We start from the raw sequence: 242,788 nt of genomic DNA, 5'->3' as shown, positions 1-242,788 counted from the left end.
GTGTCTTTCGAAATACTTTCAGAACAAAAATATATGTGTGCCTACCGAACGGGAGCGAGCAGAAGAGCGTTTGTCTCCTGCAACCGAAACACTGAGCAGACGATCAGGAACACGGCATGACTTGTGATTGCTTAGACGGCGTTATTGATATATCCAAACACTTTGTATTATTTCCTTTTTCAAATTATAATAATTTCAATTGTGTTTTGAGAGCGTTTTAGTTAAAGCAGAAATTTTTGCAATATATATTTAATTTTCACAAGCTAGGCACACCGGTCGATCGCAGCGCCTTCCTGGTGGCGTCATCGCTGAAGCGACCACGGTTTTCCCATTGTTTTGCTGTACGGACGACGCGCTGCCCCATTCTAGTACAACACATCAAATACGGTAGCGAATGCATAGAGTTCCGTGCATGAAACTAACAGTGAATGTATAGGCTATTTTCTTTTGCACTGACGAGAACAGCGTAAAACCGTGGAAGTTTTAAAAATACATTTTATACCTCCCTGCACGAACGTCCCTGTTCGGGCATCTACTGTGCAAATTTCGTTGCACTTACTGCACCCTACTGGCCAAAAACCTGCAGTATACCTGCTCGTGCCATATATTATGTCTACAGATCCACCTTTACGTTACCGAAGAAAGACAGTTTCACTGGAAAAGGAGGTTTCACATATGTTCGGCACAGGCAACCTTTTAGAGATGTGGGATATATATAGTGCAAGAGTTTCCGTGGACTGCGCGGGTCAGCGGGCTGCAAAAGGAAACGGGGTGGTTGAAGAGGAACACGCTGAGACACGTTAATATCTGAGTACTACGATCACAATATGTTTATTTCCTCAGCTGTGCGACACAGTGTTACAAACATTTCAAACCTCTTAGGTCCAGTAAGTTTGATAGGGTGAAGCAGCGTAGATTTCCCTAGATGTGCCACAGGCCGCACGAGGATCTCTGAGGTCGCACCCAGACCACGAGACTCCGGTTTCAGGCTCCTTTCCAAAACTGCTTTGAAGGCTGGAACAAGTCACGTTTTCCGCAATTGCGGTGTTCCAGATTGCGTCCACATTCCCTTTTTTTTTTTCAGACCACAGTGCCTCGGAGAGAGAGAGAGAGAGAATTTATTATGATAGAAACGCTGAGTGGTTCGCCTAAATCGAAGTTCTCACCTGCTACTCAGCATTTCGGAAGGAAATTGGTAGTGAAAAAGAGATGGAAAAGCGTTGATGAGTCTTAAATCTACACAACTGTCTTGCGAGATGAAAGCATTTAGGATATCACGCCGACGACAGGGTCCCGGCCAAGGTCCCACTCTTCAATGGAACTGTTTCGTACAAAGAAAGGTTAATGGATGAACTTGAACAAACAATCCGCCAGTTTATCGTCTTTCTACATCATATCGCGGGCAGAGGCACAAGACGTGTTCTGCAGTTTCGGTTACCTCGCACACCTCGCAGTCCGGACTGTCTGCAAGGTCGGCAAGATGTCGGTAGAGCCAAGTGAACGCCACACAAAGTGGTAACCTGTGCAGCGAACTTGCGTTACTTCTTTCGCACGGTGGGCGGTATCTACAGTTGTACACCTCGAGCTGAGTCCGTTAAGACGGCAATGACTGGGACCTGGCAGCGTCCGGTACGTTCCAGGGTCTTCGCGCAATAATGTATGCACCAGAGCGTTAGTGTCCGATCGAGAAAAAAACTGGACGCACAGTCGCAGGGCGCTGTTCTGGGCCATCCTCGCCTACTCGTCGGCGAGGTCACTTTCGTATAAGCCGCAGCGTGCCTGAATTCAATTGAAACGTTACACGATGGACAGTTCTCGGTGTGCAATCATGTGGCTGTACCACATCTTAAGCGAGTAATAATTTTTACCACAGCCGGGGTTCTTTCGCGCGCACCCAGGATGCAGTGCGCTAGCGCTTCTTCGTTCCACTTCCATCGGAATTCGGTCGGTAAGCGAACCCGCAACCTCGTGCTGGGCAACGCAACGCCGTGACCATTCAGCCACCCCGACGAGTGTGAAGACGAATAAGCCTCCACAATTACAAAAAGAAAAGCAGTTTTATTTGCTTCGTTTATCGTACTATTCTTATTGCAGTGCTGAAAAATATCATACGCACTGTTCAATCGGCCCGCGATGTCACGCTTTAATTGGACAACTCCCATCGACCGCAAAGTAAAACATGTTGCCCGAATGTACGTCCAAACCTGTGCTCGCAAGTGTTGTTCTCTACTGTTCTAAGACGTTTAGAGTCTACATAGCAATACTCTCACAAGTACATCTTTGAGGACTAGTTGTTCACTTCTCTATGCGAGTCAAGCACAGCCGGTGGTGTGTGCGCTCGTCCAATCCACGTTTTCTGATAATGGAAAAACACGTCGAGTAGAATCAAAGCGAGACACAACTCGACAAGGGAGAGGAAAGGATTCACTGTTAGTCTTCGTGCAATATATATCTTGAGCTGGGTTCGACTGGCAAACGCCACAACACAAGCAAGGCACAGCAGCAGGCCGGTTAGTTTTTTTTTAACAAATAAAACGTTTATTGTAGCGACAACTCGTAGAGACGGATGTCACGCGATTACGCCACGTCCCCCTGCGTACACACGTTCGCATACGAACATCGTGCGACCTCCTCAAAAAAAAAAAAAAAAAACGAAAGAAAAAAAAGGATTCTACAGTGATGAACTCAGTTATGACCAGCACGTTTCTTCGAAAGAACATTCTCCTGAATGTATTTTTCTTTTATGTACAAAAAAACGCCAGACATCGGCGCTGAATACTGGGCAGGAGTAGCTATGATGCCACTCCAGTTTATAAACCTTAACTAAGCCCGCCCGAGGTTTCCACGTCCTGGGCTCGGAATCACAGTAATAAATACACATCTGCGACGCAACGGCAGGTGGAAAGGCGGAGGAAGAAAAAATGGTGTGATGCACTGATCACACTTAAGTGAGAACAACGACGCGATAACTAAACCAAAACATCTACCAGGCGCTCTTAGACAAGGCATATAAAAAAACAAAAGATCGCGCGACCACAGTTATGCCATCTAGAACCATCGGAATGAATGCATCATGGCTACGACTCACGCAAAACAATAATTCCAAGCGCAATCTGCAGGACTCTTACGTCACAAATGAGTGTTAGTCTTTGTACAATGTGACAAAAAAACACCATTCGCAACTTGCACCATAAACGGGACGTAGTCTGTACAGCTGACGAAAAAAAAAATACTTGACAAACAAGACTGACAGTACTAGCAACAAAAGATTCAACAAGTTTCTCAAGTGTTCACCAGGCTCAACCAAAAACGTATACGCTTCCTTTCAACGCGCGACAACATCAGTCGTTATACTTTTACCACGCGCGCGGCAGACCAGGAACGCTATGGCACATGAAAAAAAAATGAGCACGTCGATAAAGGTGCTAATACACTCCAGATAAGGCGGGCACGACATAAAGCACACGGCGTCCAGGCAGGTTTCCCCGCACAACAGTACGATTCGCAATTACTAGAGGCAGTCGGTGAGAAGCGACGTGCGTACTCCCCCTTAAGAGCCCAGGGTTACCTTTCGCAGTCTGTAACCACGCACTAAGCGAAGGGCACGACCCGCACGTTATAGGCACTAAACCAGAGGCGCTCGAGCTGACATCACGCGTACAAACACAGAGAATCACTAGACGCTACGACACAGCGCGACCGATGTCCTTAAGTGCCCTCGGCGCACACGCACAGACATACGCACTTGTAGGCCGCATGGAAAATCACATCACACACGCACACCGCAGGCACACGAACGACTGGCAGGGACTCCCTGTGCAAGCAACACCACACGCTCGATCACAAGACGCTGCGTGGATTACACTGCCGAGTCCCGACTTGTTGCGACGCCGCTTTCCAGCAGTAAGTCGAAGCCGGAAAGTATGCGCTCGAATCACCGCATGTTCAGACGTGGTCCTGGCACGTTGTATCATTTGTGTTCTTGCGTAATGTTAAAATTTGATCACTAGATGCTATGAGAAAAAGCCTAGGTCTTTAAGCGCCTTGGTGGCCCTCTGTATGAGCTCGTCCTTGTACCTCCATATCGTGGTGTCCTTGACGGTGTAGACCTTGAAGTCGCTGTTGCAGCTCTTCTTCAGGGGCCCCACGCAGTCCTTGCGGTAGTGCTGCAGCTGCGCGTACGGCGTGTCGATGCTGTACGTGGTGCACGTCCCGAAGCAGTTGAGCGGGAAGTGGTTGTGCACGGAGACGATGCGCTCCACGTTGTGGAAGCACTTGACGTACGAGCCGGGCTTGGTGAAGTTCTTGGCGCGGTAGACGTGCTGAAGCATGTGCATGTAGCCCGGGATGCCCACCTCGTGCACGGTGTGCTTGGCATCGTCGTTCATCATGTCGTCGAGGAAGTAGACGTTGCGCACGTTGTAGCTGGCCCTCGTGTAGTTCTTCTGCTGCAGGGCCATCGGCACGACGTCGGTCATCAGCTCCTTCCAGGTGCGGTGCTGCACGGGCATCACGACCTCGTCGATGTCCAGCAGGACGATGTACTCGTACGAGTAGAGGTTCCGGTAGAGGCAGTCGTTGTACGGGATCAGCTCGTTCTGGCGCTTGTGCGTGAGCTTCATGCTGAGGAAGTTGTGCCGCAGGCCGGGCAGGTTGGGCTGGCCCCCGGGCAGCGTGATCGGCGTGAGCTCGACCAGTCCCTTCTGCTGGTAGTACTGCAGCGTCTTGGATATGTTGGGGTGGATCTCGAGCTCGTACAGGAAAATCTTCTTGGCCCCCAGGATGTTGAGCAGCTCGATCCACTCGATGAGGCGCACGCTCAGGTCGTCCTTGAGGAAGTCCAGTCCTTTGACGCACACGGCGAAGTCCTGCTTGACGGCCGGCCGGTTGTTCACGACGCGCACGTTGTTGGTGGGCTTGTCGCACTGCTTCTCCACCAAGGAGACGGACATTGGCGCTTCGCGCTTTGGGTTCAGGTAGGGCGCCTTGCAGGTCACGATGAACGGCTGCAGGATGCCGTCCTGGTAGTTGCCCCACTTGGAGTACCAGGCGTAGGTGTACTTGGTGGTCGAGATGGTGGGATAGGCGCCATTGTTGTACCACAACTGGCACAACGTCGGCGGCGGCTTTATCCTGTCGGCCATGACCAGGATGCGCACCAGGGGAACGTTGCCAACCCGCACCCGGTTGTCAAAGTACGCGCCGTAGATGTAGAAGGTGCCGTTCCGGGTGGACAGCTTCTGCCAGTACAGGTTGTTGAAGGACAGGTCGTACAGTTCGGGATACTTGACGCAACTCTTGGAGCTGATGGGAGGCTTGCGACCGTTCTCCCAGTAGGCCCTGGGTATGTTCGACATGTTCGAGAGCTTCGACAGGAACTCCTTCATGGAGACGGAAGGAGATATGTCGACGTGCGGACGCAGGTTTAGGAGTGCTTTGCTGTCGGGCGTCGTGTCGCGTTGCGAAGCCGTGGAGGACTCGGGTTTCGAGGTGGGCACGGATTTGACCGGTTCCACGGGTACATGGTGTTCAGGAGGCGCTGCTGTTTGTAGCAAGGATCGCTGAAAGGGCCCAATGAGGAACGAGTTGCCGGCTCCGTGAGTGAAGTGGAACACGGCATAGCAGACGCCCATCCAGACGCAGACCAGTAGAAGGACCCTCCGTAGGGCCTTCCAGGCTACCAGGAGTTGCTTGCGGGCCATGGTCACTGGCTTGGGTCAGGTTTTCAACGGCCTTTCCTGCGAACAACAGAGAAGCGAAGAAATAAGCTCACTGCAACTGCGAAGTGAGACGTTGATATAGAGAACGTCGAAATTCGTTATCGCATAAGCTTCCTCACACGGCGGGCTTAGCGCCTCTAAAATAACAGGCGGAGCCAAACGACCAGTGCGCTGAGGCCAAATGATCTACCATTACACAACGCATGCTCGGAGGCCTGGCGACGAAAAGAAATATAATCGTGCACTGTTCATACATCTATTCGTCTATTCGACTTGACTGATCGTGACAAACTACGCCCCAACTAGAAAATCGTCCTCAGTTGAAATTCCTACAGTACCTGCATCCTACGAATGAGTCGAAAGATCCCAGGTTTCATGGAGAAAGCGCTTTGGAATGTCCACCTAATTTGGACAAGACCAAGTCTGAACACAGAGCTCGAAGAGGTGCCCTGGCTTTCGCGCATCGTCGACGCAATGCTCGCGCATGCGCGCACTACAAGTCAACGTTCTGCGGGCTTTCCACCAGTAGCCGCTCGCTAAGAAAATCGTCAGGCTGCACAACTTACAAAGGCCGAAGACAGATCGGTAACCTCGCACAGCTACGCCAGTAGCCTCGCAAACTTCGCCGGTCTTCGCGTTACTCCAAAGGGCGGCAATCCGCACGCTCACGCCGAAGGGAACTTGTAAGACCGCACTCGAATCTTTCCACGCACGCACTCGTGGATCCCGACAACATTCGGAAGAAATGTTCATCACTCTACCGCGTCAACCACAGCGGCAAAGCGCGAAGGACACCACACACAAGGCAAACGCAGCGCTTCCTTTCGAAGCTGCTGCAGTCCCCCGACTTCTTTCTCTTCTTTCCTCGCTTTCTCTTCTTTCCTCGAAGCGTTGTGTCAAATCATTAGCCTCACAAAGCGCAACTCGGCCACTCAGGTGCGCCCCCTTGCGGCAGCTAATAGCAACAAGGCCCAAGAGCTACAGCGACGCAGGGACAGTCAACGCGTACGACACGCACCGTCGAAACAGTTAAAAGTCTCCTCGCGCGTACACAACAGCAGTCTCAGCGACCGAGTCGAATGCCAGAGAGCGGCGTAAATAAAACGCTAACGGCTTCTTTTCTCTGAGGGGCCCCCCTTTGCATGTCAGGCTGTATACGCGCCGAGAGTCGTATCGGTGCTCGCTTTAAAGAAGGATGTCGCCTTCGTGCCGTGGCAGCTCGCGCTCTCTGCGTGGGTCGTAATTACTTCTTGATGTCAACTGCCGCCCACCTGCGCACGCGCGACGATACCTCGGGCCTCCCTTTTCGTCGTCGATGCCGTGGCTTCGTCGCGAATAAATTTCCGCGTAGCGCGGTAAGTGCGCAGTGGTGTATATATACACCCATGACAAGAAGAAGCGGGTAACTGCCGCTCGTTTATGGCAAGAAAGTGCAGCGTTAAGGAAAGCGGAGGCAAAGTGTGCCGTTAATGGCGCTCGAGTCTTGCGATTAACGAGCCTGTTAGTCGTGGGCCCCGTGTAGCCACCGAAGAGTGAGGGTTTTCGCAGCACCGGTCTTCCTAGAAATCCTAGGTGAGCAGAAAAAAAAAAAAAAAAGAAAGCAGCGAGAATATCAATGCTTTAGCTTCGCAAACAAGGTGTAAGGGCGAGATACCGCGGGCTGTAACTGGCGCGCACAGGTTTAAATAATCGCACACGAACAATCTGGTAAAAGAAAAGATACGGCGATTTCGTATCAATAGGCACTCGGCCGCCGCAGCTGCGTCGCGGCGCTTTAGTTGTGGCGAGGTTCGGCTACACAGAGGGCGATAACACGTACGCGTTCTCGCATTTCCGGTGAAGGGCAACATACGGGTTTATCGATTAGAATGATGACCGGGCGTTTTTAGTTGTGCCGGTTTGGTGGCGGTCACGGCGTTCAGGCCAAGCTGAGAGAGTTTTAGCGCGTCCGGTATCCCGGCAAACGCAAGCGGACTGGGCGTTTTACCGGATGAGTGGAGGCGCGAACGTGAACTGCCAGCATGCTGAGGACACCTGTCGACGCAGAGCTCAACCAAACAAAGACAGCCGATATTACGGCAACCAGCTGTAGTTTACTTTGCTGCGGGGGCAAGTTTTAGGGATCGACATGTGTAATCGGGTTGCTGCCGAATATTTACAGCACCAGCAAGGTATGATACGCTTGGTTACCGCAACATTAGCTGTGTTTCCCTAGTTGAGCTATGTGCCACTAGGTGTCCTCAGCGTGCAGGCAGTTCACGTTAACGTCTCTGCTCATCCGGTAAAACGCCCAGATCGCTTGCGTTTGCCGGAGTACTATCTAATGGCGCAAACAGCTCCTTACGAAAGGGCCATGCACAACGGTATTCCTGTAGCGGTCAGGCATCTTGATTATAACTGTCGCGCCGGGCGTTACTTGTAAGCCAGATTTCTACAATCTATTGCTAGTAAAGCCGCAGGCTTATCGCCCACGAAGCTATATACAGCCGAGACGTGCTAAAGCTTCACTAGCAAGTTGCATATATGTACTAATCAAGGCGTGAGCTGAACGGGCTGTATATGTGGATATCGTGCATCTAATGAACAGTTTCTTTCTTCTAATTTAGGCACGTTAGCAGCCACGACAGTGTTCCGGTCGCGTTCAGGAATACGATACTGACGACTTATGCTCAGGAGCTCACCTACATGCGCATTTCACTCTCAACGAAGAGTCACACACGAGCTGTCGACAGTCAAGAACCTTATTCAGGGCGGCAGGCTTGCTACGTCTGCAGTACGGAGGTCGCGCTTAGAAAATGCACCATCGATGGCTGGTGTAAAGAGGCCACACGCAGGCTATCGCCTACAACATGGCTTTTCAGGTGTGTAGTATTAGCTGTCGCGGAACAATATTGGTTCTTTATTGCAGTCACGATCTCCTTTGCCTTTTTCGCTTAAATTTCTTTACAGTACTAGTAACATTTTTTTTTTCAGTCAGCGCTTGTCTGCAATAGAGTCCCCCGAGCACGCTACATCTGCACTTTCTTGTCGACCCCCCGGGGAATACCAAAATAAATCAGACATATACGCTTTTCACGGCACAGGAATGACAGATCCATTATACATGCTACCGCCTATAATGATCACGTTCTTTCACAGTATATAGGATCGACAGGCGAGTGAGTTGGTACAGGTTCGAACGCTCGAAAAAGGAAAGCGCGACACGGCTCCTTTCCGGCTGCGACACAGCGTGTCAGTTGCCTCGGCAACAATCAGGCACCGCTCGAGAAGGGCCATTCAAGGTTGTAGATGAAAGATTGCACGCAGGCCCGTAAAACCTTCGAGCATGACAAGGACAGGAGAAAGGAGTCGCAATAACTATATCACATGCGTGCAAGACGAGCGCGCGCAGCGTGCCCGTAACGTAAACGAAGCCTATACGTTATGAAGATTACGAAAACGAAGCTTACGTTAATGAAGCGAAACGCTGCGCTAAATGATCGAAGCTGTTGCATGGCATGTGATCGGGCATGAATGACGTCACGGATTCTTCACTAATGAAATCCGGCAGACGCATCTCGATGATAGACACACGTACTCTATGGGAAGCAAACAAGGCGAAAAGGTTTCCTTGCGATTCAGTTTCTTTCTCCATTTTTTTTTTTCCGTTCTCAGAAATCAATCACTGCAAATCGCGATAAACGAGTGTCACTATGAAATAAGCATGCGAGAAGAAATAATGCAAAGTTAGACGAACGCCTAGACAACATTGGGGGGCGGGGGGGGGGAGGGGCGCATGGGCATACGTACATATGCCTTCGGACGGAGATGCGTGATACAAGATGCGATATACAAGATGCGCGGAACTTTCCAAACCGAGCGTAGCGCGTATAGCGAGAACGAACGGAATGACACCTGCCGATGACTGAATCACTGACTGTCCAAACGTCAGTAAACTCCCAGCGGTTTCAAACGAACAGTTGCGCAAGGTAACCTACATACATATGCGCTGAAAGGGAATACGTCCCACACAGAACTACCGATCGAATGAGAGCCCATTCGTATGAACCAAAGGGTCGGAGTACATTCGGGGTCAATTAGAGTGCGCGAAGAGTGATGCACGACAAGCGACAAATAAATAGGGTGCGCGTTAGCGACGCACAAAACGACGACGTCTACCGGTGCAGATGAATACAATAAGCAGGTCGCATAGTCGCATCTCCTCGGGAGATTGCATGGAACGGCTCCCTCACATACAGCAGACAGTAAAGCAGCAGACGCAATCAACAAGTATCAGCCTGAGAAGGGATCGCACGCACCCAATATACGGTCGGGCCACGCCGGCGCTATAAGGTCACAGTGATGAAACGACACAGTACACCGCAGGGCCTCAGGGAAAAACATTGTAGCTTCGCGGAGCTTCGGCTTTGGCTTACGCTAACAAACAGACCGAGTATAGTAGCATCTGCTAAGATTGCCGACGGATACGTATGGTTCTGTAAGGCCGGTGGGGAGCAGTTTGGCACGACAATAACACGCGAACGAGACGCGTAAACGACCGAAGCAGGCGGTGGTATTCTGTGGACGGTGCAGCAATGTGTCGAAATAAAAAAGAAAAGGGGGTGGTGGATTTAACGCCTACAAATTGCAAAGCGGTTTAATATGAGGGACACTGTTGGTGGGGGGTGAGGCTGCACTTTCATTTTGAACACGTCCGGCTCTCTACCGTGCACACAAACTACTGTAAAACGAGCTTTTTTTTTTTGCATATTGACAGCCACCGGAATGCGGTCGCTGCCGCCGTGTTTGCCCAAACCCGTCCTTCTGCCCAAACCCGTCGTTTTGCCCAAACCCGTCCTTTTGCCCAAACCCGTCCTTTTGCCCAAACCCGTCCTTTTGCCCAAACCCGTCCTTTTGCCCAAACCCGTCCTTTTGCCCAAACCCGTCCTTTTGCCCAAACCCGTCCTTTTGCCCAAACCCGTCCTTTTGCCCAAACCCGTCCTTTTGCCCAAACCCGTCCTTTTGCCCAAACCCGTCCTTTTGCCCAAACCCGTCCTTGTGCCCAAACCCGTCCTTGTGCCCAAACCCGTCCTTTTGCCCAAACCCGTCCTTTTGCCCAAACCCGTCCTTTTGCCCAAACCCGTCCTTTTGCCCAAACCCGTCCTTTTGCTCAAACCCGTCCTTTTGCTCAAACCCGTCCTCATGCGGACAGCGAGGACAGCTACTGTAAATCGCAGTACAGCGATCCAAACCGAACTAAGCGAGACGCTGAATCCGCTACAGCGGGAGTCACGCTTGTCTACAGTGGCCAAGAGGTCGTTATCTTTCGTGAAAGAAAGTACAGGCTCACGCATGACCATGCAGCTAGCTCGGCCCATGTGCCGCAGTAGAACAAACAGGTACAAACAGACCTGTAAACCAGCAACTACGTCGCTGTGTAGCCACTGAAGGCACTATAGCACAGTCCTCCTGAGTTCCGGCTATGGGGCATTTGTCCAATATATTGGACATCAAATACACCGCCACTGCCCAGGCCGCCGCATGTTTTAGCCCGTAAAACCGAATTCTCCAATATTTCAGACACCTACTAGCGCCACCTATGAAGTTCTGTTGAAAATGCATTAGTAGTTCGGCCACCAAGGGTGTTTGCAATGGCGACATTCAGCAGCACGGCTTTCTACGGCGACCGCCGAAAGTTAAGTCCTATTTCTCATACTTTATCGCTCGTTCTTTTTCTGTGATGAAATTTTGATTAATAAACAGATTTTGTACTTTTGAAGCCATTTATATTATTAAATTTGCCCTTTGCTACTGCATACCCACTACCCTAAAATGACCGGGTAGAGTTTCAGTGTCCAATATATTGGACATCATGCTGTGCTAAAACAACGGATAATTGTGAAATACTGAAATTCACTTTTCGTCTCTGTAACGTAAACATCAACTTCTGAAAATGTCACAAAGATCTGTGAACTTTAATACACCTTGGAACTCGGGAGGATATAAAGCCGTATACACTCCACCACTCTAGGCAAGTGCGATTCACAATGTGCGACGCACGCAAGCTCTGGCGAAAGCACACCTCAACACAATCGGAACGTGGAAGAACACAAGTCTATAGTGCATAAGATGTAAATGCCTAAGCATGCCAGCTCCTCTACGTTATCGCTGCGCCGGCCAACGTTGGTCTGCGGCGAGGCAGGGATTCGTTCTAACACGCTCACCACGAGGCACCGGATATATCACGGAAAGTTCTAGAAAACTTGAGGTTACCGCTCCAACCGTGAGCTAATGCGGTTCAAGCGGCCGAGACCGGTGGCCTTTAACACTTTTGCGGGAGACCGCATACAGTATAATGCTGATACTGGCTTGCACGTCTGCAACGCTTTCTCATCGGGCGACGCGGTACTGCAGAAGGCGATGAGGGTGCGGAAATTTACATAATACGTTAGCGTGTGTAACGCTTTCCGAGAGGCCGCGTCACAGGTCGGCGTCAACGAACAGCATTATTCAGCAAACTTGTCCCTCCTGCATGGGGGGCGCATAAAAAAAACAGGCTTACGGAAATCGCCCGAAGGATAACCAGCGCGACCGAAACTAGTTTCTCTGCCGAAAGGTTGGCGCCTCGCAAAAGTGGGGCTTCCAACCCGTTTACCGGAGTTCTCCTAGGATTGATTCGCTTACCAGGAATACAGTGTTGCTGCGTTAATTACCCTGCGGATGGCGGATAGTGCTAACGAAACCAACACAAAGCAAAAAAGAAAGTGACATGAATATTCGAAACACGACGAACCGGCTTTCTTTCCCCTCATCACTTCTGATGTGTCAAAGATGAACGACATCGCGAGAGAAAAAGACTGTCGAAGGCAAATGAGCAAATCGCACAAGCCCACATCTATCGCTGGGTGGTGCAATTAAGACACAACCGCCTGTCCTTCGAGTGTGTCTCCCGTGTTGCATTGCATCGCGCACTCCCGACTCGCCAATTCTGCGCAGTATACGACGTCAAGAGATTCGCGACAGCCACTCGGTAACAACAGCCGGCTGAGTGTGCCACAGGAGAAAAAAGAAAAGTCAAAGAAAGGAGTACTGCTCGCGCAGTGCGGCGCTACTATGCTCAGTTCATGGCGTCCGAGATTGCAGGCGCTGGCAGGTTTTGCAGCAAGCGCGGACAATCTCGGAGGCCATTGTCCCTCGCAGACTTGGCCAGCATAGCTGTAGAAGCTACAAAAGTAGTGCGGTTGTACAAGTGTCACTCCGCGCATTTCGCCCTGCAGTTGCGCTCGATTTGCGACGCTTTACATGGAATAAATTAATTATTCCAAATGTTATACGGGATAACTTCATGTGTTAGGAAGACGATTTGTGAAAATAAGGCTTCGTGAAATCGCGCCTCATTTGTACATATTTGTACTGCTCCCATGCGAAGAACTCTATTTTGTCGCGAGAGCAAGCGGTGTGCCGTGACCGCTGCTCGAAGAAACGTGTTACTCCGCTCGTGCGGTGTTAAATAGGTACCCATCTGCGAAGCCTTCAACGCATTAAATATTTCCTACTTTCGGACAAAGAGTGTGAGATTTAAACGTTTCATCGAACTACATGACGCATACCTATGCCTTCTCTTTCATACGTGCGCGCACTCTTTCTTTCGGTCGCGAATGCGAACAGTCAGGGAAGTCTCTCTAGCCTTCGCAGCGTTGCCTGCTATCTATGAAACGGAGTAAACGCGATCGTGAAGGTTCAATCGAATAGGCGTGGAGCGGAGGGCGATCAGAGTCTGACAATGAGCGAGTCCCTTTTCTGACTGGCTGACGCGACCCCAGTAGCTTTCGCTTCACTGCACAGAACTGGCGAGACGGAGTAGGGACGTAGCACGGGCCGCTAGCACTATCTATCTATCTATCTATCTATCTATCTATCTATCTATCTATCTATCTATCTATCTATCTATCTATCTATCTATCTATCTATCTATCTATCTATCTATCTAACACACACGCACACACACACACAAGTCAGGTGAGCCCACTAGGGAGCAGCTTTCTTTGCGACGGGGCTCCTTAGTGGAGCTGCGTGCATGCGTATATATACAGCGGCATTAAAAGCAAAGGAAACGCTGCCACTATACGCCTCGTTCGCGCAATTAGCGGCGCGCGGATCCAAAGGGTGTTGCGAGGTCGCGAGACGACGGCGCGTCCCCGCGAAGGAAAGCCGACGAGGTTTCGCCGCTCGGGCGAGGCTTCACGGGAAAAGCGGCAGCCTTTCTGGGGGCTAAGCTGACGGATAAAGACCAACGCCTCCTCGACGGCGCAAAGACGTCCGAGGCTACAACCATGACGTCACGCTAATTGGCTGTTTTGATAAAGGGTCACTTCGTCGACCCTCGAGACAAAAGGCGCCAAACTGAACGCTGCTCACTTGCTGCGGTTCGTTCGCCCCTTTGCGTGACGTCACGGCGGTGGTCCCAACCACGGTCCCAACTCACTCAAGTTCTATAGTTCAATTAAAATCAAGCAGGACATACGAACTATGGAACGTACCGGCAGGACAAACTTCACGGCAGGGGTCTGCACGTGCGTGACGTCACGCTTGTGGACCGTTAGCACATAGTTTTATCAAAACCCTCTACGTCGTGTAGGCAAGAGTAGATTAAGGACTTGGGCTACATACTTAAAGCGGCGGGAGGTGACAGACTGGTGTACGAGTTATTTGTTGAAAACGGTAGTGGTTGCTGTGGCGTGGAATGTTAACTACAACAATACCCGTTAACGAAAGCTTGAACGGCACCGCAGCTCCCGATCGTCAGCTATCCCGTTGCAGACGCCGACATCAAACCCAACTGGCAGAACTCGGCCATTCGTCGGGAGGACTCGCCGCTGTCTCGGAAGCGCTGCCACGACTCGCGCCATTCCTGACGAAAGCATGCGAACGGGGTTTGCCGTAACCCTGAAAGTAACCCTTAAAGGTGCGAACATATACATGCGGAGGACCGGTACAACTAACGGTTACTAAAGAAACTAAACTTGGAAGTCGGTAAATAAGAAAGCTAGAAGAGTGTCGAGCAACACGACTGACGCGCCACCAGTGAGCAACTAGATGAGAAATGTCCCCACCTTCTGCTGCAAAAAGAGACATGACTAACCTAACTGACCAAGCCAGAGGTGTCGATTGACTATACCGTTTGTCTGGCTTCGCTATACAGCGCGCGCATAGATTTCATTTCGTTGTGCTGAAAAAGTGGCGTTTTAGTTACTTTTGTTGTCTATAGGTGACGCGACCGCCTGCGAACTCCCCTTACCCCGCTCGCTGTTAGCCACGTTATAAAAACACGGTTTCACGAGAAGTTTCGAGACTAGATATGATTGAATCTCCGACTTAACAGCGTCGTCCGCACGTCATGTCTTTCTCTGACATTGAACGAAATGAAACGCGACTCCACAGCTGGGATTATTGAACCCCGGCTCCGGCCACCTTACCAAGCAGAGGCTGAAGATGTGAGGCCTCGAGACGGCGGGGCCGTTTGCAGGTAATCAATCGCGCACCAAATTCCGGGTCCTGTCACAACCTGCCGACGGATCGATCCCGAAATAATTAGACGGCGTGCAATGCGACTATAAGTTAAGGCGCTGAAGCGAGTAGACGAGTCTCTCTCTCTCCGGGCGTTAATTACAGCGGGTGCTCATTACAGCGTGAGACAAAATGTGTTCCGAGATAACTTAGACGGGGTACGCTGAGCGAAGAAAAAAATGTAGCGCAATCAACCAACTTCGATCGACTGACCGCAGTCATCGGGTAGATGTGCTTGACAGCGACGTTCCTGGAAGTTTTCAGAGCAAAGAACAAAATCGGGTGTAGTTCTCATTCTCGTAGTTTAGAAGAATTTCTCGCTGGGCTATAGTTGGTGCATTGCTTTGAAGAACCAAGTTGTGCATTCAAAAAAGACAACCACAGGAAAAGGCGACGGAGCCTTTTCTGTGGTTGTCTTTTTTGAATGCGCAACTTGGTTCTTCAAAGTTCTCATCACAGCGCTCAAGTTTCATCGATACAGCAAATGAGTGACAAGATGTTCGATCGTCAGTCGACCGAGCGGAAGTATTTCATTGGAACCAAGACGGAACGTTGGAACCTGCTCCATGGACAACCCAAGATGACATCAGCTAACGGATAAGCAATACGTCATCGAATCACTTTATTTTGTTCCATTAGGGGAACGAATTCTGAGATCTTGAACATAAATGGTTAAATGAGCTAACAGATCCCTTTTCTGAGTACAGCGCGCGGCGCAGATACGCGTTGTATTACGACTGTATTCATTAAACTAAGCTAGCTGCAGCCCAAATTGATCTCAAGTTATTAGGCATCATTCTTGGTTGATCCATGCTTGCGAAATGCATTGAATATTTGGAGAGTTTGTGCAGTGATACAAAAAACAAACGAATCTCCACGATTTTCTTGTTTCATGCACGTTGGCAACTGCAGGCTATCCCTGTTGACCGGGCAACGCGCACATTAGGAAGGCTACTGAATTGGCAAGCCAAATATCAAGGTACCGTGGGATGAGCTTTATTTCCCTATACAAGAACCTGCAACTGTGATCGCTTTAGACATGCGAGTTCGCTATAGATGGCGGCAACATCGCGGACTGAATACACCCGCAAACGATTGGCCATGCGCGAGCACCTCAATTCGTCAACACCGATTTGCAAAACATAAAACGAAACAAACGAAGTCGGGAAGAGAAGTGTGAAAGAAAAAAAGAACGTCACGCGGTTCAACGAACGTAAAACGCGGTAAGTGATCTGTCTCTTTGAAGCCCCGAAAAGAATACAACAGGATGAAAGTATTCAGCGCAGCCCCACGGTGGGTGGGGGGGGGGGGAGGGGAGTGCGACGGCAGACGAATCGAGAGGGGGAAATAAGGAAAGAGAAGGAGGGGAGGGGAGGAGAGACGCGAAAATGAGCAGGCATTCCTGAAACATCGCGTGAGCACGCACCCCTCCCTCCGCGCGCCGTCTCCGGTCGCGCCGCGCGTGCGTGTGTGTGTGAACGGCGTCGCTCCGCTTTGCGTTCGACGGCGATTCGCGCGTGTTTGGCCGCGAGCTGCGCGCAGCGACGATGCTGGAGCCGCAATTTTCGGCGCGCCGACCAAAGGAGCGGGCGAGCGAGCGAGCAAGCTAGCTAGCCAGCGAACTGGTTCGAGTTTGCTCTGTTCGGCGTGACGGCGCGTCGGAAGCGATTGCGGCGGGGTGTCTCCGCACGCGTCACGCAGGCAAACGCCGCGCAGAAGCGAAGGAACGCTCTTTTCTGACGCTGTCACTCGAACGTGGTTCCTGGCCAACGCTGCGCTGGCGCGGGGAATTCCTGAGCGGTTAAGTGTGAAGCGCGCCTATAGAAGGGTGAGGGTGCGAGGGCGAGGACGACGCAGTCGGGACAGGACGGGTGGTCTCGCGGGCTGCCCCCCCCCCCCCCCCCCCTAAACGGATGGCACCCCGCTGTGGTTTTGTTTGTGGTTCATATCGGGAGTGCTAGCCCCGAGCGGCAGGCGTCAGCGCCTTTGTGTGGGCACGCTTGGTGCGTGCTGTCACCCCTGCCTTACAAAACAACAGCTGTCAAAAAAGGAAAAGAAGGGCAAGGGGAGAGGCGGGATCATTGACCCGTCACTCATTAGGAAGCCGCAGCCAGCGTTTGCGTCAATCTTGAAATCAAAACAATGGAAACCTGACGCGGACAAAAGGGTGCGAGGGCGATCGAACCAAAACGTCACGGTGATACCGACTTCTGCACCCATGTCCAGGTCACCGCCACCATATATTTCTATAAATAACACGCAATTAACAGGCCTGCTAAACGCTCACACAAACAGCTAGATTAATATAGCAATGCTCAGCAGTGGGTCGGCAATATATGCTCACGCATGTAAAAGCAAGGATATGACCTATATATGCTCGCTTAATGAAAGCTGTCGTTGGGTAAGTCGTTCGAGCATTCGAGGCACGGGTACTAGGCAGAAAGACGCTCAATCAAAATCGTATGGTCATGTGCCAGTATGAAACAACCGGGTGATGCCGACGACAAAACGCTGTTGACCACACACACGTCACCACATTTTCCTTGAATGGGAATCAAACTAGAAGTGAAAGTTAACCATGTTCCCACTTTGATTAAGGGACGTAACATACACAAAATACGGTCTCTTCACAACGATCAATTCCGACATACTCACAGATGAAAAAACTATATTCCACCGTCGATTAGCTGCTGGGGTCACTATATATAGATGAGAGCTCGTAGTTTAGTCAAGGATTTCGAAACAAGCGACTACGCGTGTGAAACAACACGCGGCATTCCCGTGCTATACCGTCACCGACCTTTACGTGTAGGCTCGAGCAGTACAGAGTTCGTGAACGCGATGCTTCGCAACGGGAACGGCACTCACCTTGGCACGAGCTCAAGTGCGGAGCGGTTTCGCACCGTACCGGCTGTCTGAAATGCACCGTGTGTGGTGAGCCAAGGATGTTCGAACGGGTGGATGCAAGTGCAACGAAAGTGAATGGCCGGGGCAGGGGAGGGGGGGGGGGGGGGTCAGGAGGGCGCTGCGGTAGGCAGCTCCGCCAAGCGGATGACACCCCGTCGTGGTTTTGTGTTCGGCGACATCATGAGCAGCGTCCCAGCACATGGCAGGACGTTAGCACCGTTGCTACTGGTTTTTTTTTTTTTTTTTTTTATGACACGCCGGCGGTGTCACCGGCGCGACACAAAACGGTGCCAAGCGTGGGCGCGTCCGAAGCTGGCAGCTTTTAGCAACAATGGACAATTCGACAAAGCGGACAGGCGTGAAAACACCCAACGCGCGAACGACGCTGGCGACGTGTTTAGTGTTACTAAACGCAAGTCTAGCAGTAAGGTACAGTCGGCAATGAAATGGAAGTAATGTGAAACGAACTCGTATATGCCACTTTCATAAATATGAATCGCTTTTATGAATATGAATCTAGACACCGCCTAGGCTTACTTCAGGCTCCCTGAGGAAAGACTCGACACTGCACAAGCTATAGATACGAAGAATAAAATTCGCTTATCAGTCAATCATGGGTGACTCCTCAATCCGCTGCTTTCCAGAACATCCTCGCCTGTGCAGGTGAAAACGCTATACATTCTGAAGTTCCGTATATGGAGGAAGCTAGCTGCAGCGATCAGTTGCACTCAACGTTACCTGACTTGACTACTCAACGTAATCCAACCATGCCATCCGGGCTACAATTATTGCGAGAACTTCCAAGAAGCCCATACAGGGGCCAAAAACGATCGAGGCAGCCTCATGTGCGAGTTGATAGTGAAGTTCACATCAAAACAGCTGATGCGCGGCGTCGGGGGCCCCTTTTCCCGGTGTACCACCCGAAGTGAACCACAGAGGGCTGCGGATTTCATTATCTCCCTTATCAGACAAGTGCGGTGGTTGGGAACACGCAAACGTCGCGGCGCGATAACAACCCCAAACACCTGTCGATCGCCAGCAAGGGGGCAAAAGAAAAAAATATCCTAACCGCGTACCCGCGGTCGCAGCCAACATAGCCACATTCAAGATGGATGAAGCAAAGGCACGCGAAAGCCAGGACTCGGAAGAAGAGGAAGCCAAGTGACGCTAGCCCATTGGCGGTGACCATGACAGAAGCTCGCGCTTAACGCGTACTGCCGTGAGAAAAGAACACAAAGATCAAGGTCTTCGTGCAAGCACCTGTGGGGGGAGGGGGTATACACGTCTCCCCATTGTTCCGGCGCACGCTTTTTCGATTACGCGGCGACGTTAATGGAGGCCCGAAGTCGAGCTGGCCGCTGACAGTCCCATGACGTTTAAACGTGGTTTGCGGCCTAATGAAACTAAACGTGGCCGAACGAACGAGGCCGTCGGTGGGCTTGTAAACGGCGTGTGGCTGAGCGAGGAGATGTTGCAACATACGGACGCAGACGTGTACGGCGCAGTAGAAATACTACTCTTATGAAAATGAATTTCTAGAGTCGAAGTTGTCGACAGAAACACTCCGGCCACATGAACGAGACTCGACCGGAGCTCATTCTTTGCGACAGATCGAGGTGCTCCCGCTCCAAACGTGACATGGAGACGCACAGCGTCCGCTGTTCATAGTTGTGCGGACACGCGTTTGTCGGGGCCTTTTTCGACAGACTGAGTTCGTGGGATCGACGCGCCAAAACTACAGACAGTACGCAAACCCGAGAGAAAAATGTGCGAACCTCAAGCTCGTCGCAAAGGAATAAGAAAGAAATGACTTATTCATACTTGTAATTCAGACGCACAAACATATTGACGAATGCAATGGAAAGTTTGCAATGACTAGCTCTTACCGCAGTCGTCAATTTCAAATTACGCGCTCAGGCGGAGAGGAAAACTGGTTTGATCACGGAATCCCTGGTCCGCATATCTTTGAGCACGTATGTGGGACATCGCAAGAGAGTCCTCGGGAATAATTGCTACAGCACAGCACCCCAATGCACGTGTTTTTTTTTTTTCTACGCATTACTTGTCCAGTCATAACGCAGCCTCCATGCAGTCTTCCCCGTGACCGCGTCTTCAGCTCCGAAACGCCAGGCGCTTGGCAACAACGCTGGGTTTCTTTCGGGAGCCCGCAATGCGCTGCCTGCAATGCGCTACACACAAGATATATATAGACGCAGAACTAACTCACAAAGCCGTCGCTGGCCTCTTCAAGCCCGATCGAGACTCCGGGGATGAAACCACCGCCACCACGACCGTGAGCCAGCGCTCTTCGTGTTGTCTTCCGGCCCGGAGCCGGGCCGGGCCCGGCCCATTGTCTGGACTCGAGTGCGGCCCTCCGGAGGCGTCTGTCGTGGACGGCCGCAGATTCCGGCGTGCTCGCACGGCGGGAGGGACTCGGGGGGGCCGGAGCGGAGACGAGGCAGCGTCGGCAGCCGCCCTTGGTTCCGAAGCATTGTTCCGTGGCTGCCGATGGCCGCGTCTTTGTTTTCCTCTTCTTTCCTCTACGTAGCCGTGTGTTGCGCCGAGTAGATAACCGCGCGAAAGTTGTGTTTTGCTTCCCAGCCTGCTTTCGCCCTGCACACACCCGCACGCCCATTTCTGGACGGTTTCCCTTCCTTCCCGTCACATCTTCAGTTCTCGCAGAAAGTTTGCGCTGTTGTGGTTCGGATGGAAGTGTTGCAGTGCCCCTCGACAAAGGCCCAGCCGGCAGACCCGTCTGTCAGCACCCGTCCGGTGAGTGAACGGGATGCATTCATTCTTGCTTGGCGGAATAATAATAATAATAATAATAATAATAATAATAATAATAATAATAATAATAATAATAATAATAATAATAATAATAATAATCACAATGAAAAATAAAACAAAAAAAACGCACAACCTCAAACTTTGCTAAAAGTAAATTTCATTGATTGATTGAACTGAGTGATTGCTTGATTGGGTTTGACGACCTAAAGCAGCATAAAATTTATGAAATACAGCGTTATAAAGTACAATAGATTAGTTTTGACAACCTAAGGTTGCTTTACCGCACAGTCAAAGCAAGGCACAATCACTGTCGTATCTAACACACAAGCCTTAAGCGTCTTTCTTTCTTTCTTTCTTTCTTTCTTTCTTTCTTTCTTTCTTTCTTTCTTTCTTTATTTATTTTTCTTGCGCAATGTGTCGATTCTGAAATGGACACATTTCAGAATCGACAAACACCTCGCAGCAAGCAAGCACCTCACAGCAGGCGCTGTGAGGTGCTTGCTCCTCACAGCGCGCGTGTTTAAAGCTGATAAACGATAAATGAAGCTTTCATAATTCGGTTAGTGTGATGGCGGCTGGCTCTAAACGGGCGTTTTAAAATTACGCCGCTATTGGAATCGCTATAGGCAGTTCGCAGCAGAGGCTGCCTTCTGTATGCGAGAAAGCAGTAGCGATGGACCAGCATGAAGTCACCGCGGTATAGGTGATTAGGTATGAGAGGAAGTATACACGGTGGTGACAGAACCGTTCCTCGCTTAAGTTTCGCTAATTGTCGTTACCAACAAGAGACGCGACATGGGTTCGATCGCGAGCGACAATAGTTGGCCAAACAACAGCATATTCCCGTCGTTTGCTAGTGGGACCTGGAACGCACCCAGTATTGCTTACACAAAGTGGTCAGAAGATGGCGCCATATTTCTACACAGTATATTTAACATGTCGCGACAGGAGCACACTACAAGGCCTATCCAGAAAGTAAGTACCCTTACCGAATACTAATGCCTAGTCGCTGCGTTCGAAATTCCGGGAACGCGTTTGAGTTCATCTGAAAGTTAATCCGAGTTCAATTTGATGGCCAGAAGGCAAGAGAATGACAACTTGACTAATTATGACTTCACGCACGCGGTTCACAGAAGAGTCCAGTGATCAGCGATTCCTAAATTTGGAACCAAGTGAATTTAACCCACTGCAGCACTAAAAAAAAAAAAAATTGTGGTGACCAGCGTTTCCTGTAAGTTCACGACGTCACGAACACCTTCCCGAAGCTGTATTTACCATAAACGCAAAGGCAAGATCCCAATCGGAACTGTTCTACAACTTAACGATTTGTCTGCCGCAACTTTCGCCGTTATGTATGTAGCAGACGTGATTGCAGCGGACATGATGTAGCAGACGTGCCATGTTGACTTTATTATAACCACTCAAAGAGGCCACGAGCAGCCTTATGAGGTAGTCGGAACTGGGAAGGTGGCAAATTTGAGAGTATGGCGGAAGTTCACAGTGACTTGGAATACGAGGAGTTATCTCTAAGTGTTACGGAAGCTCAGCTTTCACGGTCGTCTAGTTTGTTGGCTCGCGTGTTTTATTTACATATTTGCTCGTCAGGTACGCAAAAGCTGCTTTAAAAGTAATCTGACTAACAATTAACGAAATTCGGTTAGGTTCACCACGGGCTTCAGCGACTGTTAACAAGGCTTCGGAGCCGGTGTCATCGAGGTCCTAGGCGAAATGTCACACTTTTACCCCGTACTCGCAGATTCAAAAGCACGTCATTTGCTTGACAGGGAGTCGCAGTATACCTAAGCATAAAAATCCTCCGCGCTGAAACAACAGGCGGGTGCGCAAATTTACCTACAAGCGGACGTTTATTCCACACCGGCGAAAAGCAACCTGCATAACTGAACGCAGCTGACAACATAACGCAGCCACTGGAGCACCCTTGCGAAACTTACGGCATCGCGTGTCTTTCGGTGAAGAAAAAAAAATAGAAAAAAAATCAAGATTACTACAGACTGCTGTTTCAACGACACATGACAGCAGGGAGAGCGGAAAAGCCGAACGACAAGCAAACATATCAGAACGAAAACATGTCTATAACGAAACAGGGGGGCTCACATTTACTCACAGGAGAATGCTGACGAACAGAGTGTATATAGTGTCGTTGAGCGGAATATGGCCGGGAAGAAACAATGCGGACAGGACGGACGCGCTTATTCTTCCCGCCCTTATTCCGCTCAACGGCAGATGCACAAACTGGCCCAACTGCAAACGCTTTTGAGCAGAGATTTGCATCCCACTGACTACATGACCCCTCGCCCCCTCTCTATTTGCAAAGCAACGTTCATATGCCCATGGACTGATATGAGGTCTACGCTTGTGTGCATCCATTTCCGCTCCGTCCATCCATTCATTCTTATCGTTAATAGAAATAAAATGAGGTTTTTACGTGCCTAGACCACGATCTCATTATGAGGCACGCCGTAGTGGGGGACTCCGGAAATTTGGACCACCTAGGTTTCTTTAACGTGCACCTAAATCTAAGTACAGGGGTGTATTCGTATTTCGCCCCCCATAGAAATGCGGCCGCAGTGGCCAGGATTCGATCCCGAGACCTCGTGCTTGTCATCGTTCTAGAAGGTTCAAAACACGCATCCCGTCATAACTTAACCCAGGCAGAGTTACTGCATATGCTACCAAAGGTAGCATATACAGTAACTGTAAACCCAGGGATATCTGGCCACACAATGAAGCCATGCACACCCGTTCGGTGTACAACGAAAGCACGTAGAACGGACGCGCATACGACGAACCCAACCCTTGAAACAAGCCTTCCTACCTGCTTTGCGGTTTCCATGACACAGAGCGACATCGCATGGCATTTACATTCGGCTGGAGCAGAGCGGATGCCGCATCGCAACGGATGACATTAGTCGCACCGTTGGCGAAATTGGAGCGTTTAGTGAACCAGACTGGCGAGACGCACGGATCGAATACCGGAAGAGACCCCCCACAAAGCGCAGCGCAGCTGTGGTTCTCACAAGCGTTGCTAAATAAACTGTTTCCTCGCAGACCTAGAGAGAGTGAGAGAGAGTGAGAGAGAGAAATTCGGCTAAGCGTATGCCGCTCTCAAGAGCGAGCTGTCGCATTTGATTGTTGAGATTCTTGCTTTCACCCTACTCTGGCGCTGGCGTGCACAATGAAAGAGCCGAAGAAAAATAAATAAAAGAGGGAGAAAAACACGGAGCAGTAAGAAATGTACAGTTCATCATAGTCTCACTGCCCTTATTTAAGTGCTACCTTTTATTATTATTATTGGCCTACATGTTAGTTGTGAAACTTTTTTTTTACATGCTATGAACGATTGACAGGTTCAAAGGGATAGGATTCTTGGGAAGGCACAAAGTATTAGATGGAACTACGTTCGTGAATGAGATGAAGAAAACAAAATTGCGTAGAATTACGACATTACGCAAAGAATAGGTGAAAGGCACAGATAGATTTTGGGTGCTGATGCGATATTAGAATCATAAGCAACAATCGCGACAGAGTAATCAAGTGTCTGCATTTATTGTCCGAGAAAAAGGGAAGAAAACAACGGTCAACGGAAGACCGGATTTTCTACCTCGATGAAAATGCGGCTGTCATGGATCTGAGATTGTATAGTGCAAAGGAAGCACGATCGTGGTACGATCAGCAATTCTTACGTAAAGCAAACTATCTGGGGCCAGGTAGATTTGTACCGCCGAGCTGACACGTTCTTTTTTTTTTTTTTTTTTTTTAAAGCGAAGTCCCCTCGTCACTCCTCTTCGTCACGATCCCAGAGACACAAATTTGAACTCCCACCACAACATGCGTCGATGCAATGCAATCGGCTCCTAAGGTCCCCAATCAGGTCCGGGACAGCAACGCCCTCTAGTCACCGTCGCAATTAGGCCCAATGTCGATAACATCAACGCGCATCGGTTCCCATGAGGACTCTAGCAGCTGCCCAAAACGCGAACCTGCGCGAAGCGCCAAATAGTGTAGAAGCATCTGCCGAGACTCGAACGATCGGGGACAAACGGACGAGGCAATCAGTCACTGCCATTCATCACTCCGCGCTTGGTGCAGAGCGAAAGGACGCGAAATGTGTGCACAGCTGCAAGGGCGAAGAGGCAGCGCGCTGACGGCACTAAGGAAAGACAAAAGAAGAGCAAACGAATAAGTAATAAGCCCGCTGTGCGCCCTGGGCTAATAACCGCGCTCCCCGGTTCTGGTATACATACATTGGCGGTGGTAGTTTTCCGAAGGACGAATCCTCCGCCCTCGCCTCGCGGCTTCGCGAAATGCGTGTCAAGCGCGCCTCGCCAAAATCGGTGTCAAGATCATTATGCGGTACACGCGAACGCGCACGCATGCACGGAAAGACGAGAGCACCAGAGGGAACAGCACTTCCCCCCAACCCCCCATCCTCCCTTTCGCTTTACCTACGTCGGCCTGCAGCGCGTGGCACTCGATATACATGATCCGTGCAGCGCAGACAAAATCTAGGTGCCTCATCAGCCAATCAGAGAAACGAGTTCGGTGCTACACGGTAACCTTGCGCGACGTGTTGACACGCGGCCGTGTCGTCCGTCTGCTAGTGATGGCAAAGCCAACGACGTACACACGTACGTCCGCTGGCAATAGTGTTTTGTATTTTTTTTCTGGCGGGGGAGGGGAGGGGAGGTATGAGCAGCACATTTTCAAATGTGTGTGAGCGCTAAGGTGCGCACTGTCTGTGACCGACGTAGAATGGCGGAACTACGTGTTCCTACGCACCTCCGTCTGGTGTTTGTTGGTGACAGCAGACGACGTAACACACGTATTTTCGAATTCGAAGTCCGCTGGGAACAGTGTAGCTTGCATGACAGCCAGGAACTAAGCCCTCGTGTTGCTTTTTTTTTTTTTAGAGAATACGTGGGCAGCACAATATCAAATGTCGATGAGCGCTATGCTCACTGTCTATAACGACACCGAACGACGGATCTACATGTTCTCGCGCACGTACACCTCCGTCTGTCACGGCACGCACCCAGCAGCTTGCACTCCACTGCACGGATTCGCCGAGACGGCAAGCACGCTTCACCCGAGAGCCGTGTCGGCACCCCCACGAATCTTCATGCATACGAAGGGCGTGCGTATGGTACATGCTTAGTCGTTAAGAGACGATACGATCGGCGGCTGGCTAGCTGCCTCGAAAAACAATAAGCCTCGACGTGCATGGTGCGGCGCGAAACGCGATAGCTCAATCGCTCGTTGGAGCGCCGCGAAGGATGATGATTTCTGACGAACATGGACGGGGTGGGGGGGGGGGGGGGGGGATACTCGATACACGTGTAATCACGGGGATCACGTGTTTACGTTAACGATCGCCGAGCGTGATCATTCTAAAGGGCATACCAAGTGTGCACGGGCGATCGCCTTCGCGTATACGTGAGACCTTCCCCTAAGACGCGGACATGGGGCGGGATCGTTTTCGAAAGCGTAAACATGCTGCGGCTTCAGACACACACTCGCCCTTGAAGAGGAGGCACCATCGATCTATCACATACAAGTTTGGGTCGCAGCGAAGATAATCGGCGACGCGGCTCTTGAGTGTTGTCGAGAGCAAGAAGGATGTGGATCTGTGTAGCACGCGAAAGCAGGGCAAACGTGCCCACAACGTGCAGAATCCCTCAAAAGTTTCTGGGCTACGTGAGTGGCAGAATCTGACTGGCACCTGGCGGGTAACGCGTCAGGCACTTCGATGCTCCAACAAGAAAGGAACTCTTCCCTTTCGACCCAAGGGGCTTAGCGGGTGGAGACAGCTTTACAGGGGACCTAGTAGGCGTGCTCATGACCGGTATCGGGATTCCGCGACTTCACAAAGCACAGCCGACAAAAAAAAAAAAAAAAAAAAAACGCGGCACAAGAATCCGTCAGGTTGGTTGCTATAGCTATCGCGTAGCTTTAACGAGGGAAATGGAATAAAGGATCACGGAGTGAAATTCAGAAGATGCGTAACTTTTGCGACAGATGCCCAAAAGAATACCAGTGAGTTCCAGGCGATCACGCACGCTTGTTTATGAGTGTTGAAGGCTGCAGAATTATAGCGACGATGTTTGCGCTAACGTCCACCAATGTTCTGATCAATTGCGTAGACCATCTTAGTTCCGCGCTAGCGTCCTTACGCTTGTTAAAATGATGCCTAGCGCCAGGCCATGATCTACATATTTTTTTACAGACAGGGCGAAAGAATAAGTCGAGTTGAAACAGTGGAGTCCGCGGGCAACATTTCGATTCAATGCTTCTCTTCTCTCTAAACCGGTCGTGTAGCAGAGGACGAAGGAAAAAAAAGTCATATAAAACACTTCTGCGGCACTAAAATAATAACAATGTCCACAAAAAACGCAGTTTAGCCTGCATTTCCTCTCTTAGTGATCGGTCCCTTACCGCGAAATTAACGAAAACGTAAGTTTTGCGAGAATAATTTGTCCACGTAAGGTGATCACGTGCTTGCCTGCAGGGACGCTCAAGGTTGCCAGGATAGGATGGCGACGAAGCGTTAGTGAGAGTACGGCACGCACGAGCAAACACATCTTCATACGATGCGGACAGTTGTCTTTGATCGCAACCACATACACAGCTCTTCGGCAAGCGAACACGCACACCTACACGCGCACGGCAATACGCTCGCGAGGAAGTGTCACAGCCGTCGATGGGCGGGCGTGTTTATAGCTGTAACGTGCAGCGTGCTGTCCTGGATGGCCAGGCAGCCGAAGAAGGGAGCTCAAGGATGGCGGACCTCCCGCTGTCGATGCGAGGACGTCTTCGCTGCTGTCGCGAGAGTTGTTAACAGCGGTGTCAAAGGGTGTACGTACACATGCACGCGTGCGGCGTGAGGCGGGTAGCGTAGGTGTGCATATCGATGCGAAGGCTGTTGTTGGCTGGTTGGGATAATAAAACGCGTTAACAGAGTCGTTAAAGGGACACAAAAGAGCGACCTTACAATACGTTTGGAGTGGCAGCGAAGTAGGTTTTTGGAACCCATTTCGGGAAGCGGTAAGTTATTAATGGAGAAAATGAAGGCCGTACTTCAATAGTTAGTTGAGCTGTAGTAGTAGTAGTAGTAGTAGTAGTAGTAGTAGTAGTAGTAGTAATAGTAGTAATGTGCAGATGCCTTTCTGGGGCCGAATTCACAAAGCTTTTATTTCGTAGATGATCTTTGCTACTGACCGACAGCTTTCGCTAATAATGTGTGCGGCGTCAAGATTGCCTGGAATTCGTTCTTAGGAACAATACTGGCCCTGATCTGCGGCTGTGCGCTAGGTGAAAACTCACGTTTGGCTCGACCTGCCTGGGTTTGCTTAGTGCTCCGTGGACTCAATCAATCACTTGACATTATCGTTACTATTATTGTTATTATTATTTACTTAGACACTCCGAAGGGGCATTACATAAGGAGCATTACTTTTGTTGTTGTTAATCCGGTACCCGAGCGCCAGTGAGTTAGTGTGACCACATGACGACACGGATATCAAGGTCTCAAGGTCACGAATACGAAGCGAGAGTTGCCGAAACTTGCGGGTGCCGGAAATAACACCCGAAATGCGTTCGACGCGGTTGCGACTGTGCGCGTTGTTACAAAATCCACGTTCGAAGAGGGGCGGGTCTCGCGTCGCAGATGTCTTCACAAATGCGGCACGCCGGAATATTGTTATTTTACAATTGACAATTACAAAGATTTATGTCAAAGATTTAGCATGTGTACATACAAAATATGTACGCACGTAAAGATTAAATTATGTAAAACATAGATGTACATATCAAACGCGATTCCTTACAGCCGATTCCAATTCTCATATGCAGCATATGCAGTAAGGGCTATAGAAATGTCCACCTTTGCGGCGGCCGCATTTCGACAGGGGCCAACTTCAAAAATGTCCGTGCACCGCACGTTGGGCGCACGTTAAAGAACCCCGGGTGGTAAAAATTTATGCGGCGTCCCCCAATAAGCGTGCCTCTTAATCATATCGTGGTTATGACACGCAGAACCCCAGAATTTATAAATGTCCGCCTTATACCATAAAGCCAGGGCTTGACATTCCATACAGTTGAAAAGCCTGAAGGGTGAGGGGGGGAGCACAATGAGTGAGGCAAAGACAAACGCACGACAGGCGATCTAGGCCGGTGTCATGTAATACTGACATAAAGGTATCTATAAATATCGTTCGTTAGAAAGAAAAAATAAAGAAGGCCGGGGTCTTCGAGGAGTCAAGGACAGAGGCAGGGCGATGCGTTCCTTTCAGAATCACTTGGTGCCAAAAGGTCCCAGTGCGGGACCACGACCTACTTTAATACGAAAAAGGAACGATCATCGACATGGTCTTTGCGTCTCTCAGCATAGTCAACCAAATCCTGACAGTTACACTGCAGCCACTTTCTCCTCTGGCACAGGCCTCAATGTCTAGCCGCCCATTCGTTACCGGCGAAACGGTCATAGTCTAAAAGTCACAGAACGGCTGACCGCCTGCAGGAGTCAAAACCCCTGGCTGGCTCATCTAAAGTGCACTCACAGTCTCGTGTACACAGTCTCATCGTCGCTTCTCTAAGCGCCAAGACATTTTCCATTTTCCCCGTAACGGTCCTTGCAACAACAGCTTTGCCGTTGGTGCATGCTTGCAGCGACCTTAATTGTGCTCGAACTGGGACTGAGCGCACTTCGCCAGCGAATACCAGAGGTGGTTTTATGCGCCTGGCCTCGACCACCACCTTTCGCCGAAAGGAAGGAATAATAATAACAAACAAAGAAAGAAAAGGGAGAGAGAGAAAGGTCACCGCATTTCGCACGTGTGTCGCCGATCTGGGCGTCTGGGTGTCCGGGTTCGCGAGTTCAAACGGTTTAGCGACGAACAGGCGAACGTTTCGGGAAGTGACGGTCAATGCCACGCACCACCTTTCTTAAGAGTGAGACACCGGTCCCAGTCTAAAGAAAGTGCGGGTTCAGGCGCAGAAGGGCTGAAGCTCAGAGCAGGAAAGTGCTTCGGGTTATAACGTTGGGAAGCGAAACAAAACGTCACGAGACCTAAAGTCCTCACGCACCTGCGTTCCAGGCAAGTCACGGAAGATGCTTGCCACCGAGCTGCATTTTTTTTTCTTTGCAGCGATAGCTTTTACGGTTCCTTCGGCTCTTCCGTCCGTAAATATATACGCCATCCGCAAATGCAAACGCGGTACGGAAAACGAAACAAGCAACAAAGCTCCCCGCACGTTTCATGTTAAAAAAAGATTAGGCGTATGTATGAGCTACGACTTAAGTTACCATAGCAACGAAGTAACGGCTGCCACAAGCCTCAGCTGCGAGACAATCGAGATGCAAATCTCGCCCGCACTGCACGTGCCACGAACACGTTCGACAGGAGGCATGCAAAGGCCAGTTTCAGGTCACACTATGGGGGCTTTCCTGCAAGCAGTCCTCTGCAGTTCTCGGTATGTTCTAGAAAGTCCGCACATATGCACGGGTGCGACGAGGCCAGCCCGGCAGAAGCAATGAAGGCAAGAAAAAGGAACGAAACACGTATTCCAAAATCGAAAGCTTACGGGCTATGTTCGCCGGGCCAAAGGAATGCCCGATCGAGCAAAACGCATGCGGGGACTCAAGCGCCACACACAGCAGCTCGTGCTGATGTGGGACCACACAGCCGTCGCAAGGGTCAGCAGTGGCGACGAAAAAAAAATCCGTAACGACGTCGCGATTCCGAAGGCGCCTCGCGGATTAGGCGGCACCGAAAATTCCGAGCCCAACCGCGCGGACCCACACACCAAGCGCGGGCACAGTGGCAAGCTCACTCCTAAATTCGATTTTCTTTTACCGTAAACGTCCGGCAAGGACTTCTTCTGAACAACAGTCTATAAGCTACAAAGTTTACGAACAAAAGCCATTATCTAAGAAGTCTAGGAGTCCCTTTCCTACTGTACGTGGCCCACAGACCGCGATTCACAATATCTTTAGACACAATCAGACAATCTACATAGAAGGAAGGTCCCAAAGCAGGCCAATGCACGGTGAACTGCTAAACAATTAAACGCATAGGAACGAATAAACTGCAACAACAGAACATACGCGAACAAAGTATACAAGTATCAGTCGACAAAAAGAAATGACACAAATGTACTAACTGCATTTTATCAATCTATACACAGTTCACAGAAAAGCGTTTAGAGAGTTTCTATTGGACTGAACAAGTTTCTTGCGACGTATAAAGCATCAGCAGTCATCCCGCTGCCGAATAACGGTACACGCGGTCAAAACCCCTAGGATAATTTTACACACAGGAACAATACACAGTGCCACAGCCCGCGAATTAGGCGATTCGCACGCATGGGGCTATACGGATATACGGTATACGCGCACCGATTGGAAAACGCCACAGACGCTCATTCCAATAAGTGCCATCACCTGAGACGCCCCGGGACGCTTACCGTATTGTGCAGGACGCAAGAAGTGGGCCGCAGCCACCAAACGGATGCAGGGTCATTACTGCTAAGCGCGTGACCGTGTTTCTTTTTGCGAACCCCCAACCTCTTTTTGGGGCTGCCGCAACGCGACACCCAAAGGGACATTATTGATTCGCGTCACCCCGGCGCCTGCGTAGCGTTGTGGGCACGGTGACGCGGAAATATATTAAGAACCGGCGCACGTCACCGCTTCGCGTACGCACTCCAACGGCGGCGAATCGACAAAGTGCGTCGGTCGGCACGTTGAAAAGGTTCCGGCAAAGGATCATTTCGTCGCCGGTCGCGCGTTGTAAGCAAATCGGCTTACCGGGCGAAAAAAATAAAGTGAGCAAAAAGAGAGACAAATAGTGAAAAAAATGATTAAGCGGCACGGGCGCGCTCTTCCGCGAACATTACTGCCACACATACACACACGCGCTGGAAAACGAAAAGAAAAAACAACCGAGAAGAAAAAAAAGAAAAGACACGTACCCAGCGACGCACACACAATCGTGCAAAAGGACGCAAGTGCGGCGACGTTTCGGCACCGCGCGGCAACGCCCTCGCCGCTGAACATACGACACCATAATGCATTCTAGCGCAATTAAGGACGACGCCATACGCGTACAACCCTATACACGGGGCGCGCAGTGTAGAAACGTCGCAACCGGGAAATGGGCGCCCGCGCGTTGGTCGCGCCTACACTCGAAGCGCGAGGATCAATCGCACGCAAACGTGCCGCAGCCACAGCGAAACGAGAATGGTAAAAGGAAGCGGCAATGGCCGGCCCCGGGTACATACAAGGCCGCACCGAGTTGCTCACAATACGGGTCTTTCTGCACAGCTCATATACGTACGGGTGCGCAGTGGAGGCACCGTTACGACCTCCCCAAACCTGCCTTATTTGTTTCTTTTTGCATATCTGTGGGTCATGAACACTAACAACCCGGTGGTAATCGGTGCATATGCAGCACTGCGAACTACGCTACCCCGCCGCTGAAGCGTCGCGTCGACAAGCGATAACGACATCGTCGATTGACTACCTATAAGGCGACACAGGCCCGGTTTCTCTGCCATGCACGCAGAAGCCTGCGGGTGCACATCGTTTCGCCACTACTCGCGCCGGTTATAGAAGTGCACACCCTTGTAAACGATCGAAGCAAATCCTCGTGCGATGGGCTGATTTGTGTCGCCGTAAGAGCAGTAAACATGGCGTCCGTTCGGCGTCGACAATATACACGGCTGACCGCACAACGGATGGAGTGCTAGTTATACTGCACGTGCCGTCGAAGAAGCCAACGCGACAAGAGAGTTACGCAAGAAAAGCGAGGTACAACCGCCACAGATATATAACCACTCATACCCCACTCTGGATGAAACGCTTGACGACTGCTGTCCAGAATATGCGAGACGGTGCTAATTGCACGTAAAAACATAAGAAAGAAAAATGAAGACAATACGAGGAGAGCGACAGGAACAGATATCGCGCACAGGACGCCCCCGCAAACGTATCGAAGCTCACGGCCACCGACGTCATATTGAAATCGTCGGTTCGGAAATAAGAAGCGGGGCTGAACACCAAGCAAGAAAACTTTGTTTGAAAGACGGCTTGGTGCGTCTCGACGGCGGCCTGCGACGAAAGCAACAGTATCAACTCACCCTACGGTGCTCCAGAGAGAAATTTCAGACGCTGGAGGAATCACGCGCCCGTCAAAGACGTACCTGAAGAACCACTGTCGAACGAAAACCGCCACTTCGCAGGGTACTCCAGGGCACATCACACACACACTAGACACAGCCGCGAAACTTGGCACAGCTGTCGGTTCCGTCTCGGGGCCGCAGAATAGCCGAGCGGCGACGTCGATCATCAACGAGAAAAAGGAGAGAGAGAGAGAGAGAGAGAGAGAGAGAGAGAGCGACCGCGCCACCAGCAATAGCAGACCGGCAACAACAGCAGCAGCAGGAGGAGACACTGAGTTTCAAAGGCGGGCCCAGCCCGAACACAGACGGCGGAGGCCGCGGCAGACGGAACGCGCGGTCCGAGTTGAGACGGCGAGGCTTTCTTTCTCAGACGGGACGCCGCGCGAGATGAGACCAGGAACGGGGGAATCCCATCGGTTTAAAGGAACAACGAACCGAGCGCCGCCGGGAGGTGCTGATGCATTACGAGACGAAGGGGGGGGGGGGGGGGGGGCTCGACCCCCCTCCCCACCCTACCCTCCCCCAACACACACTCTCTCTCTTAATACAGCGGGAATGGTCGGAAAGGGGAGGGGGTTAGAAGGGGGGGGGGAACGCCAGCATCTGACTGGGCGGGGACCGCGAGACACCGCGTGTGGCTGCTGTGCGTGCATGCTTGCGGGGCTTCTGCAAACAATCGAAATAGACGAGCACGAAAAGCAAAACAGCAAATGATATGAACGGCGTTTGACCGAAGCCAAACGCATTCAGACGATCCGCAAAGGGCAAAACAGAAGGGGGGGGGGAGCGAACGTTGAGTGAAAGGGAGAAAGCCGTAGATGTACGCACTAAGGGTCCCGAGTCGAAATAAAAGGGGTTTCGCCCGCAGAAACAAAACAAGGACCACGGCATGACCAAACCACCGCTCGCAGGTTTGGCGATTCCTACGCCTTCCCACAGGACGAGGAAGCGAGATCCACGGTCGCTTGCCGAGAGACACGGTAAATCAGTAAAGAGAAAAAGAAAAGGAAACGAAAAAGCAATCCAGAGGTTAACGGACGAGAAAGCTAGGCAGGAGAGCTATAGCCATCGATGGCCGGGTATTAGTGCGCTTTAATGACAGACGATGTTGGCGGCGCACGGGCTCACGTGACCGTCTGAGCAACGCTGCGGCCGCGTAGAAAAAAAAGAAAGAATGCTTTTCGGTTTTTCGGATGCTGCGAAGGTGTATCGGGGAAGAAACAGAAAGGGCGACAGATTTCTTGTGCGAGTGAAACAAGCCGATGCCGCGTCTACAGGTAAGGGGAGGAGTGGATGGGTCTCGCATGCTAAACAGCGAACACGAAATTTTTCTTCCCCCCCACTTCTCGGAAGGAATCTCCAGCGTGAAAACAAGGGGGGGGGGGGGGGGTCACAGCGAACGGATGGAAGAGACGCAAGGTTGCGCACCCCGGGTAATAGCAGCAGTACCGGGAACAAATCGCCGTGTCGGTCGGTGCTTTCGGAACGGCGGGAGGAGGGGGGCCGATCGCCTCGTTTCACCGGCGTCGGCGGCACGCCGGAGCGAAAGGCTTCGTGGAAGAGTACAAGCGCAGATCATCGCCGCTCGTTCGTCGGTCTTTGAGTACAGTTTTTTCAACCGAGCCCGCGCCTTCGTGGATGCCGCGTGCGTGGTGATGTGATTAGCGGGGCGATGTCAAACAAAGGGGTCAATGCGCGTGCGTTTACGAGTAAGGAGGTTCTCGGGGAAAATGGGAAGGGGGGGGGGGGGGTTATACCGAAAACATGTTAATCTCGTGATGGGCGGTCGCGTGCCCGAAATGAAAGAAAAAAGGGGAACAACGCATTGTTGAGTGATATACAGCGGAAGCGAGCTCCAGCAATGTCAGGGAAGCCCCGTAAGGTATGGCGTTACTTGCAGCCGAGTTTCGGCTCCGTGGCAGCGTTAGGGTTGAGGCAGGGAGTGTAGCTAGCGAGATTGGCGATCGTCGATCGACGCCCGGATTTAGTTAAATCGCGTGAAAAGCTGGTTCAGTCTGCACCGATGTTATCACAACAGAGCGTAAAACGAGGCACACGTGCGGATTAGCCGGCAGAAGTTGCATCGTACAGTCCGGTCTAAGCGCAAAATTGAAATCGTCTGCAATGGACACAAGAACTCAAGTCGTCGACTAGGACTACACACACACGAGAGCGAGAGGTGGGGAGGAGTGGGGGAGGCAAGTGAACTCATGATAAGACAACGCAGGGTGAATCTTGCCACAACTTTCCGAACTCAAATCAAACGCGCTGCGTTTCACGGCCAAGCTATGGCGACTGATCTAGAGTACTCACTTTTATATAGTCAAATCCAATCCATGGGCAGCAGGCAAGTCAAGCGTCCGCAGTAGCTGCCTCAGTCGCGAGCGCGAAATCACAGCCGCTGCATTAGCGCGCGACGCGTACTGCCAGGGAGCGCCTCGGACTCCTCGCGAGTCGGTGCCCGGCACCCAGCGAAGGCGCCGGAGAAACAACTCACACGCCCTCTCCGAGTGCGACGTCATCGCCTTTAAACGGAATAAGAAACGTCTTTCCACATATCCGACGCCGCCACCGGCGGCGGCGCGGGACATCCAAGACGAACGGATGACGGAAAAAAAGAGAATGTTTAAACGAAAAAAAAAAAAAGAAAGTGCGGTGAAGGGCGGCGTACGCTTTTCCGTCCTGGCCTAAGAATCTTCTAAGCGCGGCCGGCCAAGGAATCACCCAACGGAAAGTGCGAGCGCGCGCGAGCATAGCCAGCGGCCGGAGTGAGAGGCGCGAGACGACAGCGCACGCAACAAACGCCAGATCCGCCAGCGGGACGTCCCGTCTCGGAATCGACGCAGACGCCCGCGGCGCGGCTCGTTCCCCTTTCCCTCCTCTTCCCTACCCTCTCCCTCGTGCCTTCCCGTTACGGAGGGGAACGTGCGGGCGAAAAATAAAACGGTACGACGTTCGTCGCATTGTGTTCAGTTAGAGGGGTTCGTTACCTTCCACCTGCCCCCCTCTCATTTATTCTTCGGCCGACGCAGGCTGGCGCCCCCCCCTCCCCCGCTCGACAAGATGCTAGCAGTAGCAGCGGCAGCAGCAACGGCAGGCATTTCGCCAAATCCGCACCACGCCGTCTAGCCGCCGGTGACGGCGGAGAAGGAAGGGGAGGTGTTAAAGGCGGCGGGATGACGTCACGTACGAAGGACGCCCAGGGTCAACCACGCGCTGCGGCGGGGTGGGCACGTGAGCCGCCTGTCATCGAAGCGCGTCGCACGCCCAGTGAGCTATGCGCCTTCTCGAGGTGGCCGCTCTCTTGCTACGGGCCTGACTCACGCTACGGCGGGCCGCCGCCGTGGAGGAAAGAAACGCGCGTACAATGTGCTAACACCTATCCGTCGGCGTCCTGTTTCGAGGAAAAATATTTAAAAAAAAGAGGAGTACCGACCGGAATATCAACGAAAGTAAGGCGCTCTCTCTACCCTATACGCCACGCTAGACATCCTCGGTGGTTTCGCACGACACGCATCGAAACCTCACTCGTCGTCGTCGTCCCCTTCGTGGAAGCCAGGTGATGACTTGCTCGAAGTTTGCTCCGCGCAAAATGTGCGGTCCTCACGCTTCTGTGCGTATACATTGTATTTCAAGTGCACTACTTTGGAGACGGTTGCGAGGCCAGCTAGCAGGGTTGTTTCCGATTCACCCTACTACACAGTTCGCCACCAATTAAATTATTTATAGCCATGCTGCGAAGGATGCGACGACAACGCTCAGGTTTATCTGACGCACATATTTCAGCGATCCGTACGAGCTCGCTCATTAATTATCATCAAGGGCCATACTAAACGCCTCTAACCCACTTGCGCAATTCTTGATTCGAAACGAACCCCCGAATTCTGTCTCCGACATCATTACGATACGTTATAAGTTAGATACGCTACGTTACGATACGTCAGGTACGAATATGTGCGGTATTTACGCGCGCTGCGGAGATAAAAAGGACTGGCGCGAACAGTGACCTGCGCTAGCTAACTAATTTTCACGGACGAAAGTTGGCACCGCTCTGCGGCCCGATCTGACAAGTGAAGCCGTGTGAAAGGGAGTCGCCAAAAGCGGAAGCAAGAGGGTCGCCGCGTATACCGGAAAAAGCTCTTCGCGGAATTGCGCACTGCCGGCGTGGCATGGAGCAAGATCATTTCTTGGCCGCGCCCCAAGTCGCCGTTTGCATCGAGGAGCAACGACCACCGGGGCCTTGCGGTGATGGAAAACACCGCTTCGATTATGCGCACAAATGTGCGATTTTTTTCTACACACATATGGAGTTCTCTCGGAACTTTGGGCAGATAACGAATATTCCCGGCTTTGCCACGTCACCGCCCTCCTAAACGCAAATCCCACGGAGTTCGCGAAATTGTAGGCGAAAACAGACAGTTTTAGCTGAACAGCGCGGAATAACAGATACGTCTATACGGCTGCAACAGCGTCGGTAGCGTGACCTTAATTGTGACGCTTATACATAAAGCGCAACGCTCTAGAAACCTTTCTGTGTTGCGTCATTGATATCTTCGAATATGAGCAAAGAAGAGATCTAGTACACGGCCTAACACTTGTTTATGCCCCGACATTAGCACCAGCAGTTAATTCGAACATGGCCGCTGTAATTATTCGTCTGTGTGCTCTAGCGTGACGTCAGTGTCACAGGATGCGTACGTGTGTGTGACTAGTGCTTCAGTATTGCGTAAGCTGCGATGCGTTGTTTGTGCGGACGCTAATACACCCCGATATTTTTCGCTTGTACGTGTACGTCCTTTACGAAATGCCCCGCTAACCGAAACGCACACTGTAGTACACCAACGCTGGCAGCGACATCGTGTGACGATTTGTCCAACCAGAAGGCATTAGAAATGTTTGTGTTACACGGTTGTTCTCGATCAGGACAAAAAAAAGGGGGGGGGGAGAGGGGGGCAGCATGTTAACTACTATATCATTGCCGGCGCTTTACAGCAGCAGCTACGTATAATATGGTTGGTGACTGCGATAACCATACCCGCCGCGGTAGATGCGCATTATGGTAGGCGTGAAACGCGCGCATTTTAACGTGCATTCGGTGCACGTTAAGACACCGCAGACGGCCAAAGGTTTTCCGGAGTCCAAACCCAACTTCAGTACTTGGCTGCTAGAGGCTTCCAGTAGCATCACACTGGCTGTAACAGATTGCATTGTTGCCGCTATTGACTATGTGCACCATTGTGCGACGTATGCTACGTACGACTGGAATTCGAGACAAGAAAGTTGTTTACGGCGAACCACTTCGTACTTGTAAGCAAACAGACGCAATACACGAAGAAAAAGCCCAGCGTGGTTTGCCGAGGGCGAGAAGGTAAGCTCTTGCGAAGGATTGGAATTGATAGGAACTGAACCTCCACATACCTCGGCTTATGGATGCTTGCTTGATATCGGCTTTGTTCGTCGCGCGACGAGAGGGCGAGACCCGGGAACACGTTATCTGGTCGTGACAGTGCGATACACGACGCTGAAGAGGACGAGCTCCTAGAGAGGCCGCGGAAGAAATGGCCTCGCGCTTGCGTGCGCGCAACATCTGGTGTTTCTATAGCAGGAGCCCATCGTAGATCGCGAGGAAGCGTCACCTTGTTCATGCTATGCGACACGTGGCTTGTTGAACGAATGGTGACGCGCCTCGGCGGCAATGCAAGAGACTTGACGTTCGGGCGGAGAGCAATTTCGGGGCCAGATTGCCAGGACGAAACCAGCTTGCAGCTATACACGTATATGCCACCAGCAAGAGGAAGGTCTATTAATTCCGCAGCCACGTCGAGTCGACCAACAGTACTACACGACTTGCACTGAGCGAAGCGTTGATGAAACAACAGCGAAGGTTTTGTCGAAATTTTGCCTTCAGAAACGCGAAAAACGCGCCGCGGTGGCATAGCGCAGCTGTACACAAGGTCGCGGGTTCGGTTACCGGCCGTGTTACAAGGAGGTGGAATGCAAAAAAAAAAAAAAAAGAAAGAAAGGAAGAGAACCGCTCGCGTAAAGCATGCTTTGGGTGCGCATTAGAGATCCCTCAAGTGGTGCAAATTATTCCGGCCTCAAATACGGCGCCCCCTGTACACGATTCGCTGTACGGACTCATCACAATACGTCCTGTAATTTGACATTTAGAAACGTAGAACATTTCCGCCAGGGCGAAGGTAGCAGTAAATTGAACTATAGCACATGTTACGCAACGCGTACTTGATGCGAAGCGCATGAGATCAAAACAGACTCGTTATATATAGTTAGTTCCGCATACTTAAGAGGTATTATACTTAAAACCAAGCCTGCACAGAAGAGAGGGGCGAGGGGTGGAGGGAAAGGGTTCAGTGTGAAACGGAACACGCAGTTTGCATTCAAGCGCCGAAAATCCCTCCACAAATACGGTTAAGTTTGCAGATATACACCACCGCAACGCCGATTTCACGTCGGGAAATCCGTTTATCAGACCACGACAATAATGACTGCGATCACTCATTGCACAGTCGTGGGTTGAATATAATTACGATCCTCGCATGTTCTAAAACGACCAAACGGGGAAAAAAAAACAACAATGCGAACACTCGTGTTCCTCATTCTGCGTTTGCCCACGACTATATTTAAGCACGCACAATTACGACGTGGCTGAATTACTCCAAGTAACTCTCTTTTTTCGCTTGAACCGTTCCCTTAAAGAAGTTCTCGGGGTATTCACGGCGAATGTTTGTGTTCGTGCACCTCGCCATTCCTGTAAAGTTAACTGAATCAACGCGACCATGTCTGTCACTTCGGCACGCACGCGCACACCGATCGCAGATTCATTCGGGAATGGTAAATAAATGTCGGGGCGAGACGACGCTGAAGTGACGTCGACTAATTTGCAAGCGGCACGCGACAGGCGCTATAGATCTTTCGAGATTCGGGAGAGCGTTATTGATGATCTTCCTCGCGCGACAACGGGTCAGTCCACGCCAGAACTGGACTGGTTTCCCGACCGTTCAACGCCAGCGAAAGGTCGCGGATAAAACAGACCGACAGCGAGATCTCGGGGGCGTTTCGGGTCACCGGGCTCACGCCGTGCCAACGGCGACAGGAAGAAGAACACGTGAAGAAGAGAGGCATAACCCCGGCCACTACGAGGGTGCGCGGTCCGACCGGGTATCGTGAGACGGCGCGTGATGACGCCTGCAAGCACCGTTGCTAGTCTGACCCGGGGACACCCTCGACCCGACCCTGGGAAAAAAAAGAGAACCGCGAGAAACGCCCCCGCGTGGAACGCGCCTACATCTACCGGGGGAGGGAGGTAACACATCGTGGCTTCCGAGATTGTAGGCGCGGGTGTGCGCGGCCATCTCAGATTCCATTATCCAGATCGCGCCTCTATGCCCTGCAGTTTATATGGCATAGCATAGAGGCACGGTGAGCGCCCTGTTGCCTGTACTTCCCCTTCCTTCTTCCGCACTGGGCGGCATCTCTTAACTTCGTTGTGTGGGCGGTGTAGACAACTTTCGCACCTGCACTCGACCGCGAAAAGCACCGGGACGCCGTAGCCGCGCCATAAAAATATAAAGGAATTGAAAGCAATGTTGTGGAAACTCGAAATATTGACGACTGCCTGGCTTAATTGCAGAATCGCCTTTTCTGATTCTGGTTTGTTAGTTTGTGTTTTCATCCCTACGGTTCTGGAATGACGCTGTTGAAATGATTCATCGTGGCAGTGCTCGTATTATCTTATTTAGTTCGTTCACAGCGGCCAGTCTTGTTATGGACAGGTTGAATACTTAAGTGATTGATAGACAATACCTCGAAGATCCCTTGTTTGGGGACGTTACATGAGGTTACATATAGAAGTAATGGCAGGATTGAATGTGAAGTATGCGTGACTTCAAGCTTCCGCATCTTTAATACTTTTGAAGCGGGCGTTTTAACAGCGATGCTGTTTAAGATTTTAGTTCCGCCGTGGAGCGTTACCAGAAAACTCAGTCCAGCTAGCGTGTACTAGACTATGGCCCTTTCCTTTCCCTACCCGTCCCTTTTCCCCAGTGTAGAGTAGCAGGCCAGAGCAAATTATAGCTCAGGCCCATTTCTCTGCCTTTCTGTAAATAAATTTTTTTTCTCTCTCTCTCTCTCTCTCTCAGATTATGGCCCAGCTGTGCGCCGCCTCGCGTTGCCTAGCAACCGCCTGCGAGAGCACCGAACCACGTAACCTCCTCGCATCCCACGCGCGTAGGGCGGAGTGGTGACGTCACAGGCGAGTAAAAGCTCGGAACAGCCGGCGCGGAGACGCGCCTCTCGCCTCCTCTGCTCCGTGAGCACGTGCTGCTGCCGTGGGACGACCGAAGAAGCAGCTTACCAGGTAGAGCGCCGTACTGCCACACAAGAAGCGACGCCGGGAACGAGAAGAGGCGACGCCGAGTCGAAGATCCCGAGTTTCAGTCCAGGGAACGCGAGAGTCGGCGCCTGAGCGCCCGCTGTCGCCGAGAAAGCGATCCCGGCCTGCGACTGCTCGAAAACTGCCAGCGTCAAGCTTGCGGCGACAGCTGAGGAAAACCTAAGCATAACGTCGCATAGCCCACAAACAACTTGGCAAGCCACGCAAGAGGTGGGTGATAACAAGCTCCGCTGTTGACGGCTCCTTGCACCGCTAGTGCAACCTGCGCACGTCTTTTTCTCTTTCTTTTTTTTTTTTTGTGATAAGAGCGGTGTAGTTGAGAAGGTCATTCTGTACGGCAGCAGTGAATACAAGAAGCACCGCTGGAAGGATAAAGCGCGTTCGCGTGGCAGTACCACATTGTTTGGGCGAAATGCGAAACACGACGAACATACTTTGCAAAGACAGTCCAGAAATTCAATTCTAATGCTGGAGTGATTTACGTAGACAAAATAAATCTAGCGACGCGATTATGGATCGAGCCCAGCGTATTATTGTTTAGGTTATATCGGTAAAGTTCATTATTCGTTGTCCAGAAATAATCTTTCTGCACGGCCGGATAAAAAAAAAATGAACAGATGACTTTTTTTTACACACTTCGAGGTTTATTTATTTATTTATTTACATGTACCTTACAAGCCTTCGAGAAGGCATAGTGTAGGGGGGAAATACGGTAACATATTAGTATGGAGTCGGGAAAGAAATAAACATCAGCAACAGAACATGGAAAATTAATACGTTAGCAAATACAATATGTAGAGCAATAACAATAAATGGTAAACAATAACATAATAGCATAATAACATCGTAAACGTTTTTGCATGTTATACAGTAGTAAGTATTGTAAAAAAAAAATGGGAGCACTGAAATTCTTTAACATTGCAGAAAAAATGCAAGAAAATTACAAAAGACATGACGTGTTTAGACGTTTGAAACGGCATATTGATTGGTTAGTAGATTGCGAAATGCAGTGTGTTTAGTTTGGCATGCAATGGTATCTGGCAGTGCGTTCCATAAGCGGACCGCACGGGGCAAAGCTGAAAAATTAAAAGCGTGCGTGTTGCCATAAATTCGGGTGTAGCTGAACTGATTATTCAGTCGTTGTGACGTCGAGGATGCTTTCTTCAGGTTTGATAATGTTAGGCCAACTGTGTGAACAAATCTATGAAATAATAATAGAAGGGAAATATCACGGCGAGTAGTTAGTGGTTGCAACGAAAGATCGATTTTTATTTGGGTTACACTTGACTGGTTACTATAATTTTTGGAAATGAAACGGCTCGCTCTATTCTGGATGCTCTCCAGGAGTTCGATGAGGTAATTTTGATGAGGAGACCATATACAAGAGGCGTACTCAATTTGTGGCCGTACAATAGTTACGTAAGCTAGTTTTCGTAGCGGTGAAGGCGCACTTCTTAAGTTGCGGCGCAGATATCCCAATGATCTGGAGGCGTTAGCTGAAATGGAGGTGATGTGTTTAGTCCATGAAAGATTGTGTGTAAGGAGCACTCCTAAGTACTTATATTCTGTGGTGTGGTCAACTATGTTAGAATCCAGATGATAAGAAAAGTGAGAGTTAACAGTTTTTCGAGAAAAGGAAACTACTTTGCACTTCGACACGTTTAGGGACATGAGCCACGTAGCACACCAATCACTGATATGTGCAAGATCATCTTGGAGTGCCGCGTGGTCAGAGGGACAGTTAATCGAACGGTATACAATGCAGTCGTCAGCAAATAATCGTACAGAACATGATATATTGTTAGGTAAGTCGTTAATGTAAATTAAAAAGAGAAGAGGACCAAGTACACTGCCTTGAGGTACACCAGAGGTGACGTCAGAGAGCCCAGAGGAAAAGTTAGCAACAACAGTGAACTGTTCGCGATTAGTAAGAAAGTTACGAATCCATGATAGGGTTAGTGAGTAGAGTTTAATTGCTGAGAGCTTTGATATCAGGCGACTATCGGCTACGCGATCGAATGCTTTCGAGAAATCTAAAAAGATGCAGTCAATTTGTTGACTGCATCTTTTTACACAATTGAACACAATATTCAATGCGGGTTGTCGGAAACGCAGGCATAGTTTGCATATTTGATTGTCAATGTTAAATTTTTAATGCAGCGACAAAAGCTCGTCTCGCGGTGCCCCCTGTGCTCCACTTAATTTCAGGCGAGTAATAAAGCGGAGCAATGCCATTTACTACCTAGCAGCACTCGGTAATTACCACTTTCCCTTGACTGTTCCCAAGTCATAGTTATACGTAGTTAAAACCTGCAGCACTTCCTTTCTTTTCATGCATATTTTTTTATGTCCCAGTTCGAGCACGTTTCCCATACGCAGTCGGATGCGGCCTGCCGTTCCCGATCGGCCCTAATTAACACCGATGCATGTTTGAGTAAAAAAATTACCGACGATTACGTTACTTCCTAATGCGAAATTTGAGCGCAGCAAATAAGCTGTTTCACCGTTTGCGAGCCTTTGTTTGCGTTTGGCCTCGGCCTCGGCCGCGCGAACGGTAGAGTCTTCTCTGCGACGGCGATGAGCTTCTGCTTCAGCCTCGCTTACTGCTGGTTGCTCTCGACGGCGGCGATGAGCCTCCGCTTCGGCGGTGCGAACGGCAGGGTCTTCTCGGCGGCGGCGATGAGCTTCTGCTTCAGCCTCGCTTACTGCTGGTTGCTCTCGACGGCGGCGATGAGCCTCCGCTTCGGCGGCGCGAACTGCAGGGTCTTCTCGGCGGCGGCGATGAGCTTCTGCTTCAGCCTCGCTTACTGCTGGTTGCTCTCGACGGCGGCGATGAGCCTCCGCTTCGGCGGCGCGAACGGCAGGGTCTTCTCGGCGGCGGCGCTTAGCCTCTGCTTCGGCGACGCGTACTCCTGGATCATCTCGACGGCGGCGACGATAAGCTTCTGCTTCGGCGGCACGCACCTCTGGATTCTGACGGCGATGGCGCTGGGCCTCTGCTCTGGCAGCTCGTTTAGCAGCAGCAGCAGCAGACGGAGGACTTCCATCGGTCGTCTTGCTCATGGCTCAGAAAGAACTGGCAGATAATTTCGCAGTGGCGAACGGCAGCGGCAATTTCGGCTCGGGCGGTGCACATATACAGATCCGCCGCCACCGATCTGGCTCTCTGATTGCCACCGCACAGGGCGAACGGCAGCGGCAATTTCGGCTCGGGCGGTGCACATATACAGATCCGCCGCCACCGATCTGGCTCTCTGATTGCCACCGCACAGGGGTTGCATTGGAGGAGGAGCGAAGAAAGGAATTAAGTTCGAGCCGGCGCTTTGACAACCGGAGACTCGCAGGAAGAGGGGGGAGGGGGGCGGCGTGTACACCCAGCGGCAAACGATGGGGGCAGAAGCGCGCGCAGCAAGCGGACAACACGATAAAGGGAGGAGGGAAGAGATAGCAGCGACTGACTGATGCCGCTGACGCCGATAGTGAGTCAACCCCAGCTGCGGAGTTGGTTTCAGGGACAACGCCGCCGATGCCGACACAAGCAATATGATACCCTCGCTTCCGCAGCGCTAAGAACCAGGTCTAGCCGTGGGAAGGTGGTCACGTATTCGTCGACGTGCCGGGGCCTACGTGAAATAACCGGCGCGTCGGCAACTGAAGAGCACCCTATCCGCCACACAAGAACAGGGGGGGGGACCCTTTCCTCCTCTTTCTGCATGGCGGCGACGGTGTTCTATGCAGTCACGTTATCTTGACTCTCTAGCGGCGTCAGCGGCATCCAGCGGTATCAGTCGGTCGCTGCTAGCGCTGGGGGGATGAAAGGGGGGCGGAGCTGGTTACGAGGCCGACGACAACGCCGACGACGACGCGAAACCCAGGAACGGACGCCAAAGAGCTGCGCTCTAAAACGGGCCGAAATATATATAGTATACCGCTAAAACCAGCGGCTGCATACTACAGTGCGGTTGGAAATATGGCAAAAAATGCCCATAGGAAACAAGCTTCGGAGGGAGGGGGGGGGGGGGGGGCTACTGTCTTCGAGTGGAAGATAAGATGGGTTCCAAGGTGACCTGATATAGTATCTGCATGGGCAAACGAAAAAAACGCGCAGTCACAAGCGATCACGAAAGAAGGACAGAGGAAACATTGGTAGTCACCAGAAAAAGAAGTAAACAACGATTCCTCCCAATTCCTGCTTGAGTACATATAACTGGCGTGAAATAACCCGATTCTGATTACTTGCAGCGAAGTTTTAACGCGAATTTCAAGGAGACGGCGGCGTTATTTCGGGACTTTTCTAGGTAATTTCGAGGGTGCGAAGTTCTTTAGTCGAACTGCCAAACGAGCGAAGACTCAAATGTGCGTCTGCGGTGTCATCAGCTGCGTCAAGTGTAATGCTTCACGGGAAGTAAGTAGAAGAACGAACCATGAAACCATTACGGAAAAATCGAATATGTCGCGCACGAACTTACTGGAAGAAGCTTACTAATTTTAGACTACTGTGCGGTGTTTCAAATCGATATCTATAGATAACCGCGTCTTGTTGTGCCGGTCTTCCGTAGTCCTGTCCTTGCCTGTCGCCAATTACCTTCGCGTGAGTGAGTTTTTTTGACAAAGCACGCCGATGAGCTCGCGATTTTATTTATTTCACGCATCTGATGCATGGGCAGTTCCTACAGCGTGTTAGATGTCCGGATAGCCCTCGAGTTTATTGCACGAGGGTAGCCTTCGATTCGCCATGTATGCTAGACTGTGTCAAGCATATTCTTAATACATATTCTTACTGCGTATCGACAATGGCACAGCGTCTGTCGCCCGTCAACCACACGGAACCTATTCTAGACGTCCTTCTAAGCGCAGGGCGGGCCAAATCCAGTTGAATCTGCTCGGTTCCTATTACAAGCCGGCTTCCGGGCTGAATTGCATGCCACGTCGGTGAAACGAAAGCATATATACTGCCACTGATATACCGCGTCATCACGTAGCTCCCTTATTGACACACTACGACATCAAATTTTGCTCGGTTCCATGACGTCACGATAACGCGGATGACGCCGCGGGCACGGCCTTTCACGGGCAGCACCAAATTAAAATATATTTACAAGTGTTTCCCGACCTCAATACTTGCCGAGTGCTATCCTCTTGCGCGGGAATAAGAGTGTGGCGGAGTTTGTACACAATTACCAAAGCACGCGTCAGTACCCCTACAACAAATTTAACAACCCAAGCAGTCACATACAACAAGCAGAGCGGAACGGATTATCCGCGTCGTACTCACATCTAATCCAGCTTCTCCGTGCGTCGTACGCGTTCCGGTCCGCTCAACAACTCTGGCACAGTTTGCGAGCCGCAGATCTCTACAGAGCCGCACTGCCCCGGAACGAGAGGCAGTGCATAAGTCACACGGCCCGCAGCGCCAAGTTCGAGCCACTCCCGGGGGTTGCACCAACACTTGATACGGCACGCGTACGTGCGACTCCGCTTGCTGTCGACAGCCGTGCAGGAGGAACGCTCCTCGAACAGCCACACGCACGCGGGCCGTCCCGCGTTCTCTGCGGGCGCATTATTTTGACGCTCGGACCGTTTCCCTGACGACTGAACGTGTGTGCGTGTATGTGTGTGTATGCGCGCGCCATTTCGCATTCTCTGTGTATACCACCGCATTGGCCGAGCGAGGCCGGCAAATCGAAGCTTTTTGTTGCAAAGCGTTCAAGCAACGGTTGTGGGGTTGGGGTCGGTGTACATGTGGAGAGGAAAACGCGGGGTGAAGAGGGAGTGGCGGAGGGAAGGGAGGAGAGGCGCGTTTCGGGTGTCGCGCTGCAACTTATAGGTTTCTCTCGTCGCGCACGGGACCAAATGAACGCCAGTAACAGCCCGTCACCGAAACGTAACTCAGACGCGCGAAGAGATGGCACGCGAAGCGCGCGCTTCGTTGTTTACCTGTCGTTAGAGAGTTTTAGTTTAGCGTGTTTAGCGTAAAAGCGGGCTTAGCGGAATGGTGCTTCGAACTGTATGCGGCCGTTGTTCTGCTAAAATCCACTTCGTTCCCAACACATGGCTGTATAAACGGGCTTCGCTTAATCTGCAGGCCGCTTCGTCAACACAGTATTGCGGATAAACCCGAAGAGTTTTCAAGATCGCTTTTCGTTTCGAACGCGTCCAAGCCTAGTGAAGAAACCTCCGAGATGCCACCGCCGCCAATCAGTGAAGTCGGGAGATAGGCGCGCCGACCTCCTAGGACCTTTGAGATAGGAAGATTTCGGAAGCTATGGTAGAAAGCTTGTACTCTTTGTACTATTTCGCCGCAGATCGGCGGACATGGGGAGTACAAATACAACGCGCTCCTGGGTATACCGTTGCGCTGCCTCTCGCACGTTCCTGGCGCACACAGAGATATAATCAAGTAGGCGCGCTATGTACGCGAAATTCAGAGCGTAATTCAATAGAGTTGAGGCCCCGAGCGCTAGAGGTCCCCAATGCTTGCGTCCCCCTAATCTAAAACTCTCCACTGACTATTGGCATGCACAACCGTCGTAAATAGCGAAGATACCAATAGCACTGCGCGCGTCGTGTATAGTGGATACATGACCGGACTGACTCTTCAGCCTAGAGTACACATACTATACTACACTGTAGATGACTGATGGGAAGATTAATTACATGGAGCAACGCGCGAGCAATGAGAGACCGCGCGCGGTGAAGGGCTCTGGAATAACTGAGCACCTGGAGTTATTTACCGGCCGCCCAAAGCGTGCTTCACGAGCGGTTGTGCATTTGGCCTCCATCGTAGTAAGAGCCGTTGCGGCAAACAAATCGAACGCGCGACCTTGAGATCGGAGGCATAACGCTAACCACGGAGAGACCTCGGCAGATAACACCATCCGTCTATTTATGTCCAATGCGGAACAAGGGCATCCCAATGCTCCCCAATAACCATCGTCTTGCGTCAGCTTACTCAACCTATATGCTTGCGAATATCAAACTCAACGAACATCCAGCCCATGTATTTGCCATCCTTTGGCATTTGCTGTGTTACTCCGATGGATCGTCGCTCATCTGCCCTGTCCAATTACACCTTGTCCTACCTGCACAACTGCATTTGTCGCACTTCTAGGTCAACTAGAAAATGAGCTACGCTTGTTTGTTCAATAATGAATGCCACTACCTTCCTGGTTCGTAACGTTTACGCCTACCAGTTTTCGTTCCATAACTCGTTATACGCGGGTCCTACGCGTACATCAGTGTAACAACAAAATCGACTAACAGCGCTACTCACCGTGCACGCGAAATCGGTCTGCGGGTCAGTGCACCCGAACCTCAAGGACAAGCCCGAAAGTGCAATACAGCCCTCGCTGTGCCTGGACACGTAGATCTCTCGGAAAAAACTTGCCCGGAATGTTGTACAAGTACCAAAGCATGAGCCGTGGAGAAGGGACAACTATAGGACGCACACTTCATGAGGGGCCGCCAGATGAGATAACCCGAGCCCACGCAAGTATGTGCTCGGCCAAGCTGTCGCACAACTCAACGACAGCACGAAACCGTTATCTCCGTACTAAAGGAAGGCATCATTCATCGCCGCGGTATCAGCAAAAACGCAAACATACTCTACCTGTTACCTAGATGGCTGGAACAATGCCGGATATCTGGGTCTGATAAGAGAGTTGCATAGCTTAACAGTAACGCTACTTAAGGGATGCGTCAACAAACTAGTGGATCAAGAAGGGAGGGAAAGGAGGGCGGAGTGAGGGAGGGGGCGCGGCGTAGCCATCGTTCCTTACTGGGTTCGAATCACCGATTTTTTTATGACACTCGTTATTTCGAACGAAGAGGGTGACACTATAAAGCAGAGAGCCTGGTCGAGTTCTCAGCAGGGAAGAAGTTTGGGCGTATTGGTGGGATACGTACAAACTGGGTTACGTAGCGCAAGAAAGACACAGGGACAAGCAGGCCCCGTGTTCGTCCGTGTTCCTGCTTGTCCCTGTGTCTTTCTTGCGCTATGTATCCCAGTTTGTACGAGTTCTGAGGCCCGGCAATCTACAAGTAATACAGCACACTGCCCATACGTATCACACAAAGTCTAACAGCATGTGCAACGACGTCCAACATCTTTTACATTCAAGAAGCATCGGAATCACATGCTGAATTTCAACAGCAGCACGTGTACAACTTCGACGCGGACCGTATAGCATTCTGCGCACGGAGTAGGTGAGACGAGAGCGTATAGGAGCGAGAGAAAGCCGCTCCGGAGCAATTTGGAGAGGAACCCCGGACCCCGCGATCAGAGGTCGCCGGGCAGCGATAGATAATCCGCCGCTTACCCCTTTAATATCGATGACCGCTGTGGGGGGTCCTGGGAACAAAGCGAAGGACGGCCTGCTTGAAATGCGCGGGCAGGCTCGCCTATAGCGGCAAGAAAGGGAAGTGGAAGCAACTTCCGGATTGAAAGTTGATTCTGCGCTTGTACGCTGTCTTGTACGCTTGTATTCTTGTACGCTTTCTTTTTAGTCCTCAAACATATAACAGCGTTTAATTATAAGCAAGAAAGCAAGAATAAGCAAGAAAGAAAAGGAAACGTAATTAGCCGATATCACTTGCGCTCGACAACTGGAGCTCTGTTTACGTTCTTGAGCGAAAAGTGATTAGATGGTATCTTTGCGCCCGAATCACGAATTTCGACATACGAGCAATCGTAACTCGGGGCTCCGCATTCTCGTCAAGAACAGAGGTCATTAGCACTCAATCTGGATTGCCAGCTTAAAAGAACGCTAAATAGTAAAACAATTTTGAGTGATGAAGTAACCTTTCGGAACTCTGTTCTTGGGTAATTTTGCGGTAAGAGGTTGGTTGTTAGAAGAGAAAATGCAGGCCGAATTTCCACGCGACGTATTCCTCGATCTTGATTTTGTTACAATCTGTGATGTAACCGTGTATAATTGTGCTTCCTTGAAATAAAAGTGAACTGCAAGTGACCAATTTACAATCTTAATTTACGTTACTTGATGAGCGAAAATCGGTGTGCTGTGCATGGCGTACAATGTGCTAATTTGAAGTTAATGTGAACTATGCATTAATACGCGCGTTTCTACCTTTATTTCCATTTCATTTTAATGTTCTATCTCGCTCGTTTCTTTGTTCGAGCCGGCCTATATTTGATATCTACTGTTTGTCTTGTCTGCTTGAGCCGGACTGTCTTCTTTGCATTGTACTCTATCCAAGCGAGAAGGAGCAGCGGTCGTCACCCATGATACCGACGTCTCCTATACACACACATAATAATAAAAAAAATGGTCAAAGTTTTTCTTTCATTTTTCTTTCTTTTTTTTTTATTTCGTGTCGGAAGCTCAGCGCCGGTGCTTGCGCTAGTGCTTTCACAACTTTCGAATTATTTTCTTGCACTTCGCCAGTTGTGGCACAAGGAATGTTTTCAAAACTCAAGTTCCGCACTAATACATCTCGTTATGATTCTTTTTTTGAAATTGAAGGAACACCAAACAGCGTCCACGCTATCCTCGTGATTGGGGCGCTCGTCTAATTTGCTCGACGACGCTTTCCCCAGGGCCAAGTAAAATCATAAGGAGTTCCGCTTTTAGCGCAACGTCTATTCTATCTTAGTCTCTAACATTCCCATAGAGCATGCGCGCCCAGCGGCCCCGGAGAGCGCCGCATTAACATACACCTCAGCCATATATGCACAATTATGCACGTGTTCGTTAAGCCGACGCCAGTAATCTAGGACCGCTCTTCACTTCCTCGACGTTCAGAGAAGGGCATATCGCAATTAATTGTCATAACTATGCCTGTGCGCTTCGGGGGCACCATATGCATCCTGACTGTGACAAGGCTCTGGGAAGGAATAAGAGAATACTTTTTGATGCCCGAATGCACAACATTTTCTTTCTTTCGTTTTCTTCCTTCTGTTCCTTAGGGCTGCTCGCAAAAACGGAATGGTTTCTTAATGCGACACCTCGTTACGAGAATCTCGAGAACTTCTCAAACGCAGATATATATATATATATATATGTACACACGCACACACCACCGCGTTTTTACTTGTTATTCCAGTTCGGAGAAAGGCATTCTCGTTTTTTTTTTGTTTTTTTTTACATTCCTTTGTGTTCGCGCCCATGCATGTGTGTGTCGTTAGGGAACTCTACTACTTCGCTGTGCCGCCTTCCGCATGGCTTCCCTCGAGCAAACATCAAGGGCGAGGCAAATTCGCGTGGGAGTGAAGCTTTTTCTTTTTGCTGCGAACCGATTCAGAACAGGCCTAACTTAAACACGCGTTCTTTAGACACGAAACGGGAAAAGTAAGCCGGGTACGGGAGCAGCTTACGGGTAATTAAAGCTAATCGTTCGCAAAGCAGTAGCCAAGACGGCGCCGTACCGGCACACAAACTTCCTCACCCGATTCCCAGAATCGTAATAGTACCTGAGAAATAGAAGTGCGTTACGAGCAGTTAATGCGATCGCCCAAAATAGAGAGTTTTAGCGCGCCCCTACTACTACTACTCTGTACCATCACTGCAACCGTGTCCTGGAGATGCGGAGTCTTGTGCGGGGCACCTGAGGTGCATGGGCAGAGCAGCTTCGCTAGAACGCCTAAAGCTGGCCGAGCGATCGGGGCAGTAGCCGTAACGGATGGCAGGTAACGGTGTGCTAAAACTCTCTAAAACCTCCTTCCTACGCGACCACACAGGTTAGCGATCACACTTTGTAACATCAGCCAGATGCAAATGCAGACTAAAAAGATCAGAGGTTCCAACCCAGGCAGCGACGTCCCTGAAAGCGACGAATGCCTGTTGCTACCATGTAAGAACGGGCGCGAATGATCTTCACGAACCGCATAAATTATACCGAGAAATGCGAAGCAGCGCCAGACTGCGAAGCTTTCGGGAGCCGACTGGAGCAGCTCAAATCACGTTTCGAGCTTGGAGCAAACAGAGGGCACTATAGGACTGCCCAAGAGACGCAAAAGTACGCAATCCTATGTACGGCGCAGGCGTTGGCTGTAAAAACGCGATACAAAAGACAACAACAACGACGACTACAACAACAAAAAGATACTACGAGGTCAGGAGTGGTATGCACCTTCAGGGGGCAGTAGACCAAGTTCGAACTAAAGCCTCGCCGCAGGCGTACGCAATCCGTGTATACTATACACGTTCTAACGTATCCATACGGCAGGGGTGATTCAGCCTTCACGGCCGAGTCGTTCGCCTCGCGGCGTCGAAGTGTGCACGCACTGTCGACCAAGTGAGTCGGTCGCGCCGTCTCGGAGGCAAGAAGACCCGAAGGCCGATTGAATAGAGTCAGCAGGGGGGGTGACTGCCTCAAATGCACCACGCCGTTTGTGGTGCTTAAAGAAATGAGGAACGAAAACAAGAAGGAAGTTAAATGCGCCAGTCGGGGCGTTTAGGACGCGACGGTTTAGGACGCGTCGCCGGATGCGTCCGACCCCGCGAATTCCTGCCTTAAAATTGCTTTTGTTTAAGCGGCGCGTTCATTCAGATACAGAACCTGTCGACCACCGCCATCATCATCATTCAGCCTATTTTTGTTTCCACTGCAGGACGAAGGTCTCTCGCCGCGATCTCCAACTGCCCCTTTCTTGCGCCAGCTGAGCCTATCTTATAGTAAGCCTGCAAATTTCCTAACCGAATCACATCACGCAATTCTCTGCCGTGCCCGACTGTGCTTCCTTTCCCTCCTAACTTGTTTTCCCCGTCGCTATACCCCATTTATATACTTCCATGCGAGTCGCATGGGCTCCTCAAACTTACTTTAACAAGGAATGCGGCGTAAGTTTTTTATGCGGGTTTGCTAAACGACGCATCAATCAGCGTGTAAGATGCGAAGTAGAGCGTATAATGCGAAGTACAAGTAACATCTCGGTTCGACCGGTGACTGGACTTCCAATGTGGCTACGGCACCCCATTTCATTTTCTTACCCACTTTCTTGATATTTTGTTTTCTGCAACATAGACGTTACAGGAGCTTAATTCTTTTCGCATATTATACATTTCCTGTTAAACGTTCGTTCATTTCAAGAAATGTCGCACACGCTGCAAGAGCTAGCGAGGTTGCAAGTTTTTCATCGTAAACTCTTATTGTATGCACACTCAATAACACTCACCTTTAACATCCATAAAATGTGTTGCTAACGAAGGGTAACACGTACGGATAAATCTGTGGAATCAAAAGGAAGAAAGGCGAAGCGGTCATACAGGCAACTATACCATGTGACATTTCAGCTTATAATAATATGTCCAGTGACCTACATTTGCAGCAAACATTGATTGAAAGTTGACGTAAGAACCCACAAAGCAACGAAAACAACAATGTAAAAGAAATCCACACTGTGACGTGAATTGGCGCAAGGCAGAACAACTCCATTCGGAGCAGCCCTTCATATCGTCCACTGAACAAAAACCAGGTTACCCGGGCCTTGTTTCTATTCGCCCGTCAGGAACCGGGTTCCTTCCTACCGGTGCCTCTGCACGTGGCCTCCAGTTCGCCGCCGCTCTCACCTCTGCTTCTTACTTTTTAATGGCTGTATAACTACCGGCACGCGATTGATGGACGCATTTCCGACAAACACGGTGACAGGCGGCAATTTACTGCTCGCGACTCCAGAGCCTGCCTGCCTATGTGCACTGTGCTCGTTTGGCGGAGGAGAAATCGCGCGGGAAAAACAAACATACAACCACAGAGGAATCCGCACGGAACGCGCAAACTTAAACACACAGACGCTTAAACACAGTGAGAGAAGTCAGACTGGCTGACAGACGCACAAAAAGCACGAAAGGATACACGCGTCGACGCAAAAGACAGGCACAGACAGAAACGCACACGTGCGCCGAACTCCTGAAATTGTGGGCTTCTTTAACGTCTCGCAACTCCACAGTAGGTCACGACGAACGTCGTAGTGGACGACTCCGAAAACAAATTTCGACCACCTGGGCTTCCTTAACGTGCACCTATAAACCCAAGCAGAAGCAACCGTTTGAGCGTTTCGCGCCCATCGAAATGCAGCAGCCGTGGCCGGGCATCGAACCCGCTACCTCGCGCTCAACAACAAAGTGACCGTCTTAAGAGAACCACCGCGGCGGGTGTACATACGAGCGTACACTTCGCTTGCACAAAACTTTCAACGCACTCACCAACAGAACCAAAGCGAACGGCAGAGAAGGACATTCGGAAGTGGAGCAGCGGGACATCGCGCTCACGGCGCAGGCTTCGTCGCACGCACGCACTAAAAGAAAACACCGTTCGCGAAAAAAAGAACAGCGACAACTCACAGGTCGCGACGAAGGGCGAATGCTTCTTCTCTCTTCCCTCCACAGCCTCCAGGTGTAATTTCTTCTCGTCGCTTCTTCTGCGCTCGAACGAGACGTCTCCCGGCCTCCTCGTCAACACCGAGCAACCGCGTAACGAGAGTGATATAATAATAATAAGAGCGGCCGCCAGGGGGCGAAGATGACGACTCACACGCTCGGCCGCGAGATTCTTCCAGTTCCGGGATCACGTTTTCACCCGACGCAGAGGCGGCGGCGGTCAACGAGGACCTTCTCGAGCTTGCGCTCGTTCATCTATCCGACCCCCCATGTCCGGCCGAGGCAGCAACACGCAGCGGGGGCCGAGAGTTGTAAAAGAACCGACTGTACGAAATGTGGGCACGCGTCACGCGTTGCCAGACAGAACGGCTGCGGCCATAAAGATTACGGTCCGCTCGGCACGTTACACTCGCGCTCCCCTCTTGTATTTTTATTTATTTCCTCCGCTAGCGTCGCTGTTACTGCTAACCTTGTCTGCGCCTTCCCTTCTTCCGATCGAGTATATAGGCTGGTTATTTCGTTTCTTCCGTTACAGAAGTTTATTTTATCAGTTCGTAGAAGCGGAACATATAGACGTTCGCCTATGAGGCATCGTATATCAGTGCTATCATGCGTAAGGCTTACACCCCGTACATGGTTTCTTGACGGTCTAAGGACAAGTAGTATTTCTGTCCTCTAACGTTTATTATTAGGCTGTTTGTCCGCAGATATGTATAGATTAAAGTATGCATGCACTCTTCCAACTAGCCATTTTATCCGAACAAGTTTACCAACCTGCGTAGTAGATTGCGATATACCCGTAAGGTTTTGCGTCGGGGCGCGAAGAAACGCGCTGAGTGGACAGTTCGCTCGGGCGGTAAGCAGACATATATGCTTGCGCCTTCCTAGTGCTCGCTCACGATAGCAGAGTGAGCATTCTCGTGCAGAGCTGGTACTCTGGACGGAAAAGTAAAAGCCTTTGTCGATTCTACGTATAACAGGTAAATTCTCCCTTAGAACTCAAGTTTTAGACAACTCCCTCACGCGAGTACAAAGGTTGGGCAAGGACGGCCGCCTTTATATACCCCAGTCACACGGGACACTATAACTGTCTTTTTTGATTGCGATAGAGAACGATCTGAATCGAATCGGGCGGTCGCGATTGGCTCACGCAGTTCTGCAGCTCGCGGAAAAGAGCGAATAGAAGTGGAGAAATTCAATTCCGATCCGGCTCGATCGCGATTGAAAGTGCCCCGTTAGACATCAAAATTCTAGAGGTTTTTTTTTTACACGCCACAAAACCGATATGATCACGAGGTGCGCCGTAGTGGGGCAATTCGTATTAATTTTGACCAGCCGGTGTCCTTTAACACGCACTTGAAATCTAAGTACACGAACGTCTTAGCTTTTCGCCCCCGTTTAAATGCGGCCACCGCAGCAGGTAATCGCACCAGCGACCTCGAGCTTAGCATCGCAGCGCCATATAGCCGCTAAGCCAGCGCGGCAGATGAAGGTGCCCCGTGTGACTGGGGCGTTATGACGTCAGCCTTCTCGATCAGAGCTGTCAGCTAGAGCCAACACGTATACGAGTGCTCAGGCTGACCTGGTTCCCTACACGTACCGGTGCGCGCCGAGACGCATCCAAGCATTGTCGCGCGGCCTCGATTCATCTTCGTTGCGGACGAAGAAAATCGGAAACTTTGCGACTACACGCTTTCGCCGGCTTCTTCACAATGATAAGCTGCTCAATTATCGAGCAAGGTCGACATGACGAACTCTCACTTTCCAGACCACGTGTGGCAGTATAGTTAAATGGGGTCCATCTCAGTATAGATCCAAGTCATGAGCACGCCCGTACACAGGCAGCAGCGCGCGTCGTATAGCGAGTTAATTATGAATAATTTGCCACGTATAGTGGTACAGAAGTTACATAAACAGGGGTAGAGCGCCTCGGAAAAGCTGGCCCTACGTTCTGATAGGTGGACCTATATGTCAGTCAAAGGCTTTGACGAAGGTAGGTCCACTTACCAGAACGTAGGCCGGCCTTTGTGGTTCTATCACTGTTCATGTAACTTCAACACCACAGTGCGCTACTCCATCTGTCGGCAACGTTATTGATTTTGGATGGCGACCTATCGATCTTTTCGCGACACGCTGTCATCGTCGACAGAAAACTGCGAAACCGAACGCTACGCAACTAGCTATGACAAAGAAAATGATTGGCGCAATTAACGCTTAACAGACAGGAAGACGACCGCGCACTTCAGAAAGCAAACACACATGGATACATAACGCAACGTTTGACACGAAGAATAGAAGCTGGAACAAGTCACGCGTTGCGTACGTAGACCACATGGGCGCGGGATATTATAGAGTAAGGGAATGAGTACGTGGAAGGGGGAGGAACTCGGTCTATAGGAATGGCACATAATTACATGGACTGACAGAATGTCGACTTCTGAGAGCGTCAGCTTCGTTCGGCTGACGGGGAACAGAGGTGTAGCGAAATCTCTGGCGGCAGTGGACGTAAGGACCATTCGGTGATAGCGCTACCGGGCAAGGACACCGGCGGCATCATTAAGCAGCCTCCAATGCGTGCAAACGGCGCAACGGAAGAGGAAAAACGCGGCGGGGCGAATTGTGAAACACATATACGACAACGCCAGAGCACACAGGCTGCTCGGTTGTGTGCACATATTACTCCCTTAAGTATACATTATTATTGTAATCAGCAGCGGCCGACCGCGTTACTGAGGCGCAAGAAAACGTCACAGTGGAACGATCATCACGGCATTCAGTGCGAAGGTGCACATTCTCATATCTAAGAGTGACGCTAAGAGCTGGTACAAAAACTTGCTGACATGTCGTAACAAGACGCCTAGCACTCTTGTAATACTGTTTAACAAAGGAACAAAGAAAAAGAAGTTGTATTGTGCTGCTCTGTCGTTGAGTCCGGATACAGTGTTCTACCTAAGCGCGTTTTCCTCACCAGTGAACTTAATTTTCAACCATGCACCCGTGTATGCTACTTAAAACGTTGGCGCCCTTTAGATTCAGCTGAAAACTCACACGCCCGCACATACGCACAACATACGCACAACACACACGCAGCACACAGAAGAAATGAAGACACCGAAGACAGCGCAACAACACAGTCCCAGCATGACCGTTATAGTTAAATCTAAGATTTTACGCCACTATAATGTTAACCATGATAAGTCCTACAGCCAATCCTCCAATAAATAGCCTTCGAGCACTTCCGCACCCGCCGCAACGGGTTATGTAAACGCCCGGGCACCCAGCACTGGACGAAGCTAACGTAACTCCAGGTGGCCCGAATTCGGAGTTCCCCACTACAGCGTGCCCCACAATCAGAAAGGGATTTTGGCGCGTAAAAGAAGAAAAAACCCCGGAAATTCGTACTTTTCGAGCACTTACACGTTCCGAAGCACATTCTGAAGCCCGCGCTGCCGCAGGGTAGTCTAGGAAGCACACGCGAGTCCAACGGCAAAGAAGTTCCAACGGCGGATGGCATCGCAGAAAGCGAAGACACGGACACTTTGTGAGCCACGGCGCTACACAAATCCATAGAATCGCGAAAAAAAAAAACGCAGGTGTCTCGCGGGCCCCCTGAATCGGCGAGCGAGCGACGCGCGAGCGCGCACGCGTTTGGGCCTCGCAAAGAGAAGTCTCCGGGTCCGAGCGCCGGCTCGCGCTCGCCCCTACACCCTCCTCTCCCCTCCCTCCCCCCTCTCTCTCAGTTGCCTTCGGGGGAGGCTGGGCGACGATAGCTCGAGCGCTGGCCTCGCTCCTTCGGAGCTCAGAGCAGGAAGCCCTCCACTTGGATGCGTAGTCAAGATGACCGCCCCCTTACTACCACCTCCCCCTCCTTCACACGCACACACACACTCAACACATCTCCCCCTCGCCCACCCCTTTCCTCCTCTCGCTGCCGCTTTCCATTTCGCAAAGTCCGTTCCCGGCGCCTCGCAAATAGCCGTCCGAGGAGAGCAGGTGTTTTCCCCGCGGGAAAGCGGAGAACCACGAGAAAGACAGAGAGAGAGAGCGCAATAAAGCCCGGGTTCCGCAGCCCAGAGCACGAAAAAGGAAAAGAAAGGAAAGAACACACACACACACACGAGAGAGAGAGAGAGAGAAAACGCGTGGAGGCCCGAACGAATGAATGCCCCGAGGAAATGGCAGCGCGGGGGGAAGGAGGGGGGAGGCAGAGCGCGACGCATTCAGTGAATAAAGCAAGCAAGCGAACGGGCAAGGACGATTTAAAGAGAACGAATGATCGCCATGAAGCCCGAGTGCGCCGGCTAAATTTGAAAACGAGATCGGCCCCTACAGTCGTCCGACCCTTCACGCAAACAGTCAAAATCAGTCAACACGCACACGCACCCAACCACACACTACAATAATATGAAGCCACCAGAGAACGAAACCAGGGAAAGCATAAGGTAGGTAACTTATCTTTATTTGAAGTGTCGAAACGACAATGTAAAGGGAAATGAAAGTGGATGAAAACACAACTGGCCGCAAGTGGAATTGGTGGAATTGTAACTAAAGAAATTCGGGCACGCCTGGTTCATCAACTAAAAGTTGTAATTAAAAGGGCGCTAGCTCATACAGGCACAACACCATGCATAAGGGCCCATATAGTCAAAACTTAACGATCATAAACGACGAAACTGGCGTCGAGGCGGCGGAGAAATTTTGGCTGCACCACTGCTTTTCCCACGAGCGCGTAGCTGGAGCGTTGCTCGCAAAGCGGCTATTTTAAGATGACTCGCCGCCGACGTCGGTCTGTACACACACTCGGCTAAGTCGAGAGCCGCTTACGCTTATCGCGTACGACACTATCGACGACTCCTTATAGAACCACGGCGCAAGTTAAGACTGCTGCGCAACCTTCGAAGCCAAGAGATAAGCGACTGGGGGACATTCGTCGATGATACGGAATGGGATACTTCCGAGTATGGCGACGCGGTGTGTAACGTTTACTGTGGCAAAAAAAAAACGAATTGCACATGAAATTTCTATTACATTACCACAAGCGACAATTCACGTGAAAGCTACTGCAGCGATGAAGTCCCCGTTTCTCGATCTTTGACGGCGACCTCTCGCGCAAGGCGATTCGCAACTCTCTTAATTCGGAAAGTTTTTAAGAGACCCGCGGCACTTCTTAGAGAAAAGTAATGAGGCGTAACTCATTGCGTAAATCAATCAAGTACACACACTTGGTTACGTTACTCGTTACAGCGCAAACATAATTCTCAGTCATAGAACTGTAGCCATCTCTGGCTTAAAGTTAATAGTAGGAGGTGACGCTGTCGGGCATGGTCGCCGGTTCGTTTCCCAACAACAGCGGCCGTACTGCTATGGCGGCAGAACTTAACTACGCCCATAGCATTGTCTGTAATTGGATATAGGAGCAGGTTAAAAAACCACAGAACAAAATTGGCCGATGAAATTTATGCGCCGCCTTCAATTCCGAAGTATTTGACACTAGTCCCCGAGTCGCCCTGGAACAATTGATCGGTAAAATCAATCAAGCAATCAATCAATCAATCAATCAATCAATCAATCAATCATGTACGAGGCAATGGAGGAAATGATTAACGCGCACGGATAATTTTAGCGACGCTTAGAAAAGGCCGGAATCATAAACTAATTAGGCGGCAAGTCATTGAATAAACTTATGAAACGCTCCCAGAAAACCCAGGAAATGTCAGCCCTCATTCTCGTGGCATGCACGACCGCGAGAATTTTTTGGCGATTCCGAACTCTCGCTAGACCGCGAGTCTCAATAATGAACTGAGAAAGGTATATAAAAACACTTTTCTTTCCGATCGTATTTTAAGTCACAAATTATTCTGCTTACAGCTGCAAACGGGTACAGAACGCGGCACCTGGAAAACGTTCCCTACCTTTCGGCAAGAACACCGCCGTTTTTAGAAGGAAGAAAAAGAAATGCTTTAAGGCTACTGAAACAGCCTGCTGGGTTATAAATAATAGAAAGTAAGTGCTAGGCGAACTCTATCGTTAGACTTTTCGCACTGACTTAGAGCGACGGATGTTGAGAAGGCTGTCAGGAACGCTCACAGCGGCGCTGCTGAAGCTGTTGACGGAAATACGAGATCTCGGAGAGCTAAACAGGCGTGCGAGAAATAGCTCCTCGGGCGAAAGTAATTAGCGATCACGGAACCACGTGCCAGCGCAACCTGAAGCTTTCTTTCTTTCTTTCTTTCTTTCCTTCTTTCTTTCTCTTTCTTTCTTTCATTACGTGAGCTGACGCGTGAAGCGCCGATCTTATTACTGCGTGGGGAACGCTTCCGAGAGTAGAAGGATAATAACGCGTCATCGAGTGTAGCCGTGCTTGAGTTCCGAACGCTTACGTTTTCCGCTTATACCGTCACCGCATCGAGCGTACTGCGAAACTTGTGCCGAAATATGCCGCGAAAGCCGCAACACTCTACCCTCGGCAAGTCCGACAGCCAGAGGCACAGCCGCAGCCAGAGCACGTGCAAGTCAGGGCGAGAGCAAGACTCGAATCCATATTGACAGGTACAGAGCCACGCCGATACCACCTCCAAAGCCGGACGCGCGAGTTCCCCAACCAGTGCTGCAGAGCAACAGCAAAGCACGGCACGTCGCATCTCCTCGCCGCTAGTCTGAAAACTTGCCCACAAATTGGGATCGGAGGAGCAGCGGAAGAATTCCGAGCAAATAATCCCCGGCGATCAACTTCGTGTCTCTAGTTATGAAAAGGCAATTGATCACAAATTATGAGCCGCGTTTCAGAGACCATATACGTTGGCACGAAGAAATGCACGGAACTCTATCGGCGCCCTGTCGTCGGTGAGTCCCGGCGTCATCGCCGTCTGCAGGTATTTAGCCCTGTGCGGTGTAAGGTCACGCTGGTATCGAAGACAGGAACACGTATACCGCAGCTAACCGCAAGGCACAGTCGCAGCCAAAGCGCATGCAAGTCAGGGTGAGATCAAGACCCAATTCCATAGTCACAGCTAAAGAGCCACGCCACTACCACCTCCAAAGACGGACGCCCGTCGGTCACCTTCCTGTCCTCAGACTCTAAGTCCTATCTAAAAGCGGGCCATGGTTCTTGCAGACAAGACAGCTTACGATACGACACACCAGTTGATGCGCTCTTCTTTATTTCTTTTTCTTTTACTTAATTGGTTTTCCCTATAGCCGCCGCAGGCTCCCTTGAAAGCATCGCTTTCGCTGGAAAGCCAAGGCTCGCGCTCTTTGAGGTAAATATATGGATGGGCGGAAGGTCAACGCATCTGCAAAGCGAAAAAAAAAAAGAAAAAAAATATGTATTATGAAAGCAGACGCGGATATCGCACGGTCAAAATAGAGAGAGACAGGGAAAGTCCTCGCCACAAAGTCAAGATACCCCTGACTGCAAAACAGGAAGCAGTAAACAACAACTGCGACGATAACAAAGATAGCAACAGCAACTACCACAACAACAAAGACCAGGACGACGCAAGGAACCCAAACAGGCCTTATAGGCCTTATCCACCCGATTCTTGGCCAAACCCCCAGAAAAGGTATGAGCCATATCGTCTGACGACAACGGCTACAACCGCCACAGGAGAAAGCGGCAACGAGGATGCCCGACAGACGTGGACGCCACGCAGCGCTCACCCCAATCCCGCACACCCGAGCCGTTCCCGTCATGAACTCCAAGCGCGGAGGCGTACAAACGGTGTCGGGAAAAAAATTTGGTTTGCAAACGGGCCCCGCACGCGCATCCGGCACCGGACGCCTCGCCGTCCGAAGGCGTTAACGAATGCGTTGCATACGCGTATACGAACGCGAAACGCAGTAATCCCGCCGATCACCCAGACGGCGCTGTCATACGCACGTGGCCATGACTGGCCTTTCGCGGGTACCGCACGCGGCCCATTCACCGACGGCATACCGCTTGGCGAAGAGAAAGTACAGCGCGCGCATATTTACCTCATTACAGCTAGCTGACACGCGAAGCCCTTTGCGGGTCGTTTTTTTTTTTTTTTTTTTTCGAAGCTCCGTGCCGCGTTCGAACGAACGAACCGCAGAGCTGCCATTAGACGTGGGTCGCAAATCCTTCAACAACGAGTCTCACGGCGCCTCTCTGTCCTGCGTGGCGGCAGTGGTTCGAGCGACGTGAACGTGTAGAAGTGGAAGAAGAAGAATGAACTGCACGAGAGAGCCAAAAGAAGGGAGCGAGGCATTCCATTCGCGAACACGATCGCGGGCACGGGCTCCCAGTTGCCGAGGTCCCGTTCGGTGTGTCGCGCGTGACAGGAACAGTAATGCGGTGACTGGCCTCGGACAGCGAGCTTGCTTGTATGCGCGGCGAGCCGCGGTCAGTGTCGCTTTTGGGTTAGTTATGTCGCGGGGTGTTTCTTGGCGCGTACTGCGTGACCGAGGGCAGAGGTGTCGGTATACCCGGATCGCGGCTCGTGTAGAGTTTTTGTGCGGGTTACCTTTAACCTAAGAGAGCCTATACAGTACAATTCTAGTGCCTCGCGCCATCTGGTTCCATCTCGTCGTTGTGTCGAAGAACTCGGCCTTCCTTCTTTCGCGCTGTTTACCTGCGACACGTCTTCAGGGTTTTGTAGCCTGCGAACCAGAAATTACGCGAGCCAAATCGGTCGGAGTAACCTTTAGAGTGATCAAGCATATATAGAAGCCATCGAGGATGTTGCGTTTCAGCTTCTACTTAGGGTTCAAGGCGCAAGAATCTGAATTTCCGCATGGGGAGTTCTTCCCATAGCGTTGCCCTCGAACTTGGCAGTTTTGCTGCGATGACGTAGTAGTATACGGGGGTTTATTAAGGCCAGCTGCCGGTTCCCAAGCTCCCGTACCACGTGGCACAACTTGGGTCGCGAGGAACGCTGGCTAGCGCTCCCAGGGCCAATCACCTATACTATACATAAATGGCCAAGAAAGTGGCCGGAGGCACGGCCCCCACCAGCGTCAATTTGCTTTTTACTACACATCATTTTTTTTTTACATTTCAATTAAGCAAAAAACTTCGTCTATGCTTTCTCTAGCATCATCGTCTGTCGCATCGTATGACTGATAAACAAAAAAAAAAAAAAAAAAAAAACGATCAAAGCCGCGCGGTCCTCCTGATAAGTTTCTCACTCAAGATGCACAAAAGCTTTGCAATTTCACAGCACTCTCGTCATTCCACAAGAAAGGTTCGGAGCATATACCTACTCGTAACATTAACGCATCAACATATCGCTCACCAAAATTCCATATACCATGCGGCGATGTGAAATTATGGGGCTTTACGTGCCAAAACCCCAGTCTGCCCCAGTCTGCTGACACCTGAGCAACATATTTACATGCGGCGTTGTAGCGAGGCCATTCTTGTTTCTGAATTTCACCTAACAGTGTTGGTGTGCCGGAGCCGGGTGAAAACTCTGCCGCGGAGGAAGTTGCTTCACAAGCAAAGTTTCCAGTTGCTGTGTTGTAAATATGTTGCTCAGGTGTCAGCAGACTGGGCTAGACATTTGCGGCAGTCACTAGTAATTGCCTTCCTTTACTTTATTCATTTACCTATCTATTTATACAGATAACCAACCAGTGACACTACTGCTACGAAAACTTTTACGTCCTCCTCTCCTCTTTCCACAGCGCAGGGTAGCAAACCGGATCTTCCCCTCTGGTTAACCTCCCTGCCTTTCCCCTTTCCTCCGTCTCTATCTCTCTCTCTGCGTTCGCCCGTACACTTCTAAATGGTTACAGTGATCAAGCTTTACGTAAAAAAAGAGCAGTACGTGTATATAAGAGTTGGGTCACCGACGTCACGTCATGCAGACGCGGGAGCTTTGCGTCAGACATTCGGGCCGGGTTGAGTGTTTACCGCCCACGCTAGTTTTGTAGCACACAGCTCGTTCGATAGCCCGTGGGGCAACGGCGCGCACTGCGCATATATCGTATATACGTCGAGAAGGGGGGCTGACCGCGCACACATCCACGCAAAAACACGCGTACAGTGTGCAGCCTAGAACACGCAGACCACACACACGCACACAACACAACGACCGCAAACACCGCGAGTCAACGAGAAAACGGGTGGAGGCGTGTATACGACCGTCGTGCGTATATATAATGCGCGGGCAGAATGGAGTGTGGAGGCAGGATGCATGCACTCCCGTGTCCCGAGAAACGGCAAGTCGGCACGCAGACACCCGGCGGCCCTCGGGTCACCACTTGCAGTTAACCCTGAAAAAGCTGGTCACGTCGCGGTTAACCGCGGGTGGGTTACGAAACGCATTACCGGCGTTAGAGAACCGGGCGAAGCACGCGTCACGAGGGGTCGAGGGACGGCGATTGGTGGCTCTGCTGCGAGTTTCTCTGCGTGACAGCATTGCGACCAAAGGCGTGTCGGTGGACCTTGCGCAAGCGCGACCTTTGTGCTGAACTTTTGAGCGATGCATAAACGACATATACATAGATAAGCACTATTTGACGTTTGTATACAAAGCAGCGACTGCGATGCATACAGGAAAAACTGTGAAGGCTCTGCAGACTTTCTCTCTGCAAGGATGACGTTCAACACGCGAGACAGAGGTTGAGTGAGAGAGAGAGAGAGATCGGTGGAAGTTGGAGAGAGAGAGACAGCAAGGACAGGAAAGGCGGGGAAGTCAACCAGAAGAGCACCCATTTTGCTAACCTACACTGGGTGTGAGGGGAAACGGGAATAGAAAGAGGAAAAAAGGGAGGTTGCAACCACAGAGTGCGTGTGGGAGGGACACCATACACAGGGACACTATAAACGGTCTCTTAAGCCGGTGCACTTCAAGTATCGCACTAGTGCACGAATCGCTTTTCGCGCCAGTGACGGGTGCGGCCACGGTCCGAGTATCTTCGACTCGGTGAACGGTCTCGAGTACAGTCGGTGTGAAGTTGCCCGCAGAGAGAGGCGTTGTACATCGTAGCGAGCGCAGGTACACAATAGGTGCTCGATGGTTTCCTCCCACCCACAGGAGCCGCACATCGGGCTCTCGGCCATTCCCAAATGATAGGAGTATGCGTTCGTTAACGCCACTCCCAGCCACAAGCGGCACAGTGAGGTTGTTTCGCGGCGGGAAAGGGCAATAAATGAATGTGCGTACCTTCTGTGACGATGCATGACAACCCATCAAGACGATAAATGAGTTCGTACCTTTGTTCAAAATTACGTGTCACCTCCGTGTCGTGTGCTAAACAGCTTCGCTGGTCAACCACGCTCACAGAGTGGAATGGCTCATGATTTTTTTTTTTTTTTTTACAACTCGACTATCGTTGGGCGAATAAAAAAATGAGGGGGGAGGGCGGAATCCTCCCTGGCTTCGAATACTTTTCGCAAGGTAAGAGTGACCGTTTTGCGTTTGCAGAAGCGCAATTCACTAATAGACCGCGTTATATCAAACCCCTTCACAGGACAGGGGGGTGAGTGCGCGGCGTTCTGCGAGCTCATAAACGACACGCTTCTCTGTCTCGCTTGCCTATACAGAGGTGAAGCGAGTCCTCTTGTTATTTGTGGAGCACGTCGGTCGTCACGCTGTCAGCGGAGCTCCATTTTCTCTTTTGTCGAGCCTTGTCGTAAATCAACGACGCAATGAGCTTCGCTTCGAAAGCTCGCGCGCTGCAAGACCTAAGGCTTTGTTCATGGGCGCTGTACCCTGTCAGCGTAATTCATGAATGACAAGCGTTTGAAAGAGAGAAACCAGAATACTTCTGCGTACTTGCCGGTCGTGAAAGAGAAGAGGCCATTATGCGCTCGATATACGCACCCCCTTATTGCGCTTTAACTTCCATAAACGAGCACATTTCTTTACATTTACTGGAGAGAGTCATTACGCCACCCCGCGCTAGTTTTTGGTAGATTTGCCGGGCCTAAAGTTAGCCTAACTTCTGCGAGATCCGAATGTAAAGGGTCGATCTACAGCAAGCTGGTGGCGTCGGGCTTGATGACGTACATGGCGTTACAAATGACGCCAGATGGCGTGGTTTTGCATGCGTGTACTCCTGAAAGTTGTACTTCCGATGATGACGACGCAATGCGAAACCTGAACGTAAAGGAACCACGCGTAAGGTATACGAAGGAAGGAGCGTAAGAGCACAGTAGGCCATTAGGGCACACCTGAACGCATAACCGTGAAGTCGCACACTGCCCGGAGAAGCAAATGACTTCACGAATAAGTTTTCCCATTAAAGGAAGGAAAAGAAATATATGCGTACTGGAACTGTTCATCCTTATCGACGCGTCTGGCCAGCCTTGCCGACTGGGATCAACAGTGGCAGCTGTCTCCGACTATATTTCATATATTTCTATTTCATATATATTTTTATATATTTCTACGCCGAAAGACTCCGCCTCCTATGCTTGCAAACTTTCAATTTCAGCTCTCCGTCTAAGTTACATAGCCCCTAGTTCCAGTTTTCTAACAGACCGCCGGTTATCTGTTCCACGGATCAGATATCTGCCCAACTGCGCTTTTGTCTCTCAATGTAAGTTAATATCAACTACAATTTAAATTAACTGCGTTTGATCCTTAATCGGTACTGCTGTCTTACTACCTCTACACGACACGTCCCCATCCTGTTCGATCCTATGCACCGCTTTCGTTGTGCGGTCGTCAACTTTCTTTCCAGCCGAGAGTCACGAATACACAGAAGCGCACAGAGTGGAGCGCACGCAGAAGCAGGCCACCCGACGACAGCATCATCAACACCGAGAAGTCAAAACAACGGCTACGAAAAAGCTCGCTAGCGTGTCATCGCCGTCGTTTCCTGTTACGTCAGCCAACTCTCGCTTTCCCCTCCGCACACCTATGCAGACTCGCTGCGTATACGCGTTGAAAAAGGCGGGACGTACAAAGCCGGTCAAGCCCGGGAGGAGGGCCATGCCGCCGAAGATCCAATAAGTGTTGGAAGCGCATGACGGATCTGCTCGACCTGCAAACGGATCTACACGGCAGCGCGCGCGCGCTCCCTGTCAAGGGGCCATGCGGATCATACGCACGGGTGCCAGAAGGTTGCGAAGACTCCAAGATGGATCCTTTATTCTGTTCGGTGCTAACTCGTCTCTCGAGCGAGTTTCGAAATCATCGACAGCGCCACCTCTTGGGCGATTTACACATAGCGGAGATGACACGGACACAGTTCGCTTACGTAGCTTCGCGGTAGCTGTGTCTGTAGTCGTCTCCGATTTTTATATGGGGTGTGCGCATTTACTGAGCACTTCTTCCTCATCTGTATATTATCATCATCGTGTGCGTGCCCTTCATCGTGCGGGTAGTCGCATCACCATAGGGGAGATGTCGGAGCCGGCGAAGGAGGTATAACAAGAGTCATGACGTCTACAGAACACTATAAGCCACTTCCCGCGTGGGTACACGAGACTGCTTGGATTGCAAGAGGGTCGAGAGGTGTCATGCTTTCCAAAGTCAACGGGAACACTCTAATGTGCAGCTCTCCATTTGCTGCAGCGCTCTAGCAGCCTTTGCCGGCCGAAGCTATGACGATACACTGCAGAAGTACACACAGAAAGGTGTGAAAATGCCACCAACCACAGGTCATCGGCTGCAAATCCTGGTGGTGTTCGCCGGACGGAAAAAATTCGCACACGCAGAACACTCGCGTGTTCCCATTAACACTGTTCCTCACTGTACATCACAGTGGCTGCTGCGGGTACGAATGATACCCTCAGTAGAAGTTAGGGAGTTTTAGTGCACTAAACCATGTCGGCTTCGCTCGTGCTATCGCTAATCTGCTCCAGCGGCCTAGTCCGTGTAAAGGTTTCAACGGTAGCGGTAACGGTATAGAGTCGCCCGCAGTATGCTAAGACTACTGTCACGGTCACGGCGTACTCATACATCTAATGCGCCGCAGAAGAGGATACAACGCCGCTCGTCATTTACAGGTGGTCTCACTATCAACAAGAGTGCGAAATAAAACTGTAGTCGCTTTCCCCTTCCAGTCTCTCGGTACCTTGGCAAGTGACAATAGCAGCCTATCAGACATATAAGAAAATCCTTACGTAACGTGGGAAGTTGTGTGCAACCGCGATAGAGATACGGAGTGTGTTCCGGGAAAAACAAAGTAAAATAAAATAAAGGTAACTGCTGTTGTAGCTATGCATATATACGACATGAAATCGAACGCCACAAGCTTGAAATCACGAGAATGGCAACGCGCTCAAGTTGTGCTCTTTTCTTTTATTGCTCTACACTTAGGAGAGACATGGTGCGCCATAGTAAGCGCAGCGTTAATCGTGTTACTTGGTCGCGGCTTTCCAGTTATTTGACCATGCAAGCGCACTATGGTCACGATACTTTTAATTGGAACCAACCTAACCGACGTGAGCCTCCCCAGTCGACCAAAAAACGCTGACAAGCGCGTCTGGTGGTACGCAGTTTCGATCGTGTTTGCCTTTGGGCCAGCTGTGCAGACAGTGGAAGGAACAACATATCAGGAGGCTATACGCTATCACTTGCTGTGCAACTGTGCGAACGACGAGCTTATCCGACAGCATGAAAAATCGAACTTTGTCCAGCTGCCCGCCGGCTACGTTCGGCTGGCCTTGGCTGTACACGCTGTGGATCGACCACGTGCGTTGCGTCGACGTTTGTGTCACCTTTAAACAGAAAAGGTTCCAAAGCAGACGACAATAAAGCGTAACTCGGCACACGGTTGTGCTTTTACTTCGACGACGTGTTGACGTAATTGTCCTTTCGTTTTCCTTTGTGTTTCAGAGTTTCAGGCATTTATTATGCAATTCTTCATCGTCTGCACATGATTATCATCACATCGGGTTCTTCGTCTTCATCGCTTGTGGGGGCTCATCTTGAGATTGATCTGTGCCTGTAGTGTGAGCGGTCCGCCACGTCTTCAGGGCGTATTAAAAGTCGTGTTAACTGCTACGAGAATAACAAACATTTAATCAGGGCTCCAGGAGCCGTCTTTGCCAACGCGTGTTTAACCCGCCATTGAAACCGTTCACTCTACCAGATTCTCACTCGCTTTCCCTGAAACAGCGTGTCGAGATTGCCAATGTAAGCTGTTGACCTGGCAAGCTACTACAGGTACTGGGTGATAATTATGGTACGCACCTGCACACTAACAGTTGTCCCATTATTTACTATCCAGGTATAACTGCAGTTGTAGCGGTACTGTTAGCAACGTTGCAGACTGAACAAGGTAGTCCCCGTTACTAATGTTACGAAAGTTTATAAGCCTACAGCACATATATCGGACCAGCTCTGACACGTTCCAGAATGGGTCCAACTTAGTATATGCGTTTTTGCTAACTGCCTTTGGAATTGGTGGCCAGCATGAGACACCCATTAGTAACCGTGTCTACCTTGTTTAATGTAACGTTACTAACAATATCGTTACAAGCTGCTGTTATACTAAGGAACTAAATGGTGTGAAAACTGTAAGTGTACAAGGACCTTCTTTAATAAGAGTACTCTGCACTACACGCAGTGTGTCCTGAAACGAGCACAACGGCAAAAAAAAAAAAAAAAAAAAAAAGAACGGCGCCTAGCTTAGCTGCACTGCAGCGGCCGTCGCGTCGCATGGGCGCTCATCATCATCATCATCATCATCAGCCTGATTACGCCCACTGCAGGGCAAAGGCCTCTCCCATACTTCTCCAACTACCCCGGTCATGTACTAATTGTGGCCATGTTGACCCTCCAAACTTCCTAATCTCATCTGCCCACCTAACTTTCTGTCGCCCCCTGCTACGCCTCCCTTCCCTCGGAATCCAGTCCGTAACCCTTAATGACCATCGGTTATCTTCCCTCCTCATTACATGTCCTGCCCATGCCCATTTCTTTTTCTTGATTTCAACTAAGATGTCATTAACGCGCGTTTGTTCCCTCACCCAATCTGCTCTTTTCTTATCCCTTAACGTTACACCTATCATTCTTCTTTCCATAGCTCGTTGCGTCGTCTTCAATTTAAGTAGAACCCTTTTCGTAAGCCTCCAGGTTTCTGCCCCGTACGTGAGTACCGGTAAGACACAGCTGTTATACACTTTTCTCTTGAGGGATAATGGCAACCTGCTGTTCATGATCTGCGAATGCCTGCCAAACGCACCCCAGCCCATTCTTATTCTTCTGATTATTTCACTCTCATGATGTACGAAAAAAAAAAAAAAAAACAGATGCGAAGGCCTTTCATTCGTAAGGCACTCCCCCTTAGACATGGGACGTCCCGTCTAATGATGCCTCGCGCTCTAGGGCATTGCGTCAAGCCGCGTGGCCACCGACGTGCGCCGATGAATGATAAATACATAAGAATGGCTTCAGCACTGCTCGCGTGCGCGCTGCCCGACGTCGCTTTAGAGAGCAAGGCGATTTTAAGGGTCACTGCCTCCAGCAGCGTGGAGTAACGACAATGGGAAAAAGACACCCGAACTGTGGACGCTCACATTTGAATACTGGCTCACCACCGTCTGTTGTCAGCAGGCTTCTATATAAGGACTGCAGGGCACTGTCTGTTGAATAGCAGAAGCAGCGGCAAAAAATAGTTATAACCAGCCTGTAGCCTCGGTGGCATCGCCAGGCGTAATACAGTGTATTCGCTAGGACGCCGTCGTCGAGGAAATCATGGGAGCTGACCTCACGGAACTCTAGCGTACGATAACGAGTCCGTCTGGATGGGCAGCTGTCGACGAAAACTGCAAGGTTAATGCTGAATTTGCTACAGCCCCAATCAATCGATCAATCAATCGAGCAAAGCAATCAATCACAATACCCCCACATTTTAGCCTATCCATCCGTCAATAAGTACACATACAATAGAGTTGGGCCTGGTGGCACCGTGGGTATACGGCGTTGCGCCGCTGAGCGCGAGGTTGTGGGCTCGACTCCGCGACGCGGCGGCCGCATCCTGATGCAAGAGAGATACAAAAAACGCTCGGGTACCGTCTTCTGGCTCGAAGTTAAAGAATCCCAAGTGGTGAAAATTAATCCCCCCTCCCCACGCCCACGGCATGCCTCATAACCCCCTCTGCAGCTTCGAGACGTCAACACCGCACAATTTAGTCTTTACAGGTGGGCCTGGCGCGTGATGTAGAAAACACACTAACGCCTATATCAGTGAGCACGGTGAAAATACGTTTCCATGTGGTTGCCGCCTTGCGTCACATGCCGACGGCGCGAGACGCTCTGCAACAGTGCCTCGCTTTTGAAATCTTCGAGTACGTGCCCTGTTTTTTGTTTTTTTTCCTGTAGTCTCAGAATCGTAACATCAAGCGTCCTCGAGAGGCAAAAGGTCTTTATTGAAGGCCAGTACCGTAACATGCAAACACGCGCTATCCTTAATTGCTTACGCGAGTACACGTCATTGTTAAAAAGCAGCAGGCCGGCCCAATTATGTTTCGCAGGGCTGTCCCTAGTAATTAGATCGTCCGTTCGACAATGCCTGAGTACTTGGTTCCGATTACACCGACTATTTCTTGTGATTACACCAGCACCGGGAGAGATATTTCTTTGGTCATGTAGAGGTATGCCTGGCGGCATGCCTATAGCCTGCTACTCCAGATGGATAGCATAGAATCAGCGCACGGTCCCCTCGCGTTGCATTTCGTTCCACGTGTACAGGTTGTCCTCCTCCGCCTCTACGCGGGCGTCTACTGCGCATCGCGCCAGCGTGATGATCAGCGAGCGACACGGTGCTAAGGTCATCAAGGGCGATCGGAAACGCGACAAGGGAGACGGCGTGGCCTCCGCACGACTTCTGTTACGCAAGCGGCGTCGGGAAACTATACAAGAGACAGAAGCCGAGACCGCACGTCCTGCCTCGTATCTTTGTTCTACACCGATTTCAATGCCAGCAGGAACCGCCGCGCGCGTTTCCGACGGGGCCCACCGCGATGCTTATCTTTCTTCGCTCCGATACGCATGCGGTTATTCGGCGCGCACAAATGCGAAAGCATGCCGACGAACTTTAACGAACAGACGAATGCGCAAATTGCGCAGCGACTCGTGGAAGCGAAAACAGACGAACGACAACAGACGAGCAGACGGCAGATCGAAGCGAGAACAGACGAACAAGTACAAGCGTGCGGCAGAACGCGCGCGCATGCCACACACACACACACACACACACACACACGCACACGCACACGCACACACACACGCACACACACACACGACGACGGCAACGACGACTAGAAAGCGCGACGCCAGCGGCGCACGAGGTGCCGTTTCCTGCGCGCGCATCAAAGCGCCAAAAATCCACGAGCGTGCGGACGTCGCTGGGATTTCGAAGGGCGGCGGAAATGGAAAGTGAACGGCGGCGCACCTCTAGGCTATATTGGTATAGTGCTATTATCGGCGGGTGAATGCATTTCACGGGAAGTCGGCTGTAAGGCGACGTTGGGGGACAGGCTACACCCTGCGTAACCTTGCGCACCCGTAAGCGTTAACAAGAAAAGCCGCATATATACGCGCACGCTCGCTCACATCAAGCATATAGATGTGCTCGTCCTTCCAACTTTCGCGGGGCTGCGCGGATGATGCGAGAGATGCTGTGGCCTTGGCATTCGCACTTTCTACAATCAACGCATACGTACATACCCCTTCACTCACTCGCTCGCTCTTTCCTTTATTTCGCTGCTGCTTTCCGGAGTAAAAGAATCGACAAACTAATGAATGAAGGAGCCAAGGAAAGCGGCGAGGGGCTTCATATACGGCCTTGTTATAAACCTCGCGACGACGGGAGCTGCAGCGCGCTTCGCATTCGAACGCGCCGTTCTGAGGAAAATGACAGGCTTGCACGTCGGCGAAAAGACAGATTAGGTATAATTTCAGCCACCTGCCTTTGTTCCTCCGTGACTCGGGTGCTTTCGACCACCATGCACGGCCAAGCGACGCCGTTTCCTTGCCGCCGCAGGAAAAAAAAAAGAAAGAGAAAAAAGTTAACGCGCGCCAGAAGCTGCGCGATTAATTATAATTGCCGCGCGCCCGTACGCCTATCTTCGCATGAAACTTGGCACGAATTCGTTGTTTATCGAGTATTTATGATTCGGCGAGTGCCGTGATAAGAGTAGCTTAGTCGTAATTTTGATCCACCAACGGTTCTTTAAAAGGAAACGCATTTTTCACGGCACTCTCCCACCTGTGGCTCAGCTCTGATGGTGTGTCATTCTTGTGGTACTGAGGGAACTGTGCGAAAACTTTTTCTTTTGTCTGTTTAAACTGACTATCTGTGAAGTGTCTGTATACATTAGATGACGGGTTTCTGGTCCACACGTTAGACTAAGCGGAATGGCAAATATAACCTATTTACAATTTATTTGTTTATTTACTATGTTTTAATTGCAATTGACAGCCCCGCGTTTGGCTGCAGGGAACTGCTATATAGCTGCAAGTATTGCAATTCAGTTTACCAATCATCACCCTTCATTAATTTACCATTTCATAGTAGTGGGAAAGCCGGTAACACATTTTGCTTCTTGCATTCCTTTTCAATAAATAAATAAATAAATCAGGCCCGTCGTCCCAATTCCTTCCCCCACTAAGCTACGAGATATTTCTGCACGGCAGGTTTGAAATATTACCAGCGATAAAATCACGAAGCACAGCCAATTCGTACAACGAGAAAGCTCGGACGCCTCGCCCGCCTTCCAGGCAAGGGCGTGTGCAAGATACGGCTTCGATTCCTGACTATATCCAAATAAGGCGTCTAGGCGGCTTTGCACATCCAAGCGACAGTGATTACAAAGAAATGCTGACTTAAATTACTGCTGTATACATACGCTAGCACATCGTAGGGTCTCCGTCTGCTGACGGGCGGAAGATAAGGGTCGCAAATGTACGAATTACGAGAACACGCAGCGCCAATGCTGGCAGTCATACTTGCTTGCAGTGTCTTCTGGTATATATGAAAAAAGCAACAAGAGAAGAGACAAATACAAAAAAAATACGACAGTAATAGAGCTCTTTATTATGGAAAGTGCATCACCATACATGTAAGCATCGCCAATTAGACACTTGACAGTCAACCGAAAGCACTTTGACTAAAAGGGGTCCACTGATTAAATCAATTTCGTTTTTTTCTTTTGGCTTTTCCTTAGGAGCAAGCGTCTTATTTCAGGAACCCGACCTTTCATAATTACAAATAAGACGACAGCTCATTCGCTGACCAACAGCGCTGAGTGATCTTTGTACATGCTGCCAGTTCCGCACAACAACAACAACAATTAATGAAAAACTCGGTACACGATTTCACGCGAACTGCTTGAGGCATTTTACATTCATCGAATTGACTCTCGCAGCGTAACGGCGATACATCCGCTAACCAAAGCAAAAGTGAATATGCTTCTAAGCGAGCACTTGAAAGTCGCACTTCTTGTATCGGTCCTTTTCTTGTGCTCTTTTCTCCTATTCAAGAGACGCCGAGACGCGTTCCGTGTAGTTAGCCTGTTAGTACTACACATATATGCAACTCTTAGATGAGCGTATCTATGCAGGCACACGACGCAACAAAGCCAACTGACCAGGTCGGCTGCAACGCCGAACGCTGAAACGTGACGTCTCATTTGCGCGCCGAGAGGCGTCCCATGTGGTTAGCCTGTTAGTCCTACACACTACGCAACGCCTCGATGAGCGTACACATGCAGGCACACGACACAGAGGGCATATGTGCCGTACGAAAAGAAAGCCAGCCGATCAGGTCTGCTGCAGGCGCCGAACGCCGAAACGTGACGTTTCGTTCGCGCGCCGTGACGCGTCCCCATGTGGTTAGCCCCTTAGTTCTGTACACTAACGCAAGGCCTCCAGGAGGCTTGTAGGTCACACGTCTCGCGTGGCAGCAGCAGGGGGTGGGATCTACGGCCACGGCCACACACGGCCGCCGCATGGCTACGGGGGGGTGGCGGAGGCAAGAGGCTAGCGGGGAAGGTCGCCGCCAAGGCCGTGGTCCTCGACGCGAGACGGTCGGCGGTACGCGCGAGCGTCGATCGGCGGCGTGCGACGGATGTATGCGCATTTACGCCGGAAACACCGTATACCTAACATCGACGGCCCGCGCAGCAGGACGCTCTGCGATTCCTACGCTGTTTCTTTTGTTGTTGTCGTCGTTGTTGTTGCTGCTGCTGCTGCGTGTGGCGCTCTTTTCTCAGCGCGATCAGCAAGCGCCGCCTAAGCTGCGTATGCACACGAAACGCCGCGGCAGCGATGGCTCGCGCATCTGCTTAGCCGCGCGCCGCTTGCCGTCACGGTCACGCGATTTGCGCCAGAAGTGAGTCACGCACGCGCCTCCGGGGCCACATATAGGCGGTCAACGGTTCCCGCGTATTTACTATTAGCGCCGGTGAGGTATTTTTAACATAGCGGCGTGCTCTTGAATAAACAGCGGAGCTCTAGCCGAAGCCACAGCGTGCCCACGTACGAGGACGCTGTTTCTTGTGGCTTGGCACTGAGAAAGTAAAGAAACACAAGAGATACGTGACTTCGTAAGCTATATTATTTCGGGGCCGGTTACGTTAGTGACCCGGCGGCCCAGCTATTGGGGCTGGAAAATGTGCCGAGGAGCGTTGTTGGCATTTAGCACTCTTCGGGACTCCACAGACACAGGACTCCATTGGGTCTTTGTAGGACTATACGTAGCTATACAGAGCCCATCACTATATAGGTCATAGTATAGTGTATGTATGGTTACATGGAGCTTAAGATTTCCGCAAGTACTGATTCAGAACACCCCTACCAGAGGTCGCCGATGGCGTCCAGGCCCAGATCCGGATAGGACCGGATCTTCTTAGTCATTGCTAGCGGTACAAGGTAGATATTGAAGTAAAAAAAAATTAGGGAGATGCACACAAAAATACTAGATAAACAACAATGCATGCCATAACTGAATAAATGAAGCAGGCTAGGTGACTATTTGTCACCGCCTCGTTTCAAAGAGGATGCCATTAAATCATCATCATCATCATCACCCATCAGTAAACACGGCATTGCTACCTGCTCAATTTAAAAAAAATTAAGGAAGGGGGTTGTTGTCACGTGTTTAAAGGACGACAGCAGGGGGCGCTTACTCCATCACCTTTCTGCGTCTTACACATTGAAGGCCATACACATGACCAATAGATTCGTAAATAAATACAATTCAGGCAAATACCAAATACCACAGATGCCACGATGGAAGGGCCAAGCTACGCGATTTACGCGCAACATTTGCCTCCACATTGTACCCACCTTGCATCAGACGCACGGAACGAAAAAATTCAGCCGGCGAAAAAAAAAATTGTGAAGAAAGACGGAAGGAAGGAAGGAAGGAATGCAACGGGGAGGGCGCAGCAAAAGCAACGTCTCGAAGATTCTTCAAGGTCAGACCGGCGGCGAGAAATCCCCAGGAAAGAAAAAGCGATATCTTGCACACGCAAGCACGATCCACGAAGCGTACAACATTACGTCGGTTCATGCTGCCTGCGCACGCACGAAGCGGTTGGCGATCTGCCTCGACATGCGAAAAGCTAAGCATAATTTAGTTTTTTTTTTTTTCTTTACCTTCTCTTCTCTGCCTTCCTCTAGGGAGTCACCTTCATTTCGACACAAGCGCATCTAATAGGAAGCATCCATCCAACGCTTACTTTCTTTTTTTTTCTTTCCGCGCGACGGCGACAGCGGCAATCGACTCGGAGAAAGAGATGCGATCGCGCTTCGCGAGCGACGGTAGAGATAGAGACGGCGAGAGATTCGTTTCGAGAATTGCACGCGTTGCGCGTACGCAAATGCATGCGTAGGCACCGAGCGTGCGGCGCACTTTGAAATTCCGAGCAGAACGCTAGGTGTACCGTTACAAGAGCAGAGTTCAAGGCCGCAGAGTGCTTACGTCACTGCGAGATCAGACATTCAGTACAAGTGCCGCTCCCTGCGTTTTCGCTGGAAAGCTTGACGAAAGCGTGGGTATCAAAGTTTTCTTTTTCTTTTTTTTGCTCAGATTAACTATATCTGCGCGACCCATGACTACGCCCGATGGTGCTAATAAGTGCTGCTTATAATGCGTTGTATTACTGCGGGGTGGGAATTACGGCAATATTACACTCAGTAAAGAATGATGACGCGCTAGATGAACTTGTGATCAAAGCTGGTTAAACAAGGGATGTCGCTTGAGCAGAGAGAGAGAGAGAGAGAGAGAGAAAGAGAGAAGCAGCGAAAAGCAGCGACGTTCACCAGACGGACGTCCGATTTGCTACCCTGTCATGGGAAGAGAGGGATGAAAAGAGAATGGGAAAGAGAAAACAATAGTTGCGCATAAACTTGAAGGAGCAGTACAAGTCTACTGACGGTCGCAAAGACCTGTCGACTTCAAATGCTGTAACAGCAACACCTTCATCGCTTTCTGCACCAGTGATGTGCGCGGCCATGGTCCGTAGATGTCGGAGCCGACGTAAGGGGACTAGGAATCCTTGTTCCACCACTCTTGATCACTTCATGTCTCAACTTTCTGGTGAAACTCTGCATTGCCGCGCTAACCATCTCGCATACTTGAGGGTGGCAGCCTGTGAAAGGCACTGCAAACACGATGACAGGAATGTGCGCACATGAATGGATTCAGCCGCGTCAGTTTCCTGAAACATTCACGCCCGTATTGGAAGCATCATGCGCAGAGCGTTGTCTTCCGAGTCGCAGACGGCGACACACCGACATATCTTTTGACAAATGACAAAGCACGACGTCCAAATCGGGCGTCTTCCCGCTTAAGCGCGCTTACCGGATTTAGGAACTCAGATTCGCTATAGGTGGCTCGAAGTAGCGACATATAGCCGGAAGAGGCTGTAAGCGTTCCAAGTAGATCCTCCGATAGCCGCCAAGTATACGCGGCGCCGCAGGTAAGAGTTGGCACGCAGAATGCAATGCACGGACTGTGTACTTTCACTCCGCGGGAGGTTGGCCATTAGCCTACAAGCTTATGACCCTGTAAGTGACTTACGACAGCACACGCCGACTTTGTAAATTGCCTTTCGAAGACGCGGCTATAAGTTGGCGCTCTATCACGACAAAACAGCAAGTTACAAGCGTACATGCGTAAACGCCTGCCAGAGAGAGCGCGGGTGCGACACGTGTGAAAGCTCACGCAGCTCCCGCAACGCGTAATGTGCCGTTTTCGGCAGAGGTGTTATCTATTCCTCAAGGCCACGGACGACAGCGTCTTCATACGACCAGACACGAAAGAGGATGCAAAAGAATAACAGAAAAAAAAAGATGACACGGTAAAAAGGGGGCGCGCTCGCCTGCATCCCATTTGCGGGCCCGCGGGTGATGAGACGCCTCGTGGAACGCATGCAGTATATTGCACACATACCTAGACCTGCCACGGGGAACTCTTTTGCAGAAGATTTATCGCTCGCTGCTCTCTTACGTGCTCGTCGTATTCCCGTAATCTCTGGCTGTACGTCTCCCGAAAGCGTTGAGCAATTTGCCCACTCCGGGCGGAACGTGAAATACGGCAGGCATGCGTTACGACAGGGGAGGAGCAAGCACGAAGCGAGTGGTCGGGTTTAGGATCACGGGAGTGTTCATAGGCGCCCACACCCGTGGTGCAACAAAAAGGAAAAAGAAAAACAGCGACCTTCAGCGAATTCTCGGGATATACGAAGTCGGTTTATACTGCGACAGCCGCATGTTCTTTCACAGCGGACACAGCAATCTTTTCGGAAAGAACTTGGCGATGAGCAGGCCTCTCACTGTAAACACTATTTCCCGCTGTAGCCTGGGAAATACACGAACAGACTGTCACTTATCTCGGAGTCGGCGTGGCGCTACAAATCTCCGGTCAAGTTACCATAAGCGCGGATGTTGCGTGGCTAGTTCAGTGGTTACAGCTAGCGCGCCCGGCTCCTATAGCTGCAAATGGTGGCGCCATGGAGGACGAGTTCGAGTACCAGTAGCGACGATGGTACGCAAAGTTTCGTTTCTTTTCTTTGCCATACTGTGAGGGCGAAGTTGAGGATGAAGCGACGGTCCGACGACGTAGGCGGCATGACAACGACGGCGCAATGGAAAGCACTGACAAACACTGGCACCTTAAAGGGCGCCTCACCGGGCCCGTAGCAAAATTTGGTCATACACTGGAAGTTGTAGGGCACATATCGTCTAAAGGGCGAGTCTTACCGCGAGAATTTTTCGATTTTGTTCGTTGCTAAAGGAGACAGATGAAATTAAACAGACGCGTTGCCATGCTGCCAGGAGGCGAACTTCACTGCAAATGTAGACGCTTTTCCTCCGCTTTCACTCCGGCTATAGGGTCCGCAAGCGACATTCGTTTCCTTGCCTTCTTTCATATACCAGTGCCGGTCCCCCGCTGTCTGGTAAATTCTACCAGGGCTGCCATACCAGAATTGAAGTAGTACCTTAGCGCGATAAAAACCACAGAGACAAGAAAGGTGGACAAAGACAAGCGCTTGTACTTTTTTGTCCACCTTTCTCGTCTCTGTGCTTTCATCGCGCTAAGTTACTACTTCAATTATGGAAAACCACCTAGCCCAACAATCAACTCTTTTAGAATACCATACCATAACCCGAGGGACCGGCTCTGGTATGGGAAAACGAGAAAGCAGTATGTGTTCTCTCCGAACTCTTTCTCGAGTCTGCTGTAGCAACTTATGGGTAAACGCAAAGCAAAAAAAAAAAAGTTCGCGCTGAACGAACGAGGGGAAACCAAAAGACAGGCCGGACACCGTATACAAGCCAGCACGAAGGCGAGGCAACCGAAGCGAGTGCGTACAGATACGTAGATATGCATATACACGCCACAAGATGCACGTTCTATACGTTTGCACGAGCAGGCGTCGGAGGCGCCGGCGTGCCTGCAAACACAGCGGCCTCTCCGGGCACGACGGCCGGAAAAAGCAAGCAGCAAACGGCGGCGACGGCGGCGACGTGATCGCTGCGCGTGGTGGACCGCATAGGCGGCGTGCGCGCGGGGTCCACCGTAAATCAAGCTGAGGGTGGCACGACCTCGACGGCCACGTATAGGTAAGGCTTGGTAGCCTACCTATACGTATGGGTAGGCTTGGTTAGGAGAGAGCTTTTTAACGGGTAAACGAAAAAAGAAAACTCAACCGCGCCGAGAACCACAAGAGAAGCGCGCGCGTCTTCCTCTCGCGTTGACTTACAGGGTTGCGCGTATATTCGAAATTGCGAATACGAATCGAGTACTCATCTCAACCGCATTCTTTTCAGCCAGAATGCGCGGATAACGGCACTTATTAACAAGAGACACTAAAGAATAACACTAATGTGCGAACATTCCAAGTATAGAATACAAATCGGATGGTCAGTCCTTGATATTCAAATTAGCATTCAGCTCCAGAATAACTCTTTGAAGTTATTGGACATTCTTTGCTGTCAGGATCGAAAATTGCTTATTTGCGAATGTTCCAAATTTCGAATACGAATCGGGTGGTGGTAGCTATTTGATTGATGTTAGATTCGACAATTCACCATTCGAATTTTTCGATATTCGTTGCTATCAGCATGTAAGGGAATGATCACTTATTCATTCGGTTTTACGGCGCAAGGGCTACGAATGGGAAAGCGGGCTGGTTGAAGCGTTTGAATCACGATTCATATTACTAATGGCTGCAGAGATGTTGAGCAGAAATTTGTTATTGCTGTAAATGGCCAATGTAGGAGAAAAAAAAAAGAACAGTCTTATGACATTGCTTTCGGCATTACAGATGATCATGCAGCACTCAAGCGCATATATTATATATTGTGCTTTTCGGCACAATATACAGGAAGCCTGCAGGGATAAAAAACGATGCAAGTAGCGACTGTCAGGCATTAATTATGCTTTAGGGAAGCGGCGATTCCTGTGAAGACACCATGCAGTTCCTGAGCGCCCGCACAAAGTAGCTTAAATCGTGCGCAATAATTTTCTAATTCAGCGAGCGCGCCCTCAACTTTAGGCAGCCAATAAATTTGCTTTCCCAATCTAAACAAAAAAAAAAAATGCAACCTAATATGTCGACAAGCCACGTTCCACGTTCTACGTGACCACGTTCCATAACTGCCATTGTCATGGTGAGCAAGATGCAATCTCATAGCAGCATAATATACCTTTAAGAGCACCATCCGCTATACTATAGTACAGTGTACGTGGTTACTTTGTACTCGTCTCTCTTTATATCCCCTTTCCCCTGTGCAGTGTAGCCAACCGGAAGTACATGTGGTTAAACTCCTAGCCTTTATACGCGGCTTATCTCCATCTCTCTCCGCCAGCCTTTTCTCATTTAAAAGCTACTCAGTGACTGGCAGTCCAGTTGTTAATGTAAGCAAGCTGCCACCCCCTCCCCCCCCTTCTTTTTAAAGAGAGAATCTTTGTTATTCGACTCTATATGCAAAGGTCGTTTTCTTAGAATATCCGATTCGATTGAGAAATATAATAGCTCTTTCAAAAGACCCAGCTATATGTCGATTTATTTTTCTTTCTTTCCTTACCTTCAGTTATTTTCATCGTCTGACAGCGATTTCGAGCGGAATAGCGAAATTTCATGGAGTCGTCACAACCCCACGCCGAGAGTAAACGAATAAAAATGGGGAAGGAGGCGAGTACGGGGGGAGGGGGGCGTGAGGAAAAGGGGAGAGCGACTTCACTTCATGTGCTTCTTTAGTCGTTTACTTTTCTTCGATTTCTTTTCCAGTGGTTCGTTTGTTTTGGCTCGCAGCAGCTTCGAGCGAAATTTGCTGGAATCGTCACGGAAACCACGACGCCGCGGAGGCCGTATGCTTAGCCACTAAGAACAGTTTTCATTTTTCTTACCGTTCATTTCGACATAGGTGAAAGATTTACGTTTGCAGCTCTAAATTTTCCTTCTCCGTTCCGGTTCGGAATATACACACTCCTGCGGCGCACACCACAAACGCTCCTAAACGAACTTTACACTTCGTTAAAGCCGCGCGGCGCGTACAAAGGAATTGGCGACGCGCTTTACGAACTTTCGTAGTTGCGATCGAGTGCAGGTATCGCGGAAGTATAAAACCAGATCCCCGCTTGCAAAGGTTGGAAATAGATGTGCATATATAAATATCCCGCGCGTGAACACACACACACACACACACACACGCACACACACACGCACACGCACACACACACACACACACACACACACACACACACACACACACACACACACACACACGCGCGCGCGCGCACGTCCAAAAGCAGCGCGGTCGAACGTGATCAGCCATAGCTGCTGCGTCGCCGGCAGCGGCAGGGTTATGTATAGGTTCGTGCGCAAAAACACACACCGGTTGGTTTGCGTGGATCCACGATCGAGGAGTCGTGAAGTAAGGGTTACGGCGCTCTTCGGTCGGCCGTGGCGAACGCATGCGCGAGCGAGGCGGTCAGCTGTGGCGGGAAGTGGAAGACGAAACGATCCTTAAGAAAAAGAAGAAAAATGACCCAACGCTCACATACGGATCGGACACATCGAAACTCCGAACACACATATAAGAAGTCACGCTTTCCGCAGCATATGCGCGGCACTCGGGAGCGTCACGTTTTTTCCTCAAATGATAAGACCTTGAGAGAGAGAGAGAGACAGAGAGAGAGAGAGAGCTCTGCATTGAAAAGCAGAGTGATTAGCCAGCGTGTTTTTGCCTACACGCAGGGAATGGGAGGAATGATGTTAAAACCAGGAGGGCGCGGAAACTGAGTGTGTTGATACATTTTGAGACTTACTCGCAGGATCGCTAAACGACGGGACGAGGAAGAACAAGACAAGGGCGCAGCTTACATAATAAAGGTCCTAGAAGAAGGTGGACAGAAGAAACAAAGGAGAAAGAAGGAAAGTGAGGAGGCGGGAGTAGGGAGAGGAAAGCCGTTCACAGTAAATTAATTCAAGCAGCTGATCATACTTAAGGACTCACAGGTGGATCAAAAGAAGGTTACTACTTCAAAGGAATTCATTTTCGATATATTATTAACACGAACTATTCATCTAAAAGGCAGAGCATATACGCAGAGTGAAAGTTGCACAAAAAGCCGTCAGTGGCGATTTAGCCGCAAATGCGAGAGAAATGCTTTAGCATTACGTCGCAACCTCTTGGAGATTGCGACGTAAGGTCCCGGATCTGTACGATTTAAAACGTATTCACAATATTGCATAGTGCTTTGTCAGGAGTTCACTCGACACACGCCCTTCCTCATCAAGGAGAGAAGCTCAACTGACGGTTGTCCTGGGCAGACCGCCGTCAGTTGATTACATATATATAAATGGAGGACCGTTAACAAATTTTGACGACACGGAGTTGTTTCACTTGCGCCTAAAAACTATAGGTACCGGGGGCATTTTCCGCATCTTCGTGCGCACGAGGTACACGGCAGCGCAGCGGCTGGACGTCGAAGCCACGACTTCGCGTCGAGCGGCCATACAGCCGCAAAATAAACGCGCAATTTATAATTCGAGCCAAGTCCACTGTCCTGCGACCATTGCCAACGTAAACTCGACAAGACGAGGTCCGTTTCGCCTAGCGCCAGAGAGCACATCAATACCAACGATCTGATTTATATAAACGCGCGCACATAATCTGAACTCTAGCCTTGTCTCTCCTTCACTTCTATACGTATACCTAGGAGTGTAAGTATCAAACTGAACGAAGTCTCGTTACCCTCACTGATTTTTCTCCTCCTCCTGCACTGTCCTCCTCCTCCCGCTCTCTATCTCTGATAATCGCGCTCTATTGCTACGGCTGGTGACGCGCGCTCGTAGTTAACAATGGACACCGACGACTCTTGCGAACAACACGAGCTTGCACCGAACCTGCGCGAATCCCGCACCCCTCACACTGGGACTGGAGATGTCCGAAGCTCCAGGTCACCTCACATCTTCAGCGGTTACCGAGGCTACAAGAGAGAGAGAGAGAGAGAGAGAGAGAGAAAGCGCTATACAATACAAACTGGACCGCTCTCTCTCTCTCTCTCTACCCAACACTGCGTAGACTATAGGCTTATCAAGCGCACTTGCGGTGCTGACACATCGATAAGTACACCCTCGCAAGTCCTGTGTACTCACATTTCAACCGCGTCGCATCGATGTCGCGTCGCCGAAGCACCACCATTACTAAGCAACTTCCTTTCCCAATGAAAAAAAAAAGAATAAAACACCTCGCTTCCGCACACACGCACAAGCAAACTAGGAATAACGCTTTACCTGCGCTCCTTCCAACGCCGAGCTTATATCCACGCGCATGCGTCGTCTCGCCAGCCAGAAAAAAAAAAAAAAAAAAAAAAAAACGATTCCTCGTCGGCTGAAAGAGACGCGCCGTGGCGCGACGTTATTTATTTCTCCCCGTCGGCGCTCGAAAGAAAGCACGAGCCAAATGTTAATACAGCCGCGGAAGAGGGGAGAAAAAGAGCGGGCCCGTTCAAGTCGCTCGCCGTCCACTCGAAGAAGACGACGACAGGAAGCGGCCACGGCGAGAAGACTCGCCGCGCGAGCCCTTTGAACGGCGCCGCAGCCGCCATAGACGCGAGAATAACCGCACGAAAAGAAGCCCCCCGCGAGCGAGTGGACCTTCCTTCCAAAAGAGCCTTCACATCCCAAATAGGAGACGGATGAACGGCCAGAGGCTTCGAGAACGTGCCTTACTGCGTTCTTTATCTTGTATACGTATATATTTGCTCCTTCGCGTATTTCTCCGAGGAGCGCGTTAGCGCTTTCGCGTTGAAGGGGGACACCATAACGGAAAGCACTTATGCATCAAGCGTTTCGAGAAAACAAAATTAAATTAGAACTTGGGGGTTTTACGCACCATAACGCAGAACCGATTTACGAAGCACGCCGTATAGTGAGAATGGGAATTTTTTGACTACCCATGGGGATTACGTGCACTCCACTCGATGCACGGTTGGGGTTTACACGAGGGATTTCTTGCATTCCGCGCCCCCGTCGGAATACGGTCGCCACAGTCCAGATCGAACCCGCGACCTCGTGATCGGCACCACAGAGTCACAGCCGCTGCTTCGCTATAGGCGCGATGTTGAAACGGGTAGTCGGCGTGGGTGAAGTCGAGATGAAGTCGGGATGCAAAGTCGAGATGCAAAGTGAAGAGGCAGATTTGGGCAGGTCAGTGTAATGTGTGAGAGCGGATCACAGGTGGACGAGGGCGAAACGTAAGAATGCGATGCTTAGCAGAACATCTTGCGAGCCTTGTCGGTGCATTATTAAAGGCTGATACTATAACGACATACGGGAAAAAGACAACACAAAGAGAAGGAACAAATAGCAGAGCTTTCTTCGTGTTCTTCTCTTTGTTTTGTCTTATTTCCCGTCTCGCGCAATACCAATCAGTCCTTAACAGCGATGTTTAGCCTCTTACGCCAGCTTTTCTCGCTACGTTCATTCACGTATATAAGAAGCACGTAGCAAGTAATCAGCGCACCTTAGTAAGTGTAACAGCAACCCTTCTGCGAGAAACTGCTAAGCGCTCATTTGGCACAGCGTTCCGTTGTTTTCCATACAAGCTTGCACGGCAGAGGGCGCTAGTTTCACACTTATTCCTGTTCGTTGTGGCGCACTAGCGGAGAGGTACAAAGTGAGCGCGTAATGAAGTTTACGAAGCACTGAATTCCAGGCCGAAAATGTGTAATCTCGGTAAGTACGTGCGTGTATTGAATACTGATCACGGCAAGCTGGGAAGACTCGGGGAACCGCGGCGTGATAAGAGGCGCTAACAACCCGAAGAAGCAACAGCGAGTGAAGGAACCTTTCAAACCGCTTCCGCACGTTTCATAGATGGGACGAATCTGGCTTCTACGTTCTTCCCGCTCCACTGCACGCAACTTCCGGATAGCAATGGAAGGAAACTTGCCGTCCAGATGGACGCGTGGAAGTTTATTTGTTTGCGCAAGAGCTGAGAAAAAGAAAAAGAAAAGAAGAAAGATAGCTCAAAGCCTCACGCACTCGGCAAAAGCTAACGCAGTTCCGAAGAAGCCCTGTTTACCGCACGAGCGTTCGAGCCGGACACGACAGAGCCTTCTCACGCGGGCGGAGGGACGCGTTTTTTAACAGATTCTTGGAAACGCGAAAAGCCATTTGGTTTCCTAACTTCGGCAGGCGGGCGAAACCGGCCCACCGGACGTCGATGAGAGGAAGACCCAGTTTCTCGAGGAGCAAAAACATCCGTCCGGGGTCGTCTTCGGTAAACATAGCCGCAAGGCCAACGGTCAGCGAATCTGGGGCTTCCTTGCAGGCCGCGAATGCCTCAGGCGATGACTCATCAACTCGAAGTGGGTGCACTGCCCCGTCACGTGTGTGGCGCCTCGAACGCGCGCGGTTTTTGGCGGTGCCCGACTACACTCGCATGGGAGAGCCAGACGCCGGTAGTAACATTTGTTGAGCGGTTCGCGAAAGTAACATCGCCGTCACGACAGTTCAACCCTATAGTACCCAGCACTTGGCCCAAGACCCAAGTAAAGTTACGACGAGAGAGTGAATAACGTATCTATATGTCAGCCGCACGTTTATTTGTGGAAATGGGCAAAGGGATAAGGGAGCTAACGTATAACAACTTGTCGCTCGTCTATATATAGTTGGATCGTACTTACAATAGGACGGGAAGTAATATTAATTAAGAGCATGGAAGGAAAGAACGCCACTCGCAACTATAGAGAGAGATGGAGAGAGACAAAGAGGGAGGGAAAGAGACAAAGGTAAGGAAAGAGGAAGAGAGGGAGAGAGACGTTTTGTTATAAGTAATGCAGAGAGGTCGGCCTCAGGTACATTACTCCAGCCAGCTACTCTATGCTGGCGGAAGGGGGAGGGAATGAAAGCGATAAGAAAGAGGAGCAAAGAGGGAAGGTGTCAGGGTGCGAGTGATTCCAGCCATCAAGCAGCGAAAATTCATTCACACGCCACAATATACCGATTCCGACGTTTCTACATTTTCCAAGTATTCTGCGCGTGCGCGCAGAAGTACGATTTTATAATTTTTCAGTTTTCGCGCGCTGCTAAACGTGTCTATATACTTACGAGAAGCAATAAAAAAAAATGACGCACGTGATTTCACTCGAGCAAGACAGCAGCCGTCGAGGGCGGGCATTTTCCGAACCATACAGACGAATTTCAAGTTGATCATAAATTAGGAGGATCATAAATTACACCATATCTGCCAGGTGCGGCAAACTACTCCGCGTGTCGCAACTCTTTGGAGCCTTTTTTTTTTTTTCTTCTTTAGACTCCCTATTAATAAGAAGCTCTTTCCAGCAACAGCGAGAAATATTCTAGTAATCGACAATGACTGTTCAATTGCGATTTCTTCGACGAATGGTACAAGTGCTGAACCGCTGGTCCCAGCATACGTCACGGGGTCAAGCTGAACGCGTCAGGGCTCCGCCGTCTGCTCAGCCTAGAATACCACGTAATCCGCTTCTCGTATACAGCGTCTGCTTCAGCGCCAGATTGAAACACAGTGTCGAAACCACTCACGCGTGACGATTTGCTGGCCCGAAAGAACTCGGGAACGCCACCGAAATACCGAACATCACAAATATTACAACCATCAATGACGCAGGGCTAGAAAAAACTAGCCACGTTCAAAGTTACGTCGGCCTGATAGAACGAAAACGTGCGATTATTGCAGACGACTAGCCACGTCCAAAGTTACGTCGGCCTGATAGAACGAAAACGTGCCATGATTGCAGACGCTTCGCGGGCAAGTACATACACTGTACATGTCTTCACCGTCACCATGCCCCCCCCCCCCCCCCCCCCCCCCTTTTCACAGCTAGAACCTGGTCACGCCTCGACGCACTGTCCATTTCGTAGAAATCAACAATTCTTTTTTTCTTCAAAACTTTGTACTAAAAAAAAAAAAGACGCATCTCTGAAGCTGAAAGCCAACAGTTGCTGAATGTCGCGAACAGCCAGTGCATCGAGCGGAAGGGAGCCATACCACCATCTGCTAATCAACCGTCGCTTAGAAGTAGTCTAGAAATAATTGCAATATCGGGAAGGCGTATAAGCATAAGACGGCATCGCGGGAACGTCGGGAATCGTACACGGAGCATATGCGTTCGCAAGCACACAAACTCCACTTGAATGGCATCGCCCGTCTTTTTCCTCGAGAATATGAGAATATATACATCGCATTTCCCGGGAAAAAAGAAGGAGGCGCTGCGAACCGGAATCCCCCAGATGGCGCCGATGAAAAGCGCATTCAAGACTGCTATACCGTTCGCGCATCTTCCTATCCAGTCTGCATATAAATACATCTATATGTCCGTTTTACGACGCTCTCGAACGCAGGGAAAGACGCTTCTCCGTTGCGCTTTCCTATACGAGATGCGTATACTACGTGCAGAACAAAGCACGGTTCTCTATAGACAGGATCCCGCGCGCGGACTTCCAGGTAAATAAACTGAGCTGGTAGTGAAATCAAGTCCCGAAGAATGGAGGGGGAAAGCCAATACCCGCGCTTCGCAGACACTCCCGCTGGAAGGCGAACGTGCGCGTCCAAGACACGCTTCGAAAAAAACACCTGGCTTCACGCGCATGCAGCCTCTAGGGAGGGAGGGAGGGAGGGAAGGGGGAGCAGGAAAGGACCGAGAACTCCGACGGAACACGAACGAGTTTCTGGGCACGCAGACCAGGCAACGCTTTTAGTTAATAGAAGACAGGCACGGTTGTAAGACAGGTTATACGTTCGTCAATTAAAGGGACGCTACACAGCTCCAATATACGGATGGGGTTAGACTGACAACGCGTCTCTCTAAAACGCTATTTTTTACGCTTGTCGGGAAAAGGCTGATTTCCAGCGGAGAACATTCGCCAGAAATTGTACATGGGCCAGCTGTTTTTATTAAACTTCTTACAGTACAAATCTAAAGAGAAAGAAAGAAGGAGTACGACGAATTTCAAGCTGGCCAAGTTATCAGCGCCTCTTTCCGTAGCCTTATTGTTTTAAAGGAACCTATGGTGTGGGGCTCCCATCTAAATACACGGGAAAAGAAATCTCTCACCAACCACTGCACAGGGTTTGATGAGGTTTGTTGCATTTAAAATGATAAAAGTTAAATTTAGTGACTGTTGATTGCAAATTTTTGACTGAGGAAGCCAAAATTTTAATAAAGATTGGCAAAAATCGCAAATTTTCAGAAAGCGAAACTATGAAGTTTACAACTATAACTCAGCAATAAAGAAAAAGATGATATCGCACTTCTGTAAACTAAGCCTAATAGTACATCTAAAGCAGAAGAAATTGATATATTGTACATGGCTCGATCTCAAGTAAACTTCTGCAAAATCCTTGTAAACAATATAAGAAATTCACATAAAATATGAATTGAAAAATTTTGAATTATGGTGTTTTACGTGCCAAAAGCACTTTCTGATTATAAGGCACGCCGTAGTGGAAGACTACGGAAATTTTGACCACCTGGGGTTCTTCGACGTGCACCTAAATCTACATATGAATTGACATATCCAACTTGTCCGCTCTTGGATGCTCTCACAGACGCAGTTTACCGAACTGCGATATATTTTCTTGGTGCAGAGCTAAGAATTTCTAAACTGCGTGCTTCTATTTTCTTCAACCTTACCACTTTATGAAAATTACTTTTGAAAAATTCAGGCCCTAAATCAAAATTCCACTTCCAACAAAAATCACTAGAACTTAGTTTTCTCCCTCAAACGCAACAGGTTTCCTTAATATTGGTCCAGGGGTTATCTCGGAAAATCATTCCTGCAATTTACATGCATTTGAATAGGCGGCATCGGAGTTGGGCCCGCGCCAAAGCTTCCTCTTAATGAGCAAGACCACTTCTTTGCATTTGGCGTCGAAGTTGCTGCGCTAGCACGTCAAAATATCAAAGGATTGCAAATGCGCCCAGGTTACCCTGCAGGCCCCAAGGTCCCGTCAAGCTGTCTGCAACAGCTTTTTCGCCGGGGGATCCCCAACTTGTGTGTTGGTAAGAGTGGATTCTGTGTAAAATATGAAAAAATGAAATGAAGCGCTTTTTTGTAGTGGGGGAATTTCGGTGCAGCAGAAGGTCTCAGAGCTTGCCTTGTATATTAAGTATCTGGTAGTACGCGCCTTTACCGATAAAAAGGTTAACTAGACTAGAAGAAACGCAGTCAAAAATCCACGTCACCTTTAGCTTGTGCGAGAAGCTGAAGAGGGGGCGATATAGCAGGAGTAAACGTGTTAGAAATTAACGCTGCGCGGCTGTTTTTGGGGCTACACGGTGGTGTTCGAACCTGAAATCTGCAATGCGGACTATAGACTCCCGACTGGCCATGCACGAGCTCGGGTTTCAAAGTTCGCTGCACAGTACTGACACGGCCACGCGTGACAGACGGCCACGAAACGTACTGAAATAGATGCAGAGGAAAGCTTCGGCGAAGGTGTGCATACGACACCCGCACACACATACACCTGCAAGATATGCAGTGTCTACACGGGCCAATATACGACGTGGTCCGCAAGTAAAAAGGACAAGGTTAGAGAGAGAGAGACACTTCGCTTAGACGATTTGTTTCGACCGTGGCCTTGCGGGCTTGCGAGGAGAGATCATTAAAGGTGCAGCTGGAGGTGAAGGAGCTTGTATGCAGGGTGAAGGTGAAATGCGAGCGCCTTTCTGGGGCATACGCGATCCCTATGCGAAGGGGCTGAGGATGGACGGCGTCCTTACGTTTCGTAGACGCGCGAGAAAATAGCACCACCGAGAAGCGTGAGGTTGGATACGCGTAGTGGGAGGGGGGTTCGAGCACGCTATAAGAGAAGGCGGCGAATAGAAATGGCGTCGAAGGATCCGATGAAATAAACGGAAAAAAAAACCGCTAAACATGGCGAAACAACAACAAAAAAAAAAAGGAGACCGATTCTTTCGGCCTCGAGCTTATTTACTCCCACAGCAGCACGTGCCCACAGAGGAGAACCCCATCTTGTGTGCTCTCCTGCTTGTTGCTCAAAATAATTACGCTCACCCAACGCGTAATGAGAGAGACAGGGATACGAAGGCTACGGTTTTCCGTGCCGGCTGTGAGCGAAGACTGAAGTAGCAACCGGAGACCCTCATGAAATAAACTATGCAAAAGAGGGGGGGAGGGTGAAGCAACTCGAGGGCTTTTGAGATCTATAGCATACAGACATGGTGTGCGCAGCTGTCTTACAATGGGCGGCGTGACTCAGGCAAAGTGTCTGAAAAAGGCAAAAGGCGCAGACGTCGCACGGAGGGAGAACGCGCCGGACAGAAATATGAACGCAAAAGATTTAAAAAAAATGCAAAACAAGCTAACTACGCAAGTCCACTGAAAGATAACGGCCCTTTATTAACTAGAGCAGGAAACTAACGGCGTCTGCGTTGACTTCAAGCAACACCCGAACCCCCCTTTCCTCCAACACACGCACGCAGACAAACACACACACACGCACGCAGACACACACACACACACACACACACACACACACACACACACACACACACACACACGCAGACACACACACACACGCACGCACGCACGCAGACACACACACACGCACGCACACACACACACACACACACGCACACACACACACACACACGCACACACACACACACACACACGCACGCACACACACACACACACACGCAGACACACACACACGCAGACACACACACACGCACGCGCGCACAACAGGTTATGGTGAGTGATTCATTTATCGCAATCGCAAATACCAGAGGAAGGGCTGTCAGCCACTACAACGAGAAACGAACACGACTCGGTAAACGCGAACAGGAAACCGCTGGCGGTACGACAGAGCTTCTTCACACCTTGGTGACCCCGATGGAATCATTGATAGTCAAGTCAGGAGCCAACGAATGTACAGTGTAGATACACCAGCTAGAGCCCATGATATTCCAACCAGGATGCTTTCTCAAAACTATCCGAGAGGCGCTACTCGTGTGGCAGTCATCGTCTCGTACTCGTTTGTCAACGCATTTGCGTCTCGCGTGCTCAATGGTTTTCGATGAGGTGACGATTTTGAAAACTTTCGCACGTGGCAAGGACAAGGGTAATAAATCGTGCGAAACGTCGCCAGCTCTCCGTTTTCACGCGCCTTTTTCCTTGCTGTTCTAGCTCTCTCTTATTTTCTATTTTCTTATTTTTTTTTATTTCTTTGTCTGTGGTTTGTACGAAGAAGCAGCAGCAGCAGGTATTCCAAATATGCGACGACCGTTTTAAGCACGCGGCATTCGCCGAAGGAGTCACGCTCGCAGTAAATTCCGAAACGCTGCCAAACCTCTGTGGAGCGCACGCCGAAAGAGAACAGAAATGCTCTCCGAACATAGGGCTTGGCGGTTAAAAAAAATGTGGTAAGAAAAAAAAAAAACCTGGGAGATCGCACAAACAGCAAAATAAACCAGGCTTTCATTCTTCTTTTCTGTTCTTCTTGTTGCGATCACGAACGGAGGAAGAATAATAATAAAAAAAAATCAATAAACGTTCTCGCTAAATACACCTCACCAGTTGGTAAATTAGCACGACAGATTCCCGAGCACGACATAGAGCGACCGCACGGGAGTAAAGAAACGTAGTGGGAATGAAGAAGCATGACCCGCGCGAGTTGCCGCAGCTGCGAAAATTTTCCCCTAACGGCATTTATTCGGACTAGTCGCGATCTCGGATTGCGTTAGGCGCGCATTCGGTGATAATTACTTCTCAGAACCTTGGTAGCAGCTTCAAGCAGCAAGAAAACACATTCACGTGCTTACATGCACTCACATGCGTAAACACCTCAAGACCCCCCCCCCCCCTCCCTCCACCCTCTTTCCTCAAACGCTCACGTTTCGCTTTAGAAGCGTTGTTCACACTGGAACTAAAGAAGAAAAAAGGAACGCCTCGTAGGCGAACTTTCAATTTCCCTGCTTCCAGCCGAGGTCAGCTGCCTAAAGTTTCGATCTTGAACGGTGCGCTATAGGATATCACGCTGAAGTAGATGCTCTATCGAGCTTTCGCAGCGATGGTGTAATACGTGGGGACCAAAAATGGCTAATAAACAGTTCCGGGCTATTTTCCAGTGTTCTAACAGACCCGGCCGAGTCTAATGCGTAAATCTTCCCGCTAAATTTTTATTACCTTGACTACATAACAATCTCGTAATGATCTTATATTACTAGTGTGAAATTGTATTCGATCACTACAAATACAATTACAATTTCAATACAATACAATTTCACACATGTTCGGAATCCATTTTCATGTTTAAAGTGCTGTCAAATTGTTAACAACTTTAATAAGACATAGTGCACCCCCAAAAACGTTATAAAAAAACATACAGCCGACGTCCCCAGTTGTGTTGCGATGGCTATAACCGTGTTACCGGGGTGGCTATAAGCATGTTATTGCGGAAAACAACGTGGCTAGCTCCGGCGCATTCCGACATGTTAGCTAGATGACTAAGCTTGAAAGTAACGACGCGATCAATATGCGCTAGCGCGCATCAATCGTTGCGCAGGTACAAATTATCGCAATTAGTGCGCAATTACTGAAGACTCCCCTCATGCTAGATCGCGCGTACGCCGCTACCGAGTCGCGCCGCTGGCACTCCGCGCTGCACACCGGAAATTGGCAGCCGAGCTACCGACAGCGTTTTGATTTTACTCAGATTTTGCGGTCGCGTATATTCTTTATTATCCATCGCCGTGTAGGAAGCGCAGACTTACCGGCTTGTCACCACACCCACGCTACGTGTCCCTTTTAAAATTGCTCGTTCGAGACGGAACACCCGTATACGTTAGTGTGACCTCACAGATATGTGAAAGTTTTGGGTGATATTACGGCCACGTTCATTCGTAATAGACTTGGAAAAATTCACTCGGTCGGGTCACTGGTTCGCTCAGATTGGAATGCAATCCTTTAGCGTTAGCATTCCTGCATCACGTCCCACTGAACACACCGGAACGTGCGCGTAGCTGCGAAGTTGGAACTTCACCGCCGAAAGCTCGGGTAAGGAAAGGTATAAGCGAAATGACATGCGGACGTGGAAACGTAGGCTCACTTACGAAACTGCTCCGTCGGTGCTCGGACAACAACACTTGCGCACCCCCTCCGCGATTTAGCTGAAGGAGAAAAAAATAAGAAAAGAAAGGCTAACCGTTGACAGCGGCGAGACCAACGGTGAGCCACCGATATGTGACGAAGGTGGCGCGAAGGTGTATCGCAGCCGAGCGCGCGCCAGAGCGTTCGTTGAGGTTGTAGTACAAACCTGGGACTTCTGCCAACTGCGAACGAGTCCCCGAAGTTAGCAAACACGGGGTGTATACGCACGACTAGAGAGACTGCGCTCGGCCCCTCTCGGCAGCGAAGAAGGAAGGTGCTCTGAAAGAAAGGGCCGCGCGGCCACGCAGCTGAGATTCCCCGCTTTTGAGTCCGCGAGTTTCCTCTCGGGTTCATTTGGTGCGAGACGCCGGCAAGAGGGCGTACCGCGTTTTCGCGACTTTAACCCAGCCATCACCAAAGATAACCGCGAAGATGTGCTTCTCATCTTTCTAAATACGATTGGCGTATTGGCCATGACTGTAGTTGGACGGCGGCGACTCAGCGTTGGTGTAGGCAGAGAGAGCGGATGAGCACGTGAACAGTGCGCTTCACAGCTATCAGCCGCGTCCGAATGACATGCATCAGAAGAAAGCTTTTAAAACCTTGTCTTGAAGGAGTATACTATTGCCTCTCGAAAACGCTTACGCCGGTAGGGTTGGTCGGTGTTGCGTCCAAATGCGTCAGAGACCTTATAGAGCACGTTACGCTGCGAGGTCGTCATCGCTGTGATCGTCCTTATATAGTTTCGTTCTGAATGGAAGGGCGGAGAGCGCTGTCACGGTCTGCGCGCCTTCATTAGTATACTAGAAATGTAACTAAATCTATTCGTTATCATTTTACTTTTCCCTCCCCTCTTTCCCCTGCTTAGGGTAGCAAACCGGATCTTCCCCTCTGGTTAACCTCCCTGCCTTTCCCGTTTCCTCTGTCTCTCTCTCTCTCTAAATCTACTATATCACTCCGATGGAGTTGTTGTAAAGTGTGAAGTCTCCCAGATGCATGCGATCCGCGAAACTCAATCCTCTGCTGAAATCGGCTGCGATTTTCCAGAATGCAGGTTACACTTCGGTTACAACTTAATAATTTCGTTATGCGGCTGTTCGAAACTCTGAAGTAAATTCTGCAGGGCCGTTCTTGTTTCTTTTCAACAGTGCGGTCATACTCCCACAGTGTATGTTTTTATAGTGTCGCAGTTGTATGCTGTAGTGTTACTCTCGAATTACCTAATGTCTAAGACCTGCTGCATCCGGCCAAACGCCGCAAGACGTGGCAATAAGAAGGTTAACCTCCCCGTATTATACGCAGTGCAGTTTACGGAGTACTGGAACGTCGGAGACTTGGTACGGCAGTAAAAGCACTACCAACGGCAATCTCTTGGGTACGTGTCCCAACAGAAGGCGTCAGTAACCTTACTGCATCTTATGTTGCTCTTGTCGAAAGAAGCGAACTGAGCCACTATGCATAGATTGCGTCGCTGTCGACTCCTTTGTGCTAGCAGGTATGCCATACATATTAATAAATATTAGCATTACGCGCTTTTTGAACTCCATGCCACAAGGTGCCGCCACCAGCGCTGCCGTCAACGTCTGCGTTACCGGTGTTCCAAAAAAATATCAATATACTCCTTAAATATCTCTCGTATACGCATCCCATGGCGGCTGTTCGGGTGCTTGAACATGTCTTCTTATCCTGAAACCGACAACAGCGCCGCCCTACACACATGACGATGTCACGTTACGCGGCTTGTCTACACAGTCGACCAAGCAAAGCACCGATAAAAAAGAAAATATAGTACATGAAAGCAAGCACGACCGCTGTCAACCAAAGACCGCGGCGCGGCCTGCCCATCGTCAAGCACTTGCGCTGAAGACGCGACTGCGAAGAGTTGCCGAGTCGAGACGAGCCAAGTTCGGGTCAACATCTTTGCAATGTAAACAAATCGGGCACCACCCCTCATCAACCCCCCCCCCCCCCCCCCCCCCCCCCCCCCTTTGATCAGCGCTCGCGCGATAACCAACAAGGCGCGTTCAGTCGAGTAAATTCTGTAGGCGCCAGTTTGTTCTGACGGCACCCTCAGCAATCGGCCTATACGACGATAAGGCCGCGATAACTTATGTTCCAACAGAGTCTGCCAGCGACCAACTGCGCAGTAAGCAGGCGTTTGTGGACTCCCTGACCTCCGGTGGGCCCGCAATACAACTCCTAGCTCTTCGTCTCCGGGTAAGATTTCGCGGTTGTATGGACTAACCTTGATGATGAGGACCGCCCTCTCCGTCATCACGTCTCGTCTACCGGGTGGCGGTGAAGACGCTGGGATGACTCCATCGCGGATTCTGCAAGACACAATGAAAAAGAGAAAGCGTTCGTAGTTAGCATATATGCTCATTCAACTCACCAAGAAACAAGCGCGCACTATATACGGAAACGGAAATTAAATGAACGAATTCTTATAGCGGGCAGCCCTACTGTAAAATTTTGCCGCCGTACATATTGCGAATATGGCCAACGTTTATCTTGGAAATAGCTTCTCTTCTATTTTTCTCTTCTCCTCTATGAAAGTCGTGGCTGCCGTTGGTTCTTGAAAACAAGAGCTCTGTCGCGGAGAGGAAACTTCTGGTTACTTCAAGCATAATTTCACATTATTATTTGTAGTCAAATTAATTAATTAACCAACACGTGTTAGCACAGGTTTCCACAAGACTTTTCCGTCTCTTGACCAACCAAGAGCCTTGACCGACATTGAACGCTCTCCGCATAAGGTGCATTGAACACGACATAACGCAAGGAACAGCCTTTTACGGCCAAGCCTCATCAATCAAGGATCTAATTTATGTCAATGTTGTGCACTTGCTTTGCTTCCAAGATTGAACCATCTTCGTTCGGAACGAAAAAAAGATAGAAAGGAAAAGTTTTGTAAATATAGAGCTCACAAATTGCGTTTATGTGCCACTCGCCGATCGTGCGATGCGCGCAGTGATCGAGTGCCTACGCAACACATGACTCGCGCCATTGAAAAAGCAGTTTCTGAAAAGATCCTTTGTCCTCATCGCCATGTTTCACCTCTCGATGTATGCCTTGTCCCAATCGCATTTCTATAGATATTTGTTGTTGTTTTTAGTTATTTTAGTTCTTTATTTCCCCACGAGACCTTTCGAAAAAGGTCCAGGGACTTTAGTATTGGCGGAACTGAATTACTGAGAGCCTCTGTGCAAGCAAATAAATAAACGATGAATGAAACGAGCAGGTCAGCCACAGCAAACTGGCGGCACAAAGCACATTGTCATTGGTTACCGGTAGCCTTCAGGCACATTATTCAAGGTAAGATTTGCAGTAGGTTCTATATATGCCGATCGTCATATAAAAGTGCGAAGTCGTAAATCCATCATCGGTCTCGCAGAACACATGCTGGTCTGCCTTTCCGCGTAATACTTTCACTTGAAAGTATGATTTCGAATGAATCATACACTGCAGTCAGTCGTAACACATTTAAGTGAGTCACGCCACAATGAAGAGCTGGCTACAAAATGAATGAAAGATTGAGTTCTGAAATACATTTTTTAATGCAACGCCGCATAAATTTTATCCGGCAGGTTTTATGGCCAAGTTGTTACGTTCACCACAATTTTTTTTTCTTTGTCTATTTCTTCAGAGTAGTTCTTTCTCGTCTGTCTTAGCCCTGTTTTGCGAAGTAGAAACTTATCTACGATATTGGAGGGGGGGGGGGGGGAATTTGGGCTTGTTGGGTCACGATCATCAGTTTGCATAGCGCAGATGGAACGACCACAATAAAGAAGGACACTACGACACACAGAAAGCAAACTACGAACTGAGGTTTATCTTTACAGAACGATATCTTACACGCTCGCGCAAAGCCACCACGCATGCGCAAATGATGGTCTCCTACTCGACGCGGCGGCGATGCGTATTCGAAGGCTGCTCCAGTCGATATTTCTTCGTGGCGATCCAGGTAGCCAACAAACTCCTCAAAGTCGTCCATCGCCGCCATTTTGTTTGTATACAAGGGAGCGTTAAGGTAGGTCAGAGGCTACCTTAACCGAGCCTTACTTATCATGTGCACGACCATAAGTACGAGAAAAGTTCTGCGATAAGTACAAGGTTGGTTCTTGAAACGCGTTAAGGGCTGTTCACCGACTTAAGTCATAAGCATAAGTTTGGTTGGTGAATACGGCCGTTAGTCTCGCTCTGTAGCCTCCTTTAAATGAACAAGCCCGCAACGCCAATTCGTCGGGGCTCGAAGTGTGTGTGTGTGTGTGTACACACGAGTAGGAATGGCCGTCGGCGTGTATTTGCCCATTGGCTACACCGCTGTAAAGGGCTGCGCGCGTTCCACCTTCAATCCGAACCGCCCGCCGCCGCGTCAGGGGCGATCTCTCTCTCTCGAGAAACGCGCGCATCCAGATCGTTCGGAGCCGCTCGACCCGCCACGCCAAACGGGTCGTCGTGCCGGCGGGAGTTCGCGTGCTTGTCTCTGCCTTGTCGTTTACTCAAGAATGCTGCTCCCGCGGCGTCGACGTCGAAACACGCGCTTCGAGAGCGCCAGAGAAGAAGTCGAGTCGTCGCGGAGGTGGGACTGCATTCCAACAGTGCGCGCGTCCGCCGCTTGGCGTCGCGGCGGAGCTGCTGCTGCTGCTGCTGCTAGAGTTACTGTATATGCTAACAAAGGTATACCTGCGGTAGTGAATACAGTTTAATTTCGTTTAGTTTTATATCCATTGAAACGAAGCAACGAACGTAAACGTAGAAGCGCAACCTATATGACAGCAAGGTTTGACGGGGGGGCTTGGCGACTCCCCTAAAGCAAGCGTTTAAGCGTTAGCGCTGTGGTATATTTATCGGGACGCCGGACGCGCGCGTCATCATGATATGCGAGACGAAGATGACAGTTACGTATAGGAGGACATGACGCTTAATTCTGCAACCTTTGAGGGAGCACGGCGCAGCGTCGTCAAGGGACAGGGAGTGGGAAATGAAAGTGGATGGAGGAAGGAGAGTATGAGGGGCATTAGACTCCACCATGTTCAGAGACGGACAGGTGGCAGATCCACGAGTTGTTACGAAGGTGTTAAAAAGGCGGAAGAGATTGGCTCAAGTTTCTCTAGATGGCGTTGGTAGGCTGCAAGTGAATGGAAAAAAGAGAAAGAGAGAAACAAAGAAAAGGGGGAAGAAAGAGAGGGGGCAGCTAGTAAAAGAATAAACAACCTGGATTCCAGGTCACTGCCTTGCCTTGAGTGGAAGACACACTGACTGACTGAATAATGAGGAAATATGAAGGACACCTCGATGATGATGATGATGTGTTGTGTTTAGTGGCGCAAGGGCCAGGTTTGGCCAAAGAGCGCCATGACAAGTGTTAATGTTGATGTACTATGGAAGATGTGACTTGGCTGTAAAGTGGCCTAAAAATAGTCGCTTAAAAGTGCGTAAAATCTATGTGCTATAAAATTATGGCGATGATTATTGACGAGTACTATGAACCTTAAAATCCATCGTAGAAGGATGATGCAAATTATAAAATATATAAGATGGTAAAATTACTTGCAGCACTGCTGCCTCGCCAGAGCCCTTGAACCACAAGGGCCTAGAGGCATGTGCTATTCAAAATAATTATCATAGCGCCATCCTCTGAAGAGAGGAGACGCTACGAACATGTGGGGCTAAAAACATGAAACACAACATCTTTCAGATAACTTAGGACTGCGATGGTCTCAAATAGCGGTTCTGGGCCGAGTAACATTACTGGATGAAGGGGGATCTGCTGGCGGTATGCTAAGGGAAAATGTTTCTTTCTTTCATATTCGGCTTTCCGACACTCCAGAAGAACGTGGAGGACGGTCAGCCTCTCCCCGCATCTACCACAGGTTGGAGGCTCGTTTCCAGTGAGTAAAAAGTTATGTGTGCCAAATGTGTGTCCTATTCTTAGACGACAGAATAGGACATCTGTCTGGTGTGATTTTGTTACGGAAGGCCAGAATCCTAACTGTGGCTTTATCACGTGGAGCTTATTATTTGTTTCCGTGTCCCATAGGCGTTGCCACTGGTTCCGTAGTTTCCTCCGTAAGAAGGGCTTCAGGTCTGTGACAGGAACTGCAGCGGTGTGATTAGCAGAGTGTGATGCAACTGACGTGGCCATCTGGTCCGCCACAACGTTACCTTCGATGCCCCTATGACCTGGCACCCAGCATATGATGACATGCTGATTACCTATATAGGCTTTACACAGAGCAGAATAGAGTTCGTTAATTACCGGATTTTTGTGGTTAGAGAATGCCATCAAGGCCTTCACAACACTAAGGGAATCCGTATATATGACTGCTTTCTGGAGTTTTGTTTTTCTGATATGCATCACAGCCGACAATAGTGCGTAGGCCTCAGCCGTAAAGATACTAGTTTCCGCATGTAGTACATCGGTTTCCGAGAAGTATGGCCCGACGGCTGCGTAGGACACCCTGTCGTGTGACTTTGATGCATCCGTGTAGAACTCCGTGCAGGAGTGTTTGTGCTGGAGTTCCCGGAAATGATGATGATGATGTGTGGAGTTTTTTGGCGCAAGGGCCAGGTTTGGCCAAAGAGCGCCATGACAGGTGGTAGTGTTAACGATGTATTATGGAAGATGTGACTTGGCTGTAAAGTGGCCTAAAAATAGTCGCTGTAAAAGCGTAAAATCTATGTACTATAAAATTATGGCGATGACTAATGACGAATACCATGAACATTAAAATCCATCGTGAAAGAATGAAGCATTGTTTAAAATATGCGAGATGGTAAATTGCTTACAGCACTACTGCCTCGCCAGAGCCCTTGAACCACAAGGGCCTAGAGGCATGTGCTATTCAAAATAATTATCGCAGCGGCATCCTCTGGAGAGAGGAAGCGCTACGAAAGTGTGGGGCTAATAACATGCAACACAACATCTTTCAAAAAACCTAGGACGGCGTTGCTGTCAAAGAGTGGTTCTGGACCAAGTAACATAACAGGATGAAGGGGGATGCGGTGCTGGTATGCTACGAGAAAATGTTTTTTTCTTTCGGATTCGGCTTCCCGACACTCCAGTAGGACGTGGAGGACGGTCAGCCTCTCCCCGCATCTACCACAGGTTGGAGGCTCGTTTCCCGTGAGTAAAAAGTTATGTGTGCCAAAAGTGTGCCCTATTCTTAGACGGCAGAATAGGACATCTGTACGGCGGGATTTTGACACAGGAGGCCAAAAACCTAACTGTGGCTTTATTACATGCAGTTTATTATTTATTTCTTCATCCCACATGCGTTGCCAATGCTTTCGTAGTTTCCTTCTTAAGAAAGGCTTCAGGTCTGTGACAGGGACCGAAGCAATAGGATTAACTGCATGCAATGAGATTGATGTGGCCATCTGGTCGGCTAGAACGTTTCCCTCGATGCCCCTATGTCCAGGCACCCAGCATATGATCACATGTTGGTTAGATATATATGCTTTGCACAGTGCGGAGTAGAGCTCAATAAATACTGGATTTTTGTGATTACAGAAAGACATCAAGGCCTTCACAACACTGAGGGAGTCCGTATATATAATTGATTTCTGGAGTTGTGATTTATTTATATGCTTTACGGCCGACAGCAGTGCGTAGGCCTCAGCCGTAAAGATACTAGTTTCCAGGTGCAGTACGTCGGATTCCGTGAAGGATGGACCGACGGCTGCATAGGATACCCCGTCGTGTGACTTTGATGCGTCTGTGTAGAACTCCGTGCAGGAGTATTTGTGCTGGAGTTCCCGGAAATGCATCTTGATTTCAATCTCTGGGGCATGCTTTGTGACTTCCACGAACGATATATCACATTGTACGAGCTGCCACTCCCAAGGAGGTAGCAGCTTGGCTGGATGCATTAGGCGAAGCTCGAGGAGTGGAACGTGCATTTCCCCGCTAAGCTCCCTCACACGCAGCGAGAAAGGCTGTCTTACGGACGGACGATTGCGAAAGAGTGTAGCACATGTCATGTCATTAATGGTACTAAAACAGGGATGTTGGGGGTTTGAGTGGACTTTCAGAAAATATGTATGACTGATGTATGTTCTCTGCAGATGAAGTGACCACTCATTTGATTCTACATATAAACTTTGTATGGGACTCGTTCTGAAAGCGCCAGTGGCCAGTCGGATTCCTAGATGATGGACTGGGTCTAGCATTTTTAGCGCACTTGGGGCGGCAGAGTGGTAAATCACGGCGCCATAGTCTAGTCGTGATCGAATGAGGCTTTTATAGAGGTTCATTAAGCACTTCCTTTCACTACCCCACGTAGTCTGGGATAGAAGTTTGATTATGTTCATTGTTTTTAGACACTTTTCTTTGAGATGTTTAATGTGTGGGACGAAGGTGAGTCTGTAGTCAAGTATGACACCTAGGAATTTGTGCTCTTTGTTTACTGGTATCTGTTGTCCACACATTTGTAAGCAAGGATCCGGAACTAGGCCTCTCTTCCTTGTGAACAGCACACAAGAACTCTTTTGAGGATTGATTTTAAATCCGTTTTTCTCTGCCCACTGTGACACCTTGTTCAAACCATGCTGTACCTGTCTCTCGCAGACAGTGAGATTGCAGGATTTGAATCCTATCTGTATATCGTCTACGTAGACGGAGTAGAAAATAGCTGGTGGTAAAGATGCACGAAGCGTGTTCATTTTGACGACAAAGAGTGACATCTATGAGTGACAGTGACAAGAACTTTATTAGTGAATCTATACTTACCTGAAGCAGCCTCAAGTACCTGTGTATAAGGAGTGATCACATGGCACAATCTATTCAGAACCATTCATTTACTTAGTACTGGTTAGTTTTGACACGCTGCACGAGGTACCAGACACCAGCCATCTGCGGCATCTCTCTCGTTTTCTCTAACTATACACCAACCCGTGCGAGAAGCCACGGCGGCAACCGCAAGCAGGCCTTTCGAGCGAACGCCGCTCGATGCGAACACGAACGCGGACTGGGTCAGACGACGGGCTGCTCAACCGAACGAGACCTTATCGCGCGCGACAAGCGGTCGCCACACGCCGCGCGCCGGGTCCGCCTCATCGGAAATGCGAATTTCGCCGTGAGCGGGAAATCGACATCGGACGCGGGCCGGTCCGACCCGGCCGCCCCGGGCGTCGGAGGAAAAGCGATGGAAGGAACTTGAAAGGCAGGGATTACAGTGTCGGATCGTAATAAATAAAGACATGCATAGAGCGAGAAAGAACGAATGAGAAATGAATTATGGGGTTTCACTTGTCAAAACCACGATTTAATTTGTATAAGGCATGTCGTAGTGGGGGGGGGGATACTCCGGATTAAATTTTGACCACGGGGGCATCTTTAACGTGCCCCCAATACAATGCACGGGACAAGAGCGCCTGTGCGTTTTGCCCCCAGTGAAATGCGACCGGGAACCAAAGCTGCGACCTCGTGATCAGCATGCTGGACGCCATAACCACTGCCCCAGCACGGCGGGAGAATAAAATGGCGGCCATTCTTAGAGCCTACGCACGAACGCACTTCTCTCTATGGATAGCATGGCGGCATCCAGCTGTGCGGCGCGGGATGTACGGTAGGTGGCACTGGCTACCCATTGCAAGGAGGTTTATAGAAAAATGCTACATGTATCGAGCAGGCTAGGTGACTGTGTGTGACCGCCCCGTTTCATAGGAGATGCCATTAAATCATTATCATCATCGCCATACCAGGGCTCGTAGCGCCAAGGCGTTAAGAAAACACAGAGTAGCGTCCAAGCTAAATTTTATCTTGTGCGATTTTTGTGGGGACATCAATTCGCTCATGGGAAGTAAGCTTAGCCTAAGGAAAAGACAACCCTTGCTATGGTATCTAAAACGAAACAGGAAAGAAGACCACGGAGGTCACGACCACCGCCCCACGTCAACCATTTACGAAGTGGCTGCTTCTATAGCCTCTGTGCATCCGTCCGTCCTTTGCCGTCAAGAGTGCATCGACACCAGTTCCACCGGCCGCCCGCAGCAAGCGAAAAGGTATTCGAAGCACACGCCATGCGACTGTGCTTCGTTTAACACCGCAGACGGCCGGAGAAGCTCACGAACACGCAAAAACAAATGCACAAATGCAACGAGTAGCCGGCAGAACGAATAAACGCCGCAATCCGTTTCGCGCCGTTGCACGACATCTATATGCGAGACAGCGGGAGGCTCTCCGGCGCCGGCTCAGGCGGGCGCAGTTATCTCGTGTGCAAGAGGTGCAAATCATCCTGCGCACGCTAATGGGCCCGCGCAGAGGAGGAACACACAGCAGGTGTGTGTGTGTGTGTGTGTGTGTGTGTGTGTGTGTGTGTGTGTGTGTGTGTGTGCGTGTGTGCGTGTGCGTGTGTGTGCGTGTGTGTGAGAGAGAGAGAGAGAGAGGACCGCTGAAGGCTGAGAGCGAGCGTTTTTCGCTCCAGGAGGAACTGGGCTCAATCTTCGCGCAACGCGAAAGTCAAACGCGCCCGCACGCGCCTTATACAAGCGCGATTGCACTGCGCACCGCGCGCATTTTCGCCTCCAGACGCTGGCACTCCTCCTCCTCGGGCGATCTGACATCCTAATGACCGAGCAATCGCCCAGGACTAACACAGACTGCGCGCGCGCGGAAGACCGGGCGCTCGCTGCCGCTCGCCGGTCTTATCGTCCCGCGGTCTGCTTTGCTGTGCGTTTTTTTGTTGCATCTGCACCGCCGCGGCCGCTGTCGCGTCCCTAGAACCAAGACTAGTCGGCTCGCGCGAAAGCACCGTCCGTCCGTCCGTGCAGCGAAGTGGGCAATCAGTGACCCCGTTCGTTCCTCCCCATCTTCCGCACCTTCCCCCCCGCGACCCTTTCTCGAACGCACTGCCGTGCGCGACCACTCTGTATACCTCTCTCTCCAACCCCACCCCACCACCTTCGCCCAAACTTTCACCTCCTCCGCATTTCTCTTACGCACTGCGGCACGTTCGAGCGGCGTCATTTTTCATTCCGCGCATCCTGTGATTATCCAACATTTACGAGTGAGACGGAGGGGGGATTCCCGGTGCGGTACGTACGCACAAAGCATGCCGCGCGGTGCGCGCCGTCGTTCCGCATTCGAGCGCGGAGGAGTCTAGCTGTTCTGAGCATGCGCACAGGGCTCAGTACACATCATGGCGAGACACTGCACTCCGAGCCCCTTCATATGCAAAACGAGCAAAATGGGGTGAAATACCCTACTGCTGCTTCAAGCAAGCCTGCATAACAGTACTGGTGCAGGATTTCGCTTTCTTCGGACAGGCTAAGGGCTTCTCTGAGTACGCCACTATGGTACTCACCGTTTACTTTTATTATCTTTTTTTCCCCTCACGCAGCTGTTTCTTCGTGATGGATGTATAGCAGTGAAACGCGTATAGGACGACAAGAAGAACACGTCCTGGGTATTTCGTAACGGGTGCATTCGTCAGGCCGGACGTCAAGCAACTTGGTCGATCGTCAGTTCTGCTACGGAAGTTATTTCTCCTCGTACGGAGTACAACATACGGGTACCTGCTTTTTAAGCTATACCGAGAAGTTGCTCAGATGCGGCGAGTCTCTTAAGCACGCGACCGCGGCGTTCCAGGATCGCAGCTTCGCAAGGCGCAGTTACGGTATCCAGATAGAGCGTATAGATACATCACATCTCCATAGAGCGGGTGCAGGTCCGAAGCAGCGTTCATCGAACTTGACTTCGGGACGCCTTCAAGGACAGCGGACTCGCCGAGCTTTCGTGGGTGGGGCCCTACGTCACGCCTCCGCGTCACGTTTCTCCCTCGCCCACGACACCAGAGCCATCAAGATGCAGCGCTCAAGGTCTGCTACCGATATTTATAAAATGCTCCGCCGTACGGGGCGCAGGAACTGCACATTGCGAGACTACTACTACTACTACTAGTAGTACTATTAGAGAACTTGCGCCGGCACCCGCGGTAACGTCGTGCACCCTCCATCGCTGTTAACGTGCACGACTGCACAAAACGAGCTTCGGGGCCTCGTGCAGTTGGGGTAACAACAATGCTATAGTGTAGGAATCGCGCTTTATAGTCTCACTGGATGTCAATGCCCTCTATAGGAGAGTTTCACACGGCATTCACGCTAGCGAATCGCGCAGTGGCACGTTCGTATTTGGAATAACAAAACAACGCTATACCCCGTTTTATTCATGGTAGTGTACCTGCGTATGTAACGCCTTTCGGGCTTTTTGGGCACTTTAATTAATAAATAAATTGAACTGTTCGACAACATTCGCTCTCAAGTAAGTTGCGGTGCTACTGGAGTAATTTTGGCACTCGGAAGTTGTGGTTGGCGAGAAACAGTGTCCCGTACCCTCTTCACAAAATTCTTGGGGCTCTTATGATCCGATACATGACGCGCCACACGGGCACGAAGTCAACGTGCCCGCGCAAGCTGCGGCTTTTGATACTTCTGACCACCCCTGTATTTCCTTCAGTCTGTAGCTTCTCGCCATTGATGCTGCATAGCACTATTAATAGCGTGCCACGTAAGATTGCTGAGTGAGTGCAACATATTTGTAAGAAACGTTCCACTTAGTGGAACTCACGTGGAAGGGGATTAAGAATGTTGGAAGAACAATTTTGTCGCGCAGCGACGATCGTGAATGGTTCCTTTACCCGCTGATGGTCGAAAAGCGACTAATAGGGGTAAGTCGCTCGCTGGTCGATTTTTCGGTTCCAGCCCCAAAGGTACTGAACCAATGAGAGGCGCATGCAGCAGGACGTCTGTATACGTCAACGCTTATTTTACGGGGCGCTGACGGTCCGAGCAGGCGCGAACGGAGCCAATCGCGAGACGTTTCAGTAACGGGAAGGTAGCGCTTAAACGAACAGAGGGGGGGAAAAATGTCTGAGCTTTATTAGTGAACTACCCTACTGCAACACACATCCACAAAGAAAAAGTGAGAGTGAGAAAGAAAAGAAAAGGCAATGTTATCGTGATAAGAGGCTTTGCAAACAAGAAATGATCATAAACGGAAAACGGGTGACGACGTCATTCCTGAGTTTTCCGTACCATTATACGCCATGACATCACCGATTTCGACGCCACCTGCTCGAGCCCAGTTAATTTGTTATCGGGAAAGGTGAACTACATTGCACTCTAAAACAGCCAAATTCCTACAGCTCTTACGGAAGCCCAACTCCACCCCCCCCCCCCCCCCCCCAAAAAAAAAAAAGATAAGAAAGACAAAGAGAAAGGTACCCAAAAATTCGTGACGTTTCACTGACATGCCGGCGCTGTGGTTCTGCCGGGAAATTCAGAATACTAAACTTCAAACCATTTCTTCATTTAGTAATGTTATTACCACAGAAATAACGAAAATAGATTTTTTTTTTCAACCAACACGTTACCAGCATCAACTGATTTCGCCGGGAACGTCTGGTTGGCTACACTACGTTGGAGGACATGAAAAATGGGAATGCCAGAACGAATGAGAGAGAGAGAGAGAGAGATGGTGAATTCGAGCACATGTGCGCACAGCGCCACAAGGTCAAAGACGTTCATCACCAAGAAACACTAAAGTGCCTTCACTGAGAGAGAGAGAGAGAGAGAGAGGAAAGGGGAAAGGCAGGGAGGCTGACCAGAGGGGAGATCCCGTTTGCTACCCTACGCTGGGGAGAGAGGGGAGGGGGAGGTGCCTCCACTAAAGTGCTTCCACTATCTTATAGGCCGACGAGCGATGGGGATGGTGTTCGAGCAGCAGCTGCACGGACAGCGACCGATGGTGCGGCCGCCGCAATGCGTTGGAGAGTATCTTTTTGTGACTGAAATCGAGCACAGTGATACAATAAACGTTCGACGTTCTATTCGCTGGCGCAGATATCGCACGCAGCACTCTCGGCCATTCCAGGCAACACAGGCAACCACAGGCAACAGTTCGAAGAGTCTGGAAGCGAACAGGAAAATAGTATATAGTATGAACAGTGCTCCATTTCTGAGGCAAACGTTTTATTCTAGCGCCGTCCAGAAAGAAGACGACGATGTGCCTAATGGTCACGGTATTTATACAGATTAAGATGAGAACAGTAATGAATACATAGTAAGCAGTAAGAATTCAATTCCCATCACATATATGTAATTTGACAACAATTTAACGTCGTGGTGGTGCAGACGAGACACATTTGCTTCCAACATTTCTAATACCATAATAAACAAATCGGCGAATTGTGATATCAGGAAGCAGCGATGGTGAGTTAGGACTGCGCGCTAAAATTAAGTGCCGCTCGATCCTGCCCCCCCCCTCCCCCCCAAAAAAAATAAATGAGTCAGCCTGAGAAAGTTGAGCCTAAACACCATGACCGCCGTACCGCGCGCAACAGTGCACGTAGGCTACGTGTGGCAGGTCACGTGGCGGCGACCGGTTAAGATGGCGTTCCCGCGGCACTTAGCAGTTCGTCGGCGCCACGGCAGAGCGGCCACGTATATATATACATACGGCGGCGTATATCGAAGGGGAAGAGCCCGAAGGGAGGAGACGCGCAAATAAACGAACCGGCTGCGGACGACTGGCTGGCGCGAAGGCGAGGCCCCGTTTGAACTACCGAATGAAATATATGTATGCCCGCGCAGTCTCACGAAACCGGACAACTCCAGCATTCCCGTGGTTTGTTTAGCAAACCTGCTCCGTCCACTGTTATTTTTTTTTTGTGGTCATTACTTTGTACGAGTTACCGCACTGTCGCGCGGGGCGCTAAATCTTGTACTGCGCCGAATAAATCTAAAGTCTCGCTTCCATCCATTCACCTTGGCACGCCGAGCCACGCCCTCTCCCTTCCCCTTGCTTACTTGTAGGGTCGTAAACTGGACAAAGCCTGCTTAACCTCTCTGCCCTTCCTTATCCCTCTCTCCGTGAAAAGTCACAGCAGACGAAAACAAATCTTCGGCTGCAGTGCTTTTCCTCGTCGCGAAGTCTTCCTAAAGCTCCACCTCAACGCAGTTGAGAAAGAAAGAAGAAGAAAAAAACATATTGTCACCCGGCAATTTGCATTCCTGACGATCGCGAGAGGTCGCAGCGCTAATATCGCGAACACAAAGTGCCAGTATAGGGAAAGCGTCCCCAGTACGCAGAGGCATCAATTCAACGGCTTGGATCGTCATACCGCCAACGAAAGGCGTTACAGCAACCAACAAGCATCAATTGTTACGCAAGGAGTGCGTATACATGTGATCGCGGAAGACGTAGACGCTGATACATTCAACGCAAGCATCTGCGCGCACACCCACGCACACGTACATTTAAATAAGCGTGCGCGCGGGCTTGATAACTGTTAGGAAAAAACACGTAATTGGCACGTATGCATACTAATTACCGCCCTCTAATGTGGAAGAAGTGCCTGCGAATCGTTTGCGAATAGGTACTATGAACACTTCAAACGAAGAGTATGCATCCAATGAAGACCGATACGCGTCGCCCTAATATCAAATCCATGTTCGCTTACATTTCTAACAGAAAACGAGTGCAGAGCTATTCAACGGCATTCACACGTATATAGGTGGGTAAAAAAAAAAGAAAAACTGGGATTAGATTTTTTTTCCCTTTTTTTTCTGATCATGTTTCAATTTATGTTAGCGGTATACACGGGTGTTAGACGGCACGTCGCCCATTTCCTTCCCCAAAATACACTTGAGCAAGTGTTGACGTTATATCGGACCGAACACTAATTACGTGCTTCCTCATTGAGCCGGGGGGCGAGGGAAGGGGGAGGGGCGACCCTGCACGTACGACAATATATATTCAGGCACTGACGTGTATACATCCCGAAGCCCTTGACAGCGACGCTCTGTCAAGGGCACACGCCGTGCACTCCAGGCAAGTAAATATCGAGCGCGTCCCGAAACAGCGGGTCTCCTCAACGGGCACGTCAACGCGAAAGAGGCCGCTCGAGCTTGTTTACGAGGACAAAGCACTTCGGAATTATTGCCCGGGCGCCCGAACATCCCCCCCCCCCCCCGACCCCCGGCCCGCACAGCGCATCAGACGCCAGCGCATGCATGCCAAACATGTAAACACATCCACGAAGACGTACACAGCATACTATACGGCCCAGGATGTACGCGCGCAAACATGTCTTTTTTTTTTTTTTTGTTTACGCGCTGGACTATATAACTAACCTACGGGGAAAAATAAGCCTGCCCGGACCGTGTCGCAGGAGCACGCTTCATATCGTGCGTTGTCCTCCCGAAGTTGCTGTGGCGACAGACGTGCTTCACTCGAAGGGCTGCGTGCAATATATCTACGGGCGCGCCGAAGCTAAGTTTGGCAAGAAACGTTTACGAAAAACGCAAATACGGTCTCGTAACTATACACATACACACGCGATACGTATAAGAGTGCCCGCGTATACACAGCATTCTGCGCTTCCCCAGACGACCGTTAAACATAGTTGATTTGAGAACCAGCTCATACGAGAGAGAGAGAAGTTTAATGATACGAAATGCTGAGAGGTCGGCCTGAGGTATATTCCTCTAGCCAGCTACTCGGCATTGGGGGAAGGGGAAGAGGGAAAGAAAGAGGGAAGAGGTGCATGATGGGTGACGATGACGATAGAAGGAAGATGTAGAACATATCGCAATCAATTTGGCATGCTCAAAGTCTGCAATCCAAGCCCGTAGTTTTTAAATAGTTCAGTAATGCCTGAATGGCCTTGAACAGCTCATACGAGGCTTCACAGCAACGGCGGAGATAAAAACTTACGCGATGACTGCCGATATAGGTAATCCATTAACGAATTTTCGTTACTTTCTCTTTTTATATGTATATTATTTACAGACGGCGTGTTTGCATTCGAATACTACAGCAATTCGGCATAGAAAGGATGCAAGTGCCTCGCACTCCAGTTGCTGAAAGTTGCAACATTAGAAAAAGAACCACAAAAGAAAATCAACTCAGTAGCTTAGTGATTATTAACAATATCGCAATTCCGCAAACTGCGCTGATTAAGAGGTAAAGGGAAATTGACGTATTATACGCTGCCCTCTGATATTACTCCTATATAGCTTTTGAGCAGTGCCTCTTGCAAAGACAGAGGAAAGGGGAAAGGCAGGGAGGTTAACCAGAGGGGAAGATCTGGTTTGCTACCCTACGCTGGGGAGAGAGGGGAAGGGAGGTAAAGTGATAACAAAGCAAAACATTATAGTAAGCATTATGTAACATTTTCACGTATGTAGGCTTTAAGACTCGCGCATCACATTCGCCCGCTTCAGAGACTCCGACGGACGCACTTTAGAGAGCTGCGATATACTTGCCTGCGGCACATTGGCGGCGCATGGCAAAGCACCAGCTGCGCGATACGCGCCACGAATGCGCTGCTGACGTTCTCGCGGGCGACAAGCCGCAACGAAACTTCGTATATATCTATACAGAGTATGTGCGAGCTGGTATGTATGCTGGTAAGTGCTTATCACTGTATATCATGTCAGCGGTACAGCCAGGCTAACATTTCCAGCATATCATTAAAGCCGCTCTCTCTCTCTCTCTCTCTCTCTCTCTGTTTCTGGTGCGGAGTTACGAATTTCCCACAGTTCGCGCTTCAATTTACTTTACGTACCGATTTTCGGCAATTTTTGTAGTAAGTAGGCGGTCTACATCAAAATTCTGCTCACTACAGTTACTAGAACTTAATTTGCTCACAGGCGCAACGAATAGCGCGCTCAAATCGGTCCACCGGCTGAATCGTGAGACCGTTTCTGCGTTCAGCATGCAGCTCAATAAAGAAATTTGAGGTGGCACCGACCTAATATTTCTCTTAAAAGCAGTTAGAAACAAGTTAAGCACCGAACAAAGAGCGACGGAACGAAGAATGACAGGCGTAACGTTAAGAGACAGGAAGAGAGCGGTGTGGATCAGAGAGCAAATGGGGATAGCCGACATTCTAGTCGACATGAAGAGAAAGAAATGGAGCTGCGCAGGCCATGGAATGCGTAGGATAGATAACCGGTGGACCTTTAGAGTTACAGAATGAGCGCCAAGAGATGGGAAGCGCAGTCGAGGACGGCAGAAGACTAAGTGGGGCGATGAAATGAGGAAATTCGCGGGCGCTAGTTGGAATCGGTTGGCGCAGGACAGGGGTAATCGGAGATCGCAATGAGAGGCATTCGTCCTGCAGTGGACATAAAATGGTCTGATGATGATGATGATGATGATGATATATTGCGTTGTACTGTGTATTTTGTTCCACATGTCAAGCTACTTGGGTGTATTCTAGTCCAAAATAAACATTAAGTGTATTTTAGTGGAAAATAAAATTTGTTTTCATTTCATTGCAAAGCAAAAGGTTAGAAAATATGAGGAAAAAAAATACAGAAGCATGAAAAGAAAGGACGCAGCTGGTTTATTATTTTTTTATTAGCTATTCACCGACTTAGCTAACAAACTGCGCGGTAAGAAAACGAACTCGAGCCAGCAGCATGTGCGTTTCTCTCTCTCTCTCTCTCTCTCTCTTTTTCGCCCCCACTGGCCTCTTCGTGACGTCAAACTTTTCAGCTGCGCATACGCCGACTCTCCCAAGTTGGCGGACGCGACCTCCCTAATTCCACAACGCAGCATATAGCTTTCGCTTTTAGATGCAAATGTAGCGTGTTCCGGTCGATCGAAAGCTGCGTGCTAGGGGACATCAGAGAGCCGCCCATTGGGTCCTCGCTGCTCTCAATCCGTTCGCAAGCATGACCGGTCTTATTCGGTCGCGGAGATAATAGACGCAATGTTCCCTTCTGGCGTGGAAATGCACGATTAAGGGTTACGCACTGTTTGCACAATCTCGCCCCCCCCCCCCCCCCCCCCTCTTCCTTGAGTCTAAATAGCTTGAACGGACGATCAGCGATGTTGACGCCCCGGTTCCGCGCGAAAACGTCACGGCAGGAGGCGAAAACTGCGCCGAAAATAGAACGCCGTGGGCCAAAAGCGGCTTCCAGCGCGAAATGTGACGTCAGGAGGCATTGATGCTGCGCTAAGAAGCTGTACGTGCACAATGCGCGTGCCGCGAGCGATAGAACCGCGGCGAAAATTATTTACTACGAGACAGTGCGGACATATATCTCCGTGGAGGTGTAAGCAGAGAGGCCACAAAGGGCCGGACGCCAAAAATAAACACGAACGATTCAGGACAAAACAGAAACGTCACGGTTTCTACAAGTTAACAAGATCTAGGGACAAGCACAGTTTACATAACAAGGCCAGGAAGACATTTGTAACTATTACTGTAGCTTTCACATGCATCGGAAAAGAAAATACGGTTCACAAAATACCAGCTGAATTACCGCGATGGGGAAAACCGGGAAGGGTGCTTAGTGCGTGTTATAAGTTTTGACAAGTAGCAGTAGCTTGTGGCAAGTCACTGCACTCATTTATTTGCTTACAGAAAGCACTACATTAATTCGGACAAAGTGAGAGGTAAGATCCAATTTGGGGTCGATGGCAGGTTCCTTTTTGCTGGTGCCGGGGGTGAGCAAAATTGCAGATGAAAAACATAGTTTTGACTGGAGTAATGCCCGCAGAAAGGTTAGCCTGGATATTAACGTCTAAGCTTCATGCAGTGGCTGAATGAATCGGTATTGACGATTACCGCAGATGGTCCTACCGAGAATAGTACGCAAGAAAGTGTCGCTCATTCTTCTGTCTTTCGCAGATATCTGAGAAGAACTGATGGACACATGGTGACATACAGTCGGCGCGGGAAGAGACGCTCAGGCGTGGCATTTGGCGGACAGGTTTGCCAGGCCAACCCCACCGCTAGCAACATCACCACCACCAGCTAACGCAGATGGGGAAGTGCCTTCTATTATACTTGTCGCAAATGAACCGCAATAATAGGTCGCTTGCGCGAAGACATCAACACAGTAAAATCAAATTACTGGGATACGATCACAGTGCACCGTCCGGTGCCTATTATTTCGATCTACAGTCGGCCATGAAGGCTTACGGAATACAGAGTTCTGAAAGGGATTTTAAAAAAGAAAGAAAGAAAAATCCAAGTTCCTGCAACGCCTACGAGGACGCGTAACCTCGAATTAAAAATGCAGCATAGGTTTTCCAATATAACACAGTGATCCATTAAATCAGAAGCGACATTTCTTAAAAGTACAATGCTTGCATTCATGAAATGCTCTGACGCTAGAGTTGTTCGAAAAAGCGAATTCTAGCGAATAAAACAAACTATGAATTCAGCCCCAGACGTTTACATTCTACATTCGTCGTGCAACTCGTGCCCCGTCAACTTTTGCGGCAAACTGTACACCCGTTCGCTGTGTGAGAAAGGACAGCCGAATTGAGTTTCAAGCAAATAGTAATCTTTGTGTGTGAATGCCAACTGGACACTCAAATATGCGATTGATTGATTGATTGATTGATTGATTGATTGATTGATTGATTGATTGATTGATTGATTGATTGATTGTATTCAACGTCCTAAGACCACAGGGACTATGATACAAGCGGTGCCAGAGGGCTCCAAATCAACTTCGACGACCTGCATCAAGTACAAACATGCATCAAGCGCAACAATATTAGCTGAATCTTTCTACCTCAGGTAACATATTTTCATGTTCGACCGCTCGAATGCGTACTTGAATGTTCCCAGTCAAACTGACTTCGAGGTCATCGTCCGTTGTCGTCGTCCTCGTCGTGATCGTCCTCGTCGTGATCGTCATCGTCGTGATCGTCATCGTCGTGATCGTCATCGTCGTGATCGTCATCGTCAGCTATTTACGTCCACTGCACGACCGAAAGCCTTTCGCACCGTTTTTCACTCACCCCCGTCCTGCACCAGCTGACCCCAATCTGATCTCTACAAATTTGCTAATTTCATCACACCGCCTAGTTATATGCCACTCTCGACTGCACTTTCCTTCTCTTGGCATTCGTTCGCTAACAAACCTGCCACACGTACGGTATAATCTGTTCTGCACGTACGACGCACGATATGCTCTACAGTTAAAGGGAACGCCCAAATGTGCGACCCTCACTTTCCTGGCGCGCTGGCTGCAAAAGGCTGCGGAAGCAATCTCGGCGCACAGCACAGATGCGTCGAGAGAAGTCAGAGCTACCAACGCCAAATTATCTGCTGCAAGTCTTGGCGAGTGCACCCTTGCGAGAGAAGAAAAACGCGCTGGCACACGATTGGTTCCCCTTTAATAGTGGACCGCTCTGTAGGTCACCATGTCGGCGATTCCAGAACACTTGGCTTTTTCTGTATCTTATCATCCACTTCCCCTGATGCAGGGTAGCCAACCGGGTTCAGTCCTGGCTAACGTGAATGCTTTTAATTTATTAAAATCTTCTTCTCTCTCTCTCTCTCTCTCTCTCTCTCTCTCTCTCTCTCTCTCTCTCTCTCTCTCTCTCTCTCTCTTATTTTTCGGCACTGCGCACGCCGTAGACAAACGAAAGATGGGCAGTCCATTGGGCGCGCGCCGATTTCCGGTCCGCGACAACTCCGCCGCACCAAACAAAAAGCAGCTGGAAAAGGGCGCGTCGCGATTGGCCGCCGAACCTGTATCCATACGCGAGCATGTATATGACCAGAAAGCCCACTACGCTAACGAGATATCCCGCTTTCCTGATTACTGATCAGATACGGAGGAGAGAGAAGCCGGAAAGATGCACGGGGAAAGAGTTCGAGCGGAAGAAGGAACGCCGGCCGCAACGCCGGCCGGACACACTGGCCGCCGGTCACTCGTGCGTGCTGCACGTGCCCGACCACCGGTAGGCGCGCTGCAGCAGCGGTGGCCGGATTTTCAAAGCAAGCAGTGTGCGGCGGAGGTGCGCCAGACACGGGTCGCGCCAAACTTTGGCGCCGCATCTTTTTTTCCCTAGGCTTCTTTCTTTGCGAAGACGTCCATTAGCTTAACGATGTCGGTGGGCGCGCGCCACAGCCAACCCCACGACGACTACGACGACGCCAGTGCGGGCGACGCGACGAAGGGACAATTTCACCAAGCCACGCGGCGCCACAGAAAAAAAAAAAAAAAAAAAAGGATTCGGGCGGAAAAGTGGTGGGGAACAAAAAAAAGGAGATGCCTGCGGTTAGACGAGTCGGGCGAGTTTCACGCTAAACTTTCGTCGTTTGAAAACAAATAAGGAAGCAGCATCGAGAGAGAGAGAGAGAGAGAGAGCTTGTATGCGTGCGTGCGCGTCGGAGAAACAGCGGGGAAGTTGAGGAACGACTGGCGGGGGCCGGAGCGATGCGGCTTTCACCCGACGCGACCGCGGGTCCCTCGATTTAACTTTCTCGTTTCAAACGATCGCTTTGCGTTGGGTTGCCGCGACCTCCGCAGTGGCGTGCCCGGCTCGATCGCTTGTTTGTTTAGCTTATCGAAACAAACAAACAAACAAGAAAAGCTGTTAAAATTGGGAGCGTTTTGCGGCGGAGTAGCACGTGTGTCCGTGACAGTGAAGGACGTCCGAGGAGAGTTTCTGCGTTTACTTCCCGCACTGCGGCGCTGGCTTGCAGGTCGATATGTGGGGGAAATATAGATATACACGCGAAATTTTTTGTTCCCCCAGTTGTACGGGGAAATAAAAAGAAAACGTGTCTTCCACGGAGGTCTCGAACACATTCGATCTCCGGGTGGTGGGACAAGGATACACACACGCGAAACCGAAAGAACCCGAGCACGCATGACGAATGCGAACTAAAGGCGCCACCGTCGAGAACATGGCGTCCAATGCCAGTTGCATATATACCGTACCTTCCGCCTTCCTGTCACGTTTGTCTGTTTATATGCTCGGTGGGATAAACAATGTGAAGGGACCGCGTACGCGGCGGTGATATCGAGAGGCAGAAACTGTACGATGTACGAAACTGTACGATGCAGATACTTGACAGCAGCAAAAATTTTAAAAATAAGGAAGAAAGAAAAGAAAAGCTGCGGAAGTTATGGAAACAATAGACCAGGCCAGATTGAAAAAGGTCAGCTTCGAAACGTTACGTATGCAACGCGTGCAGAAAAGGAAAACGCAACGCGTTCGAATGTACGGCAATGTTTTAGATGCAAGGCGCTTATTCTTCTGTGCTCTTTCCGTTCTTGGATCGGGATCGGCGATGGATGAGAAGGTCTTTCTTTCCCGCACCTTGTGGATGCGCATTTCACGCAATGCACTACAGAATTCGGGGTGGATGAGAGCGGCCGCTCGCCTCGCCTACGTGCTCGATCACACGTTACATACAGTGGTGCGCCGAGTTATTAGGGGCTGTCGAACGAGCCACATGCCATGTAGAACATGTTTATGCGCGGCTTGGCGTCTGGGGTGCTTCTGCGCACGCGCGGACGTAAGCTCGCGTGCAGAGGAAACATACGCACGCTTTTTTTTTTAGAGGACTACACTTTAAAACGAAATTACACCCTTTGGGTTGTATCTTGCCACACAACGATAAACGTCATCTGTCTTTTCCGCATTTCCTTTCCTTAACGCTGCGAGCCCGGTACTTCCCAGTAACGAACGGCATGCGCGTTATCAGCATGAGATATCATTCCGTACAGCAAAGTAGCGGGAGCGGCGTTTTCAAGAAAGGAAACGCAAGCAAGGCAGAGGGTGATTATTGTTGCATGGCAGATATACACCCCAAAGGGTATACCTTTGTCTAAGAGGGTACTTGAGTCACATGGTGATCAAGTGGGCATACGTCACGTACGGGCTGTATCCCTCGTTTATAAGCGCGCGCGCGCGCGGACACACACACACACACACACACACACACACACACACACACACACACACTACCATATATATATATATATATATATATATATATATATATATATATATATATATATATATATATATATATATATATCCTGCGTTTAACTTTGGAGTGCGCACAGTGTTTCCAGCCCGTCTCAACCGGCGTCCGCAAACAGGTCCAGTTTAAGCGGGAGCCACCGGTTGAGTCACGCCAAGCCGCATGACGTACAACGATGGGACACTGGTGGGCGCAGTACGAATTACTGTCGAGGGTGTACGAAGGCGAGAGCTGATGAGAAGGGGAGGGTAGAGGGAGGAAGGCCTTGCCTCCTCGCCAATCGATTGGGCTTCCGCCTGCGCCGCGTGTGACACAGAGAAAGGGGGGATGACACCCGCCGAAGGGGGGGTTGTGCATGGGCGCGGTGGGGGATTCAATATACCGAGGAAGGGGAAGACACGTCGGTTGCCCTGCCAACGCCCGGTGGGGTCCGGACCGCGAGGGGTCAGAAGGCGGGACAACGCCCGGAAGCTAGGCTTCTCTGACTGCACGTCCTCCGCCTGGGAAATAGCGTGCAATGCGGTATAGAGCTTCCTGAATTGCTGACCGAGTCACCAGGGCCCAGCAGTGGGCTACGCCGTAGACAGGATACGATGTCCAGCCGGTTGCCTCCATTAGGGGACTTCTCTAATCAAAGAGAACGCGAACGAATACCCATTTATATGTAAGGTCTACAAGCTGTAGACCTTAAACCGACTAGACTCGAGACCGTTCTCCGAGTCAAAGATACCCGGACCATGGCCACACCCGTCACTGGAACAAAAAGCGATTCGTGCACTAGTACACTACTTCAAGTGAACCGGCTTAGGGGACCGCTTACAGTGTGCCGGTGCATCCTCCCACGTGCACACAGTGCTCCCTCTTTTCCTCTTTCTATTCCCCTTACCCCCCCCCCCCCCCCAGTGTAGGGTAACAAACCGGCCGCTCGTATGGTTGACCTCCCTGCATTGTCTCTCCTTGCTCTCTCTACCAGCTGTACATATACAGACGACTACATTCGATTGTCTATATGGCCCGTCTTATGCACGTCCAAGGACCGCTTATACGAGCTGCAATACGCCAGCTCGCCAATGTTTATGAATTACACAGCCACACAAAGTTTCAAGTTATTGGACTGTCGTCCTCCTAGGGCAGTGATGAAGAGTCAGTTACTCATGGAATTACTCTATTGGCAGTCTACATACAGTCTCTGGGCTTATCACTTCACGTGAACAAGACCACATGTAAGCCAACGAACTGTCTTAAGACAGAGATGAACTAGTGACTTTTACTTTGCTTAAGAAAATAATCACAGTGCTTATCGCCTTTATAGCAGTTTAACATTGTACGTCCCTGTAGCCAACTCATAGGATACATTCAGACTGCCTACTGAAACAGACCTGCTTTTACAGTGAATTAGGTTCTACAGAGCTTGCATTGCTTATCCTAAGAAAAGTAATCTATTAATGGGACACAATTAGGCAATATGTAAGGCACAACCTAGAGACAACCTTAACCTCATTTCGGGAGTCGTACACTGTACGGGCACCTGCCGATCAGAAACCATTGTTGGGCCTCAACATGTTCGTGGACTTGGCTTCCTGTTGGCTCACGTTGACCTAGCACGGCACAAACGATGGCACACCGTCTATGGCCATCTCTGGAGCACAGCCTATCATATCCTTGCACGGATGTTGCTATTAAAAAAAAAAAAAAAAAAAAAAAGAAAACTCCATACGGCTGCTGTTGGCGACGACGCGCCCGGCTTTGCGAGATGCAAATTGGATCGGCGGCAGCATGCTCCGCGCTTCCGGCGGCGGTCGAATGAGTCGCGTCGTTGTGGGTGGGGTAGTCATGGCTATATACCGTATTTTCGGGTGTATAAATCGCGCCCCTGTCTGTGGTCGCACCCTTCAAAAAGCACCTTTATTACCAAAAAAAGTTTACCATAAGAGGCACCTGTGTATACGGGGCGTCCCAGCTAACTTTAGCCAGCGTTTAAAAATATGCAAATGCCACGTAACTGGACAGAACCAGGGCAATGTTGCCTGCCGTCTTTGTAGACAACCAAATTGCCTTTTTCGTTCTGCCTAATTAGATAACTAGTCTTAATTAATTCCTCAAATATTAATTAGTTGAAAAATTGTCAATGCGAAAATTGTAGAGAGACTTGAAAAACACCTGCGCGCCAGTTTTGCTGGCATTTGCGGGCTTGTTTCACGCTCTGAAAAAGACATATAGCGCGTATTGAACAATAGAAAGCTGTATCGGGAGTTTTTCGTGTCGCTCCACAATTTTCTCATTTACACTTTTCAGCTAATTATATTATTTCAGAAGTTGATTAATTCATTACGACTAATTATCTAATTAGGCGGAATGAAAGAAAAGTAATTTGAGTACCTCCAAGCGACGGCAAACAGCATTACTTTGGTTCTGTCCAGCTACGTGGCATTCACATATTTTTTTTTTTTTAAAGCTCTGGCTAAAAAGTTAGCTAGGACACCCTGTACAAGACGTACGTCTTACACAAAGGTGCACACTTTCCAACGAGACGCCAACGATTTCACATGCCATACCTTCACCCACTTTCCAACGAGACACCAAAGGATTCACATGCCGTAATTATCCGATAATGACCCGCTCGACTTCTACGCACGGCTGATTAAGGTAGATTTAGGCACCCACTCCCCCCCCCCCCCCTCCAAAAAAATTATCTTACATCATTTTCCGCATACACAAAATGTTTCTTTTTTTTACGTCAAGAGAATGCTGTCTACGCGAAGGCATTAGTGCAGCCTCATACTTTCATTAGGGGAAATTGCATGTATAAGATGCACCGCCGAGATTTTTAGAAAGAAAAAAGGCGTCTTATACAACGAAAAAGTACGGCATTCGATGGCGGGCATAACGCATTGCGCCTGCAAATAAAAAGCATTAGCCTCGACGCCGCGCTTCGTAATGAATTATTGAGTGGCGCCGTGCAGCCCACGCGTGTACGGTAGAATGAAATAGACGAAAAAAGGAAAGAACCGCATTCACAGCAGTATGAGTGCACGCGAAGACAGAAATAATGCAGCACAAAAGTAGGCGAAAGGCTCCGGCGCCAGATTATCAAGACCTGGAGAGATTCCTGAACGCAGAACCGCTCCGCGTGCAGCTTTGTATTCAGGGACTGCACTACACGAATAGCATGACGAACGTAACCAAGTATGCTGTGCAGTCTGTCTATCTGTCTGCAGACACACAGACAATCAGACAGACAGATCCTCTTCAGGCCCTGTGTCCATCCCCGTGGACAACAGATTTCATCACTTCCCCAGGTAAATCAGGAATGATAAGCTAAAATATGGTGCGTCATAAAGCTAGATGCAGGTGACACATGCCAAGCGTATAATATAATTTTGTTGCCACTGGTTCTCGAAAAAATTCATACTTTGTGCAGGACGTATACTGCTGCTGTTACGATCGGCATGCAAGAGTACCGACCTGCAAAATTTTCCCGGCCCGCTGCTACGACTCGCTTTGTCAACACAACAATGCGCCTCCTCAACAGCCCAACGGCGCCGGCATGTCTAGCCACGTTCGGCGGACCGAGTATTGCTAGTTGATTCGCTGTCGCCTTCACGGTTTGCTTGGAGCAAGATAATTCCTGGAAAAGGATGTGTTGCGGTGTATTCTCACGGGTCCCACAAGCCGTCACAGTCAATCGACAGACGCGGCGGCTACTGACTGCAGGGTCAGCTCTGGGATCAAGGGGCGCCTGCTTAGGTCAAGACCCCTGTCTACGAGAACCGTCTCACCTCGCTGCGTTCAGTGAAACCAAAGTGTCGAAGTGAGCGTGTGAACCCTCCCCCTCAAAGGCTGGTCGACTGCGATGACTTTGGACGCTCCCATTGGCCGAAGGTTGAACGGCAGTTTTCCCTCACCTAGGGATCTAGGGAGGACAAAGTGTATTTAAGCAGCCGTTTACGGCTGCTTGGTGTGCTTTCTCTTTCAGTCATGATAGACTGATGAAGTGTAAAGTTCTCCACCCTTCATGTAGATTTGTAAATAAATCCCGTATTCCTCGTTCTCGGTGAGAACAAGTACCTCCCTTCAACAACGTCCTCAGCGTGGATTAGTCGGACGACGGCATGGGCCAGTTACCATTTATTGCATGCCCGATCCCAAATCTTGCACTGCGTCGTTAGCGATGGCAAAAAAAAAGAATAAAGAAAAGGAGAGTTTTATACATTTTAAATGCCACCAGATGAGGCGCGAAAATAAAGCATGAAAAATGGAGGTGAGCAAACCACCTTTGTGATGTTAAACGCGTATTTATGTGAATATAGGAAAGTACGTTTCTTGATCTGTATGTACCGGATAAATGGACTATTTATCGACATACCTATATGGAGGTGCTGATGCGAGCATATTTACGTGCAATATGATCAAGCAAGTATTTTGTCAGAATCGCAACAGACCAGTTGACAATAAGGACGGGCTAAGAGGTGTGACAAAGGAGGCTCATTCCTTTAAATAATAATAATAAAAACAGTTGTCTGTGGAGATAGTGAGACCCAAACTACAGCGACGACTCCACTCCGCACTAGGCAACAGTGATGTACTCGGGAACAGAGACCGGGATGTCGGCTACAATAACGCGACTGGGTGTCCTATAGTTGTACACGCTGCGCTAGCTCGGTAGCTACATCGTCGCACGGCTGAGCTCGAGGTCTCGGGTTCGGTCCCGGCCACGGGGTACGCATTCCGTTGGAGGGCGGAACGACAAATAAAAGAACTAAAAGTAAAGAAAACGCTAGCGCGCCGTACGAATTCTACGCACATTAAAGTAGCCCAAACATTAATCAGGTGTCCCCTACTAAAGCGTGCCTCATCACCATATCGTGGTTTTGGCACGTAATACCCACGCGATAAACCCTTCTGTTGGTTGTCAGCGAAACGTCCTATGTGTTCTTGTTCTGTATATCCCGTACTTAGCAGCGTTTGACGTTAAAAAGAAAAAAAAATTAAGTTACGCTGTAACCGCGTACGCATGTGCTCACGACCAGCATTATTGAATCCGCATTTACAGCGAGGACGATGGAGTGTTCAGACGTGTACAGTGGTATCGCACACGAGAATCAGCAAGAACCGCAGTCTCCCGCAAATGCGTACAAGACTTGGAAATCTCGCGCTACGGCAACATCCCACACACAGCTGGAGCTGTTTAAAAGGCAACACGTTCTTCGAAATACACGTGCAGCGCGGCAAATCGCGTTACATATCTGAGCGTGTTATTGGCTATTACGTGACTGCCGACTGCGGCGTTACGGGGGGTAGCAAAGGCCCCGCTAACAGACAATCAAGTTACGCTGTGCAAACAGAAGAGGCAGTAACAACAAGAGCGGCCCATTTGCATGCAGAAGTTGTTACATAAAGTCAACACAGAGACGCTGCTGTGCGCGTGCCCGCATTTGCAACCGAGAACGGGAAAAAAAAAGTGAAATTGAACAAAGAGGCAGACGTGCCCATTAACCAATCTATTTAACCTTTCTTTCCTTCTTCCTTCCTTTTAAACTTTCTTTTTTTTCTTTGGTTTTCCATATGCGCCGCCAGCGCAAATGAAAAGACAACGGAGCCGAGCGCCAGCGATGCGAATCGCGCCGGTCGGTTTCAAGCTGACGCCGCAAACGAGGGTAGCAACATACGGCGCCACATGGCGGACGCCAAACTCAACTCGAAGTCGGGTCAGGAAACGGCGCGCTACATACAACGTTGTTTCCGGCGCGCGCAATTTCACGCCTCATTTAGCGCCCGCGAGTACGCGGCCGCGCACGAAGCAACAGCACCGCCGCGCGGGTTGGAACGGAGACGGCGGAACGGAACGAAAAGAAATAAAATAAACGGCCCGTTGTCCTCGTAATACGGCGGTAAAACGACACATCACCCGAGAGAAACGAAAGAAGCAACACGGAGGCGAGACGGTTTTGTCGAAAGCGGTGTTCCACCATACGCAGTCATCCGAGCCCATAAGTGCCATGATTGACGTACGTCCTTTTGTAGCAGACTAGAGCACACTATCTCAGGTCGGCATCTCTCTCTTTCCTGTCAATAAATTATATATATATATATATATATATATATATATATATATATATATATATATATATATATATATATATATATATATATATATATATATATATATATATATATATATATATATAATCTCTACGTCCATGAACATCGCGTAAGATCTTTCGCTCGAATCAACGGTGCCTCGTTGCGCGTTGTACGAAAGCCTCGAAACCGGTGCTGCGCTTCTTGAGGTTCGCCAGTCGTATGAGCGCCTGTGACTGTCTCAACGATGAACGCTTGTGCTTGCGTGTGCGCGCATGCTGCGAAGTGCTTCTTTTCTGCTTCTCATATTTCACTCCATGCCCAGCAATTTCGGGCATTGCGCCTTCCGCTAGCTGTCGAACCTCCCCGCAACGCTCCGATGTAACTCCATGGGCTACAGTTAGCAATGCCTAGATGCGAATTAGGCCCTCCTAACAACATACATATTTACCGCAGTTAGTCGTAAGTTCACTAATCTGTCGTGGCAGGGTTTTAAACCTGACCTAAACACTGCTACAACGCAGCAGCTAAGTTCCCATTAAGTGCCGTAAATACGCGTGTTAGAACGGCGTACCCTCTCGACGTCGCCAACTGATAGTTCTTAAAATTCGGGCGGATTTTGTAGGGGGGGGGGACATAATGCTACTCACTGAGTTACTCTGGCACGTTACAGTGAAATACGACAGACAGCCGAAGAGGCATTGTGCGAAATTCCCAGGTATGCCCCTTCCCCAATGAAGGGTAGCCAACCGGACTCAGCCCGGCTAACCTAATTTCCCTTGTCACTCCTCTCTCTGCTCTTGACTAAGAGTTACGCTTTGAGGCGACAACAATGAGAGAAATGATGAGGGGGCTATTCTCCTGCGCATGGTTTTATGACACGCCTACCTTTTGTTTTCCATGTCACAAGGCAAGGCTCTTTATATTCCCCTTTCCCCCGCCCCCAGTGTAGGGTAGCAAACCGGATGCTGTCCTGGTTGACCTCCCTGCCTTTCCTACCCTTGTTTTCTCTCTCTCTCTCTCTCTCACAAGGCACGCAAGAAACCTAGCGTTACAGATGTGACAAGGCCAGGCCCGCTTATCGAAACGTAGGCCAGTCTTTCTGAGTCTTTCTGTAAAACAGTTTAGTACTCCAACAGTCTGCCCCCTTCTTGATTTTGAACCACGAAAAATGGTCCGTTCAGTATCAAAACGAGAACGACGCAAGTGCGAGAAGACATCACCGACAGGATGAGTCGTCGCGTTCCTCCTCTTTTCTTACGTGCGTATCCTCGCGCTCTTACTTCCAAGTACGTAGCCGCGCCGACTCGCCCAGTTGACAACGGTGTTACTGCGGCGCATTAACTCAGCAGCGTATGCAAGTGGCCAGCTCCTACCCTGTCCAGCTTAGAACAAGAAGAGCGAACAGAAAAGGGGGCACCACCATCGTGAAAAAAATGCTACAAATCAGGGGCGCGCGCAGGCAAAACAACGCCGGCCACGCAAAAGAGCCAAGGACGTGGAACAAAGCTACGTTGCTCCGCATCCCATTACTGCTGACCCGGGCGGCGGGAGGAAGCCAGACAGGGATAATAAAAAGAATACAGGATGTCCAGCAAAAAATAAGCGAAATAAAAAACAACCTAAATGAAAGAGAGAGGAGGTCGAACATGTAATCCGTGACAGTGGGAGTAGGAGGATACGCGACTATAGTGACGTAACATTGCCTCACGGTTAAAAGCGCATATATGTGCTTATTAAAGATGAAGAAAAAAAATGTAGTTTATCTTTTGAACATGCTTAACACAAAAGCGTCACTATGGTTGGCCAAACCACCACCAGATTTCGCTGCAAGCGCTTGTGCTCACGCTCACGGCTCCGCTCTTGCAGTACTCCGTAAACTGCAGGGTGTGGACGGTCAGTACGGGCAGACTAGGCCTCAAATACGTTTATGAGAAGAAAGCTACAGCTTGTCCGTAAATTTCGTTGCCGTTTACGGGTTGCCGGAGCCGTGGAACGGCACTAGGAAAGCTGGTAGCGACATCTCGTGACGCATTGTCCAACTACAATTCATTTCAAATATTTATGAATCGTAGAAAGACTACGTTGGTGATTACGTCGCTGCTGACTCTTTACGCTGGCAATTAAGTAGAATATGATAGGTGACTGTAGTATTGCGCTTAAACTCTGCGTTACCTGATGTCGCAAGCGGCGTTGTCACTGCCGCACCCCTCTCCGGCAAGCCGGTATAGTCCGCAAGCGCTAATACGTTTACGGACAAGCGATAACTCGCTGCTATCGCAGCATCCATCGTACGTACAGCGTCGACCTAAGCGCTGGACGGCTGCCACTATGAAGTGGCACCGCGGGTCAAGGGGTCAGGGATCCCATGAGCCGCCACCCCCACTGCCGGCGCCTTTATAAGTGTGGCCATACGCAGGGAGGCCCAGAGAGGGAAAAGGCCAGGCGTGATATCCGACCAGCCTCTCTCAATCTCCCTCCCTGCTTGCACGGGGCTTGCTCGCGCACTTGACCTCGTTGACGACGATGAGTTGGTTGGTGAGGAGAGAGAGAGAGAGAGAGAGAGAGAGGAGGGAGCTTAAGGCATCGAGTGCCACAGTCACCCTTCGGCAAGGACGGTGGATACTATGTTGCGAACGTGAAGGCGCGCCTTCCTCGAAGCGATTTTTTGGATTAACGGAAGGACACGGGGCGGCGCGGTACGAGGCATCGCATGCGCTATGCGGCAACAGAGTAGCTTCAACAAGACTACGTCAAGTCAGTGGAGGTTCATTATCCCAAAAAACGACGCTTCAGCTGTGCAGCTATGTTTAAAAAAAGCTACAAAAGTATACCTTCTTGACTTCCTTCTGCGGACTGACAATTTTATATGAAGGGAACAGCACACCATACAGCAGACAAGTGGTTACTTGAATATGGATGGATGGATGGATGCAAAACTTTAATAAAGGTCCTGAGGTACTTGAATATGGTTAATATTATTACCGCGTGCGCGTTTTGCTTACTGACAGCTGTACGTAGCACAAGCATGACTGACCACAAATGATGCCCCGCATTTGCTGCTTCAAAATTTTCTGGTCTACAATATTGATAGCACCTTGGCGATACTACAGTATCAGTAGTGAAATACGATAGCTAGATGGCAAGTGATAACATTTATTTTCCGTTATGGTTGTCCTGTACAGCGTGTATATGTCCCGTGGTGTGCAACCTATCACCTCGTCAGGTAGTCGTCAGGATTGGTACATGGCCTCTGCGAACACTCTGCAGCATTCCAGCGGCTGCGGAAGCGCTGGAATAATTAAAGACTAAGAAATTACAAACATACCATCCCCACAGTTGACGTCAGCTGCACGACTTGCAGCCAAACAAGCAAGCGGACAAAAAAACTAAGCAAAAACTTTCAGTGCATATGCAGACCACAACCCGAGTGTTTTCCACACCAGTTGCGCAAAGAAGTCAAAGCCCATCGACTACTAATTCAAGGCACTCATATTAAGATTGGTCGCTTCCTTCGAACAGCACAGCATGCTGTAGCCTCACCACTTTCCGTTTGATCAGCAGAACTGTTGCTTGCGCCTCCCAGAATGAAAAGATGCAACCCGGCCCGGTAATTGCGTTACTCCCGCTTCTTACAACAGGAAAGAAGCTAAGCAAGGCCATTGCAAAGTTTCTCGCTGATATCGCGCTACAATGCCACATCTGTGTGGCGCCGCAGGCGTCGAAATTGAGACCGATGATGAAAGAAGAAACTATAGTCCGGACTTCTTGGTGATCTGATACATGTGCAAAATCTGCGAACTCATATATAGCCTCTTTCTTTCGCTGTCACAGAGTCGTCGCCGGAGATCACCGGGTAATGCCAGGTGAGCGAGCAAGCGCCATTCATCGACCCACGCACAGGTATAGGTGTCACACATCACGACGCGTTTCGCGCGACGTATATTGTTCGCAATTGACGCCACGCGATTGTTTCCGCTGTCATGTGAACAAAAAAGCTTCCGCTGCCCCTTCGTGGGAGTACTACGGACGTTACTCTTTGCCTCAGCGTGACGGCAACTGATTAACGTGCTCCAGGTTACGTATAGCGTAGAGACAGCCGAAACAAAGATACGTTCATGGCGCGCGTCCGCTACGGACGCCTAGACCTTGTGTTGCGCTTTGATTCACGAACTCGCGTGATGCCCAAACGACTGCGATCCCACGGGTATTGTCACCGATTGCGCGTTTTCGTTGGCTGCCGGGGATAGTTTCCAGCACACACTAAATTCACACTAGCGAGATATCACCGGTGCACTCTGGCAGAATGTCTGCGGGGAACAACGGCGACCGAAGAACGCGCACAACGCGCCATCGGAGGCCATCAGGCTCATAAAACCGCCATTCATTCATAGACACACCACGAGACGTTGGTGCCATCTGCAAACTCTGCAGCGGCGTGAGATCCCACACGGGGAACTACATGCGCGCTCGATTCTACTCACGAAACATCGCAAGCGTATACGTAACCATGTCTCAATACCGCTGTCACGCAAGCGTGCTCGCAGATAGCCTAACGAGGAAGCTTTGAACGCTCTGCAGGCGATAGACGTTAACTACACAGGCCCCATAAGCTAGCTGCCTCGGGTTGGCGCGTGTCTATATATACATGTCACCAGGCACACGCACGCGTTTCATCTTTCATCCCAGGACGTCCGAAGTATAACCTGCCTTGCCCGAACGGGCAATCTAAACATGTACGGCTCATTAACAAAACGTCGTTACCAAACTGTGTGAGTGGCGACGCAGCTGGATTATCGTGCGAGCTAATTGACGGCCTGACGCACTGCCATTAGGATTGGCGTGAAAACGGCTGCAGTTCGTTTCGCACTGTCATTCATTACTTTGTCTTCGTTGAACGAGATAAGGCAACATTGGAAAGGGCGTAAATGAATCAAAGAAAGGTGTGAAGAGGGAGGGGGGGGTCATTCAGACAAAACAATATGCTGGGCAGGTGCTTCTGCATTCGCGCTTTATAAAGCATCACTTGTAAGCGTCGCGACGGTAGTACAATTCATGCGACCACCCGCAGCAATACCGTTCTCAAAAAGAAACAGCACTTTCAAGCAGTAAAGAAAAGAAAAAAAAAAGATACTTTAATTTGAGCGTGGAACTGCACGCGAGCGATTCGAGATTATTGGTGGACAAAAGTGTGAGCGCGCAATGGTGCCTTTGTCTCCTTGACGAACAAAAATGAACTTTACCCTAAGGAAAAGCGTATTAAGGAACTGGTTCTACTTTCGAGGAAGCTGATTAGACACTACATACATATAAAAGAATGCTATACACGTTTCTTATCCGCGCTCCGCCGCTAACGTCATGTTTAAGAAACAAACATCCATCATCTTTTTCATTCTTCTTCCACTTCTGTAGACGCAAAGCAAACTGGATTTATTGAATGCCTGGAAATGACATCCCTTTCGTCCAGAGAGCCACGCGTGCATGCAGCCGTGAGAGGAGCACCGTAGACACGGGGCATTCAGAGCGGGACAGTGGAATGCAAACACGCCTGGGTGCCTTCGAATGCAGGCTTGTAGCCGGGCTGCACGATACAACAAGGGCGAAGACAATTCCGTAAATAAGTATATTTTGTTTCTTCAATTTCTCGTATCCACCATGGCCGGCGTTCAAAGCCGCTTCGTTCGCATCCTGGCAACCCAAAAGATCATGGACCCACAAATGAAGATACCGTTTCTTATGACAGTGGACCGGACAATGAACGCTATGCAGTATGGGGGAAACGTTTGAAAGGAACTTGGAAAAAAAAAAAGCGAACCTTCCTGCCCGTTCGCTCGCATTTATAAAAGCAGCGAACCGGTCACTCACAGAACGCTTTACGGAAGCGTGCAGATACAGTGTCCATACGTTCTGCACACTTAGAGTAATTGTACAACTGGAAACTTCAGCAGCGCTGTCTGGCCACTCACACCGAGGAACTTCGATTCGAAGTCAACTGCAGATCGTAGATTTTTTTTTTTTTCGCCAGTTTGAGTTTCAGCATGTCATGTACAGTTTCTCATTTCGAGAAGTACACTGTAGCCGGCTGCTCTAATCAATGCTACCATATTTTTCCTGCTACTCTGACCACTCGTCGACTAGGCAGAGAAGCGAAATCGAGCAGTTCTTCGCAAACCCGTCCACTGACGCTACTTATTTTCCATGTAGTTGTCGTTATTTGTTGTTGTGTACCGTCGAGTCGCTGTGGACGACTACGACTCCAGGAATGTACAAACGCCAACGAGATCCGTTTAGCACAAGTTCCTTAAGCTCACTGAGACGCATCTCCCTACTTATTTTACATAGGACTGCGACGGAATATACACGGATGTAAGTGCCTTCAAACTCTCCGTCCCCCCGCATTCTGAACCTTACTTCTACTTGTATTGTGCCGTTTTCTTTTCTTTCTTGCGCCAAAGCAACCAAGGCTATTTTGCGCCAAATGCAGTCACTTCTAATACAACTACAGTTGCTATACTGTTACAGCTGCAACGAGTCCTGCTGCTGCGGCTACGACTGCAATGACTATTCCATCATTTGCTCCAGCTGATACAAAAATAACCTTTGGCTACACGTGCCGCAAGACGCATCTCAGTCGGAAATCCGCCCTGGTCGCGTATCAACGGATCCGAAGGTCCGGAAGCGCCGCAGCCACTGGGCATTCTCCGGCGTCTAAGCCGTATCCGACTGGCTGCGGGCAAGCACTCGGCAAGACAAAACTAAAACACTCGCCTGCACCGAACACGATATGCCGAGGACCGCGGGAGACGTCTCGTCTTTGCGCGAACACCGGACGAAGGCGCGTCGATGTACCACCACGGTCGTAGTTGGGTGCACTGCTTCGAAAGCGCAACATACAGTCGAAGCCGGTTATAGCTAAGATAGGCTTATATACACCGAAAATAGTTCGATATGGAAAGTAATTCGATATACCGGGTGCGCGAGGTATACGAATTCGTTCAAGATATTTTGCATTGCTTCATTTAGGGCCGCTTGCTAAGGCTGCTCAGTAAAACCATATTCGGCGACGATAATTGACTGAATGCCGCTGCGATAACGACTGCACGTTTGGATCACCGCATAGTGTTCGTTAATGTTGAGCAGTGCTTCACCCAACAGCAGCTTTTAGCAAGTTTCGAACACTGGGTGGTCGCTTGTTAGTCTCCATCTAGTGATGGACCACAGCTTTACAATATCTTCAAGCTAGACCCGAGTTACAACCTGCAATAATAAAAAAAGAAAAGATACCCTTTCGAATTCACGGATTGGTCCGTGTTCCAAACCACATTAAAACTCTTGCAAGGAGACACATTCACTGGTATCGACATCGGCCGCAATGCGCCTTTCAGTACGCTGCCTCCGCTATAGAACCGCGTTATGTTGCTTCAACGATAATGTTACCTGTACGTTTAATGCTATCGCATTGAAACGCCGCCAGCGTATCGGCCGTAACACTGCACCGAACTAAGAAGGCGAGACGAACGAGACGAAATATCCGTGGGCAACGGCGGGGATTAAGCCGGCGGGCAACCGCAGATCACCGTTATGCGGTAGCGCGCATTCCTGGCAAATACGTCGAGTGCCAGGAAGCGACCAGTCCTGAGGAAAGCGACCCGACACAGCAAGAAAAGACCTGGATGCCAAACCGGAACTGGCCCGAGGCTCTCCCCCACTTAAAAACGCGCTGACGCTAGTCTCCTCGCGTAATCAGAGCCCGGCATCGCTGCTGCTGCTGCCACCACAGCAGCACGAGCAAGGGCGACAATGGTCCTTCGGCGACCCGCACTTCCTCCGTCCCAACGCCAAAAAAAGAAAAAAAAAAACCAGGGGCGCCGCGCGTGGGACCACTTGCCCTTCCACGAAACGGGGGAAAAACGCATGTAAGGTTCGCGCCGTGGCCTCCGAGATCTCATACGGTGCAAAGGCCGAGGCTCGCGCCACAGAGTTTCCCACTAAAATTACTCGAGGGAACTCTGGCGCTGCTATCGTTCTGCTACCTGACGAGAAAGCTTATGGAAACAATCGATTTTCAAGTCGGTTCTTATAATTGACTGGTGCGGTACGAATGTGAAAACTATTTTGTGTGTGCGTGCGTGCGTGTGCGTGTACCACTGTTAGATGCCAGAGGCAGCATCTTTATGTACATGGACAAAGTAACCATCTCTTCATGTTTGACAAGGTAAGAAGTTCTCGTCTTTGCATAAACAGAGATGATGCAACAGATATGATGCAACATGCTTGATGCAACAAACAGATTATGCTTGATGGACTGCCATGGCTACACCGCCCTTCGAGTGGTCACTGCGCTTCAGAAACAATTACCCTCGAAATCTGTCGGCGCGCGCTGCCCGATCTCGGAGGCTACGCTGTGGTGCTCGACGGCGATTACAGAGCTAAAATTGTTTATCCAGCTGCATTAGGCGTCTAAATGCACACACCGGGATGCGGGCGCGTTGCTGAAGCAACTACACACGTCGAGGGAGTTCCCGAAAAGCTTGCTTCGCTGAAGTGCACCAGCAACTGAACTTCACATGTCCGTATATCGTAGCAAAGCCAAACGATGCTCACCGCCTGTCTCTAGCTCACAGGTCCGCAAGAGTAATACGTAAAGGAAGCATATTTTTCTACATTACAGGAAAACAGAATGTGTGTCGCCACACGCACGGTGTCCTCATTGGTTAAAGACTTTGCCTCCATACTCGCTACATGCATTGACCATCGTGGGAGCTGACTATGCAGCACCTCACGGCACACAGCCACAATTAATGCAATGCACAGACGGGTACCCCTCTATCAACAGCTCTTCACACAGAGTGTGAACACGATGTAGATAAAGAATGACGACTAGCTTCTGCTTATCTCTGGGTGCAATCAAGTGAACCTCTAATGGTAACATGGTACCCGTGAACACACGCACTCCACGTGAACACACGGCGATGTTTTGAACACGCAGTGTTCAGTGAGCACACACAATCGACAACGCGGACACACGGTATACAGACACGGCACCCTGGCCAATCACAGCGTCGGCGTCAACGCGCTCCCCCGTGTCTCGTATCCCGTACCAGGCGCGCTAGCGAGCGAGCGAAGCGTTACAATGGACAGGCGCCGGCGTAATCGGAGACCCATCGTGTCGGTGTCCCGGACGCGAACAGCAGAAGCGGCGGCGGCGACTATGGTCGAATGCCACCCATTCGCGTCCCCCCCCCCCCTCCCTCCCCCCCCATTTCTACTCCCACCACGTCCAGACGCAACCTTATCGCCTACCTCGTCGACGCGCCGCGTCCATTGTCGACTTAGCACTGCGCACGGCACAGACGCCACGGCGACGGCCGGGTGCTCTAATGGCCGACTCCTTTGCACTTCCGCCGGAGGGATGTGTGGCCGCGACACGGGACGGGGGTATACCCGTACACACCACACGTAGCCGTACCATTGTTGCGGGTTCTTTTGTGCTAGAGACATGTTGTATTTGCACTTCCGCCGCTTGCTTTACAGACGGGAGGAGGACTGGCCGACGCCTATACGCGTAGGCGCGGTAGAAATGTAGAGTATCCGCTAAAGGTTCCGACGCCATAACCGCGACTGCGTGACCGTCGAGACTAACAGTGTCGCTGGGCGGCGCTACTGGTTGTTAAAACTTGCAGCGCTCCGCCTTTCTGGAGTCTGAAAGGCACGACTTAAACTTTGGTGTCACTCATACAATGTAGACGCTATCGTTGTTCTCGCTGATCTTTCTCTTCTTGTCGCAGTGGTCGCTTCTGTCATCGCCGTTGTTTCCCTACACGTTTATGTCGAGGTTATGTCGCCTCTAGTCCATCTGCTGCTAAGTGCGCGATATGGAGCGCAGAGGCACAGGGGTCGGCTGCGGTGTGGTTTTGTAAGCGTAGCTCTAGTCTCGATTGTAGCCGAGTAACATTCGTTAATAGTTGTCCCTGAATGCAGGACTCTTTCAGAGGACACCTGTGCGTCTACAGTAGCACGAAGGCGCAAAGGAAGCCCAAAACAGATTTCTCGGAAAGAAAAAATTGTTAAGCGAAAAAATTCAGCGAAAAAAATTGTTCTGGTACGGGAGCGCGAACTCAGGACCAACGCCTTAGCATCTGAGCTAACTAATATGCATGCAGATGCTAGAGTGATCGTCCCAGAAAGGCGTTGGTCTCGGTTTCGATTACCGCACCAGGAGCATTTTTTTTTTCTCAACTGCGAGGCTTTCTGAGAAACTCGTATTGACTTTTCTTTGTAGCTTCGTGCTGTTGTCGAACAGATGGTATTTTCTTTTCCCCACCGTTAATCGTTTTATAGGAACATGACTCGGGCGTTCTCGTTCGCCTTCACCGGTACAAATCGGGACACACACGCACAACTCAATATCATCGCCAAAGAAAAGACGTCAGGAGGGCGATACACCATATCCGTTTACACGCGAGCAGTGACCCTGGCACGGTATACGCAACACGATGGGAGGTATATAGCGTGTTTTTTCTGCACGCACGAACCAAAGGCTCGATTGGACCGCGCCTTGCGCTACACACAAATGGCTGCGTCACCTTCGAACAGGGATTAAAAAAAAAAAAAGAAAACTGAAGGACTCCGCGGGGCGGGGGTGGCAGCGGTTCCAGCCAAAGGCGCTTGACCAGACCTTTCACGCGCACGCCGAACAAAAGGCGTTGCCACGCCGAAATCCCACCAGGCGCGCAGCGCGACCGCAAGAAAGCACACACACACAACGCGATGATGGAAATACACGCCGCGCCTCCAGACTTCCGAATTGACCGCGAACACGCAAAAAACGTTTAGTCTCGCGTACACGCATGTACGGCCACAGTATAGCCGAGGTGCTTTCATTTTTCTTTCGCCCCTCGCGATCAAGATTGAATACGCCAGGCTGGTCGCGCGGAAAAGGACTTAACTTGGGCGGAGGCGAGGAGGGCGGGACAAGGCTGTCCCAATGCACCGCGCCCGCGCCCGTGGCACGGTTGAACGAACGGCTGCGCATCGATGCCTATCGGACAACAATGCGCAAGACGGTGTTCTCATGGCGCTGCTACGGGGGCGAGTGTGTCTGCGAATAAGCGTCGTGGGCCGGGATCCCCGAAGCGAGGCTATTTCCATGTGAAGCGGGCAGGTTGCGAGCGATATCTGACCGGGAGACGCGTCCACAATCGTCCACGGTCAACAGAGCACACGCCGACACGGACACGCGGATACGTGCACACGTCACTGTTGGGGAAAGCGGCGGAGGGCGTATAGAATGGTCGGTGTTTTGCTGTTGTTTTGTTGTTGGTTTCGTTGCTGTCGTTGTTGCTTCCGTGTGAGTTTCAGAGTGTACACACGAAGCATGTATCCACCGATTCCCTCAGATTAGAGAAAGTTAGAAATTCAGTCTCGTTGGTACGGCGTATTGCGAGGAAAAGGCGCAAGCAAGACGCGGTCTCGAGGAAAGAGGGGACACTTGTGCTAAATTAAAAAAAAAAAAAAAAAAGGTTTTATTCGACGTAATAACTACGTGAATTGATAGCTGATTGAGCATTCCTTTCCTTCCCTTTCTCTCTCTTCCCTATTTCTGCCAAAATAATGATGTCATCGTTTTTGACCGTTTACTGTCTCCGCGCATGGCGTCTAAGATATTTGAACGCCATGTGTGTCCGTATACCAGATGCGAGTTCTTCCGAAACACTCTCCTTAAAACGAAACCACCCCTTCCATATTTGCAGATAGATGATATAGTCGGGCGCGTCTAGAACTAACGCCTCCAAAACGAAATTACCTGTACAACGAAGCAATAGAACTCTCCCGGTTCTATCGTGAACTGTGCGGTGCGAGGCCTTTACAACGAATTAAGTGACCTGTATAATTCCTGAGGCCTCAAGCACTTCGATATAAAGGCGTTCGACTGTACGTGGCTATAGCGGACATTAGCAGCAGAAAAAAAAAGGAAGAAACGACAATTACTCCGATGAATCAACAAAACGCTATAACTACCTTTTTAATTGCTAACTTTTCGCCATCTGTCGTAATGGCGAAATTAAGGCCGACGAGTAGTGAAGTCATGTATGCGTTTTTGTTCATTTTCGTTCAGTTCTTGTTCTACCATTGAGTCTTTGTTGCTGCTAATAGTGTCCGCCTTTGTGACTATACGCTCGTCACTATAAATTGTGACTATACACTGTGTGACGTAGGACTGTACGGTGACACTGCGTAAGACTAGGACCGCCTTTGCGGTCCACGTGACAGTGCCCACAGAAATAGTTCGTGTGTACGTGCGTGTGTGTGCTTAGGTTTTTTTTTTCTTTCTTTATCCTTCTTTCTTTCTCACCTATTGCATCCCCTTGCCCCTCCCCCAGTACAGGGTAGCCAACCGGATCTCTGGTTAGCCTCCCTGTCTTTCCTTTGCCTTTCTTTCTCTCACGCTATTTTTCGAGTTTAGAGTATTTCGGTTGACCCTCTCGGCTGACCAGTTGGGTTGAATTGAGTCCCCAAGGCGCTTGGGGCCCCAATTCTGAAACTCTCTACGATTAATTATCCACGTTGAAAGCGCCAGCTCACGGGAGCTGAGGAAATGCTCATTCCCGCCGCCTATACCTGCGGGTTCAATTTCACCCGCGCCTGAAAACAACGAAAAAAAAAAAAAAGACACGCCGACTAAAATCGGTCAGCGCGATAGACAAAACAAAACAACCACGCGACGCCAGGGAAAGGCGCCCGCCCCACCCGAGAACAATCTCCGCGACAGCGTCGAGCCACGTGCCGTTATCTCAGGCTTCGCGGAGGAAAATCGCAATCGGGAGCTCGTAATAATTGGTGCTAGCAAACCGGCAAGTCTTATTACAGGAGGCAACAAACGCCACGTGCGTGCTTTCAGAAACGTGCACTGTAAATCGCAACGCGCGATCTTTATCGCGGAAGACGATACGAAGCGTTTGGGAGATAACGAAGCAGCAGCGAAAGGGAGCGTACTGTAGTCTAGAAGACTGAGTGGAAGGGGAGGGGGGGGGCGGCAGTGCAAGGAAAGAGTGAGTCCCCACGGCCGTATGCGAGCGGGCCACATTAGCGCACGCTGACGACTCGAGAGCAGACGACGAGAATCGCGAGGCGCCGAGCAGTGTTTCTTTTTTTCTTTTCTAAGCTTCTATCCCTTGGAAAAGCGGCACGCTTTCTCGCGGTGTTTCCTCTATACACTTTCTTCGCTTTCTCTTTTATTTGTACTTTTGTCTTTCCCGACTTTCACTCTTCGTTTTCTTTTCGGGTCTTCGCAGAGATGGAATCTGCACCGGCTATAAGCTATAACACTGCGGACGCGTCGTCCCAAGAGCGGTAGCCGCTAGTCGTGACGTCAGCGGACTGCTGCTGCCCAAATGACCCCATTTTCTGTGCGCCGCGCTAGACTTTGCCAGCGCCATGCGGTATAACTGCGCGGTCAGTTCGCCTCCACCGCTTGACTGTATACATAGTCGAGGCACTCACGGTCTCTTCGGATTCGCTGGAGAGTGAAAAAGATGGCGCACTTGTGCGCGAGCAAAAGTTTGAGAGAGAGAGAAGAAAAAAAAGAGGTTAGGAGAGAGGGATCGGGAAGCGCGTCTGGACAAAAGACGCCGGATAATTTCGAAAAAAAAGGAGAGAAGAAAGAACTCGTTCCGTTAGATGCAGATCTGGAGAATGCAGAGGCGCTTCCGCGTGACGCTTTTGTGGCAATAAACTCGATTCAACAGCTTAAGCTTCCTCCTTACGTTAATGGGAACTAACGCGAAGCAACCCAATGGTGTAAAGAAAGAAAAAAAAGGCGGGTTTCTGGGGTGTTGCATCCAAAAACAACGGTCTAATTTAGGAGCGACGCCGTAAAGAGAGAGAGAGAGAGACTGGGATTTCAGGTGCCGAAACTCAATTTTGATTATGAACGAGAATTTTGAGGTATCAAAACAGCGCAGCGTATACATGATACGCTGGTCACGCTGCCTCGAGTTGTTTCTGCGACTGATACCAGGCGAAATAGTGCGCCTTATACTGCACGCAATAATGTACTGGCTTTATATCGGCTGTCGCGTGCTTCGATCTTTGGCCCAAGTGCCACGTTATTCATCCACGCTACATTGTTCATCGCGCACTCCTACCGATTCGTTAAGCTTTGCGTTAATAATCACCCGAGACAGATTCTTTCCCCCAAGTGCCTTTGCATCATAACGACGATGCTTCCGATCCGGCTTGACATATCGTTTGGCTTCTTCCGATAACTAGCTACTTAACTTCACGCATCGCTTAAACTATCAAAGACGCCAGACGCATAATTCATTCTAATCTGATTGCAAAGGGATTGCCGCTCCGGTTCACCGCTCACTTTCACAACTTGTCCTCTCTCACTTCTTCGATCGTTATCACACGACGCCCGCCGATAACGCAACAAAAAAGATTAATAAGCTACAGAGAGGCGAAGGGGAGGGGGGGAGGGTGATGCAGGGGGAAGGGCGTCGGGCCAGCACGTCCGCGACACGAAAAAGAGCAGGCGCGACAAGTATTTCCGGTTCGCGACATTCACGGTCGTACAGTGGCCCACGCTGGATCGCGATCGTCTCGCCACCTCGACGCCCTCGGAGCTGTCATTCCGGGAACCGCCCCGATAAAGAAATAAAAGAAATGAAAAAAAAAAAGAACGTTCAGCCAAGCTCGAAACAGGTGACACCCTACGTTTTCGAGCAGCGAGCACAGTGTAACGAAGATCGGACATCCGCGCAAATATACGCGTCCGGTCATGCGATTCTGTTTTCGAGTATATACGTGGAAATCGCAGTTTCCTCCAATGAGGGAGGCTGGTGACATATAACGAGGACTGGTGCACATAACGAGGACTGATGGAGCAGCCTGTCTTCGTTCGTTGCGATCTTCACCGCACCAACCTTGTTTGACTGGCGACGCTTAATACGCAGGCGGCCTTCCGCACTTCTTCCGCACGCGTGCGGAAGTCCGCCTGCGAATTGAGCGTCGACAGTCAGGCGCGTGCGGACTTGTGGAAAACTGCACGCGTCGCATACAGGTGCACCAACTGCAGTTCATACCACTCGTGCGGGCCCAGTGTAAACCGGAATTTGGGCACGTGTGTGCGGCATGGGCAGTTTCTAACACGTCCGCACGCGTGCGGGAAAGTGCGGACGGCCGCGTGCGGATTGGACGTAAGTCGGCTAAGAGACCTCACAGAACCGAAGCTGCCCACCTCTATTGCATCCACACTCCAGCATGGCGGAACAGATGACTTATAGCAAGTCATAACAGCTCTTTGTGACATTGACTTATCTGTTAGTGTGTTCTGGACTTGACACAGAGTGCAAAGTGTTATTTGATGGACTCAAGCGTAGAATGCTTCGATACACAAGCGAAAGTTACATGTCGTTCCCGCGTTGACACTGGTTGTTTCGGAAGGAGGCGTTTAGACTCCTCCTCAAATTCCTCCGCATTCAGAATTGGAGTGCGAATGGTGACACGGTGTCGCCGTGCCAGCAGGGCGCCGTGCGATAGACGGTGCGCAGCATGTTGCATCCACGTTTGAATCCCGTCCTCGCCGTTATAGTCTTTCACGTACGTGTCGCGGTTCTGGCTCCACCTCAGTTGACAGGTGGCGCGCAGCTCGGTTGGAGCAATCGCCAGCGGTCTTCAAAAGGCTCGGTCTACCTGCAGCTAGCAACAGCCTCTACGCTTTTAGTTCGTTCGGAGACCATTTCACGATATCCCAACTTTCTCGAATTCTTCCGATTCTCCAACTACCCTCCTTTCTAAAACATCAACTGCAGCTGTAGTTAAAACATCCAACTACGCTTGTATGCAACACTGTAAAAACGTTTCCACCCGTAATGGTGTTTTCTTGTCGCACTGGTAGCACCCTTACCGTTAGGGCTTTACAAAAATTTAGAGAGGTCAAGTACAGAGCTTTAACTAGACGTGCGATGACAAAATATGTAGTTAACAGTTACGTAATCATTCTGACAGCCCTAGGCGCACAGAAATATCGGACAGGAGAGTTTCGTATCTCTCCCTGCGAAATTCTCTTGTCGAATATTTCTGTGCGCCCAAAGCAGTCAGAATGATTACATAGTTTTCAACTACATCTTTTGTCATCGCACGTCTTGTTAGAGCTCCGTTGTCGTCCTCTGTAAATTTCTGTAAGGCCCTAAGAGCGAGGGTGTTACCAGTGTGACACGAAAACACCCTTAAGGGTGTAGAAGTTTTTACATTGTATCCGATCTACACCACCTTCTTCCTCTTTCGCAGTCTTGCGCCCAACTGGCCCCTTTGCTTGTAGCGCGGTTCCTAGCTTACCTCCCGAACTTCCTTGCTCTTCTCGAAAGCTCCAGCCCCATAATCTCCATCGGTACGGGAACTATATTTATACTATATTCGCATGAACGCAATTCGAGACGGACACTTGCCCAACGAGGGCCGATGCAAGCGCCTGACTTACGCAGTGCTCCATATAACGCACTGGTTTCGCAAGTTTCCCGCGAAAGCCACACAGCTAGCGCATACAAAAGCAATTGTACAGAGCCGAATACGAATACGCGGACACACCTCGGACGTGTAATCGGCCACCAATGCATGCGCCGCGAAGGACCAGGCTAGTTTTCCCTGCGCTTACGACCACGCTCCCCAACGTCCGACGCAGGCTCGATCGAGGCCAGTCGGAAAACGTTCGCAAAGCCTTTCTTTCCTTCTTTCCAATGCACACGCCCACACATTGCCGAAGCGACGCGACGCAGTGTTGAGTAATGGCGCGCCGGGAGTTTTTCTGACGGCACACACGATCTGGCTAAAGCTTGCTGTGCTCATTCGCTTGCAGGCTTGCTTGCTGGCTTATTTGCTGGCTTGTTTGCTGACTTGTTTGCTGGCTTCTTTGTTGGCTTGTTTGCTAACTTGAAAGGCTTTGCGCAACCCGCTGGTCTTTTATCGGATGCGCCTAGCAGTACAGCCCCCTGCGGAGCGTGTTCGGCTCGAAATACAAGACTCTGGAACATGCTTGACGCTTCGGGACATGTTCGCGGAGAATTCTTTCTCGACATGCACACGGACGATTTTAGACCTATGGAGAAGGAAGCATCTCTGACTGTAGTGAATGCGACTATATCCGGTGTAACTCGACAAACTCTCGCGTCCTTTCTTGTATGTGGCTCACAGTGTCGGTAATACGCTGTTTTGGGTTTTCTTCAGTCCGCAGGTATATATACAGAGCCCGTCTTCCCTTTCGAAAGAAAGCACTTCGCTAGTATTCCGTGTCATAGATGTATAAGAGAGAGAAATTATGTATAGCAATGTAGTGGAGGTTAACCAGAGGTAGTTCTGGTGGCTGTACATATGAGGAGCAAAGGCTCACCGATAAATAAATTGTCATTATCCTACAACACTATATCGACCACTCCCTTCCCACCCACGTGTGTGTGTGTGTGTGGACAGGGTGCGCGCCGCACCCTGTCCAGATGCATAATAAATTTACAAGGTAATTCAAAAAGAAATTTGAAGGTTTGGCAATTCTGTAATGAAAATGAACAACTTCGCATAAATTTTCGTGACCAAGGAAAAAAAACATCTTAGCCTTTTGTAAAATGCTGTTTTTTATAGCGCTGTGCTAATAAACACTTCGAATGACAAGAAGAAACGCCCATGAATGCATGTGTAACATATATGAGGCACCGCGCAAATGGATAGCGTCGGCTTCCAGGAGCAAGCTTTAACGCTAAGACAGATAGCGTGGTCGCGATGCTCCGTTCAAACAAAGGCATTCCACACCTTCCGAGTGTTCGGCGAAAAAGGCTTTAACGGTTTCGGCTAAACGGGTACAGCGCGATACCAAATGCATGGCGCTCAGAGCGCACAGCGCCCTCTCGTGACCTCTTAAGCTCTTATTGTTTTTCAATGCATCCGCCCACCGAACAATGTTCCTCCTTTCGGTTACGCAATCGCCCACGTTCACTGCCAGTGCAGGAAACCCGCTCCACGGACGCACAGCCTTCCATTGTCCTCGAAGAACAGTACGCGCGGTCAGCGTGTTACGTTTTGTTATGTCCGAACATGAATTACGGCGTCGCTACACAGGAGCTACAATTCGCAAGCAGCGCGACCGAGTGAAGCAGATCAAGCAAACAGCGATCGAGCATTGTCGCCTAAAAATATCCCCAATACAATATAAATCTCGTTAGCGTAAGCGGCACCCTCAAACGACCGGATAAATATGTTCCGATTAACAGGAGTTCCGGTTGCTCAAAGAGAGAGAGATGTGCAGAGGTGCAGCAGTATAGGTCCTACACACTCTTAACACTACTATAGATGTTAACAAATAACCGGTCGTAGCAGCTAGTTCGCCCCGTGGTTTGAGCGCGCTAGGCGACTTGCAGATCGACACAGGCTACTTCGCTCTTACTGCTCGAGCCGGTGGCTGAATCAGCACGAGGCTTCAGAGGTCGGGTCCAAATTATCGAACGGCGCTCTGCAAGGTGCGCTAAGTTTCGGGCGTTCTTATTTCGGCCATCTATGGGGTGAGTGGCGGGGCCGGCAAGCTGTCCGCACTGCACATGATATGCATCAAATATGAAATTTCTGCTCGGTTGAATTCTTGCTACTGCTTTTCAAGAATAACTTTCGGCACAGAAAACAGGTGTCTCGAAATAAGAAATCAATATTTGGCTTTCTGCGAAAAATTATGGAAATTACGTGAAGATTACTCAGTATAATGTTACCAGGGCGACGTGCAATGGAAATATGTCCTCTGTACTGATAGTGCATGAAAGTGTTTGCACTCTTTTCTAAATGAGGCAAAAAAGGCGATCGGAATCACGCCTATGATGTTCTCCTCAATCCACCGTCTCCGTAAACCGCCGTCTCCGTAAACCGCTGTCTCCGTAAACCGCTGTCTTCGTAAACGACTGTCTCCGTAAACCACTGTCTCCGTAAACCACTGTCTCCGTAAACCACTGTCTCCGTAAACCACTGTCTCCGTAAACCACTGTCTCCGTAAACCACTGTCTCCGTAAACCACTGTCTACCGAGTGACCACGGTGGGTTAAAGCAGATTACTCGCGCGCAATTGCCAATTCTCCCTGCAGTATGGATAATGCACGAAACTAAGTATTACCGCACGTAATAACCCACCAGTTATTATTGTTAGTGTTGCGTTCTTCGTGCGAAAGTGAACTTCCTTTCTTTCAAAGAGCTTCGTTCCAGAAGCAGAGAGCAGTAGAGAGAAGACAGTGTGGATAATCAAACTAAGTCAAGCTAGCAGTTAGTAGTGGATATTCCCCATTACGCAATTGCATTTCAGCGCAGGCACACAAGTACAAGACGTAAACACCTTGGCATCCGTACACATTCCTCCTGTCCATGACCGCTAACGCTAAAATACTTGCCAAGTACGCTTACCAACATGCCCAGCGCACAGTTGTACGACGCTCCGGCGACATGTTACTGAAACGTTGAGCGCGCAAACACGAACACAAGTAAACACGAACACGGGCATGACCTCCAAGATAGGAGCTGCGTGCGATATCTCGGAGCCCACGCCCGTATACGTTCCTTCTCGTGTCCGCGTTCGTACGCCCGCCTTTCATAACACGATACCCAACAAACTTGCTCAACTCTGCGTCGTGCTAAACTCCAACAATTTTCTGCCAACATAGCCGACGTGGTGTCGGACATCTTTTCCTCCATACCTGCCGAACAGGTTCGAAACTCATACTCCATCAGTCACAGCGCCAAGCTGGAGGCCAAGCAGGTTTCTCTTAAAGGAAACCGATAACGGTATATGGGCGCACAGTGGGATCGAATACGGACCCTCACTCTGTTATAAATCCGCACAGGGTTTCTCAAGGAGAATCCGAGCGATCGCATAGGCGATCGATTAAAATCGAAACCCGCACAGCCGGAACCGAACGGACACGCGTTTCTCTCCGGGCCTCCTACAATATGCGGTTTACCGCGGAACCCTCGAGCGCGACGTTGCAAGAAGCCGATGTGCCTGCATGCCCTGTAGGTGAACGTGTACATCGATCGCAAAAGCCCGAAGTATACAGTACATTATTTCGTGTCAAGGAAAGTGGCTAGCCGTAGAAACAAACTCGCGACGGGGGCATTGGGGGAAGGAGGAGGAGGAGAAGGTCAACGAGACGGGCGACGGTTTATTGTTACCCTAAGCAAGGGGAAAACGATTAAGGGATTGAAAGAAAGACAGGAGAGGGAGGGAAGCATTAGTAGTGCGAAAACGATCGGCTGCCAATAACCCCAGCAGTCGGTCGTTGAGGCCAGTCGATTTCATAAGCAAGAGCAGCGCCCGAGTTGTTTTCCAAGCCTGTGACGCATGGGGGCAATAGTCCGAAAATCTCAGGTCTCGAAAAATGGTCTACGATATAGCTCTTTTACCACAGTCCGAACAACGTCGCACTAAGCGCCCCAAACGACGACACATGTCAAGGCGAAAGCGTCACATGGCCCATTGAGCGAAAAGGCCAGCGTGTGTAGCAGCGAAGCGTCACCTAAAGTCCCACTGGCTCCGACGCCACTTCAAGAGCGCACCTCGACGGAGCAGAGCCGGCTGCGGCCAGACGTTGACTGAGGGGAGAGGGCACTGCCGCGACGCCACGTCATCCTCGCTCTCACTCTCGAAAGCTGGCGCGCGGCCGTACGGTACATTACTCTCAGCGCCAAATTCGAAGGACCATTCAGCGGTGTTCAAGTAGGCATTAATGATTTTGCAGTCACAACTCATAAGAAGTGCTTCGGTGTCCTCGGATTTTTCTCATTTATGTTGCATGCCCACAAGCGTACTTGCGCAACAAAAAATAACAATAAGACACGGGTTATATTGTCTGTTCGCAACTGCAACACGTGTGTTCGTCTGCCATTCCAACAAAGAATGAGTAGACCTTGAAGTGCCACTTAGACCAGGAGTAGCATGCAGGCATGACGACAGTGACAATCGCACACAGAAAGACGACAATAACCAAGACGACGATACTCCGCGACTCACGCCGTTAGGAGTCACCCGTAAATTATTTATATTTTTGTCCCGTACACTATACCGCTCGATATTTGGCGTGACTCCCAAAGTGGGTTGTGCCATTTTCATCATCCGTCATCATCAGCCTGGCTACACCCACTGCAGGGCAAAGGCCTCTCCTATACTTCTCCAACTACCCCAGTCATGCTTTTTTTTTTGTTTTTAGCACCCTCTGCTGCGTCACAAGTCTGACCGCCGCCGTGGCCAGTTGTTTCGCAGCTGCTGGCGCCGGAGTTTGATTGTGGTATTCATATGTGGTTGTGGCCAAGTACTGCACCAGGGTGGCCAGTCCTGCTCTGGTGAGGGAGTGCGTTGCCGGTTCTGGTCACCGGGATCAGGCCGCACTCCAGGCCTGTATATGCAATTTTATCAACACGCCGATTTTCTTTAATCCGGTGGAAAATTGCGCGGCACCGGGATTCGAACCACGGTCCTATTGCACGCGAGGCGGGTGCTCTACCTTTACGTCATCGCTGCATCCTACGCCATCGCTGTGCCATTTTACTTGCGACCAACTAACAAACAACGACACTACACTACACTACACTATACACTACACTACACTATACGCGCGGATCATTCACAGGACCGATTGGCTCTCATTCATTCCTCATCCTTCGGATGACAGCGGTTACTGTCCGCGCCGAGCGTCAATCACTTCGAGCCGGGAGAGAGCCCAGAATAGCTTCCCATGTGCAAAGCGAACCGACACACGGAGATCGAGCCGCTTTATACCTCGGTACACAACCGCGCCAAGCGCTTGCAGCGAATAAAATGTTTCTTTAAGAACGGCAATCTGAAGAATATCGATCCCCAACTGCGAAGGCTGTATACCATGGAAAACGATCACGAACTGAGCAATCGACGCACCCTTCGCCCCGAGACTTTTCACACACACTCAAAGGCACAAACCGAGGTCTTCCCCTGATTGAACGACGAGAGTGAGAGGGCCGGCATCATCGCGCTGCAGCTGACCTGGTTTCTGAAGAGGCGATTAAGCTTCTTCCCGCGCGCTCCTTGGAGCCGGTGAAGAGGCGATCACACACGTATACCGGCCGCCACAACGCATGCGAGGCCAGGGCCTTTCTACAGCTAAGGCACGCACTTCTTTCCACGGCGCAGGCAGCGAGCGAAGCGGTCCTCGATGGCCGGACGGGACACAAGGCCCGGTCGGCGTAGTCCAGGCGCCGCTGCCATAGCTGCCGATACATATCGGCCGACGCTTCTGCAAGCTCCGGAGTTGTGCGACGTTACACATGCATAAGCGACGCAAGTTGGCCGCGGTGCATCCGGCAAGAAACGCAAGGGAAAAAAAAAACTGGTTACCGCGCTCCAGATGCGCGCTGTACAGGACGCCGCTTATCGCGGCGTCGCCTCTATACATGCTCCTGCAAAAGGAAGAGGCCCCCAGGATTTCTCTATTTCTTGCTTTTCATAATTTCCTCCCAGCAGCCCTTCCTACATGGAACCTTATCTTGCTGTTTTTCTTTTCCTCACTGCTCATACGCGATTATTACTTCTATTTTTCTTTCCCGTCGTCTGCCGCGTTCGTGGCCAAAGGTCACTCAGTGCTTAAAAGCGCGAAGTGGATGTAGCGCCGCGCCACTTTCGGATTCTAGGCATTAGCATTTTCTTTTTTTCTTTCTGTGCTTCCCACGCTACGCGACTCGCAAGAAGTGATCCTCCGGTATAATGCGCTATATATGCCGGCTCAGAGGAAGGGGAGCAATTCCTTCCTCTAATGAGTTAAGTTCCATGCTACGCAAAGTCCTTTCTTCTTGTATTTTTTTTTTTCTAAAGTTTTCACGAAGGCCCATAACCGCTATCTGCAACCCGTTCGGGCAAGCAAGACGTCCCAACGCCGTAGTACGCGTTTCTAAAGGAACGTTAATTGGAGCTTTCTGGGATGTGTGTATAGTCGAGATCAGGCGCCGTATACCTGTAATGATTTAGCTAAGCTTTCGTTCACTTGGCCATTACGCATTATAATGTTCTAGCCTGTACGCATACACGTAATGCAGTTTGTGGAATACTAGAACACAACAGAGCGCGGACGGTAGCACCGGCGATGGTAGCGACATGTGGTGTTTTACGACCCAATGGCCGGAAGGAAATGGAGTGGAGAAGAATTTTGGGATATTTTGCGAATTTGTCAACAGGTTTGCTTCCGCAGTCGACACAGACATTGGTCGACAAAATGAGAAGGCCGTACAAGTACTCTGGCTGTTTGCAGACAAAATGATGGCCCTATAAGAAGACGTATGCAAATATTCCGTCCAGTCTAGCCTTGGCTCTCTGCGACGATGACGCTCGGAACTATAGATATGCATTCCTGTTATTCAATTTATTGCCGATAAAACTAAATATGAAAAAAATAAAACGCTTCTTGCAATTAAAAAAATGCCCAGATTAATAACATCGAACCGATATAAATATACGTATTGTTACCCACCGAGGTGACGTAGTTGCCGTGGCGTGGCGCTGCTAAGTCCGAGGTCGCGGGATCGAATCCCGGCCGCGGCTGCCGCATTTCGATGGGGATGAAGTGCAAGAACGTCCGTGCACCACGCATTGCGTTCACGTTAAGGAACCTCAGGTGGTCGAAATTTCCCCCGCTACGGCGTACCTCGAAATCTAATGGTTGTTTTGGCACGTAAGACTCCCGGAATTTAACTTCAACTTAAATGTACGTATTGTTCAGATGTGACATCGTGCATTATCGAGCCGTCAGAAAAAGCACCGACGTTAACAGAGTTAAAAGTTCGGCGCTCCGCGTGTACTAGCTGGTGCGGCATTTTGTACAACCCTGCAGGTTTAAGAAACCCATTTTCAACACCACGTCTGTTACCTTAAAACAAAATTAGCGATTTGCAACTACGTCTGAAAGTCCTGCAGTTAATATTTCTTGGTAAAAAAAAAAAAGACACTTCGACGACGTTAAAACTGTTCTTGAGAGCTATTTTTCGCACTCCTTGGCTTGATGTCCATTGGTACGCGTCGCAAACGGCTCCGCGAAGAGAAAGGTCGCCGGCGAATCCGCAGCGAAAGGGCCTGAAGCGCATATCGGGACAACTTTTGCCAACTTTCTTACGGCTTCACATTTGCCGCGTTTGTCGGCTGAGGGAATAGCCGGCACTGCTAAAGGCTGCAGCTGAAACGACCGCAGCGATTTTCAGTTTTTTTCTTCCCGTCGCGAAAGGGGAAATAAAAATGTGCAAGTCAAATTTTGAAGTCCGCCTCTCAAGCGCTGCAGATTACATTTCCGCATGCTGTTCCGGTCTCGCGCATGCGACCTATCTTTAAAAAAGTTTTCGGCTGGTTTACAATGCACGCGTATCTGCCTTTTTTTTTCTTTATTCTTTTGTTTTCTTACAGTGACTGCCGCGAGAGGAGAAACATGCTCTCCGTCGGATCCTGGAGAAGTCTGCCGGAGGGCGAGCTTACGGCATGGAACTGCAGATGGTCCCGACGAAAAATAATATGATGCGCGCGGTTGACGTCACAGATACACAACAGACGCAAAACACACAACAACGCTCGATAAACTAAAGTATCTCGTTGAGATCAGTGTCACTGAGGATTCAGGTGCGAAGATCTTTCATCGCGCGCGACGCACAGGCAGTGTCAATTCACACAGGTCAGGTACTCGAGGGATGACAGTCTTGGACTAAAATTCTGTGCGGGCATTATGACCTTCGCTCCTACTACAGACTACAAGCGTAGTTGAAGCGAGCTTTGTTTTGTACTTTCTACGCAGGGCACAGGAGTGATCTTGTCCTTTTATTCCCTTTACCCCTTTCCCCAGCACAGGGTAGCCAGCCGGTACTTACACTGGCTAACCTCCCTGTCTTTCCTCCTCCTCCTTGTCCGCGGGTGAGGAAGGTGCTTTTTGTTTCAATGAATGAATGAATGAATTAATGAATGAATGAATGAATGAATGAACGGGCGAGTAAGCGAGTGTGAGAGAGTGAATGTGAGTGCGGTTGGAAATAGGTTGGCAGACATTTTGTCGTCAACCTCTACCACGCATTGTTAGAGACGCTTAACTATAAAAAAAAAAAAGAAAACTCGAAGGTTCCAACTTTCAAGACCACCACTAAAAATAAGTCCTCCCTAACACGCGGAGCGCTTTCACGCCAAGTTCACGTGCTCACTTGCGCTCTTGGGACGCCGGCTCATGACATAGCGCAGGTCATTAGAGAGAGAGAGAAAGGCGAAGGAGCAAACGCGCTCTGTACGAGAACTAGTCATCAGAGAGTCAAAGCACAGCTGCTAGTTTTCTGCCAAGCGCCAGGGACAGATTGCGGAGAGTATAACGCGTACGGACGGCTCTTTAACGGCGTAAAATTACACGTCACGGCACGTATAGAAGAAGGCCCTTAAGGAAAGATTGCTCGCATACGCAAGCTATAAAGCGAAGCGTTCGAGCAGGGGAGACGCGACGGTCGTACACTTTCATGAGCGGCGTACGTATACGCGGTCTCGAGTGTAATTATAAACGGGTGTCCGCGTAACGGCAACGTGCAAAGACGCATGGAAAATGACATCGTTTACGGCGCAGTTCTCTAGAAGCTTTCTTTTTTTGCTCGCGTGAATGTCCACAGCAAGGCGGCCCGGCTAGATAAGCGCCCCCAAACCCAAGAATGCGGGCATATACTCTGACTATATAGACGATCATCAACTAACGCTCTGCGCGGTTAATTAACTGCGAAGTGACAACGCCGACTTGAGCATGTTTTCAGGTGAACAGAATACACCCAGAAGGTGCGCTTACATCGACAGTCGGCGCCAGAAGGTTGCGGAGAGCGGGCTCCACGAAAACGTCGAGTTTCCGAGCAGTTTGCGAAGGTATAGAGTAAAATCGTACAACACTACGTAGTTCGCATATTACATTACATATAAATCCTATAGTCCAAGTAGGAAATTGGCACACCAGGGAGCGCAACTTATTCGGCTATATTTCGCTCACCATGCGGCCAGTAAACTTCCGATACCGGCCGTATACATATGGTGAAACCCTTCAGCGGTATTGTAAGAGACGCTCGGGCGGAGCAATTGCCGGCCTTGATCGCCAGGCTTAACCCGCCTGTTGCTACAATTCACCGCCACCACCACCAAGCCGGCACGTTACACCGCATCTGCGCTGAAGGGGTGCGTTTGACCCCCGCCCCCCCCCCCCTCCCCACTGGCCCCAGGCGCACGAGAAACGAATGAATCATTCTTTCCATCAAAACGAAACCAACGTAGGGATCCCGTAACACCGCTCCTTGAGAGGCCTGACACACACCCGAGTTGCAACTTATTTGGGCTCTGAAGTCATGACAATACACGCGAGTATGAATATTACGTAAGCTTGGTCCAATTCGTCGGCAGCACACAACGCCGACCGCGGGACAACTCGTGCAGTCGCAAGACGCTCGCGAAAAATGCGTCCGCGAATACAGGCTTTCTACCTACGACCGTTCTGATGCGTCGATGCGTGTCAAAAACACCTTGGATGCGAAGAAAAATACGAAGGATCCGAGAAAGACTGGCAGTAACATGAAGTGCAGTGACGACGCTTGCACTGAGAAACAGAAAAGACCGAGTTCTCCTGGTGCAGCGACTAGAGATTTACGAAGGTTGAGCCGTGTGTAAAGAAAAAGAAAAGGAAAGAAGAAGAAACTCAGACGAGCGCCAGAGCAGAACGATCCCTAAGTGATGCAGAACGCGAGTCGGCGAGTCTCTGCAGCCAAGAATGCTGTCCGGCCGGCGGATGCGACCAGCATCCGCCCTTCCCTAACACAGGTCGCTTCTCCGAGACACGAGAGAGAGAGAGAGCGCTGGAGGAACTTTCGTATACATTACATTACGCAGGCGCAGAGGCGACGTTTCATAAAAGCCCTGCCGAGCAATTCATTAAGTCGGTGGTGCGCCTGTGAAAGCGTGTACATGCGATCCGAGCGGCGGTCGTACGATCTTGCCCCGCGCGGTCACTGAAGCGCGACGAGGATGATGCAGTGTTCTGAAAAAAAAAAAAAAAAATGAAAAAGAAACATACGAAATGAAAAAAAAAGAAAGAGGCCGTGCACTCAAGGGCGAAGCAGGAAGGTGTACGGAGAAAGTGGTGAGCACGCCGACTGTCGATATGAATTCGTAAGAAGTCACGTAAGAAGACGCTGGAGCTTTCAGAAACGAGCAGGCCGCCTATCTTTCTTTCATTCATTTTTCTTTTTACTGAAGCGTGAAGTAGACGGCAGGCGCTCGGAAAAAGTGTGCATGCACTGAACTGCAGAGAGCAGGAAGTATAAGCGCTGCTTCGGCCGACTGTTGATGACTTCGTGAGAAGTCACGTTAGGTAACTCCCAGACGCTTGACAGAACGGGTTTGCAGCCGAGTTTCTTAACTGGAAGTGTGAGCGCCGGCGCAGGACTTGGAAAAGTTATGAACTCAACTGCGAAGTGCAGAGATATGGGTATAAGAGGAAAGCGGTGCCTGGCGGGGCTCCTGGCCGATCTGCGCACGAACACGTGACGAGACCTCGTGACAAAGCAGACAAAAACGCAAGTGTCACTTCAGTCTGTTTTCGTCCTCGATACTCGACCACGAACACGCCGATATGAATTACAGTTACCAACCTGCCCATGGCAGTGCGTTTCTCAGGTTTCGCAAGGCCTTACGTAAGCCGTGGCTGAGGCTTAAGACAGCGCGACTGCAATCCAGGCGATGCTTTCGCATGGACGACACGGTAGCCAGAGCCGTGCGATTCGGTGGCGCTGAACGGCGAGCGCCAAGCACAGGCTGCGTCTCCATACAGATGCGTGTACGGTGCGATTCTTCTTCGCGGCTACCGACAAACAACTGCCTGTAAGTACAAACACGCTATACTTACGAAGGAGGCGGAAGTGCATTATTCTACGTTCTATTTACATTGCCCCTACACGGACCCACCACAGAAGTTGTAAGTATAACTCAGTCGTTAACTGAATGTGCCCAGCCTCGAGTTCATAAAGGTTGTCCATAAACGGTATATTGCTTGCGGACTCTCTACGAACTATAAATGTCTGTACACAGACGTCCAGGACCTAGTGAAAACAACTTTTCGTAAAGAGCAGTGTTCCGAACGCCGCGTCCACTGATTACCGCGTTATCGTCAAAGCAACGCAAGGATCACAGAGGAAACGCACCGTTCCCGCGTAAGGCCACCGCCGCGAAGGGACGTACCATTGTTTCCCGCTACAGCACTCACTCAGCAGGCGCGTCGAACCCCGGTGTAAAAGAAGAGACCGACTGCGACAGTTGCTCCAAGGACAACGCGATTCGCACTCCGCGCTGGAGCACCAGTGCTAACTTTTCCTTTTCACCGGCGCAAACGGCCTCGACGAATCGAATGGGAAACAAAGCTTCGACAGTCACCGATGCGGCAGCGCTTAGACCGGCACGGGCGCAGCAGCAGCAGCGGCGGCGGCGGCAGCAAAGCCACGACACCACCGCGCGTACGCACACAACAATGAACTCCCGCGCGAGTTGTACGCGCGGGACGCCGCCCTGCGTCCGGAAACACGCGCCGAGAACTCATCGCTGAGCTTCTGTTGTTTGTCCCTTGTGCCGACTACATACGCGCGGCTGCGCACAGCTCCACGGGACCCCGCGATGCTGCCTTTCGCGGCAGGCCGCACAACACGCCACAAGCACGTCCCCCCTCTCCTCAACTACCGCTTCCCCGCACTGCCGCTACCCCTATACACTACCCCCCCCCCCCCCCCCCCCCCCACACACACACACCCCTACCGGCCTGTCTTTTGTCTTTGGCCCCACCGCGGGTGTCCATACAACACGTCCACACACACAAGGGGGAGGCCCTGCCCGCGTCACCTCATTACGCCTGTAGCTCGCTCGGTTGCCCGTCGCAAAAACGCGCGCACTCATGACGTGTGCGCGTCCCCGATTCAATACGCGACAGCGCAGGAGGGGTGGCGAAGGTGATGACGTCGTCGACTGGAGCGCCTCTCTCTCTCTCTCTTGCGCGCCTTTCCTTGTTAGAAAGTAAACGAAAATGACAGGTGTCAAAAAAGAAAACAAAAAAGACAGAAAAGAAAAAAAACGGGGTAGGCTTGGCCAGGCGCAGGGACGTGGTGCGGGCACAGCAGAAACAGTTTAGCGCTATATGATAGACATTATTCGGGTGTGTTTTGGTCGTAGTTACGTCTGCGCCGCTCGTTTATTACGTCAGTTTTTTTTTTTTTTCCCTGCAACAAGTAGCTATCACGGGCCACATGTATGCGAAAAAGGAAAAAAAAAAAGCGGTGTTTCTCCACCAGCGTGGAGAAGCACTTGGTTGTTTTGTTTTTTTTCAGTCTTCTTTTGAAACGCTCACAAGCAGAAACAAAACGCACGACGAGGACAAGGAAATGCGTGACTCGGTTTCAAAGTAATTTACACCGCCAACCGCCATCGTGCCCCACTGTTCTAGCACTCTCGCCGCGTGCCACTACGACTACAACTACTACAGCTAAGCCCCGTTCTTACTCTTGGCTCGACTCGCACTCGACTTGTGTTACGACCTCTTCAAAGCCGAAGTCGCGTTTAACACCCATTTGTATAAAGCGCCTAACGCCACCCCGAGTTATGGACAGTGCGATTCTCGTGTCTTCAAAATTACGCGGTTGCCCAAAACAGGCGTCTATACGCGTCGCGACGCGACGACGATTCGCATCCAAATAAAAACGACGTCGGCCTCCAGAAAAGGGGGGAGGGGGGCTCTTCACGCGCGTCCGTAACGCTCCAGAGAGCACACGTCCTCAATTCGACTCGTAAACAATGGAAATGTCGGGCGGTGCGCGGGGTGACGGAGCGCGCAGTCGCCTCCGCGAAGGCGCGTCGGAATAGGCCGCACGCACTACGCCCCGCCGACGCTAATATAGAGAGTTTTAGATGAACGGGACCCAGGCGCTGGCGGGGGAGGGGGCAATGCCTCTTGGGCTTCACTGTCGTGAATTCCAAGAAGTCCGCTGACAGCACTTGAAACATGATCATCATGTTCCCTCAACCTATCATTCAGACATCTCCCGGTTTTGTCCAACATGTTTTCGGTCGCACGATAGTGGAATACAATATACAAATCCTTCGGTATGAATTGGACCAACTTCTCGCGGCGTTGTTTTTCACAAACCGTTCTTTTCTTTTCCGTCGTGGCACCTCGATTAACCTTCACGCACATGCTTTTCTTTTTTTTTTTTCAGGGGTAGAAAGAAACCAGTCGACCATTGCGACGTTTACCCATTTTCTCTAACATGCACGCGATCGAATGACCGTATAAGGTACCACCGCTATTTTGTCACGCCTGCTTGGGTCGATGCGTTTCTGGCTGCATATAACGGCTGGTTGGTTCTTATTTCCTTTAGCAACGATCGTGCCACAAATAACCCATGGGAAGGGAAAAACCTGTTGCAATGAGCGTAAGTGTTTGTTCCCAGAAGCTGTCAGCAACGCTACAATGGCACAATTTTTGTAACGCATGCGTTTTTCTTCCTTTTCTTTTTTTTTCGGCACGGCCTAATTATTATTCTTTTCACGAGATTCGAATGAGCAGATTCGAACGACAAAATATACTTCCTCGCGCGCGACTGATATTGTTATTAAAAAAATTTATGGGATTTCACGTGCCAAAACCACTTTCTGATTACGAGGCACGCCGTAGTCGAGGACTCCGGAAATTTCGACCACCTGGGGATCTTTAACGTGCGCCTAAATCTAAGTACACGGGTGTTTTCGTATTTCGCTTCCATCGAAATGATATTGTTAAAACAAGTGGCTCGGATAAAACGCATAATTTAAGTCGAGCAATATTACACACGTCCCATGTGGCTCTTCGGATGTGATGAGATGAGCAAGTGGCTTTTGACACTCGGTGAATGTTCCTCATGCGTATGATTGAGGCGACTGAGTTCCATTTTGATCACATTTAACTAGTACGGGGTAATCGTCCACAAACTTGAACATGCGAGCAACCCGCGAATTCCTCAGGCGGGCCTGCATGGTTTTGTCAATACTGGCCGGGAATTAATAACTAGGAACCGGTGCGACATACAAGCCCTGCTTTTGTATGAAGACGTCCCCATTCCAGAACGACACGCAGGTGGACCTCCAGATACTTATACAACTCCAAGAAGGCTTCGACATACGTCTGCGAGTCGTTTTGAAAATGCAACATTTCCGTATTTGTCAATGCACCGTTCAGTGCAAAGCACGCGAACTCTTTATGTGGAACGGAATAATACAATTCCTTAACATCGAAAGAGTAAGTCAAATACCCCTTGCTAGTGTTTCCTTGCAGGAAGGCAATTACTTGCTCTGATTTTTTTTCTTTTTTTTTAAATGAAAGGGTTGTTAACTTCCAGCACCCTAACCTGATCTGCAGGAACAAGGCTACCAGGACCTGCCAAGTGTCGCTTGCATTGACAAGTGCCCGTAGTGGGCAGTCCAATTTACAGGTATCTGCTGTAAAAAGCATTTGCAGGTTTTTTATTTTTCTTTTTATTGAGTGGCTTGCTATGGTCACCTATTTTCCACTTGGCGCACAGCTTCTTCGCTTCATGTTTCCCTTTAGACAAGCAGACATATATGTGCGGCTTGATAGCCGAGTTGCCTTGATGGCTTGTCTTGCTTTTACAAAATGCCGTTCATTAGGCAACACTAAAAACTACCCCCCGCCCCTCTACTCTTACTCTACCGGTACTAAAACTAGCGAATGTTCCTTTAGGAAAGACACCAAAAATAGGCTTCTCATAGGCTTCTGATAAGCCTGATAGCCTTTGTAGGCTGATGACTATCACTGATAATCTTCTATCGACCTTTTCTTTTTTTCTCTTGAAAAGCACACTGAGCAACGAGCGTAATGGGGAGATCGTTTATATGCGTACATTATCTTATCTGCGTAAATGTACACACCTGCGACTACATAAGTACCTCATTTATTTTCTTTTATTCTTTCTTAGCTTCCCGCTACTGTGTTGCAACTACACGTTCCAGAACATCTCAAACCACATCGGAACATTTAGCGAAGCTGTGTCGTCCGTTACTAGATCTTACAATATACTTCTCCCTTCCCCACTATACGTGACATTGCGTATATAGCAGTCACCAAAGCAAGACGAGCGTATCTCCATAGGCCGGTGTATTTCACCGGGTCATGATATATATCGCTGCCACATACTTCCACAGGCGTTAGACGGAACGCTAGCGAGTGCCGCCTGGTGTCAGTGGGCGCGAGCACGACCTCAAGTTGGTGGTAGTAATGTTGAGCGGACATGAATACACGAACGCGAACGGCTGCCAGCGAGTGTGAGTGTGGACGAAAGCACGTGACTTGATGCCGGTAAGAGCGAACGGAAGTGACGAAGTGCGAACGCGGGATGAGCGTACTTAGCGTGAGTACGCGCGAGATTTAGAACGTGAGTGAGCACCGACAAATGACATATAGCCTGAGCGACTGGCTGGTTATTGGATGTTTACTAGCGCAAGGGCCAGGTGGGGCCAAATAGCGCCAAGGTGGGGGGTAACGAGTTGTCAACGGCGCACAAACTGAGAACTGCGAACGGTAGGTGGTGACAGCCTACAAAAAAAAAAAAAAAGGAAAGTGAGTGTGAAGTCGCAAACATGCGTTATGTCGGCCTATGTAGATCTCCAACGTTCGACAATTGTTTCCATTTAAAGGGGGGGAGTGACAGCTCACGTGTTCGACGAGGTTGACCGGCGGGTCGGTCTCGAGGTCGGCATTCAGCTTGAGAAGGCGTGCGCGGGTCAGAAACACAGCGCGACGGGCTCGCATATACGTCTTGCGAGACGCATACAGAAAGGGTGGCAGCGCCACGAAGCTCGCTCTACCAGCTGCTGCTGCTGCTGCTGCGACGGGGTGTCCCCCCCCTCCGAGAGATCGCGACAGGCAGGACGGCTGCGGCAGCTGGGAGCCTGTAATTGCGCCGGTATGACTGGCTGCGGCCCAAACGCGCGCCACTCAACCGCGAGGAAAAAAAAAGAAAAAAAGAAACCGTGGGGGGAGCGCGACACGACGCGGTAAACGTGAGAAGAACGCTGCTTATGTATCGGCCCGCTGGCATGCGACGGAGCGCACTTGCGGGCACACCGCGGAGACCCTCTTGCTCGCGAGTCGCGGCGAACAACGGCGCGAGCGCGTCCGTTCTCACGGCAGGACTAACTGCACCGGTAGCTGTAGTTGCGACAGTGCTGAGTACGACTGCCACTGCCGATTTCTGACGCGACTCCACGCGACCTACATGCGATAGTTCCAAGTGTCCTTAAAAGAAAAGAACGTGATATAATCTCAGGGAAGAGAAGAACAGCGCAAGCAACCGCAAAACTGGAATGCTGAACACATGCGCGGATTGCCTCCTTTCGCGGGTCTTTCTTTCTAAACCTGGATGCTGCTCAACCAACGAACTAGTGCACAACTTCGCACTGTTGTACAAAATATGCCGCAATCACGACACGCGATAAGGGTGCAAAAGTGGCCTGCTCGCCGCGCCTGGGTGCCCTTGCACAGAAGTCTACATAAAACATGTTGTTTCTCTGCTAAATTTTCGTTGTCCTGAATAAACAACCCGTTGAAATACAAGACATATTTTTTTAGTACTTTGGTGCGTTGGAATGGGAGGGGGGTGTATGGAGGGGGAGTGAGGGGGGTAGAAGGATAGTGACATTTTTGGCAAGCTTTGACCGAGCAGCCAATGTCGCTCGAGCCGAATTGAAGTTCGTCCTCGTTCGGAAAACTTGGCTTGTGTTTTCCTCTCCAACGGACAGCAGCACAAGTCGTACCCACTACGTGTATTCTCAACGTCCACAGGGAAGGCTCGGCAACATCTCAAAAGTGAGGCCCAGCGATTCCGCGCGCTTACAGGTTTCCCAGACAAAAAGACAGCCCCCTCCCTTTACACAAAAGCAAGCCGGATCAAACAGGACAATATTTACCTTCTAAAAGCGGCGAGTCGCTGACGCAAGCACCCGTCACTGACAACGGGCAAACGCGCCGCTACAGGACGCCAGACGTAGAAGAAAAGAAAGCGAATCCGGTCTGGCCAGACGAAGAAGCGGTCGGCTTGGCCCTGCTGCTCAAAGGACTCGCCGGGAGAAATAAGCGCGCGGCCAGTCCCACTTCGAAGATTTAAAGAATGTCCGCTTCGCGCGCTTCCACGCAACCCGTCAAGCTCTGTTTGCAGGCGACAAACGGGCTGGGCGAGGCCCCCCTCCCCTCCCGTTCGCTTTCGGCAAGGTTCGCGTTGCCGTGCCACCGTCCAGCTTGCGTGCGCGCAGGACCAGACACGAAAGACGGCATCGCGCGCCGATGGCTCTCACGCTTGAAGTTATATACACTACACACGGTTCCTTCGTGGACGTTAAAACTTTCTCCCTCGCCTGGCCACGGCTCGTTGCCTCACGACCCGATAAGAAGTCGGAGGAAACAGCTAGCGACCAGCACAGACGTTTAGTGAGTAGGGCGCTTGTGATAAAGGCGCTCGCTTCAGGAATTCATTAGCACCAGACGCTAACAATATTGCGTTATGGCAAAACGAGATTGATTGATTTGAGGTCAACGTCCAAAGCAACACATGGTCAATGAGAAACGCCGTAGCTGAGGCTCCGGATTCATTTTTAACATTCCTAGTTCTTTAGCAGGCACCGGGATAGCTGTTTTTCTTTTCTTTTTTGCACTATTACCCTCAAGGGAATGAGGCCGTCACAGCTGGAAGATCAAACTTTAAACCTTGTGCTGAAGTTCGAACCCGAAACCGTCACCTTCTGACGCGCCGCAACAGGTCATGGGACAGATTAACCGGGCGCACATCCACAAACGTGATGATGATGATATGTAGTGTTTATTGGCGCAAGGGCCAAGTGTGGCCAAAGAGCGCCAAGGCAGTGGTGATGAGTTCGCAATGTAGTTATGAGTTCTATGGGGTTAATGTAAAGTGGCTGTAAAGGGGCCTTAAAAATAGTTGCTCTAGAGTGCGTAAAATCTATCTGTAGTAAGATTATGTCGATGAGAAATGGCGTGTTCTATGTGCAATAAAATCCATCGTGAAAGAATGATGCAATACCGAAAATATATTAGATGGTGAAATTACCTGGAGCACTACTGCCTCCTTAGAGCCCTTGAAAAACAAGGGCCTGGAGGCACAAACGTGAATGACATACGCGATGTTTTACTGCTCGTAAAGTTTGTTATATTTTACTGCACGTGCTTAGGGTTCTTTCATAATTCCATGAAGGCGGTTTAAATGTCACAAAATGTCTTGAGCGCCAAAGACCGCCCCGCCCATCGCTCATCAAAATGTAAGCGGGAGGGAATGAGGGCACGTACCAGAGAACGCCTATGCCAACGCTTGAAAACACCACGCTCAATGCATACAAGGCGACGAGCCATTTCTGCGTACTGGCTAGCTATTCACGCAAACTGCGCGTTAGTGTATCGAAGCATCACAGTGTGCATATCAAGCATCACTGCGGATACGCATACACGCAAGACGCGATGACAAAAGCAAGGAAAACCGCGCGCGCGCGCGAATTTCGTAGAAACGCGTACGTAGATCGCCCTCCTAATTTGGTCCAAAAACAGCACGAGACCGACCCGCGCGCGCGCTACAAGGAAGGACGCGCGCACAACCACTGGACGCGAAGCAAGAGATTATTTTCTGTTGCACTTTTCTTTCCTCGCCCTATTCTGCGCGGACTCCAAACGCGAGTCGCGTGCGAATATATGAAACTAATCCGCGCCCCGCCTCGCCGCATGGTCAGAACACTTGCCCGCACAAGAATTCAGTCCACGCAGCACGCAGAATCTGCATGCGGCCTCTCACACCGCAAGAAAGTGGGGGGGGGGGGGGGGGGGGCTGCACCGTATACACGCGACAAATCTATCAACCAGACACGTATAGGGCACAGCAACAGCAGGCATGGCAAGCTTCGGGGCAGCATGTATATAAAGGCGCGATTTTTCTTCAGCGTGCGATGCGGCGTGGCGCGCATATTTTCACACACGCACGCACTCGCACGCACACATGCTCGCGTTCCCACGAACCGCACCGCACCTGAAGACGCGCGTCCCAGAAGGTTTTTCGGGCGCGTCGCGCCTCATCGCTCGCGCTGGGCTCACGCACATGCCCAAATTTAGTTTCGGGTTTCCAAAGTCCACCCCTGTTTCGCACTCCTTCCCTTCCCCGCGGCCCCTTTCGGTCGAGTCTCTCTCCCTCATCCGATAAGACCCCAACGAGCACGACGCATACGCGACAGTTCTCCCAAGCGCGGTTGTGTGTACACTATATACGTCTAGACGCGCTTTTATATACGTTGGGAAAGGCGCGGAACCAGCCAGCAATCTAGCGACTTACAGCAGCACTTCAGCTGCGACTGCCCGCGCGGGACCCATGCAGCCCCTCTATTGTGTCGCGGACCGCAAACGCCGACCGCAGCGCTAGCTGCGCGGTCCATGGGAACCTGCCTCGTCTTTCCTCCGGACGCATGCGTGGGGGCGAACGTCGCGCGCTGATCGCCCCTGTCAGAAAGACGCGGTCCACCAGCGGTGGCTTATAGAGGCGCGCACACCTGTGTGAGCACGGCGCCGACGCCGCCGACCTCTCCCACAGGAAACGGAAGGAAGTGCGCGAGGAACGCGCTAATTCGGCTGTTGTTGGCAGTGCGTGAGCATCGCGCGCGCGGCGGTCGCGCACGCAATGCAAGACCGGCGCTGCGCAGTATGCGCCCTTTGAAGCCAACTCGCGGAAGTAACCACCAGCGGAGCGTTTCACTGCGGGAAGCTGAGAGAGACACTGAAGTGCAACAGTGAATCAGTTTAGGCTGTAAAGGTGTCCTTTACAATCTCTTTGGCAGGATAAAGTTGCTGATATTATGCGGAAAACAAAGAACATTTTCTTCTCAAACTTCACGCGGCACGGCAATGTGACGTGTGATGCACGGCGGTGTGACGTAACCAAATTTGATTTTGATTTATTGACGGATTTCTTTGGCAATTTCAAATGCTTAATTTTCTGATAGAGCGTAACCTAACATTTCACACCGTGGTGACCCTTAGCCAGAGCGTTGTCGTCGTGACGTCTAGGACATGTCGTGAAATGGCGACTACATGAGGCGTACTTTCGACGTATTTCATGCACCGCGTCTCGCGCCGTCACCGCATACATTTAACAGCGCGCGATAGTCACGCACGTTTCAGCGCAGCGTCGGCACTTCCGAGGTAGGTATCCGCTATATTCTTCAATTTACATGAAGTATATTTTGGCAGGAATTGCGGAAGCATCATCGCGCACGGTGGAATAGACGCGCCTGCGCCAGGAATACGCTGGAAATGCGCCCTGTGTGGTTGCCGCTGTATACTTCTTCCGCTATAGGTATCGTTGTATTCAGGTAGCAACAAAATGCCGACATTACGTCAAGCACCGGCATAACTCACAAGGGCGCACGTTAATATCTTGGCGCTCCCGCTATGGAAAGTTAGGTGAATTATATTAAAATATGGAACGCTCATGTCGCACAGCATGTAGAGCGGTAAATCACTGCACAGAACTAAACACTCGACGTTCTGAAAGCATTAACAATGTGGGCTGAGGAGCCGAGACAAATGCAATGACGTCGTTTTCTCGACAGTTTTTTTTCACGTGCAGACGATTAACAGCTATACGAGGCGTACAAAATGCAAATGAAAAAGCACTCACAGAAACAGTGTCCGCCCCCAGGTTTCTTGCGTCACGTCCGTTTCCGCAGCACCGGACAGTCGGTGCACGCTGAAAGAGACGTGCCATACGATCAGGCTACATACGGACGTAACTTAAGCAGCAGAGAACAGTCGTCAAACCCCATTTTGCTGCGTGAAACCCCATTTTGCTGAGTCAAACCCCATTTTGCTGAGTCAAACCCCATTTTGCTGAGTCAAACCCCATTTTGCTGAGTCAAACCCCATTTTGCTGAGTCAAACCCCATTTTGCTGAGTCAAACCCCATTTTGCTGAGTCAAACCCCATTTTGCTGAGTCAAACCCCATTTTGCTGAGTCAAACCCCATTTTGCTGAGTCAAACCCCATTTTGCTGAGTCAGACCACATTTTGCTGAGTCAAACCCCATTTTGCTGTTTCTCTGGGGGTAAGCGGTAAGTTTATTTGCATCAGTACATGACGCGAGGGGCATGCAGAAAAAGCTGCCACGTGGACAGCTTAACGAAGCCGCAGGCCCCCGCCTTGGCGTTTGCGCGGCGTTAGCAAACACAAAGGCAGCAGATCATTGTTTAGAAATGCCATTTAAACAAAATTGAGCATCGCGAACCATGTGAAGCAAATGAAGAAAAAAAACACTAACAACAGGGCATAGCAAAAAACATCTCAGGCACTCCAGAGAACTGCGTTCATTTTGCATATTCGATAATCGCGCGTCCCGGAGACAGGAGCGATGCGCGATCACCTTTCGGCTGCAAAACGACGAAGTCAAACGGTGACACCGTCGCGTTTAACTCACCAAGCTCGACAGCGTAGGCGAGGGATGCACTTCAGTTCGCACTGCCGATATGAAAACTGTGCGCACGCGCACTATAGCATTCCCGCGCAGCGGCTGTGCGCAATTCGTCAGAATACACAAGTCCGAGCGAAGCGGACTGTAAACGCAGAGCTAAAACTCTCTATAGTCGCAAGACACTTCACTTCTGAACACGACGAACTCCACCAGCATCGCTTTAGCGACCGGTTTGCGTGGATTCGAATAAGGAAGCAGTGCAAGTGAAAAAGGATATTCTTGAATGCTGATGACCTAATAAGGCACACACACACACACACACACGCCTATACTTTTGGATATGGGACAAGCGCTCCTTTTTAACGCGCTTGCGTGTAACGTATACAACGCGAATCGTGTCATGTTTTTATTGCGGTAAGTAATGAGGCGAGCTTCTCGGTTATCCCCCGCTTTTTGTCTTCACTGCTTCCTTGCACTGCCTCAATCGAGGGTGCGCCGTTATCCACGGGAACAACCGCGGCCATTTCAGCGACGAAGTAACGGAGCGGCGATGGCTACGCACTAAAGGCGCCCACAAAGCGAAGCAGACCCGAAGCCGCCATGGACCTCGAAGAGGAACACCAGCGCTTCGCCGTTTCAGTGCGCCGTGGCACGCAACGGCGTACAGATGCGGGATAGCAAAACTCGGCTGTCTCCACCGACTGGACCGACAGTAGACTGTATCCACCAGACTGCACCGACAGTAGACTGTATCCACCAGACTGCACCGACAGTAGACTGTATCCACCAGACTGCACCGACTATAGACTGTATCCACCAGACTGCACCGACTATAGACAGTCTCCACCATACTGCACCGACTATAGACAGTCTCCACCAGACTGCACCGACTATAGACAGTCTCCACCAGACTGCACCGACTATAGACAGTCTCCACCAGACTGCACCGACTATAGACAGTCTCCACCAGACTGCACCGACTATAGACAGTCTCCACCAGACTACAGTGACTGCACCTGTACTAGACCATAGACAGACAGACAGACAGACCAGAGCAGAGCAACCAATCAGTCGTTGACCGCGTTCACGCTAGCACTCTCCACGAGGAATAGGAGATGAAAAAAAATAAGACAATGTAGACCCACCACTCGTACATTGCCTTTATTGCTTGTAGGGCGAAAAATTACGCGACCCCCTTGTTCGACCCGGGCGAGACAGACGGGCTGTCAACGCTGGAATGAGCACACGCTCAGAGCAAAAGTGCTTTTACTTTGTCACTGACTGGGCGGACGCGAGCGCGGAAGTAGAAGCAAAAGAAAATTGCAGGTCTTCCCTGAGCAAAAGCACAAATGCATTGCTATGCACTGCGAAGACAGTTTGTCGGCAGAATGGTAGCTGCATTCTTCAGCGGCCCAGCAGTTAACCGGGTGTTTTGTTGCTGCGCACGAGGTCGCGGGTTCGATTACCAGGTCCTGCGTCCGCGTTTTAAGGGCAGCGGAATGAACGAATGCTCGTGTAGCCTAATTTGTGTGTAATTAAAAAAACACAGACGGTCGCAGCGAAGCTCCACACACTTCAGGACTTCCTCTCACGTATCTTATAATTTCCCATCAACTGCTTGCTCGTTTGAAACGAGCGAATTCACAATCCACAACAGGCGCCACGCTAGCGATAAAAAGAAAAAGAGCTGTCGTGGCGCAATTCACTGGAGCGTAAATTTAAAAGCAGAAGGTCACAGCCAGTAGAGTCGGATGTCGGTTGCAACGGTTGGGAGAGGCCTTCGTCCTGCAGTGGACACAAAAATCGGATGATAACGATCTTTCTGAAAGTTCGTGTGGAGAAGATGGTCGCATCAGCATCACGGCAAGAGTAGAGAAGCCAAACTCTGGCATCACCCTCTTGCTTTCGGTACCGTACGCTTGACACCTCACTTCCTCTTCCCTTCCGGTGGAGCACGAATGGTTTGTAGCAGAAGTACCCATTAAATAACAGACATTTTCAAGCAAGGGAACGCCCATGCGCTCCGGCCCAGTCAGCGCCGTTACCACAGTATGGTCCTCGCCGCTTACATAGCGATCCACTAAACCTACAGCCACTTGACGCTATCTTGAGTTGAACATGTCTAATTTTCATCACCACAAACCAAGTCGTTTAAATACAGTTATGTTGTCCCAGCTACAAACACTGGAGTGCTTTATCTAGTAATTTCCGATCTTTATTGCCTGCCGTTTTTACAAACTGTTAGCCATTGTGTCTTGCTTACTTTTACCATCTTTATATCTCGCACTCCCCCTTCCTGCGATGGCCTTTCGGGGCTGCAGTCTGTTGAAATAAATAATCCTCGCCTCTGTATCTGGGTTCGAAACGACAGCGAGTGTGGGAATACCGAGCACAATGCCACTGCGTATTTCTTCTACCAATTCTACGGGGAGGTTGGGCGCGGCGCGCATCCTCAAACCCCGCTCCTATCGCACCATTTCTCGCAACATCATGAATAAAGGGTTTTATCGCGTAGGGAGACAATTTCAAATACAGCGAAACACTACCTCCCATTCACTTGCCTCCCCCCCGCCCTCTCCTCTCTCGCCCAAAAGCAGGCACCATTACCTTGTCGAGGAAGCCGTTGTTGCCTCACAGGGCGACGCGCGTTTCGTCACCCTCGACAATCGCCGCAGACACGACGAGCGTCGGGCACGCGCGCCCGCCGTGCACGCGACCACGTGAGAGCGAGAGCAACCCTGCGTGTCTTCCTTCCATTCATTAGTTCCTTATCCTATCGACGTCGCGGCGAAGCCCGCCCCACTCACTGTCGGCGGCAGCACAGCGACGACTCGGGGAGAAGGAGACCGGCGTCGCGACTCGCGTCCTTGGCCGATCGCGAACTGGCAACTTTTGCGCCGCCGATCGCCGCCAAATGCGACGCTGCCACCGCTGCTACCCGCCCGCGAGCGCCGACCGTCGCGGACGGCCAGCCGGGAAGCGATCGCGGCTCCGAAGCATGAGAGGCTATCGTTCCATCTGGGGTCACCGGAGCCGAGCGGTCCCTCTCCTTGCTACGCCGTGCCAAGGATGCGCCAGCCAGAACCGCCGAGAAGAAACTCGCAAAGCGTGCGCGCTCCTCCGGCGGCGCCGCAAGCAGAGTGCCACTGACGACACCACCGAACGCGCCACCGGCGGCGACGCGATACTCGCGCTACCGACGAGCGTCAAACGTTGGCCTAACCGGCGGCGACACGATACTCGCGCTACCGACGAGCGTCGGACGCTGGCATAAAAATTGAAGACTCGCTCTCTCTCGCTCGCTTCCGACGCTCTTTAGAGGTTTGCGCATATTAAACACTTCCGAATAACGAATCATATATTGGGTGTTCGAATCGAATAGTCACTGTTCCGTAAACACGAATACCCTATCTTGAACATTTCGAACAAATCCACGTTGTTAAATAATTTACACCGTTAGAGTGAAACAAAATGGTTTCGAAAACTCGTTTCAACAGTGGAAATACACCGTGTGGCTACGTTGATTCAATGCTAACGCATTGCCGTCGACAGTCACCGTGAGGTGGGTTACGCCGCAATTTCTTGCAAATACGAAACAATGGAATGATTAATACAAAATAACTGCCCCGAAAGTTATACTTGCTCTTCTAGAAGTCACTAAACAGCAATTGCGGGAATGGGCTAGCAGCTTTCGAAAGGTCGCGTAATAAGGGCGCATAATTACAAACCTAACACGAACGTCTAGGCAGCCCAATCCTAATCTTGCTTAAACCAGATGCATGCCGCTTTCATCCAACAACAACAAAAAAGGGGAAACAGAGAGGGAGAGAGAATAATAAGGAGGCCAGGAAGGCCCCCGTCGCTCGCTTTCTTAGTTATGCGCAGAAAAGATGCGCCCCCGTTCTCCGAGCGTAGCGCACTAGGCGGCGCAAGCATCGCACTGGATTCTCGCTTCCTGCGTCGCATCTCCATCCATCACGCGCCAAGCGCCGGCAGACCGCGCGCTAATTCGAGAGGAAAGCGAGCGAGCTGGCTACATGTTGCACTACGGACGAGTAAGCGAGCGGACGGGTTCATACTCTGCCTCAGAATATCCGTGCAGTGCCGCAAACGCTACGCGGATCGCGTCAGTCGACGTGAAAAATGAGAAGGAGAAGGGCTCCTCTACTGGCCTCCTGCGATCGCCCCCCGCCCGGCTCAATGAATGCTTCACGGAAGGATTAGTAGGGCACAACTGAGGAGCCCTCCACGCTTGAGCAGCAAACGTTTTTTGTTACCGCATCAGCCAACAAGGTAACCTATTTTTACCCAGAATTAACGCCCATTGCGGAAGATTTACCGTTAAATATCTCCGTCATACCTATCTCGAACTCGCTTCTAGCTAACACCATGTAAGCATGTAACTTCATTTAAGTAAGTTTAAGCAACGTACACTGTATGTATTATATTGTATAGCACTTTTCTACTGTTAATTTTGAATGCCTTGCTCTTTTCTAAATAATAAAATGTATAAATATGATTAAATGTCTCATTTTTATTTTGTATAAAATGTCAAATACCACTGTGCCTTATTTACTCTGCACTTGCCGAATCTCCTCAATTCTGAAGTACACTAGTCTTATAGGAGCTGGTCGCTCCAACAGTTTGACTTCGGGGCGTCCTTCGCAAACTTTTTTTTTCATGCAGCCATATCGACCGATAAACAGAAATGGAAAGAAGGGCCGTGACAAGTTCAGGAATGCAACACTTAGCTAAGCTTGTGCTGACTTCTTGAACTTGTCCCGGCCAGTAACTCTTTTCTCGCGATAAAAAAAAGACGAAGAAAAAATTACCGACGATTACGTTACTTCCTAATGCGAAATTTGAGCGCAGCAAATAAGCTGTTTCACCTTTTCGATAGATTGAGGCAAAGAAATCGAGCAACACATGTATGCGCTATCACAGAATTTTTTTTTTATTTTTCACACGTATTCCTTTAACAAAGACTCCACTAACAGTTCTTGACAGTCATGAAGGAAGCTTTGTGGTCGGAGAAATAGACTGATATATGTTCGACTTGGTACACCAGCGGCAATTTCGGCTCGGGCGGTGCACATATACAGATCCGCCGCCACCGATCTGGCTCTCTGATTGCCACCGCACAGGGCGAACGGCAGCGGCAATTTCGGCTCGGGCGGTGCACATATACAGATCCGCCGCCACCGATCTGGCTCTCTGATTGCCACCGCACAGGGGTTGCATTGGAAGAGGAGCGAAGAAAGGAATTAAGTTCGAGCCGGCGCTTTGACAACCGGAGACTCGCAGGAAGAGGGGGGAGGGGGGCGGCGTGTACACCCAGCGGCAAACGATGGGGGCAGAAGCGCGCGCAGCAAGCGGACAACACGATAAAGGGAGGAGGGAAGAGATAGCAGCGACTGACTGATGCCGCTGACGCCGATAGTGAGTCAACCCCAGCTGCGGAGTTGGTTTCAGGGACAACGCCGCCGATGCCGACACAAACAATATGATACCCTCGCTTCCGCAGCGCTAAGAACCAGGTCTAGCCGTGGGAAGGTGGTCACGTATTCGTCGACGTGCCGGGGCCTACGTGAAATAACCGGCGCGTCGGCAACTGAAGAGCACCCTATCCGCCACACAAGAACAGGGGGGGGGGGGGACCCTTTCCTCCTCTTTCTGCATGGCGGCGACGGTGTTCTATGCAGTCACGTTATCTTGACTCTCTAGCGGCGTCAGCGGCATCCAGCGGTATCAGTCGGTCGCTGCTAGCGCTGGGGGGATGAAAGGGGGGCGGAGCTGGTTACGAGGCCGACGACAACGCCGACGACGACGCGAAACCCAGGAACGGACGCCAAAGAGCTGCGCTCTAAAAAAGAAACTTTTGGCTGTCCAGCAGGCCGAGGATGCCGCTAGAGCTCAAGGGCTTCTAGCCGCTATCTAGGCGGGGTTGCCCCCCTCCCCACCAATCTGCCGTTTATATAAATAAAGGTTATTTCTCTCTCTCTCTTTCATATTAACGGAGCACCAACTCGTCAAAACATCCATCACGCCCTTATTTCCAGCTTCCTTTCTCCCGCTGACACTGCTAACACAAGCGCCAGCGTTCGCTGCAGTGCACGGAATTAGCGAGACGGAGTCTAGATGGCAGTGAAAAAGCGGCGGAACCGCGTGGACGCCGAAACAAACGAACGTGGGAGCGAACGGACGATCGTTTGGCAGCGGAGGAGCGGGGAAGGAGGGAAAGGTGCCTTTTAAGTTCACCTCGCCGACAACCTCGCCGCTCCTTTTTTCACGCCAACACGCGTCCGGCCCTTCAACGATGAAAAAAAAAAAAAGAAGTCGGTGAAGAAGAGACCCCGTTGCGGAGCCGCTCAGCCTAGATCTTTCTCCTGGATGCCGGCCAACGGTCGAAGAAAGGAAGTCATGGCGCAAATGCGGTGTACGGGACCGCGAGCGTGCGCGCTGCGCTGGGTTCTCAATGTACGACCCAGAGGAACGCAGAGAATCGGCCTGCTTCGCCCTGAAGGACGATGTTGCGATGGACGGTTTTTTTTTTTTTTAGTATGAAGGATAATAAAGCTACGGATAACGAGAGAGAAGGAGAGAGGGAGGGAGGGAGAGAGAGAGATAAGGGACGCCTGCTGCCGTCACTCAAATTGCGCGTGGTCGGCGCGTTCTTCCTTTCCCCGTTTCGAATTCCAAAAGCGGTCCGAGACGGTTTGGTTCGCATAGTACATACCCCGGATGTGGACGAGCGCGACGCCCCTAATCCCCTTCCGGTTCTCGTTTTGTCTCGTAACGTGTCAGGCTCAGTAGCGCACGCGTGCAGATTACGTAACACCGAGACGGATATATATCTTTCCGGCGTACTAACTTCCGTTACATGTTGAGGGTGCGTAACGGCTCTAGTAATACCTTCAGTATTGTGCGCGCCCATGGCTTACGCACACTTCCACCTACAGAGCTTGATGCTCCCCGCCACCCCCTTGAAGGATGGACATCTCTCGGCGGACACGCGATAACGTCATATTCGCCTCCCTCTTGGGCTTCCTACGGAAGGAAAAGTTCACTTGTCTGCTGAATGCGTGCCCTTAATCCTACTCGTACTTCATTTATCGCGCATTATCGTGCTAGAGGCAGAAGCAAACAAGTAAAAGCATTATTGCAAGATTAAGTTACAGTGCTCGAGCGACACTCGAGCAGGCGCTGCTTCATACGTCATTTCTACTAGAAATGCATGGAACGACTCACGTTACATACCTTCATCTCTTTCAACCAAAAAGGTTAGTCGTTACTTCTCGTCCTTAGTACTTAGTAAGAATTTCCTTCCCAAATTTTTCACCCTAGACCGAGTATTCAAACTACAACGTATAGTATTCTGCCCATTCTTGTGCGCAAAAAAAGTTTTAAGAAATTCTTTATCAGTAAGCAGTAAACCAGTTCCCAGAAGACGCGATCGGGATCGAGATCCATGCGGTAATGAATCGGGCAAATCTTAACGAATAATAAAAAAAGAAGTTTGGGTCAGGAGTTTTACGCGTCCAAACCACAATATGATAATAAGGCACGCCTTAGTGGGGGACTCCGAATTAATTTCGACCGCCTGCGATTCACCATTAAGCCACCGACATATAGTCCGCGTCATTTTCGGCTTAAAGCCACCGCTTTGGATAAGGGCGACCTTTCTGGTATTTTATATGCGCAGTTTACCAGTTCAGCTTGACATAATATTATTTTCTTAGTGTTCCTTTGTGCAGATAAAGAAGACACCTTGTGGACGACTACTAACAGAGGTCTACCAGAGGCCTAATACCAGGTGATTTCTTTCTTTTAATTTTTAGTCGAAATATGCTCACTAAAAATATCAGTGGCAGGTAGCGAAATTCCGCCATATCATCTGGATTGCTTGAAAAGGGAGACGTAACTACCATAGTGAATCAAAGCCTGACGTTAGTTAACTAACAGTGTTTCACTATGTGCCTTGGTAATCACAACTTTAGGGCGAAATTGAGAAATTAAGTGTTCCTTCGCCCAGATAAAGGTGTCTTGTAGACTGCTACTAAGTGAAGTCTACCAGGTGTCTACCACGAACCCCGCGAAGAAGCCTTTTCTGAAAGGCAACGATACATCTCTAGCCGCGCAGCATATGTTCGCTCAGAAAGACGCGACAGGGGCGCGTACGAGCTGGGAGCAGCGCGGGCGCGCAACCGTAAACGAGGCGACGGACGTCCGACAGATAAAAGAAGACGTCTTGTAGACGACCAGCAATAGAGGTCTATCAGACGTTGTGGCACCTCTGATGCTGCAGCGGCGCATCTGAAAGGCAAATAAAGACGTCTTTCTCACGCAACATCTTCGCTCAGAAAGAAGCGACAGGGGGGGGGGGGGGGGGGGGGGGGACTCGCGGACGCCGAACTTGCAAGCAGCGCGCCCGCTGTATATAGTAGTCCCGTCGTTCTGCACCGCTGGACGCCGCGACACGCTCGGCTCCGCTCCCGACGCGGCACTGCAGCTATTCGCTCGGGCAAGCGCGAAAACGACACCACGCCCTGAGCGCACACACACAACACGGGGAGGGCGCGACGCCGGACGCAAGTGAAGCTTGAAGAGAGGACGTCAAAACAGAAAAATAAAAGACGAAAAGAAGCGGAAGGAGAGAAGAGGCTGCGACGACAACCGTGTGCTCATCTGGCACGGGCCTTGCAACGAAGCCGAACGCGTCCGCGGAGACGACGGCCAAGCTGGCAGTTAAACCTGTTTTTTTGACTCGGAAGTGCGCCGCGAGCGTAATTTAACCATTCTGGGACGATTAAAACGCACGAATACGAAAGAAGGCCAGCGCGGCGTTTTACACGGCGAGGAAGCAGCACCGCCACGAGGTTATTCTATTTCGGAAAGAACCGGACGGAAACGTAGCAGATTCCCACGGTGGCTGCTTTAACGCGGGCATAACCAAGCATCCTTTTGTTTCAGCTTGGGTTAAAGTTTAGTTCTACTAACCTCTCGCGGCTGTTAAAACCGCGATGCACCAGACTCCTCCGTAAATTACGCTTTCACCTATCTCTCATTGTCTCGAGACCCCTCTCTCAGTGTAGCGCGCCGCAAGACCAGGGGAGGCGCGAAGCACCTTGCGAGATCAAGGAATGCGTTGTGTTGAAAAAGCACTCGACTCGTCAGCTTTATAAGCTCTTTGCGCGTAATTGCGAAACGTTCGCTAAATCGGGACAGTACGCGAGTTGGATTTTCGCTTTATCGAGGCTCGATCGTTGGCGTGGCTTCCTGCAGTGCGTCACGTGGGCCTCGTCGCGTCGCGCACACGGAGAAACAGTGCAAGAACGCCCATGGATGACATTGTTATTACAGTTACAATAAATCATGTAAATGTACATAAATAAACACACAGCGAAATAGAAAAAAAAATGGGCTAGCATTTGTCTCCCGAAAGGAACACCCACAGTCTACCCGCAAAGAGTAGAGAAAATGAAAGAGAGAAATAAGCAGAGAAAAAAAAAAGAGGCCGGCACATGAAAATCGAAAGCAAAGTATGAGCACTACAGACGAGAACAGAAAAAGAAAGAAGCCGGAGCGAGTATACGGCAGTCGAATTAAGCCGGTTCTCGAAGGACCAGCTCGTGACACGACTCGACGACGGTATCGAATCGATCGGAATAGCGCGACCGGCAATTTTCACCCTGGCAACGAACGTGAGAGTAGAAAACAAACAAACAAAGAACGTCGCGGAGCTGTAAATAACACAAGCCAACGGGTGTAAGTTCGCAAGAACTTGGGTTGCTGAAAGAAAGAAAAAGAAAGAAAGGGAGAACTCGGCAGGCCCGACTACACGGGAAAGGTATAGGGCGTCACGAGAGACGCAAACCTCGAAAGGTGCGGCGATCGATTGGACCGCCTGTCCAAAATAAGCGGCTGGACCAACGCGCCTTTTTTTTTCTTTTCCCACCACGGCGCTACCCCATAGAGCGCATTCGTAGATGTACCTATACGAGTGGTGGTGGTGGCAAGGGTCACGAGCCGGGCGACAATGATTGAGGAAGGTCGCTGGAAGGCCGCGCGGGCCCCATTTTCAAGCCCAATGCGGAGAGCACGCGCCCAGCGTTAGGCGCCACCTACAGTTTCTGCAACATCTGCAGGAAGTCCCGAAGAGCGCTGTGCATCTTGCTATTTCCCGTTCAGAGTGGGACAGAACGAAAACGGCCGCAGCAGGTGAGTTGCTTAAAGCGAGTAGTGCGGCTGAACCGGGAAGACGTGTCAATATTATTACGATATGATCGGTAAATACCCGAGAGACGAGCCGCCATGAGAACGACGACGAAGTGGGTCGGTGCCCTTGGCGCGAGTGAATGTCGGCCTGGCGCTCTGGCTCCATTCTAGTGTAAATAGTCTGTAAATAGCCTCTTTTGTCTGTGTCTTTCTACACGTAACATTCTGGTGGAGGTCAGCGATCCCCGTCCTCGCCACGGAACTCCGGAGTGGTCGGTACGTCGAGCTTGTCACCATGCCTCCCGGTGACGAGCCCGCCTCTGCAACGGCTTCGGCTGGCCCGACTGCTCCCGTCGTCACGGTTGCCCAACATCGCGACCCTGGTGTGTTCTCTGGCCTGGAGGGACAGGACGTTGACGAATGGCTCAAGCTATATCAACATGCCAGCGCTAACAACAGGTGGGACCCAACCATTATGCTCGCCAATGTCATCTTTTATCTTGGCGGCACGCCACGCGTGTGGTACCAGACGCATGACGAAGACATCAGCAGTTGGGACTCTTTCAAAGAACAGCTACGGGAACTGTTCGGCGACCCCATTGGCCGCAAGGTTGCCGCGAGAAAGGCTCTTGCGTCTCGCGTTCAGACATCTACAGAGCCGTACGTTTCCTACATCTTCGACGTCTTGGCTCTATGCCGCAAAGCTGACGATGCTATGTCTGAATCAGATAAAGTGTCACATGTCCTAAAAGGCATCGCCGACGACGCTTTCAATTTGCTTGTTTTCGGCAATGTCTCGACAATCGACGACATCATTAAAGAATGCCGTCGCCTTGAACAAGCCAAGAGCCGTCGTATCACACACCACATCACGCGGCTACCCAACACCGCTGCTACGTCGACATGTGAGGGTCGATCGCGTCAGGCCACCACCTGTGACGACGTCACCCGTATTGTTCGCCGCGAGCTTGAGGCCGCCTGTTCGCCAGCTTTCTCCACGACGCCTCCCGATCCGCCAGCAACCACGATTGCCATGATTCAGGCCGTAGTCCGACAGGAATTTGAGAACATGGGTCTGAACTCCGTGTGTTCAACATCTCAACCCAGCGTTCCCCAGTTCTCTACCGGCCCTCCTCGTCCCCGACAGTCCTTTTCCGCCACATCTCGCCGCAACCCGTCCGATTGGCGTACCCCTGATGACAGACCAATCTGCTTTCACTGCTGTCGCATCGGCCACGTCGCTCGTCACTGCCGCAACCGTTGGCCTCCGCCTCCTCGGACATACGCCGCCACTTACTCCCGCACCTTTGGACCTTCCGTTTCCTATACTACCCGCCATGAATCCACTGCCGCTGATGCTCCTGCTCCGAACCTTCGCTACAGCCGCTCGCCCTCACCTCGACGCCGTCAGTCCCGTTCGCCCCAACCCCGCCGCTTCTCTTCGCCGCCTATCACCTCCCGGGCCCAGCCGGAAAACTAGGCACTGCAGCTTCTGGAGGTGAAGCTGCGTTGTCCACACTGCCCTCAAATCCTCTGCTCACGTTAAACACGAACCAAAACCTTCTTGACGTTGACGTTGATGGCTATCCTGTCACGGCACTCATCGACACAGGGGCACATCTTTCTATTATGAGTGCTGCCTTCCGACGACGACTGAACAAGCTCCTCACTCCAGCGTCGGCACGCGTCGTCCGCGTTGCGGATGGTGGTACTGTGCCTATCATCGGCATGTGTACGGCACGTGTTAGCATCGCCGGCCGCCACACTCCTGTCCTCTTCACCGTGATTGCTCATTGCCCCCACGACCTCATTCTCGGCCTCGATTTTCTCTCCGCGCATTCTGCTCTTATTGACTGCTCTGCCAGTACCCTTCGCCTTGAGTTACCGATTCTCGCAGAACCTTCTGACGCACCCCAGTGCCGCCTACGCCCCACTGGCTTTATTTGCCTGCCGCCAAAATCAATAGCCTATATTGAACTCTTGTCTTCCCCACCAGTCCCTGATGGCGAGTACCTCGTCACTCCTCTGCGCGACATTCCACTACAGTATGACGTTACCGTGCCTCACAGTATACTTACTGTTACTGCGAACCGCACTTTCATGCCTATCTTTAACTTTGGATTGGCGAAGCAAATTCTACCACAAGGTATTTGCCTTGCCAACGTTGATTGTCTCGGCGACCATCACGTGGCAAATTTATCAACCGATCCTTCTTGCGAGCTTAGCAGGCCTCTCGTGCCAGCCTCGGCCGCCGATCCCAAGATAGAGAAAATGGTTGCGACGGACCTGTCTTCTGCGCAGGCTGAAGACCTTTATCGAGTATTATCGGCCTACAGAGATATTTTCGACTTCGACGATCGCCCTTTAGGCCAGACGCTCGCGGTCAAGCATCGGATTCTTACTGGCGATGCTACTCCTATTCACCGACGACCGTACCGGGTTTCTGCGTCGGAACGCCAAGTTATTCAAAGCGAAGTCAACAAAATGCTAGACAAAAACATCATTGAGCCTTCTTCGAGTCCCTGGGCGTCACCTGTAGTGTTGGTTAAGAAGAAGGATGGCACGTGGCGCTTCTGTGTAGACTACCGTCATCTGAACAAAATTACTAAGAAAGACGTCTACCCGCTCCCACGTATAGACGACGCCCTTGACTGCCTCCATGGTTCCAGCTATTTCTCTTCTATTGATCTTCGTTCTGGATACTGGCAGATTGCTGTTGACGATATGGACAGAGAAAAAACCGCGTTCATCACACCTGATGGCCTATACCAATTTAAAGTAATGCCGTTTGGATTATGCAACGCCCCTGCCACCTTTGAGCGTATGATGGACTCCTTGCTCCGAGGTTTCAAATGGTCCACATGTCTCTGCTACCTCGACGACGTCATCGTCTTCTCACCCACGTTCGACACTCACCTTGAGCGTCTCACAGCTATACTTGATGTATTTCGAAAGGCGAAGCTGCAACTTAACTCGTCCAAATGTCGTTTCGGCCGCCGCCAAATTACTGTTCTGGGCCACCTCGTTGACGCTTCCGGAGTACAGCCTGATCCTGACAAAACTCGCGCTGTCCGAAACTATCCGGTTCCGAAGACAGCCGCCGACGTTCGAAGTTTTGTAGGGCTATGCTCGTACTTTCGTCGTTTTATTCAAGATTTTGCGGCAATTGCTAGACCCCTCACTAATCTTTTGAAGAAAGGCGTACAGTTCTCGTGGGGTACTGCAGAAGCCGCCGCCTTCTCTCGTCTCGTTACTCTTCTCTCCTCACCACCCATCCTCGCCCACTTCGACCCTGATGCCCCTACAGAATTGCGTACAGATGCCAGCGGTCATGGCGTAGGTGCCGTCTTAGCCCAGCGTCAGCGTGGCCAGGATCGCGTTATTGCTTATGCCAGCCGCCTCCTCACACCACCGGAGCGCAACTACTCCATTACGGAACGAGAATGCCTTGCTGTAGTCTGGGCGGTAGCGAAGTTCCGTCCTTACCTTTACGGTCGCCCTTTTTCCGTAGTCACTGACCATCATGCTCTCTGCTGGCTCTCATCGCTAAGAGATCCTACAGGCCGGCTTGGTCGATGGGCTTTGAGGCTACAAGAATTTTCATATTCCGTCGTGTACAAGTCTGGCCGCCTGCACCAAGACGCTGACAGCTTGTCGCGTTACCCTGTTGACGACCCTGACTCCTCCAATATTACCAGTGCAGCTTGCATATTCTCTGTGTCGCAGCTGCTTCATTTCGCCGACGAGCAACGTCGTGACGCCTACATCAGAGCACTCATCGACCGTTTTGAACACACTCCGGCCGACGCCACACTACGCCTCTTCGTCCTCCGCGATGGTACTCTGTACCGTCGTAACCTTCATCCGGACGGCTCTGAGTTCCTACTTGTCGTGCCTAAACACCTCCGCTCAACCGTTTTAGAAGAGCTTCACGACGCACCAACGGCAGGACACCTCGGCGTATCTCGAACCTATGACCGTGTACGTCGCCGTTTTTTCTGGCCGGGCCTTGCCCGTTCCGTGCGACGTTACGTCGCCGCCTGTGAACTTTGCCAACGACGCAAGAAGCCTTCCCAGCTCCCCGCTGGTTACCTACAGCCGCTCGACATCCCTGCCGAGCCCTTCCATCGTGTCGGCTTAGACCTTCTCGGCCCATTTCCGGAATCTACATCAGGAAACAAGTGGGTTGCAGTCGCGGCGGACTACGCGACCCGCTATGCCGTAACACGCGCTCTTCCGACCAGTTGCGCAACTGATGTTGCGGACTTCCTCCTGCATGATATCATTTTGATTCATGGTGCTCCGCGTCAATTGCTAACAGACCGTGGCCGTACGTTCTTAGCCAAAGTAATTGACGACATCATGCGTGCCTGCGCAATACAGCATAAGTTTACCACCTCCTACCACCCTCAAACGAACGGCCTCACTGAGCGTTTGAACCGCACCCTTACAGACATGCTATCCAAATACGTTTCAGACGACCACCGTGATTGGGACCAGGCTCTACCTTACATCACCTTTGCGTATAACTCTTCCCGTCTCGACACTGCTGGCTTTTCTCCTTTTTACCTCTTGTATGGCCGTGAACCGACGCTACCGCTGGAAACTGTGCTTCCGTCCAACACAGCATCAACTAGCGCTTATGCCCGTGATGCTATCGCCCATGCTGACCATGCTCGCCAACTTGCGCGCGCTCGGCTACAAGTCTCTCAAGACAAACAAAAGCAGCGCTACGACCTCCGTCACCGTGATGTCACTTTTGTCCCCGGCACCCTCGTGTTACTTTGGTCACCATCGCGTAAAGTTGGCCTTTGTGAGAAACTGCTTTCCTGTTATACCGGCCCATATCGCGTGCTTCGCCAAGTGACAGATGTCACCTACGAAATCGTTCTCGCCACGCCCACTACGTCCTCTGCTGTGACTACCAGTGACATTGTCCACGTCGCCCGACTCAAGCCCTACAACTCTCCACGTGCCTTGGATATTTAACTGCACCGTGACGGCGCTTTTGCCGCCGGGGGGTAGTATTACGATATGATCGGTAAATACCCGAGAGACGAGCCGCCATGAGAACGACGACGAAGTGGGTCGGTGCCCTTGGCGCGAGTGAATGTCGGCCTGGCGCTCTGGCTCCATTCTAGTGTAAATAGTCTGTAAATAGCCTCTTTTGTCTGTGTCTTTCTACACGTAACAATATGGTTCAAGCGATGGATGAGACGAGTAGTGGATTATACGAGGTCTTAAATTGAGGCATTTAACGTACCGAGAGAGAGAGAGAGATAGAGAGAGAGAAAAGGTCGTGAGGTTAATTAACGTAGTTGAAACCAGGTGCATAAGTTTCACCTGGTTTGTTACCCTACACTGAAGGAGGAGATAGCGGACAAAAGAAGAAAAAAAAAAAGGAAAGAAAGGGAGAAGGAAAAGGAAGAACAAGTGGTCCTGAAGCTGCGCAGTTGGTCATGAGGAATGGAGGGATGCGGCTTTGTTCTGGCAACATGGGGTTCTTTAACCGGCACATAAAATCGATGTGAATCAGCGTGTTTTGCATTCCGCCTCGAACGGAACGCATCTGGTTTTCTGGCCGCCGCGACCACGAATCGCCCCCGCGACCTCCTGCTCGGAAGAGCAATGCCAGAGTCACTGCGGCAGCTAATGATGAACTATACGAAATAGGAAGATGATGAACTGATAGGTAAGGGGGGGGGGGGGGGGGGAGGTGGCTCGCAATAAACGCATGTACATTTTGATGCTGTACAGATTCAGTTAAACCATGACGGTTAACATGTCTTGAGATGTCCCTCCCGGAACTGATATATGATTTGATCTGTATGCGTGTACCTAAAGTTTGTCACCTAAAGTAAACAACTACAAAGTGAATTAGTGAGTTATTGTTAATCAGCTAACATCACACATCGATTTGTCGTGAAAGTAATGTCAGGCTTCCAGGAGTAATGGAGCTAACGAGACAGACTTACGCTATCTGCCAAATGAGACCTTTAATGAGTGGTTCCAATGAATGAAATAAACTGTTTTGTACGTAGTCAGAGATGACAGTCACTAGGCTTCGAAATTGTCAACGCAGGGCTTCAAAGGTTAGTCTACCGGTGAGTGATGTAAACGCATCAGACTTTTTCCTTAGTAGTACACATTTGCTTCATGAGCAGACGCACAGTCTGCATGTCGACGCCCACATTAAGACAACCACGCGGTAAATGCATTCAATAACATATAGATGCCAATTACATTGACGTCATAGCGACCGCCTTCTTAGGGTACTAGTGCGTCGATAAGCTGCAGAAACAAGAAACCTGCCAGCACGACAGACACGTCTTGCACCGAGCAAGAGTTTGACAAAAGGGATAATCCGTTAAACAGTCACCGTCAAAAAACTAAAGAGAAAATAACGATATACGCGCGATGATATGGTGCACCGTCGTCATCGCGGATTTTTGGTAAACGCACCACGGCGAGGAGCGGCATCCGTGACGTCACATGCAAACTACAAGGCCATTCGATTAGCCCGCACTTTCTGAACTATAGTTTACAAGGGGTCGCACTTCGCTATTCCGTTTCACTCGGCGCGGGCTTCGAGCAAGACGAGTTTACAGCACTCCCTGCGATCGTCAGAAAGGTAGGAGGTGGTGGTGGTGGTGGTGGTGATGTTGAAGCAGGCGGGGTTAGCCTGGCATACATAGCCGGCAATTGTTCCGCCTGATCCTCCGAGTCAGAAAGGTAGTGTGCCGCAGGCGACAGTAAGAACTGGCACTGAAGTCTCGGTCGCCATACTCCGTTCCATACATAGCAGTCTACGCTGCGGAAGCTGCGCAAGAAGTTCGGTCAAGAAAAGGTATCACTCCGCGCGTTCCGTTCGTGCTTCGCTGCGCGCAAGCAGCGTTCGTTCGCGCGAGCATGCACGTGAGGCTCCTCGCGACGGGTTTCAAATAAAAAATCCGAAAAGAACAAAAATAAAAGTGATCGAAAACAACGCATTAGCAGCCGTATACCACAATGTGTTTGTTGCTAAGGATTAAAACTTGTTTCATTCAATACTGAGCCTATACATAAAAACTATACCCAAGTGCGAACGATACCACTGCAAGAAGTCTCTCTAGAGCCTCTACAGCGTTCGAATCGAATGGACCCTTCGTATACATCTCCCATAGGTGCCTCGTTTAGATTTGTGAGGGCGTAAGGCTCGCGTTAATTCAGAAACTGAATCGAGTTGCACATGCAGCTTCAGGCCCCGTGGCTCGTGCTGCTGTTTCCGCCAGTCAAAGCACAATGTGCCCCGAAAACTCGTGGCCGCCGCTGGCTGCGGAACGTATATATATATAGTCACTCTCGTGACCAAGCAAGAGTGCTCGCGCACCTATCTATATGCGGGCGGAGATAAACATCTCTCTCCCACGAATCGTACGCAAAGGTATATATGCATGCAAATGCAATATCGCCAATCCCGCAAAGGCACAGCTTATCCGATTGGCAAGTCTCGAATTTCGCAGTATAGGCGCATATCGCTTAAACCGAACACTCACTGCATTCATTCTGATCTCTGCGATGCGTCACATGCACACAAAAACACGTCACTCCCGTGCCGTAAGTAAATTTTATTTGTTTATGCTTTCTTTTATGTTTATGTTTGCTTATTTGTTTATTCAAGATACCACACACACAAACACACACACACACACATGCGCGTGCGCGCAAGCTAGGATACCTCGATACTAAGCCCAGCGCTGATGCCAAGCGCTGATACCAAGCGCGTCAGCCTCGCTGGAACGTGATCTCCTGAATGAAAATATGCCCTCTCCCCCTAAACGTGTGGACGAGCCCGTCACGGTGGCTCCGTAGCTATGGAGCACTGCTGCCGGGCACGAAGTCTCGGGTTCGACTCCCGGCCTCGTCTAAACGCTAAGGACACGCGTGCACCGTGCTCCAAAAGCACGGCACGCGAGCTCAGATGGTATGAATAACCGCATGTGGTCAGATCTTATACGGAGCCTTGAACTCCCATAGCCCGTGCGTCGCTATACGGAACGTTATAATCGACAACAAACAATTCAATACGAACGACCCCATCTCCCACCGACGTATACTGGTGGGACTCGAGGCGTTGCAAAAGCCGTGCCGATTAAAACCGAGTCTCTCCTGTTCAGTGGCCTTATAGGCCCCGTGCGCCGCGCCATTGTCTCCGGGGCTATAGCTCCTAAGGACAATCTCTGCCCGAGAGGCTCACGATCGTCGTCGAGCTGCGCATATAACGGTACCACTTTCAACACGCGACTGAGCGTTGGCGCTCGAACGTGGGGAGATAGAGATCTCCCCGCCAGCCGCCGACCGTTTGCCGGCACACGGGACCGCCCACCGCTTTCCGCGGCGAAGGCGCAGCAAGCTTGACTCAGCGGCGTTGCATTGCCTTATCTCGGAACGATCTGCCGCTCCGATGGCCGAGAAAGATAACGGCCGTCCAGCGTAAGCCAATCGCGTAGCGGGAAGAAGGGGGCGGAAAGAAAAGTGAACGTTGCGAACTTCGAGCGTATCATGCGTTTTCGACGTCGTCTGTCAAGTAGCGCCAATGCCAACTCGCTTCGGCAATAGCAAACTGTCCTTATAGCGAGAACACACACACACACACACACACACACACACACACACACACACACACACACACACACACACACACACACACACACACACACACACACACACACACACACACACACACACACACACACACACACACACACACACACACACACACACACACACACACACACACACACACACACACACACACACACACACGCGCGCGCGCACACGCGCGCACACGCGCGCACACGCGCGCACACACGCGCGCGGGGCCGGTTGGCGCAACAGCATTTAACGCAAACGCGGTTTCGCTCAAGTTGAACTCGTTTTGTGCCTTGTTGGTCATTTAGTAAATACATGCATAGTGCGTGCATATACATGCATAGTGGAGCCCTCGAACAAGACAATATCTCTAGGACAATTAAGAAGCGACCTAACTGAGATGCGCGAATATGGAAATATTGTGGTTTTGAAATGCATGCGATCCTCGTAGGTCTGACGCATGCGTGACGCTTCTAAGTATGTCCCGTCCTGTTTAGGCTACTCATCCTTCGGATAACCCACCGCTTCCGCTTCCGCTTAAGAAACTTCCCTCGGGAGAGCTTACACATAAGGTCTCGTCCTTAGGGACTTGCCAATGGTAACCCTGCCAACAGGATCGCACTCGGCCACACGTACACCTCGCCTCACGAACTTGCACTAAAGCATTCCCGACAGGAATTCGCCAGTAGAAACATGTCCTCTTCAACAATGGAATCGTGTACTAAGGATCTATCCGAAGGAACGTCCCCTTGAATGTAGCTCGCGATTAGCTGCAACGTCTTGGCTTATACACGGCATCGTAGGTTATCTTGACCGACCAGCTTACGGGCACCGCCTAACCCTTGTATGCTGTACCACTGCTATACTACATGCAGGCCGACAGCGTTTCCTATTCCGCGTCTGATTGGCTGATACCAGCTTTCGCTTCAATGTCGCACATATTTAGTGAAAGTATATAGCTCTCCGGCAGAACCGTGCACGGCGAACAGTGAAGCTGCTGCGGGCGCCACCTTGCACTGAACGTGGAGACGTTTGCACCCAATCGTTAGCGACTCTCCAGAGTCGTATACAGACCCGCTATCATGAAGAGCGCCGGAATCTTTCCTAATTGCCGTGAAGCGACACTATGCCTGTGCGCAAATAAGTTTCCCGCGCGAATGCGGCATCAAGAAGGTTTCCATATACCTTACGTCTGAGAAGCACGCGGTTACGGGCGTATGTAGACGTTAACATCATTAGCGCGTAGTGACACGTCAGCAAAGAACGACATGTGCCTGCGTTGTGTAAGCACGTGTCTGAATAAGGGCGCCTTACGCAAACCGCGCCGCGTGAAACACCTACACGCGCTCAGCCGGGCCCTCCCGCACAGAGTCGCGCAACCGACCTATAATGAATCGACTGATTGGTTCGCCCTTGATGTGAACAATAAGGGCGGTTCGCGAGGCATCTGTGCCGGCTTGCCGCCGCTGTTGATCATCGCTGCCGATTCATGAAGGAAGGCGCATGGCGGGGTACACGAAGCATCTACACCCTTAAGCAAAATTACACCCTTTGGGTCGTATCTTGTCACGCAAAGATAATCGTCATCTGTCTTGTCTGCATTTCCTTTCTTTAACCCAGCGAGCCCGGTACTCGGCAGGAAAGTAAAGGGCGCAGCGTTTTCAAGAAAGGAAACGTATAAGCAAGGTAGATGACGATTATCGTTGTGGGACACATGTAAACCCAGAAGGGTGCAACCGTTTTAAGAGTGTAGAGTGTGCAAGGAATGAGCGAGTACAGCAGATACGTATACACACGTGGACGCGCCAGGCGGCTTCAGTGGAGACCAGAGAGCTGTTCACTAAGCAGAAGGCGCGCGCACTACGACGCGTCATGCAGAGGGGAAAAAAAAAAAGAAAAAGGAAAACATCCGCGCAACGGGCGTTTCGAGCGCGAAGTGGCAGCGCGCCAGGCCGAACCCCCCCCCCCCCCCCCCCCTTCTACATCACCGCGCACGATAGGCTGAGCTTAGCTATAAGCCGCGCGCAAAAATCACGGCTCCGCAAGCTATTCATTAGGGAGACAAGTCAGCAGCGACAAAGACACATTGTGCCGCGGGGAAGATATATTTATGCGAGTTGCGCGGGGAATGAATGTGTTTACGTACTTAGTTCTCTCTCTCTTTTGTTTTTCCTCCTCGTCACTGTGCTGGAAGCCAACATGAACGCCGAGTTGTTACTCGCCTTACCCCCGGGGGTGCTTCCTAACGACGCAAAGGAGGAGGAAATGTCACGCGTTGCAAGCTGCGCGAAGCGGGGGCTAAACTGCGCGAAAACAACCCAGCGACGCGGCCAAGCGTATGGGTACCCGGCCGGGATATGGTTGTAGCGCTTACATGTTTTAAGCGTGAAATTATCCCGGCAACAGGTAACGTGCTGCAAAAAAAAAGAAATGTCGCCACGCGTTAATGATTGTTGTTGTCAACGCCTTCACACCAGCAGCTAATCTGAACATAACATGGCGTCAACAGCGTCCGCGTCTCCGGTATTACGTAAACCTTGATCGTTTCATGGACAGAAATAAATAACCTAGCAAGACAGGTAATAAAATCGTGATTCTCGTCATCCCTTATTTCTTTGGAATGAGTTCATCAGGATAACAACAACGTAAACCGCGGTTTCGCGGTAACCAGCCCGAGATGCAGTTGTACACACATGAAATGGAAGATTGCGAGGGATAAAAAAAATGACTAAACCTCAATTAAGAGCCCGCGGCCAAGAAAACAACCACCAAGTCTATAAACGAATCCGGAAACCTTCAACGTCAGAGCCACGCTGAACGCGCCCGGCATCATCCAGGAGACGTCAAAAACATGGCACACGTTAGATCATATCCCATAGCAGCTTGAGTCGCACGTTGCTGCAACTCGACCCGTGTTGACCTTGAGTGACGTCGTGATGGGACACGGAGCAGGTATGGCTTCCGTAGCCCTCGCTCCGTGGGGGAGCACTTCTCTTTTTTTTTTTTAAGGACTGATTTTGAAGTCGCATAAGAACTGCATGGGTGCTGATTGCCGCACAGCGTGAGCCGCGCTTCCGCAGGGCGTATAATTAATGCAACATGTCAGTGCGACCGACGCGCTCCAGGAGATTGCCGATTATAGAAGACCCGTGGAATACCCCCTTTCGTTCGCAATGCGGATATGCAATGTACACTGTAAAATAATTTACACCCTCAAAAGTGAATAAGGGCGTAAATATGTGTAACTCACACCCTTACACTATCTTAAAAGTATTTTACACCTTTACAAATTGAAAAGGGGGTAAATATGTGTATAACTCGCACCGCACCATTTTAAAGCAATTTACTCCCTTACAGGTTGAAAAGGGCATGAATATGTCTAATTCACACCCTTACACCATTTTTGGCTGTAAGGGTGCGAGTTTGACATAAAAGTTCTGCGGAAACCCGCAAGGTGGAGAGAAGTAATTAATTAAAGAAAAATGAGTGGATGTCTCATTTTGCTTTAATTAAGGGTGTGAGTTGGACACATTTACACTAAAATTGTGTAAATTACATTACAGCGTACTTGTAACCTCGCAAATACCGCAAGTCACGTGTTTTTTTCTTCTTTGCCATTAGGTTTGCCATGATGATGATGATGATATGTGGGGTTTCATGGCGCAAGGGCCACTCATGGCCAAAGAGCGCCAAGCAATGTTTTAATGGAGTCAGTGATGCAAATAATGATCAATGGCGTCGTGGTTGGCTATAACAATGGAACCTGGCTGTAGAGGGGCTTAAAAACAATCGTAAAATAAGTATGTATCTCTTAAAATTATCACAATGACTTTTCAGATGTACTATGAATTTAAAAGATATGTTCTGATGGAAGGAGGGAATAAAATATGTAAATGCCAATAGCACTATTGCCTCAAGAGGCCCTTAAATGCAAGGGCCTGCAGGCACGTGCTCTACAAAGAAAAGCAAGTAGCATATCTTTCAGCAGACAATTCTGCGGATACATGCTCCTGAGCTCGAATATAGAAAACAAGCCACGTGCGTTGACATCGCGAACGGGACTTCCGAACCAATTCGTGCGCTCTGCAACCAACGTGCGCTCTGCAGGTTTCCTTGCGTCGCCACCGAAAGCTGACTGCAGTTGTCGAAGACTTGCGTGAATACGAGAATGCGAGCCGCAGTTAATCAAGCCTCTCTCGATAGCCCTGTGTGTCCCCCCGTGCTTTCTTTGTGACTGGAGCGTGGCGCAGTGCATCGAGCAGATGCGAAGCAAGAAACATCCTTACAAGCGGGTTTCGGACAAGGCGCCGGAGTTGCGACAAAAAAAGAAATGTCGTGGAATAGCACCTTCCTCACAGAAAACCGCCAGAATTGTTGCAGCAGCCTGCGAGGAAAACGCAAACGTTCGAAATGTTTTTCGTCCCTATTTGCGCAGTGCACATCACGGATGATCAACTAGCCCCAGTCTCACATCTTGTAATCCGCTGGAAACATGGGGGTGTTGTTAAAAGTTAAATTGCGCGGTTAGTAACAACCGGAAACTGCGCCGGGGGGAAGGGGGGGGGGGGGGGGGGGGGACTAAATACGCGTTGTGGAGGGCTCCGGATTCATTTTGACCACACTGTTGTTTTTTTTTTAATGTGAACCCAAGAAATAACGGACGAGCGTTTTCGCATTAAGGCCTCATTGGGAATGCTATACCGCCGCGACCGGGAAACGAAATCGCGAGGGTGAAGTAACTGACGAAACGCATGGGTTCGAGTTACGTGCGGATTTATACGGTACACGCACTACACGCAGTACGGTACACTACAGTCTTAGAGAACGCGGCAAAGACCAGCAAAGGTGCAAGCAGCAGCAGCAGCAGCAGCAAAAAAAAAAAATAATAAAGGACTAGTCGACAGTACAGGAGCCACGGTGTGATAGGAGCAGGGATCGTCGCTCAGCCATCGCCTGCTGCTTGTTGCCGCGCCCGAAAGGAAGGCGCACGCGCGCAGGGAAGCCTCGATTACGCTATCAAGAACCGCACCCCGCAGACACTCGCTCCGTCGCACAACGCGCTGTCAACTGTGTAACCACGCAAAACACGCCCGCGAGGCATTTCAGTCGCGTGGCGGCGCGGTTTCGCGTGTCAGAACGAGCGTCGAGCTTTTTAGCGCCGCTTTTGCTTTATTTTATTTTTTTTTATATTTCTTCCCCTTTCTTCTTTGCGTCTTCATCACCGCTTCCTGCTTCTTAAAAGGAAGACAGACAGGGCAAGAGGCAAGAAAAAAAGAAAGGAATTAAGAAAGAAACAAGTCAGGCCTTACTCAAGAAAACAGAGAAAAAGACTACTCGGAAGCACACTTCGCCGGGCTAGCCTTAACAATTTCGCTTCTTTCTCATCCCCGACGGGCACATATGACAAAAGGCCATTAAGCACGCGCCGTAGGGGATGACCGAGCGCAACAGGAGAAACATCATGAGCGCGCTCTCTCGCCCGCCAAAGTTGGACTGCAAATGTATTACGTTAGAAGCGCCCCCTTTCAACTCCTACCACCAACCTCCACCTCCATCCTGCCGCGCGAGCCAGGCAGGAAGCTTAGACGTTCGAGAAGACGTACATGTGTGTACTGGGACGACAGCTTGGGGCAAAAGGGCGCCGCAACGGAAGACGACGAGATACGTATATGCGCGCCCCCGAGATAAAATTATTCATACAGGGGAGCGCCGAAGTTTCGTATGCGATAGACGCGTATAAGCATCGCAGATTGCTTTAAGTCGTCTTGTTCGCTACTCACACGTCACTTTTTCTTTTTTTTTTTTCGTCGACGGGAATGCTCCCAAACGACTTTCGGGGCATTGCGACCCATCCGCGTATATGTATGTACATTCCTCGTAGCTCGCATAGTGATGAGAGGCAGCGATGCCTTCCATACCGTCGCGATGCAAGATGGACAGCCCATAGGTGTGCGGAAAAAAAGAAAGCAAAGAAAAGCCTAACGTATACATCACGCTGTAGCAAACCTGGCGGTATACTTATGAAGGAACATTAAAAAGAAGAGGAATCGCTAGATCACTAGGTAGGCATAGAAACACACACCGAGCTGTCACAAAGCGTACATGTATCGAAACGCGCCAGAATTGCGACAATACCGAACCCACGATGCGTATGCGGTGATAAGAGCTGCAGGACGAGGGCACGTCCGTGGAAGACTATTGGTTTCGGTATCAGAAATAGCAAAAAGATAGTAACTCTTATACCGGTACCTAAGCTCGTTTTATAACTTATGGATGTAATTATTTTTCTTCGAGAAAAGCGTATTCTTCTTTCCGCATCTCGTTATGTTTTCGTGGCAGTATAGTTAGTGCGCGTTGTAAGAGTTGGGGTCGGACATGGAATAGATGGTAGCTGGCCTATGCCGCCGTCCGACTCATCCACGCTAAGGACTTTGTTGAAGGGAGGGACTTGTCCTCATCGAGAATGGGGAACATGGGATTTCTTTACAATATCTGCGTGAAGGGTGGAGAATGTTACAGTTGATCAGTCTAGCATGACTGAAAGAGAATGGACACTGAGCCGCCGTGAGGAAAACGGCCGTTCAACCATCGACCAATGGGAGCGTCCAAAGCCATCTTAGCCTTTGAGGGGGAGGGTTTACACATTTCCGCGCAGGTTTCACTGAACACACCGAGGTGAGAGGGTTCTCGCAGGCAGGGGTCTTGATACGAGCAGGCGCCTCTTGATCCCAGAGCTGACCCCGCAGTCAGTAGCCGCCGCGCGTCTGTCCATTGACTGGGACGACCTCTGGGGCCTGTGGGAAAGCACCGCAAGACATCCCCTTCAAGGAGTTCCCCCGCTCCAAGCAAACCGTGAAGGCGAACGCGAATCGACCAACAATACACGGTCCGCCGAACGTGGCTACAAAGCGAGTCGTCGCAGCGGGCCGGGAAAATTTTGCAGGTCGATACCCCTGCAGGCCGATCGTAACAGCGTGCTCGCAGACGTTGTGCTTGTAAAGCGGCACTCGTGAAGGAACTCACCTGCACCTACCCAGAAACCTTAGAACTGACGTCACCTTTTGTTCTGATCTGCACTTCTGACATTTTCATCGTGTTAAGCCCAAATGTTTCGGTAGATGAATAGCCGGCACCGCCTACAAACGTCAGTCATCGCCTTGAACCAAGCTAATATAAAGAAAGGCCTAATTTATTTCGTGCTCTCGCGAATTTTGGCGGTACGACTGCAGCATCAATAAAGAGAGAAAGAACGAAATACAATAACAGTCTCTCTCTCTCTCTTTCTTTCTTCTGTTAAAAGAAAGAAGTTCGGATCACGCGACAGCACAGGTCACGCTAGCGTCTCACTAGCTCATACAGCCACGTCTTGTAGCGGGAGCCAGTTCTGACTATCACGAAATGCATAAGGCGGGTTGGGAAAAGCAGTAACGAGGAGGGAAAGGCAAGACGTGCAGTTGGATGGCAGACGGAGACGCCTAACGTGCTCGTACTTTCAGTTGAGTCAACGATAAAGATGATGGAAAAGAATAACAAGAGAGCACAGGTCAGCTTTCCTCTGCACAAGAAAGAAAGAAAGAAGCAAACAAAAGAAAGACAGAGCAACAGTCACACCGCTGTCTCACAACGTGTACAAATCGCCGCAGCTCCCACCCGAACCTTGACAGATGTACACGAAGAGAAACGAGATCGCTTTCAAGTTGCGAACAAGGCATACAACAGAATATCTGTATGCCTCACCGGCAGACCGCGCAGAGACCGAACTCCATACTGTGGACACTCCCACCTTTGTCGCTTGTGCGAGCCACCGCATCTTTGCGCCACGCATAATCCACTCTTTCTAACGCGCGCACAGACCGTCGGCCGCCTTTGGACGCATAATGGCGACAGTTAATCCGAGAATGCGCAAAGGAGTTAATCAAGCCTCTCTTGAGATCAGCGATGGGTCATGAATCGACCGAGTGTTTCGCAAGAAGGCTGTGTCACGCCCTCCCGTGCTTTGTGGAACTGGACCTCGACACAAGGTACAGCAGAAGCGATGCGAGAACGAAAGTCCTAGGTGACCTAAGCACTTCAAAATAGTGAATGCGAAAGCATTAGTGCCCAATTGCGCAGAGACACTTGGAGCGTTTTGATTTGGCCTTATACCGAGGCGTAGTTAGAACGCGTGCGAGAGCTTGCGCGGACCAGGAACGCGCGGATAGCACAGGATTTCTAGAGCGAGGGTGACGTGGCGTCGCGGCAACGCCCTCTCCCTTCATTAAACACTTGGCGCGATACCGTAACAGTAGGAGTACCCTTTCGCTGCTCTGCTCCGTCGAGGCGTACTTGGGCCGTGGCGTCGCAGTCGGTGGGAATTTATGTGCCGTTTTGCCGCTACAGACGTGGGACGCCGGCATTTTGTCGCGCAATGAGCCATGCATTTGATGCTTTCGGCATCAAAACCGTGCCATAAAGTGGGTTTTAGGACAAGGTGCCCGAGCTGGCTATATAAGAGAAACGCGGACTGGCACTTTCCTCACAGAAAAGCGCCAGAATTGTCACAACAGGCTGCAAGAAACACTCGAGTGTTTGCAATGCGGAGCGTATACCAGAACGCACATCCACGCTGTTTGGAAATGTAGTCACATATACACACAAAAACAGGCGCACACACGCGTATACATGCACAAAAGATTAACAACATGCCCCGGCCGCTACTCTAAGCCAACTTTATGGGATGGGAAGCACGAGACAAAACGAGAGCGCGCGCCGCGCGAGACACACGGAGAGAGAGAGAGAGTCATTGGTTATTTTTTGCATGCGTGGGTTGGAACTGCTCGCGTAGCTATTTTTCTCCAGCAACACGCGCGGCTGCCTGACCGCTCGAAACTGCGAAGTAACCCGCTCTTCTAGGTATTCGCCCGTAAAATTCACATCTCTCTTAGCTGTCGCTGCAGCCTCTCGTTTCTGACGCATGCGTCGGGAGCCGAAACCCGCATACGTTTCCGTCGGCGCACGGTGCAACTGTAACCATGGTCTTCGAAGCCGGTGTTAGACTATTAAATTACGTTAAAGCAGCGTATGAACTGTTTCTGTGAATTGACGTGGCCATCATTCCATCTGTCTATCGATCTATCTGTCCATAAGTATGTCTATCCGCCTGCGCCATCGGCTTGTCTCTATCCATAAACACCCGTTTCATGCTTCCCGTACAGTGCTGTGGAAGCTATGCAAGGAGTACCGTCACCAATATTTATCACTCCGCGCGTACCGTTTAAGCTTCGCTGCGCGCGAATACGCACGTGAGGCTGCCGCGTCGGAATGGGGAAAAAAAAAAGGAAGAGAAATTGATCTGAATCAACGTACCAAAAGCTGTTCTCTTTTCAATTATTAACTTTCTCACTTTTTACTATTTATTAACTATTATTAACTTTTTCACTAAATGCTCAATCTAGATAGAGCACCGCACTATTTTTTGGTGCGAAGGCAGCCACTGCAGTGCACCTCTAGCCGCCACAGCGTCGCATAAGATTTATGAGCCGGAGTAGTTACCTCTACCCAACTGTTCATTTCCATCCAGCTATCTCCGTCTATCCACCTCTTTTATCTAGTTGTTCTAGCTAGCTACCCTAGTAAGGTTCGTTACAGCGCAATACAAGACAAGGACACAAGAAGGTCTAAAACGACTTGTATTGCGCTGTAACGAACCTTACTATGAATCCCAACCAACTGGCCCAACTTGCCGTTTTGATGCTAGCTATAGCTACCTCTGGATAACTACATCTCGCTGTACACTTGTGCATCTATTTCTCCTCCACGGAACCCGCGTTCCAGAAACTTTCGCGGCCGGCCGTACACAATCGAGCGCTTTCAAGCGGGCCGCCGCGTGCAGGAAATGACCGTGAAAGACGCTTAAGCGAGGGAGACGGAGCGAACGGTCAAACGAAGGCAATTACCGAGCGCACATATGCAAGCGGTCACACACGCGCGCACTGTGTTCGAGCGTTCCGTGCTGAAAAAACACTTCCGCCCCACCGTCGACACCGGTCAGTCGTGGCGAGCGTACGGAGCGTGCCGTCTTTTTTTTTTTTTTTCACAGAGTTTAACTGCGGGGAAACACTACGGTCTTTTTTATTACCCGCCCACGCTAAATCACTGGCCCGCGCCTCACCCGGTGCCTGCGCGCGCACTCGATTGTAAGCCGGTTGGACACGAGTGCGAATGGGGAGGCCGCGGTTGGGTACGCGGGCGACGGAGTTCGCCGCAGGACGCCGCAACACTGAACGCTGGGCTGCAGACATGGTGTATCACTATTCGCATTATTTGTTTTGAAAACATACATACGCTTGACAGGAAAAAGAAAGAGGAGCAGGCTGGCAACTGCCATCGGAAGGAGCACAACTCCTGCGTAGTCTTCGGAAAGGAGGAGACGGAAACGGAAATGGAAGATGGGAAGAAGAGGAGGAAAGAGAGAAGAAAGTGCAAGATAACGAGTCTCGCATAATAAAGCCGAACATAACACAGTACAGGTCCCCCACAGCAGGGCCGGTCACTGTAGGTGACACTACTAAAGAGTGTTACGATAGAATGTTACGATAGAATAGTGTACGAGGTCTTGTCATTTGAAAACAGGAGTAGGCTACAAACGTGAATCTACGTTAGTTACTTCTAGATAAGTAAGGAGAGTACGATGAGCCTGATCGCGCCGAGGCGCACAACCACTGGTGTACAAACACACGTCGAGTATCGTGCACCGCAGGCCAAGGAGGTGATAGCCCCTCATGAGGGGCGCAAGTCGCTAGGGCACTATAGCGACGTGCGCTGCGCAATGAAAGCGGGACGATCCAACATCACGTGCTGAAGTGTCTCGCAGCAACCGCAAGACGTACGCGATGGACAGGCCACGTGTCCTTGCAGGTATAAACGTTCGCACACGTTCACACAGCCAATCCTTACTTTTTGTTGTGTATAGAAGTCGAAACGGGAAAACATGCAGAGACGACAGAAATTTAGAAACAGCTGACGCGGCAGTACGCCCAACTGCAGAGGTCTAAGGAAAACTCTGGCAAATGTATACAGCGAAACATTTCTCTATCAATGTTCGCATTTCTATCATTTCTCTATCACTGATAATTTACCGGGAAACGTGCGGATACGCAAGTTTAGAACTATCTATCGCTTTATTCCGCTTAACAACAACGAAAAATCTGGCAAATGTAGAGAAAACATCTTGATTTAATCGATCGATTGATTGACTGAGTGAGTGATTGATTCAGTGATTGGCTTTAACGGTTCAAAGCACAACAGGAGCTGAGAGACGCCGCAGTGTGGGGCTCTTGGTTATATCTGACCACCCGTGTAGTTATTTAGCACGGCACGCGAGCATTTTTACACCCTGCCCGAAGGGATGAGGCCGGAAATCGAACCCAAGACTTCACGCTCTGCATTATAGAACGCCATGACCACTGAGCCGGTCCGACAGGTAACTCCAGTGCGACACGCAGCACGTGGGAATTAGTGAAACACTTTTTTGGGTACCTTTAGATGAAGGGTCAAAAGTGTACGCTATCCTTGGGTCCACTTTACAACTACCTAAACACGGTCATGTGCAGCTACTTGGCAGCCGAATAGTAGAGGATGGAAGTTTGAGCTTCCAAAGAGTGCACAATCCTTGAAGGATATAGAGAGAGAGAATAAAGAGGAAAGGCAGGGAGGTTAAGCAGGCCAGACGGCCTGAAAACACCGCGCAGCAAGTGTCAGCTACATCTTGCCGCCCACTCGTTGCTGATCACTTCGCAGTCCGTTAGCATCGAGCGGGCTTCCTGCGCTGGACGCCGCGTCGAAACGGGCAGCTGCCACATCAAGCCGCGCGAGTCCTAGCGAGATTTGCGACAACCGCAAGTGGCCGCAGGGAAGAACCGAATCGGCGAAGAACGAGTAGCGCGAACTTCCGTAAGCGGGGCTGAACGACAACTATAGAGCTCGCCTATAGAGCTGCCCATCTTTGAAACCTCCCCGCTCTTAAAGCTCCCCCAGCCCATGTTATATAGTAAGCCACATACACGTGATGCAAGAAATAGCATTGATGAAATTATTTATTGTAAAGTTGAAATGTAGAAATGAGGTAAAAGCAAGCCACACCCACATCATCCCTTCTATACTCCCACCGGCGGGCAAGCTGTGCGAAACCCGCATCCCGTAAACTTCTGTGGCTGACTGTACAGACACAACGCACGCATAATGAATGAAAACAGGATGAATAGAAAAAGCTGTCCGACGTTGTTAACGTGGGGGACAAACAAAACTGACACTTCCACTGCCGTAAATTCTTCAGCTGTTGCCGAGTGAACAAATACGCATATCGGTAGACCAATGCAAGCGCTGCACTGTGTAAGGATTCTTTTGCTTCGAATCTATTAATTTCCCATCACCCGTGCGAACGCGTGACCGATACCGGAGATAACAATAAGACCAGATGAATATACTATAACAGTACATTGTGACACCGTTTGAAATCCCAATAACAGTCGATAGAAATCCAGTCCCCGAATGTAGTTATTTCAGCATACGCAGAAGTAAAACAGCAGACATGGCACGATTCGTTGATCGATACTGCTCACCAGTAGCCACACCAGAAACTGCATCTAAAATGCTTGCAACAGGTTCCAAGAGGCGCAGCGACCACCTTTTATATACAGGTTGTCCCAGCTAACTTTATCCAGACTGCTCGATGAAAAGAAAAATAAAAAAAAAAGATTTAGAAAACACGGTGCAAGATACGATTGAACACCATAGGCTCTATACGTGTCTTGCACCGTGGTGATTTTTTTTTTCGATTTCTTTTTTTTTTTCGTTGAACAACTTGCTAAAGTTAGCTGGGACACCAAAAGTCACCTAATGTAAGCTGTAGATACGTGCTGCGCGTTCTACCGGACGCTTTGCCGTATCATATGTCTAAGCAAATGCGTGAACACTATTATACCCTTCCTACTAGTCTTTCCACCAAGGCAATAAAGGAATTTCATGGTATTAGCAGGGTTTCAGCAGATATCAACACTTTTCCGACGCTTCGCGTCGTACGACGGGTCAGGCGGTTTTGACGCACATGTCTTCAGGAATTTAAATGGGAAACGCACGAGCTCATAATCTTCCGACCTGCCGCACATACCTCTACTTCAACTAATAGTGCCAGCTGGAACCGTTTGGAAATCGGATATGAACGCGTTCGACACCTGGAGTGAACGTGTTCGCCACCTGGCGTGAACGTGTTCGCCACCTGGCGTGAACGCGCTCGAGACCTGGCGTGAACGCGCTCGAGACCTGGCGTGAACCAGTTCGAGACCTGGCGTGAACCAGTTCGAGACCTGGCGTGAACCAGTTCGAGACCTGGCGTGAACCAGTTCGAGACCTGGCGTGAACCAGTTCGAGACCTGGCGTGAACCAGTTCGAGACCTGGCGTGAACGAGTTCGAGACCTGGCGTGAACGAGTTCGAGACCTGGCGTGAACGAGTTCGAGACCTGGCGTGAACGAGTTCGAGACCTGGCGTGAACGAGTTCGAGACCTGGCGTGAACGAGTTCGAGACCTGGCGTGAACGTGTTCTGGCGTGAACGTGTTCGAGACCTGAAGTGGACTCGCTCGAGACCTGTAGTGGAGTCGCTCGAGACCTGTAGTGGAGTCGCTCGAGACCTGTAGTGGAGTCGCTCGAGACCTGTAGTGGAGTCGCTCGAGACCTGTAGTGGAGTCGCTCGAGACCTGTAGTGGAGTCGCTCGAGACCTGTAGTGGAGTCGCTCGAGACCTGTAGTGGAGTCGCTCGAGACCTGTAGTGGAGTCGCTCGAGACCTGTAGTGGAGTCGCTCGAGACCTGTAGTGGAGTCGCTCGAGACCTGTAGTGGAGTCGTTCGAGACCTGACGTGGTGTTGTTGGAGAACTGACGGAATCTCCTTGAACTGATCACGATAACTTGTTCGAAAGCTTATGGACGACATGAGTTCTATGCAATTTTATTTCGCGATTTACATATGTGCTTTCCGTATTACGGGCAACTTCGCGAAACCTACACGACGTCCTTCCAATCCGTCATCGTGAAAACCGCCATGCGGAAACCTACGACGCCCCTCGCATAGACCTTACTGACCCCTCCCGAAACCGCCTTCCAAGGACGGTGTGCGAACGAAGGAATATGAAGCGCAGTGAGCTGCCACTCTTCCGGTAAGTGAAGGCGGCCGCCGGGGAAATAACCGCCCGTATAGAAATGGGCCTCAAGACTTCCAGCCTCAACCGGCGAGCGCAGAGCGACTGAACAGGCCGCAGCCGCGGGAATTCTCATAAACGCATCCGCACATACAAATACGCAAGCAACATTATGGACGGTCAGCACAGGCACATTATAGACGGTCAGCAGACGGTCAGCACAGACGTTCCTGTTTGAATCGGCCGTCGGATTCTATTGACCCGGTGAACTAAGGAAAAAAAAAGAAAAAAAAGAAGGAAAGAAGAAAAGGGGAGGGGAATGCGCGGGGCATATGCGGCGAGGAGGTGATAAAAAAAGGAGTGGAAAGGAGGAGAAAACGCTGGTAGGCTTCGGAATATTCATGCGAGCGCGAAGCGCCTCGCTAATTCGGCGCAGTAAGCGCAAAGAAGCCGAGTGAGCGGCGACTGTACTGCCGCTATCACATTGATTGATTGATTGATTGATTTTAACACTCAGAATCAACACTGAGGGTAGGAGAGAAGCCGTAGTGGAGGGCTCCAGATTATTGTCTACAACCTTTGCTACTGAAGCTACACAAACTCGCGCTCTTTCATTCTGCCCCCACCGAAATGCGGACGCCGTCGTTCGGAACCAAAGCCGCGACCTCGGGTTCAGCACCAAAATGCTGTGGCCGATACGAGCCACCACGGCGCGCGTCAGTCATTGTCACCGTCGGCCTTAATAAAACGACTTCCTTGTGAACGCAAGTTTCGCCTCACGCTCATGACGGTCGTCCTCAGATTTCAATCAACTGCTAAAAAGTTAAAATAGCGCAACACACGTATGACTAAAGGAGAAGGAGACACGCATCCGTTTTATGAACGGCTGTACCAACTGTCCCAAAAAATCAAATTAGGGAGATTCAGCACACCGCCCAACCGTTAACGCTAGCGCCCCGCGGCCTTTCCATCAGCTTTGCTCGCGCCAGCAAACGCATCCCGGCGGAGCGGCTTAGCCCCAATGCGCGCAAATACATGTCAGGTACGGCGCAATGCGGTAGCGCGGTAACTGTTGGGCGGTAGCGGGAACTGTTGGGCGGCAACGGTACGCTAAAACCCTCTAATCACAATCACACGCGTCGACTCAATCGTTGCACAGAATTCAACACAGAGGCAACGGCAGGAGGCGCGGGAAGGCAGTAGAGAGAGCGAGAGGGGGGGAGGGGGGTGAAAAAAAGATCTGAAAGAACGATGCATGGATGCCGGCGCGCACCAGTACTGACCAGTTCCCACCGAGCGCCTCCTTTCGCGTCCCATTATTGTTATTACACGGCTGGTGCGCTTTATTCGACCTAGCAACAATCCGTGCCCTCCTCCTTGCCCCACCAGAGTGGGCTGGCTGCGGAGAAGGAACAGCTCTTAAAGAAGTCGGGCGCCGCTCCTCGAAGCTACCAATCAGCGGGGGTCGAGGTGACCACACGACAGGGTCCGAAGCGCAAATGCGAGGGCAAAAAAAAAAAAAAAGCAAGGCGAGTAGTGCGGAGACTTAGGTTGTCCTCTGAACGTGTGTGGCTCATACCCACTAAGGGGTATTGCCCGAAACGTAGGTGGATAGAGGTTAATGAATGTAGAAATTAAATTTCACTTACAAATTTCGGGCAAAACTGATAGATAAACGAAAACTCAACGACGCAGCCTGAATCGAAATGTACTAAAGAACAATAATTTGGCGCGAACTTCCGTGTTCTTTTCGGAAACGACCCGTGCTTCAGGTCATCGCGGTATACGCGTTCAAACGTACACCCGCGAGCAAAATTATGCGGACCACGGGGTCGCCGTAAAAACAGAATTTCTTTGTATTTAAGACGCATAAACGGAAACTGACGAGTGAACTAGAAAATTGCTATTGCCAAGCTTGGATGGAGTCTTGATTTCAAGTTGCATTCACAGATAGAGGAAAAAATGAGTTGTTGCGCAATACCTGGTCCGTATTCTTTTGCTCACGGGTGTATACACTATATTATATATATATATATATATATATATATATATATATATATATATATATATATATATATATATATATATATATATATATATATATATATATATATACGATTACTTAAAAATACTATGCAGTCCTCTTTTACTGATAAACAATTACGCTCGAGCCTCGTTATAACGAAGTTGAAGGGGAAGCCGGAGTTCGTTATATCCGTTACTTCGTTATACCCACTATTGGCATTTAGTACAATATATGCCAATGGGGTGCAAAATTGAAAACATGACCATAAGAAGACGCCTTTCCAGCACGCGGAACCACTACGCGACCGCGGTTGCGATAAAATTTGAATAAAGCAACAAAAGAATCTTCGGCTTGTGCAACAAGCGACTTAGCACCTGACGAGACTGCCTTTAAAGAGCTTCCTTCTATTCCGTTGTGATGATCTTTCGCGTCCGCTTTCCCCTCGACTCGTCGTGGTCACGGTTACGCACACAGCACAGTATGACCGAGGAGGCAAGCGAACTTCGCCGCGCCGGCTTGGCTGGGCCGGCTCGGGGCCTCCGACACTGCACCGATGCCAATACGATCTCGGAGGCCACGCCCAGCTGCCAGCCTGCGCAGTGGGCCACAGAGGGAGGGAGAAGCGAATGCACGGCGTGTGACCCGAGATTGCGCCGGGGAGATCTCGGAGGTAACGCCAAGCGGCGCCTGCCTGCCAGCGCGCCGCGGAAACGCGAACGCAGTGATCTTTCGCACCGCCGCGCGTAGCCGCGCAGCGAGGCGCGGCTCGCGCATCCATGCACATGCACGAGAGATAGGTCAGTGGAGAAATGGTGCCTGTCATTCTAGGGACCATATTCTAGGGTCCACATATTCTAGGGACCATGGAGAAGTGGGATAGTGAACTGCTGCTTGTGCGCAGCAGGTGCCCATCTATGCGCGGCGATGAGAAAGACCTGTGCTGCTCGACGACGTATTTGACGCGGGAGTTTTGAACTGCACCGGCAAACAAGTGCCGAACAAACGCGGAAAGTAATGCACTCAGACTGCAACGGTCGTGCATATTTTCTCTCGGAGACAAATCTTGTTTGTTATATCATTGGCAGGACAATTTCACTTCGTTAAATCAAGCTTTTAAATAGAGGGATCTTGTCGGGATTTCAAGTGGAATTTACGTCGTTATATCCCGCTTCGTTATACCGAGGTTCGAGTGTAACTGGACGAGTAGTTCAGTAGCACACGCTGTCAAATGCATGACGTCATAGCGAGCCATTGAGCAGGAACTTCAGAGCGGCGTCTTCGCCGGTTTTTCGCTTTTCCGTCTTTCTTTGCTGGTTTACAAAGCTTCGTCGCACGATAAGAGTGGTCGGTTTGCTGTTGCAGAATCGTAAAAAAAAGCAGTATACAGTTTAACTTCTTTCTTCTAAGTGTGTGTCCCTAGACGCGGCTAATGCGTCGATGAGCCGTAAGCCTAATCACGGTCGCCTAGGCCGAAACTGCGAGGCTCACCTTTATCGGGCGCGTGAACACGGCCAAGGATGTCCATTGTATCGGCGCTACCATTTAGGAACGGCTTGAGATAGTCAACCGATAATACGCGCTATTGTAAATAAAGTATCTGCGAGGCCACAGTGCAATGAGCGCGACTCTGTTCAATGCCTGGTTAGGCGGCCGCGTTAATGTGGCGAGGCGTCGGCGTTGGTCACCGCGAACTGCGATCTGCCTTTTTCCGCGCGAAGCCAATGTAGTGCGCATGGAGGAGGAGGAGGAGGAGGAGGGGGAGGAGGAGGAGAGAGGCATCGAGCAGAGTTAATTCTCCCATGTAACACCTCGGACCGCTGGTGTCGCGGTGAGCGGTCGCGTAATTAAATCATAGGGCTATTTTCAAATTTCGCGCCTTTCCTTTATAACGCGAAAAAAAAAAAAATAATTACGCGAGACATAGCGCACTGGAAAGAACTGAATCGGGTGTTTTAAAACACAACTGTAACTTTTCTATCAACATTCGCGCCCTCGATTCAGTAATTCAGAAGTTCGTGAAGTATTCTAATCATCCATAGCTCAATTAGGAAAATAGTACTCCTGGTTCGGTACGTCCACTGCTGACAGAATACCATTGGTTGCGTCCTCGCATATTTTATATGTAATTCTTTAAGCGCTTGGCTAACGTTGATTGATTAGTAGAGTTTATTGGCGCAAGGGCCACATGTGGCCAAAGAGCGCCAAGTCGATGATCCGTGCTTGTCAATGTTATGTGAGTGTTGATTGTGGGGAGTATATGATACACGGCTGCATAGTGGCCTAAAATATTCGCTAAAAGATGGAAAATATACATATGGTGCAATGTGGCTGTAAAAGGGCCTAAAATTTATTCGCTCTGAAGTGCGTAAAATAAAAGTATAAAAAAATGACAGTGACTGATGGTGTCTGCAATGAAAAGCGCTTTAAGCGCTTGGCTAACGTTAGCTTCGGACACCTTGCATAGCAGGCATCCTTAATGTTCAGGGCCCTGGCGAGAACTAAATTCTACCTGCCTTTGTCAGCGGTGCTGCTCTCCGCAAATCTTCGTTTACGAGCCAAACTAGGGGATACAAAAGAACCAAAGGTGTGACGTGGGAGTGGCCAAAGCTCGATTCGAGGCAGCACCGGAGGGCATAAGGGACACAATAATGCCCAGGGAAAAAAAACGCAGCCAGCCACATTGGATGCGTGTCCCGTGCATTCGGGGCACGTTAGAGGTCCCAATATTAATCCTGAGCTCCCCCCCTACCGCGTGCCTTATAATCAAATTGTGGTTTTGGCACGTGAAAGCCCAGAATTCGTTTATTTATTCATTCATTCATTCCACAATTCATTCATTCGTACACATTGGGTGATATTGGCCAAATAAAGCAGGAGGGCGATTTCCTTCTGCGAGCTAAGCTGGCCGCATTAATCTATATACCACGAAGACCTGCCAGGCCGCCGCATACAAGGAGGCCACCCATGAAAACACGGACTACATATGGGCCTCGTAATGGGTTAACGCACACGCGTCTATTGCCTAAGGCAATTGAATCAACACGTTACGAATAAAATCACCTCTAGTCGGTTAGACATATTTTATCAATGACGAATATTAGCTCTTCAGCCAACGGCGCGCATTCGTGCGCTACACTGCTGATACGTAAGTGAGCGGCAAGTTATCTCCGCAGACGATGAATCACTCAAATTAGTTTTCGACAAGAGGTAGGCAGCTGGCGATAACCAACTGCAGCGGCTGAAATCACTCGTCGGACCATTGTTATCGAATGAACCACTCGATAGCCACTGGCCCAGCGAGAGAAGCCGACCAACCTTTGCGAAGTTGCGGCTGTACCTATATATCCCACCGGGCCTGAATACCAGCTCTTGCGAAGCGTCCCGACTAATCATCGGCCGCGCGGTTTCTTGCGATGTATTATGCAAGGCCGATGACCGCGCGCACGGGACTATGCACGATCCCGTGGGAAGTTTTTTTCTTTTCGCCGAGAAGAGGCACGCATGCGGGAGGGCGGTGGGTCGAAATTGAGCAATGATTAACGCGCACGTCGTTAATTGCGCGCGAAGCCGTCGACATGCGCTCAAATCGGGCTCATTCGCTCCTCCCCCTAATTCCCCCCCCCCCCCCTTATTTGTGTGTGTGTCTTTAGCCGGGATTCATCGAGTCTTCCCAAGCTACACGCACGGCGAGGTAAAAAAAAACCGGAAAAGAAAAAGAAAACTACGGAGAAAACAGAATCAAAGAAATTGAAGAACTTCGACGTTAATTTCATCAGGGTGGGTTCCGAATCAGCCGTGTCCTTACGGCCGAAACAACAAAACGAACGAAAAAAAATGAGTACGACAAATGAAAGAAAAAAAGCAGTAAAGAGTCCCACGGATAACCCGACTCGCAAGGTCATCGACGCGGAGTAAAACAACCAATTAGCAACCGCATCAATCATCCAATTCCCCTCTTCTTGGTCAGAGTCACGAACTTGCGTGGCCGCGTGCGCGAATCGATGGAACCCGCGTACAAGCGGCATCGTATTCCCGAGCAGAGGTCTCGCATAATCTCGAAGGCAGGCGCCTCTTCACCGCACACGATCGAGCCCGACGGCGAGGGGGAGGGGGAGGTCACGATCCTCATGAGCTGCCGGCTAATTCTCGTATAAGCTTGTTAGTAATGCATGGGTTGCTTGAGTCAAGTTTATCGATGCGGGGCGCAAGTTAGCGGCGAAATAAAGGGGCTTAAGCGCTGGGCCACTCAGCTATCGATGTGTGTTATCCTTCCTTCTGAGGCATAGCTACTTTACCTGACAAGTGGGAACGCTCCGCGGCTTCAAGGTTGTAGATGTCACTCACACATCACGGGCGCCTGCCCTAAGTTTGCCGGCACGGCTTGGAAGGGGGCTATTATACGGCGGTTGACGGCTCACAAATTCGGTTTGCAAAGGCAAGCGTAGATAACGTGGACCAAAGAGGAAGGACAATCACAATGCGAACGCCGACTATATGAACTCAAAGGTCGCGCTATATGGTGGAGAAGAAAAAGTCAAATGACGATCTGCGCAGGCGCGGGGGAACACGCGCGAGCACCTTCGAAAGATATGGGTCGGGCCACACCGGCTTATAGCTCGGTATGACAATTCCGTACAAAGAATATATAGTACACTGTAAAATAGTTTACACCTTTGAAAGTGAAAAAGGGCGTAAATGTGTATATAACTCACACCCTAAGGCTGTGAGTTACAGACACATTTACACACCTTTTTCGCACTTAAGGGTGTAAATTATTTTACAGTGTACGAGGAACGCTGGCTTACACACGCGCGATGACAATTGTAGTGTATCACGCAAGCCTCAACCATAACAAGCACATCTTAATTACTGCGTAGCGCAATTCCGCAGAGACCGATTACTAGAGGCGGACATCCCTTCGCTTGCACAAGTTGCAATGCTCGATTACTTGATAAAGCTTCCGAATTATCAGATTAACAATGCCAATTCAATAACGCTATAATCATTCGCTTTAAGGCATGCGTTGCAATCGGGGTATGAAGCCGGTCCGGACCGCACAGCGAAGTCGCATCGGCTTGGCACAAAATCCCGAGAGTTGCGCATCAGTTTCGACGTCTCCATCTCGAATATATAATGTGAAATATACATGCATTACACTTAGTTTTGTACGGCAGTGCGCGATGGAGGCTCCTTCGTCGCCGTTTTCGCTCTGCCACGGTCGCGACAGGCCATAAAACACCAGCCGAGACAGCAAGAAGCAACGTTGCCTATACAGTTGCGTAGGTCACGTTCTGTGGCGACGTGACGTCGCAGCAGCTTTAAAGCGAACGCAATAATATATATACATATATACCGCATACGTGTCGACGCAGCGCATACGCAAGTTCTGTGAAGCCCCGATCGCCGATCGCGCGGCAGCTGCTTGATTTGACGCACTCTAAACGCTGAACGAAAGAAATCACGCGAACCTAACTCGACTGCCTGTCTCAAGCTATATACACGAGCACGCGGGGAACACAAGCAGCAAACCAACAAGCAAACAGAGCCAAGCGCTCAAGCATCCACCCCCTCTACGTCCCCACTCCTTTTGTGTGACACCGGACTTGAACCTTGAGACTCAATAAGCCCCGCCGTAGTGCGCCGCGTATTAGCGAAAATGTACACGTGCCTCCTCGTCGCGTCAACAAATCTTCACCTGCGTCTCATTCCCCTTCGGTTTTTTGCATTTCTTAAGAATATATACGCGTTACCTACCTGTGCAGACGAAAGGAAGGAGGAGTTGTTTAGTAGGCGCCTGTTTATACGCGACTGCCGCATCCTGTTCCGCGGCACAGAACACGTTTTTGGGAGAAGCTTTTCTCTTGACGCGGCAGTGGGCGCCACAGATGTGAATCTTGCGCAGCTTACGGGGATACGGAACCGCGAAAGCCGAAATAAAAGACTTGTCAATACTCTCTTTTCGTATAGACTGGTGCACGCGAAGTACACATTTCTAATCGGGGCCACTTGTTATATAGTATAGTGCTAGCCCGTTCGTACTAGTTTACGGAGCACAGAACGCCCAGACGCGTTTCAGCATGAAGCACAGCAACGCTGACAACTACAGAGCGCGCAGAAGCGCAACGGCCGCATTACGCCTCTGCTGGTGCAAAGGCGTCTGCAGCAGCAACCGATATAAAGGATTTCCTTCCGACTTTTTTTTTTTCACAATGACGCAACACAAGAACGTTTCCCCGGCGAATTCATTGAAGAAAACGCAGCAAGATGGCGCTATCAATGCCGCAGTTGCTGTTGACGTCTAAGGTGTTTCGCTATATATGCTGTTAACTAAAAACATTTATGGGTGGGCTAAAAAAGTTATTCCTGAAGTCTCGGTGTCACACATTACCGACGGAAGTCGCCGTAAGGGCCAGAGGCCGAGCTTTAGCCTATCAGCGCATTTCTATCTAGGGAAGCATACTACATGAAATACCAGAACAACCGAGATATACATGAACAGCAGCGCCATCTTGTCACCCTGGCATCAGCTATGTAGAGCACGCACATAATTCCAGCGGCCGTGTTCTCCATAGTTCCTGGCGTAGAGGTTTTTATTAGCAATCGGTACATTTCTGCACCCTCCCGCCCCCCTTTCTGCAAGAACAATAACGCAACACAGTAATGTTTCTGACGTTTTGTGACTAAAGAAAGTGCAGTAAGACGGCGCTACCAAAGCTGCCGTTGTAAACATTCTGCTGCCGTATTCCGTGAACTGTAATACCTGAACAGGCTAAATCAATTTTTTATGGGCACAGAAGAGGGCAATAATCAGTAGAGCAATGATTAACACCTCGTTTGCTTTCCCGACACAGCGGAGGCCCTTGCAAGACGGTGCCGTTGAAGCAGATGCGCCACCGATGTCCCTCGTCATCGCATTCATCATCATCATCATCAGCCTGGTTACGCCCACTGCAGGGAAAAGGCCTCTCCCATACTTCAACAACCCCGATCATGTACTAATTGTGGCCATGTTGTCCCTGCAAACTTCTTAATCTCATCCGCCCACCTAACTTTCTGCCGCCCCCTGCTACGCTTCCCTTCCCTTGGAATCCAGTCCGTAACCCTTAATGACCATCGGTTATCTTCCCTGTTCATTACATGTCCTGCCCATGCCCCTTCCTTTTTCTTGATTTCAACTAAGATGTCATTAACTCGCGTTTGTTCCCTCACCCAATCTGCTATTTTCTCGCATTCCCATGTGCTTTAACTTGGCCGTCTACACCTGCCGCGTCAGCAACAGTGCTGGTATGGGGATCAAAGTATTGCGTGACACCATCTTCCGACTCCTCGATCAACACCGAGATGCAGCATTTTCACTGCAGCGTTCACTGCAACAATTTTTCGATTAGTCATTCAAAACTGACACCCTTTCAGCATAATCCGTTCGCCATCACACCGAGGGCAAGCTATGCGGACGGTTACCGTGGGTCGGGAATTCGGTTCCGATAAGCGATCGAAGTCACCGCAGACGTGCGGAGAAATCGAAGGCATCTACGCGTGAGCTCAGGCAAGTGAGCTCACGCGTAGTTTGATAATATCGCTTACCGCATTAAGCACCTATAAGGAACGATATTTCCAGCCTGCTGTCAAGAAGCGCACAATCTCTGGGCCTATCGTTCCTAGGTTTCGACCGTTAATTGGCAGCGCGAAGGCGCACACATACCAAAGAGACCATGGAAGGAAGAGCTATCGATCTCGTCGACCTGACTTCCGGCATTCCATCCAAACACCAAGGTGCATTCGGGGGCTCGACGCGACGTACATACTGATGACATACCGATGGCTGTTACGCCGACCCTGGCTCTGAAGCACGTTGGTGATAGTTGCAGGGAGCCAGTCACTAATATGTTAACGAAACTTCCGTTAATTGTGTCACGAGAGGGCGTGGAGGAGGGAAGCAGGACAATGACTTAAGAAACATGGGGCTAGAGCGCCTGTACACGCTTCGCGAGCTACGTGCCTTCCTTACGAGCACCCTCCCCCCAACCCCCTTATTATACGCGCAACACGCGGAAACTTTGAAGGGTCTCGCAAACGTTATTACGCCACCCAAGGGCGCCACCCGCACGAATAAATTCCAGGTGCCGTCTTCTCAAACGGAAAACGCGCTAGACGAAAAAAAAAAAGGGGGGGAGGGGGGGGGGGGGGGGAGGGCTCAAACGAGAGACGTGCCTGGAAGTTTGAGCGAGCGTATACCATTGGAGCTCACTCACTCCGGAGGAGACAATGGGCTATCCTTGGCAATCGTCGCGTGATGCGCAAACGGCCGCCGCAAGAAAGAAACATTCGCTAATAGTATACATATGGACGGGAGGCACGCAGCTACAGGCACGTAAGTTAGGCAGGCAGGCAGGCAGGCAGAGCGAGCTCGCGCGCTGCCCCTTCCTAGTGGGACGCTCCACGCGGCCTCGGCGAGGCGAGCGAAGGAAGGAGGAGGAGGAGGAGGAGGAGGGAGGAGAAGGAGTGACCGGCGGCGTGACGCGATTGGCGAAGCGTGATGATGGCGGCGGAATTAACGCGCGGCAATTACGAAAGCGGAGAGGCGGCTCGCTCGATCTCCGGGCAGCGAAAGAGGATTCCGCGCAGCTTGTATTTCTCGAAAAGCGACGGCGGCGCGGGCCTCGCGTACACGCCAACATCACGAAGGATGAAGCGGCGCGAGTCGGTTGTACAACGCGAGCGCGTTGGCGTGCCGTACGCGCAGCGTCGCCATGGCAACGGCGATATCTGGCTCGTACGGAGTGGAAAATGTATGGCCCCCGCCACAAACTCGAACGACGCCACGTGTACTGTACCCAGAGTTGCGGCGACGCGGCGCACGCGATAGCCAAGACAGGCCTCGTCTATTGATGAATACTGCCTATATCCGATGCTATTCGCGCTGCAGTAAGCGGCGATATACTGCTACGGCTACTGCCGTATGTCTCAGTACAGTAGCTACGACCTCCACTACAAGCAATAAGCATCACGCCCGCCGTGACCACTATAGCAGTGGACCCGTTATATCGAAACAAAAGCGCCACCGCACAACTGGCCAAATCGTGCCAAGTTCGGGAGTTGAGTGATTCAGGTCCGCGCATACGCGGGCATTGATATCTGCTAATCCGTCTCGGACGCTAACAATGCGCTTCAATCTTCAAACGAGATCGCTTCAAACGAGATCGATTTGGTTCCGTTGTTTGCATTTGTCCGTCACTATCTGTGTTTAGCATATACAGTGCTAAAAAGCGGGCATGTACTGTGCTACCGGGGCTTAGCGGAGAGACGAGAACTAGGAGTCGGATTCCTGATTAATAAGGAAATAGCTGGTAACATACAGGAATTCTATAGCATTAACGAGAGGGTGGCATGTCTTGTTGTGAAACTTAATAAGAGGTACAAAATGAAGGTTGTTCAGGTCTACGCTCCTACATCTAGTCATGATGACCAGGAAGTCGAAAGCTTTTATGAAGACGTAGAATCGGCGATGGGTAAAGTCAAAACAAAATACACTATACTGATGGGCGACTTCAATGCCAGGGTAGGCAAGAAGCAGGCTGGAGACAAGTCAGTGGGGGAATATGGCATAGGCTCTAGGAATAGCAGAGGAGAATTATTAGTAGAGTTTGCAGAACAGAATAATATGCGTATAATGAATACCTTTTTCCGCAAGCGGGTTAGCCGAAAGTGGACGTGGAGGAGCCCGAATGGTGAGACTAGAAATGAAATCGACTTCATACTCTGCGCGAACCCTGGCATCATTCAAGATGTAGACGTGCTCGGCAAGGTACGCTGCAGTGACCACAGGATGGTAAGATGGTAAGAACTCGAATTAGCCTAGACTTGAGGAGGGAACGAAAGAAACTGGTACACAAGAAGCCAATCAATGAGTTAGCGGTAAGAGGGAAACTAGAGGAATTCCGGATCAAACTACAGAACAGGTATTCGGCTTTAACTCAGGAAGAGGACCTTAGTGTTGAAGCAATGAACGACAATCTCATGGGCATCATTAAGGAGTGCGCAATAGAAGTCGGTGGTAACGCCGTTAGACAGGAAACCAGTAAGCTATCGCAGGAGACGAAAGATCTGATCAAGAAACGCCAATGTATGAAAGCCTCTAATCCTACAGCTAGAATAGAACTGGCAGAACTTTCTAAGTTAATCAACAAGCGTAAGACAGCGGACATCAGGAACTATAATATGGATAGAATTGAACAGGCTCTCAGGAACGGAGGAAGCCTAAAAACAGTGAAGAAGAAACTAGGAATAGGCAAGAATCAGATGTGTGCGTTAAGAGACAAAGCCGGCAATATCGTTACTAATATGGACGAGATAGTTCAAGTGGCTGAGGAGTTCTATAGAGATTTATACAGTACCAGTGGCACCCACGACGATAGTGGAAGAGAGAATAGCCTAGAGGAATTCGAAATCCCACAGGTAACGCCAGAAGAAGTAAAGAAAGCCTTAGGAGCTATGCAAAAGGGGAAGGCAGCTGGGGAGGCTCAGGTAACAGCAGATTTGTTGAAGGATGGTGGTCAGATTGTTCTAGAGAAACTGGCCACCCTGTATACGCAATGCCTCATAACCTCGAGCGTACCGGAATCTTGGAAGAACGCTAACATAATCCTAATCCATAAGAAAGGGGACGCCAAAGACTTGAAAAATTATAGACCGATCAGCTTACTGTCCGTTGCCTACAAAGTATTTACTAAGGTAATCGCAAATAGAATCAGGAACACCTTAGACTTCTGTCAGCCAAAGGACCAGGCAGGATTCCGTAAAGGCTACTCAACAATAGACCATATTCACACTATCAATCAAGTGATAGAGAAATGTGCAGAATATAACCAACCCTTATATATAGCTTTCATTGATTACGAGAAAGCGTTTGATTCAGTCGAAACCTCAGCAGTCATGGAGGCATTACGGAATCAGGGTGTAGATGAGCCATATGTAAAAATACTGGAAGATATCTATAGCGGCTCCACAGCCACCGTAGTCCTCCACAAAGAAAGCAACAAAATCCCTATAAAGAAAGGCGTCAGACAGGGAGATACGATATCTCCAATGCTATTCACAGCATGTTTACAGGAGGTATTCAGAGGCCTGGAGTGGGAAGAATTGGGGATAAAAGTCGATGGAGAATACCTTAGCAACTTGCGATTCGCTGATGATATTGCCTTGCTTAGTAACTCAGGAGACCAATTGCAATGCATGCTCACTGACCTGGACAGGCAAAGCAGAAGGGTGGGTCTGAAAATTAATCTGCAGAAAACTAAAGTACTGTTTAACAGTCTCGGAAGAGAACAGCAGTTTACGATAGGTAGCGAAACACTGGAAGTGGTAAGGGAATACATCTACTTAGGGCAGGTAGTGACCACGGATCCGGATCATGAGACTGAAATAACCAGAAGAATAAGAATGGGTTGGGGTGCGTTTGGCAGGCATTCTCAAATCATGAACAGTAGGTTGCCACTATCCCTCAAAAGGAAAGTGTACAACAGCTGTGTGTTACCAGTACTCACATATGGGGCAGAAACCTGGAGGCTTACGAAAAGGGTTCTGCTGAAATTGAGAACGACGCAACGAGCTATGGAAAGAAGAATGATGGGTGTAACGTTAAGGGATAAGAAAAGAGCAGATTGGGTGAGGCAACAAACGCGGGTAAACGACATCTTAGTTGAAATCAAGAAAAAGAAATGGGCATGGGCCGGACATGTAATGAGGAGGGAAGATAACCGATGGTCACTAAGAGCTACGGACTGGATTCCAAGAGAAGGGAAGCGTAGCAGGGGGCGGCAGAGAGTTAGGTGGGCAGATGACATTAAGACGTTTGCAGGGACAACATGGCCACAATTAGTACATGACCGGGGTAGTTGGAGAAGTATGGGAGAGGCCTTTGCCCTGCAGTGGGCGTAACTAGGCTGATGATGATGATGATGATGATCTGTGTTTGCATGTCGCCTTGACAAAGACAAGTACATGTAGGAACGCTGGCTCCGACTTTCAGCTTGTTCTCGCTTAAATTTGCCCTGCGTGTACGCATGTAAGAGAGGGAAAGAAGGGCATAAAATTTCTCCTTCGAAGAACCAACAAATACTAAGATGCAGTATAGAAAACGCGTCCTATCGGAGAGCATAGAAATAGGTAACGTGCAGTTAAACTCTGCGTACGAAAAAAAAAAAAAGGCACTCAATGGACGCCGCGGCGAACAGAAGCTATAACGCCTTACGTGTCCGTCGAACGAAATCAAAGAAGCCGCAAAAATTTATTTCACGGCACACAACAGGAGCCCACCCGACGCATGTTTTCTCAGGCGATAACGTGTATAATATATCCTCCTGTGAACCTACGCGTATATACCCGCGCCGCTACTAAAAGGAAAGAAAGAAAGAAGGAAACCAGCGGGGCCGACGGGTCGGCGTACCCGAGGAGACTACACTGACGCGGCAACGTACATACGCCCAGTGCGAGACGATTTGAAGTTGATCGACCCACGGTCGACTGGGCAGAACCAAAGAAGAACGTGCCGACGCCGCGCGGAGTCTGTTTTTGAGAGAAGATGCAAAATCGGCCGAGCTGCAGCATCGCTCGTTATTTTCCGCTCCACGCCTCCACCGGCACTTCAGCGGCGAGGCCGGCGGGCTGTTGTGGCTGCAGGAATATACACACAGGGCATTTTTTTTTATGTACGAACGATGACCACGTAACTACTCCCCCGGTAACTTTAAACCGCTGCTTATACGACTATAGAAGATGACGGGGGATAGAGGAGAAGATATCTGTAGTAGTCGGTAGGTGGTTGGACTTTTTAGAGGGCCGAAGAGCGAAACGACGTGAAAGAGACGCGGGAATAAATAAAAAGTACGAAAAGGCGGCGTAGGGCCAGTTCCGCCTGCATGTGTGTGCGCAGAATCCGGAACTAAGTTGCCAGAGACGGCGAAGTCGTTCGATCGTTAACTGCGGCTGAGCGGCGAATACAGATGCGCGATGCGAACACGCCCCGAACAGTTTTGATGTATACGCTCAGAAACGCGCTCATAAAGAATAGTTGTTGAGCATTGTGTTACGGCGGCGAACACAAGTTACGATTCGACGGGGTGTGACAGAGCGCGAGACTCGACATGGGAACTAAACAAGATTGACAAACATAGACACCAACGCGTGTGGGAATTACAGTGAGGGAAACTGCGGGATTGTACACGCGTGTACGTGAGGACGAAAAGAACAAGTAACAAAGTTTAGCAAGGTATAATTTAGGCCAGTTGGTGGGGCATTGCGAATAAAAAAACCACTACGGAAACAGGACGGAGGTTACAGTGATAAATATGGTACCTTATCGAAGCGTCGAAACTTAGCGCACTATAAAACCTGTAATTACTATATATATGATGGCGTACGAGTGCTTAAGACATGTGACAGCACAACTCGCACGGCAACGTACTCCGATTCCTCGGGTTCTCAGTGCCGAGCTTCAGGCGACGTCGACAACCACCGCGATCCATCTACACCTTCTCGGATGCCACAAAAAAACTTACTACCAAGGATGTAAGTATGGCCATCAAGACACGGTCGCCACAGCATTGTTGCATGACACGTGTATGTACAGTTATTTAGTTAAACTTAACGTGCGTTTGACTATTGGTTCTATGCGTACGACACATGAGAAGTGGCGCCGCTATTGTAGCTAAACTTAAGATAGCAACAGAATAGCGTTTTCTCTCCCTCTCTCATCTTTACGCTCGCCTTTCGTTGCTTCTATTTTTGTCCTCGTCTGCATGATCCCACTGTGCACCTGAACCAAATTTAGTTAGAAATTTGCATCCGCATCGCACTAGCTTGCCGAGTCCTTTTTTCCGAGTCGCAATAAACACGCCACAGAGTAGCCACTGAGTTGCCTACTCCTACACAACCGCTGGCTACTCAATATACCAGCTTCGGGAAACCCGTTCCACGGAGACGATGAATAAGGACGCTGTACGTTCAATTTTCCTCGCGTTCTTCTGGGAACAAGCCAACTTTATTGGGGAAGAAGAGCCAGCTGTCACGAAGGGTATGGGCGATGCGCGTGATTTACAGTGTCTTCCAGAAAAACGCATCTGCTGTTTCATTCCAACTCCGTTTTCGTGGGACGTGTCACGACGGGTCTTTCAACCCCCGCGGACGACACACAGTTCGACATCGCGACGCGCACGTTTTCTGTGACGCGTTTATACGAAAGACGTCGGAATATGTATACACCTATATTCGCGATCTCGCGCATACACGCATACAGAAGAGAGTCGGCGTTGCGTTCGTAGAAGCGAAGCATTCCGATTATTTTCTATTCACCACGGTTTCGAAACTGCACATAAATACCCGGCCATCTTCGATGTTGTATACGGCCCTCGTAACTACAGGTAATGCACGATGCCTGTTTCTAACTAAAAGTGATCTATGCTGGCAGAAAGACATTCACGTGTATACGAGATATGAATGCGCGAAGGGGCAAAGACGACAACAACATAATTGAACGGGGAACCGAGATGGTGAACCGAGGTGCGCGATTTTCATTAGTCGCAGCCATATCAAGCCAACAAACAGCGAAACCAAGCAAATAAAAAAAAAAGCTTGCTATGGTTGAAATGTAGATGTGACAAACGACGACGATAATGGAAGAGGAAATTAAAGTGGACGAAAGAAACCACTTGCCGTGGGTGGGCGTCGAACTCGCATCTTCCGCATCTCGCCCACATTTCCTTTATTTTTATATTTTAATTTATGTATCTGTACAACGCTTGACCGTGGGAGTGTCGGTCAGAGCCACTAATGGCCATGGCGACGGATGCGATGCATCCTTTTGACCGCAGGCTTCATGTATATGTAGTACGTGAACTTTATGACGCAGACAGCGGCGGGCCAGCAAGCCAGATATAACATGAGCGCTCTTCCTGCGTTGTTGTGACGTCGTGGTTGGTCCCTTCGCACTTTCCCTAACCATGAATTCCACACCAATTCGCGCAGTTACCCGCCTTCTCCGAGTATTAAGGGATGGACCCTTATATGAATCGATCTGTGCGAACTTATCGGCATCGACAAATCACGACTTTGTGCGTCCGTTTTTAAACAAAACGGAAATCACAGCGCTCCCGCATAGCTCGCGAATGAGAAGAAACGTGCTCACAGAAGCACATATTGCGCGTACACTGGCTTCACACGCAATCCGCACGACAGTGTTGCATTGGATAATATTAAAGTAAAAGTAAGAAAGACAGAAAGAAAACACGAAATCTGTGCATGCGTCAGTAACGAGTTGTACGCAACGAAACGCACTTCTACCCCTGTCCCTCCTATCACTCGAAATTTTACATTGAGTGGCGTGCATCGTCCATTTTCAACCAACATTTCCTTTAAGCCCGAACACGATGAGAGCGATCTTGTGCGCGACGGCTTTGAGCGACGAAACGGGCCCTCAGGCGAACAGATCGCTCGTACTTGTCGCTCGATAGCTCGTTTTTGGAAATCTACAGAATTAGTCGATCGTCGCCCGGAAGTGCTATGAACGACTAGCCAATAGCACGAAGCCGGAACTGTAAGCGAATCGATGTAAGTGAAGCTATGTATGTCGTTTGCTTTGAGTGACGATAACTAGCGGTGATGTTGGCGGCGAGTGCGTAATTTCTTCAGCGTTTAGTCCAATACGAGAGTGGCGAGTTGATGTTAAACGCTACTTTGCGTGCACCGCTGCCGTTTGTCTGCGTAGTCCACAGATGATGATGATGATGATGTGTGGTGTTTTATGGCGCATGGGACAGGTTTGGCCAAAGAGCGCCATGACAGGTGGTAATGTTGACGATGTATTGTGGATGACATGCACAATGAACTCATCATGGTAGATGTGATATGGCTGTAAAAGGGAGACGTAAAAGGGACACAGGGAGACGTGTATACGCTTGAGGCGTTGTTGTGCGTCATTGTTCATTATCTCAGAGGGTTGGGCGTTATCGTTGCCTCACATGGCACATCGCATCGTGGCGGAAGTGTTAAACTTTTATTGAATTATGCGGATGTACGTAATTCAATTAGTTATTTCATTTGTACGTATACATTGTATACATACATTCGCGGTCTGCACGTTTCGCTGCGTAGCGAAGACGCGCTCCTGTTCCCCGCGACGCTTATTTTGGGCCTGGATGTCCTCGAGGCTGAGTGCACGCTTTGGGGCCATTTTGCTGGCGCTTGCTTGCATGGGTGCTCCTTCTGCATACGTGGACAACGCGTTGTTGAGACGCCAGCTCCAAGCGCTCTCCCCAAGCTATGGACGATTGTAATGTTTACACTATCACAGCCCAGCACCTACATTGTTGCCGCATAGGACGGCAAGCACAGCACGTGCCATACGCACAAACTGAAACGCTGCCGCGGCGGCGCCGGCCGGCTGCGCGGATGCGAGAAACCCAGCGGCGCGCGCGAGCAAGACCGCAGCTGCAGCAGCGCCCGGAAAATCGGAAGAGGCAAACAAAGCTTCGCTTCAATATTTTATGCTGCTCTTTACAGTAAAACACAGCGAGGCAAATGAATAAAGCACGCGTCACGGCAGTTTCGGTGCGTATTTGCTGCTCTCATACCGGCAACACCGGGACAGATGTCGCTCAAGGTCGTCGCCCACGAGGAGTTCGAATTGCACGCGACAGCCGTCTCCACCGCGTCGCTTGTCGCCATCGTGCGCAAGATCACTTGCGCGAGAGCTTGATGCAACACGAGAACGTTTCTCTATTCCGTTCCCGCGGGAATGCAGCGCAAGCCGCGGTCTGGAATCGAACCCAGGTCATCGCGCTCAAGCAACAGAAAGCCATACCAACCAAGCCACGGCGGAGAGCCGTCGTGTTTTTCTAACGCCACGATTGCTTCTTGGTTTTGTTTTCGTGTTTCTCAGCACTGTCAGTTACAGACCCGAACTTACGCTACTCAACGCGCATGCAGCTATCAAAGGACAGCCGACGCATGCAGCGCACGGTAAGCCGACAGCACGTGGTTGTCGCACTGACGCACGTGCCTTAAAAGTACCCATCCGTTTCCTTCCAAAGTGCGTTCCACCATCGGCGTTTCGCAGAAGGCGGACTGGCACGCTGTTACATTCCGTCTAACTCAGTGTAGCCGCCTTATCTGCTGCACACCGGTTCCAGACGCAAGACGTGAGACAATCACAGGGCTAACGACCTCCCCCCCCCCTCCCCCCGCGGCAGGGAACCGGTCAGAAGTGCGGCAGGACAAAAAGCGGGAAGAAGACTGAGGTCCTAATTTTCACGACGCTTCGAGAGCAGCTCTGCACAACGTGACAAAAGACGCGGCGTGTGGCGCTTATCGCTAGGCAGACGCGTTTTTAATTAGTATAGACGGTGCTGGAAAACGAAAGAGCTGGAAGACAAGAGGTACCCTGTGGCTGGGCACAGTCACGAGGTAACCTCCTCCCTCTAGCCATGGCCTGCTTAGACGAGCGGTAGCCCGTCTCTTCAAGATAGCGGTCACGCGCATGGTCAAAGGGAGCAGTAAAACGTCAACGCCTCGAATTCAAAAACCGATCGGGATATCGTCGAGAGTGTAGACTGGCTATCTGGTACTGCATAGGAGACCAACAATGGCTCAAAAGTAGAAGTGACCGCCAGTTTGTTGAGGGGGCGGAGGAGCTCTTAACGAATTTTTGATTGGCCTGATAGGCTACGTGACGTCACTACCGGGACTGAAGGAAGCGCATGTGACGTGACGGCTGCAGTAAAACAAGGCACACGGCCGGAGCCGCATCTGATGTCGCAAAAGGAAACACGCAAGCAGGCACAACTGGACAATAAGAAGCCAATGCCAAGACGTGCATCGGCTGATACCGAGCCGAACTAAAGTGGCAATTCCGGCTACGTTGCTGTGTGGAACGCATGCAATGCGAATTGTAGTGCGACCGTGCGTAGAGGTCTGAAAACATCGCAGGAAGACTGTAATTACAGTCTTCCTGCCTATTAGAAAGACGGGCCAGGACTCTACATGTACCATCCGCGCATACATGCACAACCCCTTCGCCACAGTTAGCACATGACCGGGGTAGTTGGAGAAGTATGGGAGAGGCCTTTGCCCTGCAGTGGGCGTAGCCAGGCTGATGATGATGATGATGAAACGTCGCCAGCAGCTTGGCGGCACGCTTGTATCGATAGGAAGTGTGAGCAGTGTGCGCGATAACGTGCACCGTGTTTGTAGGGTGCTCGATTTTGTATAACCATTCCCGATGGTCATACCTTCACGTTACGCATACCACAAAGAAAACTGCTTGCGTTGAATTGAGATGGCTGGTAACGAACTGACTTCGTTGTCACAGTACGACGACGACAAGAGCACCCGCACTGCCGTTTTTTCGTGCGTCTTCTTAGCGTTGTTTGCTCGAGGTGTTGGGGGGAAATCACCGCAAACAAACAACACGGCGCATATGTAATCGCACACATTGCAGAGAGGCGGTTACCTATCGATACATCTCGCCGAAAGGTTATCGCGGTGTTTACTTGGCGATTTTTTTTCCCTGCAGCAACACAGAAAACAGGGCCAGGGTTCGCACAACATCGGACCCTGCTTTTAATGGCGCTCGGGCTGTTTCGACGTGGCTATGCATCGGCGACGGGCGCCCCCGTTTCGCAAAACACACGGTTAGAGACTTCCGCCCGTGTAGTGCATTATGGAAAACATACGTTCGTAAAAGCGTCGCGTTCCTATAGCGTTCCTATAGGCGGCCCTCAAGTCTGTGCTCAACTCGCTCAGTAGGTCACCTTCTGAACTGCACGATGCGTGTACTTGGAGCCATAAAGGCAGGCAGAATAAGCGGACGCTCGTCAGCCACCATTCACGTTCCTTTTTCACGCCCACTCATACTCACCAACACTCATTCGCGCTCATCAGTCCGACTAACAAACACTCACACATACACTCATGCTCGCCGACGGCCACTCACGCGTTCGTATACCAACGTGCACTCAAAAATCACCGTCACTGAATTAAAAATTATGGGGCTTTACGTGCCAAAACCACTTTCTGATCTTGAGGCACGCCGTAGTGGAGGACTCCGGAAATTTCGACCACCTGGGGGTTCTTTAACGTGCACTTCAATCTAAGTACACGGGTGTTTTCGCATTTCGCCCCCATCGAAATGCGGCCGCTGTGGCCGGGTTTCGATCCCGCGACCTCGTGCTCAGCAACCCAACACCATAGCCACTGAGCAACCACGGCGGGTGCCGTCACTGAATTCAGTTTATATACTGACACGGTAACCGCCCCACACTCGCGCCCAATACTCACGTCCCACTCACATCTTTCATCAATCACTAACGCTCCATCTCGTGTGCGAAGTGCGAGCCTGGAGCCAGTTTACGAGTGCCGTGTAGTTGCGAGTGTGCTCAGACGCCGATTTATGGTGGGAGCTGAAAGTAGCATTGTCACAGCTTCCCTCCCTCTCTCCCTCCGCCCTCTCTCTATCTCTCTCTGATACTTTGGCTCCGGTCAAAGTTGTGTGCGTTATTCTGCGTATGAAGCTCACATTTTACGTGCGATATGTAGTCGTCTGGAGTATACCACCAGTCACCGTATGTTTCTCCTGGAACGTTGAGACCTCGACCCTTTAGACAAAGATTCTGGGTACTTGACCTCATCCATCATCAACCCAGAAAGCTAAGCGTGCTATCACTTAAAAAAAATCAAAAGACGTGAAAATTCGCTTGAAGACACATTGCACCTACTACGCAGCGAGCGAACAATTTCCCTCTTCACCTTCTTTCTTCTTTTAATCCCTCACCCGCTCTCCCTGTGCAGGGTAGCAAACCGGACGTCGGTCTGGCAGGCCTCCCCATTTTTGCTTGTTACTCTCTCTCCCTCTTTTGAGACCTCAACTGCATGTGATTTTATGCGTTTGCGGAAATAACGAGATTGCTCCTGGCTATCCCCGTTTCCCGCTCCCTGCATGATATATATCGGAAGAGCTAGAAGGTCTCACTATGCGACGATTCACACATTCGCACGCATTGCGTTATTGGTTTGTGCGTCTATACGAGGCCGTGTACCTGATAAGTACTTTACGCAACGCATCCGCTAAAACAGCAAGCAATATTACTCTGATATTACTCAGGGAATGAGGCCAAGACTCGCCTAACACCATCCGTAAAAGAAGGCAAAAAAGAAATTCCTACGTAAACGATGTTAAACGAAAACAAGCAGCAGCAAAAAGAAAGGATGTCAAATCGAAGAAAGGGAACAATAGAATTGGCCTAACTAATAGCGAGGCGAGCTGTACAATTACGAGGAAGCAAGCTAGGGCACGTAACACGGGTGACCTCGACGCGGTCATCGATTGTCCGGCAGGACCCGCCTAGTGGCCTAACGCAACGCAAGTTCCATTATACATACGCGCCAGCGCCTACTTACAGACTATTAGTAAGGGGCTTACGTCACTCACGGCAATGCCTCGTCCGCGGGAGCAGCAACTGGCGCATCTAAGATTTGGGCGCACTCCCGCGCCTCCCTACTAAAACCGTACAGCGCCGTAATAGTTACGACGTGCGCGCCGAGGAGGCTTAGAGCGTCGAAGAGTATACCACGATGCCACCATGCTCAAAGGTGTTTGTAACGTATACTGAAGCCAGCATAAGCAGAACAGGATACATCAATCTAGATACACACGGGCCCACATAGGCACGCACACCTCAAGCTGACTTATTCACTGTGCACCACGCGGGAAAACAGTTAACATGTTTAGAATGAGCAAATGAGCCGTTTCGGCTGTGATAATCACTTGGAATAATCAGTCAAACGGTTCTCGGTCTGCAAACGTTTACTGCTGAATATTCTGCACTTTTCCCACGCCATTCGTTTCAGAGCTTCATCTGCGTACAGTTCTCTTTAGAAGCTTAGCAGCTGCAAGTGATAAAAAGATAGTTCGCCATGCGAACCAACTTTTTTTTTCTTTCTATTTTGCCAACGTAAACAGTGCATCGTATCGACGATGCTGAAACCGTGTACGGAATCAATAAATTATCAGCCCGGTCTACGGCGTATACTGTGCAAGGAACCTATTGCAAAAAATCCTAGCGCAGCGCGAATAGAAAAAAAGAAAGCAAAGAAAACATGATTACTCTGTTCGCAGCGATCTTTTCTATGTCACGCGCTTTGCCATAACGACACGCGCGTTTTGCAGCTTCATCTTCGAAAAGTTCTCGCAGCAGACGACGTACAGACGCGAACGCGTACGCCTTTGGAGCAACGGAGACACGCATTGATTCAGGGTTCGTTCGCTTGATTGGGTGACGACACCTTCAGGTCTATAGCTTCACTACAGCTTTGCACGCATCTGGAGAGAGAGAGAGAGAGGGGGGGGGACTAGACCGGGGAGTTCTCGCTTGCGAAACAAGGCGACAGACGAGCGCGCACGCCGACGGGCCCATGTTACATACGCTCGCCTCGGCCGCGCGCGTCGCAAGGCTGCCGCTGCGCCAGTGCGGCGAAGGTCGATCCGATAGGAAGCCGATCGCTCATCGATACAGGACGCCGGTGCAATCACTGCGACGCCGCCGCAGTCGGTCGCGAGAATCAGTGCGTTTGCCTCGCGAGGCCTCCCCCCCTCGACGCCGGAAGAGCGCGTCGTCCCTGCAGGCTCACTCACTCGCCCCCCCCTGTGCCGCGGAAGCAACGTTCGCGTGTGTACGAAATGCACGCGCGCAGGAACCATCCGATCGGTCATACACGACCGGCCGAAACAACGAGGCGCCCCAACGAGCTTCCAGAAAGTTTCCAACCCGTCTGAACGAGGGTTTCGACACTCCGAACATTATTACGCACATGCCTTCACTATACATTTGTAGCGCGTACTCCCCCCCCCCTCACCCCTATGTGGATAAAAAACGCGTGGTTTATCATACGACTAGTACCAGCGAGACATATCCCACAAAGGCGGTGGTGGTGAAGCAGGCGGGGTTAGCCTGGCATACATAGCCGGCAATTGTTCCGCCTGATCCTCTTTCGAGTTGAGATGAGGGGTGTGTCACCAGGTGTCGATGAGCCCCGTGTCTCGCAGGAAGGCTATCAGACACATATCCACATATCCCACAAACATCCAACGAGTTTCCTTCGAGTTTCGAACATTGCGAGTCCGTCTTTCCCGTGCGCCGTCCAACGGATGAGGCGGTTAGCCATGCGCGCGTCTCGGCTATATGTACGGGTGTCACACGACCGACAGTCGAACCCGAGACCTCGTGTTCGGTGGAAGGACACTGCAATAAGTGAGCCAACGCAGCGACGGTAACGGCAGCTTCGATTAGTCGACTTTGGCACAGTGCTAGAGAGTGGCGTGCTGATAGAGTTAAGAGGACTTATGGCAACGATAATCAGCCTTCGTTAAACGTGTTGGAGCCAGCTGAGATTGTTTACATTTTTATACGGCGACCTATGCGATGCCGTCGAACCTTTTTAAAATGACCAATCAAAGATGGGAAAACGCAGAAAAAAAAGAAGAAAAGGAAAAGCCGCCCGAAACTTCAAGGTGTGACAACCGTCAAGAACCAGTCATTAATCAACAAGCCATGACCAATCAGCCCAAATGAGTTCGCTTATGCAACCGCATTCCAATCATCACCACCCACCGCTGATTCAAACTGCAACACGATCGCACACACCATCTAAAAGAGAAAAAAAAAGGAAGGAAAAAAAAATAAATAAGAAAGCAGATACAAAGAATATAAGCAGACGACGCTCGCAAAAGCACCAGAGCCGGGAATCACGTATTAGGTTCTATACAGAAAGTGCGGGGAGGGGGGTTCTTCTTTGGGCACCGACCTTTTTCTTCTGTATCGTTTTTTTTTATATATTTACTGCAGTTCTGGGATACGCGTTCACTGGCCGTTCGGTCGATGCCGGCCGACACGAAGGAGGGGGTCGTGCCTCAGGAAACCGGGTCCCCCGTCGCACGGAGCAAAAAAATCACCCCAACGCGACGGCGGCGCGGTGATCCGCTGACCACGACTACGCGGCTCGCGACAACAGCGACACGACGCGCGGCGTCCCCGCCTCGGTGGACGAACAATGCGTGGTGTCAGCGGCAAGTGGAGCACGGGGAAGACGTGTGTATATAAAGAAGTCTATACGGCCGGCGAGGGAGTGTCGTTGCATTCGAGACGCACGCGGGCAGCCAAGTAGCGAGTTGGCTGCCGACACTGGGCTTCTCCCCCCCTCCCCTCTCTCTCTCCCTCTCTCTATTTGTTTAGTTATTTATTCCCAGAGCAACCACTACAGCGCCGGTCTGACGATGATGTTCGAAGCCGGAATCTCCCGACTGTACCTTTATGTGTATGGACGCGAAACACGTGCGTTAAAACCGTCCGATCCAACGTAAGGCTGCAGCCGTACCAGATTTCTCACCCCGATCCTTAACCCCCTTAAGAGTTTATTGAAGTTTCATTTACTTTATATTTTATATATTTCGTTTTTCTTTATAATTTTTACTAGTTTCCACGCTACCATCAGGCTTCGAACAGGCTGCATGAGACCGGGCAACTTTATTTCTGACGCGTCGTCGAACAAGTAAGGCACCATTCCAAGAACTTCGCAATGGACCTTTTGTTGGAAATTTGTTGAAAGGCTTGTCTGTTTTGTTCCGAAATAGACCCGTAGACACCCCAGGAAAACTTGGAAAGGAACTCCACGTGGTTGGTCTTGAAATGGCGAGTGCTGATGATGATGTTTGTGGTTTAATGGCGCAAGGGCCAGGTGTGGCCAAAGAGCGCCATGCTAGTGGTATTGAATATGTCGTGGTCTGATGGGTTTTGTGAATTTAATGAGACGTGGCTGTAAAGGGGCCTAAAAGAGTTGGTGCAAATTGCATAAAAATTACACGTAATAAAATTATGGCAATGATTAATGACGTGTACTATGATCACTAAAATGCATTAAGAAATAATGATGCATTATATAAAATATGAGAGATGCTAAAATTGTCTAAAAGCACTACTGCCTCGCCAGAGCCCTTGAAACGCAAGGGCCGAGAGGCATGTGCCATACAGAGAATCTATCCTAGCGATATCCTACGGAAAGAGGACGCGCTACGAAATGAATGGGCTTATAACATGTAGTACAACATCTTTTAAGAAAGCGAGGACTGCTGTGGTCTTAAAAAGCGGTTCTTCACCAAGAAACATAGCCGGATGCAGGGGAATACAATGGCGGTATGCAAACGAGAAATGTTTCCTCCTGTCTCTTTCGGCTTCCCGGCACTCCAGCAAGACATGGAGGACGGTCAGCCGATCGCCACATCTGCCGCAGGTTGGAGGCTCATTACCGGACAAGAGAAAGTTATGAGTGCCAAATGTGTGTCCTATTCTCAGTCTAGTGAATAGGACATCTGTTTTTCGTATTTTCGTAGTTGGGTGCCAGGGACCTAGCTTCGGCTTAATTAGGTGAAGCTTATTACTTGTTTCTGTATCCCACAAGCGTTGCCAGTGGCTTCGGAGTTTGTGTCTTAGAAAAGGCTTCATGTCTGTGGCAGGGACAGCAGCAGAACGAATACCTTGCGATGCTATTGATTTGGCGATCTCGTCGGCAAGCACATTTCCCTCGATTCCTCTATGGCCAGGAACCCAGCATATTACTACATGCCTATGTGATAAGTAGATGTTACATAAGAGTGAGTAGAGTTCATTGCAGACAGGATTAGTATACTTTTGAGAAGAAATGAGTGCTTTTACAAGGCTTAACGAGTCTGTGAATATGATGGCTTTGTCCAGTTTCAGTTTCTTTATATGTTTTACTGCACACAGTACTGCGTAGACTTCTGCAGTGAAGATACTTGTTATGGGGTTCAACACGTCAGATTCAGTAAAAGAGGGCCCAACAGCAGCGTAGGACACGCCAGCATGTGATTTTGATGCGTCTGTGTAAAACTCGGAGCAGGAGTACTTCAGTTGAAGCTCCCGGAAATGCATGATAATTTCAAGCTCAGGAGCGTGCTTTGTGACCTTTAGAAACGATACGTCACATTCTATCACCTGCCACTGCCAGGGCGGTATTAGCTTAACAGCAGGCATTAGGCGATGTTCTAGAAATGGGACGTCCATTTCTTCGCCAAGTTCTCTTACACGTATTGAGAAAGGTAATCTCAAAGAGGGTCTATTACGAAAAAGTGTTTCACACGACAATTCGTTAACGGTTGTGAAACACGGATGTTCCTTATTAGAGCGCACTTTCAGGAAGTAGTTAAAGCTGATGTATGTTCTCCGAAAATGGAGTGACCACTCATCGGACTCGGCATACAGACTTTCAACAGGGCTTGTTCTAAATGCGCCAGTGGCCAGGCGGATTCCCAGATGGTGAACGGGGTCTAACATCTTTAGTGCACTCGGGGCGGCAGAGTGATATACTACGGCACCATAGTCTATTCGTGATCGAACTAGGCTCCTGTAAAGATTCAACAGGCATTTCCTGTCGCTACCCCATGTTGTGTGGGATAGGATTTTAAGTAGGTTCATTGTTTTTATACATTTTGTTTTTAGATATTTTAGGTGTGGAATGAAGGTAAGTTTGGAGTCAAGTATAACACCTAGAAATTTGTGCTCTTTGTTAAAAGGAATTTGTTGTCCACCCAGCTCTAGAAAAGGATCTGGGACTAGGCCTCTCTTTCTTGTGAAGAGAACGCAGGAACTTTTCTGGGGGTTGATTTTAAATCCATTTTGGTCTGCCCACATGGACACCTTGTTTAAGGCCTGCTGTACCTGTCTCTCGCAGACTGTGAGGTTGCAGGATTTGAAGCCTATTTGTATATCGTCTACATAGACGGAGTAAAAAATAGCTGGTGGTAATGATGCCCGAAGCGTGTTCATCTTTACGACAAAGAGCGCGATATCACGGACTGCATCGTGTTGCAACATCCAGAAGCTAAAGAACACACTATCCTTATGCAGACAGCCAACGAGTATAGCGTGGGTTTTAAACTCGCATTATGCGCAGTGCGGTTCTCTGTTAAATAGAACACACTAATGTGTGTGTGTGTGTGTGTGTGTTTCTAATCTCTATACATATTGTTTTCTAGGTTTTCACCTCCGGCAAGTTCACAGCCGCAGGGCTTTGCAACAGATGACTCGTGGTCGGTGGCTCTCGCACCTCTCAGCACCCATGCGGAGTGCGCATCGACAGATTCAGCTCAGGTCTTGCAGCTAGGGCGCAACCCAAGTGAGAGCCGCGCATTGAGGCGCTCCCTCGAACAAGCGACCGACAAGAATCGAAGGCTGTACGTACCACAGGCCGCCCACTACACATTGCCGGCACATGGGGTTTCGATCGTTTGAGACGATGCCACGGAGCTATATTAAGCTCGCGCGCATACTGTATACGTGCCAAAAGGACGCGGGCTACAAGATTGCTCCTAAGTTGTATATACCATTCGGTCCAGCTACATGAAGCTATTCCGCGCGCTGGGCAAAAAGACACACGCGGCAAAGCAGGGTCGAGACCGCGGAAATCGTACTTTTAGAAAGCAACACGCGAACTATGCATTCGCGCACTATGCGAGGGGGGGGGGGGGGGGGGGGTGCACGAAGGAAAAATAATTCGAGCCGGCGCTTGCGGTCGATCCTCCTCGTGTATCACAAGCGCAATTCCTTTACCACGACACACGACGGGGCCCGTGCTCCTCCCGGAGCTTTCTCCAACACCTACACCGTGTTCTCTTCGCGCGGTTTCCGTTAGGGTCCTCGAAGAAAGCCTATAAAACACACGGGCCGCTATCGCCTCTACGCTTAGAAACCTTTCCCTGTACACGCAACAGCGGTCAGCAGCCGTTTCTTTAAAAGCGTTTCTCCTACACGCTTACATATATACACTCGTCCACAGACACTCCCACCATTTTTCTTATTCAGCGCGGCTTCCTCGAGTGTCAAAAAAGGACGTCACGTGCTCTTCCTTCGACGCGACGCGCGAACAAGCGGTCGCACTTCGCGCCCTTTCCGCGCTGTTTTGTCCAATGCGCCGCCGCTGCTGAGTCGATGTATATAGCTCCCGACCGCACACGCTTGTAGGACACACCGCGCGTCATACGTGTAGGGTATAAGCAGGGGTCAGGCACGATCTGCCTTATGGGCCGTTCGTCCGTCCTCCTTTAAGTGGTCACGCCACGTGGAAGGCAGCAATCCATCGGGCGCGCGCGATCGCCTCTGCCAAACCAACCTTGTCATCTTCCGCCCCCCATCCCCTCACTATGTTTTACCGCTATCAAGGGAGAACAGCACGAGAAAGAAAGTGACGCAGGCGACCGCAATAGGAAGACTTGAGACGGAAAATCGGGAAGAGAAGAAACTGGCGCACATTTATCCAATGACACACAATGAGACACACGCTTTATATTGGTACACACGCCACTTGTCCGTTGCCCTGCCGTCAAGGCGCGGGGCCGTCGGCAAGAACCCAACCGTGTTGGGTTGCACAGCCCCGGTCGACCCCTTTGTCACGCCTTGTTCCGGTCTCGCCTATTTCTAGTCGCTACGCACCCCCCCCCCGCCCCCCCCCGCCCCCCCCCGCCCCCCCCCCCCCCTTCTCGTTTTCTTTGATGCCCGTGTTCCCAGGAAAGAATGGGGCAGCAATGTGATATCCGCACGAGCTGCCACAACGTCCCTCGATATGCATATCTCGACGCTGCATTCTGTTGCCTATTCTGTTGCCGATGGCGCTGGCCGTTGCTCTTGTTTACTGGTCTTTAGCACACTTTCTCTTGCCTTCTGCGGCCGGCATACACATCTTGCCGTCTCCAAGAAAGCACGCGAAGATGCAGTGAGCGACGGAGACTTGTCTCTTCTATACTCCAGCGACGCGCGAAAACTCCCGACAAAAGCTATTCTTGGACACACGCAAAGCGAGCACACAAGGCGTGAATACAGCCATTTCGAAGAACGCCACGACACGCAGGGAAAGAAGAAAAATAGGCTACAAAATAAAATAATAATAAAGCCTTAACAACACCTTCTAACTGACTGCTGCGGCGCATGATACATACATCATATATAAATACGTTTTCTTTCTTTACCTCCTCTGTCTGGTACGTCTTATAGCATTCGCCTCCGGGCTATTTGAATAAACACCCCGGTCACGTTCGCTCGCCGTTCATTCGATACTTCGCGAGGAAGGCGTGACGCTAATGAAAATTGATCGCTCCCGGTTTATTCCTCATCACAAAGGCACGCGTGCAGCTCAAATAACCCAGAGAAAATACCAACAGCGCCACAGCAGGGCCTCGTCCTATGGTCTTCAGACGTGAAACCAGGTGAACACCAGTTAAAAGGGTGGGTCGCACTACCATCCTATACGCGACGTTCTCTTAATATGGAACAGGCGGTAACAAAACTAACGTGCAAGAAATGTGCTTGAACGTCGTCCGTTCCTTCGGTGGAGCTTCTTGCTACTGCTTTAGCAAAAGCACGACTTCCTCCCGCAAGCTTTACTGAGGGTAAACTTGCGGCAATGTGTGTATTAAGAGCGCAACGAAACGCGGCATCCTCGAAAGACGAAAATCGGGAGACTTCAGCAGGCAATTTCTCCAGCTCCAATACCAATTGCTGCGGCAGCAGAAATCTCTCACTGCGGACAGCGCCTTGCGTCCAACAAGTTGTAAAACGTAGCAGTTAAAACGCAGGAAGTGTCGCAGATCAATTATGGGTGCCCTGGGCAAAACGCGCGAAGTGAGACTTCCGTGACCGCAATATTTGCGTAGCTTCCGCGGCGTTACCTGCTACACTGTAAACCAATCTGACACACTTAAGGGTGCAAATCGGTTGACAGTGTACGTAAGAAAAAAAAAAAAAAGGCTCGTTTCCAACGCTCGCAGTAGAGGGCGAAATAGACAGCAAAGCGGAGAGCGGCCCCCTAGCCGGCAAAAGAGAGAGCTTGAATTTTGACCAGCAGGGTGTCTTCAACGCGCCCCCGATGCACGGGACACGGGCGTTTTTGCCGGGATTCGACCCCCCGACCTCGTGCTTATGACGCAACACCACAGCCGCTATAAGCCCCTAAGCGGCAGGTGAAGGGACAGCTTCGCGAAGACAGCATCGAAGCCAAAAACAATGCAGGCTACTTTGCTATAAATCTTCTGTTAAAACAAGATTGCGACTAAGCAGATGGCCTGGAAACCCGACGGGTAAGGTCGTCTTCTCGCAGGAAAAAGTGGTTACGTTTTCTTACGAGCTTATAGCTGCGCTGCGTTTCTCATGGGTCTGCATACAAAGAAAGCCGGAAAATAGCGACAACAGGGGCTCTTTCTTGTCGACGCGACATGGCGTCAGGCCGCAGAGACGTCTTAGAAATGCGTTACGAGGGTTTGAAGCTGTCTTCTTTGCAGTCAAAGCATATATTCTTCTATAGTTGCCATAACTGGTACACGCCCTCCCGTGTTCCCGGTATCTTGTAGAATGTAATACGCTAACGGACAAGCTAAAAGCTATCGTATTATATGCCTGTCTTTTTCTGAAACGCACCGTTTTCTTTTGGGAGAAACGAGATCGTGCAGAACTGCTGCGAGCTGGCATTCGGAGAGGCCGAGGGCGGCGCGCTTTTACGTGAGCGTCCCGCTCCGCTTACGGCGTGAAGAGGCGAGAATGGAAGGGGGGATGGGGGGCAGGGGAGGTGAAAGCTGAAGGGAGCGCGCGGGCGTCCTCCATGCGTCACGCGAGCATCTAGCGTGAGCGCCCTGACCGTACTACGTGTGGGTGGACCGTGGAACACACTAACACACTTGACTTGGTGGCGGCTTACGAGCCGTGTGTTTCAGAACTTAAAGAGACCTTTCCATTTGAGTGCAGGAACACCCCCTTCCTCTCCGGACTGTTGCACATTAGTATGTGTAAAATGCACGTGCTAGTCGCTGAGAGAAAGTGGCGGACCACGTAGGCCCAGAAGTGAGCAAAGGTCGCCCATAGGAGCTCTCCCCTGAATGACGTATAACGCCTAGCCTCTGAGATCGGTCGGAGCACGCCAGACGATCTCACACGCCACGCATAATCCATGGACGTCTCCTATACAGAAAATTACTAGAGGGAACTTTGGCGCTAGTGTACACGGCAGCTGCAAGTATGGCGGTTCGGTCTGCATGGGAATGATGGGGCAGTTACACGTATTCGTCTAGAACCTCCGTCCTTCTGGATTCAAACGGTGTGCCTGTTCAAAGTGACCATATTCGAGGAGCTAGCGCATTATAATTGCAACAATTAACGATGATAATGCACGTGCGAAGAGACTAGTTGTCTTGCTGTGTTTCGAAAACTAGGCGTTCTCGGGAATATAGAGAGATAATAAATGACTAATAAAGTCGTATAATAAACAACGTAACAAGAACATTCCCTCTCTTGTAATCTCACGTGGCGCAAACACACGACGTGGAAAAGGAAGGACCGAGAATCGAAGCGGTGCCTTTCTGCATAGTTTGTTGCCCGAAAGAGCATAAAAAGTAATGAATATGCACCATTCACAAATGACGCAAATCCTAGACCGTCGACGTGTACGACGACAATGACTTCAACCTACTGTCGCAGATGCCAGCCGAAGTAACTGTCGGCGTCGATATAAGCGCACAGTACCACCGCAACGAAACTGCCGTTACGTGACTGTAGACGTGCTGATGTGACGTCACACAATGCCATCACAGCCTTTCTTTCCAGTGATAGCTCGGAAGCTCCGCCCACGGCGTGAAGCCTGGGCTTGTATAGGGAAGCGGCTCTGAAAGAACCTCGCATCCGCACTGTTAATAGCGGCCACTGTGCTTCGCGAAATAGAAGCCTCCTGGGCATACCTTCATATCGGCGCGGGGCTTTAATAAATGGACCACACACCATTTAAAGTGCGAAACTAGCTTCCTCGCGCTAAAACGTGAAGGAGGGAAAAAACTCGCAAAACTCTTATACCGCATTTCACGCGCATGCTCGTAAAGCATCCCGCGCAGTTATTAACTGTTTATACTTGCAGTACAGGCAGTCTCCTTCGCGTGCGATATTTAAATTTAAAAAAAAAACCACATGGTCATACGCCTATTACTCAGATATAAACATTCGCTGTCAACTTACTCCTGCACCTACGTGCATGCATTCAGCAGGGAGGGGCCCAATCTACGTTCCGGCTCAGACTTGTACGTTTAATTACTCGGTAAAAACCAACTTTGGAAGTCGAGAGCGCCCCCTCTCTCCACGAGCCATACATTCTTTTTTTTCTCGTCCCTGGTGTCTTTCACTTCATATCTCGGCAAAGACCTTCTCGGAACCAACGTCCTGAAAAGGACCACGTTCTCCAGAGCGCACTCTATAGGAGACAGCAGGCCTCGCACACTCCCACAGTCACCTAACTGCCAAGTGTGACACACAGCCACGCATCGCGATTCACCTGGAGCCGCCAAGACGAAGACGCTCCCCACTCGGCTAGAGCATTCGTGGCAGCAAAAGCAAGCGGCAGCTCGCGAGAGATTTCTGGAGCTGCCGCGCTCTCCAGCTTTTGTGCGCCTGTCGCGGGGATGAAAAATTTTGCACACACCGCGTGCCCTGGTTGCTGCCACGGCTGTTGTATGGCGATGATTTACCACTCCCGAGCACCTCACTCCATTCCTACATGACCTCACCCTCCTCCCCTCCGCACACAAACACCATAGTTACGGTAAAGCAAACGCATAACTGGTTCAGGCAAATAGAAAAGCAATAAAGAAAGTAGGAAACATAACTTAGATTCTACAGGGTCAAAAGCTGTCAGCCACTCAAACCAGAATAAAGGGAGGGAGGATGAGAGAGAGAAGGCGTTAAGCAGTAGCCCATATGCTATATAGGGTGGTACGGCATGGCAGCAATCGTGATTGCTTACGTCAGCAGACAAAGCACCCGAGATGAAGACGCGCGGAATACTTTATGTCTATCTCCATACCGACGACGTTCCAAAAAAAAAAAAAAAAAAAAAAAAGAAGGAAGGGAACGCTGGCGTGCCCCTGAAAGCAAGCGCGAGCTACAAAGAAAAACCACATATGAAGGGTCCGCTGAGAAACGGCTTCAAAAACGTCGATGTTTGAAACTTGCTGATAGAGACATCTTTAACGAATGGGTGCATAACAGATGGCACATTTGACGGCAGTTTCGGTCCAAACGGGACGACATTCCGAAACGCTACATTGCTAGCAGCCGTCTCGAGTTATTCGGATTATTTTTTGAAGCGTGATCGATTAGCTCATTAGTTAAGTTTAAAGAAGCACAAATGTAAATATTCGTTTTACGGCATAAGTCGTATTTGAGAAGCTGTACAGTGTGCCTAGAAACACCACATGAAGCTGTTTGAATGACGTGATCTCTTACGCTGCTTTTATTTATTTATTTATTGAAGAAAGAACACGAATAACGAAAATAATGACGTCACCGCGCTCTTGCGCGCGTCGAAGGCCGAACTTTGGTTCAGGTTATCTGAAACACCCATGCATAGCTTAAATGCATAGCCTCCAGGAAGATACAAATGAAATTCATGTGAGCTCATCAGACAGATAAAAATATAAAAATACATAGCTTTCCAAGTGAAGAATTCGCCCTAAAGTTCAGATCGCGGTACACCGCCGCCTTTCCAGGCAGTCGTACTAAATGGATCAAGCAGGAGGTTGGCAAAATGGCGGTGCGAGGACGAATCGCTCGGAAAATGTTCTCGGGAAATGCACCAGCAAGTGGAGCAAGATCGACGGGCGGGAAAATTGGCATTCAGCCACGCGATAATATAGGACGAGGATACGCAGGAAAACACCCATACGGGTTTCTTCACGCTAGAACGTTTGATAATCCGGTACTATCAGAGACAGTTGCAGGGTCCACCGAACATATTGACACGTGTACTTCTATATCTTTACCGGGCGACCCCGTTTCACCGGGCGACCCCGTTACACCGCCTAACAAATGTTATCGCACAGCGAAGACCCGACTGCATGTATCGGAAGTTTCTGGAATGTTATCGATGGTTCCATGTGTAATCTGATTGCATGTATGCGCGACGCGAATGGTGTATAACTTTCGCTTGAGCGGTAGATCAGATTTCGACGACCGCCGATCGTGTTAGCCGCTTGCTTTTGCGGGCACAAGTTCGCCCAATAAAACGCTAGTTTCGCGATTCACCGTTTTGCGCTTTTCACCGTCACTACCACGTGACAATATTGTCCCGTGGTGCCTGTCATGTAGACACAATTTAGACACTGCTCTGCGAAGTCCATTGATGCGTCCGGAATGTTACGCTGTTTATGTTTATGAATGAGCCCTCAGAAATGTTGCGCTAGTGTGACCTATTAATAAAGGAAAAATCAGACATCCACCCGTTCGTAGCAATTGCTACAAAGGAAACCCGTACGGGTTCCTATCCATAGTGTGACCTATCCACATCGCGGGTATGAGTTATGTTTTGAGGCTACAACAACCGCACCAAAAACAAGTGTCGGCGGATATCTTCCCTGTCATAGTCACAAGCGCGCGCCACGTTGTTGCCGACTTGCCCTTAAGTTCAAGCTACAGACTAAAGTAGAGCTTCCCTGAAGGATCCAAAGGTCGCGAAAAACGCGTATTAAACGATCTGTCGAGTAAAGCTGCTAGTCCGTGCACGTGTCAAGTGAAGCGCCCAGTTTCGCAACACTATGAATAAGTCTTCAGTCAAGAATGCACGCCGGTCGCGCAGCGCGACTGCTCACGTAACGAGTCGTCGTTCCCTTTCTTCTTAGTTCTTTTTTCCTTTTCTTTCCTTCCGCAGGAAGTAAGATGTTCTTCCTCCACCAACGACGCCGCCATTACGCAAGCGCTCTCAGAAAAAAAAGAATCCCACGGTTGACCGCTCCGCGAAGAGCAATCTCGTTTCGAGCCAACCGTTTTCCTTCCTTCTACATATAAACTCAGAAGAACACAGTTTCGTACAAATCTAGGTCCTTGGTTTGAAGCGAGAGACGTCGTCTACCGCCAGCCACACGAAAAAAAGCAACAAATCCCTTGCGCTCATACCGGCGTTCTTTCTCATCCCTTCGTTATCGCTTGCGACATCTAGCGATGGCAGGTACACTTAGATAAGCAGCCTTCCAAACCGCTGAGGGACGCTGGGCCGATCACGATACGGACAACCTGTGGGCCTCAAGGCGGCTACAGGAGAGGACAGACTACCCTCTCCCATCTCCCCTCCTATGGAATGCCACAATATCGCAGTTACTCGATCCTATGCCGATGCTCACATTCGAGAATGAACACAAAAGCCGGGACTTGGTGTAAATATTAGGCTATGCGATAATAATAATAAAAAATGTTCGGCGATTCAATAGTAATTTCGGTACATGGCGCAGCAGATAAAACACGGACGCGAAAAGCATTCTTATGTTTTCGGTGGCGCCATTTCCCATGAAGAACTCGTACCAACTCGCACAAAGGTCAGTTTCTTCATATTGAAAAGCGTAGTCGCAATCTTTGGAGAAAACGAGTTTGGAAGAAGGACTGTTTTAGGCAATTTTTTTCCCATCCTGTGGCCTTTATTAAATGTATGTCTATGTAAAAAAAAGAGTAGCTGGCGCCCCCTAGAGGCGCTAACGTCTCCTAAAGATCGTGACTTGCTCACCTTTATTTGGCCATGGAGAGAACACACGTAAAAGAAAGAAAAAAAACGATGTGTTATTAAGCGGAGGGCTCAGGATTAATTCTCACATCCCGCGCTTGTTTCATGTGTACGTGAATAAAAGTACACGAACACCTTTCTTCTTTTATTCGCATTTCGCGCCCCAGTCGAAATGCAGCGGCGCCGCGGCCGGGACTCGAACCAACGACCTCGAGCCCGGCAGCGCAACACCATAGCCATTGAGCCATCACAGCGGGGTGGATTCTTCCTGGGCCAGCTTACACGGGCAAATACGGTAACGCCTACGGGAAAGGTTAAGAAAAACAAGAAACCGAAAAAGAACAAAGGGAAGATGACAGAAAAGACGGTCCAATAAAAAAGAAGCAGCAAACCGAGCGAAACGCAGACGACAACGCAGAAAACAGAACCAGCCGGACGCCCTCTTACATTTTTTTCTTTTTTTTTTTTACGCACGCCCCACGGAATGCGGTCCATTTTGCCAACTTCCCGAAACATGGAAGAAAGGAAAGGGAATTCTCTGCGCCTCCACCCTCTCTCGCGTAGTGGTGACTGCATGTACCACGACGACCGCCGAGCGCCTGGAGTCTTTCCGCATTTCCGGAGGCATTTTGCCACGCTTTCGGAGCCTAGCCCCAGAGGGCGAATCCTCTCTCCTTCTCGGCGCGCTTCCTTGTACAGCGTCGTCGCCTTCGTCGTTGTCGGCGGCGGGTATTCCGCCGAAAGCGCGACACGACGATTGAATTCATTTGTTTAGTAATGTGCCCCCCCACCTCCTCTAAAAGAAAAAAACAGCTTACGTGCCTTCTAAATTTGGTGCACAATGAAAAAAAAGAAAAAGAAATAAAGCAGGAAAGGAGGTCAAGAACAACATACATATTACTTAGAGGAATAATTCAACGCTTATATACAGAGGTAACTTATATGAAAATGGCAGCACTGTCAATACCACTCACGGTGTTAAGTAAACAATGCAATCGAATTACGGGACTTAGGTTACAAGCTTTACGACCTCTGAACACTCCATTCCGCCGAAATCGCCTTTTCGGGAAATAAAAACATTCACAGAGTGAAGTTAAAGCGGGCATTCATACACGCACGAATACACTTGCAAAAAAAAAAAAAAAGAAACACTTCACAGAGAGCTGTGCGCCATATTAAGAAACACCAAAGTGAGCGAAGCTGCATTAAGCGTCTTCTCGCAGATTATAACATACGGAGTGCTATAGAGCGGTCTGTTTGCTGGCTCACAGCTTCGATCGAACGTGCTGCCGCGTTCTGGCGCGTTTGCGGATGGCTGTTCAAAGGGAAAGTTAATACATAGATCGACTAACGTAATTTTGTTTGATCTTATCTGTCTTCGGTTGTTTTTGTCTTCAGAAAGGCAATTCTTTCGAAACTACCACCCACCAACCAGCGTCCAGGCAGCTGGGAGGAGTGGGTCACTCACTCCCCCACGAAAGTTTGAAAAACTATGGGGGCCGATTCTGGCGCCGCAGGTCAAGAACGTGCTGGGCCAGGAGGCATCAGCCTACCGGGAGGTCCCGAACGGGGCCTTAGTTCCACTGGGATTAATAATAACGGTTATTTCTGTCTCACGCGCATACTGCAACTTAGATGTTATTGTAATGCGTCCTCGGTGACGGCTCCCACGCGATCTGCGTTCTCACACGACGGCGTCGGCTGTCGTTGCCGCTGCCTCTAAGCGGCAGCTCTCTCAGCTGACCTCCGTCCCGAAGCCGATGAAAGGCGACATGAGAAACGGAATTTACGAATTGCTGAATTAAAAAAAAAAAGAATGGGACACATAAGTTGTCGTTTATACGAATGCGATATGGGCAAGGTAGTTTTCATTACAAAATCATTGATGATTACGTTTCAAAGCAATTCGCGGGGCTCCAACACACACGCTGCGTTGCGGCAACTCTTCACATCGAACCCCGCTGTCGCACGCCGACCTACACCACCGCACGAAGAAAAAAAAAAAAAAAAAAAAAAAAGCTTTCGGAAATCAGTGCTCGTATTCACAAATCAAGTTCTTGCGACACGACTCTTCGTAAGAGCACATGTCATCCAATCGTGATATCGGACACATTATTGGCGAAGGAGGCCCGCCGAAGGAAAACAGCTCGTATACACGAACGAAAAAAAAAAAAGAAAAAAAATGAGCTTCGCGGTAACGAGACGACGACCTGCGCGCCGCCGCAGAGGGCGCGACTCGCTACGGGCGCTCGCCATCTGCTGGCAGACGCGTTCGATCAGCACTTAGCAGCTTGTTGGCTTCGGGACGTCGCCTAATTGCTTCCAAACAAATCGAGCGGATCAAGCTGTAGCAGTGAGAGCCGGAGGTGCCACGCACCTGCTGTCAAAGTGCGATCGGTGCATTGGCTTTCAACGAGTAACTTTCGTGTGGCATCGGTTCCTCTCGGCGCACCCGGCGGCGCGGTATAGCGCCAGTGCCTATATGGCGTTGCGCTGCCGAAACCGAAGTCGCGGGTTCGAATCCCGCCGGCATTCTTACGACGGTCGCGAAATACGAAGAAAAATTACGGTGCGCGCTGAAAAGAACCCGCGGCGGTCGAAATTGAATGTCCGCCCCTACGGCCTGCCTCATAATCTGATCGTGGTTTAGGCATGTAAAACCCCAGAAATTAGTTTAACCGTTCCCGTTCGTCGCAAGGCAGGCGCGTGCGCAGCAATAGCTGCTGCATTGTGGTTTCACGAATCATCTTCATTTTGTCGTAAAACACTTATTACAAGGTTTGCATTCGTATATAGCAGTTTATTTTCTTGAAGCAGGCGAAGATCACCTGAGGCAGGATGCGCAATTGTAAAAATTAAGAAAAAAAGAAAATCGCAGTTTCGCCCGAAAGGCGAAACATCGATTGCGATGACGAATTACTGGGGAGCTATACGAAGGAAGGATAGTAGTTCTATCGCCGTATAAACGTAGGCATACTACATAAAATAACAAGCATGCTGTCAATCGGGCACAAGCCAACATGAACACATTTCACTCGATCACCGCGGAAACTCGCTGTCAAGACGCTGGAGTGAGGAAACGCGGCAGCAGCAGCGAGCGCATCGACCTTCGTGTTGCCGCTTGCATCAACGCGAACTGAAGCGCGAAAACACAGCGGAGCGCGGACCCTGTGCTCTTCGCAGATGGCTTTCTAGATGCAGTGGTACGGCCGGGCGCGCGCAGCCGCCTGGAGAAGAACGCCCCCTATCTTTCCCTGAGGTCTTCAGCGCGACGGAAGACAGCGCGCTTCCTCCCCACTTTCCGCCGTTGCGTGCGCAAGACTGAGCCACCCTCGTAAGCTTGCGTTCGCACAACAGCATACGGCGCGCGGCGACGATTTTGTCACCCTTGAACTTTATACGGAACCTCACGGCGACGCCGACGGCAGAAATGTGCCTGGAGTGTCCATATAGTTGCTATGACAATAAAAGTAATTCTGAGTAGCAGATATCGCAACGATGACTTAATTGTGGCGAAATGCAGCGCTGACAAGTGTGAACTGGAGGTACACATTTTCAGTCGCCGCAGAACGAAGATGTGTACCATTTCGCGAGAAACGCGCTAGAAGCACTGGGCTTCACTGTTATATTGTTCGACTTCAATTCAGCAACAAGGAAATGCGTTTTAAAATGATTATTTCCAACGTTATTTCGTATGTTAACTGGATAACGCGCACCGACTTGTCAAGGCAACGTCCACTTCGTGTATAGTTCAGCTAACACGACAGAAGCGAAACACTAGTTATTTAGCCGTGATGCGGAGATAAGCCAACCCTCTTCCACGTAACATGGGCCTGTCAGAAGAACGATCAGGTATCCAGAGTAGAAAACCCGAGTGCGGAACAGTGGGAGGGGATGCTCTCCAGAGACAACCTGGACATCCAGCTTGGATTGGTCGGGCGAGCTCACTGGACAGCAGTCCTCAGCGGAGCCGTGGACTATATATAGGGGAACCGACCCTGTCTGAAGAAGATGGGAGACGCCATCAGAAGATGGAAGAAGCCGTCTGAAGCCAGGAAAAATTACATCAATTTAGAGCACAAAAAATGTTTTCCCTCCTCCTACTCCTTAGCCTAATAAAATGTTCCTTCAACAGTATTTTCCAGATACAACCCCCCACCATCCCGACCGCCCCCCCTCCCCCCCCCCCCCCCCGAGCGATGGGAGACCTTGTTGTCCAGCCCCGACCGACCCAGCTCGCGCTGGCGGCTAGGGGCCAGGAACTGCTGGGCACATATGGGACCTGAGAAGGTTCCACCCCATCTGGTGCCAGCGCGCACCAACCGTCACTAAGGGCTCAGTACAAAAGTTGTTTCTCTCTCTCTCTCTCAACAGTATTTTCATTCATTTCGCTGAACAGGTTGATCATTACAAGAGAAAATGGTCAAAATGCAATTTCTCCTTTAATTTCGCGCGCCGGAACCTCGACACCGGCAGGTCAGTGTGACGTCACGGATTTAAATGTATCTTCTCGCATTTCGGCAGCTTTGGTTCAGTAGCCGTTCTCGAAACTTGTCACGTTCTCTCTTTGTATACTTTAGGACATAACAGAGTACATGTTTACCGATAAGAAGTTAACTAGGCCTGAACAGACACCGTCAAGAAGCCATGACGTCGTGGCGTCGCCCCTCGCCTTTCGTTCTTCAGTCTATTCCGGCTTAACCAGATCGAGTCTCCCGGCAAGACTGCCTTCTTTGGTATTGTAGCGGGTTAATTTTACTATCGTAATACGTTATTTTATTATTATAATTATTTTTTTTTTTTGCTCACGTTCCCTTTACGACGCACGCGCAAAGCAAAGGCTAAGCGTCGATAAACACGTGAGGTCTGCTCCGTAAAATTCCGTATCACCATCTCGAAGCAGGTAGATTTTTATTTCTTTTGTCCCATTTTCATTGAAGACTGTCAATATGGTTTACAAGAGTGGCCCGCGCGATTGACCATGTCGGTACGGAAGACTGCACAGATCCTGGGATACCGGTTGAGCAAGTACGTGCCTGAGAAAAAAAGTAGACATGTTTCACAACGCCACCGGTTGCTGAAGTCGGGCAGTGGTGAAATCATGCCACAGATATTAGAAATGCATTTCTTTAGCAAATCTTGCGGCGGATATCTGGAAAGTAGTGCTTGGGATTGCTTGAAAGCAGGCATGACTTCACTACAGCTAGACTTTAATTACGCAATGCAACGCATGGCCTGACACGACTGCGTGAAAACATAATTAGCACATTGTAGGCAATTACCCCGATCATCATTAAAATTTATGTAGCTGCTAGCGTGCGCCTGGCCGTGAAAACGGCAGTGGCTTAAATACATTTAAAACAGTCACACAAAACATGTTCAATGGTCTCCTCGCGACTACTGTCACCACAAACAGCGTTATCAGCCATTCCAATGCGGAAGGTAGAAGATTCTGTAAAGGCTATTCCTGGCCGTAGCCGACAAAGCAAGGCATGCAGTCCTGGCGAGATGCAAAGGTACAGCGAACAGTCCATGCGGCGCAGACGGTTATTTTGAAAACTTCGCGTTGTTCAACGCGGAGAACGTGACTGCTAGTGCGGGGTGTATTCTATAGCTGCTTCTGCACAGAGACCACCCCTCGCAACTACGTTGATTGACGTCAGATTACCGTCGGAGCAAATAGTTCCGGTATACCGGCTTCACCAGCAGTCGCAGAAGAGGGCTACGAATGCTTTGTTACAAGTCTTAAAGGCAACAAACCTAACGACTTTAGCATAGACTGGCGCTAACTGCTATGCTGTCCTGCGAACGATTGTAGTAGTGTCCATGCGCTGTGTGTGTCGTCCTCTCTACGTTCCACTGATCTTTACGTCTTCTCTTCATCTGGCCCAAGTGAAGGGCAGTAAATGGAATGTATTGCTCTGGTTAACCTTCCGGCCTTTACCCTTTCTTTCGTCTCTCTCAAAGTATTTCACGTTAGAAATAACACCCTGTATATTTGCACCAAAACTGCACAGAATTTTGTAAATCGTATATCAGGGACCACGAGTTGTCACTCCCATTCCTGAAACTGCGCACGATCGGGGTAGTCCTGCTTACGCTCCGCGAGGCGTTCTTTTTTTTTCCAACCCAATTCACAGCACTCTGAAAGATGCACCGAGGAATTGAATCCGACGGAGAGCAGTTACAACAGCTGCGAAAGTAGAAGCGACCGCGTGTTGGAAATGGCGGCGTTGGAAATCCGAACCAGAGCGTGTAGAGATACGACGGCGTAACCTAGCGCGTGCGGTCGAGATAAGCAGTTGAAAGGCCAAGCCCGACAACGACACTCAGACGACATGCACGCTGCTAATACAGTTTCAAACGAGGTCACCAAACCAATTTGTTGGAAACGCATAGATGAAGTGTGTAGATGAAGTGTGTAGACGCAGAAAAGGTCCCATGCGCGTATTCGGGATGAGTACACGTCGACGTTGGGGACAAAGCTTCCCGTGAGACGCGAACGTTAAAGCGTTGATTAGCACGAAGCTACTCCCAAGCGAAGAAATCTGGCCACAGCCTTCGAACTAGTTTTGCAGAGGTACAATATCAGTTTCGAGCGGCAGCGAAACTATCGAACGATATATACTATACGACCTCCCAGTTGAAACAAGCACGACAGTCGAAGAGCGACTTTGTGCAAGGTGTTCGAACGACTCGCGAAGGCGTACAGTTCTTGCGATAAATTTCTAAGCCACAAGATCCGTGAACGGACCTGGACCTGTCTGCCCAGCTACTGAAATCTATGTAAAACGCCCCGTAGCTTAGAAGCTGCGGAGAATTCGAGGAGGCCAAGAAGGGGGGCCGGCGACAGACCGCGACACTCGCAGGCATTGGTTTAGAAAAAATTTCCAACAAGAACGTACGATTCGTCAGATTGACACATCCACGTCTATCAGAAAAAGCACAGCCACTGCCCGACGACCATCGCCGCCGGCGGACGTCCGACGATTTCCAAAGATCCCCAAAACTGCGACACTAATCATCGAGGGAGCAACGGCCGGATAACGATGGTGCCGGATACGACAAATGTAGCAGCTCCTGCCTCGCCCCGCCAGATTCGCTTTCCGACAGCGAGGCTCGCGCTCGTAGTCGACGGCTTCGGCTGCCGCGCACACGATCAAAGAACGCCGAACGGGCCAGACCAGCCAAACGCTCCGTGAAACCCCACCGATGTTAGCAGCTGTGCGGCAGCTCGGTGTATTGTACGGCAAATCCGGGCAGCCTCGGCGCGGTGTGTTTTCCACGCCCACGTTGTACATAATACCGTCGCGGAACCCGGGTTCTGAGAAAAACGATCGCTAATGCAGTAGGCAACAGCTTCGTGGCGAAGCCGCAACACGTGGAACGGTCACAGGCGAATCCGTCGGCTGAAAGTTTCGTTGCCGAAACGGCGCCTACACGACGACGGCCGGAAGCTTGGAAGGTCGCGAATCTTACCTTAAGTTCAACTAAATGACTAGATGAGAGCCAACCACCGCGACTCACCGGAGTAAACCCGAGAATGGAAACGTGCAGCCCGTGCGAGAGAAGTGGTGAACCCTCAAGAGTGCTACCACCTACGCCGATCATCTAGTCCAACCACGAAAAAGCGCGCAGAATGTCTCATAAAAACCGAAGGAGAATCTCGCCTCCGCAACCCCCGCACAGAGGTATTGCAGTGAATTGCTAATGCCATGTCTTCTCTTCGACGGGCTTGAATTTGTTCCCGGTTACGCGACGGCGTTTTCAAGGTTGGGCACCCAGCGACCGGCCGGCACAACCACAAGTCGGCAGGACGCGTGCACGACACGGCGCCCGAAGCAGGCAGGCGGCGGGCAAACCGGAATCTTTGATATCTCGTGCGGCGTACCTCGCGCTGTTCGGCCCGTGTACTAGTGCGTCCGTCTAGCCAGGCCGCAAAAGTGGAGCAAGCCCGACACGCGCCGAGCTCGTTCACTAGCGGCGACCGGCGATTTCCGATCTCGGCAGCCCGCGGTCTCTGCGAGAAAAAAAGGAAAGCCGCAAAGGCCGCAAAGGCCAGCTTCACCACACGGTTTAGCGAGTTTTCGCGCTCCCGGGCAAAGAAGCCGGTACGATCTTTACAGTCTCTCACGAGACCCAAAAATAACCACGGAAAAATGATGAGAAGCACGGTGGCGTCTGAGGCTTGCGTGCAGCTTTCATTTACCGTCATTTAACCGACCTGCCACGGACAGGCAGTGGTTACCGCGTGACGGCAAGTTTCCAAAACTAGGTGTCAAACACACGTCGCGGTTAAGCGGGCGGTCGGAACAGCCGCCGGCGCGCAGTGCCAGCTTTCAGGGAAAAGCCGGGAAAACGTCCCGCAAACAGCATCGCAGCACTCACCGGTTAGCTGAATGCGAGTGTCATACTGGGGGCGATCCGCAAGCGGTCAGTGTAAAGGTCCCGGGGCGTGACAAAGGCACAATTCGCACGCTTGGAGACGCAAACACGGCCACAAAACAGCGCACTGACGCGAACGATGCAGACACCGAGCTAACGACTGAGAGGAAACGCGCGCCATCGCCCGTGGCGACTCCTCGCCGCAGGGGCGCTAAACTCGCGGCGACTGGGACGACCTCTAACGTTTACTTCGGAATGCGCCGCTGCAGCAAGGCGGCGCTACGCTCCTGACCATCCCTGCAGTGGTCTGGCTTGAACCTCCCGCACACACGCGCGGATAATGCACATTTACCTATTCATTAGCATTCGCGACGTCAGATACATTTAAGCAGACGCAATACTGTCAGCGCGTTTGAAGAGTTCTGAAGACAACGTTGGGCATTTGAAATAACTAGGACTTTGAGAACATGACCGCCGCTACGTTTGCCAAAGAGATCCAATGGACAGATGAGATCAGCGCGGCGAAGCAGACGACGTCATCACAGACGGCTGGAGCGCACGCTACCCTTCCTCTCAGCATTCCTGACAAGCAGAAACTGGTTTTACTTTTTGTTGGTGCTTTTGTTTCTGTCCTTGGCACGACCCATCTCCTTTATACCTGCCTCGCGACTGGCGGCGTTTTTAAAGAAAGAGCAGAAGGAAATACTCGTTCGCATTTCTTTTCTGTCGAGTATTTTTTAAGCCACGCTCTTTCCTCCCGTCTCGGATAATCGGCTCCTCGCCGCAGGACGCATCTGTCCGGAGGCACTTCTAGCTTAGCAAAACGCCTTTCCTTCTCCTTATTTCTGAAAAGCGCGAAAATGACTGTCCGCTTAAAGCTTACACGATTATTTTTTTTTCCCTGCTTCGGTACGCCGGCTCTGATGCGCGGTTTACACAAGAGACAAGCCCCCGTCGGGTTTAGGGGCTTCATCGATGCGAGATCTAAATTTCGTCTCGCCGGTGTGTACATGAACATCGGCGATTTTTTATTTATTTATTTATTTATTTATTTATTTATTTATTTATTTATTTATTTATTTGCACTGCGATCCCCATTCGTATATTGGAACGGTCGGTTACAAAACAACACTGATTTTTAAAAACTGGAAAAATGAAATAGACATAGTCACTAATAGGTGCATAGTATCGAATTCTGGGGCTTTAGGTGCCAAAACAATGACTTCATTATGAGGCACGCCGTAGTGGGGCGCTCTGGATTAAATTTTACAACCTGGGAAGTTTTGATGTGCCCCCAACGCACTGCACACACTTGCATTTCGGCCCCATCGAAATGCGTCCGGGATTCTTTTGTGCACGTTTT

The 242,788-nt window shown here is 50.2% G+C and overlaps 1 protein-coding gene and 1 long non-coding RNA gene across 14 annotated transcripts; one reads left to right on the top strand and one right to left on the bottom strand.

The window, feature by feature from the left end:
* Window positions 1–806: 806 nt before the first annotated feature.
* On the bottom strand, window positions 807–241,599 carry LOC126539023 (uncharacterized). Of its 13 annotated transcripts, none has more exons than XM_055075141.2 (5): window positions 241,429–241,599; window positions 162,579–162,647; window positions 97,199–97,283; window positions 73,737–73,801; window positions 807–5,738 (listed from the first exon to the last, which is right to left on the bottom strand). In XM_055075141.2, exon 5 carries the CDS (start codon window positions 5,700–5,702, stop codon window positions 4,014–4,016), a length of 1,689 nt encoding a protein of 562 aa, XP_054931116.1. In that variant the 5' UTR covers window positions 5,703–5,738; window positions 73,737–73,801; window positions 97,199–97,283; window positions 162,579–162,647; window positions 241,429–241,599; the 3' UTR covers window positions 807–4,013. The 13 variants fall into 13 exon arrangements, with proteins under 13 accessions (XP_054931116.1, XP_054931115.1, XP_050041667.1 ...); XM_055075140.2 differs by having other exon boundaries at window positions 73,741–73,801; XM_050185710.3 differs by lacking the exon at window positions 73,737–73,801.
* LOC129386860 (uncharacterized) lies at window positions 114,998–122,762 on the top strand. Its single transcript, XR_008614133.1, has 2 exons — window positions 114,998–115,502; window positions 122,134–122,762. It is a non-coding gene; the product is annotated as an uncharacterized lncRNA (long non-coding RNA).
* Window positions 241,600–242,788: the final 1,189 nt, after the last annotated feature.

This window comes from Dermacentor andersoni, chromosome 11 (genome assembly GCF_023375885.2).
Source record: "Dermacentor andersoni chromosome 11, qqDerAnde1_hic_scaffold, whole genome shotgun sequence".
Classification (NCBI taxonomy): domain Eukaryota; kingdom Metazoa; phylum Arthropoda; class Arachnida; order Ixodida; family Ixodidae; genus Dermacentor; species Dermacentor andersoni.
Note: the sequence above shows the minus strand (reverse complement) of the source record. Positions and strands in the feature narration are given on the sequence as shown.

Bases quoted from the DNA above. Each gene is read 5' to 3' on its own strand.
- LOC126539023 (XM_055075141.2), bottom strand. From the start codon at position 5,702: ATGGCCCGCAAGCAACTCCTGGTAGCCTGGAAGGCCCTACGGAGGGTC.